The sequence below is a fragment of the Uloborus diversus genome, chromosome 5 (genome assembly GCF_026930045.1).
Source record: "Uloborus diversus isolate 005 chromosome 5, Udiv.v.3.1, whole genome shotgun sequence".
NCBI lineage: Eukaryota > Metazoa > Arthropoda > Arachnida > Araneae > Uloboridae > Uloborus > Uloborus diversus.
In genome coordinates, this window is record NC_072735.1 from 149,145,507 (window position 1) to 149,433,864 (window position 288,358).

General features: G+C 31.7%; 1 protein-coding gene across 1 annotated transcript; it reads right to left on the reverse strand.

Moving 5' to 3' along the window:
• Positions 1-32,955: 32,955 nt before the first annotated feature.
• Positions 32,956-166,959, reverse strand: LOC129223393 (putative polypeptide N-acetylgalactosaminyltransferase 9). The gene is made up of 10 exons (XM_054857984.1): positions 166,544-166,959; positions 111,494-111,660; positions 69,197-69,361; positions 66,400-66,613; positions 50,464-50,581; positions 49,060-49,245; positions 47,267-47,395; positions 37,787-37,897; positions 36,355-36,483; positions 32,956-34,413 (listed from the first exon to the last, which is right to left on the reverse strand). The coding sequence occupies exons 1-10, from the start codon at positions 166,957-166,959 to the stop codon at positions 34,255-34,257; spliced, it is 1,794 nt and encodes a 597-aa protein (XP_054713959.1). The 3' UTR covers positions 32,956-34,254.
• Between the last annotated feature and the right edge of the window lie 121,399 nt (positions 166,960-288,358).

A 288,358-nucleotide genomic window follows, 5' to 3' on the forward strand; every position in this document is an offset into this window, starting at 1 on the left:
ACTAAAATTTCGTTTTATTGTGACAACTCCTTTACGATGCGCCGATTTTTTGTCATGGATTAGATGCATTCATATCAAAAGTCAATTTTTGGAAAGAACGTTGTTTCAAGACATTTTGGATAAAAAATACTTATGCTGAACTATAACTACTCTTCCGACAAAAGTCTTTTTACTGATAATAAGATAATGACTGTCTACTCATATTACGATTAGAGATAAGATAGAAGTCATTTTTTTAATACTAGTGCAAAATTCACTCAAAAAAGAATAACGTAACTTAAATATTTTTTTTTTTTCTTTTTTGGGAACTTCATTGTAAGCTTACTTTAGATTGACCGGTTTTGAGTTGTGATGACTTTTATGAAATATTGTGTCATTTTGAAGCGAAAAAAGAAACTCGTTTGTACTCAACATAGCAGTCATGCTACATTTCAGCAATTACAAATTCAAGACTAACTACTGTCGTTCTTTTTTGGAGAAGGGGGTGGTGGAAACTATTATTTATATACACATACTAAAGTTTGCATGCACGGAACGATTGACGTTTATTTCACCTCACACTTTCACATTCCCTATCATTAGCAAGTACAGAATATTTGTTTATTTGCGAACACTAGGGCTGAAAGTTTTATTTTTTACGGTTTCGCAGATTCAGGTTTTTATATTTTTTTTGCTTGATTTTCCCCCTTTTTCTTTCTTTAAAATTTTCCTTTTTCTCTTTTTTTTATCTTTTCTTCTGTTTTTTTTTCGCATTAGCGTCGCCCCCTAGTTTCCGACTAGGCTGACATGGCCTCTCGTCGGGCCTGAAGATTAATATGAATAATTAAAAACTTTCATCTCTGCTTTTAAAAACCAATTAAATTTAGGAGCGAAGACCGTTTATTTTTGGGTGGAAGTAAAAGGGAAGAAATAAACAAAGAAAAGTTAAAATTTCAACTATAAAATATTTTCTTGTGTTTCGAGTTTTCAAAAATAGTACTGCACCGATGAATTATGTCTTTTGTTTATCATCCCAAAGATTAAGCATTATTGCATTGCAAAAAGTGCCTCCTGTGTTCACATGAAGCATCTTTAATCAAAACAAGCGAATATATTACAACTATTATTTTTTCTGAATTTTAATTTCATTTCTCCAAATTTATTAAGAACTGCTTCAATAATCTAATAATGCATACATTAATAAACTGTTATACATGCAGTCAAAATTATGTTCATATTTCACATATTTGTTCCTGTTTTTTTACTCGTCTCCTTAACTCTAACCGATTTAGCATGAAGCTGTCTCTGAGCGCAAAACAAGTGATCAGTTAATTTCCATGCAAAAGTGTCTTATTTTGCTTTTAGAAAACAAAATTCCGTGCATTTCTGAACACTGCAGTGATAAGTCTGTTTTAGCTGGTTGGGTAATTTCCCCTTTACGTTAAAACGTCAGCGTTCACCAATTAAGACAATGGAAACAATGTTGAACTTTGCCATTACTGGCAACTCTCCCGAATTTTGATGCCTTTGCCCACTCTACTGGTTTTTCCTGGAGATTCCTCGATATCGATCATTTCTCTTGATTGTGCTTAAGGAACATTTGTTTTTACATTATTGGGAAGGATAATAAAAAATTCCTTTCTTCCATTAAAAACAGTGAAAAATTCGTCGCAAACATCTATTGGATTTTTCCCAGAAGATAATGACGTAAACTCCCTAATGACGTCAGTATATTACGAATTTTCATTAACTCAACGAAATTCAGCAAAAGAAGGGATTTTTCAGTGATTAGAATCCTGGGAAAAAATCGCACGGTGAAACGAAAAAACTAAATGTCTTCTGCCTAAATGTAAAAATTGTAATTATCCCAAAAGAAGCACGTGTATTTCGTTTTCCTTCTTATTAAAACTTTGATTTTTCAAAAATAAAAATCATTTTAAATGGTTCTGTTTTTTCTCTGAACTTTCTAAACTGTTACTTGTTAATAGTGATTGGGGATTGTTAAATATCGTCGCAAAGTTCTACAAGTGAATTAATACCTTTAGGGATGCTGGACCAAATACTAGTAATGTTCTGGTGTGGATTTAAAATAAAAAATAAATAACAATATTAATAACCAGAAATAATGGTTGGTGCAGGGAACCATGGAAAGTGATGTGATGTTTAAATTAATTTTTATCATCCCTTATACGAGAAAACAAACTTGTGCCTTTCAAAAACCGTGTTTTTTGTACTCCAAGAAGTAGAAACAGCAACTTTAAATGAATTGTGGGACCTATGCGGTTTAGTTTAAGAAATGCGTACTGGCAATTTAAAAATCCCGTGTATACTCAAGTTGTTTTTCGTTGAATTAATTCATGCAAAGTCTCCCGAAAGTTTACTCTAAATTCTTCGTAATTTTCATCCTCCAATGTTGTTTCAGTCACTATGACGTTTACATAAAATACACCGCCAGCTCAGTCATTCCATCCGAGGACGGCAGTTTCATGCTTTTTAGCACTCATTAGCCGGGAATAGGAAGTAGCTGAGCTGGAGGCGAAAAACATCTGAAGGGATCCAAGAGAGCCAAACAAACTGGTAGCTAATGTAAAATTAGCACATCAGCTTTAACTTACTGCAAAATAACTATGACTTTCGTTCTGTCTGTTATTGACTTCTGTACAACGTGACGTTTTCAAACTATTTAAACTTCCAAAGCCTGCAAATTCGGTTGCCAGCTTAAATATAGAAGAAAATCGGAAATTTTCGACTTTTCATCGTTGCCAGTAAAATATAACCAAATAAAAATTCTATATGTTACAATGCAACGCTTAAATCTGTCAAGTAGGCCGTCCCATTCACGAAAGATTTATGCACTTATGAGGGTGCAAGCGGGAGTTACTGAATATTCTCGTTGGAAGTGACATTTATATATAATGGATGAAGTATTTTACGGAGAGAAGATTAATTGCCTTTATTCTCTCTCGGAAATTCTCATAGCAACTGCTGAATCCAACGTCTCATCGTTCTCATTGCCGCTGAATCTTCCGCTTCTTCTTGTGATAAATGCAGTCGTTGAAATAAATACATTCGAATAAAACTAGAAGATACATCTGAGAGATTTTCCAAATTGCTTTCGGAGTCTCTTTTAGGTTTTTTTACGCTTTATTTAACGACGATACCTTATGAAAACGCATTATGTTTGTTATTTACTGATATAATGATGATGATATTGGTGAATTATGTTGAGGAATGCGAACGTCAGCACCTTCTTTTCATATAAATATTATTTCCTTTCAGTTTGAGGTAGTGAGTACATTATGAGTGAGGCAGTGAAGGGGGGGGCTTCTATTTAATACTGCATGCCGTATTATAATTGTTTACTGCAGTTGAGTATTTAGCGTTTTGCATTTCACACGGAAGTTGTATTATAGTAACATATAATAATATAGTAATGCAGTATTATAGTAATATTTAGTAATATAGTGTATTAGTAGTGTATTAGCAACATATAGTAGTATAGCATAATAGTATGATTGTAACATATAGTAATATGGTAAAGTAGTATTATAGTAAGTATAGTAGTATTATAGTAACTTCAGAAGCAATATTGTTTAACATAAAAAAATGTGCTTTAGATGAAAATGTGTGATTCTTGTCAGGGGCGTACATAGAAAATTTTGGGGTCCGACATAAATGACTTTTCCGGGACCACTCCATTCTGTTTACCCCTATATTTCACCCCTAGTTTTAAAAATATTGGGCCCCCTTAGGGTCGAGCCCGCACCAGCAGGTGTCAGTTATCCCCTCCCCCAACTCCTGACTTTTGTTTATTTGGGGATCTGCATTTCAGTATGTAGGTTGTTGATTGATCGCAGTTGGCAAGATACACTATATAAACAAAAGTATTGGGACACTTTCTAAAATTCACATTATTAAGGGTTTTTCGAGAAATAAGACACCAACTGCTTTGTAACTTTTGTCACATAAAAGGTATGCTCGTATTCACAGGTGTTCAACATTTGCTTGCAATCGTCCAGTTTGATTCATGATATAGCTCGATTATCTGCTCACGGTCCCTCACGATTCGTGACCTATCAAAGGTAACAGGGGAGGTGAAAAGTTAGGACATAGCAGGGGACGTGAGGTCTCAGAGATCGCTCCATTTTAATATTTTTTTAATCGTGTAATTAAGATAAATTCCTGTAAATTCCCTTAAATATTCTTTGTACTTTTTTCGGCATGGCAAAAAAATATTTTTCAATTCTGAACAGAAATATACCTTTTCCGAGTAAATTTAACAAATGCCAAAATATTTTTCAAGAGAAATTATATGTTATGTAAATAATTTACTATTCGTAATGAAAATGAACCTATCATCAATAAATGATTTTATTTTAGTTGTTTAATATATACAGGACATTTTCAAGCCAGAAAATTGATTATAGCACATTACGGGAAAATATTGACAACCCTTTAACTATTAGTAGTTCACGTCGTATTTTCAAGAAAAATTCAGCCTTTATTGACCTTAGAAAATCATTGCGTAACTTTTGTAAACATTTCAATGAAATTCTCAACCTTATCTTGAATATTTTGCATTACTTCAGCATAACGCGGATAAGACAAATGAACTTATATCCGCGGTTCTAACGTTAAGAGCCATGTCTACTACAGCCGAAAATTCTAACACTGAAGGGGAGGTGCAGTCTCACAGACCGCTTCTAAAGAATGCAATGAAATTTAAACCAGATGCACTTGCCAAAAGATACTGAAAAGCAAGGGAGGTGTTCAAGGTCACAAAACAAAAAGCTATTGTTAAAATTCAATCGGACTGAAAATAAAATAGGGGTGGTGAGATGAACTTTTGAGCGGTTTGTGAGACTGCACCTCCCCTGTTGAGGGGTTAAAAGAACAATATTTCAATCTTTTGTATGCACCAAGTTTTCTCCTGTAAAGTAGCCTTACGTTAGTCTCTGTCTTTACGTACTCTCTTACGTGTCTGAGTCCTTACGTACTCTGATGAACAGAAATGAACCTAGAAAAGTAGATTGTAACCTAAGGCTAAATTGTGCATTAATAGGAACCCGGTGTCCTTATTAAGACACAGAAGGATTGGGTGAAATTGTGATCCTGTGCAGCATATATGATAAGCATGTGTGCAGGAGCTGTGCGCAGAAGTGAACAAAAAATAGAAAACAGCGATTTATTAGAGACCCGAACGTGACGATTAGTCTTTTTTTTTTGCATTGAAGGAAATATGAAAAGTTTGATATCGTTTTTACTTCCTTTTACAACAAGAAGTTCCGTCTAGAAATAAACGAGCCTACTTTCCCGTATACCCATACTAATTTTAGTACCTGATCACTATTCTCAAAAATAGCTAAAATCACAGATTGTTTCTAACATATTTTTTTAATATTTTAAGCTAATTTCTAGGAATAAAATATTCCTCACTCATCGGAAAAAAAAAAAAAAAAGAAAACGGACAAATAAAATAACAGCACCTTTTAAAAAAAAGGAACCAATACACTTTTTTTCATTAAAAAATTCTTTAACAGCTTTCAAAACGAAAAAACAATAATTAAAAGTAATAAGCTCATTAAAATAAATTCATCATATTAAAAAATGTGTGATTCAATAGTTTACTCTCTAAAGATCACCAATAGTAACCAAATTGAAACCAGATTTAAAAAAAAAATTGCCAAATTAGTCGCCGAGTTCTCAACAAAACTTGGCGACTAAAATTTGGTATCGCTAAGTGTCTGCCAAATTATGACATCACTTGAGTTTGCATCGAAATTAACAATTAATTCCCCCAAAAAGGGGCAAAAGACCCCTTTAGAAACACTGAATGCAACCAAAAGGGGACGTGCACAACCAGACCCCACTAGGAGTCTACGTACCAAATTTCAACTTTCTAGGACATACCGTTCTTGAATTATGCGACACGTCACGAGAGAACTCTTTGTAATTAACTCGGGAATCGTGAAAATGGATATTTCGCGTGTTTATACGTTCTTAGGCACTTATCCACGTGTGGTCGAGTCGAAAAAAAACTCAACAGTCATTCGCGGGTGAGTAATGTGGATATTAAGGTCGATTTTTGGGTGAAAGTTTTTTCGCGAATACAATACTACAAAAGGAAGTAATAATAATTAGTGTTTTACATCATTTACATTAAATAATGTAAAAAATATAAATAAACAAAATTTTTGAAAAATCCTATTATTTAAAATTTTATATTCTTGAGTATACTAACATGTTTCTAACCAAGTAGATAATGAATTTCTTAATTTTTCTGAGAAAAACATAGCTGAAAAACATTTAAAAAATTTTGTATAAAACTATACGTATTCACATTCATTGTGCTTGTATTGCAAAGATAAGATGATAGCAGAAAATGCGACAAACATACGTAAACACCATATAAGTCAGATAAATTTCTGTGTTAGCTTAGCAAACTAAAATCATGAAATATTTCTGAAGATTTTGTTTATTTTTACATCACCGCATAATATTTACAAAGCGAGAAAAATATATCTTTTCAATAACATGTTGACATTTTTCAGACGCTTTTTTGCAAGATATTAACTCAAATTTTAGCGCTAACAAAAGTGTGATGCATTTTATTGGTTGCATGTAAAATGCTGTGTGCTATTATTCGCATATTATAGTATGTTGCATAACCTACGTCCAGTAAAACTAATATTATGTAGTTATCTTTGTGTATACTGGATAATAATGTTTGTCGATACTGAAAACATTGTATTTTCATTACGTAAAGAATTTAAATTTCTTTTCTGTTATTTCCCATAAACAAAATTTGTTATTTTTAAAAGAGTTTTTCGTTTTTAAGGAATTTTTTTTTCTAAGATGCATTGGCATTTTACTAGGTCGATTCTAAAAGTGACCTACTAGAAAATATGATTTTAAAGTTTAGTCGAAATCAATGAATGAATGAGTTTTCTTCATTATGTGTCCCCCCCCCCTCCCCGTGTAAACATAAGCAGAACTGTAAAACGTTTTAATTATTTTTAACGACTACATATATCGATTAATATATGCTTAATGTGTTGCGCCAAATGCTACTGTTTCCAATGATACATCTTTAATGATCACTTTTGGTCACACTATCTATAGGTTTTAAATTTTAATGGAGTAGTTAAAACAACACGTAAAGGGTAGAGCAGGGGAACGCCACCACCTTAAGAAACTTTATTTTTTACCACCATCAAAAATCATATTTATGAGCAAGATCAATATTTTGGATTATTGTATGCCACCTTAAGAATGTATGCAACATTTTTATTGATAAATCTATAAAAGAAATAGTCATAAAACATCAGTCTGTTAACCTCTGCACTGTGGCTGTATTAACCACGGAGCTCGGGTAATCTCGCCACTAGCCAATTTGATTAGAATACAAAGAAGGAAAATTTATTGAAAATCTTCTGTACAATTAGCATTACAATATAGGAATTGAAAAACAAAAGATACGACGTTTTTAGTTTATACGAGTGAAAAAAACAATGTTTTGAATTCAGCTGATTTTATTATAATTTACAAAAATCACAAATGTAGTTTTTAGCTGTTTCAGCATCGCTACAGCATTGCATATAGCACAAAGTTGAACGTTTGGATCAAAAAGGTCATCATTTTCGTCGTCGTCACAAAACTTCTTCACGTCGATGTCCTCCTCATCTGATGAGTTATCAAAACTAAAAAGTCGCTTGCTCCTTTTCTTAACAGATTTATTTATTTTCTTTTGCTGTGTCACTGCTTTCTCTTTCTTTGCCTTGAATTCAGTTTTGATGGACATTTCCGAAACCTTTGCTGCAGATTTTCTTTCGGCTTGTTTCTTTTTCAATGTCTTTTCTTTTAGCTCTACTGTTTCTTCTAAAACTACCTTCATTGGGTCTCCCGTTAGAATTGACGAGTATCCTTTTCTTTTAGAACTTTACTTGACCCTTTCTACTGCTAATTTTGGAACTGGTGAAAACTTTTCCAACAAATGAAGAAACTTTTTTGGGCCTTCCCAAACGGTCTTTGATGACAAAGGTGCTACATCCAGTATCTCGCCTTCAGACGTCTTGCTCGTATTTACAAGATTAACTTCTTCGTGACTTACCCTGTTTTGTCTAAGCACAATTTACAAGAGCGCATTTGTTCCTTTTTGACCTATACAGTGGAAAAACGCTTCCGGCGGGTAATGCCGCCACAGTGGCTTCATAACCCCGATCCGACGAGATGGAAGAAATGTAGATTTAAAGGCATCTCAAAACAAACGGAAGTGATCAATATTGTTTATTAAAATGTAGGCTAAAATGTTTAGTTTAAGGCTGTTAATAGCAAATGCAGGCAGCTTGTAGCATCGAAAGGTAGGGGAATGTGGGGCAAAGTGAAATGGTTAAGATAATCGATTTTTTTTCAAAATAAACAAATCGAAAATTTGTTTTAAAACTTACAGTGCATAAAGATAGAACATTCTATTTTATAATAAAACTTGCTTTGAAACAGTATTTTTTATTTTTGGCAGTAAATTTGAGCCTTCAAAAAAAAAAAAAAAAAGTGGAAAAATTTCACTTTTTCTTTTCATTGGGCAAAGTGAAAAATGAAATATTTTTCTAATGAAATATCTTCTATTTTATTATAAAACATATTTTTCATCAAAAGAATCAGTAAATAAATGTTTGAATCAATAAATGAAAAGATAATGAAACAATAAATGAACAGTTAAATGAATAAATCAATTAATATAGAAGAAAAATAAATGAGCAAGTAAATGAATGAATGAATAAGAAAATAAGTGAATGAATGAATAAGTGAATTACTAAATGAAGGAATGTAAATGAATTAATTAATAAATGAAAACGTAAGTGGTTTATATTAAATGATTGAGTGAGTAAATGAAGCAGATTATTTCACTTTGCCTCTTATGTGCTTGACAAATTGTACAAGTTATTCTAAATACAAATAAACTTAATAATTAACTAAACTAATACTGCATTGAATAGTAGACGTTCTCAATTAATATTTAAAATGTTAATAACAAGAGCTCTTATAAAAAAAAAAAAAAAAAAAAAAAAAAATTTGACTTACAACAAACTATTACGGTATGAGTATTATTTTTTTAAAATTGCCTTTATTACCGAATTCTTTAATCTTCGGCGGTATTTTTTTCCTGACTGGAATAGACTACGTATGGTACTATATAGTTTAAATAATACCAGATTGGTGGAGCTAAAAGCAGAGTAAAGATTTCACCATTTCACTTTGCCCCTCTATTTCTCTTTGCCCCACGTTCCCTACATACCTCAGCTTATTCAAAATAGAAAAATAAGATCAAACTTCTTCAAAACTAGGTTCGTCACAGTAAGAGCAAAACGCGCGCAATGGCTGCTATCGACTTGAGGCATTGGTTGTAACATCCTTCGCTACAGGTCAGGAGTTGTCAAGCCGGCTAACCGGTTTCCTTAACTCAAATATCAGGGGTGGCTGCAATCCCCCGGTCTACCCCACAGGGTGTGCCCGTTTTATCGACAATGCTTCTATTTTCGCAACCGTTAGTCCTAGATGAATGCTTCCAACTGCAAAAATGTTCAAAATCAGAGGCAGAGTTATGTTATTAAAGGTATGAAAAAAAAGGGAAAACATGTAAAGTGTAACTTTTTATACGGACCCCAGGTCCCCTAACCGAAATTTACTGAAATAATCTCCACCGATAAATATTACTAACACAAAAAATTTGACAACTGTTCGACCAAGACTCAAAAAGATATTAGAGTTCAAAGTTCTAAGGGACCATCCAAAAAATGGAATTTTAACTTATCGCCCTTTTTGACGAATGACAGGTTGTCAATGCAAGAAAACAAAGTATTTATATTTTCCATTGCTGTCAAAAAAAATATTGCATGATGCGCAAAAACAGACTGCAAAAGCTCGCACAATTTGAGAACACACACTCAAAGCACACAGAGTTTTAAACCTTTGTTAGTCGCTATATTTGTTCTCAAAAGGTGTTATTGACGGCAAGTGTGAAGTGGTGTAATGTTCGAGCTAATGTCAAACGTCCTGTAAATGAATAATTATTCACCGGAGATTATTTCCCTAAATATAGGTTAGGAGACCTAGGGTCGGTATAAAAAGTAAAATTTTGTGTTTCTGACTCTTTTTTTTTCGCTTGAAACTTTCAACATTATAACTCTGCATCGGATTTTGATTATTTTTGGATATTGGAAGTATGCATCAAGAACTAACTGTTACGTAAATAAAAGTCTTGCAAGTTAAAGCGGAAACACTCTCGATAGAGTGTATCTGATAAGTTAAGCCATGACCTGGATAATATCTGAGCCGTTCAGTGCGAAAGAAACGTGTCATTGGCGTGTATTTCAGTTTGAATAATTAAGCAAAGTGACTAAGAAAGTGATCCAACTCAACGTCAATTGACCTTTCTTATTATCGCAAAACGAGCCAATTATTTTCGAGGGCATAGCTTAACTTATTTGAACCATGCAGTAAAACAATGAAGCATCCTCATATATATAATAGCCAATGATCGAGTAACGCGCGTGTTTCAACAATGGAACGCGAGCTACTTCATGATAATTTGATAATGTGTTTTGGTAATGTTTGACATGCAGGGAAAGACTCTATTATGACAAGGCTGAACTCGATCCGGCAACTAAACAGCTTTACTGGTAAGACTGCTATTTCAGGGGAATGAAGAAACGAAAAAATGGCACCAATGAACGTCACCTACTGGAGTTGAGGGTTAAAATTTCAACTGTCAAATATCACTAAGCAGACAATTGCTTCGTTAAAATGTGAAGGAAAAGCAATTTTTAACTTCCTAGTATTTTAAATAATCTAGCATCTTGTATTCATTTGAATTTTGAAGTTAGGGTTAAAATTTCAACTATCAAATATCACTAAACAGACAATTGCTTCGTTAAAATGTGAAAGAAAAGCAATTTTTATCTTTCTAGTATTTTAAATAATCTAGCATCTTGCATTCATTTGAATTTTGAAGTTAGGGTTAAAATTTCAACTATCAAATATCACTAAACAGACAATTGCTTCGTTAAAATGTAAAAGAAAAGCAATTTTTATCTTTCTAGTATTTTAAATAATCTAGCATCTTGTATTCATTTGAATTTTGAAGTTAGGGTTAAAATTTCAACTATCAAATATCACTAAACAGACAATTGCTTCGTTAAAATGTGAAAGAAAAGCAATTTTTATCTTTCTAGTATTTTAAATAATCTAGCATCTTGTATTCATTTGAATTTTGAAGTTAGGGTTAAAATTTCAACTATCAAGTATCACTAAACAGACAATTGCTTCGTTAAAATGTGAAAGAAAAGCAATTTTTATCTTTCTAGTATTTTAAATAATCTAGCATCTTGTATTCATTTGAATTTTGAAGTTAGGGTTAAAATTTCAACTATCAAATATCACTAAACAGACAATTGCTTCGTTAAAATGTGAAAGAAAAGCAATTTTTATCTTTCTAGTATTTTAAATAATCTAGCATCTTGTATTCATTTGAATTTTGAAGTTCGGGTTAAAATTTCAAACATCACTAAACAGACAATTGCTTCGTTAAAATGTGAAAGAAAAGCAATTTTTATCTTTCTAGTATTTTAAATAATCTAGCATCATGCATTCATTTGAATTTTGACGTCTTGAATTAGGACCCTACTCGTTAGGTTTCTTGTTTCTACAAATGGGATGGAGTGGAAATAACTACGAAATGTGCATCCGTAATATTATGGCTGTTGATTTTCTAGAATAGGAAATAGGAGGTCGTAAAAAAATAAATTGTGATTAGGATACGGTAGTAAAGACAAATATTGTCTGACCGATATCCACCAGTACACTTATCAAAGACTATTTACACCGCATAATGTGATGTATTTTTTATTTCTTAATAATCTTTAATGGTGAGAATTAGTAATTTGGATATTTTGTACTTACAACGTTTTGCTAATAAGGTTCATCGGTATAGGTGTTTTTTCCTAAAACTTTGTTATTTCCCGCAGAAAACTATTTTTTTAATGTAAATTCTGGTTGAGTTTAAGCCCTGAAAAAATATGAATAAAATCAAATCGCAGATGATTTGTAACTAAGATGATGAAAATTTCTCTCCCTAAATAATTATTTAAAAAAAACGTTGTTATGGTAATTTGAAAAATCAGAGCAACAAAACTTTGCTCATGTAAGGATGATGAGCAACTCGTGATTGCTCAAAAAAACCTGTAAATTTAACATTTTTAGAAAAACGTATCTGGGCATGGTCTCAGTCATAACCACTAACAAACTATTCATTTATTCATCAAATGCAACATTTGTTGAAGGATTCTCTTTAAATATTCCTATCTTTACTAATAATAAAGCTGAAAGTCTGGATCTCTGTGACGCGCATAGCGCCTAGATTGTTCGGCCGATTTTCATGAAATTCGGCACAAAATTTGTTTGTAGCATGAGATTGTGCACCTCAAAGAGATTTTTCGAAAATTTGATTTTATTCTTCTTCTATTCCAATATTAAGAACATTTTATACAGCAATTTAACATCACATGAACGAGCAAACTGCCATAACATGGGCGAGAGAATTAACATAGCAAATTGGCGAGAAATTCATCATCCATTCGTAAGTATACAGGCGAACCAAATGACCTTTAAATTTTCTTCTATCGTCAAAGGCGTTCTGGTACCGTAGCACAGAATAAAGTAACTATTGTGAAGTAAGACTCCGATCAAAAAATAAAAGAGTATAAGGTGTTGACAGTCGCTTCTGTAAAATAAAAGATTGGCTTTACAGTGTAAATTGACAGCTTCGTTTGAAATGCATGTGTTTTGGAACGGTATTTGTCAGGTTTTGAACTTCATTTGACTATTGCGAATTTCCTCGGAGAAAACGTCAGTTTAACCATTTAAATTTTTCTTCGTTTAAATGTTTTCCGAATCGAGAAAAAAGTCGACATTATGTATTAGGTACATTTTCTCGGTTCTGTCTCGTAGTTTTTTTTTTTTTTTCTTTTCCTTTTTCTTTTTCTTTTTTATTCTTTTGATACGGATAGCATTTATACAACTCTGCACGGTTTTAGCGAAAATTTCCACAAGGCATATTAATGCTATGGTGCTATACAGTATTGTAAGCATTCGACGGAAGAGTCAAAGCAATTGAATTCGTAAGAAGAAAAATGGGGGGGGGGGGCGTAAAAGCGATAAGAAACTTCCGTTATACATATGTTATCTGGTTGTGGGGCTCCAGGGTTCAATTGAAGTTTTTATCTTTTATTGTAAAGCAGAAAACCGCTCGTCAAGGTATGACGGGTAAAAATGTCTTCTACTCTTCTACCTTTGAACGAAGCCATTGCCTGTTTGGTGAATTTTGATTGTTGAAATTGTAACCCTAAAACTCCAGTGGATGAACCCTAAACTCCAGTAGGTAGTGCTCATTGTTGACCATTTTTTCGTTTCTTCATTCCCCTGAAATGACACAGTCTTACCAGTAAAACAGTTAAATTACCGGATCGAGTTCAGCCTTGTCACAATAAAGCCTTTCCCTGCATGTCAAACATTACCAAAACATATTATCAAATTATTATGCCGTGACGCGCGTTTCATTGTTGAACCTCGCGGGTTATTTGATCATTGGTTATTATTTATATGAGGACTGCACCTCAGTATTTGCGATAAGAAGGAAACTAGTCATGTAATCATTTTCGTCCTTGAAAACACTTTTTTTTTGCCATTAGAGGGGGTATTTATTCCTAACAGATTACATCCTATGATGGCTGCTTGAGAAGACTCGTAAAAATTATCATTTCTGGCTACTAAGTAAAAGAGTTGAGTTGAGGATTGTAATGCCATCGATTTGTTTTTGCATGTGACAATAGTTATTTATAGCAGTTAAAGCAAGGAAAATTTGCCTGATTTTGCTCACTGAATTACGTCAATGTTCTTGACTGGGAACACACACATTTGAAAGCTTATGTAAAATACATTTTTATATATTTTTTTTCGATCATGTTTGCTTATCAACATGATCCCTCTTAAATCTTATAAGCATTATGCTTTAAAAAATATTTATATGTGTATACATTTTTTTTTATATCTCTTCCTGAAAACCGACAAAAACGGGTTTTCTTGCGAATTTTTGTGGGCAGCAGGTATTGTAAAGGAGAAGTATTTTTTTCTTTCAAAAAATCAAGTCTTTTTTTAATAAATTAATCGAAAAATTTTAAATGCTCGTAAGCGTACCTTTTTTAAAACTTTTTTTTTTAATTTAATGATCCATTTAGGGAATATTAAGCGTTTAAAACGTTAATTATTATTTTATAATTCATCTGACACTGTAAAATGATGGATGCTTCAACTACCAATAATTCAAATTTTCTTTGAAAAACTGAAGCAAACTATGTGCAACTCTATAAGCAACGCATGTATGATGACGCTCTTAATGTATAAAAAAAAGTTACATTGGTTTTCTTAAAAATTCAGTTGCCCAAACTGTTTTAATCAATATGCAGCATAATTTTGTTATCATATATGTGCTTTGATTTCTATTAATTCATAACTACTTGCACCGTCTCTCCTTTTACTTAGTTCTTTTATAAGTTGGAATGTAACATAGTTTTCATTTGAACACAAGCCTCTTAATTACGGCTTGTATGCATACCTTTTAAAAGGAATTTATACTAGAAATTGTCACTCGCAAGATTTTTGCTAAAGGGCCTTATATAGTACATCCATTTTTCTCTCTGATTTTTACATTTTAATATTTTTATATTACCAAAACATTAATTTTTAGTTTTAGAATTTAGAGCATTAGACGAAGGAAACTTAATTCTATTCCACGGTTAATATTAATTTATAATACAGGATTACGTAAGTATAATTTTTTTGGTATGCTGTAAATATTGCGAACAAGGGTCAAGACATTTTGACAAAAGATGATTCAAGTTTATTCAGTAAGCTACCACCCTACAGCCGGGCTAAGGCAAAAATACATGAAATACACCGCCAGCTATGTCGAGAAATTATACCATCTATCATACCATATACTCATTATGCCTGCCTTTCCTTCAACCTTCGAATTGAACTTAACCATTGCTTCGGTCACTCGTCTGGTCAGTGCTAATTCTATATTAGCTACCAGTTTGTTTGGCTTCCTTAAGAGGTTTTCCACTTCCAGCTCATTCACTTCCTATGCCGGGCTGATGAGTGCTAATAAGCACGAAGCTGCAGTCCTTGACTGGAATTGATTGAGCTGGCGGTGTAGTTCATGTATGATTCAGTTGTTCATTTCGAACTTCAACTTAACGTTTTTACGGCAAACGTTTCTTTCATGTTGATTTCAAAATGTGGTTTCGAAACATCAGTCCGAGTTTTTTCGGAGACTTTTTCGCATTTACACTACCGTAGCTATTTTCGTGTAAGGGGATCTCTGTCAATCTCCCTTGAACTGACCATTATTGCCCAAATTTTTGTTTATAAGAAACTTATGAAAGATTTTACCTAATATAAAGTTAGAGGCATAACCCACGGGATTCACATTTGCACCTTTTGCATGTTGGCATTTTTGTTCTTATATCGACTAAATCTTTTTTCCAGTACAAAAAAAAAAAAAAAAAAAAAAAAAAAAAAAAAAAAAACAGGGTAACGACACTAATAACAGAGGGGTTGGGGGGGAAGCGGGTCCAGTAACAGACAGTCATTAGCTTAGATTTAAATAATAAGAATTTTAGGCGGGTAAAACTGATGTTGCTGTGGCCTATGAATACGGTACAGCCACCCGGTGTTATCACACTCAATTTTATGATCCAGTTGGTGTTAGCTACCAGGCAGTGGTGGAAGGCTATGAACAGACACCACGAGGTCTGCCGGTGTTTCATGTTCATTTAAAATAAATATGGTTTTAGTTCTAAAATTAAAAAACTTTTGCAGAGAAAAAGGGAATTTGAACTATTACTCATCCCTTCCTCATTCTATCTGTTACTGGGCATCATCAGATTTTTCTGTGTCTGTTACTATGGTCGAACTTTTTTTCGAAATTGAGCAAGTAAAAATAGAATTAACTAATGCAGAGGATCCAGAAGCAGCCTAATGTTAGATGAGATGCAGTTGAATGAGAGAAAAGTAGTTTAAAAGTTCTAAATACATTAAAAAACTCAGAAAATTGAGTTAACCTGACAGCAATGTCTTAAGCATGTCTGTTACTGGTGCCGTCACCCTAAATGCTTCTTAAATATGCAATACTAGAGAGTAAAAGTGCTTCAAGTAATGAAAATTGCACATTTACAAACTTACCCCCCATTGTAAGAATGGAAGTATTACAAATTAGTTTACTGTGCATGTGTTTTTCTCGTTTTATTTCTTCAAAACAAAATTCAAAATCAAGAGCATTTTACTTGCTTTAAAATAGCGACATTTTTTACTCTAAACAACCAAACTCTAAAAATACATTTTAATCCTCGAACCAAAAGATCCACCACAACCCATTAAACTTTAAAAACTTCTCTCTCGAATTTTCTTCGTAGGCTCTTTATGTACGAAAGTAAACATCGTGGAACCAAACATTTGAAGAAACTAACGTTTCGGTTCCTGTAAATGCTTTTATATAGGGTTTTAATGTTCATGGCGAATTTAAAAGGATAAAAATATAATTCCTTCTCTAATAGGAAAACTGAATTTTTCAGTTCAACTTTGCTTTAAGACCGGTTAAGCTATATCTTAAAGGTATATATGCCATTATTTTAAAATGTTTCGGCAGAATAAAAAAAAACTTGTTTCGAATACACTTTATTCGGCTTAAAATGTGACGGTACAGTAAAATGGGATACAGTATTTGCTTATCTTGAGTGTTTTGTGGATGTGATACTTTCTAGAGTTCGAGTTTATTGATAAAGAGTAAGAAATGTTTAGACTTAATAAGGTCCAGGCATTTTGATGGTGTTTTTTTCTGTTGACTTGAAACAGTAGAAAGAAAAACATGTACTAATAACTACGAACAACATTAGGCAGCGTTTCTTAACCCTTTAAAGCTTTATTTCAAGTTTTTAAACATGATTTTCATCGCCCCCCGCCCTTCTCGTCCTTGTAATAGTATAATTTCATGTATAACAATGCATGAGTTACATTTTGCGAAGGTAAGTAAAAACCTTGCCTCAAACTTCTTTCATTAAATGATATTCTGGTTATTTTTTTAAAACTCAGTTCTTTGACTAAATTACTGATTATGCATTCATTCATAAAACTAATTGCTACAAATGTTTGTCATAAAACATATCTAATGTGTTTTTATTATAGTTTTTCGTAGCATAAAATCGGGTACCTATTTTAGCTCAACTTTTATTGTAGTTTAACTACTTTCGTGTAAGCAACTTGAGTCCCCTTTCGGACGCCTCGTCATTTCTAAGGATTTATTTATGTGAATATAAATTGGTATTTGTAAAGTAATTGTTCATTAAAAAACCCACATACACAAAAGTATATTGTATAAAAATAATATGTGATTCACATTTTTTTTTTGCTTTTTGTTTTTCTTGCAGTAAATTATTTCTTCTGACTAGTTTCTCCTTATCCTCACGCCCTATGACCCACTGCTCGTGTGCTCGATAAAAAAAGGGGGGGGGCAGGGAAACATACCCTGCATGTTGAGCGTCTCTGTTTTAAGTGATTAAAAAGTACCATTGTAACAGTTTTGGGAAAAACCATCATGTTCGCCACAAATTGCAAACTGTAGATCACACACGTTACACACGCGTTGGGGATACACGGATCCACAGCTGAACTATTATCTTCATTGTAAATGTGCTTACCGTTCTAATTTCAATATTCTTTTTTTGTTGTTCAGAAAGGAGTTTTTTGAAACTCTGAAGCATGCGCCCAGTTATGAAGAGAGAACTGACAAAATTGAGATGATCAGTTTATAAATAGCTGATGAACACATTTCGTCTACAGGACGATTCTCAAAAAAATGTCCCGTGCGTAACGCTATTTTCTACCCCAATTAACAAAACGTTGTTGGGGAAAATATATGATTTACTATACTATCAAAACATAACAGTTAATCCCATATTTAATTAATAGTTACTTGAATAAAAAAAACAAAAAAAAAAAAAAACCTTGCTTTAGGCACGGGACATTCTTTCGAGAATCTCCCTACAGTAGAAGTTTATCAACTTTTTTTTTGTTTTGGTGAACCCTTGCAGATTTTTCTGCTTTCCGTAGACTCCTGCGTACCAAAAATAATTACGCAATTTAACATTTATATTTCGTCATCATCATCATCAATGTCAAGACAGCGAAAAGCATTGTAAGTACGAAACAATGATTGTTTTTGGTGTTCTAAAACACTCATAGAATGCCCAAATTTTACTGATAACATCTTAGGAAGAGCTTCCAATGTGAGTACGGCGGCATGCTAGGGTGCCGAAGAGAAAGGCGAGGGGTGCCTTGAAACATCTACGGTATCAATATGTAAAATATAGTAGACTAGGGTACCGTAAGAAAAATTTAAGATTTTCAAAGGATACCGCGATTCAGAAAATTTGAGAACCCCTGGCTTACATGGGTTCCCAGTCCTCGCATGGTTATTTGCATCAGTAGCACCCTGGAATGTTTTTATTTCCTTGAAATAGACCCCATGAAAATATACGCGGACCCCTGGGGGTTCTTGTGAATCATTATAGGAACCACTGGTCTGCACCGACGACATTAGAAACTTATACCAGTCATTGTCGGAGGCATTTAACTGAAGAAGATCTCTTGAAAAGTGTAATGTGCTTTGTAATTTGGGACGAACAACTTTGGGTTAGTTATGAACTTGATTCATTACACTTGCGTATGATTTCAAAACATGATTGCTTATGACCCAGATCTAAAATTATCTCAAAACTCGTAAATTGTAAAAAAAAAAAAAAAAAAAGAAAAAACAGAAAAACAAACTATAATTGAAAATATACTAAGCAGTTAGCATCACAATCACAATCAATACAGAATTCTGAACTCTTTCCAAGATCTAAAAATAAACGAAAGGCTAAAGTGAAAAATAAATCTTGAAAAGAAAAATAAAATAAACATATCTTGCCGATAAATGCATTTTTGAAAAGCAACTGGCATCAAAAAAGAAAAAGCGATATCACTTAGTTGAATCACTTCTGGAATTACTTAGAAGATTAGATTCTGTCAAAGTTTAACTTGATGTCCACGGAAAAGTGACATTAAAAGTATTTTAAAGGTTAAGTGTTTATTTGAAAACTTGTTGATTTTTTTGGACAACACAGCACAATAAAATGCCATTAACTGATTAGAACCTGAATTTGATTTAGAAATGTCATTTATTCGGCTTAAATCTTTTGATATTTTCTTAATAAATATACAACTACAAAAACCGTGATCGATATTTATATAGTTGCAAAAATAATGTCAATTTATTATTCTAAAACTAAAAGGCTTACAAGTTTATGGAATAAATAATGGTCTAGGAAACTGCTACTGAAGGACACGTGGAGGAGCAATACAATTGAATTCGCTTATAATGTTTCTGACGTAATCCCGGATTTAACGAGGAAATTTAAAATATTGGAAATGTACAGTAGGGTGGTTTTCAAGAAAAAAAAAAAAAATCAGCTAGAGTCCAGAACACCCCCTATTTTTTCAGACTTACTAATAGTATTTTTCTGTAAAAATTTTAGTTTTTTACTCAAATTTTAAGAGGGTACTCAATGACCCCTTAATTTAACATTAGCAAATTTAGAAACATTTAACTTCCCCAGCCGTTTGTTTATATATAATTATTGTATTGCAATGTATGTGCATATTGCTAGTGTATATTATAATATGTAGCGTTGATTTTTCAGTTCAATGTATTTTTTAACCCTCCTCCCCATAACTTTAAAGTTTGGGGGGGGGAGTTTAGCAACCTCTTTCAGTTGAAATAGGAAGCTAAAAGTATTGAACCTCGGAAGTTTTAGACATTGCGGTTTTATAAAGCAGTTAAAGAAGTCAAAATTTGTATATTCAGTTGTTGCTCAGCTTGTAATTTTAACCGTAAAAAAAATGTATTTGAAGTCCAAATCGGTTGCGTAAACTTGCCCCAAACACGGGGCCAGTTTATGGATGTAGTTGGGCACGTTTATGCATATTAAAAGTGATACCAAGGAGTAAGCGAAATAGATATTTAACCAAATTTAAATATTTTATTTTCATCTTAAAACACTTTAAAAATAAGAAAATCTCAAATAATTAAAGAATATTTTATAGTCCTAAAATCATAGGACTTATTGCTAGTTAAAAACAGGAACTATTTAGTCATCTTCTTCACCACTGCTACATTTTACTAACAAAAATAAAGTATTTCTTTTCGCATACTTGTCATGGGACTGCGTTTTGACCTCTAAGACCTGGAACCCCGTCTTGTCCTTTTTTCGATTGGTTGTGTACTTTCAAACAATAGATGCAAACACAATTTTTTTCGTAAACGGAGTTGTTCATTAAATTCCTTTTTACAGAGTGTACTAACTTTTTTCCTGTCGCAGGTTTTGGTTTCATACTTTTTTCTTTGATGTCTTCTGTTTCTGCTTCAATAGAAACTTGTAAGTTTTAAAACAATTTCTCCTTTTTGTTCTATTCTGCCCATTTTGTTTTTTCTCTTCGTAGCTTCTAACTGCTCTTGTCTGAGGGCTTCTTTAATCGGAGTATCAGTTAGGCTTCCGAGCATCCTTATTTTTTTTTTCCTTTCCTGGTTCTTAAGCATTGGTCCTACTTTTTCAGATGGTCTCAGTTGAGGTAGTACACATGGACAATGTGGAAGGCCTACTAGGAGAAATAATTGGATTATCGATAAGTCTTTTCATTGTTTTACATCTAACGTGGTTCTGTTAAGTGTTTTGAACTTAATGTCTTTCTAACTTTTAAATAAAGAAAATGTATTATAGGCTGAATAATACTGAAAGTTATAGCTGAACAATCATGACGACAACACTATATGATTGTAAGCTATAAGATACGAATAGTTTACTTGATTTAAAATGAATGGTGATTTTCAAAACTAAATAACCTGAAAATACTAAAGATCTTAAACAGTACAGAGCGAAAAAAAGCGTCCGAGGCCCGTTTAGAAGTGAGACAGAGTAGTAAGACACAGTAAGAACGTGCGTAAATGTGTCCCAATGAAAATGCATAAACGGTGCCTCGTCGGCAAGTTTGGATTTATTTTTAACGTGCAGGAAAATTTGATAACATTTCAGGTCATAAAAATACCATTCTCAAAAAAAGGATAAAATTCTGCTACTTTTTTAATATTTATTGGCTCTTAACTGTGTATTATTTACTCACAATTAGCTTCAAAACGCTCAACGTAAAACTTACTCAACTTTCTAGAAAACAGATTTTTCTATCCGCATGCTAAACCGAAGCTCGACTGATGCTCAAAAACGTGTGAGAATATTGGCTAGGGAACAGCATCAATCTTATATGACCGTTGGCTCGTTTTGGAAAAAGGGTACTGCGTAAACGTGCCTAATTCGTAAATATGCCCCGGTCTACCCTACAGTGTGAAATCTGCTGCAGCACGACCCGCTTTTACCTAATAACCTTGCTTAAAGTAAGTAATATTTTGTAAATCATAAATTTTCTTTTGATTTGGTTGTAATATTAAAAAAATCCTTTAACATTACAACGTAAACCAAAAGCTAGTGAAGAGTCTTAAATCTTGAGAAGGGATGACGCCCCTTTTTTTGAGCAATCACACATAGCTTATTGTTTTCACTCGATCATTGAATGACGGCCCGTCCTTTGATTTTATTTTTCTAGGCTTATAATGCAGCCGTCCTTGGGACTCGGAATCGAAATATTTAGAAACTAGCGGTACCCGCACGGCTTTGCCCGTAGTCGAAAAATTAAAAGGTCATTTGGTTCACCTGTATATTAACAAATAATGGATGATGAATTTCTCGACAATTCGCTATGTTAATTTGCTCGCCCATGGTCGCATATGGTAGTTTGCTCGTTCACGTTATGGTAAATGGCTAGTCCACGTAATGGTAATTTGCTCGTCCACACTATGATAATTTGCTCTTTAAAATATTCTTAAAATTGGAAAAGAAAAATAACCAAATAGAATTTTCGAAAAATCGCTTCGAGGTGCTCACCCTCTGCTACGAACCAATTCTGTGCCAAATTTAATGAAAATCGGTCGAACGATCTAGGCGCTATGCGCGTAACAGACATTCAGAGACACAGACTGCCGGAGACACAGGTATCCCGACATCCAGACTTTCATCTTTATTATCAGTAAAGAACATGACCATCTCGACTTTACACATTTTTTATCCGCGAAAACAGTTTCCAGCACACAACATCGAGCACCCAGCACATAAGATCCAGCATTCAGTCTCTGGCCTTTTTTGAATTTTGACGTCTTGAATTCAAACTATGGTTGTGATCAAAGCCATTAGTAAGAACAAGAAATTCAACAAGTGGGTCTTATCACAAATCGTAATTGCGAAAAGCAAAATTTGAGAAAGAATTTAAGATCTCAAAAATCAAACTTCTTTTTTTAATTTGTGGTAGATAGAGGATCTTTTTAAGTTATTTAAATATTTGTTGACGGGCCGATGTTATCACTTCAGAGTTGGGGAATGTGGGGCAAAGTGAAATAGTTAAGGTAACTTACTTTTTTTAAAGTGAACAAATTGAAAATTTGTTCTGAATATTACGGTACATAAAGAAAGAACAATGTAATTTATAATAAAACTTGCATTGAATCATTGTATTTTATTTTCGGCAGTGAATTTGTACCTCCAAAAAAAGGTGGACAATTTTCACTTTTTTTTATTTTAATGGGGAGAAGGAAATAATTGTTTTTTCTACTGAAATATTTTCTATTTGATTGCCAAATATATTTTTGATCCAATAAATGAGCAAATAAAATAATGAATGAATAAATTAAAAAGAAATGAAGCAATAAACGAATAAATAACGAAACGAATAAGTTAATATATGAAAAAAATGTAACGAATGAATAAAATAGTGAAATGGCAAGAAGATTAGGGAATGAGAGAACAAATAAGATCAATCAAGAAATGAAGATGAAATCATTAATAAATGAATACGTAAGTGATTTGAAAAAAGATTGAATAAGTAAATGAACTAAACGATTTCATTTTGCCCCTCATAAACTGGACTAACTGTACAAATCATTTAAAATACAAAACAAACTTAATATTAAACAAATAAATGCTGCACCAAACATGAGTATGTCTTAAGTAACACCTTAAATATTAATGAAAGGACCTTTAACATTTAATAATGACAAAAACAATTTCTGACTCACAACAAATTATTACAGTATGAGTGCTTGTATTATCATATTCTTTAATTTTCAGGGGTTATTTCTTCTTCAATGGAATAGAGCACATGTGTTACTACATAGTCAAAATATTGCTAAGCAAGTGGCGCTAAAGCTGAGTAAATATTTCAACATTTGACTTTGCCCCGCTGTTTCAATTTGCCCCACATTCCCCTACTTACTCCCGAGGATATTTTAGCTGAAATTCAAACTACTGCAGACGCAAAAAAAAAAAAAAAAAAAAAAAAAAAAAGATGGAAACTGACTACTTATGTTATACGCCGACTTCACGAAAGGAAAACTAGTTTTAACTATTGAAATCAGCATATTTTAGTTCGGCATGCTGTGATTTTCTCAAAAGTAAGTAATTTTGTCTTTATTGATCAGGGATGGAATTTCTCCCCCAAAATGTAGTTAAAATAGATTATTTGTTTGGTATTTTAAAAACCCATATTCATTAGTATGTTGCTTTTTTAATGCTTTATTTCAAAGACACTTACGTTAATTGCAGCCTAATTTTCTTTGAAAGTATAAAGAAAATATATTTGTTTTTGGTTTTGAGTAAAGACTTTATAATAATGTCTTAACTGTCTTAAGTGTCAAGAATCCACAGTTTCAGACATTTTGAGGAAATATTATTATTGTTTAAAATTGATGCAGTTTAGTATCAAAAATTAATGTTTTCTTAAATGTTGTCAGAAGTTTAAATGTTCTTTAAAAAAATTTTCATTTTTAGTAAAATTGCATATTGTTATTCGAAAACTATTGAAATACATAATATAACATCAAACAATGCAAAAAATATATTTTTTTTATTACTAGTAATCCGTCATTGCCCAATAAAATGTACTTCTTTTCTTCTGTAATTCTTATACATGTACTGCCATCTACTGATTTAAAAATGAAGTAATAAAAATTATAGAAAAAAATGCTTGAAATGAGACATATTATCATTTTGTAACAATTTTAAACGTAGAACAATTTAGTTCTAACATTGATTATGATAATATCGTAACACCAATATATTCTTCTTACTTCAGCTAAATTGACAACAGCACATTTTAGTTATTTATTTCTTATTCTTCTTACCTGCTCGGTATACATATTTAGCCCAAACGTGTATGATTTTTTACTTATGCTCAAAACCATCAAACACTACCATCACTATAGATTTATATAATATAGTTTACTTCGTTTGTATCTATATTTGTTAAAAAATGAATTTTGGAAGCATGGTTAATTTCCTACATTTAATCGATTCGATGGTATAATAACGGTTTAAAAAATGATATAATGCAGAGACTATATTTTAATTAAAAAAGAAAAAGTTTTCTTTTTGAAGGTTATAAAAAAAGTATTTATTATGTTGGTTAAAAAAAAAATAGGCAGTTATGGGAGTGTCGACAGAAGTAAAGACTTAATAATACAAAAGAAATTTGGTATGTTTGTACGCTCGTGCGCGTATGTGGTGTGTATTTAATTTTCCTTTAAAACTAATTGTAGTTTTATAATTTGTAGATTCAAAATATCAGCTACAGTATAGTTTTAACATTTATCAGCAATGCGAGCATCAATTATGTACATTTTGGGTTGGTCTACTTCTGTTCGTTTATAAAGTACATTTTGATGGAAATATTAGAAAATAAATTCTTAGTTTGTGTTATTCAGTTTTCCATGCATAAAAATAACAAACAATACACATATTGAACTTTCCACGCAATCAATTTACAGCATTAACCCTCTTTAGCTGACTTGGCGGAAAAGCTGATATGCCGTGAGATTGACCAGCATGCCGGGAAATTCGAATTTTGAGGCATGCCAGATAATTCGTAGTTTATTTCAAATGATAATAATAATAATAATAATAATCAGATTTAAATTTAAAAAAATATGATTTGAACAAAAAAAAAACATTCTTTTATTTTTTCAAATTTATGTATATCACTCATATTCAATATCATATTTTTTTTACGTCATGATAATCATCATCGTCGTTATTATATTCCAAAACTGATACTATAGGTTTAAGAGGTAACCAAAATAGGAAATAAAATATTTTGATTCGTATTTGTTTAAATATCGTTTAAAGACTGCATCATCTGCACTTTTATGTCTCGTTGTGCAAAGATTGAAATCATCAAACATCGTTAAATTAAATTCTCCATTTAAAAATTCAATTAATGGTATATTTTTAACATCTGCAAAGTTTGTGTTGAAACCCCCACTCAAAATCATTGAAAAATCAACAAAGCTCTTCCCAATTTTATCTTGAAGTAATGCAAAAGTGTCTTTAGAATAAATAAATAAATATTCATTCCGAAATTCTCGTATTGCGCTTGAAGACTTATCCGGTGAAATATAAACCGCAGCCATAACAATTAGCTGTCCATTTTTAGAGTGGCAACGGCAAACACAATCTCTCACCGATATCAGAAATATTGCTTTTTTTCATTTCAAAAAGTACCCAGTGCTAAAAGAAGTTTTCGTTTCAGAAGTATTATATGAGGGTGAGGACCGAACTCACGATTAGCAACTTGTTCGATTTTTGAGACTGATGCGCTGCCGATAAGAGAAGCCGCGCATGCGCTGTATTCCGGTGCTGGTAAGGTGACGGCTTTTCGGGTGTCGTAAATGAATGGCTTTTTCGTACTTCAAAAGTGCTCAACGCGCCTAAAGTTTTCGCTTCAAAAAAAAAAAAAAAAAAAAAACCCACGAGTTGTAGGAGTTTTATTACTAATAAAAACAGATTTGATTTCTTAGAGGCACTAAAACTTAGTTCGCATTTGACGAAACCAATGTCATAATTGAAAAAATCACCACCCTTTGTACAGGGTGGCTAATAAATTCTGTAACACTCCAAAAATGAGAGTTAATTTAAATTGTTTGGAAAAGCAATTTCTGTATCTATTTCTGTGATTGAAAACCTTTTTATAAAATTAGACAATTCTTATTAAGGCAAAACATTTAGAATATTTTTAAAGATAGAAGTCAAAAGGTTAATGGTTAAACAGCTTTTTGATTGCGGATTATCTGACGGTAGCCGATTATCCGCTCAGGATGTTACCCGTCTAGGGGGTGACACGCCAAGTGGAATTGCAACTTTTTGAAAAATATGAAACTAAAATGCGTTTTAAAGACTACAAGTGTGAAATTTTCCAGGGAGAACACCAGGACCCCCACTTTTATTTGTCTTTAGTACAATAGCCTACTAAAATTTTCGTTGTAACACAAATGTAGTTGTTTCTGAAAATTGCATGAATTTCATGTGTTCATATTTTTTTTTCATTTGCGTAGGGAGGGGGGGGGGGAAGGGTGAAACCCCAAATTACCACCTTGGGGGTCACCCATGCTAAGTACGCCACTTTATACATTACTGTATTTGATTCAATTTCTACCTTATAGTATAATATACAGTCGACGCCGGTTAATTAATTCAGTGGTTGATTGAATGAACCGCTTTAATGAATCAAAACGTCAAAACCAGAATAAAATCCAGCTTTATTGAATTTTCCGCTTTATTAAATAAAACGCTTTATGGAATCAAAATTGTTTAGAACAAACGTGATTTATATGGGCGGCGGTCACTATATTTATTTTATTTAAACTAGTATGGAGTCTTAAAACTTTTTTTTCTCTATCCACCGTTGGTATGGAAATGTAAAAATATTTTAACGATTTTCGTTTTTGTATTAAACATACTTTGACATGCTCCCACTGCTTTTCATTGCGCTTTTTTTGTGCGTGTTCTCAATGGGATGATTTTCCATTATAGTATATATATTTTTTAGTTATTCTCCAAGCCTTTTAATAGACACAAAAAGTTGGATCTTTTTTAATGAAAGATTTTTTTTTGTTCCAAACAAATATATGTAAAGCAAAATATTTAACAACTCTAGCGTGAGAGATGTCAAACCTTTTTTTAACAAATGAAGTCGCACAATCAACCCACGGTATGGGTTTTCGTTATGCGTCAAAATTGATATTGAATTTGAAAGGAAAAAAAAATAACGCCCCTTGAAATGTTTTGCCATGGTTTTTATTTGTGTCTCAACGAAACCGTATAAAATTTCTTTGAAATCTAAAACGCTCAAAACTGTTAATGTTTTCCTGGGCAAACATTTGTATGGAAAAGTTCAAAATGTAGTTTTACAAAAACTTGTTTTTTCTTTGATACGCTAGAAAATATGGTAAAACATTTTTTAAAAAATCCATTCCATAGAAAGCGTTAGAAGCGTGAAACATAGCGTAAACAATCCAAAGAAACTTCAATACATGGAATAAAATAAATATTTTACATGCTTCGTTTTTAGGTTTGGTGAGAAGCGGGGTTTTTGAAGGCACGAAAAACCTTATGAACAATAATTTAATTAACTAATTAACAACGCAAATTCTGTAGTAATTAGGATTCTTTTCTTTTGAATTGGAATTTGAGGGACTAACCTAAACCTTTACTTCAGTTTTCTCGCTTGTATTGATATAATAATGTCCATTTCAATTTAAAAATTGTAAAATTAAAAAAACATAGTTAAAAGCTATTTTAAAATCGTGAATATTAGTGTTCATTTTTTTTCTTCTTGAATTTTTAAATTTTATTTTGCAAAAACTCCTTTTGCATTTGGGAAAAAGGAATTACACGTCTGGATCAAGCATTAGAAATGTATGTCAATCAGCTGAAGAAACAGAACTATCGAAAGATAGTCCTATTTTACACAATGTTAAACTTTTGTTAAAAACTAAAAACTACACTAAACTTATGGTTTTGAGCCAATGTAATATTTTCATAATTAAAATAATTTTCTAGGATTCAAATGCACTTTTAGGTTCTTATATTTTGTGTTCTTGTTTTATTTTTAGATACCACGCGTTTGAATGCTTTCAACTAATGCCAAGGGATAAACAGCTGATTATTAAAAATCATATGTGGCTATTATAACAGAAGTTTATGCAAGTAAGATATTATGCATAATCCATCTCGTTCAATTTTTAAAAACATATTTTTAAAATGTTTAAGTTTAAAGAGCGAAGAAATTTGAATGCTTACTTTTTCGTTCTTTTTTACCAGGGGGGCTCAGACCCCTAAATATCGCAAAACAAGCAAGAGCCCCCCAAAAGGGAAACATACCGCTCTAACCCCCCCCCCCGCAAAACTTCCAATCGCGCAGCCTGCTCCATGCCCCCCCCCTCTCCCACCCTTGGTAGGCATCTCTGGTTTTCCCGCAAAGTAATAAAGATTTTTGCTGGCAATACAAATATATATCATACCTTTTGGTAAACAATGGTAACATATACAATTGGCATTTTTTTTTTTTAAATAAGCGTTTTTTCGAGATTGCTCTTATAAATCAAAATTGATAAGTTCTTAAAGTTAATTACCGTTTTTGTTACGTCTCGGTATTTTTACAACTGGGTGTCTAATACAGCATTGTCTTAGATTTTCAATTAAGCTTGTTATGAAGGGTATCGACTTGAACAAAAAAATGGTTTAAAAATAGTTTAAGTGCGGCTGACCGCCTTTTTCGAAATTATTAGGGTTTTACAGTTTCCTTTATTTATTGTGAACTAATTAGTGAAGTATTCTTGTTACAAACAAGTAATCATATAAAATCATTGAACGAACTTGTTTAGAAGTATAGTGCAGTGAGAACGTGTGATTGGTCGAATGTGGACTGGGGCCAGTGCATTTGATTTACTGACATTTAAGAAAACCTGCTGTGCTGTGTTTATTAAGCTTCATTACTAATGAATTATTTTTTTGAATAAGTATCTCACATTGTAAATTGTAAGATAGGTAAAATGATATTATTTCTTATGTAATTTGCTACTAAAGTTAAAAAAAAGCTAAAAAATTCGCAAATCATTATCAAAATATGGAGTAAATATTTAAGAAAAATGTATTTTTTATTGCTTTCGTTTAAAGATTTTTAAAAGCTTTGAATTACAAAAAGAAGTTACAAAGTTTTACAATTGTTCTTTCAAATTTTCCCGAAGAAATATCTCAAGCGCTCATTTGATGCGCACAACGGCTTTTCTAATTACCAGTTAAATTAATGCTTGTCTTTCTCAAAATTGGACTCGAGAACTCCTCAGCCATATTATCGAATTACCATATCGACACGTGCTTGCTCAGCACTTGATGCTTGTAAATGCGTCATTCAAATTTATTGGGATGGCATATGGCTAACGACTAAATTAAAGTCTGACATATAAATTAAAAAATATTATTGTTATATTAGAATTGAAAACATTCATGTATAGCAAGCATACAACATGGGTCAATTTTGGCTATTTTTTAAAAACTAAAGATACAGGTATATTGATCCACAGCTAGAGAGAGATCCCGATTCCTATTAGTGACATTGCCTCCAGCACAAAACGTGTTACTGTGTGTGCGTGTTACTCATGGCTTAATTTGCATGTGAACAAACAGCAACACGGCTCCTTTATTTTACTGAGCAATTACGAATTGCTTATTGTTTTCATTTGATTGTTGAATGACGTCCGTCGTTTTTATCCCCCCCCCCCCCCGAATTCTTCTGCAGCACCATTGTCGACCGGCCTCTCCCGATACTGCTCTTCTAGCGTGCACCGTCTCCTTATCGTCCATATCCTACACACATGAACGCATCCACACACACACGCACACGCCATCGAGCATCGTAGTCTTAGAGCTATACAGTAGTGTATCTTACTGTTCTTGGATTAAATGTCTTACTGTTGCTCTGAGGTGACGACATACACACACGCCTACATACATACACACACACACACACACACGCGCGCGCTCGTGCATACATATACACACACACACATAAACGTGCGTTTGCTCACACACATACCCACCCCTACATGAGGGTGGTTCAAAAACACTCTTTTTCAGCTAGAGTCCAGGCCACCCTCTATTTTTTTCGACTTACTAGTAGTATTGTGCTAAAAAAGTTTTAGCTTCTTACTCAAACTTTAAGAGGGACCCCTATATTTAACTAACTTTAAGAGGGACCCAAACTATGACCCCTCAATTCAACATTAGCGATAACATAGAAATTGTCAGAAACTTTTAGAAACATTGAACATCCCCAGCTGTTTTTTTTTTGTAAATAATTATTTTATTCTAATGTATATGCATATTACTCGTCTATAGTATAATATGCAGGATTGTTTTTTCAGTTCAGTATATTTTTTAACCCTCCCTTCCTCCATACGTATGAAGTTTCGGGGGGGGGGGTGAGCACTCTCTTTTAGTTGAAATAAGAAGCTAAAATTCTTCCAGTATATTACTATCCGTAAGTGTAAAAATTTTGAGGGGTGTCCTGTTATCTAGGATAAACTGTTTTTTACCTGTATTTTTGAACTACCCTAGCGTACATACACACCCGCTCAAGATTGCGAAAAACATAACTTGAATTCAAGATTTCAAATATTCAAATTTTCTTTTTCTTCAATTTTGTTTGAATTTTTATCAAGCTATTCAAGCTACTAACGTATGGCATAAACTTATTCAGACTATAAAAGCAAATAACGAACACCATGTTTCCAGCATCCATCCAGTTTCACAATTGTTTTGAACTTATCAGTCTGAAATATTCATAAAAAATCTGAAGACAACAATGATGAACGAAACTGCAGTTTATGGGTGTTGTAAATGAGCAGTTTAGTTATTTATTTACAATTGTGTGCCCCCTATGGCTATAGCAGGTTTCGTGTACCTTTAAAAGGACTGTAGCACCAATTCTGTAGAATTACGTATTTAATAGAAATTGTTATAAATAAATTAACGAAAACCTTGTTTCAGCATCCATTAAAGTTTCACAATTTTTTTGAACATATCAGTCTGAAATAGTCATTACAAATCTGAAGGCAACACTGATGAACGGAATTGCAGTTTATGGGTGTTGTAAACGAGCAGTTTAGTATTTAGATACAATTATGCCCGTTATGGTTATTGTTGTTTCTTTAAAAGGACTATAGCACTAACTCTATAGAATTACTTACTTAATAGAACTTCATAGAAATCGTTATGAATAAATTAATCAAACAAATAATCGCTTTATCAGTTTATTTTCAATACAATTATAGTCGCGTTTGTGGTAAGGCACAACAATACTTCCAAATAGGAATTTTTTTACATTGATTTGTGGCAGTTTATAGGATAGTGCACCTGATGGTTTAACACAATGCGTTATGTACAATAAATAAAACTGTATTAAATAAGAAACATATTTTTTGAATCAAACTAAGTACATACAAATATATATAAAAGCTACATATGTCTAAGTACGCTCTTTAAATAAATTACAAAAATTATTCATTTCAAGATATTTTTAAAGGCAATGAGTTTATAAGTAATAAAAGCAAGTAAGAATTTTTCACACAGAATTGTGAATAGTAAAGATTTTGCTTTATTTAGATCCTACAGTTTTATACGGCGAAATTGTAACTAAATAGTGTTTTCAAAATCGAAATTTTCTGTATATATACAATTGTGTGAAACAGCAGTATAAATATTTCATATCGTATTTGAAACGTGTAGCATTGGTAAGTCTGTTACATTTCCACTCCCTCCTATACTTTTACTTGAACACATCTTCGCAGTTTACTCGGTTCATCAAGTGAAGTTTCATTTCTAAAATAACAAATGTAAAAATTTGTTTTGTAAGTTTTAATATTAAAGGAAATATTTTGAATCTTTAAAATACATCCTGACAAAAATTCCATAGTGAAATTCAACAGCCTAAACGTTTCACAAAACACTATCAATTTTTAAGAAATAAATGTGGGTTTTAACAAAAGCAGTTTAAATAAGAACGGCTTGTTTATTTGCGTGTTTTCTTGACTGTTGTTAACATTTTTGTTTCGACAAAATAGTTTTTTTTTTTTTTTTTTTTTTTTTTTTTTTGCGCCAAAACAGATTTTTCCAAACGTTATTTACTTATTTCTTTACTGGTACTTTAATCCAGATTGTGACATTTTGCTTCTCATATTGTAATATAAAGTTTACTAAGTTTTTATAAATAGGTATATTGCACACACCAACACACAAGAGCCCTAAAACAACTTATCTTCTTTCAATGTGTCAGCGTTGAAGTTTAAAAGGTTTGATTCCTGGGTATAAATAATAAGCTTAAGCAGTAAAAAAAAAGATATGAGTGGGAGGGGGGGGGGTGGATCAGGAAAAAATATTAGTAAATGATGAAATGTAATATGATAAATTACAATAAAATAAAGATGGAAAATTTAAGACTGCCTATAAGCCCCAAAGAGCATTTAATGACAAAAACATGGACTAACGTGTAAACAAAACAGCAGAGGGCGTAAGGCAACTGGTTCTTTTGCTTGATGACGCACCAAATCCTTGCTTTACATTAATTATTTATTTTAACTAAGTTCTTTTATAGGTTTTTTTCATATTTCTTCATCTAGTAATTTTTGCCGTCACATTTGAAATGTTTTTGTCGTTTTTCCATTTTTTATTGTTTTATTTTTTTGTTTTTTGCGATAACTTTTCGAAACACTTCCCGCTCAATTTTTTAGTGCGATGTAAAAACTTTTTAAACTGTGTATATATATATATATATATATATATATATATATATATATATATATATATACAATTATATGTGTGTGTGTATAGGAACACGGGATAAAAGTGCCTTTAAAAATATCGTTGTTCAAATGATACATAAGATTAAAATTTTGAAATCACTAGAACAAGAAAAAAAAATAAATAATGGTAAATACATAATTTACCTCAAGATTTGCAAAAGGAAACCTATAAATAGCTGATCACCAAGTATGGTATCCGAGTACACGAAAAAAAAAAAAAACGTGGAGTTTTTTCCTGCATTATTTACAATAAGAGCTTATAGATATATTTTTAATTTAGATCGCATCTAAAATAATTTTAAAAAATTTATCGTAAATAGGAAAATTTAAAAGCTCACAATCCGTCAACTAGAAACCCATCGCAAGATATTTTTTGCTATTACTGGTTCAATTAGAAATCAAAAGTAAGCTTTAGGTGCGTCAATCCCTATTTCTTTGGAATATTATGCGCAATATTAATTTACAGTATAAGTTCCTAAAGAAGAATTTTACATGGCTCTTTTCACTGACCAAACATTTGATTTCATACATTTCTTTACGGAAGAATCTATGAAGGAATTAAATCTTCTCAATGCAGTTTTTGAGAAATATTTTAGTGTTTAATCTACTCGGATACCATAAAAACAAATTTGCTTGATATATTTTTTTTTATCACAAATATAATTTTTACGCGAATGTTCTACAACACGTTTTTCTGAATAGTTAATTTCTAAATCCTTTCTAACTTTTACCGGTCTTTTTAAATTAGAAATATTATTGATTGTATCAAAATATTTCAACCACATCACAGCAGGTTGATATACAAAAATATAAACACATTACACCCATCATTTTAAATCAGAATATCTTTTTGCTTGTCATTTTCTCGCTTAAAGTTTCTTCTTTAGTTGCTCTAGTGTCACTTATTGGAATGTTTTCAGAAGACAGCAAGTTCGATAGAAATAAAAAATGGCAACGTATGTCTCCCTCTTTTGTTTCACAGTACTATAGTTACATTATTTTATAACTGTAGCAACAATTATTTGAATTTTAACCGTTAAGTACAAGAGGAATGATTCTAAGGCACTTCCTTGCCATACTGTTTATCAAATAATTTCTCGTTTGTTTTGTGTACATAAATTGATAATGTCAATCTTTTTTGATGAGCTCTTTCAACGAATTCTTGGCTGGTTTCTTTCAAACATGACATGTTCCTGATTTTTTAGTTTTCAATCAATTAGCAGAGAGCTCTCTTCAAAAAAGTTATCCACAATTGCGTTCAAGAGCAATGGTGAAGATATTTTTCTTAGGAAAATGAATAGGATGTGTCCTGATTAATTTTTAGAAGTCCACTATAAAAATTCTGTATGCTGTATCAGTTTGGATGGATTATAGTTTTGAAATGTCCATTTCTGCCTTTCGGTGCCATTGCATTCAGACATCATCAACCGCTGCTTGTCAATTGAAATTTCTAAGCATTTCTTGCTACTGCCATGCTGAATGCTATGTGTCTGTAAAAGAAAATTGGAACTAAATTAGCATAACTGGTCAAGCAAAGCAATAGAATATATAAAATAAAAAATAGCTCAAATCATTATCAATTTAAACAATATGTATTATGTAAAGGAAAAAAATAAATAAACTGGGGAAAAATAGCATCATATTGCACTGAAAACAACCTATTTTCTCTGTGCATTAACAATCTGCACCATATTAGTGCGCCATTATACTGCAGTTACTAAGGTGAACTCTCATCGAGCTCAGTTAATTTTCTTGAAAACTAAACAACAAAGGATCTTGGAAACACAGGTGCCAAACCGATACTTGGCGAAAATATGACAAAGAAAACGTGAGTACGCCATTTTTTGATTACTAATTCAGTTTTCTCCGCCATAAATACTAAGAGAGTTTCCAGATGTAGTTGAGAGTACCTTGGGACACTGCTAATTTTTAAGAATCTATTTTTAGTAGCCACGTGTTTGTAATCTCTAATAATAGCCGTCACCACTAAATGGTGCCATGGTAAAAATCCGCATCAAATGAGTAAAATTGAAGATTTTTGAGAGAAAGAAATTTCATGACTCAAAAGTAAATATTTTCTTCATTTTTACTTCATTTTCCGTCTTTGTATTTGTGAATTTAATCAACTGAATTTTATTTTGTTACAAAAGAGAAGCATTTTAAATATTTTGCTTATGAGAAAATAATGATAGTGCATCCTGATTAACCATCATTTTGGTTTTTCTTAAACAACGTGGTGATTCTACCTTGAGACAGCCAAACATTTTGTACCTTAGGAGACGTTCCAAGGTACAACATATGCATGGTTCTTAATAATTGAGATATTTTTAGGAACATTGAACAATGTTCTAATCTTATGTAATCTTTTAAACACATTTAATGTTAGGTCATAATTTTTTATTCATAATTAATTATTCATGATTAAAATTATTACCTTGATATATATATATATATATATATATATATATATATATATATATATATATATATATATATATATATATATATATATATATATATATATATATTTATTTATTTATTCTGGTGCAAATTGGTTCAAGTTATATGGATTTTTCGTGAATCATAAGGACTTTCCCATAGTACAACAGGATGTGTCCTAAGGTACAATAGGCTGTTGTACCTTGGGGCCACTTAAAACTTTTATTTTCCATGGCTGGCGACATTTTATTTTCATACTGCTTGAATTTTAAATAATATATTGCATAAAAGTATTTTGGGGTTTTTTAATGTGACTTTTAGATTTTAAATTGGAATCAAATTATTGACGTTAAAAATTAAAATATGAAAAGTGTCCCAAGTTACAACAATCTCCCCTACGTAATTAAAAATATCGTAAAATTCGAGATACTTTTCTTCTCAAATACGCAATCTTTTCTCACAAAAACACATGTAAAAACAGGCACTAAAGTTATTGTTTCATGTAATTTATCAGTGATACAAGCTGATCTTTTATGCCATTTTTTCATGTTATCGAATTTTAGATTAGTGTGAGTAGTATTATAATTAGTAATGTACAAACATTAAAAACATTTGAGTGACGTAAGTTACTAAAATAATATTTTGAATCATATTTCCTCCAGAAAAGCCCTTGCATAGTAACAGGCATTTCGGACCTGATTGAGGTTTCAAAATTTTTACAAAATAAAGAAAGATGAGAAAAAAGGTTTTAGGGTAGAAATAAAGTTAGCATTTAATATCACTGAGGTGCACAGCTTGAATCGTCAAAATGTTAGTTTCATACAATGGTAGATCAAGTAAAACCAGCTAGAGACATACATTTCCGTCAACCATCGGATATTAGATTTTTTTTTAAAATGTATACTATCAGCAAAATCTATTGCTAAAAAGATTGTCACAAAAGAAAATGTTGATAAACTGAAATCTACAGGCGGAAACCTTAAAAAACTTACATTTGGATCATAAAACCATAGTTGATTTCCTTTCGATCCATGGCAAGGATATAAAATGACATCTTTCCCTGCGTAGTCCAAACAGGATTCATCTCTTCTTATCTCCCCTTCTTTGCTCAGCATCCAGTACTGTAAAATAAAATTTGGTTTTTTGATATAGTATGCATTTTACAATGCAAGAGCCTGAACTCTCTTTGCCATAAATCGATTTTCAATAAAAAAAAAAAAAAAAAAGAAGGAAGAGACAGATTTAGCCATGTGTATGCCTGTGGTTCTAAAAAAGTAAAGCTAGTGTTCGCTGATGCTCCTCTACTGATGTGAGGAAACAATTCAAAAATTATTGCACATGAGCGTGTATTACAATCAAATCTTTTTCAACGGTGAAAAGCTTTGAACTTTTCCAGCAGCATTGGTTTTAAATATAGTGGTTATTATGTAATGTTAATACAAAAACAATTACGAAAACCCTACAAATCCATAGTCATTAGAAAATGACGTGAATGGTTGTTTATGGGACTAGAGTAACGACACCAGTAACAGATATTTTTAAGTTTGAATTCAAATAAAAGTAATTTTATGTGGGTAAAACTGATGTTGCGGTGGCCTATGAATGCGGTGCAACCATCTAGTGTTATCATAGTGAATTGTATGACCCAGTTGGTATTTGTAGAGCAGTTGAAAAATTCTATGAACGTCCACCACGAGGTCAACTGGTGTTTCATGTACATTTAAATTAAATAGGGCTTTAAAACCGAAAAACAAAGAACTTTTTGCATATTTTGAAGATAAAAATGGAATTTTGTCCATTACACATCCTTTCCTCATCCCATAATCATATGAAGTATCGTCAGATTATTCGGTGTCTGTAACTAGGAGCCGGAGCTTTTTTTTTTTTTTTTTTTTTTTGAAATTGAGCAAACAAAAATAGTATTAACAAATTCATAGGATCCAGAATCAGTCAAACGTTCGATGATAAAGTATCTTAAAAACGAAGTTCTGGGGCGGGTTCATAGCAGTCTTCACAATAAGTATATTTATATTCTAGGATTGGAAACATGATTTAAAATTAAAGGTTCTGGGTTGGGTTCACAACAGTTCTTACATTAATACATATCATAACTAGGAATGGCATGTGGTCTAAACCAATGACTTTGGGACCAGTTCATTAAGTTCCTTACATTTGTGTAGATTGATAAACTAGGGTTGATAAAAGGAATTACAACACATAGTTATGATAATGTTTATTCCTTTAACTGGTTTCAACCCAGTCGAAACTTCAGTGTGTAATAAGTTTATTCTGTAGCTCTACATCGACACATTCTTATAATTTTTATCGAATGTTCTAGTTTTAACAACTACCATGAAACACATCTCCTTTAGAGAAAGATTGTTTTTAACATTTGAATTGATAAATTAATGGTTTTTTACTTACCTGATTTCCTCCTTGACCGTGGCATGGCCACAGTCCTACAGGTTTGTGTAAGTCATCCCTGCGTGCCGGACTATCTAGGCAAGTATCAGCACCATCACCCAGATTTCGCACCTAGAAGATAAACAGATGATTTAGAATGCAAAAAAAAAAAACACCACTTTCATCATACGTCTCAAAGAAAACACGATCAAAGAATTTAGAATCATCACTACATAGTATAAAATGAAGTCTCCAAAAAGGCGTCTGTGTGTTTAAACGCACCAAACTCGAGAACTACGTGGCCGATTTCGCTGAAATTTTCACGGTTTGTTCCTGAAAAGATTGGCAGACCGGTTCGAACAAAATTCGATGAATAGTTCTTTTTGTTTCCAATTCCGGCCCAATTTTCACACAAATTCCCAAATATGGGGGTGAAAAATCACTTACTTATATTAATATTTTGTACTTTTGGAAGGGGTAGAATTTTCCACGTTCTACGCAATTTGTTTCAATGTTTTAACTTGGTTAAGGCGGGAGTTATTTGTGTTTTTAGCACGAATTTTTTTGAGCCCAGCTGAAATTTAGGCACTACTTTCTTCATTAAACATATCAATAGAAACTGAAGGAATTATTCCACAGTTTTCGTTTTGACACCATTGGATAGAGCGACATTTTTACTCCAGATCTGACTTGACCTTTGGTCTAAAAATGAAGCTTTTATCTCATCTAGAAAAAAAGTTACAAACATTGAATAATAGAAGTTCTAGATTCTCATTTCCATTCCAATTATTGATGTTTTATTTGGCCATAGTTACGTCATTTTACTTCGTTTGTTTCTTTCCATGATTCTAATTTTAATTTCTTAGACCTATTTTATTTTGTGTTTCCATGGTTACGCTTTTTACAACCATCTTTATCCTTTCAATTTTCTCAAAAGTATTATTTGGAGGGGAAATTTTGCATAATAATTTTCTTTTCTTTTATTTAAACCTAATTGTTGAATATACTTTACTTGACCTAATTTTTATTTTCAAGGTAGACCGGTCAAAGGCGGGCACCTCAGTTAAGTTCACTATACAGCAGGAAAGTTTTTAATCGATTAATTGATAACCAAGTATAGTAAATAACATACTGGGTATGGTTGCAGGACAAACGATACTTATATAATGTCAATGTAGAAAACGTTTATGCTGAATGAAAATCGGCAAAGCAGGCACTGTGCTTTACTACTGAAATATATTTTTTATGATGTTTTACATTTTAGATCATATTTATACGTACTAGTAACATTATACTTTAATCATTCACATTTTTTGTCGTTCAGCAACTACTTCAATATTTACGTAGTACACACTTTCCACATCATCAATAGGAAAATAACGCATCATGCATACCATTAGCTCAGGGCCTAAGTTTAAATAATCTTATTACAATTGAACATGACTTGGCTTTGTTAAATGTACTTTTGCTTCAATAATTAATCTCACACTATTCTATAAAGCTAGAATATAATTTGCTGTTGTCCGTGTTGGATTTAATACAATATCTTCTTTTTAAACTCGTACTTAATCAACAAATAAACAAATAATTCTTCTCCGGTTTACAGTATTTTTTAATTATGAAATACGCTGCCGCGAATCATTTAAATAAATGCGCGGCGTTTAAATTATGTTGAACCAATGCTTTGTTGTTGTGGCATTTGGTATTATAAAGGGATTAGACAAATATGATGCTTTATATTACTTACTGCAAACTGTTTTTTTTTAATTGATGTTTTGGCAAAAAAATCAGGAAAATTGCTGAACGTGAAATGTACATTATTGTTTAAGTCAAATTACACTAACTTATTATCCTGTTACACGTGATCCACGTTTCCCAGCTGGTAATTGGTCGCTCGCGGAATATCCTTTCCTCCTTAGTCGCTACCCATATGGCTAAACCTTCAACAAACTAGACACGAGGGTGATTAATGGAGTTTAAGTAAATAAAATTAAACAACCAAAAATAAACAGTACTTGATGTTTTAAAAATGAAGTAAATTTAAGCTACGTTTACTCCAGTAAACTGACTCTAAAACAACTTTAAGCGCTTGAAACTTAAATAAAAACCAACACAAATTGAATAAAGATGTTTAAGAAAGACGATCTCAAACAAGAAATGTACACGCCTCGAAGAAACCTGAGTCTTAAAGGAAAAACCTAAAAGCCACGTTTAACTTTCACTCGAGTGCATAATTCATGAAAAATGTAACTAAAAACCTTCAGATATTACAAAAAAAAAAAAAAAACCCTAAAAGAAGGGAAAGAGAAACCTGGAGATGAAAGTGCTTCAACACTGTGGTTAGGGGAGAATCTGTTGAATACTTAAATACCTTTTATATATACAAAACCAGACACGTTTCTTTTTTGTGAAAAGATTGCTTGGAACGTATGATTTTTGAACCATCAAAAAGCTTTTTCAAAGCAGTCGGATATCGAGTACCTCTGGAGAAAGAACGGAATTGAAAGAGCAAGAGATGTTTCGTGGATTCTCTGGAGATTTGTGGGAAGGAAAAACATTCAGGGGGTTGAGTAAGAATGAATAAGTTTAATATGTTTTTTCCCCCATCATTAGCACCTCTGTAAAATTATATTTGCGCATTTATTGAGATTAAAGTAGTTTCAAAATCGTGATATATATTTTTTATGAGTTAAATTATTTCACATGATTTCTTCCATCAATTTTTTTCCTTATTAGCACTTGTGCTAAAAACGCTTGTTGTGTATTTAAAAGAAATTTCATGCGATTTTTTGCAATAATTTTTCATCACAACTGTATTCTGCACAACGTAAATTTAAAATGCTTTCTCATGCATCTTATTTACAAAACAAACACTTTTCTCCATTTTGAAAGAATATTTGAACTGCATTTTTTCAAAACTTTTGAATTGACTTGTTTCCCCTTTTATATAAAAGCAAATTAAAAGTTTAATATGTATTTTCATCGTAATGAGAAATTGAACTTTATCCTGAATTTGATATCTTTCATACTTTTTTTTTTTAGTTTAAACAAAGTAAGGTTATAACTTTGTCTGTACAAAGTATTGTATTAATATTGTACTATTAAAGCATGTTACCAAAATACTTAGTGTTCATTATTATAGTGCCCATAATTTTATGAGATTAATAAGAACTCTTTTAGTATGAACTCAAATTTGGTTTGAACTGTCAAATACTTAGAACTTTAGTAGTGATGTTTTGATTTTAAATTATAATTGTATTGTGATTATTAAATTTCAGTTATTTATGGGTCATTCTGACAGAATGTCTTTTTAATGTCCTCATTATAAATTACTAAATTAAAAAAATCACACATTTTGAAATTCTTAGATGATTTTCCGAGTACAACAAGATATTTAAGATAAAACTTCTGTATTTTATTTTTTAATGTAAATCTAAAGAACCAACATGTTATTATCTCATTTGTTCCGACTGTTAGTAAAAACGAAAAAAAATAAAAAATAAAGCAAACAAACAATTAGTTCCCATTTTTGTGTTTTTATATCAAAGTATTAAAAATATAATGAAAACAACTCATTTTAAACTTTATTTCCGAAAATGAAGATTTCTAAAATCATTTATAAATGTGTTCCTCTGAGCGGCATCATTACCCCGCAATAGTTCATTAACTTGTCCAAGTAGCAATGAAACTATAAACATTAATCTTATATAATTTAAAAACTGAGCGTATGTATTCATGTATGTCTCTATGTCCGAGTTACTTTTCTCGAACGCCAATGAACTGACCATTGAACCAGGTCTCGATAGATTCGTCATTTTTCTTCCTTTATGTTTGGCCATTTAACATAACCCTCCGGTAATAATTGGCGGAGATATCAATTAAAAACTATTAATATGGATACTTAAATTTCGACATAAAATCCCTATTCTTCGAAGGCTTTCCTCCATTCAAATTATTGTTCAGTGATTCATCTAAATTTTCCGTAACAATCTTTTGTAATTAAAAACTGAGCGTATGTACCTATGTATGTATCTATGTATTCATCTATGTCCAAGTTACTTCTTCTGAACGCCAGTGAACTGACCATCATACCAGGTATCGATAGATTCGTTATTTTCCCGTCTTTATGTTTGGCCATTTCACATAATCCTCTGATAATAATTAGCGGATATATCAATTAAAAACTATTAATATTTTGATAATTAGATTTCGACCTAAAATCCCTATTTTTCGAAGGCTTTCCTCCATTCAAATTGTTCTTCAGTGCTTCATCTCAACTTTCCGTAACAATGCTTTTATTAAAATTTGTACTGTTTGATCATGGATTGTATGGAATTGGCAAACAACCAGTTAAGGTGACTCCATTTGAATAAGGGGAAAAATAAAAATTTTATGCGCGTATTCCGCTCATTTGAATGAGACTCTGCTTAATTTAGAGGCTGACATATATCTGCAAAATCTGACATCCATGAAAACTAATAGATGCTTCCATTTCTGCGTGTAAACCGGATGTTTACCTTTCCATACAATCCGTGGTTAGACAGTAGCGGTGAAGAAAATCACTGAGAAGAAAGATCTGGTGTCATTTTTTTTCTCGAATATGAACAAATAAAATTCTTGCCTTTGTTTTAAAGGCTTTTCCTGTAATCGGAGTATTCAAAATGTTTACTTTTCGGTTATTTTTACACAATCTGCTGCGAAATTTTACTTATTTATTTATTTATTATTATTTTTATTTTGGTTCAAGCCAGACTGTTGAACAAGCGTCACTTCACATAACGTTTATTTTCGAGGTAGACCGCGAGGCGACGCAGCTAGTAAAATAATTAATCGTTGACAGATTCCTATGAAAATGGATACAGGAGCATATTTTTGTCTTCAAGTAGCTGAAAGTGTGCCTTTGGAATAAATTTTAAAACGTCAAATCTCACTAACTTTTAAGAGATTTAGAAAATAAAATAATGCATTAGAGCTGAATAGTCATGAACTATTTCCTACATTTATAAGTTTATAATCTCGGAAACTAATAATGCCTGACTATTAAATTTAAACAAATTTTTCATCCTCTAACAATGTGTGGACGTGGCCAGATTAAGCTTCTGGTTGGAAGGAGGCTATTATGGTAAATATGGATCAAAGTTCAATATTCGGGCACAAATAAAGATCCAGGCGCAATTTTTCATAAAATAAAACCATCCTGGGACCAAAAATAACACCAGCGTTCTTATAATACAGGGTGAGTCAAAATGACTATAGCGATTACAAACGGCTAGAACTATTTAATGAAAAAAAATATCAATAAGATTTACACAGAAAGTAGACGGAACTGAAAAATTTTCTATGCATATCTGAGAGATTTTCTATGTGTCCTCCCTTGGTCACACGGACATTATCTAAGCAGTAGTCCATTTCACGCCATACATTCTGAAGCAATTGTGCAGTAACCGACGCAAGCACATTACAAATGCGAACTTTCAGTTCTTCAATTGTTTTGGACAAGGGAAGCACAAACACCCTTTCTTTCACATAACCCCATAGAAAGAAATCACAGGGTATCAAGTCCGAAGATCTCGGTGGCCAAGAGCAAAAGACATCGTCGGCAGCTCCACTTCGCCGCACCTGCGCTTTACGTAAGTTCCTTTACGTTTTTGAAGTTCCGTCTACATTCTGTGTAAATCTTATCGATATTTTTTTTTCATTAAATAGTTATAGCCGTTTGTAATCGCTATATTCATTTCGACTCATCCTAACACCGGAGTATTTGAAAGGAGGATATGATCCTGTGCCGCAAACACTGCACATATGTGCACGAATTGTGCGCAGGTGTGGGAAACCCTTCTGAAAATAATCACTTCTTACTTGTTTATATAATAGAGACGGACTAGGGTGCCGCGAGAAAATTCTAAACCTTGAAAGGCTGCAGCGAATTGAAAAAGTTTGAGAACCATTGCTATATAAAATGTCTCTACGGTTTTCCATTCTCTTATTTTTTCTAAATTTCACAAGCTCAAAATGGCTGTTTTTGTAAGAATGATCTTTAATCATTTGTCATTTAGTAGACTTTGAAATTTATCTATTTGCATGAAACTTTTGAAAACGTATCTTGAAGGATATGACGAACTATATCTTTCCTCTCAAAGGTTAAACTCAAAGCATAAATGTGTATGCAACAACTGAAAATTTGAGTTTTAAACCATAAATTTTGGTCAAAATATATAATTTAAAACTTAGCAAAACGCGTATCAAAAAATTATTTTCATGTGAGACAAATAATTTTAATAAAGACCTATTATTTAGACAATACTAATCATTGAACGAAAAACTAGAATTTACTCTCTTTAATGGAAATAACGGCTAATGTTTTACTTAAAAGCTTAAAAATACTTTTGAAGGGAACATTTATCCACATTATCGCTCAACGTGGACGGTATAATTAGTAGCCGCACATCCTTGAAATTTCCCAACTGTGATATAAACTTTTCTAACTATAATTCCGCACTATTTATTTAGGCTGTTAGGTTTTTATAAATTAACCGTTAATAGTCACACATCGTGTATTTTTTAGTGCATTGTTGTATTTAAGTACACATCAATTAAAATTGGCATCATTTAACACCTCGATTTGCTCAAGCATTTTTTTTTACCATTAAAAAAATAAAATAAAGGTATAAAAACCGACGCACATCTTAAAAAATATACTGTTTTTAGGTATAAAATGGAAACATTCCCCCTTAATCACAATAGATACTCTAAAATAAGACTACTTTTGGTAGAAAAGTTACGGTGCAACCTAAAGTAAATAAATAAATAAAGGTATCTAATGTATGTGCATGTTGAAGGGTAGAAAGAAATTGCTGCTGAATATGAAACGGTCATTTGGAGGGATACATAATCCGAATATTTTTCAAGTCAATCTAAGTTCCGGAAAGAGACGATATTGGTTTTTCTTCTGACGACTGCATGTTTTTAGAAAGTAAATTAAAGCTTCTCCCAGAAAATGCTCCTATAGATTCAGCTGAGGCATTTACACACATTTAAACTAATGTTCAAAATTATTTCTTAGTCGTGATTTTTTACAAGCAGAATATTTATATTAATGTTTAAAATTAGCAAATTACTTCAAAGCAATTTTAATTTAAAATTTTAGATTAAGAGATAAATATTTCGAGGTCGGTCAGTGAGATTTTCTGTCAGTTGCTGAACATTACTCAATATGTGAATAAAATATATCGAAACATTTGCAACCAATATTTTATCAAACTACTTTAGAAAAACTTATGCAAACTGTAAAAGTTAAGAAGTGCGTCATTTTTTTTTTTTTTTTTTTTTTTTTGGGTGTGATTTTTTTTTTTAATTTTCTAGTGAGGTGATTTATAAAAGTGCTCTTTTTTTAAATAAAGATAGTAATTATTAGCTGTATTGCATTGTTTTACTAATGCTGTGTAAATCTACGGGAAATAAGCTATTCGCTAAATTGTATTGATGTTGGGTGAACAGGGCAATTCTGGCAGTAATGGCCACCATGTTTTCTTGTTCTAATATCGCCCACTAAAGTATTCGCATTATCACGCAGCAGGCGATACATACAAAAGAGTGACAAGGCAAGAATATGGAAGGCAAAAATCCTCAGCATCATCTAACAGATTTGCTCCTTTTAATATCAATCAATATCCCTTATCCTCTACATCAAATTCTAAGGATGGATCAGCAGCTATGTTCAACAGTTCTATAAACATACCATCGAAAAAAAAAATAGAAGTATGAGATCAGTGGCACAGCATATGGGGGGGGGGAGGTTGGGGGTGTGAAAACACCCCCCAGTGGCGTTATTTTAACATAAATGCGTATTCTAATGCAGTAGTTTAAACATATGAAAGTCAAAATTAAACATAAAAAAACCTCCTCCAGGAGGTATTTTTGATCAAAAAACCCCATCCAGGAGATATCTTTGGTCAAAAAACCCCATCCAGGAGGTACCTTTGGTCAAAAAACCTCCTCCAGAAGGTATTTTCTTTTTACCAAAAAACCTTCTCCAGAAGGTATCTTTGGTCAAAAAAACCTCCTCCAGAATGTATTTATTTTAACCAAAAAACCTCCTAAAGAAGATTTTTTGTTTTGCAAAAAAAAAAACAGAAGGTTTTTTTGGCTGCGCTAGTGCATAAGATGGATTCCTTTTGACAAGCCAATCCTTGATCAAACTTTTAAGAAAAGAAATACAAGAAAGAGAAAGCCATTGCATAGTTCATTTCGTTCGGATAATAAGATTAGCCTCAACAAAAGGTCTGTACAAAAGGTATAATATATGAGAAACCAAGGTTTTTTTTTAATGTCCAAATTTGTAGATATTAAGTACTTTACATTTATAAACATAATATGTTTCATACAATAGATGAATCAACTCAGCTAATTTTTAAAATTAAGTTCTCTAACTATTCAATATTTTTTAAAGATTTATAAATACTTTATAATGCTTAGATAAGATGTGATTTTGTTTTATGTTTTGCTTTAAGATAAGGTTTCCATCATCGTGTATCTTTTTAGCGCAAAATAATATGTTGAACAATTACTTTTCTTGACTATGTTAGTCATGGTGTACAAGAAAAACTGCTAATTTTTATTTTGTTCTTAACTGAAATTTTAGAGTAAAAGCAAAATTGCAAGAGTTAAAATCTGTTGTTACACACGCAGAAAGATTGATCTATGTAGCTTTGCCTGTTGAAGTTAAGATAGTGTAACGCAATATAGTTAACTTTAGAGCAATGCATTCTTAACATGCAAAATTAATTTATAAAAATAAAATAAACTGAATTAATGGTTTTGTTAAAAAAAATCACTTGATTCAAATCAATTGATTTAAATCGATGATTTTTTTTTTAATCATTTTATTTAAATGAAGCTGATTTAAATCAACGAACCCTATGTAAACGTAAATTAATACTTATTTTGTAGAAAGTTAAAGAAAGTTGGTTTTGCCATCAATCTTTGAGTTGAACCGCACCATTGCTGCGGTCGCTCATCTGGTTTGCTAATTCTGCATTACCTACCAGTTTGTTTGGCTCTCTTGGCTGCCTTAAGAGATTTTTCGCCTCCAGCTAAAGTGATTCCTATTCCGGGCTGATGAGTGCTAAAAAGCACGAAACTGCAGTCATCGGATGGAATAACTGAGCTGGCGGTGTATTTTAAGTAAATTAATACTTGTTTTTCTTTTTATTTTCTTACACTTTCTATGTAGGCGATATTAAGGACATCTTTTCAGAAACTGCAAAATTTTATTGTTTAGCTTCTTTTTACCAACGAGTGCAACATACTGATGATATCAACATTTTACTGCATGACTGCATTTTACTGCATTTATGCATCATCCATATAATATCACAGCAAATTGTGGTCCAATTTCATACTTGTTTTCGAAATATTTATACCGTCGGGTAGCAACTTAATTCAAGTGGGCGATGATTGGGAACCTTACCTTAATTTATTATTGTATTTTTAACAGCTTACCTCTCCAGACGCCAACGCTTCTCCAGGGATGAAAAGCTCTGGATAAATATTCTTTAGATACCATTCAAAGGATTTACACTGTAAACTATTTCTTAGTTCTACCCTAGAAGATATGTCTCCAAAATCTCCCTAAAAGACATCAAAGTAAATTACACATAACTTCCAACGGAAAAAAATCACAATTCATTTAAAGCACAAAAAAAAAAAAAAAAAAAAAACTGAATCTGAGGAATATCAAGTTCGTATACGAGTTTAGTTATTGTACAAAAGTAACAATATTTAGGAAACCTATTATTTGTTTTTCCATTTCTCGAATTAAATGTTATAAATATCTTCTTCTGAATTATCTATGTATACTTAAAAGTGAGAAAAAGTTTTAGCAGCAATACTCAGTTAAAAACCGTACTGTCCAACCACGGATTGTATGGAATTTTCAAACGTCCAGATAAGACGAATCTATCTGAATGAGGGGGAAAAGTAAAAATTTGATGCGGGTATTCCGCTCATTTGAATGAGACTCTGCTTCTGCAAAAGCTGGCATCGCTAAAAAAATGATAGATTCGTCCATTTTCGGCTGTAAAACGGATGTTTGTCTTTCCATACAATCATACAATCCATAGTCAGACAGTAGCGGTTATCTGCAGTCTAGATTTGGTTCCGATTTATACAAAATATAATTTTCTAAAAATCTTTTTATTACTACCCAGCACGATTATTTAGGAAAAGTCAAGGAAAGATTAAACATTTTATGAAAATGCAGAAGATCAGTTAGGGGAAAAAAGTGTGCTTAGGGTCAAAATGACACCTAGTGTAACTCTAGGTTTAATTTACTGAACTGGAATACGAATGAAATCAGAGCTGTTTTGGCTAGAACAATAACATGTATTTTAATGGAAAGTTGAAATCTTTCTCTTTTTTAATAAGAATTTTCACTTGATGACTTTTTGAAAAGGAAAAATTGTGCGTCATGCATCAATTTAACAAAGGGAGAAACAAAGTCTAACTCGTGTAGAACAATATATGTAGCAGACAATACTTTTGTAATAACCGATTGGATTTTTTATCTTAATGTACAAAAAAATGCTTTACTTACAGGGTGTCCTGAGAAAGACTGACTGTTTTTAAAAATGTATAACAGGAAAACGATAAATGATTAAAAAAAAAAAAAATCTTGCAGAAAACTCATGTGGTGGGTCATAAATGTTGTCCCCCTGTATTCCAAATTTTAGTTGAAAATTATACCAATAGATGGCGCTGCAGATAATAAAACCGTAAATCAAGAAAAAAGAAACAATAGTTTCAAACAATCGTCGGCTGTAATCCCATATCGCAATCGGGGGAAAAATCGGAGAATTTCAATTATTTTTTGTGTTACCGGCTTACTATGCGCAGCGGCATATATTGAAACAATTTTGAACTAAAATTTTGAACTCTGAGGGAAAAAATTTAGGGTCCACCACATGAATTTTCTGCAAGAACTTGTTTTTCATCATTAACCGTTCTCCGGTTTTGAATTTTTGAAAACAGTCTGTCTTTTTCAGGACACCCTGTACATCAGCACTCTTAATACCCTTCTTTGAAAAGTTTAGTATTGTTCTTAAAGATAAAATTTCATTGGATGGCTATATGCAACAAATAATACCTTTAAAATTTTTTAATAATTGATTCGATGTATTTTCTAAATGAAAATAACATTGTTTGACTTACAGCTGCGCGATCAACCCACTTTTAAGTGGTTTAGCATTCCTTACAAAAAAAAAACTTCATTGATATATATTCAAACTTAAACTCACCAAGTCATTACCTATCCTTTGGTAATAATATTTCTTGTAGTCGTCCAACCAAACTTCCGCCAATCGAACAGAATTTCTCCTCAGGACATTAACCCCCGATCTCCACTTGTAAGGGCTTCTTTTCCGGAAAATGTGCCCCACGTGAGAGCAAGGAACGATTTCCAGAGTCCCTCCACACATCCATGTCTAGAAACATCAATAATGCATTTAGGTGAAGAATGGAATACTTCCGCAATTTTATGCCCGTCTGTTAAACTTAATTTGCTACATATATTTTTATCCTCTAGAGAAAACAAACTTTAAAACAGAATGGAAGAATAACACTTATCGATCTTGCATTTAAGTGTAAATTCGCATAAACTGTAAAAGATAAATTTCTTTTCTGAAAGGTTCCAAGACTAAATTCAAAGATTAGTTTGAAAGTCAGCGTAAAATTTTAAGGAACGTAGAGTTGTTGGCGCTATGTAACTTTGTGTTTAGCAACGTACGGTCTGTGAAATTAATCTAACTAAGGAAGGTACTATATTGGAAACTGGGGTTTAAGTTTTGATTTCTAAATACTTCAAAGCACAGTACATAAATTTGTCTTGTACAATTTTGTGTCATCTTCAAACTTAATGTTAAAAACATTTAAAAAGTTGTATTGATGTGGTTTAGAGAACATTTATTTTCTCTTTTTGGTGTGATTTACAAGTATATAAATTTTGTTTGATTTCCCCTCCCTCGTTTCAGTTTTAAGGTCGGTATACGTTTTCACTTCTCAGGTGACTTTATTAATTTGCTTCATAAAGTGCAAAATTCAAATGAAAATGACAGATGACACGGCATGACACATTCAGTACTGATAGTATAGTGCTTGAAAAATTATTCGCCGACTCAGACTATTCTCAGATGGAAAAAAAGACAAAAACAATCAAACGCACAGGAGGAATTGATCACTTCTTTAGAGCGAAATATACTTATATGCAACAGGCAGACAAACAAGCATTGTATTTTATTGTTAGTAATCCTAACAACGTTGAATGTCCTATTTCTTTATTTTGGCATGAAAAGTGGAGTTAAAAAAACAGTAAATAATAAATAAAAGGAAATAAAGCGTCTGTGAAAGAAGAACGATGTTTATCCACCAAATTCAGCACAAAGATTCCTTGTTTGTAAAAAGCCCATTCTTCTCAAGAAACAAGTACTAACAACCTATGATTTGTTAGCACGTATGCAGTCGGAATAGATCAATGTACACTACTGAGCAGCAAACTTCTAGCCGTACCTAACAACTAAGAAACAGCAAACAAGGAAGCAAAAAGAAAATAAGTACCGGCTATCAATCAATATATCTAAGACCTTCAGCGAAATAAATATCATCGGAAGTGGGAGAAAATACAAGAAACATGGATTTTTACTTACCTTGAAAGAGAGTTCCAAGTTCTCCCCGCCCCATATATCGAATCCACTATCGTAGGTGCCCAGCCTTTCGAAAAACTTCTTGTCTATAGAAAAGAGTCCGCCGGCCATTGTGGGAGACCTGAAGAAATCAATGAAATGAAATAATTCTTAATCACAACTTTTTTCCCTTTCCTAGAGAACGTAGAAAAATCGAGTTCTTTGACTTCATAAAAAAGCACGTTGCTTATGAGGATTAATTTTATGAATGAAAAATCAATTCTGAGAAAAAAATTTGTTCATTAAGATTACCTTTTTATGTTTTCTCGCAGTGAATATTTACGGCTTTAAGGTTAAAAAAAAGATTTAAATATTACGAAAAAAGTACTCTTTATGAAAACGTGTTTCTATATCTAGATTTAATCTGGTTGGCGCGGAGTCTCCTCACCCTTCTTTTCTTTTTAAATTGTATATAGTTTGTTAAGGTGAAAAATAGAACACGATTTTGCTCATTTATCATTAGTTAATTTAAATTTATAAAAGAGGTTTACAATTAAGTATGATTGAGTATTTTAAAACTTTAACTATACATATATATATATATATATATATATATATATATATATATATATATATATATATATATATATATATATATATATATATATATATATATATATATATATATATATTAAAGTTTGGCTCTGAAATTTGTTATCATACTTATTTAGTGACTGCATTACGTAAAATAGCAATATAATTTTAAAAATTTAAAGGTGAACATTTTTTTTAACATTATAGCAGTAGAAAATTGAGTATCTTTTTCTTATTCAAAATTTTCGACATGTTTTTATATGAGAATCAAGAAAAAATATTATTCTATTTGGACATATTCTTGCGTACAGTTTAAAAAACCTTTAACGGGATCTGATAAATTTGTTCCGGTGTGTGTAATTTCCAGATAATACGAACTCCAAGGAAGTAGTACAGTGGTATGAGATCTAAGTACTCTTATCCTTTCAAAATATTTTTCTCTTTTGCGAAAAAATAAATAACATTGTATTTTGTTCACTATATCTTAACTGTTTTGAATTATTAATTTATTTATTTATACCATTATTGTTTCTTTTTTTTTTTCATTCTATGAAGCACAAAATTTTAAATATTTATGTTTCAAATCTCATTTACATTCGCTGACTCTTATAACCAATATGGGAAAGGATAGTTTTTAAGCTTTTTTTAAGTTATGAATGGAAATCAAATTGATCATTCTTAACGAAAACGTGTGAACATAGACAGTAATTAAAAGCTGGTCAAAACTCTAATTGCTATTATTCCTTAAGTTAAAGGAAAACATAGTTATAAACTATTGTTCTATTCATAATTATTTGTTTTCTACTCCTTATATACTTATATAAAAATGTAAAGTAAAATGTTCAGATTCAGTAATTTAAATTGCAAGGGGAAATTTGAGGAATAATTAGAAATTGAATGCAATATAACATTTTTCCATTTGTTTAGAATGTTAATGGAATTAGAGGAATATAGTTCGTTTTAAATAGGACGATTCTATGATAAGTAATGAACATTTGTTTTGCTAAAATACAAATCGATTCTGAGGTAGAAAAATCATTAACTAAATCCTAAATTCCAAGCTCAAGAAGAACCGCTATTAAAAAAGGGGAAAAACTATAGCTTTAAGATTTCTTTTTTCGAATTGCACTAAGGTTTCCTTAATAATTTAGAAAATTCTCTTTAATTCCGTTCTCTAATTTAGAAACTTTAGATAGCCTTAATAAGCACCATTTCATTAAACTTTATAAATATTTGTACTGACACTTTTGGAGGTAGAGAAATTTTAACAGCATCTTAATTGGTTTAAACAGCTTTTGATGTTTTTCTTTAAAATATAATTAAAAATCTTACTTTTTTTGTTTTAATTTCTTTTTAATTCAAATATAATCATGAAAAACATTTTTGAAAGACTATTACTCCATTATTTCAACGCATACACAAAATACTGTTAGATTGTACTCAGAAGACATTCTGCAGTAAGACTTATATCAATATCTTTGAGTTAAAATAAGTGGAAAAAAAATAACACAAAAATTAAGAGTTATTATGCATAAGTGTTTCATTGTTACAAGAAGCTCTTTTTTAATGAATAAGTGATTTGTGTGTGTGTGTGTGTGTGTCTATGTGTGTGTTTTCCATGAACTTAAGTTTTACATTATACCAGTACTGGTGGCTCTTCCCTTTGTAATTCAATACCTTTTGAGACTATCATGACTTGTTCGTTTTATACTAGTACTATTTTTTTTACATTACTTTAAGCTGAATGTTATTTGAATTGGATGATAATGTTTTTAATATATATATATATATATATATATATATATATATATATATATATATATATATATATATATATATATATATATATATATACTGCAGAAAAAAAGTTCGTTTAACATTCAAATGTAATTTTAAAGCCCGTTTTCATGAAGTAACGAACTCTGATTTTATATTCTGGGCGGGAGAAAATTTACATTCTATATAAGCATAATTTTGAATTCCACCTCCAGGAGAAACTTTGAGTCCATATTTTATTCAGATGGTTTTAAACATAAATAATTCTGACATTTTTTCTGACCTTTCTTAAAGAAAATCTCAATCTTCCTTTTTAAATAACGCAGCAAGAATCGAACTTCACTCGTTTTTAAAGAATATACTTTCCGTTCGGGAAATAAAATTCCCTCAGATGAAAAGGGAAAAATCATTAAGGCAAGTCCTCATATTCTCTCACAAGAGGAAATTGTATTCCAAAAGCAAGTAAAAACTTGTTTCAAGAAGTTACATCCTAAGGGAAGCACGAAACTCCCAACTGGAAAGTCTTGCGTCTGAGTTTACAAGAATATACTTGAATATGAAAGTTAATTCAAATCTGGGGAATGTACTGAGAACGTCTTGTTTCTGAAAAATCTTTGCATGAAATCTCCATTTTCCGTCCACCAGACATGGGACTACATTTTCCTATCATTTTCCTGGCGACATGCCTCACATACCTATGAAATAAAGGGGACATATACATATGGGTACAAGGAAAGGGACTTACTACTTATCACACTTCATTGTCGAAATAAGTAGTTGGACTTCTGGTCATTGTTTCGGTTGCTCTCCTTCTGTAAAATTAACTAATGTCTATAAATTTAAATTACGATTAGCTTATTTTATTTGAAAAACCTATCATTGTCTAGTCAATGATTTTTCCAGTACTCGATTTTATTCTAGTATTTTGATTCTGTTTTAAAAATTGATTGAAACTTGTTTTCAGAATTTTCTGTGCTTCGATTTCTGTTTGCTTTTTGTTGTTTCAATTCTTTATAATGTGCTTCTTTCATTCATTTCTAATCGGGCTCATTTGGTATAAATATCGCTGCCATTTGCTTAATGTGTAACTCATAACGTTTTTTACAGTGTGTTTAAAACACTATTTCACAGTTACCTGCAGCTTTTTCTAACAATTTGCTGTTACAATTGCAATTTTTGTTTCATTTAATTCATATTTCAGCAAAAATCATTTCTGATCATTTTTCATTTAACTCTTTGAATCTATTATTAATCTAAATTTTATTAGCTTAACACCCCCCCCCCCCCCAAAAAAAAAAGAAACTAGAATTTAATTTATTAAAAGCATTTTGCAAGAGACCATATTAGTTTTTACACAGCTCTCTCTCTCTCTCACACTTTGAATCTCTTCGAGTTATTTATTTATTTATTTATTTATTGGCTTGTTAATGAGGTACTTACAAAACCATCAATTTCCTATTTGGTACTGAAAATTGCATTTATTTCCGTATGTAATTCATAATTTTAATATTTATTTAATGAACGCTGTTAGAAAAAAAATATTTAATGCCAATAAAATGGTAATTTAAACAGCTAAGAAGTCAGAGGGAAAATGACCGACTGTGGGAATTCTAGATAATTCGACTGTCACTTTACCCCAAAATCTGCACGACTTTGACTCCACAAGCTCTGGCAAAGTTGCGAACATTGATGGAAAATGACAGAGTAAGACTCGTGGAACTTAAAACTTTAAACTCCCCGCTCCGAGTACAATTCATTTGTCCCAAAATCAGTGCGACTCCGACTCTGAAGCCCAGGTAGTTTGAATATATTATGTGGAGGTTTTGAAGAAAATTGTTGAAACTAATCAGTAAAATTTTCAAAATGGAGAAGCAGCAGTTGTACCGAATTCCACAAAACAAAATGATCAGCTGGTTAGATTTTGATGTGGTTGATAATTTAATTGTTGTTGTCTTTAAAGTGAATGCTCAAAAAAAAAAAAAAAAGAAAAAAAAAAAAATTCTCAAAGTAATAAAGAAGCAGTTTTCTTTCTGAAAACAGACACATGTAAAGCTTCTTCAGGGTGAAATATTTCGAATAAAAATAAACGTATCACTTGTGTTTCCTTATGTTATCAGTACTGTATCAGAATATGCAGTCGCCGTATTGTATAAAATCCATCAACACATATATGTGCCACGTAAATACCGTGCCACGCTAACAATAAACTTATAGTGACACCAAAAAAAAAAAAAAAAAAAATTGCGAAAATTAAAACTGCTGAAAAGCAATTTAAAGGGCATACACACTTAAAGAAATACTTCATTTTATAAAGACTTGTCCACTGTGAGATGTTTGTTATTTTGTTTCGTGCGTGTTGTGGTTGGTGCTCTCAAAGTCAAATGTTTGCTTTGTTGCCTGACTAAATCCTTATTGTCTGATCTTCATTATTTCAGTGTTACAAAGGGATTAATGTAATCTTTTACATTTCCATAAATAGTAATTAATTTTTTAAAATACTATAATGGTTCACTTAGTGGACTTCATTTAGTGCTGACACTACTAAGATACGGTTAGTACAGGGTTAGCATAGAAGAATATCCCTTCTGAAAATTTATATTTCATAAGCTATTATACTTAGAATTTCACATGATACATAAAAATAAAGATCAGTAGTGAAAGTTTTTTTTTTTCTCACTTGCAAATGTTCAATGTTTGTGCCTTTTGTAACGCGACACACATCTATAATATAGATTTTGGAGTGTTTCACAGTCATCTTTTCGTAATGCTACACATATGAGATCTTTCAGTTCTTGCACTGTTGGCAATCGTGGTGTATAAACAGACTCTGACGAAAAATCGCAAAACAAGAGAAATAAGAAATCACGTAGGGCTTGGTTTGGGGATCTGGCTGGCTAACGCATAAAGGGTAAATCATCATCACCTACACGGCCAATCCAGCGCTGCGAAACATCAGTGGCGCAGCGCAGTGGGTTAGTTAGCTTCTGAGTGGTGTTTCTCCGCCCCCCCTCCGAAGTTTTGGTTAAACATTGTTCCCAATTCTACTTCAGTAGTTAATACACTTGCAAGGACTGTTGTGACCAAAAAACATCTTCCGGAAGGAATATCTGACTGCGCTAGTGCGGAACGTACAGGTTTAAGTAATTACTTACGTTCGAAAATTTTTTAACAGTTTATCTTCATTTTTATGTACCTTTAGAGGGGTAAGTGTAATAGTTTATGAAATATAAATTTTTAAAACTAGGTTATTCTTTTATGCTAACCCTGAACTTTAAGTAGTGAATGTCTATTATTAGTCGTTTATTCATCATTGCAAGATTTGAAAAAAAAAAAAAAAAAAAAAACGCTGTCATGTTTTATAAATCATGCGACAAAAAATTGGATGAGTCGGATATTAACTCTAAAACACATAACAACAAATATCTCATCAGCATAGGGATTACGAAGAATAATGTCAAAACTGGTGAATATGGATCAACATGAGAAACGAGTGTCTAAGAATAATGCCATTGGTACAGTTCATTAAAGATTCTAATCAAAAAAGGAAATAGGCTCTAAATTTATGCAAAAACCAAAATGCGATATTATTTGTTGTTATATGATGCGCAAAGAAAGAAAATGATCTAAAATATTTTGGTAGATTTTTTGTATAAAAAATCATGAGTTTCATTTTGGTAGAAAAATGCTTTACAAATCGCCAGTTATTTTTCGTTTCAACATTTTTTTTGTTAATTACTAGTTAAAATACATTTTATTTTGACTGAAATTATAATGTATATTTTTGATTAATAAAAAATAAAAATTTGGAGGGAACAACGTACTTATTTTCCTATGGAAATAATGTTTCACTTTGCAGTCCCTAATGCGCTATTTTGGAGTTACTAATTAATAATACTAAGGTACTATTGCATGTTAATAACGCTCTGATTATATTTCTTAATAAATATAACTGAACAAGTTTGCGTCGAGAGTTACAGCTATTTTTAGATTTTTAGTTTGAAAAAATCTTCTATTACGGAGGTGCGTTGAAACGTGAGAGTTTCAAAATACTACTTAATTTAGGAGGTATAACATATATTAAAATATCAAGGAAACGTAATTGTACATGGATCATGAAATGCATGTAGCTAAGCTGAAAACAACAAATTTATTTCCTGAAAGCAGCTTCAGAAGCTGCTCCCGGTTACTTGCTATGCAGCTAGACGATAAACTTTTACTCCGCTGGAAAATATTATTTTTTTAAAGCTATGCGCTCCATAAAAAATCTCAACCACAGTTTCTTTCAGCTATTTTATGCTTCGAGAGTATCGGATCATTAATATGTGGATCTCCAAAAGTAAACATCTGAAACAAAATACTTTCGTATAGTTTTATATTTTCAGTTCGTGCAATCAGTCCAATGTTTTATAAACCGCATAAAACGCTGATCTGCTCCTCCAGCGAAGCTATGAAAATAGCAATACTTTGCCAAGAGGTATGCATCTACACTGAAGCATAGAAATATTTGGTTTTTACGGGGCTCCTTTTCGAAAATAAATGCGGTTCTGGTTTGTCATGAATGACAAATTTATAGCAAGACTATTTCTATTAGGATGCAGGGCTTCAAAGTATGGGATAAAAGCGAATGCAGGTTAGGTAAAAGAAATGCTGCATTTGCTTTGCTCTTTTTTATCCATTTTAACTGAAGTTGAATTTATGCATTTTATAAATATGCGAAGCACATATTCTGCAATGGGTACATATCCAAATAGTTATAAAATCAAAAGGATGTAGTAAATAATAGATCGAAATTTTTGATAAGAATTGCCTAACTTTTTATAATACTGTTATAATCTTCATAAATTTGTTTTACACCCATTTTTGAAGACTCTTTCTTCAAATAACAAAAACAAGTTATACAACTGGAAATTAAGAGCATATGTAATAACAACACTTGCAAGGCATCTACAGTGAAACATAGAAATATTTGGTTTTTACGGTGGTCCTTTTCGAAAGTAAATTCGGTTCTTCTTTGTCATGAATGACAAATTTATAGCAAGACTATTTCTATCAGGAAATGAGATTTCTAATTCAAAGCTTCAAAGAAGTAAGAGGGCTTCAAAGTATGGAATAAAAGCGAATTCAAGTTGGGTAAAAGAAATGCTACATTTGCTTCGCCCTTTTTATCCATTTTAACTGAAGTTGAATTTATGTATTTCAAAATATGCAAAGCAAATAATGTCCTTCAATGGATACATATTCAGGCATAGTTATGATATAAAATGCATATAGTACATAATAATAGCGTATAGCGAATAGTATAGTATAGTTTTTGATAATAATCACATAATTTTATAATACTGTCATAATTTTCATAAAAGTCTTTAAAAACAGTTTTCAAAGAATTTTTCTTTAAAGAACAATTGATACAACTAAAATTAAGCGCCACTTCTTCTAGTAGAATTAATGAACAGCCAACTATGGGACCACTTGACTCGCTTATATGAGCCCCAAAAAAGCATTATCACCCCTCCGCTATTTTTTCATTCAGTTAAAATGAGAGTTTTATTTATATATTGCAAATTTTAGGATGGGAAATGAGTTACAATTGAGATAGAACTGTATTCTTGAAATATCTTTATTCAAGCGAGCAAAAATAATGTTTTTTTGAATTTAATTTTGATATGTTAGTCTACAAAGTTTTTCAGTTTAAAACAAAGCAACAAAAAAGTAAATTAAAAAATATGTATAATTAAATGCTTCTTAAGTTTTAGTTATCTTTTTATGGCAAGGGGGAGAGGGTCCGAAGAATTTTCCCCCTTGACGTATATACAGTTGTCTCTCATTTTAACGACTTTCAAGGGATCACAAAAAATCGTCTTTGAGTATAATAGAATGCATCCTTAAATAGAATGCTTTTAAAACTACAATGGAGCATCCGAGACCGTGAAAAGTCGTCTTTAAGTAGAGAAAGTCGTTAAATAGAGCTTCGTTAAACAGAGAGCCAACTGTATTCTTTTAAGTAATATCCTTTAAGAACATCTGCATTATTACCTTTAAAAAACGTCTAAACTAACAAATTCCATTCGGCAAACCATTTTTTAATTGAATACAATTTTAAAATTTTCACCGTATGTATAAATTTAAAATTTTCATTTAATATTGTTCCTATATCGTAAAATTCTTAATTTCGCAAGGAAAGCTCGAAAACGTATTGCATTGATGAACTAACATTAAAATTGCCCCGTAGTAAAAGTCTTCTTTTTCTTAGTTTTAAATTATCATTCATGTTAAATAAGTGTTATTGCTTCACAAAATCCAAGTTATATCTACTCTTCTTCTAAATCAGATCCCTAAGCTTAAGATAGACTCAAAGTACGGACAGCGCTCTTTAATTAACTCCACACAGCCCGGGAAAATCAGCACAGCAATACATTTCTATTTAAGAGCAAAAGTAGAGCGCAAAAATAAATAAAGAATCTGAAGGGAAAAACAGATCAAAGCGAGGCAAAACAAGAGAGGCAATCTGTGAGGCACGTAAATCCGGGACTGCACGTTCTGGTGGAAGAAATCTCCTGAAAAAGGTCTCCATTCATCAACGTCGAAAGGAATTGCTATTTCAGGAGAACACAGTAAGAGAAAAGGAAAATGTACAAGATGCATTTTTTGATAAGACATCGGTACATCAAGGAGATGGAAGAAATTTTAACCAGTTCTTAAAGGTTTATGTACTGCATATAAATTTAGTTCCAGCGCAGTGCAGAGTTTGTTGTGAAAGCTTAATTTCGGATACACATTTCGAGAACAAATAATGTGAGGATTTTCTTATTTGCGCAGACACACAAGAAGAATGCGTAATTCGCGATATGATCTATGGTCAGCTCTGGAATATTTCTTTGATCTTTGGGGATTAAAAGCAGGGCTTGTACATTTATAAGCACTTTTTTTCTTTCAGAGTTCAGATATTGCAAAATCGTTATAGATCATAAAGCTTTCAAAATTTATTAAGGTACTAGAGATTTATTTGAAAAATAAAAATAAATAAACAATGTTGATTTTGAAGCAAATAAAGGCTCAAAAAACCACATGGTTGGCTTTGTGTGTCAGTTCAGTTGTGAATTCTTTACAAACAACACCGGAAATCGTATAATACGTTGTTACTTCCTTTTTGTTGAGTATATCTTTTACATTTACGCTGTACTTTTCTAAGCCAAAACTGTATTTCAACACATCTGAATAGCAAAGGAAAGTGGAAAAAACAGGATTAAATGTCTGATATTTGCTTTCGATATTCTTCTCATAAACTCGTACTGTAAATGATATAAAGTTTAATGTAGGATTTAATAATGCAGAACTAACTCATTATAAGGCATGCTTCACAATTTTCTCCCAAGTTTGGAAACATTTTAGTGTCTGTAACTAATTACTTGCTCATCTGTTAATTGTTATTAAATTTTTAATGATGGAGAACTGTGGTGCATCAATATGTAAATTGACTAATTTGCCTACTTCTTTTTAGGCACGTATGAGGGTTTTCATATTAACAATTTTTTATATTTCGGATGAACATTACCCTGCTTTAGAATAGCACATGTCAAAATGTCTTCATGTAATGTAACATCGACGTATTTTTAAAGATAATACGACTAGCTAAAGAATAGATCATTTTACTCTTGAACCATAAAATTTAGACAAAATGCAAAAGGATATTAAGGCAAAAGCATCAAAAGAAAATATGATTCATGAAACACTCTAAAAACGTAAATCCCAGGTCACACTTGTATAAAGAAAATTCAGAAACGGAAAGACCTCTATTCATCAATGTCTCCTTGAATTGTTCTTTCACTGATACATAGTTTAAAATGGGAAAATGTATGAAATATTTTCCCCATCATAGAAATGTGTGTCTGATCATATATCATAAATATTTATTGTCTGTTTTCGTTCGTTTGATTTTCTTTTAGCACATAAATCTTACAAAATATTCCAGTTAAAAATTCCTGAGAGAAAATTAAAGTTTAAAATTTTAATGCTAGACATTTTGATATTTGAAAACTCTCCTAAATAATTATCTTAAATCATACTTATATTAAAATAGTTGTTTTTTAAAAGAAACTGTAAACTGTATGTACTAAAATTTAGCATAATACGTTTTACTCTCTTGTGTAATTTCAAGTATATTTTTTTTTATAAGACCAATACAACGATAGGCTTAAATTACAACTTAATCTCTAAATTTTAAAGCAATGTGTTTTAATGCATCATTACGTAATATTGAATTTTGAAAAACAATTAGTTAACTTCAATATAGTTATCTATCAATCAATCTTTATGCATAAAAAATGCACATGAAAAAATTGATTGAATGCTTTTAACACATGAATAATGTTTTAAGAAATATTTCCACTCTTAGGAATTATTTTTATGGTAAATCATAATGTGAATTCAGGAAATATCGAAACCCGATTTGTTTACATGCAGGTTTAATCCTTATATATTATTTCTGTAGCCTGTTTTTAGTTTTTACGCGAGATTTTCCTCAATTCTTGATCGATTTCTTTGATTTACACCTTATTTTAAAGCTTATCGTGCTGGCTACTGACGAAAAATAGACCCACGGTCTAAAAATTGTTTTTTCTGCCAAAAAAACTGTTTTAAAGAACCAGAATGAGGTTTTCGGTTAAATTTATAACTTTAACTTGCACGAAGACCGACAGAGCTGAATAGCTTGATCGGCAGAGCGTTCGACTGGTAACCGGGAGAATGCGTGTTCGGGCCCACGTCGAGACAATCTGCATCAAAAAAATTAGAGAAATATCGTGCATTACATGAACACTGAATAGAGTTAATAACAAAAATGAGGGGATTGAATAAATGAAAAGGAAACGCTCCTTGCTGTTATGAAAACCTGATGTAATATTGTGCTAAATTACTTCTAAATTGTAAGGTTTTTTTTTTTTTTTGTTTTAAAGTTTTGGCTCCAGTAAGAAAATTAAAGCATTATGTAAGCGAAAATATAAGCATCAGGTTTAAGATTTCAGACTGCAATGGAATTGTTTTTTGTTCAGAAAAAAATAATAAATCGTATACTGAAATATAGATTCTTCTAATGAGTTTTTGACTCTTTGTACAAATAAAAAAAAAATTACTACCTTAATTTGAAGGGTAAACTACATTTTTTTCTTCTTTTTGTAAAAAACAAATAGCCTATCACATTTTTACTGCATTCGAAAAGCTACGCTTAAAAAAGAGCTTAGTTCAAATTATTTTGTATTTTAACCGTGCTGTTGAATGATGAACAAGTGCTGCCATCTAAGTCATAACGATTCAAGCAGCCTGCGGTAACAAATTGTAAAAATTTTCAAAAATAAAAACATTTCTCTTCAATATCTTATCTTATGTATTATTCCACTCTCATTTGAAAACTTACCAGGCTGGCTAATGAAGAAAAATACACTTACGGTCAAAAAATCAAGTTTTCGGAAACGCCCCTTGCTGTTTCGAAACCTTGATGCAGCCTGAAGTTCTTATGCAGATTTTTTTTTTTTTAAAGCAAAGTTCTAATACAATTTTCCAATTTTTTACGTCACTTTCGGCAAGAAAAAAAAAAACTGTGTACGTGTGTGTGTGTTCTTTCTTTCTTTTTTTTTTCTTTCTTTTTTTTTTTGTTTAATAAAGCTTAAAAGCACTGGACTTAGTTGTTCGGTTAAATTGATAAGTTTTTTTTCGGTAGAGCGTTCAGCTATAAACTAACTGAACTTCGGGCAAGCTCGAGCTGTCCGACATAATAGCAAATTTTGATTAATATTACACATTACATGTACTCATAGCATACCGCAGATAACACACGTGATAAAATAAATGCTATGGGAATGCTACTTGGTGTTTCCACTCCTTTATGCAAGCTACAGTTATCATTCGGATAAGTTGACTGTTAATCGAAGGGTGTTCTTCCTTTTTTTAAGCTTTGACTCCATTCAGACCACTCAGCATAATGTAAGCATAAAAAAGTATTAGATTTACCTCAATTAAATCCTTTTTGTGCAGAAAAACATTTTCATTGTATTCTGAAATGTAGATGTTTCTAATAGCAGTGTTCGACCTTTTGTACAAATGAAAAAATACTACGCCAAATTAAAACTACGAGTTTCACCCAGTAAACATTTAATTTTTTATTCGCGCGAATAAAATATAAAACATTAAAATTATTATCAACTTCATTAATAAGAAATAATTTTCTACTCCTCTGCTTTCTGCTGATTTTTTTTTTTTTTTTTTTGTCTACGTTCGAAAAATTACACTTAAAAAACGGACTCAGTTCAACTGGTTTTGGTTTTGAATTTTAAGTGTTCGATTAAAAGAGAAATATGTGCGGACATTTAAGCCGTAACGGTTAAAGCAACCTTCTATATGAAATAGTTCAATATTCAATCAATTAATGTTCAATCTAATTTATTACTTCTCTAGAATGTTTGTTTCAACCGCTACATGAGATCTTCGTCATTCTTTATTCAAATTCCATGCTTTACGAATAATTTTAAATCGTTGCATGCTGGTTAATGACAAAACATAGAAGCATGATCTTTTTTTTTTCGGCAAAAAACTTTTTTGCTGTTTTTTACTACGCATTCCTTCAATGAATAGCTTTCGAAAAGGAAGGCGCAATTGCTAGGTTTGTTTGGGTGTCGGGGTGTTAATCTGAATGGCGCCAATTCGAATCCGTGCCAATAAATATCTCTTTAATGTTTCTTTTTTTTCCCGTCAGATGTTCACATGGGCAGGACTGTATTTGCCACAACCTGTTTTTTCACCTGCACAATTATTGCTTTTTCACGAGTCACTATTCAGTCACACTTTTAATGATATTAATGTTTGCATTGAAAATACGTACAACCAAAAGGTAAGCGATGATCAAATTATCACAACGTAGTGTATTTAACGAGGTTTTGTTACTGATGTCTTTAAATTACAAGCGTTCTCTTCTGCGCTTACTTTTTTCGGTTCTTCTTCATAATATTCTTCCTTTGAAATTTTTAAAGAGCGAAATGCCTTATGAAAAGATTCGAAGCACAGTGCGGAGTTCCGCACGGGTCGACTAGTTAACCATAATGGGAAAAGCTAAATACAGTCTTAAAAACCTCAACCTAATCCACACACGCACTTAGTGAAACTACTAGTATTTTATTGCAAAATTGTAGATTTCTTCGAAAAATCGCAGAAATCAAGCATATATATTTAAATTTTTGAAACACCTTTGCATATGTGTGATATTTCCCGAAATATGATACAAAAAAAAAATAACAAACAAATATTTACTCATCTTAGAAAACAAAACTGTTTATCAATTTTTCTTCATTTCTCTGAATACTGACATTCATTGTTGCTGCAGATCCATTAATTTTAAAAGAAACATTACGAGAGCATTGCAGTGGAAAATCTCATGACATTGAAGTATGCAGAGTTCATAACAATGTGTCAGGAGCATCCAAAAAATATTTTTAAAAGTTAAAATAGCGTCATTTTTCATTTTCATGCTTTACTTTGTCGCGTGGGAATAAATTTCTCTGCCAATAAAAGCTGGGATTTTTTCACTCACGAATTAATTTCCCTTTGAAAAAGTACTCACCAAGCGTGTCAGAGGTAACTTTTCCTTCCTCGGAGATTAGTTTCCACGTGTATTCCAGGAGATGAGGTTGTCAATAGTTACTATAAAATTTTGAAATAGGAACCTCGTCGCAATTTCAACAACTTAAATTTTTATAGCTTCAGTAACTAAGATAAAGTTTCACGACAAGAAGTTTTTACATTAAAGCTTAGTTGTAGAATATTTTGTTATTATTATTTCTAATGACACGATATCTTGTTAGTAAAATTTCTATTTCTTAGAAAAATGCATCCATTTGATGTTGAAGTCAAGTATTGTCTTTTAAAATTATGTAAAGCAACCCAGCCGCGCTTTTAAAGTACTCGCTTTTTTTTTTCAATACGTTTAACATATGGAAGCTTTTCAGTTTAGAGCTGAATTCGCTGCAGACTTGTACTTGATGTCTGAAGATCTTAATTTTTGCAAGATTCGTTGTAACCAACTTAACAATTGATAGCTTATTTCTTTTTCAACAAATGACTTGCAAGAATTTGTTGCAGTGTACTAACTCGAGTTGAAGCGCAGTGGGAGACAAATAGAAACAATGGGAATATTTTTGTTTTGAATGCAGATGAGATTGCTACATCAAAGTTTTAATAAAACACGTTTTCAATAATCCAGAATCATCTAAGAAATAAATAAATACCTTTGTGCAGATAATTAAATGGAAATCAACGAAGTATTACTCCAACATTCTGTATACAGTAATCTGCTAATTTTGTGCGTTAAAACCTTGTTAAATTCCATTTACAGAATTATCTAGTTTAAAGCTACATTTCGTTTTTCATGCAAAAAAAAAAATGTATATATGATCTAAACTTTCATGGAAGACATTTAAAGTAACATTTTCAAAATTGTGTTAATAAGTTTAAATGCAATAAATTATGCATTTTATTGCATTATACACATTATATACGGTTTTAATCCATGAAATCAAACTTTAACTATGCTTCTTTGGAAAATAATGTTTCCGGTTAATAATGCATCGTTTATAGCGATATTTTATTAAAACAAATTCATTCCTATAGAAAGAAAGAAATTTATGTTGCGATATTTCCTCTTTAATATAAGAAACTGATATTGCTATGACATACCATTAACTGGTTTAAATTTTTAATTCCTTCACTCCATGTAAAATACAATAAAAATTTCTAACGAGAAAAGTAAGGAGAAGAAAATTAAAATATTTTGTAAAATCTTAATTACTATTTTACTAGTTTGAAGTAAATTTCATTCCACGGACACTTTTTGAAATAAAAAATATTTATTTTGATAAGAAAAAGTATGGTATGAGTGAAACAAGCAATCAAAACAGTATTAACCTCTTACAGTAAAAAAATATTTATGAAAAATATCAATTTTGGATAGGAGAAAATTTTGAAGCGTTTTCTCACACCTTTCTATTTACTGCTTATATTTATTCCCAGTTTAAATAATTAAAATATTTGAATATTGAATACATAATCCTTAGATTAAAATAAAGTATTTTAAGGAAAAATCGAGAACACTTTCTTTGTTTAAAATCGTGTTACACAAAATATAAATTGGTGCAAAGTCAATTATTGATATAAGTAAAAATATCTTACACTCTTCTAAAAGCAAATTTGTCTCATAAGCTCAAGAAATGCAAGTATACATCTTAACTTTTAACAAAAGTTTTTCCAAAATGATTGACATGGTTTCCTATACCTCGTACTGTTTTAACCGTATCAAACATATTTATTCGTTTCAAACTCTGGTTCACTTAAAATATTTTTTTTTAAATACGTGTACTGTTTACTATAATTTTACTTTAAAAAACTTTAGCTGGGTAGTTATCTATGGAATTCTGTTTTTTGTTTGATATAATGATGAATTAGGGGTGGGGGAGGGGATGTAATCATTCTTCATAAAGGATTTTAGATATGCACTGCTGAAATGCAAACGGCTTTACATGCTTCTTAATTTAAAACATTTTCCGTACTTACCAAACAGGATCCCACGAATGGGTTCTTCGTTTCTTTTCTCTCTCTGGTATTGCGTGCCAATTGAACTGTAGGTTCCAATCAAAACCACCAACGTTGATACCGTCCGAATCCCTGTAGTGAAACTCGAAGGTATCGTCATTGATTACGTCTATGACTGGACACACCACTGTAGTCCAATTATTAGCAATGCGCTGCAGCAAAGGCTCTAACCAACCTGGTAATATAATTAAGAATACTGTAAGATTCAGAACCATAGTTCATAATGCTACTCTTTTGTAATAAGCAAACATGTTCCATTTCCTATCCTAATATATTATGTATCATAAAATAGCTTTTAAGTGTTTTCAATCGAGTTTTGCATTTATTGTAATCATTATTTATCATCCAGGCAATAAGAAACAAAGGTATCTAAGAAGTAAGTTTAAAGTTTTGAAAACAAGTGTGTTAAAAATCCCTTGTATAAAGTAAAGCAGAGGACGCATTGGCAGTGTGCGTGAAGAGAGAAGTGCACACTTGCCTCAGTGATATAAAAACTGTTCTTCATTATTTTTTAACCAGTTGATTGGTTGGGTAAAGTTTCAGGTTGTCTGTTTATGTAGTTGAATTGATTTTTTTTATAATGATTTTCGACTTGTTAAATAAACACATTTGTTTTTACGTTGTAGAATATACAGTTCGCATAAGATATAAAAGAACATCGAACAACGTTCAAAGTTCAAACTGTAAGTAGGATTTCAGTACAAAGCTTTTTAAAACCAAACTATATAGCAATATCATCCTGGGATGCTATTTCCATTTCTTGTCTTTAAACAAATGAGTTTCTCCTACTATTTTTTCTAGCTATCAACAAAGTTTTAAAGTTGCGGTTTGCATTTAGTTTAAAATGTTTTACAAATGGCGTTTCAGACAAAATTTCTTGATGTCGACCTTTGTACTTCTGCTGTGTTAACATTTAGTAACTTAACGGTAAAATTTTTTTATGTCACTGGAATCTCAGCCCGTTAGCTAAATCTCTCCCATCTCATATTCTTCATTTTCAATGTGAGTTCTTAAATCTAAAAGTTATCAGAACTTGCCAACAACTTTTGCCTACAACTTTTGTGTAGGCAACACAGAACATTTTGTCCTACAACTACAAATTTTTGTATGTCAACCTACAACTTTTGTGTGTCAAGAGGTGACACACGTTCAGCACTTTCTGAGAAGTTTATCGCTTTTAAGCCTCCAGTATACGCTCCACAAACTAGCATTTCTTATAAGTAGCGTAAGAGAGGCGGGGAAGTATTTGCAGCTATCGTAGTCCATTATAGTACTAAGAACAATTAGAGGACTTTAGCAACTACAAGCTCCTATGGGATAAGAGAGGTTCGTTGAAACTCTTCTAAAAAATACAAGAAGAGTCATAATAAATGCTGAGAACAGTGACGTATTTTTTTCCCGTTTCATTTAAGAAATCAGCCTAAGTAGTGCTTGGGTCATTCTACGGAAAACGGTAATTTTGTCCCGCTTGTGACGCTTCCTATTATTCATAAAAAATAATAATTTGAAAGGATGATGAACAAAATATCGTTGCTTAAGAAATCACAAAAGCATGTATGTGACTTTTTAAGCCAAAACTTTCTTCAAAAATTATTTCTTTTTTATGAAATATAGGAACCGTCACGTGCGGGACAAAATGAAATGAACATATACATATTTTTTTCAATGGTTTAAATAATTATTTCTAAATTAATGAGATATGTTTCCTTTATGTTGAAACCATAGCTTTCAAAATTTACAATTTATGTCGTCATTGCTGTATTAATAGAGCAAAAATATAAGCCTATTTATAAGCAAATTACCAGAGGTTCACTTTGGATGTCCCTCACGTGACGTTTGTAAATATTGTTTTTTTTTTTTTTTTTTGAGTAACAAAATTGTTTAGTAAAAATATAATTTTGTCAGGAGTATCTTTATATCAAATGTAAAGATTAAAAAAATTGCTTACCCCTGTTTTATTAAAATATTAAGAGATATGACGAAATGGTAATGAAATTTGAGAGTATTTTTTTTGTCCTGCACGTGACGGTGGAATGGCCCGCTTGCAGTCGTGAAAGAGCGAAATAAGACTGCATATTAGATAGAGGTGAAGCCACCTACAAGTATTGCAAGTTCAGTGGTTCTCATGGCATATTTTTTCTTTTATTTTTTGATCAAGTTTACCCCAATGCTATAGTTTATCTGTGTTATGTGAATTGCATTGTAAGTTTTTACTACATGATTAGTGGTGTTAGCAGATTAAACCAACACGTGACTCAGCATTCGAATTACTTATAAGCAGTTAGAACAAAAAAAACTCTTTTTGACCAAAAATACGTGACCAAAGAAGAAGGATCTTCTTTTCAGCTTTTTTAAAGGTACTTTAGCAATGGTTAAGTTTTTCAAAAATTAGTTGAGCTGATATGTGATTTACCTTTTACTCATGACCTAAAAGGTGCCAAAAGGAGAACTCTCTTCATTTCTTGACCCCTGTTTCATGCTTTATTATGACAACCAGTAGCTACCTTGAGGAAAATGGCAATCGTGATATTTGCAATAAAACAAAAAACAATTGATAAGATCATACTTAATCTGAGATCACTAAAATGGCTCCCATTATTCTAACAATCAAATTGTTTCTTCGACTGTATGTCGTTTAAGATATTCGTTCGATTGCTGATGATTTGATTATCGGACGGACTTGATATCAGATCATTCACTAATATTATTTTCTCAATTATGCACTTGACTTACATGAAAATATTTCCAGATTGCTTACCTGGTGCACACTCGCAATGAGAATCCAAATATGTAAGGACTGGTGCCTGCGCCACTGATGCCCCAAGGAGACGTGCTCGAATTAAACCTTCCCGTTTTCGTGCCCGAACGACTTTTACTTTAGGAAGATGCGTGATGTAATCGTCCAGTTGACGTCCAAGGTGAGCTGAAAAACAGAGAATAACATTTTGGGTTTCTTCTTGGAAACATAAACAACTAAGCATTAATAGTCCAACTTTAGAGAAACAAGATTTGAAAACCGAAGATAAAGAGTGTTTTGGATTTAAATAATTTAATACCTTTCAGCTAATTAGGTTTTGTAAAAGTCCTTAAAAAAAGAAAATAAAAGTAGACAATGAAAAAATAGTTTTAAATTTTAGTTGAAAATAGGTGATAAACGTTGTGTTTATAATTTTCCTACTAAGCGAAAATAGTTTTTTCAGTATTGCGATATTTATTAGCACTTAGGGACAGTCAACTAGCAGATATTGGTAGCTTCATTAACAATATGACGACGATTTCAACTCGTATTGAACATACTCTACAAAACTATTTTGACTATCATTTAGAAATAGTAAAATTGTGAAGATCCAGCTAGAAAAGAATTTAAATAAATGTAAATTACAAAAAACGTATATTAATTGCATCTATAGAAATATAAATTAAACATTTGGTGATTACTATTGGGTTCATTAAACTTTTGATTCGCAATATTTTTTTTAGCACTAAACGAGTTTTAACTAATGTCGGTTGGTTTTAGAAGACTGATTGTAATTGGGTCAAATCTATGTTTTATCTGTTTTTTTATGGAATGCACGCTGAATTATATCATTTGTACCAAGTTATTATTATGTATTCATTTATTGTGAATAATTGTATGTAATGAGCTGAATTTGTTTTTTGTGAAAATGGTGCTGAATTTTATTAAAAGTCAAGCGGCACAAAACTGCACGAATGCAACAGAATTATGAAAACTATACGGTAAAGAAATAAAATATATCAATTGTATCCAGAAAAAAAAACTAAGAACTTCAATAATGTATTACGTGTAAAATCCATCAGAATTTAGTTTCAAATTTACTTTTTCACTTTTATAAGATTTCATTTTCTTTCGCATAAAAAAAAATAAAAAAGCCCGCTTTGGTGAGAAGAAGAATGCAATTATAACAAAAGAGTCTTATTAGTAGACTTTTTCTGCGCAAGATATGTTATCTTTCAAAAAAAAAAAAACCATAAATGTATGCCATTTTTGAAAATGAGTCCAACAGAACAGCAAACAAATCATGCACAATTATTAAAATTATTTTTTCCAACATTTAAGATTATTCATTATTACAGTACCCTGAAAATTAAGTAAATTTAAAAAAATGAGAAATATGCTTTTACTTTGCGCAAAGAACATCATTATTGTGGAGTTCAAGTTAAAAACAGCTCAAGAATTATTGCCACGTTTTTTCGCTAACTTTTTCATTACAGAACATGCTATTAATAAAATAAACATCCATGCGTTTCTCCTAACTATTTATCCAGCTAACTGTTGGTACAGTGGCTACATTTAACAAAAAGTTATGTTATTAAATTGTGCATGTTTTAAAGGACTTGAATTTATAATGATTTTGATTCTTATTTAAATAATGCAATGTGAAATATTTTTACAGTAAAATCCCAATACCAATGCAACGAAATATCCGTTTAAGCGAAATGAATTTTCATCCGAGATTGAATTGGCATTGAAGTATTCGTTACAGCGAATACAATTTGTGGTCCCTTGAAGCACGTTTTAACGGGATTTACCTGTATTATTTTTCATTTTCTTTCCTTCTTTTGCAATTCATATTAAGCTCTTTTAGTTCTGAGAATGAATTCCTATTTGCTTCACAATAGCTTTCGATTTACAAATTTCGCATTAAATCCACATTTTTTAATGGAATATATACATTCTCTAAAACAATGTACTTTAAAACGAGCTTTTGAAGCACACAAACGCTCTTTTACCTACACCATAAAGCATACAACGGTCGAAAACGAGTATATTCGCTTGAGAGCTAATGCCGCACGTCGTTCTGCAAAGTCTGACGATACTTAACTCTTAATGGTCGTGATTATCCACCAATGAAGACTGGAGCTATTACCCGATATTTGTTATGTCCTCGAGAGATATCAACGTCATTAACGAAAAACCATTTTCCCAGGTGGGATTATGTTTCATATCTAAGGGCTGCTGATAGGTCTTTCAGCTACAAAGGGTGTTTCGGAAGCTATGCCGATAATTGAGTATTAAAGAAAATGAACTGCCGGATCGTTTATGGGCGGGGCATAGCTCTCAATTAAAGGAGTGGAGAGCATAAAGGGATATTATTAGATTATCGTATTTGTTACACAATAAAAACTTTTTATTTTGCTAATGAGAGTGTGTGTTGGAATTTATGAAGGCGTCATCTCTCTGGATGAGTGCTTTTTAATGGGTGAAATTGCAGTTTGTTTTCATAAATTTGTTCATAAATTATTTCGTATTGTTGCACGGAAGTTATTTATAGGAGATTCATATTTTCAAAAAGGCATATTTTTAGATTTAGCTCAAGTTGTAGATTTTATTTAGCAAAATGCAAAAATTATGGTAGTAGTTATCACAATTAATTTTATGGTTTAGTAATATTTCATTTTCCCGGAGGCTTGTTGCTGGTAAGAATATTTAGTAGTGAAGATTTATTAGTAAATAATGAATGTTTTGTTTAAATATTTATTTTTGTCGTGAAAAGACGCTAATAATAGCAGCAATTTTCCAAAAATTAAACGATATTAAAACATGGAGTTGTTATTTTTCTAAAGCTTTTCAAGTATAATTTACTGAGACATAAGTATTAGATATATATTGTTCTTTTTTAAAACATTTTAGTACTTGATAAAAATAATTGATTAAATCGAGAAGTTGAGTGTTAGGTAAAGAAGCTTAACGTTTGATGGCGGTAATGATCTAAATATTAAACGATGTTTAATAAAAAAAAAAGCTGTTATGTTTGTAAGATATACAAAATTTAGTTTCCTAAAACATAAATGTTATGTAAAAGTGTGAAAAAGGGACTATTTATTATTTGATGAGTACTTTCGGTTAAATTAAGAGGCTGATAGGAAAAGATTTTGCAAAATTAAATGCGCACTCAAGTTTTACCTTTTGATAGGAATGATTGCACTATCACTAAAAATGACAAAGTTGAATATTTAAAGTTACTTTAGTTATGATCAGTAAAAAATGGAATTTATCTGGATTGGTAAAAAAAAGTTTTGATATTTTAGGCATTAATGATTACAAAAAAGAAACATATCGATTTGATACCTAAAAGTTGAGTTTGCAAGAAGCATAAAGAGGGCTAAAATAAACGTAATTTATTGGTACAGAAATTATTATTATTTCTTTTGAACGAGTGCCGGGAATACATGCAAAATAGCAATGCATTATTATGGCAATTTTGATTATTTTTATTTATTTTTTTTTAGCTTAGGGTAATTTTGAAATATGTGAGGAGTATGATTGAAATAAACCTGTTAAATTAGAGTACTGGGACTCTTGATCAGAAAACTAAACTTTCTGAATGATTAAAAACTCGATTTAATCCTCTTACCATCGTAAGATTCGTAAAGTTTGTAACAATGCATAGTATATTTCAATACAGGCTGAGAGGTTATAATAACTTCAAATCAGCATTCTTTAGTTGCGTCCAAATAGCAACTTCATAGTTATTAAATTATATAAATAAATGCTTAAATCTTTCACATCTCATTTTACAAAATAAAAAAATGAAATAAATAGAAGTTACGGTTTTTTAACCGGAGTGTTGCACTCGGCCTGCAGGAGTTTTTTTTTTTTTTTTTTCAATGTTAAAGGTACAAGAAACAAAATGCATTGAACACATATTAATAATATTCAGGTCCAGATCCTTCCAGGTACATTTTTTTTTCATATTTATGAATTAGTTGTCACATCTCATATAAGAAGGGGAAACCCGGGCAACGTGAATACCTTAAGCTTTTCTTGATTATTGTCGTTTAGTTATTACTTTGGAAATTGAAACAATTGTTTATAATCATTCTTCATTTAATGAACTTACGTAATGCAATAACAGTTGTCCTTAATATTAATTACACTATTAGATATAAGGCCAGTTTTCAACAATGGCGTAAATATCCGCTTTGCCCAACACCCCGGGTAAAGTGGATTCGGTACCAGGGCAAAGCGAACACCAACATTATTTGCCATAAAACTAAAAATTAAAAATAAAATAACAATCGAAAACTAAAGGAACATATCCGAGAAACATTTTTTTGCTACAAAGTTTAATTATTGTAGTTATTACAAACAAAGAAATTGAATTTAAAAATACAATAAACGTCGAAAATTAAAAGAGCAAACTAAAAAACATTTTTTTTCAACAAACTAATTATTGTAGTTATTACAAACAACAAAATAGAACTTAAAAATAAAAAAAGCATCGAAAATTAAAGGCTCATATTAAAAAAAAAATTTTTTACAATACTAATTATTATAACAAACAGAGAAGTTAAACTAAAAAAAGTCAATATCCAAAATTTAGGAGTATATTTTAAAAAAAACATTTTTCTGCTACAATACTAATCATTGCAGTCATCAGAAAGAAAATCATTACTATTTTTGAATGTTGAACACTTTATATGACACCACTAAGTACAAATTCACATTGTATCCGTTGGCCGATCATCCTCTTCAATGAACATTTCATCACAGAAAATGCACCTTACATCATCAAATTTCTTTACTCCCTCATTCTTCTCATTCTCTTATGCAACTCTATGTTTTGTACCAGAGATCTTTTTAGTAGTGGTCTTTTTAAAAGTCTTTTCAGAAGCTTTAGTCGAAACATCAACTAGTTACTTCATTACAGTCTTTTTTGATTTTTCAAATTTTTTTTTTCTGATTGTCCCTTACTGGAGTACTTGTCAGGAGTGTAGAACTATGTAGCTTTAGCTTACGTATTGTTATTGGTTTTGCAGGCTGAGAAAAAGGGCATAAAACTGAAGGACTGTAGTAGTTCTTAGCACATCCAGGTTTGGGTGAAGCGGCGGGAACATCATTACCTTGGACTTATTCTATTGTTTCAGGTCCCATGAGAGTATGAGTACGGTCTTCAATGGAGGCCTTGTCTTGAGATCTTAAAATTGAAGGACTGCTAGGTTCGGATGAAGTTACTTTTCACGACCGGGCATAGTGAATATGGTATCCACTTTGCCCTTCAGGTACATTTTTGAGGTTATTAAAAACTACTAAAAAATATGAGCATCTAAACTCGTCGTCTACGGGTAGTTGAAAGCTACATAATCGTACATCAAATCCTAGTCATAACTAAGAATATATCACAAATAGTATTAAAGTTATAGATGAAACACTAACCTCTGTAAATTAATATTGTTTTCCCCAAAACATACTTTGTTCGGTCACTATCGTCGCGTGACGCGAACTCGTCCCGACGTGTATGCCGCACACGGAGCGGCAACAGGCGACCGTTGCTATGACAACACGACTGCCGGCCAACACATTATTTGGGAGTTATAGGCAAAATTCGCTTTGCCCAGGGTATCCACTTTAGCCGGGTTTCCCCTACTTATGTACATGAAACAATGAGGCTTCGCTCCCTTCTCGCTGATGCTCACCAACCTACGAAAATTACTTCGCAATCTTATTTGAATTATAAAGGCACGCGGGTCACATCCGGCCCGCGAATCTCATTCGTGTGACCCGTTGTTTTGTTTCATGTCACAAATGGAAAAGCAGGATTAATAACAATGTTACAAATTTGGAGTCTCAGAAGTTGGTTTCTGAAAAACAGATGCATTTAAATAAATGATATCTGGCAATGATAACAGTAATTTGTTTTTGATTTTCGTTCCTTTTCAACGTTTTGCAATATAATTTTAAAAAATGTAAATATTTTGAAATTTTGCATGCGTTTTGTCCCGCGAGATCAATTTAATATAAGGTGCGACTAATGGGTAGAAAAAGATTGAGCAACACTGGTCTATTAGAAATAATCACATTAAAGACAGCATTATGAGTTCCGTTTCGATCAAAATGAAAATCCTCCCTCCCGTACAAAATACAATTTAAGTAGATAACTCATAATTAGAGCACAATCCCACTCCCACCCGAAGACAAAAATAACTTGATAGAGCTATGTATAACCGAGAAATTGAAAAAAAAAAGTGCTTTGAAGAGCACCCCTTTTCCGAGTTCCAAACTAGCTTGTGCCAATCTGCTCATATGTTGTAAGTGCGAATTGGCTCCTAAGCATTGCAAAACGGCAGTTTTGTACGCTTGAAAAGACGCTTTTCAAGTTGTAGTCTCCGGTAATGTATTTTCTCTTTAGCTCCAGGCTTGAATAGATTGAGCCCAGGACTTAGAATAAGAATCATTATATGTGGGAAATGTTTTATCCCTTAAATTCGCAACCCCAAAGCTCGAATACGCTACCTTGCGGTGATTAACAATACTAAAGAAAAAGGTAAAACATTCCATTCCACGTGTTTTCTTAGGGGTAAATTACAGGCTTCAGACAGTTAATGATGTAATGTAATTTCAGAGGAATAGAAAAGAAAGCTTCCCACAAACACGATGAAAAATTACTTTCATTCACTAAGTGTCAAAGCAAGTTATAAGTTACGGCATTTGTTTGTTTTACATTTTTCATTTGCCATTTGGCAGTGGTTGCAGCGCCCCCCATAGTTTATTGGAGTTGCGAATAGGCACTTGACGTGAAATTGTATTTTAAAACATAAGTTAAAAAAAACTAAGTTGAGATTTAAAATTTTAAAAAAAAAAATCAGGTGCATATCACCGGAACTTGAAGCAATTTTGTATACAACTTCAAGGCTATAGGAGCTATAGAGTCTCATGGACGCAGGTCCGCCACAGACATCCTTTCACAATTTCTTTGGCTGATATTTTTTGAATAAATATAGAGAAATTTATAATTCATTTCTGATTATGTGGATGTATTGGCGGTATTAAAGATGAAATGAGGCCCTCCTTCATTTTTTTAAAACTACAACAAATAAATAAATAATAAAAAAATAAAATAAGTAAAAGTAAAAAGAAAAAATCAGTACCTCTAGTTTTAGTTATTTAAAATAATATGATCAGCGCTAAATTTTCAACGGCATATATTTGTTTGAACATTAATAACTCAAGGTAGTGCTTTTTAAAATGTACGAAAGCAAATAGTAAAAAAAAAAAGAGAAAAAACATTTCTGCTGAATCATTCTTATGTAATGAAAAAAATGTAATTTCATCCAGGAACGCTTTTCTTCTTTACAATAGTTCAAATTCAATTTTAATTTCTCGCTTCAAAACTTCCACCTCAATAACCACACTCCATTTACGAAACAATATTCTTTAGACGGCACTCATTTGCTAATGGGAAGTGGAGATTATATGCTTTTATTATTTTCCCTTCATTTGCTTCTTTTTGTCGGAGACGTAAAGAATGGCCTCAGGTCAATAACTGCACTTCTATTCGCATTAATCACTTGTTTTTTTTATAAGTCTAGTCCTTTTTTGTTTCATATGTTTTTTTTTTTTTTTTTTTTTCATTTTGTCTCGGAGCCATTAGCTAACTCGTTCGCAATTCTTATGTCTTTTCTTCTCGTGCAGGTTTGAATTACTGTTTGTGAAAGTGTTTTTTACCAAAATATTGGCAAGCTGGTATTGAAAGTTTCTTAAAATATTTACTGAAGAAGACGATAACTTCCGTCTTTCTTAGAAAGAGAAGATTACTTCGAAAGTTTCTTTGTCTAAGTACGTCAGTTTTAGTCTCCTCCAATTATTTACCTGTTTGTGAAAATATTGAAATTTCATCCGATACCAGATGGGAAGAAAATAAACTATAAATTTTTTGCAATGTGGGAGGTTTTAATGACTGCGTATGCTGCTTTGATTTATATATTTTATTTATTTATTTATTGTTATTTTTTGAAGTGGTAAAAGTTTCTCAATAGCAGTAATTCCTTAACAAAAATAAGGTCAACTATTCTGCACCGTTTTCTCAAAAATTTAAGATGCAAGAGATACTGTCTGACCACGGATTGTATGGAAAGACAAACATCCGTTTTACAGCCAGAAATGGACGAATCTATTATTTTTAACGATGCCAGCTTTTGCAGAAGCAGAGTCTCATTCAAATGAGCGGAATACCGGCATCAAATTTTTACTTTTTCCCTTCATTTAGATAGATACTTCTTATTTGGACGTTTGAAAATTCCATACAATCCGTGATTGGACAGTACTTATGATTTTTACAGTATTTGCAAGAGATATCTAATGGTCTACTGCAGTGCAATTTTAAAGCAATTTAGTTTATTTCATAATTTATTACATTTTAACTAGTAGTCATTTCTTAAATTAAAAAAAGACCATTTGAACCCTAAAAACAGCTGTTTAGGAAAAAGTGAGTCCTAAAGCAAAATTTTCACTTCAGTGTAATTTTGAACATATAAATAAAATGTGGTGAAAATTTCAAAGTAATGTGTGGAGGTAGTTTTCTAGAAAAATGAACAAGATTTTTTTAAAAACAAACGTTTTGAGAAAATCGCATTGGAAAGTAAAATTGCACGCATATTTTATTACATTCCTCATTAATATTTAGGTTGAGTTGTTTTTAATCTTCATAGAAACATGAATTCAGTATCGCTTAAAAAATCTTTATTTAAATATTTTAAATATATAAAAACTGAAAAATATTTTTTAAAGGTTTAACAGGACCAATTTTCCTTAAGTTAATGCTTCTTATACTTCTAACGAAATGTTCTAGAACGGCCTTGCTTTATATGAAAGGCTAATATACTTTTAGACAAATTTAAAAATTTTCTTAGCTTTCAGTTGCATGTGAACAGTTGTTTTATTGAAAAGTTTCTCTAATCATCGTATAATGTAATGATAAGTTATTGGGTGTACAATTGGGTGTATTACATTTGTGACAAATATGCAGAAGCATACAACTGCAGAAACATAACTTTAAAGAAATATTTAAAAAAAAACTTTGTGATTCTTATTTGTTTTCTTTAAGAATTATTTTGCATTATTAGAATCATAAGGTAGAGTTTTCTGACACACGATGCATGTGAAAAGATTTTTCTGATTGAAGTACAGAACTGAGAGTTTAATTCAGATTGTGGTATTTGAGTGTCTTCGAAAGTGGGTAAAAATAAAACAAGCTATTGAAACAAATTTTTACGCATCTTCGGCACTTATACGTATTTTAGCACCTTTTAATGAATATATATGCATGTAGGGAGGTAGTCAAAAATTACCATTAACCATAAAAAGGATATCTTAAAAATCTTAAAGTCAGTCACCAAAGAACAGAAAGAAAGATTTAGTCAAGATATCAATGAGATAAAGTGTAGATATTAAGGTAAGTGGATCATCAAATGACGGCGAAACGCTGTTGGATATTACAGGGAGAAGTAAATCGTACTGCGACTATACTAAATAATAGTAACTGATTGAATTAATATAATTTCTAGTTAATGTAAAATTGCTATTTAGATGGAAAATCATTTCCAATTGTTTGATACATCAAGTTGTTTGTCTATATAATACTTACAAATGTTTTATTACCACCATCGTTCTCCCTGAATCTTTAAAATTTTATGAAAAATCCTTATGTGGTTGAGAGAAATCGGTGCTTGAAATCAGAGCATCAAATCACATAAAGTTAGTCTTTGCTGAAAAAATAGTTGCTTAGGACCCAATTTTTGCAAGCCTGTGTAAACTTACATAATATCAAATAAGATAAATAAATACGTTTGTGCTGAAAAGTAAAGTACGAAACAACAACGTCAGAAGCACAAATTGCAGATTGCTGCAGATACGCGTATCGACGTTACAGGAACGCCTTTTTCAATGCAAAATAAATGAGCTTATGGATGAAAAGACATCCGACAAAAGCGATGTCGGATGTCTTTTAATGTTTAAAAAAAAGATATTTAAACTTTGAAATATCAGAAACAACTAGACATTTAAATAAAATTAAAAAACATTAAAATTGTTTACATTCTTCTCTTCAGATCTGTTTTTTTTTAAACCGTAAGTTTAGAATATTTTCAATAACATTTACAATTGTCTACATGAATCTTACAAAAATATAAACGCATGATTTATAAACAGAACTAGACTTTACGTTTCTTTTTTCATGAAGACTTAAAATGCTAAGCTTTTATGGATAAATTTTTCGTAGCTAAATCCAAGCTAACGAGCTAAATTCTCATCAGCCGTATTTAACACTGTCTTAAAATTAAACTAGATGAAAGCAGTGCTACGGGAATATCTACGAGAAAGTTAATCTAAATGAGACTTGTTATTAATTTAAAATACTACACTTAAATTTAACTCCGGCCAAGCGAAAGCTTTTAAATCAGCGTTGATGTTCATTGTTTAATTGAATATTCATGTGTTCTGCTTAATTTGACTTCTACTTTCCAATACATGTGCCAATACACAAGAATTTTCATTATTTCCGAAAGTATCTATGCTGAAAGTAAATTAGTACTATGGAAATGCAATCAATTTTGAGAGTTTTAAACAAGTTTCACGCCCGTTTTGTTTCGATCTAAATGATAATAAAATCAAATTAGCGAAAAGCATTCTCGAACATTGGATCTGTGAAATTTCTGATAATTATTTTCAACTCTTATTCAAAACTCATTTATGTATCATACGTTTAATTAATGTTTATTGGAAAATATTTTACTTTCGCTTCGGAAATCAGGAACAATTTTTCGAAAGTGATTGTGGCGCTTTCGAAGTTCTAAATCAGATTATATTCCTTGCATTACAAATTGAAAATTGAAATGTTAAAAATTACGAGAGAAAATATAAATATATAAATTAATTTCAAAAATGTACCTTTTTGTTCTAATGCGGCTGCATATCGGTTCCTCATAATTTTTAAAATTAAAAGTTGGCATTTAACCGAAGGCTTCCAATTAAGAGGTGGAGAAAAGTGGTTGGCATCTTTCGGCCATCCATTAGCCTCAGGGTCGGCATTCATTCTTTGATGGGGCATTTCTACGTTAGATACCCATTGCATTCGAGAATTTTGGTGCTGAGTCTCACAAACAGAGGGAGGCACAGTGACTCTCACGATGAGAAACTGCACTACAAATTTATTATACGGAGAATATATGTTCAGTAGTCGATATCGACTCCAGAGAATTTCCTCATCTCAAAAATCCAACCAATGAAACTGGGTTTCAACCCATGCATTTGGACTTCAAAGGCCAAATGCGCCCCTAAACACTACTTTATTCTGCCAGCATGTTAAAATGGGTATAAGCACGGTAAGAAAATTTGGTTTGATCATAAGTTGGGGGAAATTTTTATTTTTAGTGGAGATTGAGACGTAATGAGATGTAGTTATCCTATCCGTGTGCAGCATTTTGGAACAATAAACATCTTTCTTTTAAAATAGGGCATTTTTCTGAGTTTCACATAATGTTGTATATGGTGTAGGCGTACAGAATATCAGTTTTGATAATTAATCAACAAAGCAATAATATACTTTGATGTTAAATACTTCAAAGCGGAATTATGTTTTCCGGTTTTCATGTGTATGTCAAAACTATATCATTTAGTTCAAAGAACACATCATAGGAAGGATTTAAGTGTAATTAACTGGTTAAAGCGCGTTATAAAAAAAAAATGAAGGCATTGTTATTCTTGTTACATCTTTTCCAAGTGTAAGGCGGTGTGACAAATCATAGCACCCTTATTCGAATAAACATGAGATACTTTAATGAGATGAAACGCGTATGTACAGGATTAATCATGGCGCTACTCTGGAATCGAATCACAATGTAGAAGGAAAACATAGAAGTTATTACTTTTTAAGATCTCATTGATAGTGCGACACTAGCGTCGGCGTATACAGGAGATACCCAAAAATTATGTCTTCAACTTTTGGGTTTCAATGAAAACAGTGCGGTAACCCAATAAATGAACACGTCTAAATAGTGAATCGATACAAAATATTCTAGTTATATTTTTGAAATTCTTAAGAAGGAATTTACTGGTTCTCTTTGATATAGGCAAAAATTCGCTAAATATTACATCAGTACAAATCTTTATTTTCTTTAAAAATTAAATCAGCGCAACCGTATCAACAGACGTAATACAAATAAAAGTAATATATTCAGATACCTAATTTCTCGTAAAAGTTTGGAAAAACTAAAAACGCCCTAATATCCCTCAGAAATATGCTAAAAATGAGTAACATGAAAAAATGCAATTATTCTAAGAGATTTAAGAAATGCATTCATCTTTGTGAAAATTGCAACACCATGAAGGAAGCATCATGGATGGATGAAATTTAATACACAATTGAGTGGTAATGATGAAATAAATGATTACATTTTCAAACCAAACTAACAATAAAAATAGATAGAAATTAGTATATTGTGTAGCCACCACGCGCCACAATAAGAGCTGCTACACGACTCGGCATGGAGGGAAACAAAGTTTGAATATCTGCCTGCGGAAGAGTATTCCATATTGTTTGTATGCGCAACCAAAGTTCCTTTTTTGGAGCAACAGGACGAAAATCACGAGCGAGACGCCGTCCAACGTAATCCCACACATGTTCAATCGGTGACATATCCGGGGAATATTCAGGCCAAGGAAGAAGCTGTACCTGCTGCGTATCAAGGTAGGATATGACAGTCCTGGCGACCAGTGGACGGGCATTATCCTGCTGGAATACAGCCCCTGGCAATCCTTGCAGGAAAATAATAGCTTGGGGCTGTAAAACTTCGTTTATGTACCGGGTACTGTTAAAATTGCCCGCAATTCGTAGCAATTGTGATCGGCCATGATATGCTATGGCACCCCAGACCATAACTTCGGGTGTTCGTCCACTGTGGCGTTCAATAATGCACTCCGGAATGTGCCGTTCACCGGCATAGCGCCTGACACGAATTCGGCCATCATGGTGCCACAAATTGCAGCGGGATTCTTCAGAAAAGACGACCTGCTGCCAATCAGCACGCCAGCTCCTATGCACATTGGCCCATTGTAGCCTCAAGCGGCGATGGCTTTGCGTGAGAGGAATCCTGTAAAAAGGAATCCTTGCGCGCAGTCCACGCTGCAGCACACGTCTCCGAATTTACGAAGCACACAATGAAACACCTGTAGCTGATGACCACTGTGCTGTCAATGGTCTAGAAAAAGCTGTGCGATCCGTCAGCGCCATATAATGCGCATAAGTTGTCTTTCATCGCGATCTGACGTCACATTTCGGGGTCCACTCCCGGATTTCCGAGCTGTCCAACCCTCGTCCGTCCACTGCTTTCAAACACGCATGACAGTGCTGCTGTTACGCTGCACACGAACGGCTATTGCACGATAAGACAATCCAGCTTCACGAAGGCCGACGGTTCAGCCCCGTTCAAACTCCGAAATTTGCTCGAATTTCGCTTTCTTTCGTCGAAGAGGCATAGTAAAGATTCAGTTAACGTTTACTCTAGCATATAAGCACCGATAAACATACACGTCTCGCTACAGCCGTCTAATTATATTTGGTTCGATCCGCCGTTCAGAGGGCACTGCTCAGCATACGCATGCGCTACCGGTCTGCAATACTAATTATTTGCATATCATGCCCAACTTTACATTTCATGCAATTTTTAGCTCACTGGCGTAAGTCCTTCGTGGTGTTGCAATTTTCACAAACAGGAGTATATTATAATATATATCTAACATGCTTATATCTCGTGGAAGAATCTCACGCAGGAATGTATTTTTTCAACGATTTCACAAGTATTGCATTAATTAGCGTAAACAACAGTTCTTCTTCCGAATTAGCGCACTCTTTTAGCATTTTTCTGCAAACAAAGGTATACTTCGAAATATTCCTTTTAGAATGGTAATGCCCAGAAAACTAGATTTAAGACCATGCTAGTCCATTCAGTATGACAGTAACTTGTACACTAAATTAGGCACACATTATCTTCAACTACTTATTTGAGATTTCAAAAAAAAAAGGCAGCTACATAAAACTAGATGTGTAAATGCATGTTATTTATACTTAATGGAACCAATCAACAAATTATAAATAGATCATCTAGCCATAAAAATATCTCACTTCAATAAATTCCAAGATCACTTACAAATTATATTTGTTTATTGCAGAATTTTTTTTCATCCTGCTTGTTGCCTTGTTCTACTTACTTGCAGGCAACAATGCCACGAACAGTTGCATAACCATTGCACTATTCTAGAACTTCCTAACTTCCGTGAAAATTTTCTCATTTTTTCCTTGTGAGTTACTATTTTCATTCATGAAAACTTGGCATTACGCTTTTTCAATTTTGTCAGAAAATTCGTTCAAGACGATTTTGAAAAGATTGTTTGCAATTTCAATTCTTCTGGAATTCTGTGAACACGACTTATTCTACACCTTTATGAAACTGCTCAATAACAAGGAGATACGAAAAGCGATTCACAAGATATTTGTTGGTGAAAGAAGTATTCTATTTTTTTTCCTCAAATAAAAGCGAAAAAATGCTTAGCAGTGAAGAAAAAAAAAATAGCCCAAAAGAAAACATTTTAAATTATTATGTTTGTTATTGGCATATTTTTTGTTTATTTTAGCTTAAAAGTGCTATTTTAGTTCAGAAAATCTAAAGCAATAAAAATATATATATTAATTTGAGTTTTTGGCATCTTGAATTCAAATTATGTTTTTCGCAATCACGAGCGTGTGTATGCGCGTGTGTGTTTGTGTAGGCGCATGTGTGTGGATGCGTGTGTGTGTAAGTGTATGTATGCATGTGTGTGAGTGAGTGTTGTGTACGCGCGTGTGCGTGTATGCGTTCGTGTGTGTGTGTGTATGTAGGCATGTGTGTTTGCGTCTGTGTGCAGGTATGAGTGTGTGTGTAGGAGTGTGTGAAGTCGTGTGTTTGTATGTGTGTGAGCGTGCGTGTGTGTAGGACATGGACGCCTCCGACCAGGAGAAGCGGATAGCTCAGGACCGGGGGACAGCCGCGCCTGGAGGACGGCGGGCGGTGCTACTGCAAAGGCCCCTGGTCCAAGCTGAAAAAGGAACCGTAACATGAAGGACGGTCAAGTGAGAACAATAAGCAATCGTGATTGCTCAAAAAAAAAGGTCATATATTTCATATCAAATGAATATTTTACTAAAGGGAAAAGTTAAAACATAACTAATTAAGATTACAAGATTTTTGATTTTAATATTTAACAATATTAAACTAAACGTTTTTTCTTTCTCTATCGGTATATAAATTTATTAATGGATATAAAATGTGTGTTACATTTCTCAAATCTTTTAAATTGAATGAAATTTATTCACTATGTAACGAAAATTATTGGAACACTTTGAACACGAAAAAGTTAACATTAGTACGACCAATATTCACGGATTTAAGGGAAAAAAAAGCGTTTTGTTACATACAAAAATTTGCAAATTTAGTTGCTAACAATGGTTTAAAATTATATGTCTGCACAGAGTGTTTTTTTCAAAAACTGAACGAGCTTTTGTAGTGCGTTTTTATTTAATATGCATAACATTTGCACTGATTTTTCAATAGCAATAGAATTTATATATACTCAACTTTACTTTGACAAGTCGTTCTTTTGAAAAGACTATAGGTTACAATCTCAACTTATTCATAATCCTTACTAATTTTGAGTTCGAATGGCTCCTAAAATTGCGGCGACAAATGTATCAAATCATTCCTGCTTTTATTATTTTTTCAATTTAGAGTAATTCCTTTAATTTAATTATGACTAACCTCATAGCCGTATAAAAAGTTATATATAAATATATATATATATATATATATATATATATACATTTTTTTTTTTTTTTTTGCTTCATGCTATCAATATCTTAATTCGCATCTTATTTTGACCATTTTACCAATTGGAATGATTGATCTAGGACTAACGGTTGCAAAAAAAGAGGTATTGCAGGTTAAACGGTGACGCGCTGCATATGCGTATACAATACATATGCCTGTGTAAGAGTGTGTATAGGCGTTTTTTGGCCCAAAATACATTTCCATTAAATATCTCTAAACAATTATTATACAAGACTTACTATCGCTTCTTAATTCCTTTTACAAAAATGGAAGTAAACAAAAGTTACAAAATAGTTACAAATGGTACAAAAAGTTCCAAGTTACAAAATGGAAGGATTATTCGCAAAAAAATTTTCACTCAAAAATCGGCCTTAATTTCCATTTTGACCACCCCCGAATGAATGTTATATTTTTTTTTCGACCCGACCACACGTGCATATATACTCAAGAACGTATAGACGCCCAAATATCCATTTTGACGTTTCCCAAGTTAATTACAACGTTTCTCATGACGTCTGTATATACTCATGTATGTATGTGGATATGTGCGTATGTACACCGCATAACTCAAGAGTGGTATGTTCTAGAAAGTTGAAATTTGGTACATAGACTCCTAGTGGGGTCTAGTTATGCACCTCCACTTTTGGTTGCATTCGGGTGTTTCTAAAGGATCTTTTGCACCTTTTTGGGGGGAAATCATTGTTAATTTCGATGCAAATTTAAGTGGTGTTATAATTTGGCGGACATTTGGCAATATATCGCCAGTAATTTCGTCGCCAAGTTTTGTCGCCAACTTGGCGACAAATTTTGAATTTTTTTTAAATTTATTTATCTTTTAATCTGGTTTCAATTTGGCCACTGTTGGTGATATTTAGAGTGTTAACTATTAAATCTTATTAAAATTGCAATAATGAGGAAATAAACATTAAATTGGTGTCAAAAGAAGTCATGTGATGCACACATCAGCTCGTTTTTTTTTCTTGAAATTATTTACAATACCTCTCTATTTCTGTTTATTGCACTTACACGTCTCCATTTGAAAAACCAAAAACAATTCCAGCACCATCTCTTGCTAAGAATAAATAACGCGACGAAAAACAGGATTCTTGTAACAAACAGAAAAAAAAGAACCCAGCGTCGCTCCAAGAAGATGGAATTAAACAAAAGATATTGAAAATTTCTTCTTTACTTACGAAGAATACTGTGTTCATGCTTTTCCAATAATCTGAACCAAGAAATAAAAACTGCATTTTTATTTGACATGTTTTTATCCCACGGAGTATAAAATTGTTTTAAAGATTTATCAACAGTTCCACGGCCAGAGGTAATAAAAATAATGTGAATTGCTCACGGAAATTTATGTTTGTCTATATTTCATTTATAAAGAATGGTTGTGAAATACGATACACAGCTTGGAATTCTTAAGCTGTTTTATTATTATTGATCACGTGTGTGGAATTGTAGTTTCTATGATTTATTGGGGAATCCTTTTTAAATGGCCAGGGCAATAAAATTATGCATTTCTTCCTGTTTAAAAGGACATTGTTTAAAATTCATTGTATTCATATTTGTCTTGTATAAAATTTTAAGTTATTTATGCATGCATATGAAAGCATTATTTCAGATGTGACTGTTTACTGTTTTATATTATTGATATTTAGGAAAATAAAATGTAATTTGTGAACATGACTTTTATTTGAATTTACAAAGTTGTTTTTTTGAATTTCAGACCTCAAGTAATATTTCTAGAAACGTTTTGCAGAAATATATTCGCAAACCCTGATGAAACATTTTTTTTCTATGGTTGGCATTTAAATATATATTTCTTCTGACACAGATTTATTTTCAGGATGAATAAATTTATATTACTTATGATTTAGTATGTAAATAATAAAACCCCTATTTCCGATGTACGTACTGCTTTATAAAGATGCTATAACTCATATTGTGTATGAATAGGCATAAAATATTATAGGGATAAAAGATAAACTGCATTCTGTATTTTTCCTAATCGTCTAGAAAAGAAACATATGCTATGTAATTCAAACTCTTTTTTTTTTTTTTTTTTAATTACGTGAAAATTTTCGTGTTATGAAGTACTGTCAAATGATATACTGTTCTTTGAACAAAATTAGTTGCACATTTTCTTTTTCTCTTGACTAAAATTATTTACAAATTTCCCAACGCTCTTGAACGAAACTATTTAAATGTTTCTCATATCTATTATATGAAATGACTTATTTCAAATACTTCTTGAACGAAACTACTTACACAATTTCCGTGTCTCTTGAACGAAGTTATTTACGTATTTTCCATACCTCATTTCGAAATTAATTTTCAAAAGTAATCTTTAAGTTTCTTAGAAATATATTTAATGCTCTTTTTTCTCCTATGCTTGTAAAATAAAATACAACTTTTTGTAATGTCACTATTTTTATTTAAAAAGGAAAACTAACGTGATTTTTTTCTAAAATGTGTTTGAGCAAGATATAAATAATTATTTAAAATTCTGAATTGCAAATTATTTAAACACTTAACTTATTTTTAACTCAATTAAAAAAGCAGTGAAAGAAAAAACCAAAATATTGAACATAGAAGTTTGTTAAACACATGACGTATAGTTTGTAGTGAAATATATTAACAGCATAAAATGGTAAAATTCAATTTTAGTAATTGCTTCTTTTTCTTCTTAAAGATACGCCTATGCTATTTGAATAAAATCGGTGTTATTTACGAAAGTAACATTATATCTAAAATAATATACGTAACATAGAATGAACCAGCGTCAAATGTAATAGCCATTAAACTTACAAAAGTATTCGTTGCAACTTCCTGATTCTGTTCCTTCGAGTAAGAGTGAGAAGTTGTTCAAAGGGCATTCCAATTAAATTAATGAGATCTTGCCCCGCAGCTGTGTGTGAAAAGATGTTAACAATGTTTGCCTGCTTTAGACATTTGATCGTTAACGTTCCAGTGAAAATTATTTATGCTGTAAAACTTTAAAACACAATTTTTGAATACTTGCAGCTTTTATGTACAGAGAGGATGTTGAAAGGATTTTTTTTAGAAAAAATATATTTTAATGCAGTATTTTACATACGTTTTAGTTGATTTGTGTTCTTAGTTTGATTTAATGGATTCTTTAGTATGTTTTTAAATAGTTTATTGAAGTTTTGTCACATTTATTGTGCTTCCGTATTTTTTAATATTATATATTGAAATTAATAGTCTTTGGAGCAATGTACTCTTTTTACTTCCTTTTACAAAAAAGGAAGTATTGTATTCGCGAAAACATTTTCACTAAAAAATCGACCTTAATTTCCATTTTGCTCACCCCCGAATGAATGTTGAGTTTTTTTTCTACTAGACCACACGTGGATAAGTGCCTAAGAACGTATAGACACGCGAAATATCCATTTTGACGATTCTCGAGTTAATGACAACGAGTTTTCTCGTGGCGTCTGTATGTACGTATGTATGTGCGTATGTACGTCGCATTACGCAAGAACGGTATGTCCTAGAAAGTTGAAATTTTGTACGTAGACTCCCTAGTAGGGTATAGTTGTGCACCTCCCCTTTTGGATGCATTCGGGTGTTTCTAAGCGGGTCACTGTAAACTCAAGTGGTGTTAACATTTGGCGGACCCTTGGCGATATATCGCCAGTCTTTTGGTCGCCACGTTTTGTCGCCAACTTGGCGAAAAACTTTAAAAAAAAAATTTCTTGTTTCAATTTGGCCACTGTTGGTGATATTTATAGAATAAACTATTGAATCACATTAAAATCGCCAATAATGGAAAAATAAAATTAAATTGGAGTAAAAGGAAGTCATGTGAGGCACACATCAGCTCGTTTTATTTTAAAACAGTTTATTTAATTGGTAATTACTTCCAATAAAACGTTTTAAGATGAATAAGCTGTAATTTTTACAAAGTATTTGACTTGTTATGCGGAGTTATTTTATGCATGCTCGTAATTTTTTTGACGCAATCGCATGGATTAGTTTCAATTGTAAAGAGTTAACTGAATCATGGTCTTTACATGACTTAAGGTTTCCAAAACAGCTTATAAAGACTTCTATAGAATATCAAAAAAATATAAATAAAATAATATAAATCAAAAACAATACGTCTAATAATAATGATAGCAATAATCATAATATGGAAAGTGTTAAGTAATATTTTGCTTACTCCTTTCAAGAACGTCATGTCTCAAAAAAAAAAACGTGATTTTCAAGGAGAGCGATTCTAAAGTTCAAAAGTACGATATCATCAAATAAAGCTATATTTCAAGGCGCACTGATGAAACTTTTTCTTAATCATAAGGTATTTTTGCGAGATAATCAGGTTTTTCTTCTCTGCCTCAATAAGAAGGAGCATAAAAAGCGTAAGTTTAAAATTTTTGCGCTTTATTTCTGACGTTCTTGACTAAATTTGATTAAGTTCTGACTTGAGTTCTGACTAAATTTTAAAGAAACTATTTGGAACATCTCAATATATGGTATTATTGTTAATAATTTATTGCTCTCCTTGCAATACCGACGTAAATGAAAATAGAGCGTTAATGATTAAAAAATAAGAATGAAAAAATGCTCTTTTTTGTGTGAAATACTGTTTTTGGAATAAATATTTTCATTTTTCACTAAATGGCACAGATATTTCCTGCCTAATGGATCGAGCACAACCCAAGATGTGACATTATTGAAAAGAACGTGCCAAAAATACTTGGAAATGCTAATACGACACTTTTGCTCTCTAGCGTCGAAATATTAAGTTATAGAAATGCAGGTCTTGCAGAGATATGCTACTCATTCATGGCAGTTCAAAAAATGGCATAGCTCAAAATCGCTAATTTTTGAGGTATGACGTTTTTGAAAGGAGTACCGATTTGGCAAAATAACGTATTCGATACATATTTATTTGTTTCAAGTTTACTCACTATAGTTTTCATTGCATACATCTAAAGCTTCTTTAATTTAAGGAGTCATTTGCAGAAGTCATGCTTTGGGTGAGATTTCGTGAAATTATGACGATTTTTGACATCGGGAAAAGATGGTAATAAATCGTGTGACATCACATATTTTAAATCAAATAAATTTTTTATACCACTAAGTTTATATAACACCAGTGATACTTGCACGGCTTCGATCGTAGTAGAAAATTAAAAGGTCATTTGGTTCACCTGCATATTTACAAATAATGGATGATGAATTTCTTGCAAATTTACTATGTTAATTTGCTCGCCCATGTTATGGTAGTTTGCTCGTCTACGGTAATTTTTTGTTCTACGTTACGGTAATTTAGTCGGCCATGTAATGATAATTTGCTTGATAAAATGTTCTTAAAATTGGAATAGAAAAAGAACAAAATCGAATTTTCGAAAAATCGCTTCGAGGTGCTCACCCCTATGCTACGAACTAGAGGTGCAACATCGATGGCAAAACATCGATGTTTCAAAACATCGATGTTAGAAATTAAGACATCGATGGTATTGATACATCTACCAAAAAACATCGATGTTTCCAAGCATCGATGTTTTAAAACATCGATCTTTTTATCAATGTATGACATACAATTTTGAATATACTACACTATTCTAAGCAATACAAAAGAATACGTACCGGACGAATATATTGAAAATACTAAACCTCAAATCATGAAAATAATTTAACAAGAATCATTTCGTAACATCTTGGTATTATAGTAGGACAAAAATTGATAAGACAAGCACTGATTAATACAAACTAGTTATAGTAGTAAGGAAATATTTTCAAACTGAATGAAACTAAAAGTAAATTTACATCAAAAAAGAATCTAAGAAAAAAATGTATCATAGAACTTACCGTCAGTTGAATGATGCGAAAAAGTTGTGCTAATTATTTTAAAAATGCAAAATTCTAACAATTATTTTTATGTGTTGTACTCTTAGTTAATAATGAAACGCAAATTGTAAGTAATAAAGGGGCGACTTGTTGGGGGAAATCGATAAGTAACCCCGAACATTGGTGTTGACAGTTTGGAGAAAAAGAAGTTTGTTTAGAAATCCCCCAGAAGCGCATTTCTCTTTTTGCAGACTGCCCCACCAGTCAGAGAAACATCTCTTTCCCATGGAACAGAAGTTGCCATCACTATTAAATACTTTAAAGCAACTTTTATCAGCTCTAAATTTTTAAAGTTATAATTTTCACCGTATTAACGTGTAGGATTTCCCTTTAGTTTAAGAACTGGAGCCTTGAAATAGACTGCAAGTTCTGGCACCAGACTACCAGTGCCAGGTTCTTCCAATAGTTCTGACCTCTTCCTCTCTCTAGTTAATCTTCTACTATTTTGTAGTGATTTTTGCAAAAAGTATCCTCTACACAGAAAAATTGATCTTATAAAATAAGTGCAAAAAAATGATTTTTTTTGGCAACTCCATAAGTAAACTTAATTACATAGCGAGAAAATTGGAGCAAATTTTATGATAATTTTTAATTAAAATGCAAAAACATCAACATCGAAAAAACATCGAAACCAAAATATCGATGGTCCAAAAACATCGAAAGGAAAATATCGATGTTAAAAACATCGATGTGTCAACAAAAACATCGATGTTTCCAAAACATCGACATCGATGTCGCACCCCTATTACGAACTAATTTTGTGCCGAATTTCATGAAAATCGGCCAAATGGTCTATGCGCTATGCGCGTAACAGACATCCAGGGATCCAGATATCCAGAGATCTGGACATACAGACTTTCAACTTTATTATTAGTAAACAATAATAGCGTGACCTGAGACAAGAGATTGGGATTACAGAAAAATGTAACACTTTGTGTCAAAATAATGAAGGATAAGATATGTTAACGAAGTGTGACATCATTCATGAACAGACCCTTAAAGGTTTGTAATTTGAAAAATCGACGTTATAATTGAGATACTGAGAAGCAAAAGGACGTAAGTGGACATTTTCAAGTTTTGAATAAAACGTGCTCAAAAATAAGTTCCTAAGTAGACTTCTATTGAAATGGTTTTTTTAATCATGCTGTATAACAGAATTTACCAGGGTTAATACTACTATATCTGGCTCCAAGACAGAGGGGAGGTTCACCTACCATTTGTACTGGTTACTGTCTGACCATCGATTATATGGAAAAGGCTAAAATCCGGTTTATAGGCGGAAATGGACGTATCTGTTCGTTCATAGGGGTGTTAATTGGTTTGTTACTCTTGTGCGCTTTTGCCTCTCTACTATTTAGCCCCAGTTTTGTAAAAATAAAAATTTGCTCACGGCAATATATTTTTTTTTAATCCAAAGTATATTTGATCTATATTCTGACTATAAAAATGTATTGATTCATTTTTTCACAACATAGTTTTGAGCTTACCATTTTACCTTTACATTCCTAAACGAAATAAAAACATTTTCTTTTCTTTTTGTCGTTTCCATAATCATTTTTTGTTTCCCCTCATTTTATTTTAGAGAATGCAATAAATTATCACGGCAATAGTGACATTATAAAACGCGTGAATCAATATCGCATTGCTGCTTTTCCTTCTCCCCTGCTAGATTCATTCAGATGCAATCGTCTTTATTTGGCCGATTGCCAAAGTACATACAATCCGTGGTCATACAGTATCTCCAAGTTTTTAATTTTGCTACTTACACCTATTTGTTCCTCATTGCCTCAATTAATCTATCATTGTATTTCTTGACTCTTATCAGCCACGGTAGCTTCAATTTTTTAACGTTTGTTGATTTTGCTGAATGGTACCCATTTTTTTTTAATCTATAATTATTGATTCACTTTTACGAAACATTAAAAATTCCAAACCAATTCAGAAATAAAAAAAATATTGTGTTATCTTACGCACATACTCTATATTGAATATTTCTAACATCAACACAAATCAGCAAAGTCATAACAATACAATAACTAGCGCAGTATAAGCAACAAAACAATCTTGTTCCGAACAACTCTCTCAGCTTATTTCTTAGTCGTAAAAAGAAAATAATAACGCCAGCTTATCAGAGGTATTGTTTGATAGCACCAAGCTGCGAAGATCGATTCTATTCTACCCTTTCGAATTGATAGAACGTATAACATTCTTCTTCGACGCCCCTAAGTCGTTATCTTCTTTTATGTATCTTTGGTTCCTTTCGTCATAACGTCACCAATGTGTTTACTTTAATATTATGCTTTGCGATTTAGAAAATCTAGATGTCCATTAAGCAAACTCGGCATTTTTTTTAAAACTTAAAATTAAGTTTAACAATGCTTTTTACTGTGCCACATTATGTTGTGAAGCTACTTATTAAATCTGCGATAAAATAAAGTTTTTGTTTCTTTTTTTTTTTTGCTTGATCCATTTAAACGTTTTTATAAAACAACTTATGAAATTTCTTGTTCCCCTCATAACATTTATTTACTCCTTGGTTGCACAAAAGTATTTATTTACTAGTGTTTATTTATTTATTAATTTTTTTTTTTGTAAATAATAAACACATAATCGATTATTCGATCACCGATAAATCGAATAATTGGCTTACAGAAGTTATTCCAGGCGGGAAATTTATATTTGCACGTCATGTAAATATTAATTGGTCCGAACGAAAACTTCTTTTTTTAAAACTAAGTCTTCTTTGATTACCATATCATAATTCATTATGCATGTTTACCCTGTTGCATACGCATTTTTAAGGCGTGCAAACGCTTGGGTTTAAGTTCTGGTTTCTTTAAAATTATTTGTCTTTTTATTAAGTTTGTCCACATTTTCCTCAAGACAAGTTGTTGTGTTTTTTTTCACCAGCACTCAGGTTTTCACAAAAGTTATTCGAACGCCAATTGTTTGGAATAAATTTCTTCTCTGTGTACCTAATATACCACAGCTTTAGTCCCTCTTTTGTTTCTACTTTATCAACATTAATAAATTAAGTAAATTGAGAAGTAACGAAGTATTGCAGCCCAAACTTGAAAATGTATGCCTGAGAAGTAAAAAATAATTAGCGTATTCAAAAAAGAAGAAAAAAAATAGTAATTAATTTGAATTTTGACATTTGGAATGCAAATTATGTTTTTCGCAATCCCGAGTGTGTGTGTGTATGTCTGTGTGCAGGCATGAGTGTGTGGGTATGTGTGCGTGGGTATGTGTGTGTGTGTGTAGTTGTGTACGTATGCGTTTTTGTGTAGGATATGGACGCAACCTGGAGACGGTTTTCGCTAGAGGAGCAGAATTGTGAGACCGGTCGAAAGTGGTGCTGCAGAGGGAGGCGAGGGGGGGGGATAAAATCATAGGAAATCAAAACAGTCAAATGAGAACAATAAGCAGTGTGATTGTTCAAAAAAAAAAAAAAAAATGCACTTCCGCTTGTGCGCTACAAATTGGCTTTGGCTACAAATTTCTTATGCGCTAAAGTGTTGCAAGCTCCCCACCCCCGCGAAAAAAAAATATACATAGTGGCACAACGAATACCGTTTCAAAAGGCTACAATATCGGTCTTGTAGCACTACAAAACATTCACTTTGATTTTTCCACTTGATTTTGAATACTGAATGTATAGTCTATCTAAAAACTTTAAAACAACTCCCAAATAGGCTGATGCAAAAACAGGTAAATAAATCAGGCAGTGAGAAGCAAAGGGATGTAAGTGGCAAAATTAAAACTTTGGAGATAACCAGCAAAAATGGTAGGTGAACCCACCCTCTGTCTTGGGGCAAGAAATGGTACTAGTAGCCCTTGGCAGTTGCTGCTATACTGCTTGATTCAGGAAAAATCAATGAAAGCGTACCTAGAACGTTATTCTTATATTCGTTTTACTCGAAACTTGAAAGTGTCCACTTCCATCCCTTTGCTTCTCACGGCCTCAAATGTGAATGAGCTAATTTTTCAAAATGAAGGAGGCAATTTCCCCCTCTTAATCTATAAATAACGGGCCTACAGCTCTTAATTGCAATTAAATCAAACCTATAGATTTTCATTGAAGATGTCCTAGTTGTAATTCAATTATAAATGACATAGGAAAGTTAAAATGGGAAGTTTAAGATATATCTTGTTTAAACACTAACTGTGACCGTGTTTTTAATTTATATTTCCCAACTCAAATGCAAGAAAATTATGCATTGAATTCCACAAAAATCTTATTAAGTTGAAGCGTGAAATATGTTCGTAAAATTCCTTTGAATTTCACGTTTCTCTAAAATGGAGGGGGAAAAAATCAGTAAATGAAAACTGAAAACAGTAATGCAAAAAGAAAATGATCGTAAATGATTCATTTACAAATAAAACTAAGTCGAGAACCTTTTAAAAGCATTTTTAAAAACTTTATTTCATATATTAATGTTTTTTTTCTCAATTATTAACTGAAATACTAAAAGGTATCTAAAAATCCAAGTATTAGCTGCTGTCATAAAACATAAATTTTGGAAATTTAATTTTCCCTTTAATCCTTCCCCCTCCCCCTCGAAAAAAAAAACATATTGCTACAATATTTTCAGCACACTTTTCGTTGACAAGCATACAGGTTATTTCATCTTATTCCATTTCTAGTAATTTCTATATCGGCTTAAAATTTTTTTAGAAAAGCATTTCCTTTGAATTTCATTACATTTTCCTCTAGGTGGTTTTCGATAAACTTGAAAAACTTCCCTTCCGAGAATATCACTTAAGCCTAAATTGCTTTTCTTTGAAATAGAATGCAAACATTTTATTTGGCGAAAGTAGTAATGTTCGTTCTTATTCAATAATTTAATAACATGTAGTATTTTCCCATTATAAAGAATCAAAATACAAGAGAGGATAACTTAAATATTTATGTTCTTGGCACTTTAAATTGCGTAAGAATGTTGAAAGTAAGCCTTAAAATAAGTAAATGCATCAATTATATTTCAAAGTCAGACTTGAATACGGTTAAAAATATATGTTTTAAAAGAGAGAAAATAAAAAATTCGTAAAAACAATAGGTGGTGAAGTTGTTATTTAGAATATAGTTATGAAATTTTCAGTTCACTAGTGTTTATAATATTCGTAAAATAAAATATTGTATCTTTTTTTTCTTCCAAAAATCATAAATATTCGGAATAATGACTGTTTGAGCTATGCAATTACTTTTCTTAATGCCTGTAAAACAATGAGGGTTGAAAATATAATCTACGAATACATAAAAAAATGTAGATACGAACCGATTAGACCTTTTTAAACGGATGTAATACGAATTACGAAATGCGCATCGAAGTCCACAGATTCTTAAAAAAACTCATAGCTTTTTGTAAACAGTCATAAAAATAAGTGGGGTAAGAAAATATGTTTTTTGGCGTTAAAATGTTTGACAGGAATGAGAAGAAGCACGTCGATTATAAAACAAAAATCATTGAATAATAAAAGAACACGTGTAAATCTTTCTAAAACACAGAACGTTCTTATAAAAAAAAATCAAGACCAAAAAGGACGGCCATTAAATATTCTGCGACGGAATCCCGACGTTTCTTTAATGAACAAGTAGGTACTGTTGCGCAGAGCATTCCAATCCTCACCAAGTTGCATGCTGGTAACATTTTGCTTATTTTTCATGTAAAACTAAATTGCAGAGCAGCTCTCGTTATCATGGGCTCATATCCATTGCAACACAAGCAAAACCTTGATTAAAAAATTGATGAAAAAAAACATGAGTCATCCGCTTCATCAGACTAAATTAAAGTTGTTTTTCACTGATAAAGAGGCTCATATTGAAATGGCATTTTTGCGTAATTTGTTTCTTTTTTCGTTATTTTTATTTATAGTTGTGAAATTTTGCTTCTTGAACCGACAAAACGTCCATCGACGTTTTGCGTTGTAATTTTATCATAATTATCACTTACATACCAATAACACAGATCCGCGATAAAAAGTATACGAAATGAGTAATAGCTGAAGTTGATGAATTTTTGGGTGCTGATTTGGGAAAAAGCAATGAAAGATTTTTATCAGGTCACAGATTTTTGAAAAATTCAATTTTATGTTGATTTTTATCTAAATTAACCACGATTTTCATTTGCCTCGATTTGTTTTCCTTCCTGACCATTTTCTACCGTAGTGAAGTCCGAAATCTACAGTATACCCCTCTGAGATACTCCTGAATCCCTTCTCCCCTCTCTCCACAAATTAGACACACAGAACGCTATGAAAACTTTGCTCTCGTTCTCAACAAAATCAAGTATACTGATCGCAGTTGGACCATTTGCAGTATTTTGAAAATTATCTCCAGGCTTCTTAGTCAGAAAGACGGATATAGAAAGTACCCGTGGTTCATTTGTGAATGGTACAGCCGCAATAAGGCTCTGCATTAGGTCAAAAAATGGCTGAAAAGACAGAAACAGGAGCCAGGCAACAAGAATTTGATCTGAAAAATCGTAGTTGAGGCAAAAAAAGGTTTGCTTCCACCACTGCATGGAATAATGACAAGGCATAATGAAGCAGTTTGTCAAAAGCTGGTGATTATTCAAATACCTGTGCAAGAAATTACCTAGTTTAACTGAAGCCAACTTAAAAGAGGGAATCTTTGTTGCTCCAGATATGTGTAAGCTTATGAAGGACAAAGTATTTGAAAATTACCATGACAGCAAAGAAGAAACACGTTTGAGTTGACTTCAAAGGTTTTTTTAGCAAAATTCTTCATAATTCCTCGTAAATTTCTTGGTAAGAGCCTGACTTTAAAGGAATTGTAATGTACATGCTAGACAAATTACAATCGTTAGGTACATTTATTTCCTTAACTCACATATATACTTTCTCCCAGCAAGTTTAGGATCTGTGAGTGAAGGACAGGGTAGAAGATTACACCAAGACATTAAAGATGTAGAGCCTTAATTTCAAAGAAGCTATGGCAAAACATGCTCGCCGTCTATTAACAAGAGATGAAAATGGGATTTAACTTAAAAAAGAACGTCAAAGAGGAATTTCAAAGAAAAAAATGTACGTACTTAAATAGAAACATTTTTATTTTTTGTTATACAGTAGATGCCGGTTTATTGAATCTGTGGTTAATTGAATTAACCACTTTAATGAATCAAATCATCAAAAACAGAACAAAATTCAGCTTTATCAAACTAAAGACTTTAATTAATCAGCCACTTTATGGAATCAAAGCACTTTAAAACAAACGTGATTCATATAAGCGGCGGTCACTGTATTTTTTTTTTTTTTTGCTGTTTAATATTTGATCCTAGCTTTGATGCACATAACTTGATCTTCTTGGTTAGTCTACCATTTTGTTCATGTTACATCCAAACATAAACAGATTCAAGTAGTATGTTGATAATTTTCTTCTAGAAGCTGAACAATAATTCGATGCATAAAGTTTATACTCAAGGGAAAGTTTATTTTTTCTCCCAAACAAAGGCGGCACGTGCAATTTAAAAGCAGGATTTTCAGCCATTCAAACTAATGAAAAATGATTAATTGCTGAATAATCAATGGGAATCCATAAGAATATATTATTTTACATGTATTTAAATAAAAGAAAATACTGTTTTCCAGATATTATATGCAAAATTGGTCGAAATAATTGCATTTGAAGCACAATTTTAGCAAAATCCTGACGTGATGGAAAAAAAAGGAGGTCATTTCTGAAATCAGGAGACCAAATAATATAAACATCAGCCAAAACTTTTTTTTTCCAAAACTTTCATTTTGCAGGGTTGAGTAATTATTATTAAAGTATATATATATATATATATATATATATATATATATATATATATATTTCATTCAGCTACGTAATGTCAGCATATGTTTATCTTGTATTCAGCACAAATAAAGCAAATTGATTCATTTACTTTGCTGCTATGTCGCAAACATTAATTTTAATTATCTATATAACCCCCCCCCCCCCAACCCCTGAAACTGAAAACATTTTTATTTTAACAAAGCTAATATATAAAAAATATAAACTAAAACGTTCAATACGGACACCAAAAATGAACAGAGAGCATTAAGGTTTAAAACCGTATGTGTAAATACGTTTTTTAAAATCTCATCAGCTTTTAGTATTCCAAACATAGCGTTAATTATTATATATGCTTGAAACTGTCAACTTAATATTCAAACTTTAAAATGTATAATTAACAATTGTTATAACATTCAAATACGAGTATTTGTAACCCGATTGGGTTCATGACTCCTTATTACTGGAAAAAGGAAACTATAAGTGTATGCATGCTGTTTGAAGCCAATTAGAACTCAATAACATAAAATTGGAATAATTCAAATGTGAAATATCTAAAGATACATTTTCTGTCTTTAAGTTGTTCATCTAAAGCTACAAGTAAAAGCTCAATAGCTTTACTTTTTAGATGTAGTTAATAATGTATTGAGGGGTAGAGAGAAATAACAACCACATAAATCTAAAATGTTTCAATGAAAATCAGATTGCTTGTTTTTTTCATTAAACTTCGTTTGGATTTCTGTCAAGTAAATGCAATATAACTCTCTTCATATTTTATTTAAAAATACTTTTAATTTTATTTTAACGTAAAATATAAACTAACACTCTCTGCCAACAATATGGGAGAAAAACAACATTTACTGTTCATCTAGTTTCTTTTATCAGTGCCAAAAAAAAATGAAAATGCACAGAAGATCAATCAATTAAATAACGCAAATACATATAAAACACGGCAGACGATAATAAAACGGTAAACTTAAACCACAGCAGACAGTAATTTCAGTCAAAATTAATAGTAGCTACAATTGACTAATATATACTGCATGAACAAAAAAATTATATAAAAAACAAACAAAAAAAATCAACACGGAGAAATTTTATAAGTTGTTTTCAGATTATAGCACTACGTAAACTAAGAAAGAATGCTCAACATTTAAGTTGCATGCGCTATCAATTTGGAATTAACTTCTTCTTCCTTCCGAGATCACAGAACTAAAAATAACAAACTTTCATTATCTTGACACTGCTTGACACAATGAAGAACATACATAAAAGTAATCTTGTCTGTGTCATTTAATCTCCGCTGCTGCTGATTATGGGATGGGAAGTAAAATAAGAGAAAGCTTCGCCGTCACGAGCTTATCCAACCTTTTGTTTGATACCACGACATGCTTAAGATGGATGATACTTCTCAATACCTAATGTTTGCATTCACTTAATGTATATTTCTTTGTTATTCTTCTATTGACTTGTACTTCAATCATTAAATACTCAGATTATGTTCCTAATTAATATTTGGGACGATTTGTATAAGAGCTGGAAAACTCATAAGGTTTGTGACTAAAACAGTGTTGTTTCTATTAAAATGTTTTATTGAGCATGTTTGGTTTTAGGTGCGGTTGATTGTGGGATAAGCTTTTTAATTGATGCTAATGGGCTAATAGGCCATTTCTCATTGTTTGTTCGAATGTAGAATCTGTAAGAAGACACTTTTTTACCATAACTAATTTGTTTATTGTTAGATTATTACGTTTTTTATTTTGAGCTTCTCAAAGCAGCACAGAAAATAGTGGGTAAATCAAAAGCAAATTAAATAGTTATGATTAAAAAACATGTCATGTTACGAACCCTACATTTCAGAAAAATACTGTAATATAGACCTAATATGAAAAAAAGGAATTAGATCAGTTATAAAGAGAATTGCGAGCGGAGTTAACAGATTAGTTTGAAGGCAGAACTTAAGCAAGTGTAGGTTTGCAAATTGCAGACTTATGAAACTTTACAAACCAGAGTTTCCAATGCTTATTTTCGATTTAAGAAGTCAATTTAAAAGTATTTCTTAATGCTTTTGTTTTATTTAATGTAGTAAATAATATTAAAATTAATATTTTAATTACAATCATTAAATTACACTAAACACATAAAATTAGTATCTCATTAAATATCATTACTATTTTTAAACTGGTTACTTAAATCACATAAGTATCATTATAGTGGTAAAGTAATTAATCGTTTAAAGGGAATTTTAATTACCGTTAAAATGTTGACCTGTCAATCATCTGTGACGTAATAGAAGCGAGTCCATTACCTTAATTGACAGAGTAAGAAGAAAGTATACGTTTGCCATATTTACAAATGAAGCGACGTTTCGGTGATGAACGCATTTTTTTGACTATTTGAGGCCCAAAATGGGGCAACATTGTATTGAAACAATCAAAATTTACCCTCTGCAAAGTTTATTATATGCGTTATTATTTTAGTTGCGATTGCAGTTAAGATCTTAAGTAAAAAAATGATTTTTGATTAGCTGATTGAAGTTTGTTTGTCATTATTATTATTATTAAAAGAGTGCAATAAAAAGATTAAGCACTTTTGAAAAGAGTTGAATTAAAAAAAAAATATGCAATGTTTTCGTCGTTTAATATATTTTACAAAAGCTGAGCTTCGACAATAACTAGGTTTGCGTGATAAAAAATAAAAATATATAAGATTTTAGTTATTTTTCGAAACTATTTTTTCCTATTCATTCCTCATGTTTCCTCACCTTCATAAATATGGCCTTTTCAAAAATGAGATGTGGTCAAGTGCCAACTCCTGGCAGCCAGACTTAATCTACCCCACTCCGATGCAGTGTGGAACAAACGTCGGAGAACATATTTGCATAATCAATTACCGAGAATAACACAAACATCTGATATACGATCACAGGAACGGCGTATAACCTTCTAAACAGACTAAGTTACTGAGACTGAATTACGTGATATTTTGTAAAAAAATTCTTGATACAAAAAAGCACCCCCTTCCCCCAAATGCATTTTTAAATAACATGTATTTAACGCAAAACACAGGTAAACAATGTTTTGGATTGTCCAATTGAAACCACAAAACATGGTACACAAAACGTCCCTCTACAAGCCGTACGAACGAGTGTATTTAATCTTAAACGATTTTTAAAAAAAGCTGAGATGTATACGTATATTTATACATGCATGCATACAAATAGATGTCACGAAAATATTAAAAAAAAAAAAACTCGGGGCTGGAAAAAAGATGTTTTTGGTGGACCATGCATTTTTTCGTGTCACGGACAAAATATTTAGCCAAAAGTGGTCTATGCTTGATTGAAATGTAATCTTAGATGGAAAGTTTTGGGAACAAAATTTTTCGTGAATACAGTCCTTTCTTTATTCGTTTGTAGTAGGGGAATGTGGGGCAAAATAAAATGGTTAAGATAAATGAGTTTTTTCAAAATTAACAAACTGGAAATTTATTTTGAAAATTACAGTACACAAAGAAAGAGCATTGTATTTTATGATATGTATTTTATGATGACATTTTTTTAAAATTTTTGGCAGCCAATTTGAGCATTCAAAAAAGAAAAAAAAAATGAAAATTTTCACTTTTCTTTCCATGGGGCAAAGTGAAACTAAGAAATTTTTAAATGAAACATTTTCTATTCGATTATAAAACATATTTTTAATCAAAAGAATCAGTAAATAAAAGGTTAAATGAATAATTAAAAAGATAATGAAACAATAAACGAATATTTAAATGAATAAATCAATGAATATATGAAAAAAAATAAATGAGCGAGTAAAAGAATGAATGCATAAATGAATTACTAAAAAAAGAAAGTAAATTAATTATTTAATAAATGAAAACGTAAGCAATTTATATTAAATGATTGAGTGAGTAAATGAAACAAACTATATTTTACTTTGCATTATTCACTTTGGCCCGCATGTACTTGACTCATTGTGCAATTTTTTAAAGTATAAATAAGCTTAATATTAACTAAATCAACATTCCATTGAATATTAGGAGGTCTCAATTAATATTTAAAATCTTAATTACAAGAACTTTATCATTTTATAGTAACAAAAATAATTTTTGATTTACAACAAAATATTACAATATGAGTACCAATTTTTTAAAATTGCTTATATTACCAAATTCTTTAATCTTCGGCGGTATTTTTTTTTCTGACTGGAATAGAAATATGGTACTACTTAGTTAAAATAATTCCTGACAGAGTTGAAAGCAGACTAGATATTTCAACATTTCACTTTGCCCCGCTTTTTTACTTTGCCCCATGTTACCCTATGTAAAGAGAAAAAAAGCAAGTGTGGTAAAACAAGAAGTTCCGTCTAGAACTATACCAGCCTACTTTCCCGTATACCCATACTACTTTCTAGTACCTGATCAATATTCTCAAAAATAGATAAAAGCGCAAATTGTTTCAAACATATTTTTGCTAATTTCAAGGAATAAAGTATTCCTCACACATCTAAAAAAAATTTAAAAAAAAGCAGTACCTTTTAAACAAAGCAGCTAATACACTTTTTTCCCTTAAAAAAAATTCTTTAACAGCTTTCAAAACGAAAAAATAATAATTAAAATTAATAAGCTTATTAAAATAAATACATCATATCAAAAAAAAATAATTTCTTTTTCCCCTGTTGCCAAAAATAATTTTTTAAATGAATTAATGCACTTACCAAAATAAATAAAAACAATAAAATGTCAACTTAAAGAAATACTTTTCATTGTCAAAAAAAAAAAAAAATCGTCTGCGCATATTGTTATGTAGAAACATAAATAACTTTGAGTTTATTCGCCGAAAACTGAATACCTAAATTAAAACTTTAGCGTGAAAATAAAAACAAATCATATCAACAATAATTATTTCACAGTGAAAACCATAGCTGCGGAGTCGGAGTCAATCTCATTTTGGAATAAAGGAGTCTGAGACGAATATCCAAGAATCGGAGTCGGTCATTTGTCCTCCGTGTATACATTTTTGCCAAAGCTACGAAGTCAGAGTCGAAGTCGGGGTCCGATTAATTGTCGGGCTCAGGAGTCGGACTCGGAGTCAGGTGCCTCTAAATTATCAGAGTCGGAGTATGGAGTTTGGCGTCAAGAGCTATTTCCAACAAAATTTGTTTGAAATAAATCCGCTTTCAAGTACAGAATCTACATTGACTTTCAGTTTCCCCGTAGGCGCTAATGTTAAGTTTTTTTGATCTGTTCAAAATTGAACCAAAAATAGTTCAAAACAAAAAGTGAAATATGGGACTAAAGTGTCCTCGCCGAGATCTTTCGAACAAAAAAAAGTTTGTTCGAATCGGACTATTCATTCAAAAGTTATTAGGGGGGGGGGGGGCAGACAGACAAACCGACAGACATTTTCCCCCATCTCAATACCCTACTTTCCAATTTTTAATTTTTCGATATTTATTTAATTATTTTATTTATTTTTAATTTTTTTTTTGTTTTTCGCGGCATTTTTAAGATGCATTAAGCCTTCTTTCATGCTTTTTTTCTTCTTTTTCTGACTTTTACTGGGAAAGTAGGCTAAAAAGGGGGGAAAAGAACAAAAATCATGGATCTGCATACTTTTAGTTTAGGACATAACACTTAGAAAAATGGACTTTGCGTCTAAAAATTATGAATTCGTTCAGCTGAACAGTATTTATATGCAAGAAAGTTCTCAGCTGGTTAAGGCTCTGCTATCACAAAGACTTTTTAAACACATAACTATTTTTACTTCACACAAGAAAGAGAAAAAATATTAAATATGTAAATAGCTTAATTTTATCTATGGAATCTACTTATTGAAAAAAACTAAAAATTAATATCTGAAAAATAAACTAATTTCGCGTAAAATTATTAATATTCAAGAAACCTAAAGATTTTTTTATTACGAAAACTTTTGCTATCAGAAATAGGACTACTTTTATGCTGTCCTAAGTACTCCTACATTCAAATAAAATCGTTAAACATTGGCCAATAGCCAAGAAGCAAGTCAAGTGCAAAGCCGAAGTGTCTTGTAATGTTCGACCTTTCATTTATGCGACAGCACATCGTTGTCTTTCGAGTCTAATCCTAACCCTTTGACGACTTTTCTGATGGTTGCTATCCTAATTATCTCGGATAGCCTGTCACGGATTTATGGTCTTTATGATGTTTCAGAGAAAAAGGAAATTAATGGTAATGATTCTTTCGAACTGATTAAGTAAAAATTACTTTTCTGAGTGAAGAATGTATTCAAAGGAAAATAGCCATTTGATGCTTAAAAAAGATTTATAGCATGCTTCTATGATTTTTATTCCTGTGTTGAATTTAGATAATACTAAAAGTACATTTAAGTAGTTAAATTCCGTATGCATGCTTTGAAAAATTTAAGTCACATTAAAAACTTACATATTTCTTTTTTCCTTCTTTTTATTTTCTCTTTCTTGAAACAAAAACAGTATTTAGTTTGAATGATTGTTGAAAAATGCTCGTCAAACACTTTTTCGTTCAGAGAAACTTAATGATATGATCACTACTAATATTTGTGAAACAGCTTTGTTGTAAAAGCTTACTACCAAATGGCACGACCTTGAGGGTCACGGATTTGGATGAAAATCTGGATTTAGGTTAATTCTCACTAGATATGAACCCAGGTGAAACGGTAGAATAAATTCCACCGCCCCTACGTTGCACTAACAAGAGACGCGACTGATGTTAGGAAAGCAAAAATCGTGCCGCAATTTCAAATTCTCCAAAGAAAACTCTATTGCAGTTCGGGGACCAAACCAGCAAAGTTAGACCCTCCTTGCAGACAAACTGAAGCATATGTACTCAAACTTTTTTACATGGGCTCATATCTAGTACGAGTTGACCTAAATCCAGAAGTTTATCCAAATTCATGACCCTCACATTTTTGCTGTCTGAACTACACTAATTTGCAGGACTCCAGAATTGCAATGGTGTCTTTATTAGAATTCGAAACTTTGGGACAATATCTACCCTCCAAAGACATCTGACGTCTCTTGTCAGTACAACAACAGCCCTCCCTCCATATTGTGAATGCATTTAATTGACACATATGGCAATGCAAATCAAGAAAAGGGAAAGAAAGTTTAATTTCAAAGGAAAAACCATTGCTTTTCTGGACTCAAACAGCAACTTTGGACCGCCGTTGCAGCTGAACAAGGGCCTATGCAGTCAAACCGCTTTACCTGGGTTCATATCTAGTGCATACTAACCTAAATCCAGAATTTAGCCAAATCTGTGACCCTCAAGGTCGTGCCGTTTGGTAGTTAGTTAAGAAAATTTAGGCAAACATTTTTACCGAATCATTTGCATATTTTAAGAAAAGAGTTTATTGAGGCATTTTTCTCTTTTATCAATCACCTTAATAAAATATTAAGTTAGATTACTTGAATTTTAAATATAGATTGGTATACAGTGCGGAATTACTAGTTTACATTTTAGAAAGGCAAAACGAAATCAGCGCAAACGATAGCATTCCATGACAAATTATGTTCAGTTTCTCTCGTTCATGCTCATGGTCCAACTAAGATAAGCTATCTAAAGCGCCACCTTTTTCTTCTTCCCTTTCCCTGGTTACAAAAAGACAAGTACAGGATCAACAGCAAATTTTTGTAATAACAGCTTGCCCACTAATTATTTATAAGAAATTTGACGAACGTAAACTAAATTGTGTATCATCCGAAAATCACTAACTTTTTGAATAAACTAAAATTATGTTTTCTCATGTAATTGTCTTTTTTTTTCTTTCTTAAAATATTTACGTTATTTTCTATTTAATGAGCTTATAATGAAAACAAAAATTATGTGCAATCAATATCACTGTTTTCACAGGTGCTGAAAAATATTCCTTCAAAGATTTGGATACCAGTGTTCAATACCATCAGTTACAGTGTACATATTGCTGAATCCTCAGACGTTCACCATAAAGAGGTTCAACTAGTTGTGATAGATAATCTTAAAAAAAGTAACACATTGCTGAAAAAAGATGAATTTCACTCCAAATTGTGAGTGTATGCTCTGCAGAAAAAATCTCTTAAAGTGTCCGTTCTTTCTATGAAGCAAAATTTTTCTTCGCATATTTTTATTCTCATAATATAGGTATTCAAAAATCCGTTACCCCTTTGAGTGAGAACGACTGTATCAATTTTCGAACTACAGAAGTAATAAAGTAGTGAAACTGAATAAGAAATGGAACAAATAAAATATTAAACCTTGCATAAAGGATTATATAACGCGTAAGCAAATAAGGTTATCTCAAATGAAAGACAAACCAACGATAATTTGCAAAACACAAATTTTCCATGTCTCTTTACTCGGAATTTGTGCTGAAAAGCTAATTGATATTTCACTTCATATTTTAATACGTATAGAAACTATCTTCAAATTACTTATGTCGAGTCATCATGCTTCAAATTAAATGTATCGCAAAATATTGTTGTCATATAAAGCTAATTGAATTACTTAAAATACGTATTTCATTTTTTTTCGACGCAATTTATCAAATTACACAGCGGTAAAAATAAACGGTTAAAGAGTTTCTCCGTCTCTGACAGGACATTTTCGAGAAGAAAACGATTAATCGATTTACCGTTTAAGTACTCAGGAGGGAAAAAAACCTCAACATCTCATTTAAGTTTTCAGAACGAAACATTTAAACTCCCATTACAGGTAACTGAATACCGTAATTTAGGAAAACATTTATTTTTCATCAATGTAGAGTTGAAAAAAAATATTTCATTTAATGTCTTTTATTCGATACTTGAGTGATGCACGTTTCCGAAATTGTAATGCATTTATATTTTATGATCAGCGAGGTTTAGAAGTGACGTTAAAGCAAATACATATTAGAACATTTTTTAAAATTTTGTGTGCCATGATTTCCCTTATTTTCTTTAGTTTTTGAAAGAATAAAGAAATGCAAAAACTTATTCTTTGTATTTTAATTTATTCCTTTTTTAACAGTTGTAAACATTATGTAACTTACTACATGCGCTAGTTTGAATAAATAAAACATATGACTGTTTTTAAAATCGTTTTTTTCAATGAAAACTCGAGAAATATTTTTCTGAATTTCAAATTTTCTATTAAGATATTAAAAGTAAAGCATATTTTTAATTCAAAATTTATTTGGTTTTATTTGTTTATTTTATTTATTTATTTTAAATTATTATTATTTTTAACTTTTTTGGTTTAGTTTTTGTTTTTTTACTAACTAAACTACACTAACTACTAAACTTTTACTTTCTATTAACTAAAAAAATAATTCAAGATTTTTTTGCCGCCTCGAAAATGCGCTTCTTCTTATTTTTTTTTTCTTTACTCGTAGTATTTTTATCATTATATATTTTTTCAAATGTGCGTAACGAGTTTTTTATATTTAGCTTAGAAGGGGTTTAAGATTTTTTGGATGCAATTAAACGAAAAAGAAAGAATGCAATAGGTAGTACGTCTTAAAAAATATTTTTCGTACAAGTTCTTGTAACACATTGCATGCAGGTCTCTTTTGCCCCGAACTAATGTTCGCGGCACGTTTTTAGTACTAAAAACGTACTTTTATGTGACCCGCGCTCCAGTAACAGTCTGCGAAAAACGTAAACGGCGCACAGATGGGTATTTTACACAAAAAGCTGGCCATTGTACAGAAAAATAATAAAGCGATAAAAAAAGAGCAGACTATTAATTTCATAAATTTTCATTTTTTGGGTTATTTTTGGGTTCACAAGTTTTTTCAGGTGCATAAATTGAAAACTACAGGATATTATAAATTAGAGTATACGACTCCATTTTGACGCTCGGACTTTTAAAGTCAGACTCAGAAATAAAATGGGGTGATATTTTTCAATTTCGATATTTTCTTATAAGAGCAGTCTTAAAAAGTAAAAATTGATAAATACTAGACTACAAACCTTCCCCAAGCCAAACCACAATATTTTTTTCTTCTAACTTAATTTTAACGCGAAAAATAAGACGGTGAAGGTTTATTGAAAATCTCGAATGTCATAAACAAAAACGAACGAACCATCAAAGTGTTAAGTTCCGACTGCTGGCAAATTTTTATGGATAGTTTCAATGAAAAAAGATTATTTCCACATAGTGGCATGTTTATCCACCTGTTTTGAAACTTAAGGCCGACACCAATCGGTTAAGTTGACATTTCGACTTTTGACCAGCTTTTTAGCTCTAACACCCCTATGTGCGGCGTAAAACATACGGCGGGAAAAGTGAATTCCCGCATGCAATGTGACAATATGTTACTCTAGTTAACATCTTACTTATTTGCATGCGTCATTTCAAGTCACTTGATGAATTTTCTTTACCCTCGGTAAGAGAGATAACTTAACTTATACTAATTCTTAAATTAGTACTTCAAGGAAATAAAATGAGCAGTATTCTATACGTTTCTTATCAATGAATCTTTAAAAAAATATATCGGTTCAACAACGCTACTAAAAGCACAAACGTTGAAGTTATTACTAACACAAGTTTTGAGGTTACGATAAACCTTTCTTCTGCTGCGAATGCATGTGTGTTCATGTACTTCAACGGTTAAAAAATTGGTCAACTACATTTAGTTTTGATATTATTCTTTATAACGTGTTTATTTCGTAAAATTGACTTGTGTTATTTACACCTACTAAATCAAAGTCATCCCCCCTTTCCCCCTCCTCGAAAAAAAATACAACGATGTAAATGTTAATTAACTATTAAAGTTTTATGATATCAATAACTCAATAACAGTATTAATTAAGAACCTTTGACAAGCTTTCTTATTTGCATACTACAATTCTGTAATGTGTATGAGGCAAATGAACTGGTATATAATAGTCTTAATTTAATTAATTTATTTTAGTGCTATTTTTTTAGACCAGATTTTTTAATTTAATTGTAATTCAAAAAAAATCTTGATCGAAAGACTTATCAGTATAAAAACGTTTGTTTTCCTGCATTAATTGCACATCGTTCGGCAAAAAAACTTAACAATCTTGTTTCGACAATTACCATTTAAGTATTAAATTGAAAAAAAAAATTACAAAAAAATAACACAGATTTTCTCTTCACCGTAAACATTAAAAAAAAAAAAAAACCTTTAATTGTTCGAATGTGCTCTATTTCAAATTAATGGGCTTGTTTTCCGTATTTTTGCTCTCATTCGAGATCAAAAAATAAAAGCAATTATCCAATTAAAACACAGTGGGTGTAGTTTTGTGTTACTAAGGATCCAGGTCGATAAGAAGTTGGTTATTTTGAAGCTCTATTAAGTTGGTTATGTCTCGCAAAAATAAAAGTTTCTGATTATAGTCAAAATAGTTTAGATAAAAACTATCGTATTTTTTTTCCAAGTAGTGTTTCAAAAATAATCAGCATTTCTCAATTTTTACTGCTCTTTTTTTGTTAAAACTACTTTTCAAATGTTTCTGTTTCATTTATGTTTTAATAATTATTATTATTTTGGCAATTTCTACTGTGTTGGATATACTTTGCACTGGCAATTATTTTATTTTTTAACTTTAAACGCTCAGCTCCGGTAACTATGAATGATTAATCTGCAAATAATTTTTTAATAAAAAGTTTTTCTTATACCATTCATGGTTTAATGAACTCTTTGAGAATATGATTCTCACTCTTATTTTGTCTACGCAAGACAAGGCTGTTTTTATAAATTAATATATCAAAATTTTTGAGTAGTTTATATTATTTGATAACACACTAACACATTTTATACTGCATAAATAATTTATGGGTTAATAATTGCATGATTTTAAAGTTATTTTACCATAATACATGTCGCTATCTTGAACTTTTTTAATATTCATATCTTTAAATAATGTATTTTATTTAATATTACACTAGCGCACAATGTAGTCTTACGTAGATAATTTGTGGTTTAATGATTCTTCCATGTAATATCGTATAACTTTTAAAAATTATTTTACCATAACAAACATGCCGCAATCTTTAACTTTTTAACTATTAATGTTTTGTATTTTTGCGTCTATTCAGGTGTTTTTATTATGAGTGCTATTTACACTCCAGTTAATGTATGTATGTTCAAGTGCTACTACTGTAAATAAATAAATAAATAAAAGCAATTATTATTATTTTTTTAAAATTATGCTTTTCTCAATCACGAGTGTGTATGGGCAGGCATGTGTGTGGGCGGAAGTGTGTGCGTGCAGGTGCGCGCACACACTTCTTCCCATATCCTACACACACATGTGTAGGGATGTGTGTAGGATATGGACGCCACCGTTCAACAGCTCGCTGGAGGAGCAGCATCGAGGAGTCGGTCGACTGCGATGCTGCAGAGGAAGCACCAATAAAATATTATGATTTACTGTATGTGTGTTTCTGTACAATATCTTCTATATTATATTAAATGAATAAAAAATCTTTGGAGGGAAAAAAAAAAGTAAAAACTTTTAAAGCTTGGAGTTACCTGGCAAACAACCTTTACTGTGGAAGTTTTAATTAGTCAGATTATTAAAAAAAATCTATGTACTGATGTTTTTCACTAAGCATACATTGTCCCTCCAACAGAAGCCTGAATTTAGCACCCCTCACTGCAATTCCTCTACTTCGAAACTTTAAACTAACGCCCACTATCATTATCATTCACTCGAAACGGCACTCCGTATTCTAAGCGAATGCGAGGCGAAGGGAGAGAAGGAATGTACTTACGCATGTCTGAGAAGTCATCGACAAGGATGATCTCCTGGATGAGGTTGGGGGGTGATCGATCCAGGACGCTGTGAACGGTGCGAAGTAGAACACTCCAGGCCTCATTGTGGAAGCAGATGATGACGCTCGTGGGTGGCAGATCGGGGCGGTACTTTTCGTCTTGACACCTGCGGAGAACAAGATCGAAACTCTTGTTAGCGTCGCGTGAATTTTCATTCAAATGGCGGAGATGAAAGCGATTCGGTCTTTGTGGATGGAAATGTTTGTTTGGCAGAACTTTTGTCCACGTGATCTTCAAGTATTTGGCTCGCTCCATGCATTTTATACATTATTTCTCATTTTTTATACGATTTAAGTTTTTGCTTGTGTGTTATGTTAACATCTTTAGGCCTGGTAACTTGGTAACTAGAGGTGCGGGTATTGACATGGTAGACTTTCACATTAGGGTGTTTCGAAAACATAGATTTCATTATTTCGGAATCGCGTTACCTCTCAAAAGTTGTAGTTTGATACCCTCAATTGAGGAAAAAGTATAAGAAAAAATCTAAGTTGCCATCTTCAGTTCGCGCTGGCGCTGAAAGTTTGAAATAATATGCTAAAAAATGAATTTTTCAAAATATAATAAAATTAGTTTTTTTGTATTTTTTCATAATGCAACAGATATAATTTGTCATATATAACGTAGTTTGCACCTAAAAAAATATTTTACAGCTTTTACATAAGATCTTTCGTTTGCGCTTGCGCCTGAAATGGGGCTAAAAAACCTGCCTAATCTGAGGTGTATGCGCAAACTATATATCTTTTGTAAAAGCTATAAAATATTTTTTTAGGTTCAAACTACGCAAATACTGACAATTTATGGCTGTTGCTTTAGGAAAAAATACAAAAGAAAAAAAAAACTAATTTTATTATTTTGGAAAATTTTAATTTTTAACACATTTTTTCAAACGTTCAGCCTTATGCGCGAACTGATGGTGTGAACTTAGATTTTTTGAATTATTTTTCCTCAAATGAGGACACCAAACTACAGCTTTTAAGAGGTAACGCAATTCCGAAACAAAAAAAAAAAAAGATTTTTTTTGAACCTCTCTAATTTATATTTCGGAGCATATAGTGTTGCAGACACGCAGACAGATGCGAAAAGGTTTTAATAGTACAGATTCGTTAAAACATCAACTTTATAAAGAAAAGTCAGTTTAAAAAAGTCATAACTAGCAAAAACATCGGAGAAGTAGTTATAGGAAAGTGTCGCTTTTGGGGATTAACGTTAAGATAATACCGCAAAAAACGTTTAACACGAAACTGAGAGGACCGAAATATTTTTCCATGTTAAAATAATTTTGAGTAAAAAACATATACAGTCAACCCTCGATAACTCGAAGTCCCAAAGTACCGGTAAAAAACCAATCGATTTATTGGTAGTTCGAGTTATGCAAAATTTTCACAACAGTGTATAGAATTTGGGACACGCTGAAAACTTCGAGATAAAGGAATATTCGAGTTATAAGCTTCGAGTTATTGAGATTCGACTTATGTTGTGTTAAACATTTTCCATACTGAGAGCTTGCGTGTTAGAGGTATTTAACAGTAAATTATATATAATTACATTTCATTTTTTTATTAATTTGAGAAATAAACATTGATTTCTAGCGGAATTCCACTGACGCGTGGAAATGATAGAGTTGGTGCAAATTCGGCAATTCATCGCATGGAACTATACACATTTAAACATTTATTTTAAAGGACAACAAAACGGTAACTCTTCAAAAGATAAGAGGTAAAAGCTTGATTTAAAACTGATTAAAATCTTTCTCACATCCATAGCAACACGTGAGCTTCTGACTTGCGTGCATTATTCACCTCTAGCGAAAACTTACTCAAATTCACTACTTGACTTCACTATTCTTTAGTTCGCGCATGCCGCTAAATTTTCCATAAAAGTTATGTTCTGGACGTATCGGAAGAAAATAAATAACAAAGACATAAAAATTGAAGGATTACTTTCTAACAAATGGTACATCTCAACTACTTTCGAAACCTAAAGATAGACTAACCTGAAAAAGTTAAAGCTCTTTTCTTTACTAATAATAAAGTTGAAAGTCTACCTGGATCTTTGTAAGTCTGTCTGGATCTCTGTGACGCGCATAGCACTTAGACCCTTCGGCCGATTTTCATGAAATTTGGCAAAGTTAGTTTGTAGCAAGGGGGTGTGCACCTCAAAGCGATTTTTCGAAAATTCGATTTTGTTCTTTTTCCATTCGAATTTTAAGAACATTTTACCGAGCAAATTATCACAACGTGGAATAGTAAATTACGGAATTATCATAACATGGAAGTGTGATATGAGTGAGCCATTTAACATAGAAAATTGGCGAGAAATTCATCATATATTAATTGTACATATACAGGCGAACCAAATGACCTTTTAATTTTTCTACTACGGGCAAAGCCGTGTGGCTACCACTAGTGTTACATAAAGGTACAAAATCAATTATACAAAAGATTTCGTAGATTTTAAGCCGGAATTTGCATTATATATATTTTACGCCCCCCCCCCTTCCCCACGAAAATATGTCTACGCTAAGCACCGAGAGGAGTAAGTGAAAGACACTACGATAAAAATTCGCATTTCTTTCAGAAAGCTCAGGACAATGTTGAAACACTGAAGTCTTTTCTTTATCCTTAAGATATTAGACAGAAGTAAGAATGAATCCTTTTACAAAGTATTGGAAAAGAAAGAACACAAATAAAAATAATTTCCTGGCCTCTTGACAAAAGACTTACTAGACATCTGTCAAGAAAAGAAAGGACTTTTCCCGCTTTTTGCACACATTTCTTGTTCCATTTGCCAAGTACGAGACATTGACATTTGAGTTTCATCTTTTAGAATGAAAAATCAACAACCAGTTAAACATTTCTTGCTTCTTTATGTTCACATTTCTTTCTTATTCAATTCACTGGTGATAAAAAAATATCAAAACAATTTAAAGATATTTTTGAGTGTTTAAAATATTATTAGTACGCTAAAAAGAAAAATTTATTAAAATACTACAGACTAATAATGTAGCAAACAGATTCCGGAATGCTGACTTGGGTCAATTTTTGCTATATTAGGGTGGTTCGAAAAAACTTTTTTTCAGCTATAGTCCAGGACACTCCCTATTTTTTTTTTTACTTACTAATAGTATTATGCTCTAAAAGTTTTAACTTCTTACTGAAATTTTAAGACGGTGCTCAATGACCCCTTAATTTATCATTAGCCGTATCATAGAAAACGCCACAAATTGAGAAATGTTCTATTTCCCCAGCTGTTTTATAATAATTAATTATTATTATTTTTTTTTTTGCAATGTATATGCGTATTTCTAGTGTATATTACAATATGTAGCATTGTTTTTTCAGTTCGATGTATTTTTTGTAACCCCCCTCCCCATGCTATGTTTGGGGAAGCTGTTCTTTCAGTTAAAATAGGAAGCTAAAATTCCTCCAGTATATTGCTATCCACAAATATTGAGAGGTGTACCGTTATCTAGGAATTTTTTTTTATTTATTTTTTATTTTTTTACGTGTATTTTTGAACCACTCTAGGCTATATGTTGTTTACGTAGTTAATCTGCACTTATCTTAACTAAGTCAAGGAGAGAAAAAAGTGATGAAGCAAATTCATTTAATATATAAGAAACCTTAAGCATATTTCTGTACTTTAAACCGAAAAACTCCTTAAATTGACAGAACTGAAAGTATAAAAAGAAGGAGTGACAATGATTCCGGTTCATAAATCTGGAATATTACTATCTAAATCCCCCCTTATATGTCTGATTTTTAAGAAATATTTTTTTTAATGTTTGTTTGGATTTATTCCTCGTTTGCGTTATGGGGAAAATGTATTTAAAATGGAATTTTAATATAAGCAATGTTTATGTGCAAATAAATATAAATAAATAAATAAAAAAAATAAAATAAATAAAAATAAAATGTAAAACTTGGAAATAAATCGCAAGCAACTAAGGAATCAAAATGCTTCTCTGTCAAATATTTATAGTTTAAACAATTTTTCAAATAATAATTACAAATAGGTACTTTCAAGCATTTATGTAGTTTGTCAACTCTGTTTCTGCTACTTACAAGTTACAAATTAATTTATAACTTCTTTGCGTTGTCCTTATGTGGATATTGGCAACAACATAGTTTCCATTTCACTCTCATCTATACAATTAAAACGTGCGTGCGTCTGCCTGTCTGTCTGAAGCATCTTCTTGAAAATTACTTGGAGTTTGGAGTTTACTAAGGTATCGAAAACTTTTAAATGTCGCGAGGATCTCATTTTACTGGGTCTTCTATCAACACTACATTAATTATCATATGTAATTTAATCTTCAATTTGCGTTCTTTCGATTTTAAAATTCTTCCCGCCAATTTGGCAGTCAAAGTAAACAGCTGAAAGGAGGCTGGTGAGCGAGTCGCCACATATGGGAATGCAACCACCGCATAAAACGAGCTGGTTTTGGCTAGCGAACCGAGCTGGTTTCGAAAACCCCTGGTAGCATTGTAAAGACTTAAATTATTTCATTGTCAGACCGGAAATGTGACATTGAGAAGTAAAAATATTTCTGTTACTGTTAAAATATTTTTTCTGTAAGAATTTCATCAGAAAATTTGAAATTTTAATATGATTAAAAATAATACTGGAGAAAGTATAGATAAATATTTGTACTCTGGTAAAATCAAGATCGTTTGACTCATTTTAATAAAATTTTTCACAAGTTTAGAAAAAGTGTTTGCTCTTCAAAAACTTAATAGTGTAAAGCTTTGGTTTACTAGAAGCGAATCGTCGATCTTCGACGTCGCTCTTCGTCGTGACGCTGAAATCAAAGTCAAGTGGATTCCGGCGTGGCCATTCACAACGTCAGTTTAGCTTGGGCGCGCATGCGCAGAAGAATCAAGTTTTCTCCTCGGCGTCGCCGACGATCGGCGAGTTGGCTCCTAAGAAACCAAGGCTTAACAAGGGACTCCCTGCTTACTGTCACTTACCAACACCCTAGATCTCGAGCGGAACTCGCTTTACGTGCATAATGTTAGGACTACGGTAACATGGGGATGATAAACGTGTAGTAAAAATAGAGTTTTAGCAAATCATTTTGCATTTTTATGTTATTGTTAATGTAATTTAATTAGTTCATTTATTTTCTTGCTGGACGATTTCAAGTTTTATGGGAATTTTATTAGTCTTTCGCGGCCTACCTTATTTATTTGAAGAATTTTCACATTTAAATGGAGCACGTGAAACAGTAGGCTGTGATGCTTAGATTTCTAAAACTCACCATGACCACATTCCATTGAAAGAGGTCGTGAAATCTTTTTGCATGCTTTAATGCCTTTGGAACAAGATTTTTTTAAAGACTTTTATCGATAGCTGTTTGCTGCGATTTACATTATAGGAAAAAATTTATTTTAATCATTCTAAAAATTTTATTTCAATTTATTTTATCTAGGGTTTTTTTTTTTTTTTTTTTGTTAACTTATTTCTTTTGCTGTGGAAAATAATTAACCTTATCAGAAATTCTTCGACTGTGAGTTACACATAGACAACAAAGCTGAAATTAGCAAGACATAAAATAAAGCCGAATTAGCAAAAAAGTACAATACACAATATTAGATTATTTTACTTTTTGTTACAAGGGTTTTACGTACAATGAATGTATAATATCTATACAATGTTTGAGAACTCTTCTGAAGTATCTATATCACGAATATGTGCAGTGCGAAGATAAATAATAATTCAACCACACCGAAATACAACTTCTGCCGCATTTAATCTAAATCTCTCCCAAGATATTGCACACACAACTATCCCCGAATCTGCATCCATATTTCTTTCTATCAAACAACAATTTAAGCGGGGATCCGAACAATCACAATGCCGTCGGAGAAAACTAATAAACAATAGGGAAAAGATTGTTTACACTCGTACGCTGATAAACAAAACTCCTTCTGGTCCTTCAGATATTAGAAACGAGCAAGAATGAATCTTTTTACAAGGCACTAAGATAAGAAGAGGGAAAATAAAAAGAACTTTCTGGAATCATGACAAAAGACTCACCAGCCTTGCGTCCAGAAAGGGAAGGAAATTTTTTTTTTTTTTTTTTGTGCCTTTTTTTATTTCACTCAACTAACTTATTTATTTTTCTGTTAAAAATAGTTCACCTTATCAGAAATAATTTGACTGTGAATTACCCATAGACAACAAATCTGAAATTAGCAATACTTAAAACAGAGCAAATTAGTAAAAAAGTACACGACAAAAAATTAGTTTATTGTACTTTTTGGAAGAAGGTTTCAAAAGCCTCCAAAAAAAACAATTTTTAGCTCTTATTGTCCCCTTTTAGACTGCAACTTAAAACAGAGCAAATTACCAAAAAGTGCAAGACAAAAAATTATTTATTTTACTTTTTGAAACAAAGGTTTTCATATACAATAAATTTATAATGTGTATACAATGTTTGAGGCCACTTCTGAGAGGTATCCATATCACGAATATTTGCAGTGCGAAGGTAAATAATAATTCAACCATACCGAAATACAACTTCTGCCGCATTTAATCTAAATCTCTCCCAAGATATTGCACACACAACTATCCCCGAATCCGCATCCGTATTTCTTTCCATCAAACAACAATTTAAGCGGGGATCCGAACAATCACAATGCCGTCGAAGAAAACTAATAAACAATAGGGAAAAGATTGTTTCCACTCGTACGCTGATAAACAAAACTCCTTCTGGTCCTTCAGATATTAGAAACGAGCAAGAATGAATCTTTTTACAAGGCACTAGGATAAGAAGAGGGAAAATAAAAAGAACTTTCTGGAATCATGACAAAAGACTTACCAGCCTTGCGTCAAGAAAGGAAGAGGAAAAAAAGAGAGAGTTTTTTTTTTTTTTTTTTTGCCCACATTTCTTGTTCAGGTTGCCGAGAAAGGGACAATGACATTACCGTTCCATCATTTATAGAAAGAGAAATCAAGCGAAAAAGTTTGAAAACGTCTTTTCATTCCTTTCCTTTTTTTTTTCTTTTTCATTATTAAAATGAGTTTTAAAGCAGTTACCTAAACTGTTGTTTAAAGTTAGGCGCTGCAATCATGATTTCTGTTACAAGAGAAATATACTTAGGTCACTTTTTATTAACTCCTTTCCTTGACTTACTTGGTTAGCTATACATAAAAGTGAAATACATTGCTTAAAGGAGAACAAGTCATAAAGTTTGAGTTTCTTATAGGGTTAATACAGTCGATGCCGCTTAATGGAATACCCAATTTTCCATGAAAAATTATTCTAATTTGCGAAAAATTCCATTAAACAGGATTAAAATAATAGACACCAACTGTTTGGTACATTGAAAATGTATTACATTAAGGGGGATAATCTTTTAACCGATATTCTAATAAGCAGGCTTCACTGTATTTTTATCACTATTTGAAACTTCTGTTAAAAAATTTTTCTAGTAGTAGGATTTTTTCGGAAAACAAATGCTGGTAGTACTTTTATAATATAATGCTTCCGGTATTCTTTGCAAATATGTATGAACCGTTTAAAACTTTACTGATATAAACGACGTAAAGAAAGTATAAACGTGCAAATTATGACATACACGTGTTTTGAGGCTACAAGCAACCTTTTTTCCAATGCAGTGGAGTGTGCTTGTGAATTTAAACACAGCCATCGAAAAGCCAATCTTTAGCTCGTATTGTTCCTTTTTTGTCTGTATTTTGTATAATGCTAGGGGGCTCCGCTCCCTGCTCGTTGAAGCTCACCAGCCCCCGAATATTGCTGCTTAATAGCAATTACTAGGTTCGCGTAGTTTTATGTCAGCTTCTCGGAAGCGTCAGATTGAATATGTGTTAGAATTATAACAAAAGAAAACATCATTCCCCCGCTCGTAAAAGTTAGAATTTAAGTAACTAACTCATCAGTATTAGAACAATATTAGAATCTTGCCACCACAGGAGAAAAAACAGAACTTTAAGGAAATATGCTTAAAACATTAAAAATAAGCTTTTTTCAAAAATACTGTTCAAAAGCCGAAATTCTTATTGTACTGTATCGCATAAATCTCTTCGAATTTACGATTATGCAAACTATATTGTATTAAGGTGAAAGGATAATTTTCAGCGGAAGACAATTTGTACTTTGTAGGCGGTGTAAAAGTTGGTGATCAGGGTAACCCATAGGCTCAACATAAAGTGTGTTCCCGTTGTGTAGAGTATTTTAAAAAGTGGTAAAAAGGCATGGAATAATCTTCCGTTTCAGACAGTGAAAATTATGCCTTCCAGGCTGTACTAAAAATGGTAACTGTTCTAATTGACTATAAAATTAATATAGATATTTAGCATGCCATTTTCATTTGTTTGATGTGTAAACTACTTTGAAATATAAACTTACAGATATTTTAAAAATAACGTTTTTTTTCCAGAATATAACAAATAGACTTTTTTTTCTATATATTTAAGCCAATAGTGTGAAAAGCCCTTATGAGATAGAAAAAAATGCATGCACCATGGTCACTCATTACCGAATCATCATTACCGTCAAATGGTCACTCATTACCTTGCCATCATTACCGTCAAATGGTCACTCATTACCTTACCATCATTACCGTACCATCATTATCGTCAAATGGTCACTCATTACCGTATCATCATTACCGTCAAATAGTCATTCATTACTGAACAATACTTTTTTTGAAGGCTCGAATTTTGCAGGCCTGGTGTGGTTAATTGTTAGACTAATGTACAGAATGTTGTTCAAATTTAAGCAATTGCAAATGACTATTCATTGATGTGACGTACTGATGATTTATTACGAGAAAACGTGGAGGTTTTGCGATCCATGGATCTTTTTTTCTTTTAACTTTTCCCAAACTGTATTTTCCATTTAACCGATGTCTTTGTCAACTACATGCCAGATAAAATTTTAGTGAAAATAATTACTTCAATTCATTATCTTAAAGTTAATGATAAATAGAAATGTTCAAATACATCTAAAACCCCAAAGTTACTTATTGAGACAATGAGAAACATTTCTGAGTTTCAGACTTTTGATGGTTTCTTGAAATTACTACATTTTTATTCAGGCATAAAAAATTCTATCATACCAAGCAGTAACAAAATAATTGGTAACTGCATTAGTAGTGTTCCCAGAAATAACTAAAACAATGAAAGTAATCATCGCTTTTCTTGATTATCTTCGCCTAATCTCTCGAAGACACGTTTTCTGCACATCACTATCGCTGAAAAACTTTTCTCCAGATGTTCGAAGAAGAAAAAATGAAGCATTTGTTATGCGATAAGAACATAACTTTATTCCTAGCTTAAAGATTACGATGATAACTAGAATATAGATCGATTTTCGTTAAACACGTTTTGAATTTTTTCCCCAACGCGTATAGCTTTTTATAAAATTGCCACAGGTTCAGAATTTATGATTTATGAAACACTGCAGTTAAAGTGCAGCATTAATTCCTCGTAACTTAGTGTGTTCGTAGTAAGATGTGGCGTTTGAAGTTTTTTTGAAGGCTACACAGCTTTTGAAAGAAAAATACCTCCAATTTTATGTAATGAACTTGCAAACTACAATTGCTCCAAACCACAAAAGCCAAAGTTGAACTCGTTTGGAAAATGGGATAAAATTCCTTACGCTAACCGCTCCCTACGCGAGACAGAAAAATCTTACATATATTCCATATTAACCCTTAATTGGTGAGATGTTTTTTTTTTTTGTAACGTACCGTAAACGCTGGTTACTTTGGCCTTAGGGTCCTTCTTTAGCCCAAATGGATAAAAAGATACAACGTCCTCTGTCAATCAGGGGGGACCTTCAGGGGTGCAGTTTTTTAAACATATTTTGACAATATGTGTCTTTATAACCTCTCAAACTTCTCCATGTAGAAGCAGTTCTACATCAGCTAAGAGTTTTCTAAGTACCTATTTACGAGCCCTATTTAATACTCTATGCCGTGGTATAGTTGTACTTCTCATTCCTGTTTAGTTTTTTTTTTTTTTTTTTTTTTTGAATTGACAATGACAACATATCTCCTTATCTAAAAATTACGACCTACTTTCGGCCCGGCATAAAAACTTGAAAAAATCCGCCAGAGAGATTTGGAAAAGTAAAGAATAGCTAAAATTAAGACTCTAAACAGGAAAAACAAAAGGAAAATCCCGGAATTCTCAGCAACTGATAAAAAGAGAGATTGCAGACTCAATTCATCAGGGCTCAGTTACATGGCTTTCATTACGGAAGAGGAAAATGAATTAAAAGTTGCAGGAGGTTTAGAAAAAGGTTTACCCAGTTGCATCTACACATTACAAGTGTAGTTAAATGTGTTGGAAAGTGTATGGAATTTTATTTTTGTAGACTGGATTGAGCTCAGGTTTCCAGAGATAGCTGCTAATGCGAGAGAAGAAGGAGTGAGTGTTGAGAGCATGGACTGCACAAAATTTTTTGAAAGTGACCGAAAATTTAGGATCCTTAGTTTTACAAATGGGTGTTGTTTTAATAAAATTATTCAACCTCCAAAACTGATGAAAAGTTGACTGTTCTCCTTCGGTAATTTCTGATATAATAACTAGTTATGCACACACATATTTCAATAATAATAATAATTTTCCTTAAAACAAATATGTGTGACTCAAACTTATTTTAAATGTATCTTTTATTAAACTAAATATTTTTTCGTATGAGCACACGTATTTCTTTGACTCTAGTTAGTTCTACAGCGATTTCAAATTGAGAAAACCACTTTGGGCCAAAGTAACCCAAAAGCAAGGGTAACATTGACCCAAATAAAAAAACACTAATAAAGGGTAAAAATACTTTGAAATACTCTGATCACTATTCAAAAATTAAATTAAAAGACCTCTAGATGCGTAAAACAAGTTTCCACAGTTTTCAAATATTAATAGTTACAAAATTATTGAGAATAGAAAGAGAAAAGTTAAAAATCTAGGCCAAAGTAGCCCGCGTTTACGGTTAGTAGATGTTCGTTACCCCAACATTATATTTCTTGTGCACTCCTCAAAATTTAGTACGTCAGAGTAGACAAATTTCCAATGACAGGAAATATCCATCGTTGTTTAGCACAAATAAACAGATTTCGGAATATACGTGTTTCGGGGTTTCAAGGAACCCCTTTCTCAATTCAAAGGCAAGCATGCATCTAGGACTGACGTTTGCAAAAATTAGAGGTCTTGCAGGTTAAGTGAGAACTCGCTGCATATTAAGACTATCTTTCATACAGTAAAACGCACTTTTTTTCTGTGCAGTCTTACGCGCTTTATTTTCGTTCATCCAATGATTAAAATGTGCTACGAAACCTTGAAATTTGACTGTGAGCAGGGTTATATATTTCTGAAATGAGTTTCTTGTTTTTACGTTACTGTTCAATTTGAATGGACAGAGTATTGGTTATTAACCAAATCAAAATAATTGCTATTTAATTTGAACCATGATGATTATCCTGTTTTCTTTAATCTTGTTCATATGAGGCTGTGAGAAACAAAGGGTTGTAGGTGTCAAATTTAAAAAAATCGTGAGAACCAGGTCCAATATGGTAGGTGAACCACTCATTTGTTTTGGGGCAAGAAATACTACTTGTAGCCCAGGTAGGTGCTGCGATATAGCATGATTTAGAAAAAAAAATCAATACAAGCTTACCTAGGATATAAAAGCGTTTTACTCAAAACTTGAAACGGTCCACTTACATCCCTTTATTTCTCACTGCCTTATATGTGCTTCTGGCTTGTTAACGTTAACCCGCTATAAGTGTACATTTGATTAATTAAATGTTTTTTGAATGCCATAAAGTAAGAAAGTAAGTTATATTCCATAGGGCAAAGAAAACACTATTTAAGGATATTTTTACTTTTTGAAATAGATAATATTTGCCTTGATAAATAAATAAATGAAATATCATTTATGACATGTGATTTGCCTCTCTATATTTTCTTTTTAAACCAAAGATTACTTTCAAAGACTTAAGAAACATGGTTTGATTTAAATCGTGATTAATGCTTTTTTTTGTTTTTGCTATTTACCAAAGTCATAAAATAAATAGATAGAAACATCTTTATATTTTAAAACTTTAAAGACTTATTTTTTACATCATGACTTATAATAAATTGAAACAAGTTAAAGAAAAACCAGTATTTCAAAATGTCCATGTAAAATTTAAATCCTCGATTAATGTGAGGAAAATCGTAAATGGCACTGAACGCGACGAATGAAAGAATTAAAAAAAAAACTGTCTGTACAAACAACGAGTCTTCAAAAGCAAATATTGTAGGAATGCAAAACGTGACATAGAATATTGACACACCATGCCAAACGAAAAAATCGATACTTGAATAGCCACATCATGTACATTAAAGCGATTTTCACATTCCATTCTTTGGTAGAAGAGTCTTTTTGCTGAAACTTGCTGTCATATCAAAACTAATTCTTTAAATGTTTACGATATTAATAAAACTGATATAGAGCGATAGATTTTTGCGAACAAACGTTTCGGATACTTAAGAATTCGGTTGTTTCAGAAATTTTAAACGTATTTCATTCTGAAAAGACTAAAGTACTTTTAAAATATAGGCTTAAAAACTATAGGCTTGAAACATTTTTTTTAAATAATTTGACAAAGTTAATATTAAAAAAATATATTTTAATTGGTGCGCAGATTCAATATTATTTTTTACGCTTCTACGTATGACATCACAAGTGAAGAAATGTCATTCACTGATGCCATTAGTGCAGACCTCAATATTGTCATTAGACAAGAATAATCATTAGCATTAGATAAAAATAAAAAATATTATAGCGTAATGGTAGTAATGAATTCCATGTTTGCTTTAGAAAAACCTTAATTCAAAATGATCATTATGATTGCTATTAATACTTTGTTTAATGGCAACCTCTCTTTTAACAATACGTAAACATTCAATTCACCAATGGAGTAGCGCGCCAAAATACCTCACGTATGACGTCATAGAGACCACGCCTTATTTCCAAAATCGAATATTGAAAAATAATAATTAAAAAAAAAACTGTTGAGAATTTTTTCTTTTTCTGCTTCTCAATTTATTATTATTATTTTGCTTATTCTAGCTTCAGTTACTAAAAGTGGAACTTTTGGCTGAAGGAAACACCCCCATCGCACATTTTTTGCACTTTAAATTTTCTTGATTCGTTGACTGTCGACGCTGTTTCTAGTTTTTGTGGGGTGTATCAACTCGTTTAATTCAGTCAAATTGTGTTCTTTAAAAGTGATTCTTGAGGCACGGTGTGTGAGACCTCATTTCCCCTTATGTGCTACAATTTTCGGCAGTACAGTAGTATACATTAGGGTGTCCCAAAAAAGTGAAAGTCGTTTTTTTTTAAACGCATACCCTCTTTTTTTTCCTTTTACATCAAAACTGTTGTAAAAAAAGTTTCATGCAATTTGAAGCACGGTAACCCGTGCCGACTTGAGCCTAAAGGCCTAAACGTGTAAATAGTACGTGTATTCATAAGCAAGCGAACGCTGGCGACGCGATACTTTGCGAAGCTCAAAACAGCTGTAAATAATGACAGAAAACAAATGAAAACAGAAAAAAATATATATGTGTGTGGGGGGGGGGGCTTATCCGTGGCAATTCGCAAACCGTCAAACGTGTCAGTACGAATACATTCCGGTCAGCGAGCGCAGTATAGTCGTTCCATAGGGAACGAAACATGGCACTGGAATTGCAAAGTTCGAAAAAAGAGATATTTTTAATAGGAGTCGTAAAACACCAAATTACGAGTTTGAAACTTCCCTCTAACGGACAAGTTCTGTCTGTTTTGTTTTATAACATTCGAGAAGTAAATTTAACCATCAGTGAAAGTGCCAATCTTACTATTCGGGAATACATCATCTTTTGGGAAAAGGCACTCATACCCACCAAATCGTAACCAAATTCTGTGAATAAACTTAGAAACCTATATCAAATTTGGAGAGACTTACAAAAAAAAAAAAAAAAAAAAAGCAAAAAAACTGCAAGAAGTATTCATGCAGCACCAACAAGAATTTGAGAGTAATTTAAACAATTTATTCAATATTGCACATGCTGATGCACTTCGGTTAGTCAAAATAGAGGAAGATGGGATTTTCTTGCGATTCCAAAGAGAGTCCTGCCGATGTGGTCACTTTAGGTGGAATGGATAAAAAACTGGCCAACAAAGAGGAAAAGGCTCGACTTTGAGCTGTCAAAGAAGAAAACAGGCGCATGAAATACGATTCCGCTTCAACATCCTCGGAATTGCATGAACCTGTACAAGAAAATTCCTCTTCGAGCTCTAGAGAAAATATTAATTCAGAAGATTTCCCTGAAACATATAAAGCAATACCTGGAACAAGTTTATCAGAACCTGGAACAAGTATATTAGAACCTGGAACAAGTATATTAGAACCTGGAACAAGTATATTAGAACCTGGAACAAGTATATTAGAACCTGGAACAAGTATATTAGAACCTGGAACAAGTATTCCAGAACCTGGAACAAGTATTCCAGAACCTGGAACAAGAATTATCAGAACCTGGAACAAGTAAATATGTAATGGGGAGCGATTTTATTACTCCAAAGTCAGTTGCTGCATTGGACTGGTGTCCAAGTATACGAGATTATGTGTTTATTTTTGAAGCTACTATTGACGCACTTGGGTGTAACAGTGATGAATTTCCCATAGATATCTTCAATTCAAAGAATTTGAACCGAAAAGCGGAAGGAGCACGAGGAAAGAATAAAAATTGATTTTCAGTGCAAGGTACCACATGTAGTGAATAAACTGTTGCCTGCTTTGAGTGCTCAAAAATCAAAAGAATATCACTTATTTATAGTTATTTCATAAGGATGTGACAATCAACTCATTGCTGAGTCTAAACTGGATAATTCTACAGGAAAAGAACAAACACAGGCTGTTTGAAAGGCAGTTTTAGATTCAGGGTTCATACTCTATTTGGATGAAAAAATTCCATGACTTTTCCAGGACTTTTTCATGACTTCAATAAAAATTTTCATGACCTTGTTTACGAAGAGAATAGCACTATTTAATCTCAAACTTGCTAATTTTTAGAAATGAGCACAAAACGTCTACATGAATGCCACAGCCTTATTGAAGCACTTACTCGTAATGTAAAAAATATAAGTGTGCACTTAAAAAACTAAACTATTCTTATTTGTCTTCATCATTTAAATTTAAGTAAAGTAAAAATGCAGTGAAACAAAAATTATGATGCGTAAATGTCTAATTTTTTTTATAAATAAGCAGAATGATAATGAATGGGACAAAGGGTGAATGAGTCATCACTAAGTTTCAATAAAGTTGCTTCAAAAGTTGCCTTCAGTGTCAACAGTGCATTTAATCATCCATCTAACTTGACAGTATTTTGGTTCTTTAAACAGGGTGGCGACAGGAACTGTGAAAAAAAGTTCTTTTCCCTGAATTCCCTGATTAAGTTTACCAAATTTCCCTGATTTACGTTACTAATAACAATGGTCTCCTTTCTTTGCTCTACTTGAAATCCAGTGTATGTTTGTACAAAATGCAGTATTTTAAACATTTTAAGTTGCATAAAGTTGTTAAACTAAAGATATATTTTTAAAAAATGCTACTTTTTTAATAAAATGGTTAAAAAAAACATATCAAGTCAATTTTTTTGGAAAAAGAACGCCTACAAAACCGTATATAAAATTTTTCTACATGGAAAGATTATAGAAAATTAAAAAAAAAAAACTTTACTTCCAGAAACCACTTAGCATAAGAATTTTAAGAAACTATTAAAATCATTCTTAAAAACATATGTGTTTTATGATAGAACTAAAAAGTAATTGAAATCATTTTGAACTAAATTTTCAAACAGTGTAATAATTGAATTACACTGCCAGCTCAGTCAATTCCAGCCGAGGCCTGAGCTGGCGGTGTATTTCATGTATTTCTGCCTTAGCCCTGCTATAAGGCGGTAACTTACTAAGTATAATAATTATTGTAAGAATAATGAAAGAATAGAAGTGATGTAGTTATTCTTATATAACTAATTGACATATTTATGTAAAACAGATGAAACCATTTGACATTCATTCATAGGGAGTGTTTCTCTAAGAACATAAGTTTTAATGTAGGAATACAGCATCTTGACAATAAAAAAAATAAAAATATTTACTTAAGTGACAATGGAATAAAGGCAAAGGAGCTAAGGCATTAATGAAGGCTTCCTCTTTGCCTGTATAGTTGTTTATTTTAAGTAGCATTGAAAGCGTGAAAGGAAATTTCAAGCTAGGTAAAATAAACAACCTAACAGACACAGAAGAAATCTTAGAAAGTTCATCCTGTGATTAATAAGTAAGACTCAATACTTTGACATTAAGGAAAAAAGACGTACAAATAAGCAGCAGTGTATAATCGCACCTCAGTAATTTTACTTTTTTTTTTTTGAACAGATAATTGGCAGAAAATGCATAGGGAATTAGAGTACTTAATTTCGTAAAGCAAAAAAAGATTTTTTTTTTCTTCATAAAATCAATTTTTCCTGATTTTTTGCTATTTTTTCGAAATTCCCTGATATTTCCCTGACTTTTCCCTGATTAATAAAGTTCCCTGGCTTTTCCCTGATCTCCCTGATCTGTCGCCACCCTGTTAAAGTAAAGCCACATAGTTTAGTTATTTATGTTTCTAAACCAGATATTTTTTTGAAAAAACCATTCAGTAATGAATCAATCTTCTGATGCAAAAGTACTTGTTTTGTTTACTTATTTGCACATTTTCAAATGTATATAAATTAATAGATTTAGAAATTCCAGAACATGAATGATTTCTGACATTGAACGCAGCAGTGGGTCGCATGGATTAGTTTTGCGGGCCGTATGTTGTACACTACTGTTTTAGAGTATTAGAAGTCCCCTTTTCTGTATTCTATCGCCTGATCTAAAACCTTCAGCAAATTAAAATAAACTCTGATAAATTTAATAACAAAGTTCTTACGAGTGATGGAATCGAATTCGGATGCAATTGAATTGCTTTTTATGAGGGGTGTGGCAAAACCAAGAACGTGCAAGTTTGCTACTACAGAATGTAAAACATAAGAAGTGTTGAAAATAACAGTAATTCAAAATAAGAGATGTCCAAATAGTAAAAATCACATCGCAAAAAAGGCAAACGGCTGTGACAGAAGTGGATACAATGATTTTTCAAAATTCAGATTTGATTTTGAGATCTTTCAATTTGCCACTTTTAATAGCTTTTATGTGCTATTCTGTTAAATCACTAAAGATTTCTAATGCTCTTTTAGTTACTGTTACTTTATCTCTGTCCAGGACATTTTTCCATGACTTGAAATAAATTTCCATGACTTTCAAAGGAAATTTCAATTTTCCATGACTTTTCCAGGTCTGAAACTCGCTTATTTTTTTTCCATGACTTTCCAGGATTTCCATGACCTGTATGAACCCTGTAGATTGGAATCTCGAAGACAAAGTACAAAACTCTTTGTTGTGATACTACAGCTTCCAAAACAGGTCCTTTAAGTGGTTCTTGCGCTATTCTTGAGCAAATATTTGATAGAGAAATGCTTTCCTTTGCTTGCCACCATCTTATATATGAACTGATCTATCCCACTAAAATACAATACTATGCAGGAGCTGCGGAGTTGTTACGAACTGTAGCCTAACTTGGAATATTTACTTGACTTTTACCGTGCTGAACTCACTAATATTATGGTCAGGGATGACTATCAAGAATTGCTAGAACTGCCTATCATATTTGTAGGTGGAGATACAGAAAATGAATTTAAAATAAGACCATCGGGAGCCATGCACCAAGCTCGATGGACGGCTCGAGCGATTTACTCCCTAAAACTATTACTATTTAGTTCACAACTAAAATTAGATACGAAGGAAAATGAAACATTGTTTGATGTCTGCTTGCTTGTAGTAACAATATACTTGAAACCATGGCTTCAATGCATTTTAGCAGTCAAAGCACCCAATAAAGGTTTGTGCTTTTTGAAAAAGTGTACGAAAATGTGGACCCAATCATCTCAAAAGCTGCTCTACAAAAATTCATCCAGCTTTTATGGTATGATCAATAATATTTCATTCTTTGATGTGAAAAAGACTGTTTCAATGCTTAGAGCAGTAAACGATGCAGCTGAAAGAGCGGTAAAAATGATGCAAGATTTTCATGGTTTGCTTACAGCTGATGAGGAACAAAAACAATTTGTGTTTCGTTGCGTTTAAGAGCACCGGAAGCTCTATCCTGACTGCAAAGAGCAAACATAGAAATTAAAATATGTACAGTAATGTTTCTTGTAGTCTGATATTGTTGTAAATATCTGCTTTAAATAAACTGATGTCACGTGTAGTAAGGAATTATACAGTTAGCAATCTTCCCACTGTAGTCGCTGTACAGGATTTCAGGTCCAACTTTGACCTCAAGTCGGCACGTGTTCTCGTTATTTTATTGCAATAAAAATTTTTTCTCGTGTTTCTGAGGTGAAAAGGAAAAAATTTGGAGGGTATGCGTATTCGATTTCACAACTTTTTTTTTCGCCATTATATCTTGGGACACCCTAGTATACATGGCTCTTAGGTAAGGACCGCGGAGATGGATTCATTTATTTGAACCGCGTTACGTGAAATATATGTAAAATATTCCAGATTAGGTTGAGAGTTGTTTGAAGTGTTCGCGAAAGTTATGAATATCCTAGGGGGAATAAGAGCTGAATTATTCCTCGAAATACGACGCAATATTCTAATAGTTAAGGAACCGCCAATTTTTTCTTGTAATCTGATGTAATAAATTTTCTTACAATAAAAACTTCTGTACATATAAAACATCTAAAATAAAATCATTTATAGGGGTCTCCGTGGCTCTGTTAGAAGCTTCGCTTCACATGCCGGAGGTTGCGGGTTCGATTCCCGCCGGTGCCTTGGGTGTTATTTCCTCTCTGTGTGCTGCAAATCTTTCTTGAGTTGTCTTTATCTGTTAATAAAGAAGTCCAACCTTTGGAAGCAATGGTACGAATCTTTCCGTTGTACTTTATTACGGACATGCTAACAACAACAAAATCATTTATAAATACAAAGTTTGTTTTTATTACGATTCGTCAATTATTTACTGCAGCAGATGAATTTTCTCGAAAAATCTTAAGGTTCCATTAAAGTGCCTTAGAAAAAGGAATATTTCAATTCAAAATTCAAAAATATTGTTTTCCGTACAAATAAAAGTTCAAAAATCATTCAATACAAATACAAATACAAATACAAACGTGACGACCAGCAACAGGCTCTGGGCCCAGCTAGGCTGGTCCTAGTCAATTAATTAGTCCCCAATGAAGATCAATGGCCCTCTTAAAGCTATCCACTCCCTTGCTCATTACCGCCTCTTCCGGTAAGCTATTCCAAGTGCCCACGACCCTGCTAAAGTAGTAGTTTTTCCTGATTTCCAAGTTAGCCTGAGATTTAAATAGCTTAAAACAATGACCCCTTGTCCTGCTTTCCCCGCAAAAATTTAATCCATTTACATCTTTCATTTTGATAAATTTAAATAACTGAATCATGTCCCCTCTGACTCTCCTTTGCTCCAGGCTATACATGTTAAGCCTATTAAGTCTGGTATCATAATCTAAATCTGAGAGTCCCCTTACTAATTTAGTTACCCTTCATTGAACCCTTTCCAATACAAAAATATCTTTCTTCAGATAAGGCGACCAAAACTGAACAGCATACTCCAAATGAGGTCTTACTAAACTCCTATATAAAGGCAGAAGAACTTTCTTAGATTTGTTAGAAATAGATCTATTGATGAACCCAAGCATTTTGTTGGCTTTGTTACTAGCAATACTGCACTGTTGACTAAACTTGAAGTCCTGATTTATAAAGACACCCAGATCCATAACATTTTCTGCCTGATTTATGACTGAACACTGTAAACGATATCTCATACGCTTATTTCCATGACCTAAGTGTAACACTTGACATTTCCCTACATTAACTGCCATACCCCATTTGTCTGCCCACTTAGTAATATGATCTAAATCCTCTTGCAGCTGTTTTACTTGTTCTTCATTTTCGACAATCCCCATAACTTTTACATCGTCAGCAAAACAATTCATGCTTCCAGAAATATTTTCATTGATGTCATTCATAAATATAATAAACAAAAGAGGCCCTAAAACTGATCCCTGAGGAACCCCACTTAAAACATCACTCCAATTAGAATGATTTCCTCTCACAACTACTCTTTGCTTCCTACCAGTAAGCCAATTTCTAACCCAAAGTAAAGTTTTTCCTCCTATTCCAATGTCAACTAACTTGCTGAGAAGAGCAACATGCGGTACCTTGTCAAAAGCTTTTTGAAAATCAATATAAACAACATCCACACATTTTTTGTTATCTAAAGCTGAGGTAACCTTGTCGTAGAAATGCAATAAATTAGTAGTACAGGATTTACCTTTCCTGAAACCATACTGCAAACTAGTCAACAGACTATTAGTCTCTAAGAACATCATGATCTTAATTTTGATCAAAGTTTCAAAAATCTTACAAATCACCGAAGTCAAACTTACAGGTCTATAATTCCCAGCAATACCTTTAGACCCCTTCTTAAAGAGTGGCGTTATGTTAGCCAGCTTCCAGTCCTCTGGCACCGTCCCCGAGTTATAAGAAGCATTGAAAATATTCAAAATAACATCCACTAATTCCTCTGCACATTCAACTAAAATTTTTGGATAGATATTATCTGGTCCCGGAGCTTTAGTTGCTTTAATCTTTTTCAAATGAAATAAAACCTCCTCCCTGGAAAATACAAAATCCTCAAGCTGTATAATAGCTTGTGTCTTGTTAGTGTCAACTGTTGAGATACAGTTATCGTTAAACACACTGGAAAAAAAGTTATTTAGAACATTTGCAATATCCCTATCGTTTTGGATTAAATTTCCATACTCATCAACCAAAGGCCCAATTTGACTGTTTCGAGCTTTCCCAGAATTAGCGTAAGCAAAAAACCTCTTAGGGTGCCCATCAATGTCATCTGCCAGCCTTTGCTCCAATTCCCTTTTCTGAATCCGTACCAAATACTTAAAATTTCGCCTTGCCTTACCATAACAGGAATGGGGGGAAATAACAGGAATGTATCTAAATTACAAGATTAAAAACATAGAAAAAAGTGCGATCTCCGAGATCTCACATCCCCTGTTATGTCCTACCCCCCCCCCCCTTTCCTTTCACGGGTTTAATATTCGCTTAAACACCATTGAAATTAATTGGAGCACTTCTGTTCTGTTACAAATAGTCTAAATTAAGAAATATAATTACAAATATCATCAGCTGTATGCGACTAAACACATAATAAATGTTATCTAATCTGTGAGCGTACAGTGCTTTTCATGAGAGCACATTATTAAGTTTGTCTATTGGGAAATGCATGAAACTTCATTGGCGGAATCTTCTGAGCGGCACAACTTAGTATTTGTTAGATTTCTTTTATGAACTTTCTGCATTTTTGTTTATTTTTAGAGTCTGTATTTTTCCCGCCTTTGCGTTTCATCCCCACACGTTTTACGACTTTTTCCACATACCTATCTATCAAAATATGCAATTTCATGCATCATATAAGGTCTTATTGATGGGTCAAGATTTAGTACCCGAATTTTCTGAAACAGGATGTAATTTCATTTTAAGGATTTTTTCTTTACGTTGCTCTTACATTCATGAATATTTTATGATATACAAAGGATATAAAGGGTCAAACAAAGTCTGGTTTTCCAAAATGGTGTTTTAAGCATCATCTTTATCAGATGTGTATGCTCTTAGTCAATGGTGTAAAACATTTCCCTTTTTCTTCTTATAAATAATAATTCAGCAATTTAAATCACCAGAGAAGAAAGACGTTGAACTTATCTCCAAGCTATGTTTTGTTTTGTGACTTGGTGCCCTTTACCTCCCAGGTACGGAATTACACGCTCTGCCGTTGCTGTGCAAAATTTTACGCAACTTACCAGAATTAATTTGACCAAAAGTAATCCAGTCATAGCGACAAAAAAATCAATCTATTTGCATTAACTCGTCACTTTTCAAGCGTAAAACACTAAGATTTTGATAAACAACTTTTTAGTTGATAAGCCGATAAGTTATAATCCAGAAAAAACGAATAATCACAAAGAAAAACTTTAAACAAAATCTTTGCTTTTCTGACAGGATACTCTTTAACTCCCATATACAACCCAAATTCAAAATTATAGAATACTTCCCACTTTTTGGAAAAAAGCTTATGCTAACCAAATATAAGTGCAAATTAGGAAGTTAATTGAACATACCCCTTTTCTTAAACTTTAAAGTTTGCATTTCATTTCAAATATACTCAATTAAAAATAATCTTAGACAGAATAATAATCTTCATCGCTATAAAAATTTATAATGATGAAGATTTACATCGAGTCAAAAAAATAGAATATTTATATTAAAGGGGGGAAAACACTTTCAAAAGGAACAATATCAATACTAGAATGCGTCATTTTTTGCTGTATTTAATGCTTTAATCCTTTCTCTCACGTATTCTACCATCTGTTTACATTAATCGTTTCTGTCACTGTTTCCGTACCCTCTTCAATGCGCCAACGAGCTCAATTATATTGGCGGGCACCAGGTCTTGAACCTTTTTCTTTAGATTTGATGGTACCACAAATTCTTGATCGTATTGAGATTGGTAGAGTTGCTGGACTAGTTTAATACCGAAATTCATCTTTCTGTTTCAAATGAATGAGTCGATTTAGAGATGCGACACGGAGTAGAATCTTGCTGAAAGATAAAATGTGTCGCTAAATGTGTAACGGCTGTGCCTCAGATGAAGTATCATGCAGAATTATTGATAAACTAGGGAAGTTACGCAATGTTTCATTTTAAAAAATATATATATATATAACTTTTCAATTCCAGCAGCCCTCATGCACCCGCAAACCAAGAAGGATGTGTCAAAGTGGAGAGAACGTCTTACACTAGATTTCTTACAAGCTTTTCTTTTTAAACGACAAACACGAACCCCTTCTTTTGTTCACAGTTTCCAAAAAAAAAGATTCATCACTGAATATAATGCTTTTAAACACTAGCTGCCCCTGTTTGAGCTTCTCTTTGCTCCAGGAGAGTCGCGCACGTTTCTGCTACATGTTTATCTTTGGTCTTACTTCGTAGATCCGCAATATTAAAACTGCAGTTTATGCAATCATCCAAGTGTAGTTGGCGTGTATAAGATAACTATACATGCTCTCCAACACTTATGGACGTAAACAGCATTTTTCAACGATTATTTTGGACAATTTACTTTAATTTGGGTTCATCTCTGCAAGGTGTTACAATTTTTCTACCTCGTTTACTTCGGTTACTTTTTAGTTAGTCAGTCCTTCTATATTCCTTAGATACCATAGATTGTAAAACGTTCATTTGAATTGAGTTGGATAGTGTTTTGTTTTCCTTTTTTTAAGAAATGATACAATATATCACTTCGTTTTTTTTCTTATTTATCACATTGACGACCCGTTTTGAGCAATAAAAGGCTTTTAAAAGAGCGTAAAATTGTCCGGGCGCCAAGCTCCTTACTTGTGACAAACTAATGGATAACTGGTATGCAAATAGTTTCGTTACTTTTTAAAGTTCACATTGAATGAATAGATTATTCTAATTTTTGACCCATATAAAAATCCTATCAATTTTTCCAATGTGTTAATAATCCATAAGTTGTTAAAAAATATCTGAAAAGTTCTTTAAATTGATTTACCCATAACGAGTTCTAGTCTTTTTAATTTGCATGCGTTTATTTTTCTCATTTCAGGGACAAGTTTTGTTCAAACAGTTCTGATATTCTATTATTTTGAATTTGAGTTGTATATAATTACACTCTCGAGCTTGGCTGTGCAACATTTTACGCCACTACAGCATTATTTTTCCCAAACGAAATCCAGCCATGGAAGCACAAAAAATTCAACAATAAGCTTAGCTGATCAATTTGCAACAAACATCAAATAATTTTTCAATGTAAATTTTTCCAGAAAGTGCCACGAAAATTATTAATTTAAAGCAACAATACGCAAGACCGAAACGAGACTTCAATAATTCTTGACAGAAATATTCTGCATCATGAAGTCCCAATAATTGTTCGTAGTGTACAGCGAGATCGCGAATTCATGATAAATGTTACGCAGAGGCCCCAATTAGCAAAATTTCGTTTTATTTTGGAAACGACAAATGAGCGAAGCTGCTAATGACTCAGCATCCTTAACTTCAGTAAATGTAATATTCAAAATAATTGGATTCATCTCCATGGCTACATAATTGTACAAGATAGCGTCCAAAGGTTCATGAATTTCATAACTAACTACGAGGGGGACGGCGTTTAGTGAGGAAAGCGTTTAGTTTAACTTTTCAGTAGATTTGGGCAAGCTTGTCCCGCGGGTTTATTAAAAGGTTATAAAGGAAGGAGTTTTGATTCGACAATATTTTGTATGCTCGCTCCTTCGGGGATGTGTTAGGATAAAATTAGACGATAAAATTATCGTTGTGAATGGAGAAGTTACAGAAGGCACGTAAATCAAGAATGTTTGTTGGACCTTAAATAGAGCATACTGTGCCCAAATTTTCCTCTATAATAAATGAATAAATACAATAAAGTAACCATGAGTAACAATGTATGCCATACACATATTCTAAAACGTTTAGGACACATGTTTCTGGGCGTGAAGAAAGCTCTTTTTCATTGCAGAATAGTAAGCTTTTGGATATAAAGTCATTTGTTAAAAGACTTTGAACAGATGACTTCACATTCAAAGCTAAAAACTGATCTGCATTGAAAAAGGGCTTTCTTCACCCCGAAACACGTGTATTTAAGTTCTTGAAATCTTTGAGTTTAAATTATATTGTTTCTTATTGTTACTTTTCTCTATGTTGAACGTCCTCTTTTAAATTGCTGCTATAAAAAATACCTAAAAAAAAACTTAATTTCTTAAGTGTTTTCTTACTCCATGCTATTTAAAAAGAAAGTCATACACTATAGGACAAACCACGAGCATAAACGTTTTTGCTTATCAGTTTAAGAAAGCCCATAAAATGGGAATGTCGCCTAAGCTAAAACTTCAGCTCGTAAGATAAGCAAAACTAGGGATTTAGTTGTACACTATGCGATGTAATTAAAAGAAATATAGTGTCTAAAGCATGGTCACCTTCTATTTCAGTGCTCAAATTAACGATTATTTAACTTAGAAAATCGCCCGTCAAAGTATGACGGGTGGAAATTGCTTCTACATTTGAACGAAGCAATTGCCTGTTTGGTGATATTTTGATAGTTGAAATTGTAACCATAACTCCAGTGGATTAACCCTAAACTCCAGTAGGTGGCGTTCATTACTAACCCTTTTTCCGTTTCTTCATTCTCCTAAAATGAGTCTTACCAGTAAAACAGTTAAGTCACCGGATCCAGTTCAGCCTAGTCAAAGTAAAGCATTTGCCTGCATGTCAAACATAAACAAAAATGTTTTGAAAATATCATGGCGTGGCGCGAGTTTCAATGTTGGTAACGTTAGAAGCGTTACTCCATTATTCGCTATTATATATATGAGGATTATATTTACATCATTTTAAGCTTGAAGAAAAAAATCGATATTTCCTATCGCACTATTTTGATGATTCATGTCTAGAGGTCTGATCCAAACTTACTGAACACTGATTTGTCAAAATATCTATATGCTTGACATTAATATGCACACTACTGAAATTGAACAATAATAAAATATAAGGAAAAATAAGGTATTCGAAAAAAATGTAAAGGGCAAGAATTAAAATAAGTAATAAAAGTATTATTAATAATAAATAGAAATGAATTAAAATAATGACAACCCCAGCTGCATAATCATAACCTTAAAATTTATATATTTACATAATGTATGCTAGTTTATGATATTACACTCTTAAATCTCAGTTTCTTTATCAAAAACGTTAGATGTTTCTTCAGACAAATATTTCAACATATATATGCATTATGTTTTATGAACTGCCATACTGTTTTAAATGAATTATTCAGAACATTAAAATCTTCTAGACATAAATTTAGAATAAATATTTAAATAAACATACAATTATCTTAATAAAAATTTTACACTTAGGTGCAGCGAAAGAAGTAATGTAAATCTTAGCATAAGGATCTGTGCTTGTCAGAAGAAATATTTTTGCAGTATTTGGAATTTCACAAATAAATACGTTAGTTTGCTCTTTAAAATTACTTTAATTTGCGAAAATTGTATTTTTCTTTCTTTTTCTTCCTTTTTTCCGACTATAGTATAATATTTGTGCAGATATTTTTAATACTTCAAATTGTATTTACATTCATTATTTCGAGTTACAGCTAGGAAACAAGGAAAAAGATCTTTCAGTACATAAAATGGTTAAATAATTTAATTTAATCTAAGAATGAATATCTAATGCCTTTTAAAACTTATTCACAAAATAAATGTATCTTAAGTAATATTAATATAATAAATAAATAAATAAATACAAATTATAATATTTAGAAACATTTTCTTTTTCTCCGCCCCCTCTTTGCTAACTCTCACCTTTATAGCTTCTGTTCTAATTAGTTGAAAATAATATTTTTACAAACTTTGTTTTGCTCAGAAAAAAAGCTCTTTCGAATGATATAGAATGATAAAAGATTTACGAAATCTTTCATCTCCATAAAAGGCAACTTATGAAGAAGATTGACTTGGAAAAACCTTTTATCATATAGAAAAGCACCATGTATGCAAATATATATATATATATATATATATATATATATATATATATATATATATATATATATATATATATATATATATATATATATATATATATATATATATATGTGTGTGTGTGTGTGTGTGTGTTTCGGAAGGTTTAAAAATGTTTGTAACCATTGAATTAAGATTTGAGAAGAAATTTCCTCTAACTATCAATGCCGAATATTTATTCATAGAATATTTCAATAAAGTACAAATGTGTAAAAACTTGTTTTTTCTTAAGCTTAAAATATCTTCATATCTTCTCAATGCTGCAGCAATTTCAGAAAATAAAGAAGAACAGAAACATCAAACTCTTCGTATGTCACTGACGGAAAAAAGATGAGACTTAATTTCCTAGTATTCATGGAAGAGACCGACGAGTTTTCTTTTTAGATGGAAAGAGAAGAAACTTTTTCGCTTGCCCAAGTTCTTATGATGAGGTCGCCAAGCTAGAAACATTTGTATTCGCCATGTTATCATTCAGAAAAGGAAGTCAGCCACAGAAAATGGTATGCGATGCATATGGAATGCTTTATGTATTCTATCCTTTTTTGTAGAAGAGATATATATCCCATGTTTATACTTATTTTCACTTTTATGGATGAGATAGGAAGGAAAAGGGAAAGTATTTTCTGACGACTCGCATCAGAAACATGGCTGATGAACTGAAGGAAAGTATCAGAACAGTTGAATGCAATTAAGGAATGTGTCAATTCGGTCAATAATCTTTAGGTCTTTGTTTACTCGGAGGAAATAAATTAGTCACAGAAATTTTAACATTAAGTCACATGTATAATTGCAGTAACACTCTTAAAAGGGTAACTGCATTTGTTTATCTTGAGGAGTCACATTAATAGTTTCTCAGATTAATGATTTATTTTATTTCAAGAAGTTTCAAGATCACTATCTTTTTTACGTAGTTTATCAATGTTAAAGAACATACTGTTCAGCGAGACGTTGAGTCATTATGTGTTTTTAAGTATGTGTATGGGCGCAGTTACAATGATCCTGCAGCATCAATAGTTAATTATTTAGGGGCTTTTTACCTCCAAATAACAAACTACTTCTGAATGGTATGTTATAAATTCAAGTGTGCGTTTTAGTCTGTTACTCTCCCCCCCCCCCCCCCCCCACAAAAAAAAAGCTCAAATAACAAAGTGCATGGAACCGCGGTTTAACTGCTCTACATCAAATGCCGACGATATGTTTTATTCTAAACTGGACGCAGAACCTTTTTTTCTCTGCAGGAGCAGAGGTAAGCATTTTGTGGCAGAAACACAACTGAAATTTTATGACATAGTGTTGAAAATCAAAAGGTTTTCTCAAAAAAGAAAAAAAACACTTCAAACTTAAAAATAAAGAAGACGGTAAGTCAGTACAAATCTGTTTTACCGTTCCAGACGTATGATGAAAATTCTTATATTACATTAAGAATTTCGGATTAAAAAATGTTTTTGAAGTGGATTTTTTTTTTAATTTGTCGGTTGAAAATTAAATGTTTTGTTAAAATAGAACCGTTAGTGAAATATTTTTTTTTTTGCTGAGAGTATTTTACATTCTTCTGTTTTTGGTTTTATACGTGAGTGAAAAATCAATAAACAGTGCCAGTAAATGACAAAAAAATATGTAACAGTAAACTAACGCCTTTTTATTCTTTTAGCATGCTTTTCGATGAAAAATGATGACATCAAAAAAAAAAAAAACTTACTACTTCTACTGCAACTCACAAATAAAAAATACCCTCTAGGTATTTTCGCTTTGCTAGTAATCAAGAAGAACGGAGCCAATCAGAGATTCATTTACGGCAGTTGTGGGGAAAAAAACGAGACTTAATTCCCTAAGACTCATGACAAAAGACCCGCAAGTCTCATTGCAAGATAAAAAGAGACATTTTTTTTCCGCTGTAACAAGTTCTGTGATGAGGTCGTCAAAAAAGTGACAGTTGTTTCTGTGTTTTTATCATTCAGTAGGGAATAAATCAGTCATAAAAAATGGTGAGAACATTTCTTAGAAATGTTTTTAGAATTTTCCTCTTCGTTTCAACTTTTTTTTTTCATTTAATTTCAAGGTTTACCTATCATTATTATTTTTCCTATTAAAAAGAAGAAAAAACTATTTTTCTTCTCAAAAATCCGCTGAGTGATCATATTTTTTTCATAAAAGTTCATACTTTCTAAAATTATTTCCTATTAATTCAAGTTCTGTTGGGCGATTCTCGAAGAAATGTCCCGTGCATGACGCTAAGTTTTTAATTTTATTGAAGTAACTATTAATTAAATATGGGATTAACTGTTATGCTTTGATTGTATATTATAGCATGTATTAAAAATAAAAAGCTTAGCGTTATGCATGGGAAATGTTTTCAAAAATCGCCCTATTGGTATTTTGATCTCATTCCAGTTTCTAATTTTTAATGTTGTTTGAATTAAAATCCTAATTTGTACTGATTTTATAAATTTATGGAACCTTTTTATTTTGTATTATTCCGTATTAAGTTTTGAAAAAAATATTTATTAGTTTTATTTTTAATAATTTGGGAGTAATTTGAAAGTACTTCCATGAAGCACTTTTTTTACTTGTAAAGCATTCCTTCTCTGAAAAAAGACCATCTTGAGCTGAAAAAACATGTCAAAAAACTTTTAATTTTAAAATGTAGACCTAAAAGCATTGTATTTGGCCCGCGTGCACATGACTAACTGTACAATGCTTGTACCTCACAGTTAAAGCATAATATTAAGCAAACAAATACGGCACTGAATATAGTAGGACTCAATTAATATTTCAAATGTTAATAACAAGAAATTTATCATTTAATAATGGCAAAAACATTTTTTGATTTTCAACAAAATATTACCGTACGTGTATCAATTTTTAAAAATCGCTTGCAGTACCATAGTTTTTGATTTTCAGAGGCTATTTTATCTTGACTGGAATAGACTACATGTGTTATTACATAGTTAAAGTATTACTAGATATGTGGCGCTAAAAGCAGAATAAATTTTTTGTCCATTTCACTTTGCCCCGAATTTCCCTACTTCGTCTACTAAAATTCGTCAGTGATAGTTTTAAAAAGAAAGAAATAGTGTGTTATTCCACTGAGAATCAGACAATTGGTCCTGCACGTAAAAACTCTAGTGGCTATCATGAAACCATATTTAAAAAAAAATATTAATATATATGTGTGTATCTATATATCTAATTTGAATTCTGACACTTTGAATTCGAATTATGTTTTTCACAATCACCAGTTGTTACAGGACCCTACTCATTGGAGGCTATTGTTTCGAAACGGCTCATGTCCTCCCAAGCCTGCCCCTCCTCCTGGGCGGTTACGTGTGTGTATGTGTGCAAAGACTTGTTTGTGTGTAGACGTGTGTGTGAAAGAATGTGGTTATGCAGGACATGGACGCCACCGCCTAGGAGGAGGGGATTCCGATGGACAGTGCTTGGACCAGAGAAGCAGCTCCGTCCTCCGGTGGACGGCGTTGCTGCAGAGGCCACTGGTTCATTCTAAAAAGGAACCGGACATCAAGGACGGTCAAATGAAAGCAATAAGCAATCGTGATTACTCAAAAAAAAAAAAAAAAACGCCGAATGTGTCGTCAAGTTGGCGAAAAAACTTGGCAACCAAAAGCTTGGCGTTATATCGCCAAGAGTTTGCCAAATTATTACACCACTAAAGTTTGCATTGAAATTAACAATGATTTCCCCCAAAAAGGTGTAAAAAGACCCTCTTTGGAATATCTGAATGCAACCAAAAGGAAAGATGCACAACTAGACCCCACCAGGAGTCTACGTACCGAATTTCGATTTCCTGGACAAACCGTTTTTGAGTTAAGAGCGATACACATACGCACATACACACATGCGCACATACATGTGTACATACAGACGTCACGAGAAAACTTGTTGTAATTAATTCGGGGATCGCCAAAATGGATATTTCAGGTGTTTATACGTTCTTTGGCATATATCCACGTGTGGTCAGGTAGAAAAAAAAATCAATATTAATTCGGGGGCGAGTAAAATGAAAATTAAGACCTATTTTTTTTGGGTAATTTTTTTTTCGCGAATAGAATACTTCCTTTACTTCGTAAAAGGAAGTAAAACAGAAAAACATTCCACAAAAAATGTGTATTTACACTTTGAATGCCCCAAATATGATGCTATTAACTAGCAGTCACAAAATATCACGTTGTTTAATTTAACGAAAACAACGGATCCTTTTATTCTGCAGTCAATTACTTCTTAATATGAAGCGACGAATTAGAAAGAGAAACATTAAAAGGAGTTGGGAACAATTTTCTTGAGTGAAGCTTCTCTGACTTAGCGGAACTTTTGCATCAGCTCAGCTAGTTCTAAATTTTAACTAAGCTTCCATTTAGTTAAAATGTAGTGTAAAACTTATCTGAACTTTAGGAATAGTTAACTAGGTTTCAGTTGTGGTAACTAGAGCATAAAAGTTTAGTGTAATATAACAATTTTCCGTCAATAGGAGATAATTAAACAATGTCGATAGTTTACATTGTTTTTGCAATAACATGTTTTAGAACATTAAATTGGGTTAAACATTGATGACATTTCAAGATGCAAAGCCTTAATTTCAGCAATTGATATTTCATGTCACAGCTCCTACTGAATAAAAGGTAAAATTACATAGTCTTGTAAATTTGCTGATTGTAAATATTTGCATAATACAAGGTGACAATAGCTTGGGCACACATGATACGTTGTAATTTTAATTCTAATGGAAATTTTACGACCAAACATAAAAATGAATAGAAATACATTAATTCGTCTGATGTATTTAAAATTTTTCAAAGTATCTATCTTTAGCCTTAATAACCTTTAAAAAGGACACAAAATTTTCTACTATGTGCCGAAATCACTTGCTGATACTTTATCGCAATACTTTAATAAGGATTTCTTCAGGGAAGAAAAGTTTTATGAGGTTTACATACTTGTCTCCAAGACTTTCTTGCGTTGTTGAACGGTGTCAAACAACCCCAGTCTGTAATGGTTTGGGATGTCATACGTGCTAGTGGGACGAAATCACTTGTTTTTGTTGATAAAAGGATAGAGATTAATCAAGAAACATATCGCAAACTCGTTTTGAACGTTATTGTTTTACTTTGGTCACAAAAGCTCTTTAGAGGGATGAGTGGAAACAAAAGATGACCATTTCGCACCTACACATAGAAGCTAAAGGCACTAAAGATTGGTGCTAGACACATTTTCCATACTTCATTGGAAGTCAAGAATGGCTGCCGTATTCCCCAGATTTGAACCCAATGCATCATTTGGTTTGGTCCAACTTGAAGACAAGGGTGTATGCCAAACCTCATAAATCTTTGGCATTTTGTTTACATAGCATCATTAATTGTGGATAATTAGCATAAGCTTGATTTAAAAAAAATACAAAATAACGTTAAATAAGTTTTGTGTAATAAAACGTAAATCATGCAATAGGGCACAGTAAATTCTGGTACAATATTGATAAATACGTGATTAAAACTACATTATTAAGGAAAAAAAACGTGTGTAGCTTACTTTAAATAATAACTTTTTTTCTGGTTTTGAAGTACAAAGCTGCTTTTCATCAAACCATTTTGAAAAATTTACTTACTCAATTTTAAGGCGTACTTTGAAATAATTTAACAATTTCAGATACTTTCTAAGTTAATAAAACTAAACATTTTCCTACAAAAATTATCCATTTGAGAGAAATCATTAATTAGATTCCATTTTATTTAAGAAGATGCTCTCTTTTCAACATCATCGATACAATATTTTATTAAGATTAGGTGATGGAAAATACACGTGAATTATACTATCTCATCAAACAGGCAATGTAATAATGTAATGCGTCTTTAAAGTATTTTCCTGTTGTTTTACAAGAAGAACCCCAAATACAAAATCAAGGAAAAACAAACGTTTACCAATTTCCATTACATGTAATTACAAAAAAAGGTAATACTAAAGGAGAAAACATTTCGCAGATTTTTCAACATAGGACACAGAATCTCTTCAAAACACTTCATCCTCCGAACAAAATCCTTATTAAACCACCTTTCTATTCCGGAGGATTCTTTCGCCATGTCATCACAGGTGCAGGGGCATTTCTTATTCTGTCGCCATAGAAAAAGGACAAAAACTCGTTAGGCGATTGATCCTGTCTGGAGTTGGGTTGTTGGAACGAATCTCTTGAATTAGGAGAGCGTAAGAACTCAACATCAGCAATTACAGTAAACAGAGTTAAAGTATTAAGGGAAGAGAAAAGAAGAAAGATTGTTTCTGAGTGAAATTGAAAAAGTAATTATCAAAAATGATTTTTTTAAAACTACCTCATCCTTCAATAAATATTTTAATAAGTAAGAGGAGATAGGCTCTTGTGAAAAATAAATTTTTAATAAAATTTTAATGTAGCACTTTCGGTGAAATGCTTTTGTTGCATGGTTATCACTAAAAATATTTGTAGTAAAATTGAATAAATACACACTTGATAGTTAGATTTTGCTTTAATTCTTACTTTAAATAGTCAATGTTATGTAATTAACGTTTCTAGGAAATTGTACATTAAGAGCATTAGTAATTTGTTTTGTCATCTAGGAATATTGACACTCATATTGAGAAAAATACTAATATATTGCTTTTTAATACAAACTTAAAAAAATAATACTATTTTTTTTCACATACCATACAACATCTAGACACCGTTATGATACACACACACAAACACCAAAATGTGACCACTATTATGTTTTCATGTGTTCCCTCTTCATTAGTAATGACAATAGAGTGAAAGGACAAGTCAGGGTTTAACAGTGATTTGTTGAACAGTGGATTTGTTTAAAATACTCACACGACACTATTTTTTTGTTAGAAATAAAAAAAAATATTTCTAGGTTTATAAAAGCAAATTAAAAAAAAAAAAACGCGTTATAGCACAAAACATGCAGGTTACTGCATGAACAAAAATATCTTTTTTAAACGAAGGGGGAGCTTATGGATAAAAAGACAGCTAAGAAAAGAAATATGCAAAAAATCGGTGTTGTATTTAATTTTACCATCTTGTTTGTTTAATTGTATAATACCCAATGCAATTCGTAACAAAATTCACTCTTTCAAGTTCTCACTATGATGAGGGATCATGATGAATCATACAGGAATTAAAATTGTCAATAAAACAATGGAATATAATGACGTAAAGTTTTCTCGGTGAATATGATAACTTTACGATATTTTTATAGTTGTTAATACTACACCGCTAGTCAAAAGTATTTCAAATTCGAGAAGTATACTAAAATTTTCCTCAAGACAACAAACCCTTTTTTAAACTTTAAATTTCATGAAGTCTAAGTGAACCAAAAGGCATTTTTTAATATGTTGTTGGGTCGCTTATGGCTCTTATTACGGCATCAGCTCTTTCAGAAACAGTCCTTAAAGCTCTGAAAAACGTCTTTCGATATTTAATGATGCAAAAATTTAATTTATTTTTTGAAAATCTCCTTTTGTAAGTTTGTCTCGTTTAATAAAAACACACAAACTTTTCTATTTGTTTATTTATTTATTTTGAAAAGTTTAAGTTTTTCATCTTTCAATATTTTTGATCAGTAATGAATGCAAATTACTGTAATTTTACCTGATGGAGGTCTAAATTATCTGAAATATATATAATACGGTGCTTCAATCTTTTACGAAAATACACTGAAATGTTGTCTGTTCTTTTGATTTTTCCTTTTTTTTCTCGCGAAACAATAAAATGAACAAAAATTTAAATAATAATAATAATAATAATAATAAAAGGTAGTAGTACCTAATTCTTCACAACAGTAACTTTGATAAATTGGAAGGCTCTACTTCATTAAATGTTCTTATACAGAATTTCAGTAAACTAATGGACAATATAAAACATTATTTGTATTAGTCTAACGTTGTAGTACCTGAGAAGAAAAAGTAGCTAAAAATGAAGATTAAAATAAATAAATAATATTGCTACCTAATTTTTCTGCTTCACAAAACCCAGTAATTGTCAATATTTAAAGAGCTTAGGTTAAATGTAGCTTTGATATGCCAATTTGCAAAATTCTACTTGTAAAGTACAAATGAGCGAAACTGCTAATGACTACGACTCCTGGGCACCAGAAGATATATCATTTTGAAATAATTGGATGAGTTGCCTTAACTACATAAGTGCAGCAAATAGCGTCAAGAATTCATGAATTCTATAACGAACGAGGAGAAGTACAATTTAATAAGGAAAATGTTTCGTTTAAGTTTCAAAAGGCTTTGGATTAACTATTCCCGTTTGGGCGAACGTCGTTGTCGTTCGGGGCTTTTGACTCTGTGGAATTTCGCAAATCCGCCTTATTAGAATTAAATATCATGGGAATATCTTTGGAATTAGTAACTCGAAATTTTGAGAAATGCAAGAAAGATATATTCCTTCTAACAAATACGATAAACTGCGTAGAAAACAATTATTGCAATTGGAAAATATTCGAATGCATTACAATGCATAAATTACATCATAAATTTAATGTCAAACAACGCTTACTACATTACTACATATTTACAAAAATCAGAAAATTATTTTTGTTTGTCTTAGTTTGCTGATATTCCTAAAACTATGGAAGAATGGTTACGTGATTTAACAATTTGTTGTCCAGCTATCTACCATACAAAGTCAACTTGGTTTTCAGGTACAAAGAGACAATTATCTTAAAATCAGTAGTTTAATAGTTGGTGTTGCTAAAGCCTGAATTTGAAAAATGTTGTAATTGATACAAAAAACGATAGTCTACACAAGAATTTATTTGCAATTAATATTTTATTTTTATTGTCCTTTATAAGACATGAAAAGTACTAAAATTCTGAAACATTCAGCAGCAGCCGTCAAACAATGTAAACAAATCAAGATATCCTGTTTCTAGATCAAGAATCTGGCATTTATTATTATTATAATCCATAATATTGAATTAAACTCAACTATTTTTAAATTTAAAATTTCAGATGTTTTTTCTGAGAGCATCAATTTGATTACTGTATATTTATTGAAATTTATAAGGTTTAACCCTGATAGTTTGTAAAATGTATTTCTATCAGTTCAAATTCTTTCTAAATTTTACATATCTCTAATTGCTTTCAAATGTATATTATCTCGCAAATACGATTGAACAATTAAGTTTGGAAAATAATAAAATGTAAAAAATTTAGCAATATTCAAGTTAACTTAATGGAATTGAATATTTTAATTGACAATTGAACTGAATCTATATTTTGTTGTATTTTGGGAACTCCTGCTAATTGGGTACAATATTACGCTATTACAGATACGTTATTAAAATTTCTCCCTCTGTTGCCAATCCATTTGTTAGCGATAATGATACTGTTAAAAAGAATTGTTTCCCTACAAAATAAATTTGTAAAACTTCTTCAGGATTTCAGAATTTCGTATCGAATTTTTTGCTTGTCACAATCGCATTTTCTATCGATTTCCCAATAGGCAACAGAAAAGAAGAAACTCTCTATAAACAGAACATTCATGCCTCTACGAATTCATTGGTATTTAAAATATCAGTATGACAATCTCAATGGCACCTTCAGTCAGTCAGTGATGTTGTCATTGAAGTTATGTTTATCAAGGAAAATAATTTAATCCTGTTCCAAACCCTACGACCTATGAAGCCACTAAACTTTTATTTGATAGTTTTTTTTTTGACATATAGTACTGTTTTGTGACAAACAAGCCACCACAAAACCACTAATGAAATTATGAGTGTGTCGGCAGGAAATAATGAACCATTACACTCATATGCAGACAAACCATTCTCAAAATTAGCCTCTTTTGACTGGTATCATCTGCAATGGTAAAAAAAGCAGTAGATATTTGCATTTACTTTTATTCATTTACTCGTAGTTAATTAATGCGTGAAAGATATTAAAGGGCACGCTACGAGATGAAGGTAGAGCATCTGAATGTTTAAAAGCCAGAAAGAAACTCGCTTTGATAATTATTACAATGATGTAATGGTACATGCATATGTTTTCCGTATTACATTACAAAAAAATGGAAATAACCAATTTGTTGTATTTGTGACTCTTATGTAACCGATTTCTAGCAAATAGACTGAAAAGAAATGGGCGACTATTTTTGCTTGGGCTTACAAATAAAATCCTTTCAATGCTGCACAGTTCTGGAAATCAAGAGAAAAGGAGACTATTAGCGCTTTTCATGCCGCAGTGGCACAAAAAAAGGCGAGACTTAATTTCCTAGGACTCATGACAAAAGACCGACGAGTCTTGCTGTCAGATGAAAAGAGAGAAAAGTGGTTTGCTTCCTAGTTCTGTGATGAGGTCTGTAGAAATGTAACATTTGTACTTTCCGTTTTATCTTCGGGGAATGAAAATCATGCGAGAAAAACGATATGCCATACTCAAAGTATTTCAATACTTTTGATGGAACTTTTTATTTCTCTTTTCGTATTTAATAAAAAAGTAAAACCAAACAACTCATGTTTTGAAGGCGCTAGTGCGGTAAATACAAATATTAACTAAATAAATGTTAAACAATTATTGATATAGTTATTTCATATTTATAATGACTGAACAATTTTTCTACTTAACACGAACAAGCACGACTTTAGTTGTTACATGCTTTAATTTATTTAAATGTGGTGTGTCCCCTATTTTTTAAACATTAATGACAATATTTACATTTTAGTCGTGGAGTTTTTATTTGCGCATATAGTGGATTGAAAACTATGATGATACTCGAAGAAGTAACAAAAATATTTTACTCTGCTTTTAGTTTAGCTTATCTTCTTTATTACTAATAATAAAGCTGAAAGTCTCTCTGTCCGGAGGATGTCTGGATGTCTGTAGGATGTCTGTAGGATATCTGTAGGATGTCTGTGACGCGCATATCGCCTAAACCGCTCGGCCGATTTTCATGAAATTTGGCACAAAGTTAGTATGTAGCATGGGGGTGTGCACCTCGAAGCGATTTTTCGAAAATTCGATATGGTTCTTTTTCTATTCCAATTTTAAGACAAAAAAATATCATAAGATGGACGAGTAAATTACGAAATTATCATAACGTGGAACCGTAACATGGGCACAAGCCAATTGGCGAGATACGAAATTATCACAACGTGGAACCGTAAGATGGGTACAAGCCAACTGGCGAGAAAATTCACCATACATTATTTGTAAATATACAGGCGAACCAAAAGACCTTTTGATTTTACTATTACGGGCAAAGCCGTGCGGGTATCACTAGTTACTAATAATCAAGCTGAAAGTCTCTCTGTCTAGATCTCTCTCAGTCTGGATCTATGTCTGTCATGATATCTGTGACGCGAATAGCGCCTAGACCGTTCGGCAGATTGTCATGAAATTTGGCACAGAATTAGTTTGTAGCATGAAGGTGTGCAGCTCAAAGCGATTTTTCGAAAACTCGATTTAGTTATTTTTCTATTCCAATTTTAAGAACATTTTCCCGAGCAAAATTATCATAAGATGGACGAGTAAATTACCAAGTTATCGTAACGTGGAACCGTAACATGGGCAAGTCAATTGGCGAGAAATTTATCATACATTATTTGTAAACAAACAGGTGAACCAAAAGACTTTTTGATTTTCTACTACGGGCAAAGCCGTGCGGGTGCCACTAGTGTAAAATGTAAGTAATTGCTTTAAATAATGTGTCAGAAATGTATTTCTTTTCAATGGTCATTGCATCATAAAAAATGCTACCATAGCTGCCGTTTTATTAAATGGAAAGACGATTTGCTCTCACATAAAAGTTTAACGATTTTTCTGTTTCAAACACTTTTTTTCCTAAATAATAATAATTATTTTTTTTGGGGGGGGATACTTTTAGAAATACTGCGGGAGTGGGGTGCTGTTAATTAGAAATGGTTTTCAAGTAAAACTTTGGTAAAAATAAATAAATTGAAAAATAATTATTTCTTGGATATTACTGTTGAGCTAACTACACACAGGAAATGGTTTTACTAAGATATCGTTCACACAAAACCACTGCTAAGTCGCAAAATACTGCATAGATCTGCGAAATAAGACATAGCAGCTGCCTGGAGACATTCTTAAGAACTTGATCCATGGAGCAAAGTCCCTATTACACCACCTTTCTATTACACGATACTCTTTATTCAATGTCATTACACATTTTGGGACAACTCTTATTCCGCCAACAGAGAAGAAAAAGGCAGAAACTCGTTAGGCAATTGATCCTGTTTGAGTGCGGTTCTTTTGAGGATTCTCTTGAATTAGGTAAGTCTGAGCTCTCCGCTTTAGCAAATTATAGTAAACTCGGTTATAGTATCATGAGGAAAACTAGAAAGAAAAGTTTATTTTTCAAAGAATTGAAAAATACTGTTTTTTATAGAAATGGTAATTTGAAACACGTGCTAGGGAAACTTGCTCCTATTTTATTGTTAATGTATGATAAGCCCAGTTCACAGCTATTTTTACTTCCTTTTACAAAAAGAAAGTATTGTATTCGCGAAAAAATTTTCACTCAAAAATCGACTTTAATTTCCATTTTACTCACCCCCGAATGAATATTGAGTTTTTATTTCGACTTGACCACACGTAGATAAGTGCCTAAGAACGTATAGACACGTGAAATATCCATTAGATTCCCAATTTAATTACAACGAATTTTCTCGTGACGTCTGTATGTACGTCTGCATGTTCATATGTATGTGCGTATGTACGTATGTATGTCGCATAACTCAAGAACGATAAGTCCTAGAAAGTTGAAATTAGGTACGTAGACACCTAGTGGAGTCTAGTTGTGCACCTCTCCTTTTGGTTGCATTCGGGTGTTCCTAAGGGGGTCTTTTGTCCTTTTTTGGGTTGGAAATCATTCTTAATTTCGATTTAAACTCAAGTGGTGTCATAATTTGGCGAACATTAGGCTTACTAGTGCTTACTAGGCTAGGAACTTAGGTATGTGATATATCGCCAGTTTTTTGCTCGCCAACTTTTGTCACCAACTTTGCGACAAACTTGGCGATTTTTTAAAAAATGTGTTTCAATTTGGCCACTGTTGGTGATATTTAGAGAGTAAACTACTGAATCACATTAATATTGCCAGTAATGGGGAAATGACATTAAATTGGAGTAAAAGCAAGTCATGTGATGCAGACATCAGCTCGTTTCTATTTAAAAAAAAAACTGCTATTTTGTGTAACACACGAACATTAAACTGCTGATTAGCGTCAAAACAAAGAAAAAAAAAATTGCCTCATAAAACATATTTAACTGGAAGTTAAAGCTGGCCAAGAAGAAACTGATGAGGCAAGGGAATATCAGTATATTAATATGTCTATTCTTTGGTGCGTGATATTTCATAATAAGGTAATTGAAATAGTTAATAATATTGGCAGCAGAACCACGCGTACACTCAATGAAAGACTTTGTAGATGAGGTCAAGTATATTCTCGCTTGCTGTCATGGGAAGACGAACTTAGTATACAAAATAGTATGAAATTTAAGGCACTATAAAACATTATTCTTTCTGACAAAGTCGCGGGTGGTCTTTTTTCAAAAAAAGCGTTTAAAATATGTAAAGGTACTTGGTAAAAATAAAATGCACCCTAAAGTTTTGACGAGCTTACATTTTGAATTAATATATATATTTTTTCCGTAATAAATACCAGAGTAGATTTTTGTGTGTACTGTCACTACAAAACATTGAAGTTTAAAACTGCAAAGTAATAGGTAGTACGGAAACTTTACAAATAAGATGTAGGGATACAATTTAGCTGCCAATCCCATGTGACTTGGCACTGTTGACATTTTGTCTTAAAGATTACCTGAAGCATTAAATACAATTTTAAACTATCGAAAAGTTAAAACCGAAACGAAAAAAGTGGGTACATCATTCCTAAATCTGACAGAAAATCTGTCAGCATGTAATGAAAAGATTCCTCATAGTCATAGTCCCACATAACAGTGTTGGCCACTCATTTGACACATGTTTAGTTTCATATATAACATTCGTGTCACTACTCGGTAGTAAATTAAAAGCTTTAGCTACTATGAAATAGAAAAGGAGCATTGTTAGCTAACCATGTTATTAACTTTTTTCTGTAATGCTTTTGGTATTCATCTGAAAATAGTTTCATTAAACAAGCGCTATTGTCAAAAAAACGTTGCACCTCAAACTTACAATCAAATATCTAAAACAAGAGGATACATTAAAAACTCAAGTAACTAAGTTAAGAACGAAAGTCAATGTTGTGAGCATGTAAAAACTTGTTTATCAGATGGATCTTTTAACTCCACTCCCATGCTTCTGAAAGTAAGAAAAAAAACTTACTATTTATTTTAATATTGATGAGCTTATGAGTGTTTGAAAAAAAAAACCTTTATAGTTCAAGAGTCCTGTTGTATTCAGTTAATTGTTTTCTCTTTATTAATGATACGTACTGTAATCATACACTTGCAATCTGAACTTTAATTTAAAAAAAAAATATTTACAAGTGCAAATAAAACGGGTAAATTATTTAACGCCACTGCTGTCCTTCTGCTATATTACTTAAATGGAATAAATATCTAATATGCGGAAGATATTCAACCAATAATAAAACCAAGATATTTAAAACGGAATACCGTACAATAGTTTTTACTTCCTTTTACAAAACAGGAAGTATTGTATTCGCGAAAAAATTTTGACACAAAAATCGACCTTAATATCCATTTTACTCACCCCCGAATGAATATTGAGTTTTTTTTTTTTTCTACTCGACCACACGTGGATAAGTGCCTAAGAATGTATAGACACGCGAAATATTCGTAATGACAATTCCCAACTTAATTACAACGAATTTTCTCGTGACGTCTGTATGTACGTATGTATGTGCGTATGTATGTCGCATAACTCAAGAACGATAAATCCTAGAAAGTTGAAATTTGGTACGTAGACTCCTAGTGGGGTCTAGGTGTGCACCTTCCCTTTTGGTTGCATTCGGATGTTCCAAAGGGGGTCTGTTTTACCTTTTTCGGGGGAAATCATTGTTAATATCAATGCAAACTCGAGTGGTGTTATAATTTGGCCAACACTTGGCGATATATCACCATTTTGGTCGCCAAGTTTTGTCGCCAACTTGGTGACAAATTTGGTGATTTTCTTTTCTTTTTTTTAATCTGTTTCAATTTGGCCACTGTTGGTGATATTTAGAGAGTAAACTATTGAATCACATAAAAATTGCCAGTAGAAGGGAAATGACGTTAAATTGGAGTAAAAGGAAGTCATGTGATGCACACATCAGCTCGTTTGATGCTAATTGAGAAATATAGTATTAAATAAAAAAGGAGCAATTACGATTTATCTCACAGGGCTTTTTACCCAATTTACCGAAATTAATGCTGCCTTTCCAGGGCAACAGATTTCTTTACCCTTAAAATAAATTGTTTCACATCGAAAGCATGTGAAAATATCAATTACGGTTGCATTATGAACACAATGTAGCAGCTCAACGTGTCTAGTTGTCCAACCTCGCAATTAATATTGTATGCGTCAAACAGTTGGTTTATTAAATAAATAATTTTAACTATACTTTCACAGTCTTCTCGTGTCAAATATACTCTGGTAGGTGTAACAGCAAAAATGTATGCTAAAGAAATTGCACACATACATTTTTTTTCTCGTAATTGAAATGCGCAACCTCTTTTTGAGATAAGGAAATAACAAATTTTATCACAATTCCACCCAAACCAAAACGTCCAATAATGCAAATCGTTTATGTAACCATACCCTACTTCACCGTCAAAGTACCTTATTGTCCTTGCTACAATTAATCACAACGCTAAGACCGAAAAACAAAACTCATTAACGAGTAAATCCTCTCGCGCAGAATAGGAAATAGCTTGTGTTAGGAAATTCCCAAACCACTCCACCAGCAATTACGGAAGCAGTTCTCTGATACTATTACAGAAGAAGAGTTGGCAACGACGTTTCTTCAGTCGTTTTCCTATGTGCCGGAAATTATTGCAAGAGAACAATGCTTCGTTGGCACCAAATTTTATTTCCTCTTAACGTTGTAACATCCGGTGGATCTTCGCACATTTCATTAAACGTGAAAGAAGTTTTGGCGCACCATTGGTTGTGGCACAAAAGAGGTGATTTCTTAACGCGTTTGTTTGAATTAGTTTTCCTCAGATAAGGTATATTCGTTATGTACAATATGTTTTTAATGATAAATTTTTTTTTCTGATCATAGGGTTTCTGCATGTTTAAAATTTATTGTTTTTATTGTTGATATTGTGGGCCATCTTTTAACTACAAAACTATTTAAATGTAAAGCCCTGATTTATGCGGTGTCAGAAAAATTAGGAACTTTTTTTTATTACATTGATGGACAGCAATCAAAAAGTATTACAACAATATACTGTCAAAAAGTATCATTTCATCATGCAGCAGAAGGTTAAAGATTATGTAAAGTGGGTGTAATGCTTTAACATTACTAATTTAATAGTAGACGTTCTTTGTTTAATTAGATAGAAAATTTAAATTTGACATGAAATAGACTTTATTTTTTGCATTTGTATGTTGTACAGAAAAAAAACTGAAAAGAATTAAATTGAGCTATTCACTGATATAAAGTTTAGATACACCACCTTGCGGTGACTTACAAAATTAATCAAACAGGTAAAAATGTTCAATTTTCGCAAACATGGCAGTTTGGTTTCATTGAGCGAGTCATATCTTACGTAAATTCGTCCCTTACAGCTGCCATTAGAGAATGCAATTTGAAATAACCTGTAAATCACTGTTAATAAAAAGAAAGAAATGAACAAAGCTAATTATGAAAACAAAATCTATCAATGTTAAAAAGTATAACTCACTACTATACCTTCCAAACTTAACCAATCGATGACCCTTTTCTCAGTATTTTCGCTATGTACTTAGTTAATAGAAAATAATGTCTTGGAAACTTTCAGACTAAGAGGGACCTTCAACTCTACTATGGTTCATTTTTATTATTATTATTATTATTACTTGAATGAAATGCTGTAGAACTTTTAAATCATGTTTGGTTTGTAGTCGCATGAAAGAAATGAAACCACTATTTTTTTTATCTAAAAGTTCATTTCTATGCTTTCATTCGCAGGGGCACAACCAGAGGGGAGGCACAGGGTCCGTGCCCCCCCCCCAGAACGCTAATTTGAACAATTTTCAAAAATACTCTTTTTCTTTTATTCGAACGAAGATCAACGCGCTTTGAGGAAACGAAGTGGTTCCAAAGTAAGCAGGGACGACGAGAGGTCATTAAAACTTCCCCCTCTCTCCTTTTCGGGATTTTTTTTTCTGTAGTTAGGAACTCATTTGAAACGTCAATGATTACAAGATCGTATCTTCTTCCGTGTGACAGTTGATGGATAAGCAGTAAATCTGAGGAGAAAAACTTCGGAAAACAAATTCACCACCACTTTCGTTTGTTTTTTTTGGAAACACTCCCGATTAACGACGGTGAAAATGTTATGCTGCAGGAGTAAAAAGATGCCGCACACGTGTTCATTGTAACTAATAATAATACGACGACATTTTCTGCTGTACTGGAAAATGTCGGCGGTCGACGCCGCCGCCGCATGCGTTTGTATTGGCCAATCTTTTTTCATTCCCCCCCCCCCCCCCGATTATAAAAACGACAGAACGATTTTCATCGAGTTTGAGAAACTTGATGCTCAAGCTGTATCACTTCAAACCTACCCTTTGTTAATCTTCATCTATAATATAAAATGCATTTTTTTGTTTTTATTGTGACAAATTCAGATAGTTTTTAAAAATTGTTTTTGTCTTTATTTCTCATTATATCAGTACTATCTATGAAACGCCAACTTACGCTCTTTGACCTCGGTTCCTCCAGGTCAACTATATCTACTTCCAACAGCACAGATGTAGATTTGTCAGCACCATCGGAGGAAAAAAAAAAAAAAAAACGACCTGATGAGAAAGCAACGACTTCCTCGAATTATATCGATACCACCCCTATGGGTGATAAAAATTCGTGTGCAATTTGATTTATTTCATTAATATAGTAAACGAAGTAAGACCAAGCATTGATTTCCATTTATTAATTTGAACATCTTACCACCATACTGTTTATAATAATTTATATTAATATATATTGATGTAAAGAGAGAGAGAGAACGCTGATAGAGTGTTGTGAAAAAAAAATTGTGCCCCCCCCTAAAAATATTTTCTGGTTGCGCCCCTGTTCATTCTGGTTTATTCTTTTCAGGAAATGCAATGTATAAGATAGTTATAGATATATATTCATTACTTAATATTGTGGGCTTATGAGTTGATGATACTTTTTGACATAAATGTGATTATAACAAATTTAAACTACAATAATAAGTATTCTGTCAATCAATTTTATATAACATGAAGGAGAAAATCAAACTACGTTTACAAAGTTGCAAATTACAGATTATTTTTACCTTTCCCATTTACAGAACAGTAGCAATGTTACTTTCAGGTATCATTTTTGAAAACGGCAAAAAGTTTTCAGAAATTCTGTGAAACGAGAAATTATTTTAATAAAACTTGAAACGAACAGAAAATATACAGAAATTTCTCTTTTTATTTAAATCATATTCGCAAAGACATCCTATTTTTAATGATAATCATGCTTTAACCTTTTGCGCTGATTTCAAAAATTAGGTTAAAAACAGTATTGATGTTGCTGTTGTATAAATAGTTCGTTCGATTTTACTTTTTATTACAATTTATCATAACATCAGTTGTTTTTCTGTTACCTTGACCCTAGAGAAGTCGCGTTTAATTTTGTTACGCTAGTGCTGGCGTTTCGGTCTTTTCCCCGCCGTAGCGATCCCTGAGACGAAAGCAGAAGAAAGGAAGTGCTGGGGAGAAAATGACACCTGACTAGGATGGCGCACTATTGGTCTAAATGACCAACATACATTTCCAAAAGCTATGCAACATTGAAATAGCGAAGAAAATTCTCAGAACTGAGTGTGTGGACTGGGAAGAGTATGACCTTCAGCTACACAGATGGTCCCCATTATTAGAATAAGAGGTGGTGGGATAGAGCAAAATATCTGACAACGAGCGGGGAATCGACCGAAGCGCGGCTTCTCAAGGGTTAAAGCTGTTTTAAAATTTATTTTCCTTTCGATTTTTTAAACAACGAAATGTATTAAAAAAAAACCTTGGTCTATAACGACATGCAGGATTCACAAAGAACGCCAAAAAGGCCTACAAAAGATAAATATAAAATGTACACTATTCGAGTAAAAAATTATGCCATCTTTAACTATCTTACCGTGGCTATAATCTTCTAAGAATTCTTCAAAAGCACCAGGGAACTGCATCTTAAAGAAAACTCCCCTTGTGGGATATTCTTATGCCGTTTTGTATTCCTACCTGACAACATTTGAACTTAACGTCAATCAATTTACATCACTTATCATTTATCAGGCCCGAAGCTCCTTAAGGGAAAACTGCTTACTCCGAGATTGTTGCAATCTATCACTCCACCAAAGCCTTGCAACATTCTCATTAATCACGTGATTCTCTTTTCACTAAGACTTGCGAAAATCTTTAATTAGTTTCACCTAAAGATATCCGTAGGCAATCATACAAAGTATTTTGTGTGAGTATCGGGTAATCACAAAAGGATAAACCATTGGTAGCAAAAGTTTATTGAGTATAATATTAATTACAGCGTTTCATTTATATTAATTTATGATGCATTTTCGAGACTGCTTTATGTAGTAATTAGGGTATAATTAATTAAAAAGTATCTTTGGCAGCAAATGAAATAACATGCGTCTGCAACTAAATAATAACATAATTGGTAAAATAATGAATAAAAGTTTAATTAATGGTTTAAAGAATAAACGAAAATTGCAAATATTTTTGTAAATGTGTACGTATAGCGAATTAGTCAAATTAACTGCTTGAAAACCTTACCATTTTTTTTAAAGAGATGGGGAAAAAATCTCAGAAACAACTTTTATCATTCATTTAAATCTTATTTTTGCAACAATAAAGAAGAGCAAAGTGGTTATGTTGTCATTTGTATAAAAGAATTATCAGTGGAAAACTGACAAATGTAACGTTTCGTTGTTGAAGAAACTGATTGCGCTCGAAAACTTTTATATAAACAACAATTATCACAAAGTTGAACCATACAAAGTATTTTTTGCAGTGGAAAAAAACAAGTAATGGAAGCATACAATGTATGGATGTACTGCTACAGGCAGGCAACTGTTTGTTTTAATTTTTGGTGAAACTTTGATCACTTTTTGAACAAATGCAATGCAACTTCTTCCCTTGAAAATTAAAATAAAACTTAAAATGTTTCAAATTTTCCGTGATTAGGAATTACTTCTTGATTGAGTTATATCTTGATAGCTTTTAGGGTTATTAATGGTCACTTTTTTTTTGAGATAATACATCTTAAACTGTTTATGATACAGACACTGTTTGAAATAAGTGAAAACAGATGTTTTATTTAGGAAGCAGACAATATTTTTTTTAAAGGAAAAGTAAACCTCGACACAATCGCAGACTTTCTTTAAATCCTGAGAAGCAGAGGGATGTAGTGCCAACATTGAAAATGTAGAGACAATCAGTACAAGTGGTGGGAGAACCTCTCCTCTGTTCTGATGCAATAGCTAGTACGAGTAGCCCTGGTAGGCGTTGCTGTACAACATGATTTAAAAAAAAACTTTTTACCGGAAGCCTACTTAGGACCGAAACTTTAAACGCGTTTCACTCAAAATTTGAAAATATTCACTTACATTCATTTGCTTCTCACTGCCACCCTTGTCTATTAGAAAAACGTCAGGTGATTTCAGTTATTCAACCAATGTGATAAAATGTGTTCCTGTTTCTGATTTTCTCTTTGCTAAACAAGCGGCAGCCGACTTACGCGTGTGACTAGAGGTTTTGTTCATATGAAGTTTAATTTTATCAATGTCCTTTTCAGATTCAGCTGGAATTTGTTCTTGAAAAATTGTTTCTAAAATGTTCTGGTGATATTACAAAGAATAAATTTTGCCTTTATTCAAGACTTCTTTTTTTTAATTTTAAATTTGCCGTTGTAACAAATTCCGACAATTATCATGAATTCCTTTGGAACCATTTCTGTACATTGACGAATGCCTTTTGCACGGTCATTCTTATAAATTGAACAATTAAAACTTGGTTTTTTTATCAGTCTCCTAAACATACATTTACACATTCTTTTTCTATTTTTCAGCAGCTAGGTTTTTTTTTTTATAATTTGTTTTTCTTTCAGCAGTTTTTTTTTTTTTAGTAAAAGCAGATGAATTTTTTGTTTAAAGATATTTTTTAACTTAAAATCTTTTAAAATGGTTTTGCTTACAGAGCTGAAAGATATTCCAGTTTCGATGCAATAAATCTTCGAGTCGGAGAATTTTCCCGCGAGGATCAGAAACTTTACTTTCTTGATTGTTGCCTGCGTTCGTATAGTCTTAGAATGAGGTTTTGTGGTTCTGTTTTTATTTTTACTTTCAAGTAGATTTTTTTTCCTTTCGAAATAGCTTTTTTTTTTAAAAATACAATAACCAATATTTTTACACCGCTTTATAATGTGCTTATACGAATATTTCTAGTCAAAAATCACAGTAACAAAATCCCCAACGCATCTATCAATTTCAGAAACCATTTTCAAAATCTTTTATTTTACATTTCAGTTAAAGAACACATTAGCGGAGGATTTATTCTGAATTTGAAATCCTTCCCTATTAAGTGCAAACCACCCTTTATATTATAAGGAAAACAAATGAGATTGCGACCCATTAAACGGCATGTAAACGTCAACAATACGATCTGCTAATTTAAAAAAAAATGAATTCGTACCTGCAAAAAAACTTACAATTCAATATCGTTAATTTACTTTTTTTAAAAAGATAAGCTTTTACTCAATTAATTAAAAATCCAGACTATATAGTATTATTTCAAATAATTTTAACTGTCCTTTTATTTCACATGCTTCCAATGTTATATATATTCAGATTTATTATTCCTAATTTTTAGACCGATTATAAGTCTTTCTCCCTGTTGCTTTGAAATGTTGTTGTTAATAACCTTACTACTCTTTTTTTATCGTTACTTACTCAAGTAAGAAACAAAACATAGTCAAGGTAATAATAACAGAAACAGTGCATTATTCAAACTAAAATAGTATTTAAACAACTGAAGACATCTAAAGCATAATCGGAATATAAATTGCATAAAAACAGAGGCAAATAAGAAAAAAAGGGATTATTTTGGTAAATCAAATATTAGAACATCCTTTTTCATAGACGCACATTAATAACTTCCTCAGGGAGCTTAACAAACCCACACGAGAAAATTCGCTCCGTTTATTCATGCAAATAGATGACAAAAAGTATAAACAAATGCAAATTTTAACGACTGAATGTTTTCGTACTAGACTAATTGGATAACAATACATATTTTATTCCTGGGGAAAAAAAGCAAAACTAATAAGACAAAATTTATTGTAGGCACTTAAGCTTATTATTCGTCCTTGTGTTTTTATTTCTGAGGTTTTTTCAGCTTAATTTACTTTGTTTCTGACATTTGTTTTCTAACCCTAATCGTTAATCATTATTTTATCACTTTTTATCACTTAATGATGAGGGTTTTACAAAAAAAAAAAAAAAGAAAAAGGAGTTTTTCCAAGCTAATGCATAAAATAATGGAAAGCAATTTTTTAGCAGTATCTGAAGGAAATCATACTTCTTTCGCTGCATATGGTTAGGAAACTGCGAAAGAAGCCATAAACAAGGAAATTAAAGCAAATGGAAATTGGCTATAAGTTGCTGCAGGAGAAAGATAAAAAATAGTAATTAAATGCATTTATTTAAATGGCTTTTTATTGTTTTAATGAAAAGAAAGCAAAGCTAGTTATGGCACTGTAAGAAACGCTTATTAAAATGAGTTTTTATATTAGATCTCATTTTTGATGTTATTTAAATGAGATGTTTGGTGTCTTACAATGAATTAACGGTACATTTTTAATACCGTTTTACTTACGACGTGCGTTGTAATGTATTTCAAGGAACTATTGTCTCTATTTACGAGTTTCCGATCAAGACACAACATTCAAGGGGCTAAATATTTTCTTGTTTAAATTTACGTGCATAAATTACACATATCTCAGATTACTACAGCCGTTAAGAACTTTGATTACATTTTTCAAATACTGAAATCTACACTACTAACATATGTTTCTCTTTTTGAAAGATAGGACTGTCGCGAAATTTAGTTAGGTCGTATTTTACTTCTTTATGCAGTGTTTTTGCTTTGGTTAAGTTGACAGGTGCATGATGAAAAAAACTAAGGGTATACCATCCGGACATAAAACAAATTAACTTGTATCTTGTACTTAAGGTATAAAAGCATATTTTAAAACAGCAATTATTATTCTTACAAATATTTATCTAACTCCAAATAAAATACTACTTTATTGCCAATAACTTATTGCATTAACGTTAGAGCAAACGACACTGCATTTTAACTTGATTTCTAAAATTCAAGCAATGCACAAAAGTTTTTGAAAGTTTGAATGTTATTTTTGTTTTAAAAAAAACACTTTTTTTATGCTTCCATATTAGTCAGACACTTTGTCTTTTTTTTTTTTTCAAAAATCAGTGAATATTTCTTTGTTTTGATATCTTTACTTAAAAAGCGTAAATCTTATAGATTAAAATGATTGCAGCCTTCTAAAATATATCAGCATTTTATAAGCATCAAATTTACGTTTTTCCTGAAAGATTGAAAGTTACATCCCGTGAGAAAATTTTGCTTGTAAAAATGCAGCTGTAAAACTTCATCAAGTACTAATATCTTGTCATTTTTTAATTTCAGTTTATTAAATAGAGAATTACCTCTAAATTCCCAATAACAATAATGTGTTACGCATATTATGAACACTCAAAAAAATAAAACTGTGTACAATATGAAAGAAATTCAAATTTTCTTAAGAGTCATTATAGTCTTACTACTCGTACCACTTTTCTCGGGATAATAGGTTGTGAGGAAATTAGTTTGTGACAAAGATAAATGGACTCAACGTGAGAAAGAAAGAAAAATGTCATTTCTTTGCGAAAAGTAATGAATTAGAGTTCATCGATTCTCTCTATAGAAGTTAAAAAAAAATACTTTCATATTTTGAAGATTACGACGCCCAGATAATGGTTTTTAAAGTATGTTTTTTTTAATCATTTTCAGAATAAAAAAGTTAAACATATTTAAAATATTAATTTTGAAGTAGTTGCTGTTAACACAGTCGGCTTTTGTTATAACTTTCTGTAATCGAAGTCTTTTTAAATTGTTTTATTCAAGCCTTGATCAAGAAACAACGATACTGTTGATTAATATAAATGGCATTATACATTTTTTTTAAAAAAATGAATAAATTAATTTGAATTCTGAAATTTTGAATTCAAATTATGTTTTTTGGCAAACACGAGCTACGACAGGACCCTATTCATTGGAGTTACTGTTTCTAGAAACAGCTCCTGTCCCCCCAAGCCTGTCCCTCCTCTTGGGCGATTATGTGTGTACCAAAAAAAAGCGCTTTATTTGAAATACGTTGGCAGAAGAGAAATTCAAATCAGTGAAACTCCAAAATGAGAATTATGTAAAAATATTTATTATTTTCAAGGATGGTTTAATGGCTTTAAGTTTTAATGTAAAAGTGCAAAATAATTAAATAAATAAATAATATATGTTTTTTAATTTCACATTTTTTACTTAGTAAACACACAATCACTACCATCCTACTGCATGTTGCAGATATTAAAGCTGAAATAAAGCATGAATAATTGAATGTTGTTCAACAAGACACCGCCATATGCATTAAAGATTTAAAAAAAAAAAAAAAAAAATACTCAGCACACACAGCTAATGTTTAAAATTGAACATAGAATTCCAATAACATTTCAAATGAAACAGGCTTGAAAAAAATTGAAACAATACAGCAACAATTAGATATTTCTTCAGTATGCAATGCATGATTAAGATTACATAATTAAACACAGGAAGATTAATATCGACTACAATATTCAAAGCAATGGCTGACCGACTTTGCAATACGATATATAAACAGTCTCCCTTTTCAGCGTACCTAATTACGCAGGAGATTGCTTTATAATCATCAACAAATTAATCAAACCTTCCCGATACATTCGCAAGGTAGCGAAAATTCTGTTTATTTCATGGGAAAATGATTTTTCCCCATACCATACTCGTTAATTATCAAACATTAAGCATTTATTTTTAAGCTGTGGTCATATCAGAAAAATGATTTGTTCGGGTGAAAGTGTTTCGCGTTAGGAACAACAAGGTGGTTTGAATGAGTTTATACTAGAGGTGTGAGATGAATACTGTAAATGGTAAAGGTTAGGTGGTCTTTGAAAATACATTTGAGAAGAAAAAAATAAATCTATCTGAGTTACTCTCTCATTTTGTTGAATATTATTAGCGCGTTAAGCATACGTTTGCATCGTAAATGATTTATTTTTATTCATAAGACATAACGATATTTGTTTGCTTTGTCTTAATGATTTAAGAACCACAACAGAGAAGTACTTTTTTACATGAAATTGTTATTGTAATTGCTTAGGTAAAAAGTGTATCGAAGTAAAGATGCCTCTCTTGATCACTTCTGCTGGGGGCTGTGCCATATTTTTTGCCCCGAGAATTTTCATCAGAATAATCTTTCGCATTTAAAACTGATATAATCATAATCATATAAAGCAAATTACATAAATTAATACACTTTTGAATAAGTAGAAGTTTCAATTAATAGTTAATGTTGTTTATATTTTTAAAAAACATTTACACACACTCGGGTATATATTCATTTAAGGTGCATTGATTAAATTTTTTTTATCAATTTCAGTCATTTGCAACAGCTTTGCAGTTTTTTTATATAAAAAACATGGAACACAAGACCAAATTACTAACTAAAGAAGTTTATAATAAAAAGCAATTTAGGTTTTATTGCTTTTTAAGTTAAATAAGAGGTAAAAGACAACATGATATATTAAGAGAAAACTTTTAAAAATAGTTTTTAAAGAAAGTCAATATTAAATAAGAAAAAGGGTTGTGTAAAGTTTTCCATTCCTTTTCTTCACATATTATTTTACTTGTTATGCTGCACAGGTATTTGAATGGAAATGTTCCGTGGGAAGGTAAACGGCAGTATCTGCCGAAAAGAATTTTCGAGATATTTGAAGAAATGTGTAATAGGTTCAATACTAACCATAGGGAAATGTTGGAATTAGACGTTATTTTCGCGCCTTTTTTTCAGCGGGAACCAAATAAACAAGCTTCTTTACTAGTAATAAAGCTGAAAGTCTCTCTGTCTAGATGTCCGGATGATGTCTGCATGTCTGGATCTCTGTGACGCGCATAGCGTCTAGACCATTCGGCCGATTTTGATGAAATTTGCACAAAGTTAGTTTGTAGCATAGGGGTGTGCACCTCGAAGCGATTTTTCGAAAATTCGATGTTGTTCTTTTTCTTTTCCAATTTTAAGAACAAAATTATCATACGATGGACGAGTAAATTACGAAATTATCATAACGTGGAACTTCAACATGGGTACAAGCCAATTGCGGTAAAAATTCAATCTACATTATTTGTTAATATACAGGCGAACCAAAAGAACTTTTAATTTTTCTATTACGGGCAGAGCCGTGCAGGTACCACTAGTAAACAAGAAAGCTAACGTACAACAGATGACAAAAATGCAAAAAGCTGAAGGAAGAAGAGTTTGAAGGTTACTGCCATTTATCTCCCCATGGCAGAAGTATTGTAAATACGTTCATTATGTTATTAAAAAAAACGGTTTTCATTTCAAAAGAAAGCTGAATTGCATAATATATTTCCTATTTAAATTCAATTCCGAAATACAACATGAAATAATGCGAATTTCATCCCAAAGAGAAATTGTTTAGTAATGACTTTTCTAATAAGAATTTATTATATCTTCTGTTTCCTCAAAACCATCAAGGGAACAATTACTGGAACTCGTGTATATTAATTTTTCGACTTCGTCTTGACTAATTCGATTCTGATAAGTTAGTTATCCCTTTTCCGAACATTTAGTTTTTTCCCCCTCCAAAATCTAGAGGAAATTGATCTCCATGAAGCAACGAATGGTTTTAAAACTTATTTGCATATTCATTTGTATACTTCAGGAAACAAAAATCCATTGGGCTTATGTTATGCTAGAAACTAGACTTTCTGACTGTAGTTTTAGTCTTCGCTTCTGGTATTAATTTTGCTTCGTCTGAGACATTCTCAGTCAAAATCAAAAATGTTTTCTTTGGAACTTCAAACTCTTTAATAGCTTTTTGATAGCTGCCATTATCTTTTAAGGTTCAATTCAGGAAGAATAGTAAAATAGAGAGTAGAAACTATATTTGTGTTAATTACAGTGTTGTATTTGGGAGGAGGGGGTCACGGTGTAACACAGTTTCTGAAAGTATTTAGTTTGTTGTTATAAATCTAAGGCATATCCGACTGCGTTAAAATCGGTGTTTTTCATGATTTTTTTTTTTATATTTTCTTCTAACTTCGTTTTTTACTCTGCTTTATTAGCTTTCCAAAACTGTCTTAGTGTTTACTTTACATTAATTACAACTGAGTTTTAGCTGTATTGTTACAGAGTCGTAAACCAAACTCCAGACAGGAAATTGCATTTAAATGCCTTGTTTCTAGTCTAACAATGATATTTCAATTCAAGTATTGATGTGGAATTATCTGAGATAGTTTTCTATATATGCTTGCTGTATCCCTCTAATTCAACGTTGTTATACGTTGTTACGTATACATTGAAAACAAATATATGCTGTTTTTCTTTTAAAAATATTTTTTAAAAAATTTCAACACTTTCCCATATAGGACAATATACTTGCAACTAAATTAAATTTAGTAATTTTTTATGTTGAAATTAATTTACAAAGTGGTTAAAAAAAATTTAAGTAATCAGTGTTATTAAGAGAGACTAATTAACTTGGTCTTTTTTTTTCAAAAAATTCTCTTAAAACTGTCTCTAACACATTTGAGAAGTTTTTGCGTGCATGAGACAAAAATTTAAGTGATAAATAAGTTAGGTATTTTTAAGAGAAAAAAAGGTACTTACCCAGCTCCTCTGACATCAGGCAAACTTCTGTGAAGTGAAATAATGTCACTGACATACTGATTGAAAGCATTTTTATCCCATCCCTCTTTAATAAGTTTCTGTTGCTCTTCAGTTAAATTATTCAATTTAACAGGACGCCCAAGTTCACCTGGGCCTTCGGGTTCTCTTGGAGGCAGTAGAACGCCCTGTTGTATATCACTGTCTTGTGACCTATTATCTTCCAAGGATTGCCTTGGCTTCCTGCCTTCGTAATTTCCACCGTTATTGTTCGCTTCCACGGGGTTGACATTTTCGTTGTCCTCCTCTTTCTCTAGTCTCACTTTCTCTGAATAGGTGAGTAGCATAGTCACTAGTAGCCAAGTAATCGGAACTAGTATCATAACCTTGACGACCAATGACTTCCGCCTGTGGATCATTGTGTGTGAAAATGAGTTGGGGCTTGTTTTTTTGGAAGACTAAGGAAGAAAAGGACTGTCGTCTTCAGGCACTATGTCTGCAAAGAAACGAAAGAAAATTCAAGTGTGTAAAGTCAAAATGAATCGTAACACATTTGAGATGACGTTATTGAAATAGTTTCACGTAATTTTATGTTTTTTTCTCATTACCCTTATGAATAAAGCACATTACTGCGACTTATTAATATATAACATCGTTTTTCAGAAGAGGTCATGCAACCTAATACGCGTGATAACGGGATTGGACCTTTAACAATGGTTTCATTACAGTTGTAGCTTATTAATGGTTTTAGTTATGTATATGACGTCACTGCTGCCCAGATCAGACGGTTTCAAAAATAAAACACCAACGCAGTTTTCAATAATCATTCGCACACTCATGAAAGTTTTGACCCAAATGCAGTCGCATCGTAAATAAGAGTTACGCTCATTTTTTTTTTAAATATATATATATATGAAGCATAATTTAAAACAGATTAAAATAGATAATACCTGTCGAAAAAGACCTAACTATTATGAGTATTTTCATACTTTTCAATGAAATTAAAGTGTTTCGCTGAGTTCCAGTATCTTCGAAAGGATTATTTTGATAAACAGTTCAATAAAAACATTGTAACTGTCATAAAACCGATTTGAACTATCAAATATAAATTACTCATATTATGTAAACTCTTCTACTAAATCATTTAAGCTGAACGGCAAAAAAAAATATGTGATTAATTTTTTCTTCGAAACGTATATTTTTGGCAAACTTAACAATTTAACTAAGCAAATGATTTTTTTTTGGGGGGGGGGATCAAAACTTGTTTTTATGTAATACGGTCAGAAGTAATAAAAAATATTGTTAATTTATTTCCCAAAAAAGGAAAATGAAGTTCCTATACAAATAAAATGTATTCATTTCTGTTTAGTTAGGTGTTTTACATCTCATTTAGACTGTTTTGAAGCTTTTCAAACATTGAAAAAATCATATTCCATCTCATTTATATGAAATTCCTGAAGTTGTTGTAAGTTTGTGTTCATTTTAGAATTTGTCTTTGAATTGTAAGTCTCATTATGTTAATACTACTTTTCTTTTCCTTTCTTCCCTAAAAGCAACTCTTTAAGTTCTATAATTGTGGTTGGTGTGGTTCTTAATATACTAAGTTGGAGTAAATTGAAAAAAAGATTAATCACAATTACGTTTTAAGTTAAATTAATTCCGACAAAAGCTTATATAGTTATTCTAAAACACAATTTAAGCTTTATACCAATATTAATTTTGAAAACAATATAAAATGCACGTACAGTTGAAACGATTCGCACTTAGTTTCAGATACCTGTAAAAGTCTTACATCTTTGATGAAAATAACTAAAAAAACCTATGAGCAACTGAATAATGAATCTTACATTAAAAACCTCAATGCAGTGACAGAAAGATGGTTAAAGAGGAATAAAAAGCAAAAAAAGAAAAGAAAAAATATATAAATCTCGGAGCAACGTAAGCCATCAAGTACAAATCTTCCTAAAACTTTAAAACCCCACAGTATACAGTACACCAGAGATATAACAACGAAGTTGGTCTATATTGAGATATAGAAGGAGTTGATTTATATGTTAACAACGAAGTTGTTACATCTGTAGGACCTATTTAATGATAAAGAAGCTTCTTTAACGGTGTACAGGGCTATGTTAGTAAGGAAATTTAATGAGCTAGCTTAATACACAGGAATGAGGAGGAGTATGGAATTCCGTTAAAACCTGTTTGCACAACAACCTGTTGTTCACTCATACACTTTTGTACTAATCCTCTTTTTACAACTGGTAAGGAGTAGATTGAAAATTCTACCTGAAATGATCCGTTTTTTTCATTGAGTAAGGAAATTAACGCGTTGCCATTTGGTATGACCTCTAAAGAAAGTGACTGGTCAGTTAACGGACTCAAATGGCAGATTCACAAAAAACAAAGGAAATACAATGAACTGGCTTTAAGAAGGGAGTAGAGAATTCTGATAAAACCTTTTGCATTACTACAATTAGGTGGCAATTCAATAATGCCACCTAAGAGACAGTATTGAATTAGCTCACTTTCCGCCTGGTCAGAAATAGGTAAACAGCACTTCAATGTTTTTTCCCCCCTATCATGAGGAATTTTCTTGCTGTGCATTGAAGATATCTGCAATGATCCTGATTTTCTGAGAACGTTAATAGGTTCATGCTTACGGTACGTACCTTCAGTAACTTCTTGAGCATTTTATGCTTTAATAAGGTTGATTTTTGAACGTTGTTAAGGATGTATTACGTGTTTTTCGTTCTAGCATAAAGTTCTTAGTGTTCCTAATTTCACTTGAAAAAAAAAACCCTTCAAAAGCTAATATTTTTGGTCAACAAAGTGAAACCAACTGTATTTATTTTTTCATTTCAGTTCATCATTTACCTCAATTACTACCAAGAGATTTACTGTGCCATTTCTGACAATAATTGATTTTGCTCTACTCGGGTAATTAAGAAAGAAAACACGATAAACCGTGGTAAAAAAATAAAGTTCTTGATCGTTTGACTAGATGCTGATAAATATTCATAAATTTATGCTCTGGAATTAGATAAATTTCAATTGTTTTCACCCCAAATTCATAAAAGTATAATCAATTAAGTAAAAATAATACACGCATACAACGTCACAGTAGCTTTGGGTTTTAAAATTTTTTGTAGAGAAATTAGTTTATGAGATTGCAGTTACGTATCTTCTTGAGGAAAAAAAAAGTCCTCCAATTCTGATCTTTTCTTTTTAAATCTGTTACAAAACCAGGTCAAAATAACAGCATAAATTCAAAAACCAATGAGACGGAAATTGTTTTTTTGTCTTAGAACCCTTCCAGTTTCTTGTCAACATTCCAACACAACATCAATCACCAGTGGTCGAATACTTTAAGAGATAAAACTTTCCCAAATAAGATAAGGAGCAGGAAAAGGGCCAAAGACTACAAAACTTAAATCTCAGCACATTTTTTACGGCCCCACATCATTTTCATCTCTGCAATCTCTTTGGAAACTGGGAAAGAACCACCTTCTCTCATAAGTCAAGGGCTTCCGCTTTGCTAAAAGTGGAAGGGCCCTGAATTTCATCCATCATGTCCGTGCAAGCTTGAGGCAATTTATCTGTCGGAAGACGGGGAGAGGAATGTAAGACCTTACGAAGTTCGATAATAATTTCATTTGCAGTGATTTTTCTCTCATGGGTAGCGAGAAAAGTGAAAAGACGTAGTGTATTTGACTGTAGTATTTCGAAGCAATATATATATATATATGTATATATGTATATGTATATGTACTACCGTGGGCAGGTAAACGGCAGTGTCTGCAGAAAAGACTTTTCGAGGTATTTGAAAAAACTCGTTTTATATTCAATACAAACAATAGAATAGGTTGAAATTTAGGTTGGTCGTTTTATTTTTTGCTCATTTTTTTCAGTGGAAACCAAATAAGCAAGCTTATATGATAACATTGATACAATATATGACAAAAATGCGAAAAAAAAAAAGATGAGAAATTAGCTGTTCTTACATCATACCTGTCTTCAAAAGGGTTACACAGTGGAGTCTCTCTATATGAACATTCCCTAATGTGAACACACCAGTATTCTAAACACATTTTGAGTTTCCCAGTGAATACATATGCATTTTCCAGTCCCCCTCTAGAATGAACATCGCACAATATGAACCCTTTTGTTAGGTCTCATGAGTGTTCAAAATAGAGATAATCAACAGTATAAAGAAATGGATTTTTAGTTACTGTGTGGTAAAATCTTTGTTTAGTATGCCGAAGGTCGCGGGTTTTATTCCCACTGTTGCCCAAGGCGTTATTACCTCCCATTTTACCAGGGGTTTTCAGACCTTTTCGCTTAGCGGCACCATTTGAAGTTGGAACTTTCTCGGAACCCTTGTCTATCTACATTACATATTAAGATATTGAAACATGGACACTTCGCGATACCACTCGTCTCTTCTCCCCAAGTGCCTAAGCATCCGCTTTGAGAATCCTCGCTTAATACTGTAAATCTTTCTTGCGCTGGATGTAAATAGATAAAGAAGTCCATCGCATCCAAGCAATGGTTTGTTTAATCAGAGCAACCGATTGTTTAAACAGATGTCATTAACTAAGAACACGCGAACACCAACATATTCCAGACTATTAGCACACGGTTGGAAAAAAGGACTACATCACTTTGAAAAAATATCTGGAAAATAAAACACCCATGCTCCGTCTGGAATTTAAGCACAGAATCATTGCATGTTAGCCTCGTGCAACTATGCAGGGTTGTTCTGAATTCATCAACAATAGGCAGGGAATCGGAAAAGAGCCCTAGTCCATTAAAGGAACGAACACATATAAGAGGGACCACACACTAATCAAGAAGTGGTAAGGAAAAAAGCAACTCATTATTTTACAGGTAACATTTCTTTGCATCGTTTGAACAGACTTACAAAAGGTGCTCGAACTGCCAACCATGAGCTAGAGTGCATGCCTCGAATGGAATGGGGCTGGAATAGGGCTCACATTTCTATTCCATTTGCGGCAGCAACCAATATGCCTGTTACACGATTCTAAGAACTCTAAGAACTACCAACAGAGGTCCCGCACACCATATTTTTCAAATCACCGCATTCAAAGAAATCAAATAGAGATAAATCTGGTAAACGTGGTAGTCAACCTACCAGTAAACCGTGATTAATTCATTGACAACCAAATATTGATGATGAATTGAGAAAGTGAGAAGCAAAGGGCTATTAGTGGACATTTTCAAGCTTTGAGTGAAACACGTTTAAAGTTCCGGTCCCAGGTAGCCTTTCATTGACAAGTTTTTCTAAATCAAACTGTATAGCAGTACCTACCATAGCTACTAGTACTATCTCTTTCCTCCAGACGGAGGAGAGGTTCACCTGCCATTTGTACTGGTTATCTCCAAATTATTAATTTTGCCACTTGTATTCCTTCGTTTTTCACTGCCTCAATTCTGAATCCCCCTGAAGTGAGCATTAATTGATGACGTAATAATCATCCTTTGCTACTCACTTATGTAAACATTTCTTTGCTCATATCTCTTATGTATTTACATATATTGGTTTTAAACGTTGCCACTAAAATTGCTACTGCATTTTCTAAAATAATGAGGCTCTATCCAGAAAAACATCATTACTAAAATTAAGATCAATCGAAACAACTCGGTGGTTCAATCAATTGCGGAAATGCTACTTGAAATTAAATTTCGGAAGCTAATAAATAACTTTCATTTCTAATTTTACTCCGGAATAAAACTTAATGCAATATATAATACAATGATTAAATTTGGTTAGTTTGAAAAATAATTTATGCACTCCATCATTTATCTCATGGATTCAACCAAAGGAAATTGGAAATTTTGTTCAACTTTGCTTGAAGAAATTAGATGGAAAGTTGTTTTCATTAAGAATAATAAGAATTTTCCCCCGTGTTTTCATTCCGAGTGCTTTAATTGGAAAAGCAATTCATCCACAATAAAAATATAAATTATTCGAGAAAACCCTATATTTTTTCTGGCATTTTTATGCGATTGTTAATTCGTTTCTATCTTCAGGAGCGATTTTTTAAAGCTATGAAGTAAAATTTTCTTTTTAGGTTCATTTACTCAAACTAAAGATCTATTTGATTTTGCTTTTTCTGCTTCCTTCTGTACCCAAAGTATGCAGAAAAAATCATTGGCATAGTAGAACAATTTTTAAGAGAAAAGTAATAATATTTTAAATACATTTACTCTTTGAAAGTCTCGAAAAAAAAATATGTTTGAAACAACGCCAATATTTCCCAAAGCTCTTTGCGTCATGAAAATGTGGGATTTGATTCCTAATTTTTTTAAACCTTACATAAAAAAACATGATTAATATCACTCGTATTAATATGCCCTATTTAGCGACTGGACGTCATTTCAGAATTTCACTTAAAGATAATCGTTTCTACATGTGAGTTCGGTTGAAGCTGCTCTGTTGAAGCTTGTATGACACGTTCATACACTCACGAAATTGCTTTTCTTTTATTGTTTCAAAGGAAGAACGATTGGGAAATTTTATTGAATTTACATTTTTGAACATGAAACCTTTTCACCGTTAATGCATTAGATTATTTACATTTATATCAGTTTCTTTCAAATAAATCATTAGCGTTCAAAATATCACAAACAATTTCAAATTGAAATTCTTAAAACTAATGTGTAATTGCGGGATGACGATTGATGATTTTAATGCCCGTGGATGCCCGGTCCTCTTATCACCGGTCCCTTAAAGTTCAGAAGGATGAGACATTATGGAATAGCTTTGCCTGGATTTCCTGTATGCAACAGTACCAGTATTGACCTGGAGACCTTCATATCCGGAGGATATAGGATTACAGACCCACAGACTGACGGACGTACACAAGTTTTAATAGTATAGATTGGCGGCCTCCGCTAACTTTCTTTAAAACATCCACTTCAATCCCATTGCTTCTCGCTGTTTCAATGGGGTTGTTTCCTACAGTCAAAAGTAACACTTTAAGTCATTGAAATTGACAGAATAAGCCAAAAAAAAATAAAATAAAATAAAATAAAAACATGTACCCAAAAAATAATTTTATTTTCCCAACGGTTATTTTTTAATTAATTTTTTAACATGCCCGATTTTTCAAACAAGGCTTGGTCTTGATGACGTCACAAATGATGCTCTTTGGCGCAACTTTCTACCGCATTTCCACGTTATGATAATCAAGAGCGAACTAAAATTGCACTCTACGCTTGCTATCAACCATATCTTTGCCAATACACGTGAGTAATCATGCGAATTAAATATTTTGCTCTGTGAATGGCAACTCTGAATAGTATTTCATCATTTGTGATGTCATCGGCAGAAACATAAACAATGACAGCGCACCAAGTTTTTTTTTTTTTTGAAAATATTTACTTAAACAAATTATTTAAAAAATGGACAGATCCTCTGTTTCTAAGCGTGCTCTTTCAGAAAAAAAATACTTTTACAATTTTGGAAACGACCCCATTGTTGACAGTGTTTTGCCATTCACCTGGTGTGGCCACTATACTAACCTGAAAGGTCGCGCGATGTCAGATAAACTATTAGATACCTGTAACTTTTTAGAATATCTCGCAGTTTAACCTTGTGAGTTTAGCGAACTTGTCGTTTGGATAATGATTTCAAACATATTTTCTTGCTTTTTTGATTTTAGTAGTGTATTTCAGAGATACTCATGAGCAGTTAATTCAGTTTGTGTGACATTCGATTTTCATGCGAGACGTTCGTACCACAATGTGGCGTAAGGGTAAAAAACGAAATGATGAACCTTAGTGTCTTTAGATACAAGGGGTAACTGGAAGGTTAAACTAAAAATGAATAAAATGTCTGAAAAGCGAAAACCACTTTTATGCAAAATAATAACCTTAAAAAACACAGAGTAATCACTTTACTGCAGTTTTTATTGCTAACACTTTAATTTATCAGGAACGAATTAAGTTTTTACTCATTTACTATTTATCGATGTTCAAAAAAAAATAAATATATTACAGATTTAATTCATACCTCAAACTAGTTTACCAAAAAAAAAAAAAAGTTTCTTTGTAGGCACTTGCTGGCATATATAAAACATATTTTTCCAATTATTTTTCTCAAACAATCCCATTCACTTTGAAATTAGAATTTCGAAGACTCAAGCTCTATCCGCAAGCAATAAAACTAAGCTCACGATTCCATTTGATCAATACGCGAGATAAAACGCTTCGTTGCAGTCAACGAACTGCTGACCGTATAGGCGCATGCAATAAATTTGAGATTATAACTCGGTTGGGATTCGGTACTGTAGAAAATATTCTTCTAATGATTAATATTTGAATAATTTATGTACGGAATTGATTTATCTTCTGCATATGAACATGAAAAGTTCATGAAGAAGCACCCCTTTCGGTATATATTAGAATAAATTTAATTCAATGAATCAAAATTTCGCAAAAGTTTGTTTAAAACAACATTTCTCGCGTTAGAAATTAAGATGTTGGTTGTATTTTGAGGAAATGGAAACTTGGAACGTTAATGAAATGTGTCTTAAGTTTAGTCATTATTACAACTCGTCTTTTTGGAATATTTATTCACATTTGGGAAGTAAGGTGAGTGACTCAATAGCTCCTCAATTACTCGTAAGATTTTTTTTTCAGTTTCAAAGTTATACTTAAATTAACTTTTCTATTTCAAAACTCTGCTTCATTAAAGATTTTCTCATGTTTCAAAATCTGCTGAAATTAAGACTTTTTAAACTTCATAATACTGCTCAATTTAAGATTTTTCAATTTCAAAATTCTGCTTTAACTACGAAATTTGTTTAGTTTCAAAATACAATATTTGCTATTCTGTAAAGGACCGTATTGAAATCGGAAAAAATACTCCCTCAAATTTCCGCTTCGATTTTACTCATCACCGAATGACTGTTGAGGAGTTAATTCCACCTGTTAGCACCTGCATATGTGAAACAACCAAAATGCCCGTTTTGAACATACAGTTAAAGTTTACGAATTTCCTCATGACGACTGTGTATGTGTTTGCGTGCGTATATGAGATACATACGCCTATGTATAGCTCGCAAAACTCAATATCGGTTTGCATTTGAAGTTTAAAATTATATTTAGTATGCCTGCAGTCTAGTTTTGCACCTCATCTTTTTGCTGCGTTTTAATTTTCCATATAGGGTCTTGACACATTTCATGTCAAAATTACCTACAATATGCGTAACATTACTATAGAACTGTATTTTCAATAAAAGTAATCGAACTAAGGAACTTAAGAATTTTAAATGATCGTTTGCTGACTTTAAGTCCTTATTGTAATGTTACTATGCAGCTCTTACAACTTCCACTTAGTTTCTGTTGTTCCAATTTCAGACCACAGTCGCCATCGCAAGCCTCAATTTTCTTTACATTTGAAATTGGCACTTTCTATACTACCATACTTTTTATGTGTGTAACTACCAATTCAGGTACACAAGTATACGAATCGATTCTTTTAAATTATAAAAAACATCAATTATTTTGATGCGAGAGAAAAGAAACGGTGTATATCCCTTTTAGTAAATTTTTTTTCACTTTTTTTTTTACTTTAATTTTTACTAGTGACGGAAGAATTGTATTCACAAAAGGATTTTCATTCAGATATTGACTTAAATTTTACTTCAATCACTTTTGAGAAAATTGTTGTTGCTTCTTTTTTATGGCGTACATAGAAACTTTTGTAAGCACGTACACATGAGAAGTCATAAATTCAAAAATCATACTTGCTTTAACCAAAGACCTATTTGGAAAGTTTTCCCATAACTTGCGTATATGTGTACGTGTATAATACAGCTGTTGACTCTTTCTGGTTGCTATCAGAAATATAAATTCCAAAAAGGATTTTTATTCGCTTTTTTAAAACTAAACAGACGTTAATTGCAAGTCATTTCTTGTATCACGATATTTTTGTTCATCATTCAATCCATGTATAATTCTCAAATGACAAGAGAAACCTGGTCTACAATGATACACTGTGGTAAAATGACATACCTAACATTTATCGATATTACCGAAAATGGAAGCACTTTACTATATGGAATTATGCTCTTGCGTTGGCAGCAGTGATACACAGTTAATGACATAGTCTCTGTATTTCATATAATTGCGTTATATGAAGGATCTATTAGCATCTTGGGCTAGAAATTAGCATTGGTTCTTTTATGCTGATTTACATAAATTTGATTTGATTCAAAGTATTCATTAAAATCAAGCTAAGTAAGTATTTGATTCCGTATTATTTTAAGTATAATTTGAATCTTCTAATTCCATTCGATTTGACCAGTTTTTTTTTTTTTTGCATACAGACTGTTGAGACTGTTGCTAAAATGACGCACTGCCTGCTTAGGTAAAATAACATGTTATGGCATTTTACTTAGAATTAAATTTTACGCCTCCATTTACTTGAACTAGCATTATTTAATTTAAATTACAATTAATGGTAATTGAAGTATAATAAGGGCATACTTGTTATTAAATCTGAAGTTAAATTTTTTAAGCAGTTATGGTTGGAAATTACAGTCAATTCTCGATAACTTGAAGTTCCAAGGGACCGGCTAACACGTTTGAGTTATTGGTAGTTCCAATTATGGGAAGTTTCTACAACATTCTCAAAAGCTTGAGACTCGATGAAAACTTCGAGATAAAGAAATATTCGAGTTATGAGTTTCGAGTTATCGAGATTCGATAATATACGAGATCAAGCAATCGGCAATCATGGGATTCAGAATTTATACGGAAAGCTATTAAGGCTATTTAAAACAAAGAAACAAGTGTTTCATGAAGGTTGCATATAGATTTGTTTGCGATATGTGCGAGTAAAAAAAAACTAATTAATATAGCTACGTCATTTTACCTGAGCACCTGATGAAAAATACATTTATAATAAAATCATCACTACTCAGATGTCAAGCATAAAATATTCTGTTAACTGTTCCACTATAAGACAAATAATGTTTTCGGCAAACTCGTAAAAAAATAAGGTAATCAATAAGAATGTGCTTAAAATAATGTAGTTTTTCCTCTATGGTATGTCATTATGGTATTACTTAATTATTGGAAATCGATAAAGTTTGTAATCAAAAAATATTGCCATTGCAGCTATTACTTATTACATTTGATACTGTACTTCCTAGAGAGGACTAAATATCATTTATTACATCTCTGCTTAGTGTAATGAAAATTAAAGTTTAAAAAAAAATGTTTTTTATTAAAATATATTCCTTTCCTCTTTTTAGCATTAAGAGAAAAAATAAGTTTTTGACCATTTCTTACAGAGACGGATAAGATTCATAATTTTACAAAAAAAAAAAAAAAATCCACCAAACATCAAAGTCAACTTTGAAATGTGTAAATATCATCCACACTTTGCTTTAGAACTCAATAAATTTCTTTCTCTTTCCAAAGCAGAACATAGACGATGTTTGCTTGGAGAAAAATCAAAAGATGATTTATGCAGCAGGTCGGATTGAGAGAAACGAAATGAAGAATTTTCCAACTGTTTCATAAGCCATCAATTTCTTGCAGTTCTTTCCTTACACCTTCCGAACATCAATCAGAAGAGCAAATCCCTTAAACGAAAGAACATTGGAAGTAATAGCAGAGAAAAGGTCCAAATACCAACCGTGGTGTAATAGGATTCATTTTTCATAGCTATTCTTCAATTTCTGGCGCAGTCGTTCATAAAAAAAAAGTGCTGAGGAAGTCAGAAATCCATCCTGTTTCATAAAAATGGAAAAATGCGGAAATCCATATTTCATGTTTCTGTATACTTAGATATGTGTATCAATTTGTAATGTAGAAATCCAGTTTTTTCTATGTTTGCAACCTTTTTTTATTTATTACGTTGTCTTCAATCAGTTTTATACGGAAATGGTTATATACTTTGTCACAAAAGAAAATTGCAGAGACTAATTCGGCAGTGGAAAGGTAAAGCGCATTATCTGCTGAAATGTGGCTGTAAGATAATTGGAAAAAAAAATCGTTTTGGATTCTTTCCTTACAAACAATACGAAAAAATTGAAATTTGATTTTTTTTTTTTTTTTTTGGCTTTTGGCTTTATTTTATGTGGAAACCAAAATAGCAAGCTTGCACAATAAAAATAGAATACTATAGATGACAAAAATGCAAAACAAAGGAAAAATGGAAAATTGGCAGATACTACGCTTCATTTTCCCGAGGCAGAATATTACACGTATGCGCAATTGTAGATAATCACATATCTATGATTAAATTCATCTTTTTCTTTAATAAATATTATATAATTAATATAAAAAGAGTAGTTACACACATTTTACGTTATGTGCAGTCTGAACTACTACACATGACGCATTTTAATCTGTCATGAGTGTAGTCAGTGCGTTATTTAGAGGGGGAACACGGTGGCATGGCGTTCCCCGGTTCTATATTGTAAAAGCATTACAAATTTAAAGTAAAATTGTTTTATCAACCTTTTCAAATAAACATTTTTTTTTTGCCCTGATAAAAGTTCGTTCACATTGATATCTACGCTAAAATTAAAACTATACATTTTGGTTATTTTTTCCAAATCTTTCAATTTCATTCAAGTGATAGCAATATCTTTTCTTTCAGTTAGGATTTAAATATTCCGCCTATGTTTAATATATATATATATATATATATATATATATATATATATATATATATATATATATATATATATATATATATATATATATATATATATATATATATATATATATATATATATATAAACATGGAAGTAACTTAGCTCATTCATTTTTAATTATCTTTGACGATTTCAAACATTTTATTTTCATCTGAAAAGGAGTTGCCTAAATTTGTTCATTATCTTATTGTATTCACGCAATTTTTATGTTTTAAAAAGTTCATGCTTTGCGCATTTGTTTTCTATTTTAATTTATCACATTTTTATTTATTTTATTACGTTTTTATCTACTTATTTAGTCATTTATTTTTAAAGCAAAATGTTATAGATGTTATATTTATACCTTTGAATTCCCACAATTTCTCCCCCCCCCCCTTTTTTTTTGAAATTTCTGTGCTAATTTGGGTGCTTTTATGCTTTATTCACTTTTCCTGCAAATAATATATGAAGATAAAGAGAAGAGCTAATTGATCACCGAACACCATTATAATAACGATACATTTCATAATTTAAATGTTTTGCACATTACACAGAATATAACATTTAAAGTGCGTTTTTATTCCAGAACAAATATGTGTTTTTGCTCTGATGTAGTAGTGAAAGAAAATCTTTAACTATTTAAAGCTACAACTGAGACTTTTTACAGTCTTTGAGGGATGACTATATTTACAACTAAACAGTTGTAGTCAAACAGCCTTAAAAGCTTTTAATATAATTCAATTTTTCAAAAAAAAAAAAAAAAAAAACAGCTTTAGGGCCACGTTTTCTAACTTCATTTGATCCCCCACTTTTTTGGTGCACCAGCCGCCTATGTATGATGCGAAACTATAACATTCCTCTTTTTCTTAACACTTTGATCGATCAAATAATTTCCTCCAATTCTTTATTTCGTGTTTTCTTACTTTTATTGAGAAATCTTTTTTGGAATATACATAGAATAAAAACATATTCAAATATTTGAAATAACTGTTAACTTCAACGACAAAAAATAATTTTTGCATCAATAACGTTGGTTATTGGCCTTGTACAATGTACAACACCGTGATTTTATTTATTACCCCAAAATGGTATCTTCCAAAATCAAACAATTTAATTAACGCTTTTACAATCCAATAAAAATGTCTGAATAGCAAAAGTATCAAAAGCCATCCAAAAATAAATCTTTCCGTAAAGATCTTTTAAATGCTGTCCCGTCATAAAAGTGGATATTTGCAAGCCAAAGAATCAGTCAACTCTGTGCCGCCATAAGAGTTACTGCCTAGCGAAACCTCACGGTCGATATGTTAGATAAAACTCTAGCCCTAAGCGAGGGAGTAACTGCCCTCGCAGGAAGCAATAAATTAAGGATTATGCTGCTCAACGTTCTGTGTGCATTACGTGTCTGCATCACTTCCCAGCGAAATATATTTTAATGAGTAAGGATTGGATACTTTGTTGCGAGTCAACGTGATATGGAACGGAAATATGAATTGAAAGATTTTAACCTCGAACATCGGACGAGTGTTATTGATTACCTGGGTTAGGTGTATTTAGGGTTATACAGGGTGTTCCGTTTTAACCTGCAAGACCTTTATTTTCGCAACCGTTAGTCCTAGATGTTTACTTCCAATTGCAAAAATTTTCAAAATCACATGCATAATTAAGCTATTGAAAGTCTGAAGCGAAAATAAAACTGAGTCGAAAACTATAAAATTTAACTTTTTATACGGGCCCTAGGCCAACTAACTAATACTTAGAGAAATAATTTCCATTAAAAACTTTTGTTGACACAAAAAACTTGAAATTTGTGTGGCCGAAACTCAAAGAAATATTCCAGCTCAAAATTTTAAGGGACCATACGGATTAGAACTCATCGCCCCTTCAGAAGAATGACAGGTCGTCAAAGTAAGAAAAACAAGGCATTTATACTTTTTATTACTATTCAAAAATAGATGTAAATGTTATGCCATGATACGCAAAAATACACTGCGATTTGAAAAACCACACTTACACATATAATTTTAAACATTTGTTAACCGCTATATTTTCCCCCAAAAGGTGTTATTGACGGCTAGTGAAAAGTCACAAAACGCTGCGTTTCATATCTCGGTGAATATTGGTCGTACTGATTTCAAACTCGTTATGTTAGAATTATTTTTCATTGGAGATTATTTCCCTAAATAAAAGCTAGGGGAACTAGGGCCCGTATAAAAAGTTAAATTTTGTGTTTTTGACTTATTTTTATTTTCACTTCAAACTGGTAATATCTTAACTCTGCTTCTGATTTTGAACATTTTGGCAATTGGAAGTGTACATCTAGGACTAACAGTTGCGAAAATAAAGGTCTAGCAGGTTAAAACGGAACAACCTGTATGTGCTGCGGTGCAAAATGCTGTGAAAGGAAAAATAACAATGTTACCATTGTTATTTTCCGATGTAATTTTTGTGTAGAAACCACTAAATGTATTGTAAAGTGAAAATATTATCATACGAAGCAGTTTAACTCTAATAAAATTTGTATTATTTTAAGAGTCACAACTTGTAATTAGATAGACTCTAGCCTTAAACGAGAGAGTAACTGTCCGAGGGAGTAATTGTCCTCCCTTAAGGTCGAGTAACTGCACATTCGTAATCTATTTTAGTGAGTAAGAATTGGATACTTTGTTGCCAGTCAACGTGATATGGAACGGAAATATGGATTGAAAGATTTTAAACTGGAACATCGAACGAGTGTTATTGATTACCTGTGTTGTATTTAGGGTTATATATCCTGCGGCACAAAATGCTCTAAACTGAAGAGAATATAGAACAATGTTCTATAGTTCTATATTCTATATTATATTTCTCCGTTATTTATGCGTAGAAATCAATAAATTTATTGTAGAATAAAAATATTATGCTAGAAAACAATTTAACAGTAATGAAATTTATAATAAATTTTGATTTCAAGCTTGTAATTACATAAATTCTACCGTCAAGCGAGAGAGTAAATATCCTTGTTTAAGGCCCAGTAACTTCATTAGCGTAATCTATTTTAGTGGGGTTGGTAAGAATTAGATACTTTATTGCGAGTTAACGTGATATGGAACGGAAACATAAATTGAAAGATTTTAACCTCGAACATCGAACGAGTGTTATTGATTACCTGTGTTAGGTGTACTTAGGGTTATATATTCTGCGGCACAAAATGCTGTAAAATGAAAACAATACAGAAAAATATTTTGTAAACTGAAAAATATTAGAATTGTATTCAAATTTCTTTTTTTTTTTCAATGCATTTTCAATATAATATTATATTTCAATGCATATTGCGAAATAAAAGTGTTATATTTCAAAGTGATTTAATATTATTTAATTAAATTTATCTATGAGGTTAAACTAAACTTGTAATTTGATAAACCGAGTCTTTAAGGAAGGCAGTAACTGTCTTTGCAGGAAGCAAAAAGTTAAGTATTATGTGTCTGTGTGCATTAATTGTCTGTATCCCGCACCTCCCAGCGAAATCTATTGCAATGAAGAAGAGTTGGATACTTTGGTGCGAGTCAACGTGGTATGAGTTCTAACATTTTAAACTAGAGTAGCGAAAGGCGTTATTGATCACCTATGCTAGGTATATTTTAGGGTTAATTTGCAGGGTTAAACGTACACAATGCAGTGCAATGCTAGAAGGATGCTAATTTTTAGTCGATGTGTTTATCGTATACCATTAAACAATATTAAAGCTAAAAAAGTGTTTGAAGATTTTCTTTTTAACTTTCTCTTATTATCTAACTAACCGACAGAATACTTTTGAGTTATTTATCTACATTCGGTAATCGGCCGAAGAAATATAAATGCGATTTTTCTAGTATCGGTAACCGACAGGTCCCACACAGTGTTGCCAGATGGTCAAATCCAGATTTCCCCAATTCCTTTCCAATTTTTCCCCAAAAAACGATGTTTTCTATCAAAATTCCCCAAATTCAAAAATTATTTTCCCACTAATATTTTCTTAAAATGAATCGACTTCCTTTAATATTTTTGTCTCATGAAAAATTTGTTTTTTCCCCAAATAGCCAAATTTTCTTATAAAATTCCCCAACTATTTTTTCTCCCATTTTCGCTTTTTTTTTTTTTTTGTCTTCTTTATCTTTATCTTTCTTTATCTTTACTAATAATAAAGCTGAAAGTCTCACTGTCTGGATATCTCTCTGTCTGTCAGGATCTCAGTGACGCGCATAGAATTCCCCAAAGAATTCCCCTCAGAACTCATTTCCCCAAAATTTCCCCAGAGAACACCAGATTTCCCCAAAATGGGGAAATTTCCCCCACTCTGGCAACACTGGTGCTTTCACATTGTGTTGTTTTGATACAGTCCGAAACAATCCCGACTCTTTATAATATGTTCAGTAAGTTGCCGCCCAATAGCCAGGGCTAAGGCAGAAATACATGAAATACACCGCCAACTCAGTCAATTCCAGCCGAGGACTGCAGTTTCGTGTTTAATAGCACTCATCAGCCCGGCAGAGGAATGACTGAGCTGGAGGTGGAAAACCTCTTAAAGAAGTCTAGAATGCCAAACAAACTGGTAGCTAATACAGAATTAGCATTGACCAGACGAGTGACCGAAATAGGCTTCCTTAAGAGGTTTGAAATGCGAAAGAAAATGGTTAACAATTTGAAAGGAAAAGAGATTTGTTGAACTTAATTTAAAAGGGCTTGTATCTTTTTCTTTTTTCGAGATAGGAGCTTATTTTTTCGACCAGAGGTTGAGACAGATCTGCAGGAAAAAACATCGATTTTTCCAATGGTGTCAAAACGGATACTATAAGACAATTGCTTCACTTTTTATTACTATATTTAATGAAGAAAATAGTGCCTAAATTTCAGCTAAACCTAAAACATTTGAGCTAAAAACGCAAATAACTCCCGCCTTAATTAAGTTAGAGCATTGAAACCAATTCCGTGGAACGCGGGAAATGTTACCCTTTCAAACGATACGTAATATTAATACGTGCAAGTCATTTTTCACCCCCATATTTGGCAATTTATGTGAAACTTGAGCCAGAATTGGAATAAAAAAAGAACTACTCATCGGGTTTCTTTTTTCGAACCAGCAAGCAAACCTTTCCGATGCTAAAAAAAACATACCGTGAAAATCTTAGCGAAATTGGCTGGGTAGTTCTCGAATTTTGCAAGTTCCCACAAGCAGACGCTTTTTGGACACTTCATTTAATACAAAGTAGAAATTAACTGAGATAAATATTTACATTTTGGGCAACTCTGAAAAAACTCCATGCATGGATTTAACGTGCTGTTGTGCCCTTCACTACCTTAGCTTGATCAAACTATAAAGTAAAAGTAACAGTAAACACAACTTTGATGAAACAAAAACTAACAATTGGTTACTAAAGCGTGTTTCTGGGTTTCCATTCACCCCTTTTTCAATGCAACAAAGTGTGAACTTGGAGTATAAAATTGAAATACTGAAGCACATGATCGCAGTCGTTTGTTAATTCGTGCTTTATCAACGTTGTGTTTGTTACCGTTACATTTTAAAAGATATTGACAGCATTTATATAATTTTCAATTCATGAAATTATATAAATGCGAGTGAAGCAAATATTCTCGAGTGAAGCATATATATATATATATATATATATATATATATATATATATATATATATATATATATATATATATATATATATATATATATTATTTTTAGCATTACTCATTTGATATATACTAAGAACATAATCATTTTTAATGTAATCATATTAGCGTTTCTAACTAAATCAAATATCAAATTATTAGAGCGGATGCTCCTCCTCCCCCTTTTCTCGTAAAAAATAGCAGAATAAAAAACATGTAAATTCAAAACTCCAAACGAATAAATTAACACTATTAATAGAACTCTTTTGTTAGTTAAATATGGAACTATTTCAGGAAAACCGTAATTACTTATTTCTTCTTTTACTATTTCATTCTGTTACCGACGGTCATTAATATTTGCATTGCAAAAAATGATTAAATTTTCAAAAATATTTTTCTCAATATTGGCAAAAAGGAGTTTTGCTGCATCAAAAGACTTCTTTGCGTTTCAGCGAAAGAATAAAAAAAAATATTTCCGAAAAAAGCTCTGCAGAGAAATTGCTTATTTTCAGAAATAGGATGGCAGAAAAATATCCGCTTTTCTCTCTTTGAAAACAAACCTCTTTGTTTCCGATTCATCGATATAGCTGCTGCTTTGTAGTCTACTTTCAAAATCAATCAATAAGGTAAATATCTTTAAGGTATAAAAAAAGTTTTAAAAAAATGAAATAACATTTTGCGTAGTACAAACGAAGTAAAATTTAGATTCTGTATTTTGCAAAAAAACTTCCAAATTCGAGACAGAAGAAAATTGGTAGCATGTTTTTGTTGAAAAAAAAAAACTTCAGATTTTTCTCCTTCAAAATGATTTTCTGCTCTTATCCATTTTGACTACAGGCATTTTGTCGATTGCGAAGTATTGACGTGCAGAGTAATATTCACGTTCTCATGAATTGTAATTGTTTCATACTGATTTGAAACAAATAGTTTGGACAGAATATACACTGTATTGTTTGAAATAAAGCTTTTTAGTGTTCAGAAATCTAACAAAGGGGAGGAGGTGTTAAAAAAAATATGCCAGTATCTTTCAATTTGATGTTTTTTCTTTTTTTTTCCGATTTGTTCGTATCCTGGTTCATAAATAAACAAAGCAAAATCAGTTTCAAATTTGCTATGTATTTAAAATTCTTACTGTGGGTTAAGAATTGACCGATTTTCTTCAGACATTTAGCAAAACCCATGCACTAAGAAGTTTTACAATATACAGGGAAGTCCTTCGTATAACACGGTTAATTCGTTCCGTGTAGAGTCAACACCGTGTTATCTTTTTTTTTAAATAATTTTTTACCTAATTTTTACACTAATTAATCAAGTTCATAGTAAAAGGCCTGTCGATATGTATCGTGTTGTATCAAAACTCCGTTTCGTGTTATATCGAAACCGTGCTATACGAGATTTAAAATAATGTAAATCAATGGATGTGTACCGTGTGGTAACGAAACCAAGTTTAAGAAAACAGTCTAGAATTCGAGTTACTATCAAAAAATAACAAATGTATTAAACAAGAGTGAAATTCCATCTTTTTTAAAGATAACATTCATGTTGTATCAAAACCATGAAGCATTAAATTCAAGTTTCGTACCGTGTTATATCAAAACCGTGTTATAATAATCGCAAATTTGGTACCGTTAAATATCGAAATCGTGTTGTACAAGTACTGTAACATACGAGGGACGCCTGTATTATATATTTTAACAGTAATTGATATTTATATTTTAAAACATTTACAAAAGACGCATTTATGTGCACGATAAAGGGTATATGCATGAATATAAACAACTGAAGAGAAAGATGATTCTTCCCTAGGTCGTCCCTAGATTTAAATTTGCCCGAGTAAAGTATTTTACCCGGGCAAATCGAGAACAACTTTACTTCGTTAAAAAATTTTAAAAAGCAAACTAATAAATTAAAGAAAACTGAAGCTAAAAAAACTTATTAATGTCATTTTTACAGAAATTATGTCGTACTTATACAGTATATATATCATTAAATTCAGTTAATCAACATTGAAAAGAACTACTTTTGTATAATTGCTTTATCAGCTTCCATAAGAATTGGATGGTCTATTATATTTCTGCGAAAATATTTTTAAAATAAAATACTTACTTTTATTACAAAATAAAACAAATTATAACATTAAAAAATGGTTCGACTGAATGAAATAATCAACTAAAACACCACTACGTAGCTATAATTGAAGGACTTCTCTGACTTTTGTCAAACTATATAACGAGTTTAGCTAAAAACTGACATACATTTATATTAAGCGCTGTATCAATACCTTTTCAATATAAAAAAACAAAAGTGAGATTTCATAGAATGAATTCTTGCAATCAGAAAAAAAATATTCTCCACCGTCCCATGCAAAAAAGTTTTGAGAAACGTATAGTGTCTTTGAATCGAAAATAAAACTAAAAACGCCGTTTATCGTCGAGCTTCGTTCGAGAAATTCACGTTCAAAACGTATACTTTTAATGCAAGAAATTCAAAAACAAGTTATTATTTCTTTTCCCCAAAAAAAAAAAAAAAAAAAAAAAAAAAAAAAAAACAAGTATTGATTCGCGAAAAAAAATTTCACTCAAAAATCGACCTTAATTTCCATTTTGCTCACCCCCGAATGAATGTTGAGTTTTTTTTTCTACTAGACCACATGTGGATAAGTGCCTAAGAACGTATAGACACGCGAAATATCCATGATGACGATTCCCGAGTTAATTACAACGAGTTTTCTCGTGACGTCTGTATGTACGTACGTGAGGATGTGTTTATGTGCGTCGCATAACTCAAGAACGCTAAGTCCTAGAAAGTTGAAATTTGGTACGTTTCTGGGGGGAAATCATTGTTAATTTCGATGTAAACTCAAGTGGTGTTATAATTTGGCAAACACTTGGCGATATATCGCCAGTCTTTTGGTCGCCAACTTTTGTCGCCATCTTGCCGACAAATTTGACGATTTTTTTTATCTGTTTAAATTTGGTCACTGTTGGTCATATTTAGAGAGTATAAACTATTGAATCACATCAAAATTGCCAGTAATGGGGAAATGACACTAAATTGGAGTAAAAGGAAGTCATGTGATGCACACATCAGCTCGTTTTTCAGACATTTAGCAAAACACATGCCCTAAGAAGTTTTATATTATATATTTTAACAGTAATTGATATGTATATTTTAAAAAAGCTACGAAAGACGCATTTATGTGCACGATAAAGGGTATATGCATGAATATAAACAACAGAAGAGACAGAGGATTATTCCATAAGTCATCCCCAAATTTAAATTTGCCCGGGTAGAGCATTTTACTCGGGCAAATTGAAAACAAGTTTACTTCGTTAAAAAAATTTAAAGAAACAAATTAATAAATTAAAGCAAACTGAAGCTAAACATTTATTATTGTTATTTTTACGTAAATTATGTATTTATACAATATATACAGTCGAGTCCCGACTTACGCGAGGGATGCGTTTCAAGACTCCTCGCGTAAGTCGACATTTTGCGTTGTGGAAAAGGGTATGCGTAAAAACTTTTATAAACATAACCAATCATTTAAGACACTTTTAAACACCACCTTAAACAGTTAAAAACCATTTCTTTTTACTATACATTACTGTTTCTTACATAAAGAACTGAATGTTTACTTATATTTTTCAAAAAAACTGTTTTATTCAGCATAAATTACTGCTACGATGCACAAAATTGATGATCAAGGGGAAAGAAAGACATAAATCAAACTAGAACACGGTACGTACAATATATAGTAAGAAAAATAAATGCATTATAGTTGTGTTGTACAGTATTAGATCCTGCAATGATATTTGTAACTTAAAAAAGGAAGATGATAATGATTTATGCTGCGTAACCAAACCGTTATTCTAATATATTTTTAAATACAAATGCTTTACTAGTTCTTTTATAACGTTTCCATCTATGGCAGCATCCCTCTTCCTGGTTTCCTTAATTCGCAATACAAGAACAGCTTCCATTTTCAAACATTTTTGCATTTTACGAAGATGTTACTCAGTGAACTTTTCCGGATTTCCTTTCCTTGACTGTTAATCGTATGTATGGAAGATTCACTCATACCTAATAGTCGTGCTACCTTCGATGCATTTTTTAGTTCAGATTCAGCTTTTTAAGAAGGTTTAGCATCGAGAAACTTTAGATTTTCTTCAATTGAACTTCACTTTTTCTATCTTAGATGAAACAGCCCTTTTAGGGGTCATTATATTTCATAAACTCTCTCACTTAAAATGAAAAAAATAATAAATGGAAAATAAGAAGTAATTATTTGTATAAGCGATGTTCAGACTAGTACGGTGTGAGAACTTCTGCTCTTAGTGATGCGAAAGGGATGATGATTCACGAAAAAAATATATAGTAGACAATAACAAAGCCAATACTTACACACCACGATTCCCCTCCGAAAATTTTCGCGTTGCGGATGATAAATTAACGTTAGACCTAAAATTCTTCTCGGGTGAAAAATTCGCGTTATAGCCATTTCGCGTAAGTCGTATCACGTTGTAGCGGGAGTCGACTGTATAACATTTAATTCAGTTAATCAACATTAAAAAGAACTACTTTTGTATACTTGTTTCATCAGCTTCCATATGAACTGGATGGTCTATCATATTTCTGCGAAAATATTTTTCAAATAAAATACTTACTTTTATAACAAAATAAAATACATTATAACATCAAAAAAATGGTTCAACCGACTGAAACATTCAACTAAAATGCCAATACGTAGCGAGAATTAAAGGACTTTCTTGACTTATATAACGAGTTAAGTTAAAAACTGACATACATTTATATTAAGAGCTGTATCAATACCTTTGCAATATAAAGAAATAAACGTGTGAGATTTCATAGCATGAGTTTTTGCAATCGGAAAAAAAATGCTCTCCATCATCCCGTTCAAAAAAGTTTTGAGAAACGTATAGTGTCTTTGAATCGAAAATAAAACTAAAAACGCCATTTATCGTCGAGCTTTGTTTCGAGAAATTCACGTTCGAAACATACATACTTTTAATGCAATAAATTCAAAAATAAACAAATTATTACTTCCTTTTACAAAAAAAGGAAGTATTGTATTCGCAAAAAAATTCACTCAAAAATCGACCTTAATTTCCATTTTACTCATCCCCGAATGAATGTTGACTTTTTTTCTGACTCGACCACACATGCATAAGTGCCTAAGAACTTATAGACACGCGAAATATCCATTTTGACGTTTCCCGAGTTAATTACAACACGTTTTCTCGTGACGTCTGTATGTACGTATGTATGTCGCATAAATCAAGAACGGTATGTCCTAGAAAGTTGAAATTTGGTACGTAGACTCCTAGTGGGGTCTAGTTGTGTACCTTCCCTTTTGGTTGCTTTCGGGTGTTTCTAAAGGGGTGCTTCTTTTTGGGGGGCAATCATTGTTAATTTCGATGTAAACTCAAGTGGTGTTATAATTTGGCGAACAATTGGCGATATATCGCCAAACTTTCGGTCGCCAAGTTTTGTCGCCATCTTGCCGACAAATTTGGCGATTTTTTTTATCTGTTTAAATTTGTCCACTGTTGGTGATATTTAGAGATTAAACTATTGAACCACATTAAAAATGCCAATAATGGGGAAATTACATTAAATTGGAGTAAAAGAAGTAATGTGATGCACACATCAGCTCGTTTTTTTTTTTAATTGAATAAGGAGAAAGAGACGTTGTTTTAAAATTTAAATGATTCCCATCAGAATATTTGAGCTAATTTGTATTTACGTGTTTTCTTCTGTTTTTTGTTCTGTTTAAAATCAATACACGCCTTCAATCATTCGATTAAAGTTCTTTATCTACATTTCCACGATTTAAGCGAAAGCCATTTTGCATACGCCTCCACCATTTTTTTTCAGTTTAATGCAAGTAAGCTATCAATTCTGACTCGCTATCTTCGCACTATAGGCGTCCTGTGTTCGGTGAGAAATTAAGTTAATGCTTCGGATACGGAAAGAAAGCATATTGGAAATCGATAGCACTCATCGACGAGAAATGAAGTGAAGAGATAGTAATTCTGTACAAGAAAAAGCGCTTTATTTCTAGATAAGAAATGAATAACGATCTGTGATAAGTTTCTTATTTTGAATATTCGTGATATTCTGTATTTTATCTAGATCTTTTTTTCTATCGCTGATTTTATGTTTTGCTCGTAAAAATGTTTCAAGGGAAAAATGAATGTGCTATTTCAATTTGATTAAAATCTGATACATTATTTTTAAGCGTGAGAAAAAAATTATAAATTTGTATTTTATTGCGTGAAAGTGAGTATTCAGTAATGAGCAATACAGGAAAAAACTCACTTAAATAATTGTTTTTTGACACGTTATGTACGTTTAATAAATACCATGGCTACTTAAAACTAATAGGAAGCAGGGGAACATGGAGCAAAGTGAAATGGTGAAATATTTACTCATCTTTTAGCTCCACCTATCAGGTATTATTTTAAATATATAGTACCATATGTAGTCTATTCCGGTCAGGAAAAAAAAGCGCCGAAGAATAAAGCGCTTGGTAATGCAGGTAATTTTAAAAAAATGATTCTGATATTGTAATATTTTGATATAAGCAAAAAATTATTTTCGTTACTATAAAATGATAGGATAGTTATTCTTATCAAAATTTTATGCGTCAATTGAGACCTCCTAATATTCAATGCAGTATTAATTTAGTTAATATTAAGCTTATTTGTATTGTAAATAAATTGTACAATTAGTGAAGTACATATAGGCAAAGTGAAAAAGTTTGTTTCATTTACTCATTCAATCATTTAATATAAATTACATACGTTTTTATTTATTAATTAATTCATTTACATTCCTCCATTTAGTAATTCAATTATTATTCATCCACTTACTTGTTTTCTTATTTATTCTTTTACTCGCTCATTTATTTTTCTTCGCATAGCAATTAATTCATTCATTTAATCATTCGTTCATTGTTTCATTATATTTTTATTTATTCATTCAATCTTTTATTTATTAATTCTTTTGATCAAAAATATGTTTTATAATTGAATAAAAAATATTTTATTAGAAAAATATGTTATTTTTCCCTTTGTGAAAAATGTCTTTTTTTTCTTGAAGACTCAAATGTACAGGGTTCGTACGGGTCATGGAAATCCTGGAAAGTCATGGAAAAAATTTTAGCAAATTTCAGACCTGGAAAAGTCATGGAAAATTGAAATTTTCGTTCTAAGTCATGGAAAATTATTTAAAGTCATGAAAAAATGTCCGGGAAAAAGAAAAAGTAACAGTTGCTGTAAGAGCATCAGAAATAGAGTGATTTAACAGTCTTACATATTAAAACTGGAAAATTGAATGATCCCAAAAACAATTCTGAATTTTGAAATCTCATTACATCCGCTTCCGTAGCAGCCGCTCGTCTTTTTTTGCAATGTGATTTTACTGCTTCGACATCACTCATTTTGCATTTACCATTATTTTTAAGACTCTTTATATTCTGTTGTAGCGAACTTGCACATTCTTCATTTTGCCAGGCCACTTAAAAAATGCAATTCAATTGCATCCGAGTTTGTTTCCATCACTCGTAAAAACTTGATTACTAAATTTATCAGAGTTTATCTGAATTTGTTGAAAGTTTTAGAAAATGAAGATCTTTAAGTCAGGTGATAAAACACAGAAATAGGGGAACCTAATACTCTAAAATAGTATTGCCCATCATACGGCCCGCAGAATTAATCCATGCGACCCACTGCTACGTTCAATGTCGGGAATCAAACCCCATGTTCAGGAATTTCTAAACCTACTAATTTATATACATTTGAAAATGTGCAAATAATTAAATAAGTACATTTGAATCAGAAGATTTATTTGCTACTGAATGTTTTTTCTTTCTTTTTTTAAAATATAAATATCTGGTTTAGAAGCATGAATTTACTAAAGAATGGCTTTTCTTCAATGAACCCAAGTACTAACAAGCTATGTGTATTTTTAAATGCACTGCTGATGCTAAAAGGCAACCTTTGAAGCAAATTTATTGAAACTTAATAATGACTCATTCAACTTTTGTCCCATTCATTATCATTTTACCTGTTTATAAAGATTATTAGACATTTAAGCACCGTTATATTTCATTCGCTGTAGTTTTACTTAAAGCCCTTAGTTAGTTTTACTAACTTTACTAAAAGTTATATGACGAAGTCAAATAAGAATAATTTAGTTTTTAGATGCACACTGATAATTTTTCAATCACAAGTAAGTGCTTCGATGAGGTAGAAGCATTCACGTAGAAGTTTCGCTAATGCTCATTTCCAAAAACTTTCCAGTTTGAAATTAAATAGTACTATTCTCTTCATGTAACAAGGTCATGAAATTTTTTTTATGAAGTCATGAAAAAGTCTTGGAAAAGTCATGGAATTTTTTCATCCGAATAGAGAATGAACCCTGAATGTACTGCTGAAAATAAAAACTGTTTTAACGCAAGTTTTATTTTAAAATAGAATGCTCTTTCTTTAATTACTGTAATTTTCAAAACAAATTTCCGATTTGTTCATTTTGGAAAAACTCAGTCACCTTAACCATTTCATTTTGCCCCACAATCCCCTACTATGGTAAGCTGCAAACTCTGAATGAGTTTTGGACTTTTCATCAAAAAATCTCGTTTTGTTTAATTTTGGAAGCCTACTTATACCTAATATTCATGAAAATGTGTCTTAACTTCAGTCTTCGGGACAAAGTTGAAATTCGTAGGTCGAAAAGTCTGCTCAAAGCTAAAAAGCATTTCTTAGCAAAACTGCTGAATATGCCAGATTAACTCCACTATAGCGACAAAAGAGTTACTGCTCTCGTCGGAAACCATAAATTTCAAATTAAGTTCAGTAGCACACATGTTTAAAACTCTTCCCATAGAAATTTGTCTTAATAACTGCACTGGGATATTCCTCTCGGCCTTAAAGCGAGATCTATATTGCGAGCCGTTCTCCGGAGTTTTGAATTAAAGTAGTAGTAAATATACAGTCTACAATATAAAAACAGCAAAGAGTTACTTTTCAAGTTAAATATAGGTGCCGCTTTTCATTGTACGGTTAAAAATTTCAAAACACACGCTGATCAACATTTTTTTAAATTGGCATATTTGAGGGGAAAACAATTATTTTTCAAAGAACTGGATATAAAAACTAACCACACATTTTAAAGGGTGCATATATTTTTTTAAACGTAAAATAATACCCTTTTCACTTAAAAATTTTGCAACAAAATATGTTGTATTGTTCCAGAAAATAGGAACTTCAAATATTTTGTTGAAAATTGCATGCAAGACCTGATGCCCGGGATGCCATCTTTGGCGGCCTTTATCTACGCCCAGGATGTTTTTGCACCAAATCAAAATGTACCCATGTCTTACTTTTCAAGAATTTTAACTCATGCTACATTCAAAAAATTCTCAGACTATGCAGGATTTTTTTTTTTTTTAACGAGTTGACATGGAGTAAGCCCTCTGTATTTCCAGTTGTTATCCTTTTATTTTCTCTTTAATTAGTCTCGTCCATTTTTATGTAGTACTGCTGGTACATCAATCAGTACTACTGTATAGTCATCTCCGTAAATATAAAAGCTAATTCACTGATCGAATAACGCTCCTGACGTCACCAACTAGGAAACTCGCTCCACGCCATGATAATTTGATAATATGTTTCGGTAATGTTTGACATGCAGGTAAATGCTTTACTTTGACAAAGCTGAATTGCATCCGGTATTTTGACTGTTTATTGGTAAAACTGTCATTTTAGGAAAATGAAGAAACGAAAAAGGGGTCAACAATGAACGCTACCTATAAGATTTTAGAGTTAATCCACTGGAGTTAGGGTTAAAATTTAAAGTATCAAAAATTTTCTAGTGTGATGAAATCTAATGACCTTGAATGACTTTTAATGAAAATTGTGCTTTGGAGCTTGATGAGAGCATTTATTTAGACTAAAACAGTTCATTAAAAGTTTAGATTACGACTACTACTAACCTATTATATACACGTTTGTGATAAATATGAAAGAATCAAATGCTATATGACCTGTTAAAGCACAGCACACTTTTTTGGTCGTACTTTTATTACCACACGAAGTACTTTCCAAAAGAAGTTCAGAAAGTTTATCAAATAAAAGGATACAAGGGCGATAAAAAGTACTTTTTTTCCTAACTTCGTTTCGTTTTCTTCTTAGTAGTGGTTCTTGAAATTGATGGCAAAAACAGAGCTTCTACTTTTTCGTCAATGATAGAACTCAAATTGGGTGTAGTCCTGGGACCAATTCATCTCACCCAGCTAAGATTGTTACAGAACTTTCTTCACTTACAAGTAACTATGGTAGAAGCCTTTAAATCAATTTCTTACAGAGAAAGTTTTTTTCCGCCTCAGATTGGAGGTGCTGAGATCCACAAAAATATACATTCCGCAACGACAGCTGTTTCGGGTTCATGATAAACATGTTTTGATTTTCTACACGAAAAACTGCTGCACGGAAAAAAAGACGCAAGATGTTTTAACATCACGCACAAAGTACATAAACGTTAATTTAAATGTAATGCTATAGAAGCGATAAATCTGAAAAAAAATTATAAGAATAGCACATTCAACCCTTTTTTGGTAAAACTTGTGACATCAGCTTTAAATCAACTAAATAACACTTATGTTAGATAGGGGTAAGCTTTATGCACCTTCCGTTCTCTACACACATAATTTGAAGTAGCCCTTGTAATGAGAAAAAAAATTGAAGTAAGATAAAAGTTTTGCTTCCTCCTAGGAATATGGAATCCTACCTGTCTGGATATTGCAGTTTATTAAATATTGATTTTAAGAGGAGTGTATTGTGTTAAATATTGTTTAAAATGAAAATATTGACAGTTAACGGAAACATAGACATTTTTCAAAATAGTTAACATGAATACATTTTTTCAATGCTTGAAATTAAGTTAGACAGAAGTGTATTATTTAATGGTATGATAGTTTATTTCGCAGTAGTTTTAAAAAAGTTAACGATAGTTTTCTTTACAACACGAGAAACGAGTTAAAAAAAATGTTAAAATTTATCTTTACGTTGAATGATAATAAAGTTCCATAAAAAATTTGATTTGTGTGGTATAATTACTTCCTTTGCAACAAAAGCGTAGAAGTTTTGATAATTTTATGCTTTTTTTTAAGGTTTCATATGAAATAGTGAGAAGCAAAAGGATATAAGTGGAAGAATTAAAAACTTGGAGAAAACCAGTACACATGGTAGGTGAACCTCTCCTCTGTCTTGGGGCAGGAGATGGTACTAGTAGCCCTGGTAGTTGCTGCAATACAGCATGATTTGGAAAACAAATTCAATGAAAGCCTACCTAGGATCTGATCTTGAAACGCGTTTTACTCGAAACTTAAAAATATATTTTTACGTTCCTTTGCTTCTCACTGCCTTATATGCATTTTGCCAAAACGTTAAAATACTGTTGAAAAACGTTGAATTTCGAAGCATTTATTTTGACGTCAATATCACCAACAGTACCCAAATTGAAACTAAATTTAAAAAAAAAAAAGTCGCCAAATTTGTCGCTAAGTTGGCGACAAAACTTGGAGAGCAAAAGACTGGCGATAGACCGCCAATTGTCCGACAAATTATAACACCAATTCAGTTTACATTGAAATTAACAATAAACTCAAAAGGGGGCAAAAGACCCCCTTAGGAACATCCGAATGCAACCAAAAGGGAAGATGCACAACTAGGCCCCCAATAGGAATCTACGTACGAAATTTCAACTTTCTAGGACATACCGTTTTTTAGTTATGCGAGACATACACACATACATACGGACGTCACGAGAAAATTCATTGTAATTAATTCGGGGGTCGTTAAAATGGATATTTCGGGTGCTATAGGATCTTAGGCATATATCCACGTATGGTCGGGTCGAAAAAAAAAACTCAACATTCATTCGTGGATGAGAAAAAAGGAAATTAAGGCCGATTTTTGAGTGAAAATTTTTTCTCGAATACAATACTTCCTTTTTTGTAAAATGAAGTAAAAATGGTTTAAGATATTAAATGTTTGAAAAGAAATAAATATTGAAAAAATACGAAACATCATTGTTTATATGGTCTCTTGGTCCTCTACATTACATTTAAAGAAATTACAAGCACGAAAAAAACAATTCGAACACAAAAAATGACAATAGTACGATTAATATTCACCCAGATATGATACGCAGCATTTTGGCACCACTCGTGTTTATTTAGACCTTTTTTTTGTGTGTGTGGGGGGGGGGAGGATAACAACAAACAAAAGTAAAATTGTGCGTGTGTATAGTTTTTTTTTGAAATAACACGAGGTTTTTTAGCGTTTTCCAAGTATCATAGCATAATATTTGCTTCATTTTTTTTCAGTAGCAATAAAAAAAAATTTTTTTTTCACTTCGACAGCTTGTCATTCTTTTAAAAAGGTGATATGTTCCAATCTCATCTTCTACATATTCCCTACTCCGAGTGTTAGAACTTGCAACTCGAATATATCCTTAAATTTTGTTATAAATAACTCTTTTTTTTTTGTCTAAACGTAACACAGGGGAACAAAAGAAGTTTTTCTTTTGGGATCTGAATCGAAATATGAAATTAGTTTTTCTCTATATCTCTACTTTTCCAAATAAGTGCTGCTGATTTACCTAAAATATACAATTCATTTTGCATGCTTCTAAGGCAAGTATAGGTTTCAGAGACAAGAACTGCTTCCAGCATATTTGCCTTATTGTCAGTCTGCAGTCCAGTTAGGTTGAGGAAAATTCACTACATTTAGTAAGTATCTGGCAAGTTTAGTAACAACGCATCAACGAGTCAGTCTTGTTAGTTCTTGCTTTGCATGTATGCGCTACGCGTGATCTGTGGCGTGTTGAATCTTTGTATATAATATTTCCTGTGCCCGATTAATGTAGTGGGCGATCCAAAACGAATACTACCCGGGGGCCCTCTGCAGTCAAATTTTATAAATATAAGTATTAGTGGATAATCAGGAGTGGTTGGGGTTGTTGAGGTGTTGAGTTACTCGTTGAAAACACTTGTTGTTGGGAGGCAGGACATCCCAACAGCAAGTGTTCACCCACATCATCCCACATTTATACACCTAAAAAAAGGTAAATAAATAAAGGAGAGTGCCTTAATTTTCCTTCATTATGTGAAACAATAGACCATTACAGTCTTAGACTTTTCGAGACCCTTAAAAACCAGGACCCATAGCCAACCGCCTTATTAGTCTGTTTGGAAATTGAGTTCTGATTTATTTGTATAATAAAATAGAAATAAAAATTCCATGTTCCGTTTTTTATTTGATCTATGTATATACCTCAAAACCATGCCATATATGTTTCAATCTTAGAAACTTGAGCTCCTGTACAAAAACTGATGTCACAAATTTGAACAAAGGGTACCAAATTTATACGAAATCAGCACTAAATACACGTGCACTAAAATGATTGTTCCCTTGTGTAATTTTAAATACTTAGAAACCATATTAAAAGTTAGATTTCGTATTTTTTCGTAGTTTCAATCCCTTCAAACTTTTAGCAACTCCGCATTTCATTTAGCAATTTTTGCAAATTTAGTAGCACAAGTAACCATCTAGGACTAACGATTGCGAAAATTCTTTCAGGTGAAACGGGGATTGAAAATCCGAAAAGGTTCTGCGCTGCTCCTATATCTCTACCTACAGCCATTTTTTACTATAACCTTCAAATATAGTCGATTTGTAAAACTGGTTTCCATTTTTCGTTTTGCTGTGGTTGGCATATTTGGGTCACTTTTTGTGTGGTGCATTTACAACACGCATTAGATATTTGTTAAATATTGCATAAAATGTTAAAAATCATATTAATACATAAACCCCGCCTCCATTTTTAAACTTAGTTTTATTTTTAAAGCCATCGAACTACTGTACTGGTGCTGAGAACGGTCAATTAGAGAATTTTCATGAAGGTACCATTATTCATGCATGGGATCGTTATGCAGATTTAAAAAATACTTCGAGCAAGTGAGCCTTCTTTAGAGACGTCAGAACCATTATCAAAGTTTTCCTCTTCCTGTAAATTATTTTGTTTTAAGTACTTAAAAAATATAATTTATTGTACACTTGCTTGATTCGTCCGAAACTTCATTAATTTAACCAGATGGCAATTACCAATTTAATTTTTAAAAATAATTTAAACTTTATGTCATACATGTGAAAATCATAAAGATAAAGTTTTATTTCGCTTCTTGTACTTTAAAGTCAATTTTTGATGTAAAGAAAAAAAATTAAAAAATGTTCACTACAGCTTATCAGTCTTTGGCACCATCATAGAAAAGAAATAAAGAAGTTGGATTCAATATCACGAATCCATCCATCAAATCTGACCACTGATGGCGTAAAGTGAAACTTTTTCCCCTCTCTTATCGTGAGAAAAAAAGGACAGAGTTCGTTTGGTGGTAGAAAATATCGATTTTACGACGTTTCCACGAATGTTTTTAACCTTCCTACCTATGCTATTAATCTATAATCTAGAAAAAATGAACTAGTTTAGCATGTGGTTTGTTAGTTATTGAAAAATAAATCCAAGTTAAAAATTTTGATATTTTTCGTAATTTTTACTTAATTATTAAGTGTTTTGTTTCCTCGACTTAACACGCTATATTTTTTTAATATTTTTTACAGAAAACAAATTTGGAGAAAAGATCGGATTTGTGGCTATGGCAAAATAAGGAAGTATAGAATTGAAAATGTGATGGTATTACGACTCAATGAATGGACCTGTTTCCGACGCTTTTGCATCTAACAGACTATAAGTGTTATTATGATTTAACGGTTTGTTGCACTCTTCCAGTAAACTAAATGATGTAACGGTGTGTTAAAAATACGTTGATTTATAGAATAATTTCACGCATTTTAACTGTAAATGATTATATCTGATGTTTTACTAGCAACGTGTATTATTTTTATCTTACATCTTTTTAAAATGAGTTTTATAAATATGCAATTTGATGCAGTATTTTTAGTTGATTTTGCATAAAACTGAATGTAAATGCAATGCATTGTAGTAGTTAGTTATTAAATACCTTATAAGATTAGTACAGAAGTACCTGATGGAGTCCGTAGTAACCCTATGTGGTTAAGGAAGCTTCGTTTAGTTAATACGTGGTATGTTTCTGAACTGATGTCACGCGTTTTTGAACATTATCTTACTTTTTTTTTTAAATTCAATTCTCTACCTTAATGAGGTAAGTTATGAACTTTCACATCAAGAATTAAAAACCAAGCAAGATACCAATTTTGTTAAAAAGACATTTAATTAAAAAAACAAATAAATGATGTATATAGGTCAAATTTCTTTTTTTTTTTTTTTTTTTTTTTGTTTTGTCGTAGCTCAGAATTTTATGGGGTTTTTTTTCATACATTTCTTTTGTCTTAATAAAATAGTTTTAAAGCCGTTGCTAGATATTTTATTGCATGTACTACAAAGACTTTAGAGCCACAATAAACTTCAAAATAAAGCAACCAACAAATACGGTAAAAAAATATAAACTCTCTTTTTTAAAGTAGCAACTACTGGAAAAAAGTATTTCTTCACCTTCTTCGTACAAGAAATCCTATTTGCGAAAGAGAGTTTTGTTGTTCCTTTTTCCTATCCTATTTTCCACTTCAGCAATTTTCTTCCTTAAATACCTTCCAGAGCTAGAAAATCCGGCTTACTCTCTAGGCAGAAGTCCTTCTTTGAAGAAAGAAGAAATGCAAAGTTTCTAACTGCATTGCCTACACTGAATGAAAATATTTACTTAAGTATTTATGCCGAAAATATCAGAGTTTTTTATATTATTTCGTTATGATAAGCTTACATATTTCGTTAGAAATCACGTAATTCTCATACAATACAATTATACTTATAACGTTTTGCTATCACTTTTAAAAAGTAGGCAGGGTATTTTTTGCAGAATGAGCTTTAAGTGTTTACGCGTACTAGTTTATAGGAGAACCTTTTTTCAAAAATCTTCACCGGATAAACTTTAAAAAAAGGAAATATTTTTTTCGAAAAAAAAAAACTCAAAAACATTTATTATATTAGAAATATTTAAAGGATGATTTTTAGATTTGATTATGTGCTCTAGATTAGATTGTGTAGTTCAGGCTCAAGGTGCTCAAGATGACATTATCTTTCATCAGAGTTTAAATCTTTTAATGTATAGAAGAATAATAGAAATAAAAAAACTACAAGCAAATACTGTTCTTTACGAATCGGGAAACAAATATTGAATAATAATAAGTTGGAAATAATATTTCATATACGTTTCAGAACTGCACGAAAATACTCCCAGCATGTTATAAAGTATAAATTGCAAATTAATTATTTTGTATTGCGGTGTTAATTTTCTCATAATATTCTAAAACAGCTTTGAGTACTTATTTCTCGCAAAAATGTTTTGTACGATGTAATGAGTGTATCATATATCGTTTTCCACCCACGTTACATCGACAACACAGGAAAAATAATTTAATTGGCCAGTCTCTTTTAATAGGGTCTGGTGGGGTAAAGTGGTCATAAAATCGTAGGTTTTCAACTTAGGTGAATAATAAATACAATAAATTCTTTAAACACTTAAACTTTTTTTGTTTTTATTTTACATTGCATTATTAAAGAACACGGTACATTGAGTTTTAGGAAAATAAATATTGATTTAAGTAGCATTATAACCCTTTCTTTTCCCTTTGTATTTATGACCACTTTACCCCATGGGGTGGGGGAAAGTGGTCATAGCATGGGGTAAAGTGGTCATAGTTAAAAATAGATGCAAAACCATTAAAAACAACCCTAATATTTGTATATTTCGCTTATTTTTATAGTTACAAGTATATGCACAAGCATATGTGAGTATACACGAGTATATACGTGTCCTGTAAACATTAGTAAACACGTTCATATATGAGTAGATGCATGTATGCATCAGATACATGCATGCACGTGCCTACTCAAGCATATACGTGTATATAAGCATGTATACGTGATAAGCTACAGGAGTGCATGCGTGTATACACGAGTATATACGTGTCACGTGTATGTACGGGTATATATGTGTGTAAACGAACATCATATGAGTGTATGCACTTGTATCTTGAGTATATACGTGCATACATGAGTGTATACGTTTACAGTAGACGTATACACGCATATATAAGTGTACATACACAAATATACGGGTATACACGAGTTAATTCGTGGATACATCCAGTGTATGTTTGGGGGTACGTGTCTACTAACATTGTGAAGCACGTGTATACGTATGTATACGTGCAAACATGGTTATATACCTGTATAGACGTATATACGTACATTTACGTGTATACACAAGTACATGGATGTATACACGAGTATACAAGCTTATATACATGTGTGCCTACAGAGTGAAAACAAGATCTTGGGCAAAAATCTAAGGGGTGTGAGAGGGGAGGATAAGAAGCAAAGAATTATAAAGAACTTACTTTCGCTGACGCGCTACATGCACACAATGCCAGAAACTGATGGATGCAAAACAAATCACCAATTTGTTACACAAAGATGATTTTGCCCAAGATTTTAGTTTTTAAGAAATATTTAGAGCAGTTGTTTAAAGTTACGGCCTGTAGCTCTAATACAAGCATCGCAACAAAGGCGCATCGGCTGATGAAAGTTTTTCAAAAGTCTCGTTATTGTAACAGAGCGTGCTTTGTGATTGTGACGCACATATATCACAGCTGCAGGCCGCAAATTTCATCAATCGCTTTAAAATTTTCTTGAAACCTAAAATGTTGTGTAAAACTGTCTTTGGGTAATAAATTTTTGACCAGTTTTGCATCCATCAGTTTCTGACTTTGCGTGCATGTAGCGCGTCAGTATTGTGTTTGTTTCCTTATGTGATTCTTCCTTCTTATCCTCCCCTCTAACACCTTTTAATAATTTGCTTAAAAGTTTAAACTCATCCTGTATACTTGTATATCATATGCTTGTATGTAAGTGTCTACTCGAGTACATACGCGTATATGAGTGTCTACCTGAGTATATAAGTGTTTATATATATAAACGAGTATATACGTTATAGTCGAATGCATATCTGTATAGATTAAAAATACTTGTAGATACCCATATATGTATTTATTGGTGCATTTATGTGAATACGTCTATATATACGTGCCTACACGAGCATATGCGTATACTTACGCATATACTCGTATATTTAACACCATTTACTGAAAAAACAATACATATTAAGTGACATTAATATTTAATTTATATCTGCCTTATACTTAATGATTAAGTGACATTAGAAGAACAATACTTGTTAAGCCTAATATTATGACCACTTTACCCCATCTTACTAAAATTGTTCTAAAAAATTATCTAAAATAGATTCAACTAACTGCTAATGAGTAAGATTTCTTGAGACATGTAGGAAGCTTCCTATGCAGTCAATCTGTTCATAATTCTAACAAACAAAATTTCTCAAGGAAGTTAAAAGAGGTCTTTAGATTTAAAAACTTTTCATATTGACACAAAATATTTTTTTTTACCGAATAACATTTAGCCAGTTGTAAAATTTTGTACTCAAAATGTAGTTTCTTACTACACTACTCTATAATAAAATTTTCACATTCATTCGAACATTTATTCCCAAGCTATAGCCATTTATTTGACGACTGACCACTTTACCCCATTGACCACTTTCCCCCACCAGACCCTATGCTTTGAAATTCTGTCAAAACGGCATCGTTACTTTATAATGTTTTACCACCTCTACAAACAAAAGCCTAGCCAAATTTAAAAGAATTAACAATTTATTCAACCTTTAACATAGATTCTGCTTCAAAACCAAACTAACTATTTGTCTGGCATAATTATTTCAACTAAAACACCTAGAAAACGAGTAAATACACAAACTATATTAACTAAACATTACTGTAAAAAATAATACAATTGCAAGCAGCACAGTTAATAGCTTGTATGTTTAATAATTATTAAATATTTAGAACAAGTGCTAGAGGGAAAGAACGATGCATTTTTATTTATTTTTTGTTTTCAAACACGTAAAACAATAAGATAAATAAATACCTTTGTGCTGAACAGTAAAGTAAGACAAAACAACGTTAGAAGTAGCACAAATTTGCAAATTACAGCAGACACGTGTTTCAGCGTTACAGGGAACGCCTTTTTCAATGCAAAAAATAATGAGCTTATGGATGAAAAGACATCCGACAAAAGCCAAGAGCAGATAAGCATGCAGCTTAAAAGATAAAAACAGCGGATTAGCCAAACACCAATGACAAAGTTATAAACCGATCAGAAACCAATAGGAATGCAAGCAAAGGCCAAGAGCTTTCTCTTAGGTACGAACCCAGAAAGAAAGAATTCAATTGGACAAAGATTAAGCCGAAGCTTAAACAAAAAGAAAACTGTAATTTGCAAATTTGTGCTACTTCTAACGTTGTTTTGTCTTACTTTACGTAAAACAATGTTTATTATTTTGTTTCAACAAAATTTTTTGGACGTACAATATTTATCCCATAATTTATGTTGCATTTTTGCACTACTGTAGTAGGTACATTTTGATTTAAATCTGTACTTGTCAAAAAACTAAATAATAATATAAACTCTTTTAGCTTAATCGATCGCACATATTTAGATGCTCTTTATTGCTGAGAGAGAGAATGTTGCATTTGTTTTTAGTTTTGAAACAAGTAAAAGATTGTTCGTTATTTTATTTCAGGACAATATACATCTCAAAATTTATCCTGAATTTTTATAGTACTTCAGAGGGAAACATTTTTATTTAAATTTATATTTGCCAAACGTACTAAATTATAATATAAATGCAAGCAGCACCATAACTTTCTTGTAACTTAAGCGATCACAAGTATATTTAGAGCAAATGCTAGAGAGAAAAAAATGATGCATTTTTGTTTTTATTTTTGAAACAAGCGAAATATTGTTCATCATTTCGTTTCAGGACACATTTATTTGGACGCAAAGCATCTATCTCATAATTTATCCTTTTCTATACTTCCGAAGAAAATATTTCGATTTAAATTTGTATTTGTCAAATTGCCAGTCGAGGTGCATTACGATACATTTATGCGAAGCAATTCATCTTCATTCCACTGGGAGTTTGTTTCGAATAAGGTAATTCAATTTCGTGCATCATACCAGCAGATTGTTTCCGATCTCTCATCTAAAAGTACGTCATAATTTAGTTGTTCTCTCGTGAAAGAATTTTGTTTGTTAAAGATAATACATTGAGTTATTTGAGTACATTATGTAGTTGAGATTACTTTGAACAAACCTTTTAAATTTTTGTTAGAGAGATAAAAGTAAACAAAAAAGTAAAGACACTTAAAAACAAGATTCAAAATAAATAAATAAATAAATAAATAAATAAAACGTTTGAATGTGAGCTAGTAGCAGTGTAAACGTAAGGCATTGAAATTGTGTAAGTACTTCAGACTGAAATACATAGTTGTTGATTTAGAACTTAACTCAAGAAAATTTAAGATAATTAAACCAGTTTTAGAGACATCATAAGACATTTCAAAAATGATAAACGTTTGTTATGACAACTCGATTCAAGGATTGCATGCGCATGATGAAACAAATAATTTTTATATTAATTGGATTAAAAAACCTAAATGTAGCCCACAATTTGAGAAATAAATCTGTGCCATATACATATAAGTAGAAGCTGTGATGATGTGTAGATTAAGCGGTTAATGGCTTTTGATATTTAGAACACAGGATTAGTTCAAAACTGAAAAATTAGAATACCTGTTCAATATTTCTTGCCTAATAAATATTGTTTGGTACTAATTTCAGAGCAAACTTCTATTTATACCATTTAATATGTTTTTACATGAAAAGCTGTAATTAATTTACATGCGTTCTCCAAAATGTAGAAAATTTTTTAATTTCTAAAAAAAATTGAACTACAATTGAATCAGTGAGAGAGGTGTATACCGTTTATACGTTTGTGTGATTTATACGTTTTTTGTTTTAAATTGGACTTGGTAGAGTTCAATATATAGTAATAAAAACCAGCTATACATTTTTTTCATTTATACGTTTTTTTTTCATAATCCCATCAATGTTTTCAGGAATCAAAAATTATAAAAGCAATCGTTAAAAGCGTACCTTTCTCTTTTCCGATGTATGTATATATTGACCAGAGGTACTTCGTTCTGTTAATGCAAAAACTTTAATTTATATATATATATATATATATATATATATATATATATATATATATATATATATATATACCAGCTGACCCGGCATACCTTGTCCTTCCACATAAATTATTTCTAGGATTCAAGAACTCTGTTGGATATCTAATAGTCTCGTCAGAATCGCCGCAAACTGTATCGCAGTGTTGGGCATTAATCAATTATTTTTTCAATTGCCTTGTTAATTGATCGAAAAAGTAATTAAGTAATTGCAATTAAACTATTAATTGTACTTTGCAATTAATTTAATTGGATTAATGTACGTTAATCGCTTCTCACAATTAAAATAATTGCAATTAATTTTTAATTGTTTTTTAAACAATTAAAACTAACAATTGACTTAATTATCAATAGGTACAGCGCAGGGTACAGAGTTCAAAGTATTATTCGATTTCGTATTTTCGTTCAGTGCCAAATGCTCACTCGCCGCGTGAACTATTCTCGTCTTGGCAAGTTTTTTCCACACGTAAATGTTTGAGTTTTAATTAAGTGTTTTATAAAATTAATCAAATCATTCTTTTATAGTTTAACCTGTAACAGGGGAGGTGAGAAAGAAGGACATAACAGGGAGAGTAAAATCTCAGAGACCGCTCTGTTTTATTTAATTTTTTTTTAAATTTTTAATCGTGTAATTAAGATGCATTTTTGTAATTTCTCTCAGATGTTCCTTGGACTTTGACTAGGACGGAAAAATGAAATTTTGAATTTTTAATTGAAATATAACTTTTTTGTGGAAATTTTGCTGGAGTCAAGATTTTTTGAGAAAAGCCATATGATGCAGTAAATAATTTATTGCTCGCAATAAAGTTACTGATATTTTATTGATATTTTATTAGTAGCTAACATGTGTATTAAAATAGTTAGATAGTAATATAGTACCCGTCCAGCGTCCACGTTCCAGGTAGACTAGTCGCCTGTAGAATATGTTATACAAAACCAGTAATTTTTTATGAGTTAGTTTTAATTAAAATTCACAGGACAATTGTTAATTGTAGTAAATTACAATTAACAATTGACCGCTAACTGTGGTAAACTACAATTAATTAATTGTTATCTGTAATTTTCCACAATTACAATTGATCAATTGTTAGTTGTTGTGGTTACGTTTACCAATTAATTAATTGTTAATCTTTAATTGTCAATGCAATTAAAATTTGCCCAACTCTGCTGTATCGATCAATTTGTATGATACCAAGTCGCCAGGTCATATCTCGAAGTTTATAAATCGTCAACCTCCATATTTTTTGTTGCCAAATATGACTCTTTCTGCCAGCCGCGTATGATACATGTACTGTGTGCGTACATCGCGGTCAATGAGAACATTTTTTCGAATCAACAATGGTGCTAAAATTAGTCAGCAATTTTATGCATTCAAAATTTTCATAGACAGCAAATTTTCATTCGTCAATATCTGACAATGGGTCCAAAAATTTGTCAGCTAATGGATCTTGTAGCATTTGGACGTACATGTTACAGCTGGACCTTTTCTACATTACGATACAGTGGTGAGGATTTCAAGTAAATTTTAATCTCATCAGCGACTTTTAAATGTAGCATAACGGAAATGTTTGTCTGAAATTATTGAAGAGAGTAACAGAGTGCCTCGTTACCTTTTGATGTCCACTGCGTCTGGGTTATTTTGAATATTCAGTGGCAGCCTAGATGCTGAATGAGCTGTTCTGCATCCATCCGGTAAAGTTACTGCAATGCCAAATGATGCAACGGATAATGAGATGCCATCATTAGGTCATATTTCGGCAAGAATTGGCAAAATGAGAAGTTTTTTGCTAGTTTCACATGGTGCATCTCCCCCTCCCCCGAAAACAATGCACCTTGACCCGTCGAAACTGCCAGAAGTATAAGCAGAATGTCTCACTATCCAGTTTTTTTTTTTTTTTTTGACACTTTGTTTAAAAAAAAATCGAAAATCAAAAAATACCTATAACCCCTAAGTTTCACCCTTCCATTCTTTATAGCAAATTTCCCAAACATCAAAATGCCCCTGCAAAAGAACCAAAGAGCGAAATCTAAAATCATTGAAAAAGTCTTGCTTAAATTATTTAAACGTTTTATTTGTTAACAAATAGCAGATTGCAACAAATAAAAATTTTATATCTTAGAGAGATTTTCGATGTTTTGCCAAAGCGTCGCGTCATTTTAACACTTAGTAGCCAAAAACGTTCTAGATAGAGACACACTAATTACCTATCGGTATGATATATACATTACGACCTATTATCATACCTGCCAAATACACATAAAAAATTTCTTAAAAAACGGTAGAGCCGTTTCGGAGGGGTTTAAACACAAACACCGTGACATGACAGTTTATATTTTAGATTTTTTGACTTTTTTTCTTTTGTATTCTTTTTATTTGGTGTCTAAAATGCCTATATTCCCGAAATTTACCCCTCCTACCCCCCTCCTTTCCATTATTTAATCGAAAATCTCCCGATTATCAAAATATTTCCGCAAAAGAATCAATTAGCGAAACTGAAAACCATTGCAAAAGCCTTGCTTAAATTAGTTTCAAACGTTTTATTTGTTACAAATAGGAAATGGAAATAAATAAAACTAGTCGACCCGTGCGGAACTCCGCACTGTGCTTCGAAGCTTTTCATAAGGCATTTCGCTCTTTAAAAATTTCAAAGGAAGAACATTATGAAGAAGAACCGAAAAAAAGTAATCTCAGAAGAGAAAGCTTGTAATTTAAAGACATCAGTAACAAAACCTCGTTAAATACACTACGTTGTGATAATTTGATCATCGCTCACCTTTTGGTTGTACGTATTTTCAAAGAAACATTAATATCATTAAAAGTGTGGCTGAGTAGTGACTCGTGAAAAAGCAATAATTGTGCAGGTGAAAAAACAGGTTGTGGCAAATACAGTCCTGCTCATGTGAGTATCTGACGGGAAAAAAATCAACATTAAAGAGATATTTATTGGCACGGATTCGAATTGGCGCCATTCAGATTAACACCCCGACACCCAAACAAACTTAGCAATTGCGCCTTCCTTTTCGAAAGCTATTCATTGAAGGAATGCGTAGTAAAAAACAGCAAAAAAGCTTTTTGCCGAAAAAAAAATAAGATCATGCTTCTATGTTTTGTCATTAACCAGCATGATACGATTTAAAACTATTCGTAAAGCATGGAATTTGATTAAAGAATGACGAAGATTTCACGTAGCGGTTGAAACACACATTCTAGAGAAGTAATAAATTATATTGAAAATAAGTGTTTTTATCTTTGAATATTGAACTATTTCATATAGAAGGTTGCTTTAACCGTTACGGTTTAAATGTCCGCACATATTTCTCTTTTAATCGAACACTTAAAATTCAAAACCAAAACCAGTTGAACTGAGTCCGTTTTTCAAGTGTAATTTTTCGAACGTAGACAAAAGGTTTTTTTTATTCAGCAGAAAGCAGAGGAGTAGAAAATGATTTCTGACTAATGAAGTTGATAGTAATTTTAATGTTTTATATTTTATTCGCGCGAATAAAAAATTAAATGTTTACTGGGTGAAACTCGTAGTTTTAATTTGGCGTAGTATTTTTCCATTTGTACAAAAGGTCGAACACTGCTATTAGAAACATCTACAGTTCAGCATACAATGAAAATGTTTTTCTGCACAAAAAAGATTTCCTTGAGGTAAATCTAATACTTTTTTCTGCTTACATTATGCTGAGTGGTCTGGATGTAGTCAAAGCTTAAAAAAAAGGAAGAACGCCCTTCGATTAACAGTCAACTTATCCGAATGATAACTGTAGCCTGCATAAAGGAGTCGAAGCACCAAGTAGCATTCCCACTGCATTTATTTTATTACGTTTGTATGTTATGAGTACATGTAATGCGTAATACTAATATAAATTTGATATTATATCGGACAGCCAAACTTGCCCGAAGTTCAGATAGTTTATAGCCGAACGCTCTACCGAAAAAAACTTATCAATTTAACCGAACAACTAAGTCCAGTGCTTTTAAGCTTTATTAAAATATGAACACACACACACACAGGCTATTTTATTATTATTATTTTTTTTTTGCCGAAAGCGACGTAAAAAAATGGAAAACTGCATTAGAACTTTGCTTTTAAAAAATGCATAAGAACTACAGGCATTATCAAGGTTTTGAAACAGCAAGGGACGTTTTCGAAAACTTGATTTTTCGACCGTAAGTCTATTTTTCTTCATTAGCCAGCCTGATAAGTTTTAATATGAGAAGGGAATAATATATAAGATAAGATATTGAAGAAACATTTTTTTTATTCTTGAAAATTTTTACAATTTGTTACCGCAGGCTGCTTGAACCGTTATCACTTAGATGGCAGCACGTGTTCATCAGTTAACAGCACGGTTAAAATACAAAATAAATTGAACTATGCTCATTTTTAAGCGTAGCTTTTCGAATGTAATAAAAATGTGATAAGCTTTTTGTTTTTTTTACAAAAAGAAGAAAAAATATATATTTTACCCTTCAAATTGAGGTAGTAATTTTTTTTTTATTTGTACAAAGAGTCAAAAACTCATTAAAAGAATATATATTTCAATATACGATTTATTATTTTTTTCTGAACAAAAAACAATTCTATTGTAGTGTGAAATCTTAAACCTGTTACTTATATTTTCGCTTACATTATGCTTTAATTTTCTTACCTGAGCCAAAGCTTAAAAAGAAAAAAAAAAAAACCGTACAATTCAGAAGTAATTTAGCACAAAGTCACTTCAAGTTTTCATATCAGCAACGAGCGTTTCCTTCTCATTTAATCTAATCCTTCATAGTTGTTGTTCACTTAATTAAGTGTTCATGTACTGCGCGATATTTTTCTAATTTTTTGTTGCAGATTGTCCGGACGTGGGCCCGAACACGCATTCTCCTGGTTACAAAGAGAACGCTCTGCCGATCAAGCTATTCAGCTCTGCCGGTCATAGCGCAAATTAAAGTTATAAGTTTAACCGAAAACCTCATTCTGTTTTTTTTAAAACAGGTTTTTCGGCTGAAAAAAACAATTTTTAGGCCGTGGGTCTATTTTTCGTCAGTAGCCAGCACCATAAGCTTTAAAATAAGGCGTAAATAAAAGAAATCGATCAAGAATTGAGGAAAATCTGGCGTAGAAACCAAAAACAGGCTACAGAAATAATATATAAGGATTTTAAGTCATCGAGAGTTTCCGAAGCGCCATCTAGTGGGGCCATGTTCCGATATTTTGCCGGAACGTCGCAAAACGAATTCTAAAAAGGGACCTTCTAATTACTTAGCGCTATGAAATATACTTTATGTCCTATTCTCATACCTACCAAATACACATAAAAAATAAAAAATTGAAAATCATGAAAATCGCTCGAGCCGTTTCGGAAGAGTTCAATAATTAACACCGTGACAGGAGATTTTTATATATTAGATATTTTAATTTGCTTTTGCAAAAAAAAGTTTATCTTGTGTGTGAGTGTGATCAATAAGATTATAGTTAGATAGTAAACAAATAAAAAGAAACTAAATAAAAAAAAACCTGCACGTTCTGAACACTCTTACTCTGAGTAAAAATCTGTAGTTTTTCTTTTTTGTTATCTCTCTTTGGACAAAAAAGGAATAGATTATGCTTATTAATAACGTTAGAAAAAGAAACTCAGAAAAAATATTCTGAAAAATAAGGTTATGTACTTCATCTTTGAAACAATAAGCTTAAGATCATTATCTTCTTTTCGCACCTATTCTCTGGTTTTTGTTCCTTCCATCTTTTTGCTTAAAGTAAAAAAATAGAATAAATTAAAGACACTAAAGGTTAATCATAAAATGTATGCTTCATTTTAACCCTTATTTTTACATATTTGGTTAAAATAGTTATTAGAAATAAAATCTAGAAATATATTAATATTCATGTATAAAAAAAATGCCGTCATAGAAAACCGGAATAATATATTACTTTTGAGGGCAAAATGTACTTGGAAAAATAAGATAAATGTTACAAAAACTCAATTTAGTAACTGTACTTGGTTTTTCACTACGCGATTATTAGCGATATGTTGCAATCTTATCTTTTGTAAGGTCCCTTAAAACTTTGAACTCGAATATCTGCTTGAGTTTTGGTCCCACAAATGTCAAGATATTTGTGTTCGCTATATTTTTCAAAGGAGATTATTTCCTTAACTGTAAGTTAAGGGATCTAGGTCACAAAAAATTTTTTTGTGTTTTTTGACTCATTTATATTTTTATTTCAAAATTTCAATACTTGATCTCGGCATCTGATATTGAACATTTTTGCTATTGGACGGTTGCGAAAATAGAGGTCTTGCAGGTTAAACCGGAGCACCATGTATCATTCTTATAGAGAAATAAATAAAGTATTTCGACCAAATCACATCATTACGAGGGGGGGGGGGAGCACGTTCGTGTAAAAGAAAAAAAGATTTTACTAGCTCAGAAAATCAAATTTCTCATTCCTAGTTATGCTCAAAGAGAGTAAAAGGTACAGTGCTCAAAATGTTCGATTTTAATTCATCAAAAAGAAAGAGAAGTACCCAACTTCAAAAAGTTGAAATTTTAGTTTACCCTTACTCCAACTGAATCTATTAAAAAAGCCTTATACGCGTGCTAATTAGAACACTTTCCTAATTAGTGTACATGAGTTTCAAAAGACTATTTAGCAGTGTAGATATTTACACACACTTCAGCTTGAAAAATAAACTTATGGGTAACGAATTCACTTTATGATTTAAAAAATAGTCAAAAGACAGGCAGGACCATATTTAATAAGCTAGGGTGTTAATACACCGTTAGTTAAAACCACTGTTCGAGTCTATTCCTCTTTATAACCGATTCACAGTTTTAAAGAGTCTGTAGTTTAAAAAAAAAAGAACTTTTTCTCTCGTATTTATGTCTTTTGACGAAAATGTAAATATTTCGGACACAAAAAACTCATCTGTCAGTAAATATAACAAATAGCTATGAAAAGCGAACTAGTATTTTTTCTAGCACTGCTTTGTGTAAAGGAAGCATAATTCATTAGTTTGACAATTTCTTTGCGGACTAGTTTATTGTTAAAACAGTTAAATACTCTATATTATATTTTTAAATTGCCGTACGATCTTCAGAAGTACATCATTTTCTGCTCCTTTCTTACTTTCTTTTTTTTTTCTTTTGTTTTATTTTTACATTTTTTTCGATTTAATTTTACTAATTTTTAATACTATCATTTTATTTCTGTTCCAGAGTTTCGTCAATGTAATTCCCGTCTCTATCTTTCTCTCATATATATATATATATATATATATATATATATATATATATATATATATATATATATATATATATATATATATATATATATATATATATATATATATATATATATATATCAAATATCATGATAGAAAGCAATAAAAAACTTAACCGGTCAATATTATATCTCTTTTGATTAAAGTATAAGCAAAATAATTTTATTTTTGAGAGAAAGTGTAGTTATTAACGAAAAGCGATAAAGGTTGCATTTCACTGCTTTATAATAACTTATTCCTACGTCTGGAGAAGGAAATAAACTTAAAATACGTTTATTTCACAGAAAAATAAAGTGTTTCCAAAAGTATCAATTCATTAAAATGGCGAATAAAATATAATGCAATAGATGAATGATAAATCATCAGTTAATTAGAAAAAAAAGAAAACAATCTTGATATTGGTAATCGTAGAAGCCAAAATTATACGAGTTGACTCAATCGTAAAACTAAAATGAAACCAAACCAAATTATTCAAGATCTCACGAAATCACTATTGAGATTATCATTTTAACTTAAGCAATGTAATATTTATATTATTTTAATCAGCTGGGAGATATATTTCAAAACTTGAAATTTGAATAAACTTCATCACATGTAAAACTGAAACGATTAATTCTTCAAAAAAATTAAACAAAAAGAAAAATATTTAAAGAGATATAGAAAATGCTTTTTCATTAACTGAATACATTATATGTAACAAAGAAAACCCTTGATTTATGATGAATTTCACTCAGACACTGCATAGTAAAATTTATATTTATATTTAAAATAAAATAATTTACTTTTTTAAAAGAAATTTAATCATCTCAAAATTACAAGCGAAGAACATTGGTCACAATAAATGACATTTTTATCTTCTTTGTACACCCTTGTGCAAATTAATTGAAACAAAATATTTTTCCCATCAATTTTAAAACTCTTTCCAAGTATTCTTCACCAATCAAACTAAAAATTGTAAAAATATGGTTGGAATGAACAAATTCTTTACCTATCATCAATTTACACCAATCAGAGGGGTACTGAGAGCTTGTGTAGGAATTTCCGTAGATGAAAGTTACAGCTAAGATCATGTTAGTTGAGATTTCACTGTCGTCAGCGATGCATGTGACACCGCGAAAGCGTACAAAGACTGTTACTCTTTCCTAACGTACGCCAAAGGCTTACAGAGAGATTTCAAAGGCAGTTGGCGTTAGTATTGCAACTGTGAGCCGTATTATAAAATAAAATAGAGAAACGGGATCTATACTTCCAAAGTGGAGAGGGAAATGTGGCAGAAAATTGAAAGCAACACCAAGATATGACTGTTTTCTACTTATGCAAAGCAAAAAAGTATTGACGAAATTTCGTTAAAAGACTACATCGAAAGACTTGTGCAGCATTTAATAAAGATAAAGAGGGAATGGAATAAATATCAGCTCATCTACTGTTCGGAGGCACCTTATTGCCAGCCTATCGGCTTATGACAAAACTGTTTCTGACTCACCGAATGAAGAAAAAACGCTACTTTTGAGATTTGAAATATAAGAATTGGACTGATGACTATTGGATGAAAGTATTATTTTAAGTGACTAAAGTAATTCCATTGTGCTAGGCCAAAGAACTCAACACGTGCTGAAATCTCCAAACGAAAGAACATGAACCAATTTGTAAAACACCCTCAAAATAATATGTTTTGAGGTTGTTTCGGTTACTATGGGGTCGGTTCTTTGCAGTCCTGTTGACAGAATGGTGCATTTTGAGCAATATATTACTATTCTGGAAAAAAGCTTTACCAGAGTTTTAAATCGATATCCAGATGGAACGGTGATTTTTCAGCAGGATTTTGACCGTTTCCATGCGTCCAAAATGGTTAAAAAAAATCAAGCCTGAGACACAATCATGCTGTGTGTCTCAGGCTGCTGTGTGTGAGTGCTGTGTGTGAGACACAATCATGCTGAGGCAATTCCAATGTGCTGTCACACATGCACATTGGAATTGCCTCAGAACTTTCCTGAAATCAACCCAATCGAGAATCTTTGGGCTATATGCAAGAATCGTCTATTGCATAGGGACTGTTCAAATATGGAGAAGCTATTAATTGCTCTAATTCATGTCTGGTACAAGGTCTCAAACATTATAAATTATTTTAAAACATTGATGGATTTCATTCCAAATTGTGTCCAAATGTTAATATAAAGTTCTGGGCATCATATTATGCACTGAAGAGCTACATCCCTCTTCAGATCAGACTCAAAACACAACATCCTTTCTTATTTGAGTTTCTCCGACTTGCTACAGACCTCGATGTCTCCAGCATCAGACAGCCCAATTTTAGACCGTCTATTTTCCCGGGTACTTTAAATTACGCTACTGCTAATTTAGACTTTGTGCAGCCTCTTCGTAAACATTCTTCCTCACAGGCTGAGTTAAGGGCTTCTGCCCTGGCTACTATTCATGAAAGATATCCATTTCAAGATTGGCTTCACTTACATACCGATGGATTTGCCACAGCCTTCACAGGTAGGGCTGGTGCTGGCGCTTTTTCCAAATTTTTCAGCCTGAAGAAATCTCTTAGCGCATGGTCAGATAATTTTGACGGTGAAGTTTTTGCAATTTATATGTCCCTTAGAGTTGTCACCGAGATCTCTTGTCAAAAATTTGTTATTTTTGTTGACTCCCAAGCTGCAATACAGTCAACCACAGACTACAACCTTTTCCCAACAGAGACTGAGTTTGAATGTAAACTCATTATTAGTTCACTTCTTGAGACCAGTAAAGACGTTGTGCTCCAATGGATACCGAGCCACTGCAACATCCATGGAAACGAGCAAGCTGACTTGTTGGCTAAAGAGGCTTCAACATTAAACCCACCTTGCCTCCCGATCCCTCTTCGAAACGCCAAGCGACATCTTAGGAGCAATATCAGGCTCAAAAGAATTGCATCTCTCCGTGGCATTGCCAGCGGAAAATCTTGGGCGTGTCTACTTGAAGACCAAACAAGACTGCAACTTTCTCTTCTCCCTAGAGTTGAAGGGGTTACATATTTTCGTCTCATTACTGGTCACGACTACTTCCAAGCCCATCTTTTTAAAATCGAACTGGCCAGTTCCCCGCTGTGCCCCCTATGTGAAGCGACTAAGTAAATGACAGGGGAGCATCTTTTTGATTGCCCCGTTTTTCTCGACGTGCTGAAGGATGTCGTTTTCAGGGAGCTTCCGCGCTCTGCTGCTGCATCTTTATTGTATTGGACTGCAAGGGGCCTTATGTCCGAGAGGACGTTGGTGGGCGTAAATTAAAAAAAATATATAATGTACTAAAGATTTTCGATTTTATATAAATTTAAATAAAATACCATTTTTTTAGGTTTATCAATTTTTCGAGTTTGTTTCAATTAATTTGAAAAAGAGTAATACTACTAATTTGACTTCGAATCTCTTATAGTATCATAAATTACACTTTAAAATCTTTACACATTTCTATATAACCATCCACAAACGCTTGTATGTACGGTGACTTCAGTTTCACAGAATTTTATCTATGTCTTTTGCATTTCCCACAAAATGTACTGTACATATTTAATAATTTGTGTCCATTATTTTAACACATAAATTAGTTTTCAATTGTAAAGAAGAAGAAAAATACATAAACTTTCTCTAAACTATTTTTTACAGAACATATTTAGACAAGCAACAAAAAATCGAGCGTAATTATTGACTGAGCTTTCAGCGTGAGCACAGGATTAAAATATCGTTTACAAAACTTCAGCAAACCATTTTTTCACCTTTCAAGAAAAATACTTTTGCAAAGCATAAAAAGTACGCATAAAGTTTTAATTCAAAGGAAGACTAAGTTACTAACGAGCTGCAGCAAATCATTAGCTTGACAGAAAGTTTACGAACAGTTAAAAAAAACCTAACTTCTCTTTTTCCGACATAAGTTTAAAACTTTGGATGCAGAAAAAAAACACTAAAAAGTAAATTTGTCTAGCGAAAGCATTTGAACTATGTTTTTTTGCGAACCTTTTATTCTTTTTCTTTTCTGTTTCTGAAAGAAAATATGCAACAGCTGCAAAAATTACTAAAATTCTAGCTTTAAGGCAGTAAGTTGTAAAAGTGTTGTAACATAAGTTAAAAGTATTGCAAAAATGGCTGCATGAGTCATGTAAAATTAATGAATTTATGTGGTGGAGTAATAATCCACAACAGATCAAAAATAAAGAATAACAGCACATATCGCATCTCTAGCACACAATATGGATAGAGATGGCCTGTTGTGAACTTACAATTTTTATTTCTTTTTTATTTAAATCTAAAGCTCGTTAATGGTAAGTTTAATACTTAATAATAGTGTAACCTTAAAATAAAACATTAAAGTGTTGATTTATACAGCATTTTAAATTTTTACCTAATTTCTACAAAAAATTATGGCGTCTCTCCCACTTATACCCTAACAGCATTGTTATCTTACAAGCAATTCGATTCTTCAAAAATAGAATGCAAGTTGTTATTTGCATTAAGGCCCAATTTTGTACCGTGTAAAATTATAATCTTAAAAAATAGAATTACAATAGTTTTACGAGAAACATTCGTAAAAATTAAGACTTTATGAATGGATGTATGTTCAGTTATTCAGCTTAAGTAATGAGTAAAAAGTGTTGAACTAAAAAGACATTTAATTAATGCAGCTCATATCTATTACAGTGGTGGTAAAGAAAATTGCATCACCCGCGCTGCAAAGGAGAGGAATGTCATCCCGTCTGCTTTCAACACACAGTCAAACATCCCGTATCCCAGATGATTTGGGGATGTATTTCAGATCAAGGAGTTGGTGGGCTTCACTTTGGGCAAAGAACAGTAAACGCTCAGGTGTATATTGGAATTTTGATGGAGAAATTGCTTCCTATTATTTTAATTCACACACAGGTTCAAAAATTGAAAAAAGAGCATGGGGTCAGCAGTTTGTCTTGGCTCGGAAACAACTCCGATCTACGTAAATAAATATCAGCTAAATGTTTGTTTCATATGTTTTGCAGAATTTCACATACATTCATCGTTAATCGGTCAACCAAAACTTATCACATAATCCCATTGTTGTGAAAATGCGAAGGTGATGCAATTTTTTTTTTACCATCACTGTATTTAAAATATAAAACAAACTTCAATACTTTTATGCTTGACTTTTATTGAATACCGAAGTGCAGCTTTAACATCAAATACTCAATACATCATTATTTTGATCTTGCTTTTTGCCGAGGGCAAAAAAAAGCTGCGATGACATTAATGACCGTGAATACTAAAAGCTTGAGAGTCATGATTTTAAGTAATATGTTAATTTGATTTTTCTACCGCCAGATCAAGTTTTTGTGTTCTATTAACTTCATGTAAGCGAAACGCTAGTCCAGAACTAAGCAAGTCAACCTTTTAGGATACAGCTTGCACAGTAACTATGCAGCTTTTTCTAAAATAACGTTGTCGAAGCTTTTTTAGAAGAAGCACTATCGTCACGAAATTCCTTTATAGGGGTCAAATTTTTCGGAGAAATTTTTAATCTTACTAATTCGTTCTCCTCTTACTTTTCTTTTTGTTACGCTATAAAAGGAAAGTGGAATTGGATGTAAAAGTAGCGTCATAACGAAAGTAGTACGATAGCAAAATTAGTATAGTAGCAGAAGTAAAACTACGCAATGCCATTTTTTTTTTACTATCCAACTATTCAATAAAGTCCGTAACAACACACATATTACGTGCTGGTATCTTTTACCTTTTGAATTTATAAAATAAGTTAAAAGTTCTGCCACTTTACCTCGTCACGTAATTCAAAAATACGAGATTTTTTTATTGACAGTTGTTTTGGGATACTGTTTAATTATTCAACGCGATTAAAAATAAAATATTACCTTCCGTCGTTGTATAAAACACTAGCAGCTTATACCGACCTTGTTCGGGTGAAAAAAACTATCTATCTTAAATAAATAGTTCGCAGGTACTTTTTAATTTGAAATTTAATAGTAAGTAACAGTTTTGTTTCGTTTCTATGAGGTTTAAAACATAATGATTAACGTCATTTCCTGATCAAGAGATACCAACATAGTACAGTTCTCACTGATCAATACAATCTTCCCGTATGCAATGTTATACTACGTATCGTATAGTTGAACGTTTGAGCGAGTTTGATAATGGCGATGGCGTAAGAAGTTTTCATTGGATATTGTAATCACTTAAATTGGAAAAGAAAATATGCATGGATAATATGAATATAAGAAAAAAGAGTCAACTAATATGCTACTGGTGCTGTAAGAACAATACTCTAAATCATATTCCTCCGCATTGAATTTAAATGATGTCCAACTCCATTGAACAGATTAGATAAATTAAGGATCCGCGATAAAATTACTGGGGCATCGCTTTTAATTTTAAAAACATAAACATAAGTCCTGAGGAGTGAAAGGAATTAAGGAATTCATATGGATAATGCACAGCGTTGTTGGCAAAAACTTTAGCCCACTCGAGCATTCACGTAAATTTTTTGACAAAGAGTCTTGATTTCAGAATAAACACTGAGGATCGAATCATTTAGAGAAAGTTTCCTGACTCATCTATGTTGATATGATATCCTTTTTCGGGTATTTTTCCGTTACTTACTTGTAATAAAAGATTCTATATATTTATTCTTAAACGGGCTGTTATAGTTCTTCTTAAGATTTAGAGATTGTAAAGGGGTCCTAAAAGGAGACGACTTTAATAAGGCTTGAAATATATCTGCGCGCGTTTCTCTAGGGCACCACAGAAAGAGTTTGATGAAAGTTACCATCAAATACGAAGGGGACACCTCTCATAATTTTGTCTGAACATTTTTGACCTTTTATAGCCGAACGAAAACTCACATCGGATATATATATATATATATATATATATATATATATATATATATATATATATATATATATATATATATATATATATATATATATATATATATATATATATATATATATAGTGGAACATACGGAGTCTTTTTGGAAGAGATATTTAAAGAACCATCGCGCAAGAGCCTATGGATCAATTTTAGGCTACTGTTGCAATTATCAAGTTTTTCCAGTCCAAAGGGTATGCCGATAAACAATAATTTGCGTTTCTGGTTTTCATATACCAATTATGTTTTAATAGAATTGTTTTCGTTTATTCTCTTTGGCGGGTGGCAAACAAAAGTCCCCTATTGAGTGTCCGCTTCATTAAAAAATTACCTTTAGCTTAAATTAGATTTTGATTTAGATCGCTTAACATTGAATAACAATTGTAGTATTTCTGTTGACGCTCTGCTTGCAACATGTCGTCACACAAATCTCTTTTAAATGTTTGCCCTCAAGCAATATGATCTAAAAATTGGCTTAAAAAATAAATACATATAAACAATTATCTGAGTTTAGGAGCGGAGTCAGAAAGTTGCATGCATCAAATAAAGTTCCAAGGTTTGTCGTCCTCTATAAGTCCGAGTGAGTCTTTCTCAATACCGAGATGTCTTTCAACCTCTTGTACTCGTTTTTATTAAAATATTTGGGTTTTTCACACGCGTCTACTTTCTTTGGGAGAAATTTCTTTCCAATAGGATATTTGTGAACAATATTATTTAATTATATCGTTTTTAAATGCTTAAATGCGGTCATCACGAAGAGTATTTCTCCAAATAAGTTTTATACATTTATTTCCTCTTCTTTGTCAAATTCTTTCCTATCGAATGTTCTTTGTCCGTTGTTGCTTCATCTCTTTTCTTTGAATGTACAGTAATTATGTGTAATTACTATACTCTCTTTGGGTTGAGAATTTTCTATACTAAACGTACTTAAGTGTACATTAGCAGATGTTTCTCTTTTCGATTTTAGTATCAATAAAAAACCCAAAAGAATAACTCCATGTCCATGCAAAATTACAACCTTTAGGAACACGGATCATTATCGTCAAACTGCACTACTTGAATTCAAAACTAATTTCTCCGAAGCGAATTTCAGTTATAATCCCTTTAAATAAATTTTGAAGCATAAACATTCCGTGACTCGGAATGGTTTGCAAAGTCCAAAGCTAATAGTAGAATGCTATATACCTTATCCTATACAGATTCAAATACATGTTAAGCTATTGGCCGTTCTTATGCTGAAATCAGGGTTCATTTTTCTCTTTCACGTGTTTCCACCCATCAGTATTCATTTCGAAGAGAATCTTCAACTATTCTGTCATTACAAATGCGGGACAATCGGTTTTTTGTGTTTACGTATTTAAGAGGAAAAAAACAGTACGAAACATAAACTAGTACATAGCAAAGAAAATTTATCGGTTTTAAAAATTGGTGTAAATGCATTCACGCATAATTTATAACCTATATTACTGAGTAAGAATGTACCTTTCATGTAGTGAAAGAATTTTTCAAATAGTTTCAATAATTCCTGAGATTATAACCATTAAAATATGGAAACATATAAACATTCAAATATCCGTTCTCTCTTTTTATAATATTAGTATAGATATATAGCATTAAAGAATGTCTTGACTGATGATTGACCTTCGACGATTTCGGAAGAAACAATGTCCACTGAAAATAAACTTTTTATATGCTGAAAATGAATGCTCCTGTATCATATTCTTAATTTTTTTATCAACTATGCGGTCTATAAGTTTATTAGAAATTTATATTAATCATATTATTTTGATTCTTTTTGGCGTTTCTTTGTGTCATATATCACTAATGGTTAATTCCTTGGCAGTATAAAAAAATAAGGAAAAATTTTCGGAAAAGAGAATATAATGTAAAAGAAAAGAAAGTGTTGAAGCAGGGAGATATATAGGGTCAACGCGAAGTCAAAAAATCCTTTCTCGAAATGAAATCATTTGATTGTAAGTGAAAAAAGTGCCCCGAGTATCACTTACCTGATTGCGTTCAATGATAGATTTGATTTATGCCCACCCAGAAATTGCATCGCTTTTTGAAACTTCCGCGAGTTGTGGTCCATTTCGGAAGTCAAGTCAGAGAAAGGATGATTTTATTTTTCCTTTCTAGTGCTCCAATTGTAAAATGAAAGGGAAAAAATGAACAAAATAATAAACCTACACGAGTACTCTAGGTTGAATAAAAGATCCATTTAGTGCAAAAACGATTGTTGAAAGAATTATTATAAACTAACGTTACCCGCACGGATTTGCCCGTAGTAGAAAATTAAGAGGTAATTTGGTTCACCTGTACATTTACAAAAGAATGGATGATGAGTTTCACGTCAATTTGTTATGTTAATTTGCTTGCCTATGTTATGGTTTCACGTTATGATAATTTGGTAATATAATAGTCCACGTCATGATAATTTGCTCGGTAAAATGTTCTTAAAATTTGAATAGAAAAAGAAAAAAAAACGAATTTTCGAAAAATTGCTTTGAGGTGCTCCCCCTCCCCTCTATGCTAAGAACTAATTTTGTGCCAAATTTCATGAAAATCGGCCGAATGGTCTAGACACTATGCGTGTAACAAACGTCCAGATATACAGAGATCCATATATCCAGACATAGACTTTCAGATTTATTATTAGTAAGGAAAAAGATCATATACTTTTTCTTTACTAAACGTGTACTACACTTCAAAATATAGCAAAAAAGGTTAATTACAGAGAGTAGTCGATCTAATTACGACGGACGATGTTTCGCAAATTTAGAGAAAAACAAAATGAGCTACTTTTTCATGCGTTAATATATTCAAACAGCATTTTAAAAATACCTTACAACCAATTTTACTTCAGACCTTAAATATTAATGTTGTCAAAACTTAAATAAGATAGATACATTATTAATATATATATATATATATATATATATATATATATTTATACCGAACTGTAAGCTGCATAAAATGCCTCACTTTTTAAAAATTCATTGAATTACCTGCAAATCAATTTTTTTCAGTGCACATTTCTCTTAATTCTACGCATTTGTCGCTTCAAAAACAAAAATAAATAGCAGAATTTTTTCTAAAGAGTTAGTAAATAATTTTTCTAACTTCCCAAAATCATTTATTAATGAGTCAAACTCCTACACGTTTATATATATATATATATATATATATATATATATATATATATATATATATATATATATATATATATATATATATATATATATATATATATATATATATATATATATATATATATATAAACTTTTTTAACACTCAAAAAAGTCCAACTTGTTAAACATTCAATCTGATCCAATTTCGTGCTCAAGTATCGAAAACTTAATGAACTTAAGCATATTGATTTCAAAGGAACTACTTAAAAACAGTCTCATGATTTTTGTCAATAGTTACTAAAAGTACTTTAAGTGAATTGAAACCGATGAAAAAAGATTATTTAATTAGAATATTACTGCCCGCATTTCAAATGAAAATTTAGGAGAAATGGTTTCTATCCAAAATAGAGTGAGCTATTTTTTCTCCTTCAAAAATGCTGCATACTGAAATGGTACTAATCAAAAGTTTAAAAAATTTTAATTTGAAAAGTATTTCATATATAGGATTTTTTTATTGATTAGAATTTGTAAGAGTAAAAGCAGTTATTATTTGACTAACTTTTAGGAACTAGTGTTTAAACAATGTATGTTAGTGGGAAATATTACATGGAGTCATCTGAGACTCCTTAAAATTCGCTTGAAAAGGGAAGCTCTTTACGATGTGAACGGCGCGAGTTATATATATTTGCCATGCAAGCATAAAAAAATACATCGTTTAGGGCTTCTATATATCCTAATATATATATATATATATATATATATATATATATATATATATATATATATATATATATATATATATATATATATATATATATATATATATATATATATATATATATATATATATATATATATATATATATATATATAATAGCAAATTCACTGATCGAGTAATGCTGACATCACCAACAGTGAAACTCGCGCCACAAGCATGATAATTTGATACTATTTTCTGGCAATGCTTGACGTGCAGGAAAATGCTTTATTGTGACAAGGCTAATCTGGATCCGGTAACTGTTTTAATGGTAAGACTAATTTTAGCAGAATGAATAAAAAAACGTAAACACGATCAACAATGAACGCTAATCCACTGGAATTAATGTTAAAATTTCAACTATCGTATTAAAATAAAAAAGAACGCATTTTAAGTTTAAAAAGTAAGAATTGAGGTTGACATTAAAACTGTATTTGCATGACCACTCGCGTGCCTTTTTAGCTTTCTCAAAATTCCCAAAATGAATTTTTGAAATGTTAATAAAAGCTAAAGTTTAGCTCTTTCAGAACTGCAAGGTAACTCAGAAATAATATTTTTTTTTTTTAAATCGATTGATACAGGATGGTAACTTCTCTAGTAAATTTCGCCCTGTACATTAGAGCATTTCTTTTGATATTTATTATGTTAATCAATTTTGAAGGTATAGTTTATTTTCTTGTAGTGAATATAAAAAACGAGGTATTTACATTAGAATTTTAAGAGTATGTAAAAATTCTACGGATAAGCAAGGGTTTGAATAAACTGTGTGTCAACGTTTTAAACCATTAATATATAACCTAGAAATTTAATAATGTTACTATTTTCTTCTGTATGTACCAAAATTAAATGTTCCCGGTGTGAATTGTTGTAAATGTTCACATACGTCATCCCATAATTTGAAATTTACAATGTTGAACATGTACAAGGGAATTTCGTATTAAATTAAATAAATAAAGTATGTTTCGCGTTGTTGTAAATATGAACTTTATGACACCAGCACACTCTTATAAAAAATTTTCACGTGATTCTTAGCTAGTTTTCAAATACACGTGTCTTAAACACATAAATTTCTAATTTTTGCAAAGCAGAAAATTACTGCTCTAATGCTGAAAACGAGAATCATCCGTAAAATCTGCCATTAAATGAAAATCTACGCAGCCAAATATTTTTCAATAAAATTATTCTTCATATTCATATTCTAAAATTGATGAAATTGATTTCTATTGAATGACGTTACCTATGAACAAAAAAAATACACCCTTTCATATCATTAAACGAAAAAAAAAACGATCTTGATTTATTCAGAGACTTAATACATATATGCAGATATATTAAGCTCGAAAAAAACCTTCTCAAATAAAAAAAAACGCCCAACGCACAAAATCCTAGATAAAATAATAAATGTTAAAATTCATTTTCATCAAAGCTTCTAAAAATAAAATTTCAATGACGTATTTCTAGCTTAGATGAGAAACGAAATTATAATTTAAATGACTGGATTGATTTCTAGCTCAGGGAAAGGAGTCCCCCTCCCATGATAAATGCAAGAAGATAATAGAAGACAGAACATAAAAGGGAATACATCCCATGAAAAACGATTTCTTCTTTTGTTGCCGCCAAGAACGGAAAAAATATCGAAAATCCTTAATGAACCCTATGTCTTGGTTACTAAGCACGACTTGAATGTATAATGAAGAAGAAAGAATGTTTAAGATTTTGACTTCGACAGAGGATTTATTCGTAGAATTTGAAGAGATTTTAAATTTAAATGTCTTTTACTAAGCAACTGATACTAGAAATATATTTCCAGTTTTACAATGGCTTACTTCTGAAACACGATTTTTCTAATGAGTTATTACTTTGTTTTTGCGTTATGAAATTATAACAATGACGATAGATAAATTTGTAAATTGAATGAAATTTTTAATGTAGTTTGGCATTTAAATTTTTTAGTTTGGTCGCATGTTTTTTAGTAGGGTAACTACTATTCTTTTAGTACACACTCGATTACATCAAATAATATTTAACAGGCGAGGAAAAAGTTTCCCTCTTATCTTAATGAACCCAATGTCTTGGTTACTAGCACGACTTAAATGTGTAATGAAGGTAAAAGAATGTTTAAGTTTAGACTTCGACATAAGATTTATTCGCATTGTTTGTAAAAATAAAATTTTAATGTCTTTTACCAAGCAACTGATACTAGAAATATATTTCTAGTTTTACTTCTGAAACACGATTTTTCTATAGCTTTTTTTCCTTTATTTTTGCGTTATAAGATTATAACAATGAGTTATAAATTCGTAAATTGAATGATATTTTAAACGTAGTTCTGTCTTTCATTTTTTAGTTTCATCACTGTTTTTTGTAATAGAATAACTACTATTCTTCTAAATACCACACTCACTTACATCAAATAATGTTTAACAAGCAAGGGAAAAAACTCTGTTTCCGTTTTTATCTTAATGAACCCTATGTCTGGGTTTCTAGAACGACTTGAATGCATAATGAAAAGGAAAGAATGCTTAAGGTGTGGCTTCGACAGATAATTTATTCGTACTATTTGTAAATTTAAAATTTAAATGTCTTTCACCAAGCAACTGATACTAGAAATATATTTCTAGTTTTACAATGGCTTACTTCTGAAACATGACTTTTCTTATGACTCTTGCCTCTGTAAATGCGTTATAAAATTTTAACAGTGGTGACGAATAAATTTATAAATTGAATGATATTTTAATTCAGTATTGCATTTAATTTTTTTAGTTTGATCGCATGTTCTTTTTAGTTGGATAACTTATATCATTTAAGTACGACCCTCGCTTACAAATACAGTGAAACCTGTGTAAGTTGACCACTTGCGGTGCAGTAATTTGGTGGTCAACTTAGACAGGTGGTCAACTTATAAAGGGGGTAATGATTTTTTTTTTGTCATTTTTTTGCACCATGTATTCATTTTTTGACTAATTGACACTTACTATTTCTGTTCAATTCACTTTCATTGTTTAGTATTACTTTGAAACAATAATTTAAAATGTTATTCAAATATTTTTAGAGATTATTTTCCCAGAATGACGTATAATGTGTCACGCAAATTTAAAATTTCAGTAAATTGATCAAAAAAAAAAAATCTTATTATTTATGAAAAGTTACTCATTTGATATTAATAGTTCCTAAAAATTCATAGCTAATCAAAAATTAACAAATTTTTCGCTTTATTTTTTTCTCATATACATTTATAACCCCATGATGATATAATTTTCAACAAAATAACTCCTTATTGAAGTTTGGCGCACTTATTAGACCAGTTTTGGAAATTCCATATGTCTCCCAGCTAATTTTCTCTGGATTTCTCTCTTTTCAATTAATTTTAATATTTCATACTTTTTATCAATCTCAAGTTCAACTAACTTTCTTTTTGAAGCCATTTTATGTAAAACTATAACACAAAGAGCAACAAGTTGGACTCTCATAAATCAAAAAGGCAGTTGAAAATGAAAATGTCCTATCTCTAAATCCCTTGCACCAAAAATACTGCAATGCAAGTAACTTTACTCTTTAGCACAATTCCATTGTTGCCAAAATATTGCAACTAGAAAAAAATACTTTGTGTTTTTCTATTGACACATGTTTTCATTGAACATAGAGTACAAAAGTCAGTCTCAAATAAAGCAACAAAAGAAAAACAAGTTTGGAGAAAAAAAGGGTTCTTAGTAGTTTTTACATGTGGTTAAACTCAAAAGGAGGTTTAGTTATGCTGCTGTTTCATTTAGTTGGTTAAATGCTGGTCTGGCATCAAAAATATTCTTGGAAAGCTATAAAAAAATAATAATAAAATAATAATTTGCTAAATAAAATTTTAAAAAATAAATCAAGTGGTCAACTTACAAAGGGTATTTTACAATGCTCTAAACCAAATTTGGTGTTCATTAGTGGTCAAGATAGACAGGTGGTCAAGATAGAGAGGTGGTCAAGTTACAGAGGTTTTCCTTCATTATATAAGATAGGACTAATTCCGTTCCTAACAAAAGCGGTCAACATAGACAGGTGGTCAACTTACAAAGGTGGTCAACTTTACAGGTTTTACTGTATTTATATTGAGCGTGCGAGGGAAAAGGAATGTCTTTCCATTTTATCTAAATGAACATTCTGTCTTGGTTACTACCAATACTTGAGTGAATAATGAAGAGGAAAGAATGGTAAAGTTCTGACTTCCGCGAAGGATTTATTCGAGCTATTTATAAATTTAAAAATTAAATATATTTTACTAAGCCACTGATACTAGAACTATATTTCTAACTACAAATGAATCAGTTCTAAAATAAAATTTTTCTAAAGATTGTGCCCTTTACTTAAGCGTTAAAAACGTTATGGTAGAAATGACGTAGGTATAACTTTGTATATTGACTTAGATTTTAAATTTTGTATTGTACTTCAATTTTCTAGTTTGATCACGTAAAGATAATTGTCATTTTAAACGACTTTCATTACAGAAAATAATAATTCCCATGCCAATAAAAATAAATGTTACCCTTTTATCGATTTTACAGTATTAGAGTATAACCTATTACTACCCTAACAGAAAAATTATTTTAAATATCTGCACAAGAATCACCATTTCATAGGAAAAAAATAGTAGCTTCCAAAAAAAAAAAAAAAAAAAAAGCATTATACGATTTCCGCTGTTAAACAAAATGGTATTTATCCATGCACACAACCAGTTTAATTCTAATCATTTTTTTGAATAATGCAGTTGAACTTTGACGCTGAAAAAGGAGTCTTGCTTTTTGCATTGGTTTCTTTTATGCATGTAAACTAAGTTTTTGTCTGTGTACTTTCAACTACGACGTGTGATTTTTTTTGCGTAGTTAATGTATCCTTTCTAACTGCTTGGAGAGTTGTTAAAATTTCAGGCAGGAAATAAATACAAAAACAATTTACTTTTTATGACATGAAAAATGTCTCTAATTTACTTTGAAGTTACAGTAAAGGTATAGTAATTTCATCTTTATAGTTAAAAATAAATGGCGAATGGTCTATACTCTTTACACTACCACGCTTAGTACAAAATGTTACTGCATATGATTAAGAAACTAAAACATAGAAGCAAATTACTATCTAATAATATTTTATTAATTATTACTGAACTTCATTATCTGTACAGTTTAATTATTGCATTTAAATTTCCTCCTTGTCAATTTTAAATGTAGACAAAAAATGTGCGACACTTTTTTTTTTTTTTTTGATCATATTTACAAATGTAACAGTTTTTTATCTGTCATATTTACAAATGCTATTTATTGCGCTAAAAATCTATGATGTAACCAAAGTAATCAGTTAACAAGCAAATCGACTAACCAGAACATAAAAAACGCTTCTGTTTTTCTAAACAAAAAGTCACAATACACACTTTTTTACAAACATTCAGTTTTTGCAGTTCGTTATTTTAAATATTTGCCGTTATAGTCGTTAAAAATCTGGTTTCAAATATACATCAACATGCAATTACAGTGAAAAACAGAATGGATATTAATTTTTTTCTAACGAAACGTACATCTACATGTTCTACGGTACTTCAAATGTAGTCATTGCTTGCAAAAGTTGTCTTTCAAGATAAAGAAGATAAACTTTATCATAAATTTTATAAAAGAAATTCATTAAAAACTAAGTTATTTCTATTTAATGAAAAGATCTGATTTTTTTCAGAATAATGTTTTCTTTTCTTGTTATTTGTATTTTAAAAGAATTTTATTATTATTTTTTAATAACACTCATCTTCATCGCGAACATTTTTATATTATTTCTTATATTTTAAATCTCTTCTGACAAAGTTTCCTTTTGTGATGCATTAAAAAACTGTTGAAAGCGATATTTTATTTAAAGAGTTTTGTACTGAAATATTTCTGTAAGCAACAAAACATCGTTCTTCTTAAGTACAATCGATAAATTCTTAAAAATAATTATTCAAAACACACACAAGCAGTAGAAAAACCTAGCACAAAGCACTGTGCTTTATTTATTCATGAATCTTCCTTCTGAAATTTTAATGAGAATTCTCTATTTTAACGTTTATTTTTTTTTAGAAAAAGTTTAAATTTTTGTAGTTAATATTTGGTATTAATATAACACGTAGATTCTGGGTATAAAATGTTATAAATGTGTCCATAATATAATAGCAGGTAGTACTGTGTATATTTCTCTATAGTAAAGACTGAATATATGTTCGCCTTTACTTAAATATAAAACAAATATAAAAAGGTTTTTCATGCAGAGACAGAGATTGATTTAAATGTTTGGGCCAAACTAGATGATTTTTGGGTTTGCCAATCATGCCAATACTAACGATAAAGGGCGAGTATACAAAAAAAAAACCCTCTTTTTCATCACTTCTACATTATTTATTATTATTATTATTATTATTATTACTGATGTTGTTACTACTAAGGCGCATTAAGTTTTAAAAAAATCATTAAAAGTTTAGACTATTGAAAGTGTTTACTGATGTAATATTAGTTTTACAGGTTAGATTTAAGAAACTAATTCATCATTGCCTTGCTATGTTGAAATTCTGGTAGATAAGTTGTAGATAAAATAAAATGTTCATTTGACATTTGAACAATAATTGCACCGGTTATAAAATGGCCTATCATGGATATTCACACCCATAATTTAAGGCTGGTCAAAACTCCAAACTATTGTTTTGATAGGATTGAGGAAGTTTTTGCAGCTAACTGGTTAATTACACGACATTAAAAACCGTGCTACACAAAAGTTTTGACGCTGTAAAAGGTAACATTGTAAAAGACATTGTAATTTTGATCTGCGCTACTGTTCACATTCATAAATTGTTTTGATCTGATGGTGACAAGTTGTATTGTAGACACTTTCGGTTCAATATTAAAGACTATTCTTTGCTACTAAACTAAGTTGACATTATTTTTCCGATGGAATTGAATAACATTTTCGTGTGTTTCCAGACTAATCATTTTGTAGTGAAGGATAATTTACATTTAATTAAGTGAGCATGCAACAAAGACATGTTGAGTGTTCACTTGTAGTTATTAATCATTTACTTATCATTTAATAGACACACAACATATTTGATATACGTCTACTTGTAGTAATTATTTCATATTATTTAATGGATATGCAAGGAAATGATCTGGTGTTAGATAAATGTTCAACATATCGTTTGCAAGGAACACCTGCCGTGTGTCTTTTTGTGGTTATATAATTATTTAGGGGAAAGGAGGCGGGGCACAATTTGTTTTTTCACTTATTCTCCGAAAACGAAAATCAACTTTTTAGCGCAAAATTCTCTTTGTTCTAGAAGTTTTTGATTTATATATATACTTTTTGGAATTTTTAAATAGTCTAAAATTGATTACATGTGGAGGCACTTATGAAAAAGCCGAGGGCGCATATGAATAAATGACTAAGATAAATAAATCCAGAACAATCATCATATTTTAAAAGAAAACAACTTTTTCTAAAAGATACACGCCAAACAATTACATTGAAGGGTTTTTAGCCTATGCTGTGTCAGTTTAAATTGTACAATAATTGTGTCGATAAAATGAGCTTTTCCCCCAAATATATAACTCTGCTCACTGTCAAATTTTAAAGTCTCGTAGCAAATTCTGATCACTAACTGTAGAGACATGAAAAAAAACTGCAGTTAGTGATTTTAAACTTAATAGACTACATATTCCAAAGAATATATAATTTTGTTTGCTTCATACAGAGTTTAAAAATGTACTTTGTCTGAAATTATTTTAAAATGTTTAATTAAAGGAAAATATTTTGTGTCTTTTTACTTGATTACAACAATTTATTGTTATTATATAACACTAAATTGTGACCAACTATTTAGTAACAAAAAAAAATTAAAATACGAATAATAAAAACGAATGAATAAATATTTCATAATAGTAATATAATAATTATATTCAACAATAATTTCAAAAGTTATTATAGTAAAATTATAATATTTTTTTACAATTAATAATGTGCGCTACATTTAATGGACAAATAAGGAAAGGACAAACAAGTGCCCACTTGTGGTAATCGATAATTTTAAAATTAATTGCGGGGAATGAAAAATCGTCGTGGGGTATTCACAGCAGATTTCATTCTGATAAAGGATGATGAATCTTTTTTTTTTTTCATAGCTTTAATTTCGTTTAATTTTGTGACATTTTGTAGTAAAACTTTAATTTCTTTTAATTTTGTAAATTTTCGTTTCAAACGTAGCTGAATGAGTACGATAATCGTAGAAATACAATACAAAAGAAATAGAATAAGCCAGATACGTGTTTTGCGGTTCAGCGGAATCATTTTACAAACATAAATATTTTGGACACACCTAAACGAATATTTCGCACAATTCTGCTTCATAGTATTACACACTTAATGATTTAATTTGTTGTTGTCATAGTAGTAACCACTGTGAAGTTATAGGGTACCATTGACTCGATAGATTGGACTTCTTTATTAACCTGTAAGATAACAACAGAAACATTTTCAGCTGAAAGAGAGGGAAAAAAACACCCAGGGCTCTGATGGGAACTGAACCCACGACCTCCGATATTCAAACCAAAGCTCAGAGCTCTGACAATTTCATTTTTCAGTAGAAAAGTAACGTTATCTGCACAGCGCCTTCTTTTTAATAAAAATTTAAACTTTTTTTAGACATTTCCTTTGTTTACATAAAAATAAATTCCACACCCAGAAATAAAATGACGTAATTTCGTAAAATCTTAGAATAGTTCCACTAAAGAACCACTTCGACTGCTCATGTTACACACAACGGCTGCCATAACAGGCAGCAAAATCAATTCCCCCGTTAGTGGCTTCAAAACATCGCAAAAAGAAACCAGACGACAAAAGTTTTATTCCTTTTCGTTCAACCACCCATCTGCTTCTTATATGGCAAGTAATAAAACGCAAACTGGGAAACGTAAACTTTTCGTCGTTATTTCGGCATACATGAGACTTTTTCGGAGTTGTTTCGCAATTTCTTCTCGCTAGTGTGTGGAAGTTAAGGGCCAGCAGAAAATCAAAGGAGTTTTGAAGCAGCAACTACAAGCACTTCAAATAAAACGTATTGCCATTGAATTGTGAGGAAGCTGATATAGAGAAAATAGAGCTTCTTAGAGCTTAAAAATAAATAAGATATACTTAGACTGTGTTCCAGGTTTTAGAAAAGGATGCGTTTGAAGTAAAATGTACAAGCATAACTACAGGTGCGCTTTATGTTTGCTTTATTCACGTAGGTAAGGAATCATAATTTCTGGTACATATAAATACTTTTTTTTTTTCTTTACTTGAATATTTGAATAGAAATGTGTACATTAAATAAAATCAAGCAAGAAGAAAAAAGAACTGTGCAATAATGGAAACATTTTAGAAAGTATCATTTGAAAGTTTTTAATGCTTATAATCATTTGAAAGCTCTTTAATGCAGTAACCATTTGTCCTCATCCTGCCGTGATCGAAATAAAATGGGCTCAAGTCGGACAACATTTCAGGAATGCCGCCAAATTTTGTAAGAAATGAAAGATCCTGGAGACGGTGATTCGAATGTCAGTATCTTTTAATGTAAAACAAAACTCAGTGACTGATTTAGTGTCAATTTCTTGCTAAATTTGGCAAGTTTCATAACTTTAAGACCTTATACATTAATATTAGTAAGGGAGAGGTGCACCTGACAAACAAGCTTTCCGTTACGACATCAAAAAGCTATTTTAAATTATCCGTTACGACAAAACTTGGTGTAACGGGCTTAGAGATGACCAAACTGAAATTTTGAACTACCCCCACTATTGTGCGCCCACAATTACAAACATATAACACAAACGAAAAAAAAAAAGTAAAAGTGTATTAACGGGTAATTGAAATAGAAATGTATGTTGAAAACTGAGTTAAAAACTTTCATAAATACAATACATCGTTTTTTCCGTACAAGGAAGTAGAAAAAATGATTCGGAAACCCAAAATCAGCCTACTTATTCGAGCAAAACATACCTAAACGAATAACAGATATCAGTCAAATAACAGCTTTTAAGAGATGAGCGTAAATCTGTCAAAAACTCACTACTGGAAAAGTGTCCACCCCAATGGGGCAGAGAAGAAAAAAATATTCACGAGACCCACTTAGCTGATTAGATCCAAAACAAGCATTGAGCTTTCGTCCTCGCAAAAATGCAATTACTAGTACAAAGATATTTTTATGAAGGTGTATATAAGTAAGCTCGTTAAAAAATGATTAAAAAAATTTATCCTTCTTTTAAAATTATACCATTTTGTTAAACGTCTGATGATTATTATTGTTATTCACAATAATATTATAATAAAGGCATTTTTAAATTCAATAAATATAGAAACATTAAAATAATGATTCATTAAACTGTTCTATAGAGAGAAATAAGACCATTTTCTTTTCATTTGCAGTGAGGAAATCAGCAAGATTATTGCTTTTAAAAATAAAGAAAATATTTCCCTTAATATATAATTTCATCTAATTATAGTTATAACTACTACTTTTTCAACATAACAGGAAGTTTCGTCGAGAGCTAATCTGGCCTATTTTCTCTCAAAGCATTTTCGGGTTTCTAAGATCGGATCAACATTCTCTCAATTCGCTAAGGTAGTAAAGGAAGATGATGTAATTCGTATGCCAAACACAACTCTTGACATTTAACATGGTTTTTGAAAGCAAAATATGTCTCTCTTATGTGGGGAGCGAAATTATTTGATGATACAGAATTTATCTGAAATGCAGGTTGTCCAGTTTTAGGCTTTTAATGAATTTTGTGTTAGAAAAAAAATCTGCTACTTTGCCTGATATCCCAGCATAAAGTTATATGAAAAGGAAATTGAGCAGAATTGAAAAATAAATATTCCTCCAGTCATGCGATTTTGAATATGAATAGGTAAAATCAAAATGAACAATAAAGTAACGGCACTTGTCATACAGTACGAAGTCGATTGAAAATAAATGGAAAATAAAATCAAAACTAAAACTACATCCAAATAAAAGAGTTTTGCCAGAAACAAAATCGCTTGCAGCTCTTTTTGTCGAGATAAAACAAAGCGCCATTTTTCCGTTGCAAATTTTAAGGCACACCAATTTTTCTTTTATATTCTGTTGCCAAAAATTAAAAATGTCATTAGCATTTATAATGTTATTTATAAAACACATCAGCTATAATTTTCGCAGTAAAATAATTTGCAATTGAAATTCACTTCATTTTGATTTATTCAATCAGTCTTCTGTATTTTTTTAAGTGTACGAGAAATAGTATTTTGATTTTTATTTACAACTGTTTTCCTACATCTTAAAAACAAAAATTAAGAAATATTATTAATATACACTCTGTTTTTATTTGAGTGGTACTTAATTAGTTTTTTTTTTTTTTTTTTTTAGCTAAAAGGGTTTGAAATCATTTACTTGGGTTTGGCATTAATGTTAAAAAAACATTGAATTGCTCAAAAAGAAATCTTAAAATAGCCAAATAATTAATGAACAAAAACCCTTTTTACACTTGTTCGTTGTAAAAAGCTTCTTTTGTTTGAAACAAATCCTACAGAAATTTAAGAATCTATATTTGCCTTACATTTTCCCATATGTCTTAGTTTTGCTTTTTTGAGTTAATCAAAAATCAAATAAAATTGTTTTCTTTCGATCAAAACAATAGTCAGTTAAATTTCGGAGAATTGAAGCAAAAATTATTAAGGAGGGGACTAGCAGAAATTAAGTCCAGTAGCAGTCAGTTTTTTTTTTTTTTAATTATGCTACACACTAGAACACAGCATGTATGAGTGCCAGCTAAATCCTCATCGCAAAATAAACAGCAATTTCAAGAATAAATTTTCTCCTCCCCCCCCCCCTTAAAAAACGACAATAATACAACACGGGAAAACCTTCAAAACATAAATAGTGAAGCTGAGATCTCGTAAATCACTTTTGGATAGCCAATCCCGCAAAAGGCAACAAATCATGTAGCATTTACTTGATTGAACTCGGATGAAAAATTTGACTTTTGCCTTTCATGGGATATTTCATACGCGATTGAAAAACGGTTTTATTGGGCGTCTTTTGCTTTATCGAACACAGTGTTGAACCAAATACAGAATTTGCATGTAATTTGTAGGTACCAAACGAGTTGCAAATTTAAATAAAAGAGCTGTATTTAGCTGATTTGAAACAGTCGTTCTAGTGTGACTATAATGCTAGATGCTTTCTGATAACAGTAAAAGCTTAAATTAAAATCTTAAACAATAGTTTCGCAGTGGATTACATTGTAGTTGACAGGGTATTTAGAAAACTATTTTAATATCTCTTTAAAAGGTTTTTAATATATGTATTTTTTATTTGATAAGACTTATGCGCACTTATGGACAAAATTACAAATGACAGCATTAGAAAATAGTTAAAAGTTTTAGCCTGAGTAAAGAAACTTAATGAAGATCCTATTGATTGTAAAAACTATATTCATTGAATAAAACGAGAATGACTTTCCAGACTAGGTCTAAACACAAACGAGACCGTGGCAATTCCAGAAAAAAGAGAATGCACCAAGAAGCCAGAACAGGCTTTCAGCCTTATCCTTGATGATAACGATGATGATGATTTTTTATGTGGAAAAAAAATGTGTCCGATTTGACCAATTGTATATTTGCCGACATATGTGAGGACGTTTTTAAGGTGCAACCATTCACATGCTTGCTGGATGTCGTATCAAGCGTATGTAATGTAGGGAATATGGGGCAAAGTGAAATAGTGAAATATTTACCCCGCTTTTAGCGCCACCTATTAAGTTATGTTTTACTGTGAAGTAACGCATGCAGTCTATTCCAGTCAAGAAAAAATGCCCCTGAAAATGCTAGAGAACATGCTAAGAACATGCTAGTATAAGCAAGTTTCAAAAATTGATACTCATTGACTTACATTGTTGTAAGTCAAGAATTATTATTGTTGTTTTTAAATGATAACGTCCTTATTATTGACATTTTAAACATCAATTGAATCATTTTAATATTCCGTGCAGCAATTATTTGTTTAATATTTGTACAGTAACTCAAGTGCATACGGGCCAAGGGATAGTTTATGTTTTATTTAATTTTATCATGCCCAATTTTATTATTAAGGCGTGATCTTTATGACGTCAGAAGTTATGTACTTTGGCCCGATACTCCATTGGTGAGCTGAATGTTTACGCTTTGTTAAAAAAAGGTTGCCATTAAATCTAATCGGAAACATAATAATTTCTGAAGCAAACATGAAATTCATTTTTTTTTTAATTTGCTCTATAATATTTTTATCCTTATCTAATGCCAAAATATTGCGCTCTGCTGATAGCATCAGTAAATGACATTTCATCACTTGACATGGCAATGAGCAGAAGCGCGAAAAATGAAATTGAATCTGCGAACCTATTATTTATTTATTTTTTTTTTAAATACTAAACTTTGTCAAATTATTTAAAAGATGGTTAAAACCTATGTTTTGAAGGATGCAGAACAAAATAAAGTTTCGGAAACAACCCACACTGTAAAAAAGTTCCGAAACATTACTGAGCATTTCCGTGTTACGTTTCGGGACTTCAATGGTTTTCATCTACTTCCCCGTAAAATCAAGTATCGTTGTCAAAAAGTTTTCTGAATTGTTACAAGTTACACGAATGCAGACTTTTTTTAGATCCCAGTTTAAAGATTAACTGAGCGTATTAATAAAGTGTATCGGCTTCAGTTCGATTACGACCCGTCCATGACGATTAACCTCCCAAAGGGAGCGAGCAAATAAGTATGGACTACGTTGTTTAGCAAGAATTGCAGGCTAGTAAAATTCGCGATAGACCTGCTTGCAATTTTGGCTTAACGTTGACCATGTTGGCAATGCTACTTTACTTAATAAATCATCATATCCACCTAAGTTTACTCTGAAGTTCCAGGAACACGACTGGCTTCAAACGAGAAGATTACTGAATTTTTCAGGAGACTACCGGGACAATTTCAGAAAGGTTATTGAATTTTGGCGGAAAATGTTCCTGGTTTTTGTAAAGTATCTTATTGGCAGAAAATGTGCACATCAGCTGCCCATTATTTTCCAGGAACGTTTCTGAATCGTTTTTACAGAGAGAGTGCAATTGAAACTATTGCGCTATATCTCTAAATGCGCTATGTAGGGCATCGCCATACACGGTTGCGATTGTATATGTCTATAACAAAGATAGATTAGCGTGCGATGAGATAATTCTAATTCCTGAAAAGTGACTGCGAATTGGAAGAGTTTAGAAACCAATGATTTCGACAATCATTAAAATCGTCGACAGTCCCTGTTTTATCCCGGAATAGAAATAATAGTTCATAGAAAGTTTTTAGCATCAAACATTCCTTAGACAACAAGAGAAAAAGACAAAGTAAGCCGAAACTAGGTGTAGTCAACGATGCATGGACTGCGGGTTGAAAACAAATGTTACACTATTTGGCAAGGAAAAGGTTATACAGGGAAGCAAACAATCAGACAATATTTAAGTTCAGATGGTTAGGTTAGCGCCCCCCCCCCCCCGCCCGCGTACATTTTTTTTTTTTTTTTGAAGCATCGCTCAGTAGCTCCGAGCGTAGCTAGGATTCAAATCAGGCAGGGTCACGCCCAGCCGCAAACACACACATCACGGTCGTTTTTAGCATCCTCCCTACCTAAATGAGATACCTTCGTTTTTTCAAGGCGAAGCAAAGCCGCCTTTACCCAACTAGCTTTCATCCAACATTGAAATTAAATTTATAAAAATAAAAAACAATGATAAAGATTCGAAATATTTTTTTGGGTAAGGTGACATTTGACGGAAAAAAAGGGCATTTGTATGTCTTAAAATAAAATTCAAAAAATAAGTAATTTACTGGTATTTTCTATTGTCTTTTCCCATGCAACTGTAAAAATAATGTCGTCTTTATTTTTAAATTGCAGTAAAAATAATGGAGCGCTGTGATTTTTTATTTACAAAAAAATTCTCACTCTTTCAATGAAACATTTTTAACATACAAAACGTTTTCAAAAATATTTTCAGCATATTCACGAGGACCAAAAAAAAAAGGCACATTTTTCTTTTCACCGAAATCAACTGTTTGAAATAAATGGAAAATGTATGCTACATTGATATATCAAATGGAATGAAATTTTAATTTATAAAAAATAACAAAAAATGCTGAACATTTAATTAAATCTGAGCATTACTCAAAGAAAATGAGCCGTAAAATTTTACGTACTAATTCAGGTCCAAAAAAAAAAGATTTCAATACGCCTTTGATCCTAGCCGCTTTCATACCATTATGAGTACTTCGCAAAAGAAAAATGTCAGAAATAGATTTTTTATTTTTCCAAACGGCGTAATATGATGATCAAATTATTTTTTAAAGCAAAATAAAATTTCCTTTAAATAACTTTATTGACACAGACTAATGAATGAAGTTGAAAAAACGATTAATAAGAGAAGAGAATAATAAATACTCCCATATTTACTTACTTTTAAATATTTATCTTTATTGAAGATATTAAAATTAATTAAGTCAGAAATATTTTAGATGTAAACAGTAAATAAAAATTATACATTGCTCACGAATACTTATTTTTTTAGTGCAACTAGAATAAGATAATAATTAAAATCTTCTCTAAAAAATGAGTTGTAATTCTTGTTACAAGCTAAGTTTTTCCTTAATCAATATATAATACAAAAAGTTTCTTTCAACAAAGTTAGATAAAAATCAAATGTATTTGAAAGCTTTTATTTACTAGAAAATATTAATAAATTAAAATTACATTAAAATGTTTATGTTTTACAAGTTGATGTTTCAGTTGAAAAGGTAAAATAAAGTAAAACTCCGGAGCGAACTTTAACCGGATCGATTGCAACCGAACGTAAAACAGTTTAGAAAAATTTTGGATTTATCGAGGAAGGTCTAACGCATTTCATTTTAAAAAAAATGACCCCCCCCCCCCCAAAAAAAAAAAAAACGCTGATTATGAATGTTGTAATAGGGCACTTCCATGACAGTCAAAATTAGATGTACAAGGCTGATCATGTGTATGAGTAAAAGTAATCAATACACACATGATTTCTGCTGGAGATGAAAAAAAAAACTGTTCATTTTAAGATTTTTATTACACATTAAGATATGACAAAGTCTTTGAAAAAAGTATCTTTATCCGAATTAATTTGCACGGTAGTATAGATTCGATAGATTTGACCCTGTATGTTAGGCAGGTATTTGTAGACAATTTAGACGAATTACAGTTTTAAGGGCATTTTTTAGCTCATATTACATTGCTAAGTAAAACTATTCCATGCAAAGACGCATACAATTTATCGAACCCATCTTCTAACCAGAACCTAATCCCCCCCCCCCCATCCCTCCACCCCGCAAGTTTTTTGAAAAGAAAACAGATTCGGCGAAACTCTGAAGCTTCACATTTTTGAAAATGTGTGGCTTAACAAATCAAGGAATCTTGAACTATCGGATGTCATTTTCAAAGCATGGAATATTTGGTTCAGTAGAAGGCTATAACAGCTGTTCTTTTTAATTCCCTTTTTGATAACTTAGATAATTTTTAGGAAAGGACTCATTAGAACTTGAAAAATTCAGATAAATGTATGATACGTGAAAAATTAATAGATTAGGGCATTGGTACACAATCTTGTTATGTGTGGAATTGTGGTTACTTTTTCGCGAAGTTTTTTACTTTCGAAATTGCATGGACCGTTTTAGATGAAATCTTAGAAAGTAAACATACAAGTATAAGACAAAATAATAGGAGCACCTATGAAAAGATGGAAATCCTGTATGAATAAGGGTGTGAAAAACGCCATAATAGTTGAACTGAACTGATTGGTTAATCTTCTATAAATCAGCCGGAATCGCACACTTCGTGGCAGTTAAGAGCAGTTTGCAGTCTTTAGAATTTAACCAGAGTTTACTGTTTTAAGCAGATTATCGCAGTTAGACATTTCTCGGAGTTCGTTTAACGAAATCTTATACATGTTGTGTTTCTTATGTAACAAGTTTGTTTTTGCAATCTAACATTGTAGTTAATGTGTTAATAAGTTCTTAGTTAAAAGTTCCTGTGTTTGTCAAAGTGAGCTCGTGTAACAATTTCAACAAAGAAGACTATCCGATGATCAGTTCAAATGGTTTCATTGCCCGGCGACTTTTGGAAAGCGTGAAAGAAGTTAAATGTGTGGTAAGAATTTTTGAGGCTTTGAAAAAGGTGCTTTCGTCGGATGTCTTTTCATTAATGAGCTCATTACTTTTTGCATTGAAAAAGGCGTTCCTTATAACGCCGAAACACGTGCCTGCAGTAATCTGCAATTTGTGCTTTTTGACGTTGTTATTTCTTACTTTACTTTTCAGCACAAAGGTATTTATCTTAAAAACGAAATTGTCAGATTTTGGCACACATTAAAATTAACTACATAACTCCTAAACCGTTTCAGATCTAGTTACGTCACAAAGTTTATCCTTTCATTTTTTTCCTTTCGATTCCCGCAGAAGCTTATTGCAAGTCTTCTTGGAGTACAGATTTACAATAAGAAGAATTTGAAAAATTAAAGCAAAAGCTTTACTTAGTTTAGCATTAAAACATACAAATCTTGTTTGTTGAAGAAAAGTAACAAAATGTCAAGATCAGAATTTTATCCCACGGTTGACATTTCATTCGGATTTCTATAAACCTTAAAAAATTGGTAGCAAAGAAATTTAATTTTCTCTTGACACAGTGGAAAAGGGAGGTTAAAAATCAGAATAAGCATGGTATCTTAATCTTGACAGAGAATTAAAAATATATTTTTTCAAGTCACGCATAAAAACAAAGACTTAATTAAACTACACGGAGCAGGGGCTCACAAAAGGTTTAGAATAAAGAATATATGAACTATTTCCCGAAAGATACAAAAAATATATCTTTAATTACTAAACGTAAAGATCGTCAAAGTTACACCCAGGAGAATTGTTAATGCCCACAAAGACTTCTTTTTTAATCTTAGTAAAAAACTACGAGTCTAAGGAAAATATCCCTTTTGGTAAGACTGTATTCTTCATTAGCAGCTCAGGATGCTCTTCTATTTCGAAACACTAATACTTTTACAGTCAATTTCTAAAGCAAAGATTTTAGTACTGTTAGAGGTTTTTTCCTTAAAGTAATTCGTTTAAGAATTTTAGATAGATAACATTTAAGCTATATCCTCTAATTGAAATTATAAATGTGGCATTTTTTTCTTTCCTTTCTGCCCATTAATTCTTACACATTAATATAATTGGTAGCATCTGTAATAAAATGTACAGATACATCATGTAATGTACAATTGAATGGAAGTATTTTTCTGCTGAATTAAAAATGGAAAAATTTGTTTTAACAAAACATAAATTGAAACAAATGTTACTGCATCCGTTTAGTTTTTAAAAAACTGCTGATAAATATTGGTCAATGTTATAAATTTATGGTAAGTATTCTCTTATATTAAATAAGTATGAGTGATCTTTTAAAGGATGATGAGTTATAACTTGAATAACTGAGATGCATAAATGATGCATTAGATTCTATTCTAAAATTTCAAATGAGTGGGTGAAAGTTTTTTTTTAATAAGATCCGAACTACATTGAAAAGGTTTATCTTCATCAGTTACTGTTACCAACCAACTATTTCTACCACAGTTCTCTTCAATGGTAACTATGCATTCAGGAGTTCATCGGATTCAAAATTAGAAGCGGGAATTACGCCTCGACCCACTTTTGAAAAGAAAAAATAGGAAAATGGTTTTACCTCAAATTTATTCCTGCAGAATTTTATCAGTTTTGGGTTTTATACAATAAACCTAAGCATCAGAAAGTTTAGCTAATGCTTAGGGATCCAGATCCATCATTTTTAGGAGTAAATTTATATCGTTAAAGGTATTTTATGTGCATCTAATGAGCTTGAACACCAAAAAGACGTTGCACTTTGCTGCCGTCGTCAGCTAAAAGGCAGTAACTGCAATTATTTTTTAATTTGGTCATTGGCTACTTTTTTCATCTACTGTAAACGTTTCCTTATTTTGTTTCTTCTGAAAAGAAAGCGCGAGCAAAATTCTTTATTCCAACATTTCCCTATCGTAATCCAAAACGCGTTTCTTCAAATATCTGGAAAACTTCGATACTTCAGTACTGAAGAGTTGCAGCGTTTGCTGCTATTATGTGCGTTGTCGATCCCGGACCGGTTAAGAAGAGACTTCTTTTTGTTCTCTTTAAATTGGGCTGCATTAAGCGACTTAAGACTTTTGCAGGTTCAGTTCGATATGGCTCCCATCTTTTGCAAGTCGCATAATCATACGACATGAACGCTGACAATTTTCTGCATTCTCGAAAACCTACCGACTAGGCACTAGAGCCCCGACTCAGAACTCCGGACCACGGTGCGAAAGGCGCCAATGCCATACACCATACCACCAGGCCACCCAGCTGACGATTATATTCAAAAAAAAATCTATATTATTAAACACAAATAGTTTTATGTTAATCGCTGCCTAGAGTTAAGCAAATAGTAGGAAACCACTTAGTCTTTAACTAGCTGCGTTGCCCGGCTTTGCACGGTCTATTTTGAAAACAAAAATTGTGCCAAGTGACGTATATTCAACAATCAGGAATAAATAGAAGAAAAAAAATCATCATGCAAAATTTCCCCTCCAAACAATGACGACAGATACTGAAATACTTTTAAGAAATTAAAATAAAATGAGAAAGACGGATTTAAAAAGCGTAACCAAGGAAACACAAAATAAAATAAGTTTCAGAACTGAAAATGAGAAAGATGGAAATAAAGGATTCAAAAAGCGTTACCGTGGAAACGCAAAATAAAATGGTTAAAAACTTAAATAGAGAACAGATTTCTGAATTTCATTTAATTCGCTTGTAACTTTTTTTCTAATGGAGATAGAGGGTTAAACTTTCGACCTTAGGTCGAGTTAGATCTGGAGTAAAAAAAGCAGCTCTATCCAATGCTGTCAAAAAGAAAACTGTGGGACAATTCCTTCACTTTTTAGTGATGTATTTAATAAAGAAAGTAGTGCCTGAATTTCAGCTAAGCCTAAAAAAATTCGAGTTAAAAATGTAAAAAACTGCCGCCGCAATTAAGTTAGAGCATTGGAACAAATTGCGTAGGACGCGGAAAATTCTCCCCTTTCTAACGATACATAATATTATTATTTGCGAGTAATTTCTCACCCCCATATTCGGGAATTTATGTGAAAATTGGGCCTAAATTGGAATAAAAAAAGAACTATGCATCGAATTGTTTTCGAACTGGTCTGCAAACCTTCTCAGGACTTAAAGGAACAAACAGAAAATTTCAGCAAAATCGGCCGGGTAGTTCTCGAGTTTTGCGAGTTCAAACACACAAACGCTTTTTGGAGACTTCATTTTATACTGTGTAGAGATTAACACATGACACTCTTGCTTCTAGTGAATACATTTAAAAACTTCACTGCTGAAAGTGGTACCTATTGACGTCAGGAAAATTGTTGCATTTCAAAATAAGTGTATCATATTCTGTATGCAAACTTTACATATTTGATACATGTATGCATCTATCTATACATTCGTGCTTGTTTGCATAAGTTTTCCTCCATTGAAATAGTTAATTCATCTAAAGTTTAAACCTTTCACGATTTTAAATAATTGTTTAGATTTTTTATGATGGTGATAAGTCATGATTTTTTGATTAGAGAAACAAATAGCCTAGTTAATATTTCGATATATTTCTGAATAAATTTCATTAAGAAAAAATCAAAGCGATGAAACTCATAAACATGGAAAATTGATGAAATCCCTAAAAGCAATTCCTACCGAAACAAGAAAAAGGACATTTTTAATTAGAGAATAAGAAAGATAAGTCAGTTTTTAATCTTGAACATTAATCAAAGATGGAATAAAGTTGTAAAATTTATCTTTATGGTTCAGAATTTAATTTCCTTAAATGTAAAATGGTAAAATATAAATTGTTTTTCGTTCCCTTCTTTTAATGAGGAAATTAAAATGCTGTATGAAAAAAAATCTTTGAAAAAAAAAAAAAAAAACAAATAAATTAATTTAAAAAAAAAAAACTGAAAATATATGGGGTTTTCCACAACATTAATTTTTAGAGATTTTGATAGAAATATGCTTGATATATTTAATTCTTATTCCACTTTTTTACGTCGTATTTAACAATGTTTTGATTAGTAGTAATTAGACCTAATTTTAGATACGTTGTTTCAAACTATTTAAAATAGTGTATTATAAATCCTGCCTAGTATAATTACATTAATATCAGTTACACTACTGAAAATTACCAAATTTTGCAGTAACTGCAATTTTTTTTTTGCATTTTTGTCATCTATTGTACGTTAGCTTTATTGCACATGCTTACTTATTTGGTTTCCTCTGAAAAAAAGGCGCGAAAAAATCGTCAAATTCCAACATTTCCCTATTGTTAGTATTGAATTCAACACACATTTCTTTAAATATCTAGAAAACTCATTTCTGCAGATACTGCCGTTTACCTCCCCACGGCAGAATAATAGCTATCTCAATCGGAAGCTTATGGGAAGTATGGTACTAATACTAAAATAACTTAAGACTTCCATTAAGGCAGTGCAATAAATGATTCAACCTCTGAACTTGATCTCGTGACAAAATTAACATAAAACCGAAACCTTTCTCCTCACCCCAACTTCTAGAATATAGAGGGCAAATACTGCAAGAAACAACACGTGGTAAAATAAAATACTAAAAGTAAAGTAAAATATTTTTAAAAAATACGTGATCGATATCTATTGAGCACTATGTATTGTCATAATTCCTATAGTTCGCAAACTGTTCCTGCTTTATATAGGGCACTTACTGAACTTTCAAAATAGCTTGAAGCTTCAGAAAACAACGTTTGGGAAATTTTATGCAGATTTTTACTTTTAATAACGAGAAAAAAAGAAGAAAAGCTTAAAAGCACCAAAAGAGACTGATTTTTGTGTGGCTGTGATGAGTTAATTAAATCTTATCAATGTTTATCTCTTTTCGTGATAACAGAGAAGGATAATTGGCGTTTAGTTGAGTTACGTTACTTTAATAATTGTTTTTCAAAAGCATTCTAATTAAATTCCGCTCCAATAGCGCGTCCCCTTTTCACTGAACTTTCTAAAACGAAGAAAACATTCTCGGTGTCATAGTTCAACCTATCCGATAAAATGCATTGAACAATAATTTGTCAAAATGCAGGTATTTAGAAAATTTGATACGAAAAGTTCACTCTATGAAAACAAACTAATCATTGAAGGTAGGATTTTCGCTCATTAGCTTACCAGATGAAAAGCGCGAGACTTCGGCGCATTGATCAACTCCCGGTTTTAATGCAAACGGGCATTGAATTGGATTATTGCATGTCGTTAACAAAATCCTCAAATGAGAAAAAAAAATAGCCGTCTTGGAAGCATTGCAGATCCTCATCGGTAAAACCTCAGAGCTATTGAAGAATTAACATTGTCTCATATTTCATGATAAAAATAATTTAAAAAAAAAAAGACTAATTTCAAAGAACTATTTGTCCTACTCTTAAAGCTATGTCATCTTATTACTAGTTTTTTTCTGAAAAGATTTCATACATTTAGTATTTTTAACATTCTTAAAGTCCAAGCGAATACGACTATCCTTTAAAAATTTTAAGAATAAAAATACTTAATACTCTTAAAAACGAGTTAAAAAAAAATCATACATTATTTAAAATATATGGATTTGCGTAGAAACCGCGAACACAGGATTTGATACATTTTTGTTTCTGAATTATTTATATAATGTACCGCAAAACATTTCAAATCAATTCTTTACTTAAATAATTAAGAGTAATTTTAATTTAGTAGACTTACCTTGGAAAAGGTCAATTGCGGATTGAACCTTCAGACAAATAACTGAAAATAATTAGAAGAGTTTAATTTTCTTTAAACAAATTCATTTTACACTAATGAACTTAACACAAATATAAATAAATGCAAGACATAATGCGTTTAAAATAAATGTTATCTCTGGATAAAAGTAAAACATCACATTTTAACGTATTTGAGTGAGAATTTCTTTAATGATGTTGTAATTCAAGAAAATTTCTAACGTGTGAAAAATAGAGAAACCGGGTAAAGTAAAAAATTTTCCCCCGAGTTTACCTTTTCGTCATATCACCCCAAACGGCATCAACGTCTAAGCTTTTCAAATTAGAAGGTACAGTCAAGCCCGCTTATTAGAATATCGGTTAAAAGAATATCCCGCTTAATGTAATACATTTTCAATGTACCAAACCAATGTAATATGTTATTTCGATCCCGGTTAATGGAATATCCCGCTTATTAGAATATTTTTTTCGTGGCAAAATAGCTGTTCTATTAAACGGGTTCGACTGTATTTAGAATATTCGAATACAATGGCAAAATATTCGCAGTAAGTTACCGCCCTAAGCCAGGCCTAAGGCAGAAATACAAAAAATACACGACCAGCTCAGTCAATTGCAGCCGAGGGCTGCAGTTACGTGCTTTTTAGCACTCATCAGCCCGGAATAGGAAATTACTGATTTGGAAACGGAAAACCTCTTAATGTAGCATAGAGAACCAAACAAACTGGTTGCATATGTAGAATTAGAACACCAGACGAGTGACCGCAACACTGGTGCGGTTCAACTCGAAGATTGCAGGCAAAGCTGGGGGTGTATTTTTTATAATGCTAAAATGTGTTATGGGGGAAAAACTGAACCTTCATCTGGAACAGCGTTTCTTAAACTGTGTTCTGCGTAACCCCAAGGTTCTATGAATTTCACTCAAGAGTTTCATGAAACTTGCATTTTTTTTCTACAAAATAGTCAAATTAGTCACTTAAAAATTAGGTTTGAGTTAAGTGTCTAATGAGTATTTTCCACTGAGAAAATATCAGTCGTGGATTAAAAAGCCATTTTATTGTCAATGTATGACCTTCAATTATGTTAGCTCAATAAAACGACTGTGTTATTCAAATGGCAAATGATCCTTTCTTGCACAAGAAATTTAAAATATCTCCATCCAGAGGAATTCTGGTGCAATTTTAAAGATGAATGTCTTCAATTGTCTCAAAATTTCTTGTTGGCATTTTTACTACTTACAACTAAGTTTAGGTTTTCAACTTATCTGTCAATAAAAACTAAATATCATTCGCAGACATAGTGCTGAACCTGATCTGAGAGCGCAACTTTTTTCCAGAAAGTCTGTTATGTAGGATGTATCTGTCATAGTTAAAATAGGAACTACTCATATCATTTAAATAAAAACTTTAAGATTTTCTTTAAAACGAGTTGTAGGTAGTATTTAGAGAAATTCGAGTTAAATATTAAGTCGAAAAATATTTCTTTTAACAAAAAAAAAAAAAATCTTTTTTTTTTGAAAATAGAACATTCCTAGAACGTTGCATGCAAACTATACTACTAAGGATAACGAAGGGGTTCCACGAAGAAAGTGGACATTCAAACGGGTTCCACTTATCAGACAAATTTAGAAACGCTTATCTGGGAAATCATATAACATTGCATTTTAGAGATGATTATGCATTAAATAAAACTGATATTCCTTATTGAAAAACAAAACAAAAAATGCCAACAAATGATACAGTAAAACCTGTAAAGTTGACCACCCTTGTAAGTTGACCACCTGTCTATGTTGACCGCTTTTGTCAGGAACGGAATTCGTCCTATCTTATATATTGAAAGAAAACCTCTGTAACTTGACCACCTCTCTATGTTGACCACCTGTCTATCTTGACCACTAATGTACACAAAATTTGGTTTGGAGTATTGTAAAAAAACCCTTTGTAAGTTGACCACTTGGTTTATTTTTTAAAACTTTCTTCAGCAAATATTTTATATTTTATTATTTATTTATTTATCTTTTTTTTTTTTTTTTTTTGATAACTTTCCAAGAAAATTTTTAATGCTTTTACTAACAGACTAGCATTTTACTAACTAAATAAAACCGCAAAATAAAGCTTATGCTGCTCTTTATTCTCCAAACTTGTTTTTCATTCGTTGTTCTCTATTCAAGATAGCCTACACTCCATTCAAAGAAAATAGGTGTCAGTACAATAGTACAAATTTTTTTCAGTTGCAATATGTTGTGGCAACACTGGAATTTTGCTAAAGAGCAGGTCCAGATCTATAAATTTTGGGCCCCTGCAACAAAATATGTAGGGCCTCTCCCTAGTAGCCAGCAGTGTCTATTTGTAAAATTAACAAGTCTTAGTGCTAGTTTTTTTTTTTTTTTTCAATTTCTAGGGTCGTTAACCCCTTTAAGGAGGTGGACCCCCGCACTGCAGGTACGCAGATCTGGGCCTGCTAAAGAGTAAAATTACATATTTCTGGTGCAAGGGGTTAAGGGATAGGACATTTTAATTTTGCCTTTATTAACTGGGAGAGTCGAGCTTGTCGCTCTTTTTGCTATAAGTTTTATATAAAAAGACTTCAAAAAGAAAGTTAACTGAACTTGAGATTAATAAAAAGTATGAAATATGAAAATTAATTGAGAAGGGAGAAAGCTAGAGAAAATTATCTGGGCACATATGGAATTTCCAGAATTAGTGTCTAATATGCTTGAAAACAAGGAAAAAATGACAAAAATATTTGAATAGTATTTTCAATTAGTGTTTCATAATGTTAAACAATGAAAGTGAGTTGAATAGAAAGAGTAAGGGTGAATTCGTCAAAAAATGAATACATGGTGCAAGAAATGACAAAAAAAAAATCATTACTGCCCTTTATAAGTTGACCACCTGTCTAAGTTGACCGCCAAAGTACTGCACCGTGAGTGGTCAACTTACACAGGTTTCACTGTACTTGTAAAAAAGGGGGGGGGGGCGAGAGGGGCATTTACTGATATAAACCTTGCTCACATAAGCACTATGAAAATGGAAGACTGAATCATATGATCCCCATAGGACCAAAATTTTGTGTAAACTTCTCAGCTTGTCAATAGAATAGGAAAACATCCAAGTAAAAGGGAGATGTATCTTATAGACTGAATCCTGTTTTGAATGTAAACAACTGATTCGGTAGCCCATCATGGTTGAATTTTAACAAACAAACAAACAAAAAAATGCTAGACCTAAATTCCCATCAATAGCTCTAACAACAGTCTAACAAGACACACCTTTAGCTGGTACTTCTACAGAATTAGCGGCAAAACATTATAAAAATTAATCATAAGGATATGCCAACTATCACTCATTTCTTTCTCATTTATTTTATCAAAATGTAACACGTGCCGTGTTGGATTTTTTTTTAAAATTATTATTTCATATTGGTTGACACGTTAGTCAAGAATGTCGAGTAGAAAAAATAGAATTGAAAGGCTCGGGGGCAAGACCATGATAAGTCACACTTTTGAAATCAAACATTTTTTGTTCTAAATGCTGCTTTGATAATTGAATTAAACATGACAATGGATTATGTCATCGTCAGAAAAGCGTATCTGGTTTTAGTATTGCAGAATATAGAGTGTATGGTATCTATAAAAAAATATTTGTAGAATTTTTCAAAAGTTGGCCTACTGTAAAAAAAAAAAAAAAAAAAAAAAAAAAAAAAAAAAAAAAAAAAACACTCATGTGGCATATCACATTCTTGCCCCGAGCCCTTCAATTATAAAATATATTTTAAATCAGACAAATAATTTCTTTTCGTAGTAAGTTATTTACTCTATTTATGTAGACATATTGCACCCCAGCAAAAGAAAAAAAAAAAAAGGTGAATTTTAAAGTTTTACGCAATAATAGTTTAAAGTGATTTAGTCACAAATATTAGAATACCGCAAAACAATTATTACATGATGTTAACTGGTTAGTTATAAAACGAGCATTGTCTTTTTTCTGCCATATTTAATTCTTTTCAGAAGAAATATCTAAACACAATTTTTTTTTCCCGGATTAATAGAAATTTCAAAAAGACAGGATCATATTAAAGGGCTTTACTGCTAACTTTTATAAGGCTGTTGTAGTTCATCCAATTAAAGTGTTTATAATTAATAGTTTTTCTACCTCCTAATAAACTAATATTTTTTTTAAGGCTGTAAAAAAGACTCTTAAACAAATACGTACTGTTTTAAGCAAAAAGCAACCCTCCTCCTCTACCCCTTCTCAGATAAATATTAGCTTAAAAATTCCACACTTTTTATGTGAAAATAAATAACATTTTTCATTTATATTTTAATTTATACTATTTAAGTGAAAAATAATAATGACAACACCAATGAATAATACAAGCGCAAAACATTAAACAGAAGAAATACTTTTCAAAGTCTAAAGAAATATTTTTGATTGTTTTTTAAGCTATTTCCCGCAGATACAATTCAAAAGATTTTCCACGCAGACTCAACAACTTACTTCTTCACTTATTAACTTACTTTTATAGGTCTTTATTGAATTAGGAAGACAAAAAAGCGTTCTTATAAGTCAAAAACTGATAAAGAACATTTCATTCTAAGTCACGTACTTCTGTGTTTAAACCAATGTAATATTTGTGACATAATAGATACAGGCAGAGATTTAGTCTCAATGTTATACATCGTAGTATGTTTTGATTTCTAACCACATCACGATCTCTTAACCTAAGTCTCAGTGTCCTCCGGATTGCACTAGATTTCGAAAAAAGTAATGTTATTTCATTTTATAGAAAGCTAGATTACTGAAACTACATTATGTCATAGATAAAATTTGATTTTGAATCAAGCAATCATTTTTTTTACTTTTCAATAAAGTAAATCTTTCTGAGTCAGAACATCAGTGCCGCACCCCGGGGTAAGATAAAGAATATAGAATTTATTCTTTTAGACAGTTGATTATATCTCTAATAATGCAGTCTTCGTTACTCATTCAGCGCTTCCCAGGGAGTAAATGTAGCTTAATGTATGCTACGGACGCTAGCAATATTTAACTTAGTGGACGTAATTTTACTGTGCTATGCATTTTAAAAGTATTTTTTGTAATATTTTACCATTCTTGAGGTTTGTGATCATTGTTTCTTTAATTCAATTTGTAGCTCCAATAGCATGAATCTGCGACGCATGAAGGCCCATGATGTAAAATCAAGTGCTTTTCAATAAAAAAAAACAACCAATATATTTTAGCCCTATTATATTTAGCCCATTAGATATTAGCCCTCCCCCCGCAGGTTTATCCATTGGCGATCAAGTGTTTATTGCTTGAAGATTTAGTTCATGGTATATAATAGGGCTCAACCGATGGCATTTTTTGGCCGATGGGCCGATGCCGATTGTTGGCCGATTATTCAAAGATGGCCGATGGCCGATTGTTTTCCTCCAAATGGCCGATTGCCGATGGCCGATAGCCGATGCCGTTGGCCGATGGCAAAAAAAAAATCAAACAGAAATAAATTGATAAGATTGTCAGTGATTTAAAGGATCATTGATTCATTTCACTTTACTTCCTTTCTACGAATAAAGAATTGTAATCACAAAAAAAAATCAGATTTCGACCTAAATTTCTATTTTACTATCACCAAATTTATATTTCACAAGTTTTTTCGGCACATCTGTATACATACATATATACCTAAGAACATATAGATAACCAAATATCCATTTTGAACGCCTCCTCAGTTAATTATCGCAAATTCTCTTGTGATGTCTTCATGCGCGTAAACTTGCGTCACTCAAAAAGTTATGAAATAGTAAATTGAAAACTCATACGTACGTAGTATGATCTAAAAGTTTGAGGTCAAGTTGTATAAAACCTTACCCTGAATAATTCACATTACCGAAGCATATATATATCTACAAAATAGTCACCTTGAACGATTATGCACTTCTGCCAACGTTTGCATAGCTTTTAGAAGCACTCCTGGAACACATTTTTCGCAAATTCCTGTAAGGCCTCTTGCGCTGCTGCTTTAACGTCATCGTGGGGAAGAAGGCGACTTTCATGTTGAGGATGCACGGTTCGATTGATCAATACTCTGATATGACTAACAAATAACATAACATTTCGTCGGACTTAGCTCCGTGTGACTTTTACCTGTTCCCAGCAAAAAAACATTTGCATAAACGCCGGTTTTTTCCGTCAGGAGAAGATGAAGCTGCATCATAGAAGGTAGCAAAAAATGGCTTCCAGGAGTGTTTTCAAAAGTTATATGAACACTGGAAGAAGTACAAAGTCCCTCAAGGCGACCTTTTGAAGGTGGATGTGCTTCGGTTATGTGAACTGTTCTGGGTAAGATTTTATACAGCTTGTCCCCGAACTTTTGCATCGTACTGCGTACAATCTGTATAGGGTGTAGTTATGCTTCTTCTTTTTTGACTGCTGTATGATGAAAGAGAAAGAACAATAACCAAAAAAAGAAGGAAGAAAAACAAAGCGCCTGTTTAATAACCAATTGATTTGTTTTTTTTTAATTGAGCATATAACTAAGATTTCAGTAATGTTGTAATAATGTATGGATTCAGGTATACTAAACATAGTTAAAAAAATTAAATTACGTTGTTTAATCATTCAAAAAAAATAATAATAAGAATAGAACTATGAAACCGTCAACAAATTAAGCAATTAAAGTGGAAAGATTGCACGTAGACATTTTTTAGTCATCAAATTAAACAAAAAAGGTAACAGATAAATTACAATATTAAATCAAAATAGGAATATTTTTATACTTATTTAAAATTTATGAATAGAAAAGTTTGCATTTTTCATAAAAGCTATAACAGTGACATACATTTTGCTGAAAAAAAATAGCCATGAAAAGAGCAAGGTTCTTAAAACGCAGGTACAATAAAGAAACTCAATATTTACACCAAGTTAATAACTGAATACATATACTACTTGATCTGATGTTTGCACACATAGTATTGAACAAGTTGATTGTTTAATCTTTTATAAAGCTTTACAAACAAATTCAAATTAAATTTTTCAATTTTACAATAATTTTCTGAAATTTGAAAAATTGCATAATAGAAAATCCTTGAAACTTTTCTATAAAAAACGAAAATAACTTATTCATTGATTTTATATAAATACATAAAAATAGTTACTTACAACAGAAAAAAAATCAATCGCTATTAATGATGCAAAAAAGGTGGCAATTTACGAAATATAGGTGAAACAAGTTTAACAATACGCAAAATGACATTTCTTGATCAAAATAAATAATCGCTAAATATTTAAGAAATGCTTGAAACGACGAGGTAGGGTTAGGGGGGTCACCCTCTGATTTTGGAGTATATCACACTTCGTCCCCAACCTCTGCCTCATTTTTTTAGTACAGAACAGCTACCACCAACGCCTCGGAAGAGTTTCTGAATCTACTTCAGCACTTCCGAAAAAAAAAAATCAAATGTCCCTTTGATTTCTGAATTATGTCACCATTCAAAACGTCTTTAATCAATTCCTTACATTAATGCCCTAAATTCTTTCTAAACAATAGATAAAGTTTGAAAAAAAACTCCAATTTTATGAATGGTATTAGTTTTAAACAACTCAGAAGTACAACTAGAGTTTAATTTTAGAAATTGAGGGAGTGGGAGGAAGGGAACGCAAGTGTTCTCGGAAAATCAAAAAATAGTCGTAAAAATAGAGTTCAAAATAATCATAAACATTGAGCAGAAAACCCTTTCAAAACTTGAACCCGAGTTTGTTTTGACGTGCAAGAGCGAATTTAAAATGTAGCAAATGTTGCAATTGCGCGAGAGGCCCCATAACCAAAGGGCCACCGAAGGAGCTATACAAATGCGAATGATAAATGTTTTACAACTTCTCTGAACCACAAAATGTATTTCGACTGGTCTCAAACTTGTAACTGAGCCTAAGCGATACAGAAAAGACTGCATTACTGTGATTCATATTACAAAAATCGAAAAATTAAAAATTACCGTCGGTTCAACGGGAATCTAATAAAATGACACAAAAATCGGTTTCGCCACCTCATATTTGTTTATGTAGTCCCCAATTCGGCAATATATCACCAAATGATCGTCAGTCTGCGACGCTATATTAGTTTTGCATTGAAATAAGTAATTAATAGCTACAAAAAATGAGTAAACAGGTTTTTCAGAACACCCGATCGAAAACAAAAAGAGAAGTGCACAACTGGAACATCCGCAGACCCCACATACGTAACTTTAACCTTCTACAGATTATCATTTTTGAGTTATGACTTATGATAGATACATACGTACATCCTGCTGCAAGAAACAACGAAATAATTAACTTGTTTGGTACCTGAATATAGTATTAAAAACTCTTCTAGGGATGACTAAAAATAGAAATTTATACTGAAATTTAAGTAAATAATTTTATATGAAAACAACAACTCCATTTACTTTGTATTAAAAAGTAAAACAGCAAAGGTCCTTTTTTTTTCAAAAACATCGGCCAATTCCATCGACTTTTCAATGTTTTTTAAGGCCGATGGGCCGATGTTTCCCGCAAGTTAGCATCGGCCGCCGATGCCGATGGCTAAATTGTTGAACCATCGGCGTCGTTGCATCGGTCGGGTCCTAGTATATAATTCTCATTAATAAGTCACATTTATTTTTTTAATTGCTTTAAAAAAATTAAACCAGCTTAGTTATGCAATGTACCAAATAACTAACTGAATTTTATTTTATAGTCCAGTAAAATGACATTGAGCAAATCTGTGCCACGTGGAGCAAGATACTGAAGAAAGGTTTGCAGCGCACAACACTCATCGATTAAAACCATTGGCGAATGCTTTTTTCGGACCAGTGAAGCGTTTTTTCTAAAGCCTCGATAACTCTTTTGTGTCAGTTGGGGTGGATACAGACTAGCATTTTAGAGGGATTCATGCTAAAGAATTACTTATCCCCTCCTATGAACGAACCTACGGTTTTGGGTACGAAACATTTCTGAATGTGATTGATTATCAATAAAAAGCACCAAATTGACCAGGAATAATGCACCCAATAGGGCATAAACGTAAGAAATTAATTTCATAAGAATGAAAAAAAGTAGTATTGTGAATATTAACTTTTAAAAATAATCACTAAATTAAATCGTTTACATTTTATTCATACAGTGTTTGAACGGGTACTATTGTCAATTGCTTACGGTGGGTAGGGGGAGGGGTGTCATGATTTCATGATCCTCCTTTTAAATACACTCCTGGAGTGAGCTGCATCTAAAGTTTAATTACAAAGCTGCTACTAGATAAACCGAAATCTGTCTTCGTCTAGCGCAAAAACACCCCAAATATGTTCGAAAAGAAAAAGAAAACAATTAAATTATCAAGAAACAAAAAATTTCAAAAATACAAAGTATGAAAAGAATAAATGGTGGAAAAACAAATACAAAATAAGATCAAATACGTTACGTGAAGTAGAGACTGATATTAAATGTAATAGTCGTGAGAATCGCACACAAAGCAAATGTAACTTGCTAGAAAATTTTAAGTACAAAATACATACATATCATACAAGTAGTGTATTTCAAATACCTTTTTTTCAAAAATTGAAAGAAATGTAAAAAACGATCAAATATTTATTGAAGTATCAGCGCTTCGTTTCTAGACACAAGAACAACACAAACTTAATAAGGAAAAACATGAATTATTAAGAAACAAAAAAAAATGTTCAACACACAAAATTTTAAAAGAACAAAATAAGAAAAAAAATCAAAATAAGACCAAAAATAGTACGTGAAGCAGAGTGCGATCCTAATATGCATCTCTGCATATATCAATGGTTATTATGTTATGAATATAATGGGCACTTACATTTTTAAATTGAAGTAAACTCGCTCTATCTCCAAACTAAAGGAAAGAAGCATACGAACTACACCTTACTCAAAAAAACAGTCAGTTTATATAGTTTTATGTAAAAATAAAGAAAATGCAGGTGACACGTTTTTCTGAGGTCAATATCAGCAATGTTTAAAATAAAATACCCTACCCGTTTAATGAATTGTCAAAATATGTTAAATCTGAAGGCAGCTCTCAGTGACAAATGCGTTTTAATTTGTCTGTAAAATAAACACGTTAAAGGTATCCGTTTCAAAGTTCACTCTGTTGTACTACGGAATTTTTAATTATGCAGACGATAAAACAGATAAGTTGAATTTCTGTCTTGTATAATTTCCATGGTAAGTAAAAAATCTCAAATTGATTGTCAATGAGGCGTAGCATCTGTTTTGCAGTTATTTCCTTCTTGTTCCCAAATTTCATTAAAATGTTTATTTCTAACGTCCAATTTTCCATTGTTCAAGAAATGTAAAGATTGTGCTGTTCTCCAAGGCCAATGCCGGAAGTCCATGACATTCGTAAGTTCAATCACCTCTATTTTTTTAAATCAAATCTTTTATCTTTAAGCGGGGAATTTTTGTGGGTGGATGTGTATGAATATATTTCATATCTTGGAAACGGCGCTAAAAAATTTGATCAAATTTTGTATTTAGATGTCTACATCGCTGTTTTTCCAGTTTAAAAAAAAAACGCGTTTTTTCACAAAAAAAAACTTTTTTTAGTGTAAAATCGGCTCCAATGATTTGTAAAAAGACGATGATCATTTGCCTCAAAACAAATTTTCTAACTTGCTCAGAGTTGCCAGGTTTAGCGGATTTCGGCCCTTTTGGGTAATTTCAATCATACTTGCCAAGAAAAAAAATTCAAAAGCATCAGCCAACAGGACCAATGATTTTTTCTTTAAATCAAAACTATAGTTTCACTGTTTTACTTAACATAATTTATTTATTTATTTTTTACACTTCAAATAGTTTAACTGACAATACCGGGCTTTTCTTATTGAAATAAGTAACCCTTTCCGGTCCCAGGAATGGGCATACCAAATGTTATGACATTCTTAATTATTCATGCGTAAGGTATTTAAGAGGTTTTGTTTCATAGTAAGATGATTGCCGCACTGTCATTGCGTGTTGCAAAATTACACAAAAGGCAGCACATAGTTTGTAAAGATAAATTTTAAATTCAAAAACTCAGGCTGTTAAATTTCACGCATTTGGTATTATAGTTTACGCCACCACATCTTATTTAATGCAACATCGTAAAGAAATATTTTTCCTTTGATAAAAAAACATTGAAACTATGTTTCCCAGTCCTTTTTTTTCATTTAACTCTTTGTAAAATGGTATTTTAACACCACAAACTGCGATTACTATCTGCAATTAATTTAACTATAAATAGTAACGAATTGTTCTGGGACTTAGAATTTTGTAATCTCGGTGTCAGTTTTCATGTACTCTTAAAACAGTACGATTTTGATTTTATTGAAAAGTTCTCATAAAATGATGGGACAGAACTAAAATAATATATCAAAATTTCGCTGACAGAGTATTTGCAGATATGTTTCTAAATATAGATTTAAGAAAACTATGTACCTAAAATGTCAAATTCGATTCATATTTAAAAAAAACATAGCATTTCACTAATTCGCTTGGAAAAAAAAACTACATTTTATTTCCCTATTAGAAGGAAAACAACAAATACAGAATAAGACCAAATACGGTGCGTGAAGCAGGGGCTGAAATAAAAACAAATATACGTGAAAATAGCACACAGCGCTAAGCAGCTAGAAAAAAATGCAAAATATAGGCACATAATAAAAGTAATATATTTCAAGTAATTGCTTTAAAAAAATTAAAGAAGTTAACGTCAAAAAAAAATGTACTGTAGTGTCAGCGTTCAGCTGTTAGAAACAAAAACAGTGCAGACATGTTTGGGGAAAACCATGAACTATTAAATTATCAAAAAACAAAAAATGCCATAAATACAAAATTTGAAAATAATAAAAGGTGGGGGAAAAAACAAAGACAAAATACGATATGTGAAGCAGGAACTGATGTAAAAAGTAATACGTGTGAGAATTACACACAAAGCATCGCCACTCTGCTAGAAAATTTTAACTGCAAAGTTTTTTCATATCGTACAAGTAATGCATTTCAAACAATTTTTTCAAAAATTGAAATAAATTAACAACGCAAAAAACGACCGAAAATTAAATGAAGTATCAGCGATTAACTTCTAGAAATAAAAACATTACTAACACATTTAGAAAAACATTAATTATTATGAAGCAAAAAATGTCAAACATACAAAATACAAAATATGAAAAGAACAAAATGTGGAATATACAAGTACAAAATATGACCAAAAATAGGACGCGAAGCAGGGTGCGACCCTAATATGCATTCCTGGTAAGAAGTTATGAAAATATGAAAATAATGGACACTTACAGTCTTCAATTGAAGGAACTTCACTGTGTCTCCTAACTAGAGGAAAGATGCATGCAAACTACATCTTACTTACAAGAACAGCAAGTTTATATAGTTTTGGGTAAAAATAAATAAAAAACAGGTGACTGGTTTTCCTAAGGTCAATATCAGCAATGTTTTAAACAAAATGTCCGTTTGGATAGATGAATTGTCAAAATATGTAAACTCTGAGACCAGATCGCAATGACAAACGCGAATCCATTTTCCTGTAAAATAAACATGTAAAAGGTATTTGTTTTAAGGTTCACACTGTTGTAGTAAGGAATTTTCAATTACGCAGACGATAAAACAGATCAGTTAAATTTTAGTCTTGCATTATTTCCATTGTAAATAAGAAATCTCATATTGATGATCGATGAGGCGTAGCATCTGTTTTGCAGTTATTTCCTTGTTGTTCCCAAATTTCATTAACATGTTTATTTCAAATGTCCTTTTTCCCATTATTGAAGAAATCTAAAGAATGTATTGCTGTTCTCCAAGGCCAATGCTGGAAGTCCATGACATTCATGAGTTCAATAACCTCTTATTTTTTAATAAAATCACATATCTTTAAACGAGGAATTCTTGTGGGTAGGTGTGTATGAATATATTTCGTATCGCGGAAACTGAGCTAACAATTTGGATCAAATTTTGTATTTAGCTGTAGTTTTGTTTTTTAAGTTCATGTACATCGATATTTTTCCAGTAAAAAACGCGTTTTTTTTAATACAAAAATCGGTTTATTTTAGTGCAAAATCGGCTTGAATTAAGCTCTGAAATAAAATATGCATTAACAGCACCACGTAGACGATTTGTAACCATGACGAGAATCATTTGCCTCCCATTGATTTTTCGAACTTGCTCAAGGTTGTTAGATTTAGCGGATTTTGGCCACTTTCACTAATTTCATCACACTTGCCTAGAAAAACATCATGCCTAGTAAAACAGTACATTTTCACTTTTATTGAAAAATTCTTTAAAATTCTAGAACATAACTAAAATAATAGCCCAAACTTTCTCTGACAGAGTATTTGCAGACATGTTATGTTTCTAAATATAGATTTAAGAAAACTATGTACCTAGAAAATCAAATTTGATTGATATTAAAAAAATAACATTTAACTAACTCGCTTGGAAAAAAATGCAAAATGTTATTTCTCTTATAGTTTTTCATTTGTATAGCATCTCCAAAGTTGCGATACATAACACAATACGGTTTGAGAAATTCACTTAGAAGAAAATTCTTCTCTTCCTTCAAATTGAAACATAAACTTAACAAACAAGTCAAACTTTATACTCCCACATTTTTTTGCCTTATTTTCAAGAAAAAAGTGGTCAACCGAAAAAACCATTTTATCGGAAGCCTCACTTAGACATAAATTATTAGTTTCTTTTCTGAAGAAAAATAAAAAGGAAGATTTTAAACAAATAAAAATTTTTCTCCAACAATCAGGAATCTCTTGCAGTAAGTAACTTTTATCGGAATAAAGAGAATTGTTAGGTTCAAACTTTTTTTTTACGAAGAATTCAAGTTTTTTAAACCAACGAGGAAAAATAAGGTTATAAAAATGAAGGAAGCATAAAACATAAGAATCGAACAAACAAAGCTTTGATATTCCAATCACGTATGATTTTTTTTTTTTTATTCTTCTTACAGCAAAACACCTGTTTCTTCTTCAGTAAAAAATTTTAGAATCGATAAAGGAATGTTTTCGGAAGTATACGTTGGAAAATATTTTATCATACTTTTATCTTTCATTGCACTTAACAGTAACTGTATTGTTTTTAAGTAAGCGTCTGTTTTTTTATACCAGAAACAAAATGGCACTGTTTGTAAACATGTCTATTACATTTCCTTCACACTTTGTAATTAAACAAATGCTCTTACTTTACTTCACTTTTTAATAGAAAATACTTCAATTTGTGTTTTTATGCGAATTTAAATATTTTTTGCCAGACTATCTTCGAAACAACTATTTTCGAAAAAACTTGAATTGCTATGTATAAAATCTAATTAATAATTAAATGATACATCCTTTCATATTGCTGAAAAGTAAAACCTAAAAACCAGTTTTTTAACAAACTTTCAAAATCAGGAAGCAATGGTATGAAAGAGTGCATAACCGTTGCCTTAACGAGATCAAATAATTAGATATTCTATTATAAAAAAAGGATTTTTTAAAACCAAATGGAAGCGTTTTTTACAAAAAAAAATTATAATAATCAGCAATCTCAAATGATCATTAAATGATATTTTTAGTAAAAGTAATCTTTAGTTTGAAATATTTTCGCTTTTTTTTTTTTTTTTTTTTTTTGGTGTCCAACTATAACGCAAGCGAATGAATCCAAAACATCATTTAATTTGAAAAAAAACGTAAAAAGCTTAACTTTATTATGCTTTGGTTAAGTGTATATATAAAAGTTACGAACAGTGAAAGAAATGTTTCAGATAGTTTAAGCATAGATAATTTACACTGATTTGAAATTTATTTGATCTCTACTCAACTCCTAAACTGAAATCTTCATTTTAACGCTACATTATCACTTGTGCAACGTCATTATTAATTGTTTTAAAAATATAAGCTTTGTGAAACGCATATAGGACACAGCTAATTACGTAATTAAGTAGTTACGTAATTAGCGTGTTGTAGACTTGCGAGTAAAATAATCGCTAATAATCTAAATATCATTAACTTCAAATATTGTTTGGTGTGCCGGCCAATGTTGGCAACATTTCTAATACTAAATGAAACATCAAAAGAAAATTCTCTTTTATCATAATTTTCAAAATTCAAAGCTAGAATTTTGCATTATTGAAAACGGAAATCTGCTCAACGTGTGATGTTACTTAGAATTCCAAAGAGCAATGAATGTGGTTTAGCTCAAATTACCTTCGCACATTCGTTTGATATAACTTAAAGAAACCTCTATTGCGCTCCAGGAATTGAAAATCATTCCAACGACTGAGAAGTTAAGTCCAAGTAAAGCATTCGTTTCTTTAAAAGATTGCTTTTAATCATTTTCGTTTGCGGCAGTTACAATTTGGCAACAGTTAAAATAAGGAATATCTTGGAATATATTAAATTCAATATACATAGCTTTAAAGATTATTCACTACTCTAAACCACATCCGTTGCTAAAAGAAACGCTGAGTTTTTAATTTATCAAGCGACACATTTTCTTATAAACTCTTTTTCCTTAAATATATATATTTATATATCAAAGCCTCGATAACTGGACATTTAAAGAAAACATTAAAACATGTCAACATAAGCGGATGTCAACTTACTAAAGTTCCATAATTTGAATTCCTAAAAAAGTTCTGTACCAATTATTTACTAATGTTTAGCATTAACATTATGAAAATTAATTCCAGCAAATGAGTTTTCTATTATTTTTTTGAAAAGTACATAATAAAATCCTTAATATTATTTTATTACGTCGTGACAAATAAATCCAGAGTTTCTGAAAAGAGATAAAAGCTTCTTGTCAGTTAGGTCTATTAAAGATAAAAAGTCCTGCCTCTCACTTGTTTGAAAAACATGTCATTATGCTTTCTTCCTCAAGAGGACTCCCCTGAGTACATTTGTCCTATCCTTTTAGAATTTCACTAACAGCACAGTGTGGTGGCTGACATCCCTGGATAAAAAAAATGGAATTCTCTAAAAGAGATTTCCAGAAAAGGATTGACTGATCGAGAAACCGCAGCGTGAAATTCTGAGAAATGGTCAATATGAAAAAATGCTAGTTGCGAAAATTGGACTAGAATAGCAAATGGGTGTCGACTTCTAGGGGTTCCTGCAAATGTGTGTCAAGTCAAAAAGGTTTTCGCCTATGGAAAATAGGAATGGGCCAACCATAAGGAAAATGTCGAGTTAGCGAGGTAATCGAGTTATACGCTTGTCGATTTACTGATGTTCCACTGTACACATTAATATGTTTAATAAGCAAGCATATTTTAGCAAGATCTTCGAAAATTATGTGTAATATGCTCAATTAACTTATCACCAGTGAGTACATCATACAATGCATACATTTTCCTTAATGCTGTATGGTCAATGCAATCACTTCGCACCAACAAAAATACAATATGTCAAGGACAAAGGATATTTCGAGAACTGCACAATTTTCAACTGCTAAATTTCCATACTGGGACTGCATGCGACATGCTCAAACATATAAGCTCAAATACGTTTTCCTTCATGCTGTAGTGTCAATACAATCACTTCACACCAACAAAAATACAATATGTGAAAGACATCGGATATTTTCAGGACTGAACAATTTTCAACTGCTAAATTTCCATACTGGACCTGCATACGACATGCTCAAATATATAAGCTGCGGCAAGAAGCAGTTTCTATAATCAGTGCCAATCAATGTTGCAATTTAATTAAACGCTCATGTATCAATCAAATTTAGAACTAAATCTTGAATCAGACACATTTTTCATGACGTTGTTGAGGGACAGTTATCATTTTTCTTTGTACGTAGGGTACTTGAATTATTTAGTATGCTTTCTTTGCGTTTGCCCGATTTAACTTTTTTATTTAGCTTTTTGTGCATGTGTGTTGGTAAAAGGAGCAAAAATATCTTAATGAGCAAAAGTATGTCGAATGCAATTACCCATCCTCTGGGACGCTTTAATACTTGAACGGATTATTACCAAATGACACTTTAAATCTAGTAGTTAATTTGCTTTTTTGTGTACACGTCAGAAGACATTTGCAGTTTTTTTTTCCTCTCTAAAAACCTCGAAGGGTAGATAGTAATTATTTACATTTTCGGGAGAAACTAATTTAAACAGATCTAAGTAGACACAAGCCTGCCTACATTAGTAATGTAAAAACAATCCTATTTGCTAATGAATCTTTCGTTCTCAAAGAAGCTTTTTTTTTCTATTTTAAGTCGAAAAAAACCCTACGAAAAAAAGGAAGCATTTATGAGGCTACACATTGATGAAAAAATCAGATGTTTTCTTAAGTCTTTCCCTTTTTATGCAGATTGTGTAGGATTTTTTTCCAAATTTAAATTGAGTTAAACCAAGCAAAGAAGTACATATTTGAATCAGCTCGTACTGCACAAAACCTAAAATGGTACCTTTAAAGTATAGGATTGCGTTTTCTGAGATAATTTATGGAACGATTTTTTACATCATGTTTTTAAGCAAAAGGCTAGAAAATCAGTTTTTCTGATGGTTTTATTTTGACACTCAAAAAGTTTCAATGTCATTCTTAAGCAACCAAAGAAGTTTCTAGGAAAACTTCTCTTTTTACAAGGCAGGAGCTGACTTTCGGTAACGAGTTTGCCACAATAATTATACATTTTTAATCCGTTTTATATAATATTTTTAATGAATCGCAATGACTAAATAATACAGACCGGGAGGAGTCCGATAAGGTTTATGAAATTTTTAACTTAATAAGTTGTTGGACAATGAGCTTGTAGCTTTTCGTCTAATCTTTCAAAAAAAGTTCCATTACATTCAACCACAGGAGGAGTTTCCGGCTTATTGTACTCGCATCAATAAGTTGGGGACGCGTTAATACATAATTACACATCCAAAGCTGCTGGGATAAACTTCAAATCAGGCGAAGTTTTAAACTCATACTTTTGATGGATTTGCAAATTCTTTGAATTACAAATGACAAGAAATCCATGCAAAAGATATGATGATGACTATTTAAAGAATGAATACCTTGTAGTATGTAGTGACACCTTACCTGTGTTCTAAAGCTACTGGGTCACCATAAAAAATCGCATTAAGTTATTTGTATTCTCTAATGTGTCTATTAATACAAAACAAGCGATTTTATATTGTTCTCACATCACATGTCAGACACGAGAAGTCAAAACGAGGGGTTCCGAACCCCATCCCCTTAAGAGCAAGAGTGTACCCCCCTACGCAAAATATCGCAAAAAATCCTCAAAGTATTAGTCCCCCCGAAAAATTCAATAGCTCAGTATGCACCATACCCCCCCCCTCCCCTCCTAGGTGAGCACCCCTGGTCAAAACATTAGAGCATTTATCAGCGAGAGATTTTGTCGCATTTGAACAATGTCAATCTGAGGGTAAAAGTCAGCAATAATATCAATTTGTGCATATAAAAAAAGGCAGTACCGTTATTATTTATATAAATTAATATAAAATCAACATATTCATAAAAACATTTTTAAGCAAGCATAATTTCTCAAATATAAACATAATCCAACTACAGCTAAAACCAATTAACATGTTCATTATTTAAACGTTGGAAAGAATGAAAACTCCTCACTTTAATCGCTCGGGTGGATTTTTTTTTCTCTGATATTATTTAATACCTGCTGTTCCTAGCTACTAAATACTACAGGATGCCCAGGCTTGTTTTGTGAACGATCTTTTAATTTCCTTTTTAGAGTTGATATACTTAAGTCAAAATGGGCTGATGCCACTCTCTAAGACATTTCTCCGGAATTAGTTGAATCTGGACAAAACTGTAATTTTCCTTCCTAATAATTCGCATTATTTCCTACTTCAAGAAGATTTCTTTTACTTTCGGACCCTTTCTATCCCCAGATCTGCAAAACAAGGTATAAATAGTAACAGACCTCTTTATTTTAAAATATTATAAACCTTACTTAACATAATTTAGTGATGAAATGTGGTTTGGGGCTGTTTGAAAGCGGGGTTCAAGTAGCCCCATTTTAAGGCAACCAGTGCACTTTTACTAACTTAAATTAGTTACTGTGTTAATTATATAGCTATAACCTTAAAATCCTGTTACTTTATTAAGAAATAGAATGCAAACATAAAACTATCTTGATCTTGATGATATCAGATGTTTACATGAACTTACATATGAAAGTTTGCAGACACTAACTGTTAAGACAACTTGCAATCATAACCTCAATCAGAAAAAGGTGGGAGTAGCAGAAACTTTGTTTCATGCTCCAGCCTCTACCTAGTACTACTACTTGTCATGGAGAAAGTTTTTTAAGTGTATACATTGAGCTATATAGGACCAGGACGGATTTTAAACACTTTTTTTCTCATGGGTTTAAGTTGCCCTTGGAGGCTCAAGTAGCCCCACTTTGCGGTAACTGTAAATGCATTCTAACTGGATTTGAGACATTTCAGTTTCAGCAATTATCAAAAAAAATACTTCTATCGAAAGAAAGTATATCCCCGTTGTTAACCCCCCCCCCCCCCCACACACACCAAAACTGAAAATGGTAACGCCTTAATGATTTATAGTTAATATTTGTGTAGTCTTCAAAATGCTGCCTGGATAGGATTGTCCAAAATATTGATAGCAGAACATTACAAGCGTCGACAGCTAAAATTTAAGCCTTAAACGGGAAATCAGAGCAAATACATTTGTATGTCACTTTTAAGACAGTAAGATTGCACCGTATACATATTTCATTACGATTTTTTTTTCTTTTTTTGAAATTTTAAGTTGATGTTGTTATTAATTATGCCACTTGGGAACTCGAGCCCAAGTAGCAAGGCTACTCTATTTAAGGCAGGGAGGTACGACTTCCGTTTACTCAAGCACCTATTTAGATAGAAGTGGATCAGATGACAGACGGCTGCGCCATCTATGGACCTTTTCGATAACTTAGAACCAAACCAGAAACCGAAAACAATTGGCACAGCCATCCCCAGAGGTATCGTTTCATTTGCAGGACAATGTAACCACGAGCGTTTTTAACGTCCTCCAGTCACCCTGAATGAAGACGGTGGATCTTCGATCCGGCTTGGATCGAACCAGAGACCCTCCAGTTACGAGCTTGATGCACTACCGATCAGGCCACCACCGCCCAGAAATTTTAAGTACTGTTACCAAGAAAATAAAATGCTCACAAAGTTATTCAAAACAAACGCTTTTTATTGTACTCAGAGTACATGAAATATATGACAAGTCAACACATTAGAACACTGAGCAGTGAGTAATGTTGTAAAAAAAAAATCAGTTTGAGCATTAATACCAAATAGTGCATATGATTAAAAGACAGTAACTGTAAATGTATCCTATTCGAATTCGTGACATTTTAGTTTTGACAATTATCTATCAAAAGAAAGTATGTCTTCAAAGCTGGAGTAAACCTAACCTGGCAGCGTCATTTTATGATTAGGATCTGCATAGTCTTAACATGCTACCAGGTTTGGTTTGCCGCTACTATAGGTGTCCACAACCAAAATTTACGCCATCAACGGGAAAGGAAATCAAATGCGTTTTTTTGGTCATTTTGAAGACAGTGAGATTACGTGGAATACATGTACATATTTTGTTGGGTGATTGTTTCAAAATACAGTCGATTCCGGATAATAGGACCACATTCGGACGAGGCCATTTTAGTCCTAATAGCCGGATGGTCCGATTAACGAGCAGGACCTATATGTGGGTCGCTTGACCGAACATGCTATAAAGAAAACATGTAAATGCCCTTATGATTATTGGTGACCCCTAAATGAATGGTAAGTATACAAAGAAGGAAAATTGCTGTTTATGAATTTTTTCCATTAAAAAATAAATTACAGTTAAGCGAATAATCGTATTACACTCGTTTCTGGCCGATACGGTTTTAGTTATTCATTCCAGTTAGTATCGATTCAATTTAACAAACATAAGTAACTAAAAATGTGACAGTGAAAATATGAGTGCTAAAAAGTACTATTCGGTCATAAAAAATTTCCAATGAAATGTAAACTACGTACGTGTACTTCACAATTAAATTGAAAAACATTGAAATTTCACTGAAATTTTGATTTCTTCTGGAACAGTGCAGCAATGAAATGGGAGTTTCGTTAACCATTTTTGTCCTGTAAATATTTCTGGATTTAATTAAAAATTACAAAGAACCATTATTAATTTTTATTCCACGAACAATTAAGTTCACTGACACACTTGAAACTCATTTCAAGTGGGCGATTTTTTTTTTTTTTTTTCAATTTGTTTCCATGTTCTTTAGTCCAATTAAACGGATTCTTGGTCCCACTAAACGAATAATATTAGGCTTGTGCAATGGTATTTGTCTTGTTTCTTTAAGATTTGGTCCGATTAACCGGTGGTTCACTTAAGCAGATTCCACTGCATTAAATACTGTTACCAAAATGCAAAATGCTTACAAAGTGTGTAATTCCCCCCCCCCCTTTTGCTGCATAAGCAGTATTTCTACATATTAGTTGACGAGTCTTTACATTTTGTGGAGGAGGTGGTACGGCGGGCAGGAGGGTTTTCATATATTTAACTAGAAAAATAATTTTCAATAATAAAATTTCGTTATAATTGAAAAAACTGGAATGTGCAACTGATTTCAGGACTCGAAATAGTGTGAGAGTTATGTGGTACTCTGCATATAAAGAGCTTCATTTTTCCTATTTCAGATTATTTTTAACTACTAGCAAATCACACCGCTCGCTTTTCTCGTGCAAAAGCTGACTGTGTTAATAGAATAAAGTAACGACATTGACTTCAAATTGCAAAATATACCTGACTTCTCCAGCCTTGGCGCAAGTAATACCTGAGTATTTAATACCATTTAACTAGGTACATCTCATTTTGAACAGGAGAAAAATTGACTAAACGATTTTTTAAAAAAAATGAAACTATGTACTCTTCTACTGAACAACTTACTTGGAATTTCATCCAACTCGCTCATACAGCTGAAAATCTTCAGTTTTACATATTTTCCATGCATTTTTTTCGTTATAATTGAAAATGTGACGCATGTATAGGAAAAAACAGGCTTATTGCAACTCAAATGTTATTTTCTCGAGAAATGCTCCCAATTAAAATGTATAGTAATTAAATTTAGGCTAAAAGACACTTAATTTACTGTAATTAGAAATAAACCAATTAGTTTATATAAAGTTAAAATAGAACTAATATCTACATGAGTAAGAAAAAAAGAAAGCTTTTTTGTGTAAAAATTTGTTAAGCTTCACAAACATTTAAATTTATAATGAATATCAAATCAAAAATATAGTATAAGGGGAAAAAAACGTATTTTAACAAGCACATCCAATGTCTGTTACTTAGATTATTTTTTTCACTTATGCCGTAAAAAATTTGTTAATTAGTTCCTTGCGTAAAAATTCTACGTAACGTTTCATTGCGCAGTCTAACCACAAATGTTATTAGCAGGAATATCGAATCAAAATAACTAATTCATAATGAGAATACATTGAGAAACTACATTTTTATACATTTTTCTCTGCACCTACCTAAGAGGTAGTGAAAAGGTATAAAAAGTATTTGACGCGCAGCCACACATTTTTATTGTGTCCTACTTTAAGAAGAACGTTTGACTTTGTTTGTATTTTAGTTCTAAAAACAAATACAACTTTTAAAGCAAATAAGTTAATGCGTATAATACTTGGAACATAAAAGGCGTTCGGTGTTTTCATATTTAGAAAATTGACCAATCCCCACTCTACATTATAAACTGTCAAAGTCACAGTATAATCAGTCTAGTAAAATATAAAAAAATAAGTTTTTTTCTTTTTTTTTAATCATTCTAACTGTAAGTATTTATATCAAATTGATTTTTGTGTAGAATGCCAAAAAAAAGTTTTCGTCTGCTACTTTGGAATGCCTACCAAAGCTTGCTTGAAGCAGTCCAGATCGGCTTATAGCATTTTTATTCTAATAGTATTACAAATGTTTTCTGTACTTTTGCTTTTCGGCTTGCAGCTATTGCAATTAACTAGCAATAAACAGCATTTATAAGTTTTTAAAATACATAATTGTTTATACTATTAGAAAGTTTTCTTTCGTGTTTAGTGAAATCATTGTAACAGCGTTAATGCTCTTGAATACTCTCGACATAATTAAATTCCTTGTGCAGTTTTACAATGAAGAGAGTCCTAGTGCCTCCTTCTGGTCAGGAACCTGGGTGTCAAAATTATCGTAGCAATGACTATCCATCGATAGAGATTCCACATGAAAAAATGGATGTGGTCTTTTGGGGAAGGCACTATGTCTACAAGCGGTGAGAAAACAATTTGGAACCTGTTATAAACATACGAAAAAAATATTGAAAATAACAAATTAGCAATATGAATTTCAGTCAGTATTTTAGGATTGCAATGGAGTTTTTTATTCAGTGTAAAAAGTGTACTTTCAGCATTGTATTTCGTCTTAAAAGAGGAAATATAATGCTGCCGTGCTAAGCACAAAAGTCGTATCTGCAGTTCAGTTCAAAAGGAGACTTGTGCATTTAAAAATGTGTGCCTCTAAATGCAACTAAAAAAAAATAATAATAATAGTATTTCCCATTAACAAATGACCATAAATGAGCCAATGAAACATTGGATTTAGGTGGTATGCAGGACAAAGAATCACCTGGTGACCGTAACTCAATTTTGATAAAAAGTGCAGAGGGGTGCTTAGGACGGCAAAATGACACACAGGTTTTAAATTTTCTTGTTTTTTTTTTCCTCCATGTTTTCATATTTTCTGAATATCTTTTGTGAATCTCGCCCCCCCCCCCTCACGTCTTTTTTTTTTTCTTTTTTGCATTAAAAAAGATTATTAGTAACTCTAAAACACGTTTCTGAAATTCTTACTGCTATTTTGGCAAAGTTAATGCACAGGAATTCACATGGGGGGAGGAGGAATATGATTTTTTTTTAATCCAAAAAATTTTTACATTTTGAGTTATAAAACGTTTCCTGTATACACGAACAAATTTCCGTGAGTTACAAGTTTTCATTACTTTCTTATGTTTAAATAAAAAAAAACAAGTTTGTCTTCGTTCTTTAAAATTAAAAAAAAAAAAAAAATACAAACTGTGAGTGTTACAAGCATAATTAATGTAAAAATAAATAATGAATTGAAAACATGCACAAAGACAGCCATATAATTTGTTTCTGATATACACTGAATAGTTTTTTTTTTTTAAATTATTTGCTTATAAAACAGCACTATTTTATTCAAAAGACCATACATTAGGTTAACCATTTAACTCTAATTACCATTACGTTCAAGAAAAATAATTATCGTATCTCGTAAATTGAAAATTTTGTTGCCTTTTACCAGGTTCACATTTAGAGCAAAAGGGCAAAAACGTCGCTTATTTTCTGGTAATTATCGTAATTACCATCAGAGTAAAAAGTATCCTTAATCATTTTTTAAACCGTTATCTAAAAAAAGAACTGGTTTTTTTTTCCCTTTTTAAAAGAGCTTTCAATTACTAACTTAGCCATGAGTAGACATTGTAGTGACTAGAAAAGAACTTCGCTTCTTTTGTTTTCTCTTAGTGTTTGGCTTTTCCTATTATTGTGTTCTGACAATTGCCTCAGTTTAGTTTTTTTTTTTTTTTTCAAAAGATGTATTAAAAACTTTAATTGTTCTAGTAACATGCTCAGAGTGATTGCGAAAAAATGAAAAAGGATAACTGGATTTGTTAGTTCGTACATAATTGTGTTTAAAATGGGAAGATGCTGATTTTACTGAAGTCCATTTTTTGTGTTGCGCATTAGCCATATCAAATTGACATGCTATCATTCTTAATAAAAGCTTCTTCTTAGACTCTTAGTCTTCAGTGTACCAAAGTTTTCAATTTAAATATTTTGCCCACACTTCATTTATGTTTAAAAATACACCCCAAAGCAGATTACTACAAAATGATGTTGGACGGATGTTGAAGATAAGATACCTGAACGACAGAACAATTCCAGTTTAATACCGAAATTCCTCTTTCTGGTTCAAAATCTACTTGTCGATTTAGAGATGTAACACGGAGTAGAATCTTGCCAAAAGATAACATGTGTCACTGAATGTGTCACTGCTGTGCCTCAGAGGAACTATCATGCAGTATTATTTATAAACAGCGAATTGTTTTTGTATAAGATATACACTGGTGTGCAAAAATTAAGGACGAGACGGTTTTTTCAATATAACTTTGTACAAAATCTTTCCAAATCAACACATTTAATACCGTAAGATCCCCAATACGTAAGGACATGTGTAATGTAAGCAACACTTACTAAAAGAGAAATCAGAGGGATAAAAAGAAGCTTTATTGAAAAAGTAGCATGGAGCGCATTGCGACTGAAGGCCGAAACATCCCTGTGATGGGTGTCCAGCAAGAAACATCCGGTCTTTAGTAGGGGATATGATCTCCCCCGACTGCTAGGCAGGTTTCACAGCGTCTGCCCATGTTGAGAATGAGGGTGTCAATGAGTTGTTGAGGCATTGCTGCCCGTTCGTCTTGCAGCGCCAATCGAAGCTCCCGAATCGTTACTAGTGGTAAGGTACGAGCTGCCAAGCGTCTGCCTAGAAAATCCCATACATGCTCGATGGGATTGAGATCCGGAGATCGTGCCGGCCAATCCATACGTTCAATATCCTCACTCTCTAAGAGCTGTTCGGCAGCTACTGTGCGATGACATGGTGCAATGTTGTCCATGAAAAGAAACGGCGGACCCATAGCGCCTCTAAAAAGACGCACATAGGGAAGAAGAATCTCGTTACAATAACTGGTCCCGTTAACTGAACCTGCGTCGAAGATGTGAAGGTCTGTACGACTACCAAGCATGATGCATCCCCAAACGAGAGCACCGGCACCTCCATACCTGTCCCTTTCAATGATGTTCGAGGGATGATTGCGGCTTCCCCGCTCTCTCCAGATGAGTATGCGATGAGAATCGCTACTCAGACTGAATCTGCTCTCGTCTGTAAAGAGTACTCGTCCCCATTCATTGTCTCTCCAATTCCGGTGTTCCCGGCACCACAGAGAACGCCTTCTCCGATGGGCAGGCGTTAGAGGTACACACCGTATAGAGCGTCGTGCAAACAGACCACCACCGTGCAGTCTTCTGGCCACGGTAAAACGCAATATCGGTCGTCCAGTCGCCTGCGTCGTAAGTCTAGCGATTTCTCCAGCTGTCTGTCGCCTGTTTCTTCTGGCCTGTAAGACAATATACCGGTCATCTGCGGGTGTAGTTCCTCGTGGACGACCACTACTGAACCCCCGGATAGCTGTTCCTGTAGTTTGAAATTGTCTCCAAAGTCGTGAAACTATGCTGTGAGCAATTCCGAACTCTGCAGCCACACTTGTCACGTTGCGGCCTTCCTCCAACTTCCCAATGATTCGACCTCGGGTAAAAGCATCCAGATGTCGTCTAACAGATTGATTATTCGCCATTTCTCGCTGAGGCAGCAACTCGGTGTGATTTTAACTGCTATACGGCGTGCAATCTCTTTGCCAGAAATACTGATCTTACACCGACAACGTGCTTTATACTACTCAGACACTCCCCCATTACGTCTGACTGCATATCTGCGCATGTGCTACCGTACATCACCTTACTTAATCTCCTGATTGGTCTTTCTGTCCGCTCTGCCTCTTCGTTCAGCTGATATGCTAATTTTTCGACTTCGTCCTTAATTTTTGCACACCAGTGTAGATATATATATATGTATATATATCTTGAATTTCAGGCAAATGATTTTTAAAATAGCTTGTTCTGAAGGCAAATAGCGAAAAGTGTCAGAAATACAAGACAAAAAAACAAATGCACTGGAAATGTACGAAAACATTTCAGAGTATTTGTTGATGGAATTCCAATTAAAATCTAATTTTTTTAGTAAGTTCAAAAAACTGAATTAAATAAAAATTGTCAAATTTTATGATGCCCAGCAAAAATTCATTAAAGGGTATAACAAATAAACTACACTTAAACGTAATAGTTAATGGGGAAAGATATATTGTATAAGTCATATTTTTCATTTTAATGTTCTTTTCTACTACGTACATCTAAAAAAATCTAATCCATCTTCAAGACTTGGATATGTTCTGTTCATTTGAAAACAGCTTAAAAATAAGTGAATTGAAGTAAAAAATCATTGCGCCCAATTAAATTTAAAATAAATCTATGTCGAAAATATAATCGTCTGTGATTTATACAAAATCTGAGCAACGTTGTTGGTGTAATGACGTGTAACAGCTAACAGTTCTTTCCGAACAATCACTCGAAAAAATGACTTCACCTTCCAAAAAAATATAAAAAACCCTGCGCTTTTGCTTTTTTGTTAGAGATAGATTATGATAGATGGCTTCAAAAGCTGAAGAAGCCAATATGAGAGGAAAAATTTCCCGACATTTGACATGCACGACATTTTTAAGGACAAATGCACTTTTGATGTGTTCCTCTTTTATTTATGAAATGGATTATTTTTCCCTAAATTTTGAAAAATGGAATTCTGAAACATCGTTCCTTTTTTACAACTAATGAAAGAAAACTTTCTATATTTAACTCTCTTTTTTGATCATAAAAACGTGCTCAGCTTGCGTCATGTTTCTGAATTATTAAGCATCTACGCGAGTCTGTATGTGTAAATATAAATTTTATATCTGAAACCATACAAAATGAATTAAACACTAATAAAATTAAGGTAGTAAGTAAAACATCATTTCTTCGTTTTTAGAAGTTTTCATTAAACATTTTCCTTTTTTTCTTAAGAAAATATAAGATACTGAGATACAAATAGCTATTATAAACGGAGTTATGAGTTTGGATTCGAAGTATAATCTTAGTTTATATTTTTTACCCTATATTTTTCATTTATACATATTTGTATCACATGCATTTGCTTTTGAGGCTTCACTGTACCTCTTTTGAGAAAACAGAGAGATATATAAAGAGTAATCAAAGAATTTTATCAGACTGTAATTGTTGTATAGCAATTCGTCTATTTTTAGTGATAAAAAAACTTTAGTTTTTAAGTTATTATGAATTAACTACACTTTTTGATATTTTAAAGTTAAATCCAATGAAATATCTCCAAGAAAAAAAATGCGTTATTTGTACTTTTAGAAATTTCTTCTAAAATATAATTTTTTACATGAATTGCTGGCAGTACTTCTCCATAAGAAATCAATGTTTTATAATTTGAAAAATACTAGTTTAATTACAAGAATACGTTTAGTTAAATAGAACGCATACCCAGTTCACTTAAACGCTTTAAATATAAATGATTTTAATGTCTAGCGAACAGTGTCATCTTTAAAACCCAGCATACGCTCCTTATTTCTATAAAAAAAAAAAAAACATCAAAACTCTCCCTTCGATGTTAAACTAAAAACATTCAAGACAAGATATCAGTAAAGAGAGCCGGAAGGTTCTATTTGCAAAAACATTTCCCTTTAAAAACATTTACAAACAGAATTTCAGAATTCATATCTTACATAAACCAGAAGCTTTACTAAAAGCCCTCATTACCAAAAAGAAAATAAATATGTGTGCCGGAGATCTGTTTCTAGGAGGAATTCATAGATTTCTAAAAGTCCCTCGAGGAAATCCGATCCTCCCCTCTTAAATAACTCTTCCGAAATATTTGTCCGCCCAAATGGCTCACGTTTTCCGGGCCTGATCAGAATGTAATGAATATTTTAAAACGGAAAGAGTCTTATTTACTCGGGATCAGGACAACGAGAATGTTTTAGGAAGATTTCATGAAATGGTATCGAGGCGATCTCTTTCAAAAATTTAGTTTCCTTTTGATTCAATGGATTTTTAAGCTCCCTACATAATTTATTTCTGCGTAGATTGTGTATTTTTGGTGCCACTATGAAAGATTATATCTAGAGGAATGTGATAAATGAGAAAGGGTAGCTAACACAGAGTAAAAATACATGAATATTTTTACTTTGTCATTGTTGGGGAAAATGTACAAAATAATACTTTACAGAGGAAACTTTTTCAAACCTCATTAATTAAAAAAACTTGTTTCTGCTGCGTTTTATATATGTTACCGTTAGAGCATGAAACCCGTTATTTTATAGAATACCTAGTTATTTCATGGAATAACTGATCGTGTCCGTTAAAGAGTAAAACTCTCTTGTATTTCATGGTTTAACTAGCTATTTCATAGAATAATGATCTGCAGCCCGTTAAACTGTAAAATAATCTATATCATATGTCCTTGAACGACAAATGCATTTACCTTCCACTCCTGTGTTACCCTCAAAATGTTCGTGTAAAACCCAGTGTGTCAACAAAAAATGTTTTTGTTTTAGAAATAATGTTCTTTATAATTAAAAGTGTCATTTTAGTAATCTTTGTTGTAACGAATGATTTTTTTGTACGTTTCCATAAATACCATTTATACGCTGCATAAATTAGATAAATTGCTTCTTTTACATTTTAATTGTCTATCATTAGTTAATTTATAGAATACCTAGTTATTTCATTTTAGATAAATTGTTTATTTTACACTTTAACTATATCTCATTAGTTAATTTATAGAATACCTAGTTATTTCATAGAGTAACTAGTTAAAATGTCAAATTAATAATATATTACAGACTTTAACGGACACGATCAGTTATTTCATGGAATAACTAGGTATTCTATAAAATAACTGCATTATATATTTTAACGGTAACATATACATCTTCAACAGCATTCAAAAAGAAACATCAACATTGAAATATGTATGATTACGAGAGAAATACATCAGCACATCTGATTAATGGCAAAATAATAAGAAACATAGAAAAGGGAATTTAAGTAACGTTAAAATTAAAAAATGTACAACCGACAAATTTCATTTAAAAGGTTCGTCTGAACAGCAACAAAAATAAATACGTAGAACTAAGTATGCGGCTGCATTTTTAAATTATCGTATGCCAAAGTTAGCTTATGGTTTATCATCATTGGTTTATAGCTACCGATTCTAATTTACAATGTTATTAATTCCTTTAAATCGTGAAAACATTTTAACTTGAACTAACTCCAGGTAGAAAAATCTCTCGTTTTAATTAGAGTTTAGACAATTTAAGGTTTGGATTGAATGGATTTATATCAAATATTACATTTCCATATTAAAGAACTGTTTTGAGGAATTTAAGAAAAAAAAACAGAACTTTTTAGATATCACAAATCTTGAAGTTAAAGAAACTGACAATGGTAGTAAAATTACGTAAGTAAAGGGACAGGAATGACGTCGTAAGCGTGGCTAGCATTTTAACCACAACAAAGTGACATTTCGTCAAATTTAAACCGAAAATGATTTTCCAAACTAAGTGACAATCGTACATAAACACATTGCAGCTCAAGAATGTTGGCACTCGGCCTTGGACGAGTTCAAAGCAAAACCAGTTGAAAACAAGAAAATCATTGGTAACTGTTTTCAAACATTAAACAAAACTAGTCCTTTTTCTCGAAGCCGCGTTCTATATTAACAGTACGGAATAAATTACAACTTTAAACTGGTGTCCAAACTTCCGGGCTAGGTGCAAATTTAGAAGTTTCGACTTTCTTATCGCGTTCACACATCCCTCCGCATTTCCTACGAATTTGATGTTTTTGACTCCTCTACCCAACGCCAACAGTATTATACACTTTACTTGCAAACATGATTTTTTTTCAGACTTTTTCTCGCAAATTGTACCGTTGTGGTTAATAATCCGGTAGTCCTCGCGAAGGAAATTTTCAATCTACCGAAAATGTGTGAATATCTTGAAGCACAAAATACTATACGCAAAAAAGAGAAATTACCTATAAATGTATAGGCAAAATAAATGCTCTTTTAATGTTCTACCATGAACAAGCGGTTCGAAAGCAATTTCGTATCATCAAAAATGGCAAAACAGTGAGTTTCTCTGTCATTAAATTTGTTTAAAAAAGTGCATCCACAACGTCAAAATATCACTAAAATCACAAGCAAGGGAAGCGTCCTCTCTTCCTCCTCTACCGATTTTATGGTGATGGGCTTCTGTTTACGTCACGGAGGATTGGCCGTTGCCAAGTTGACGTGGTCTTTAAGTAGTGAAATGCGTTAAATGTCGAGTTTACATTTTTCAAACATAGATAACTTGCATAGTTGAAATCCTAACAATAACTCTTAACATATCCGAGAGAGTGCAATCATCTTTCAATTCCACTCTAACTGTTCATTTATTACTCCTATGAAAACTGATTTGAGGTAACCCCGTCTTTCGTCCTTTTTTTCTGTTTACCAAGTGAAAGACATCATATTATTCCTCTTATCATTTCTCCACAGTCTTATCATAACCTAAAACAATATTTTTCTCTTCTAACTGTACTCCATTCTTCTTTCGTCATATTTTTAACCCCCGACACACAAAGGAAGGGGGTTATAAGTTTGACGTGTCAGTGTATCTGTGTGTCTGTCTGTGGCACTTTAGCGCCTAAACGGATGAACCGATTTTGGAGGAAAAAAAAAAGTTTGTTCGTAAGGAGAGTTGATTGAGAGTGGTCATAGCTAGCTTGTACCTTTGGATGACATTAATTTACAAAGGAATGACATTAATTTACAAAACAAAATAACTACTTTTTGGTATTTTCCAAACAAAAGTTACTACTCTATATGCATTTACAAATAATCACCCTTCAAGCTACTCTTTCCGTTCTTCATGCATTTATAATAAGCACATAAAAATAAGTAGTTTAAATTAACCATTGACTTAAAAAAAATAACTTGATGTAATAGATCAGCACGCACTGCTTCATTCATTAGAATAACTGCTACGTCTCACACAAAAGAAATACAGAAATGTCTTGCCTATCTGCCCGTAATTTTACTTTTTTTAAAGTTAAAAAAAATATAGTTTTCCATGTATTTACTCTTCAAAAATTAAATTAAAAAAAATACCGAATATGTCTGTTGACTATATTTCTGGTTGCTAAACTTCAAATGCTAACATACGAGACTTTTTCTTTCTATTTATAAAAAACTATCTATTCTATGAAAAAACTATCTATTTTCTTTCTATTTATAAATATATAGTATATTAAAAACGGTAAAAAATTAATGAACCATTAATTTAAAGAAATTATTTGACAAAACAGTTCCTCACGCACTACTTCATTTGTTAGAAATACCAGACAGTTCAAAGTACTTTTATAATATTTGCTGAAATAATTGTTGGAAAACAAAAACTAGAAACCATATTTCTTCGAAAGAGTTCGGATTGAAGAGGTAGAAAATTTACCTCATTTACTTTCTTAATCTTTTGTTTCTCGACTCTAAAAAAGGTTATGATACGTGACCTGACTCAGTAAAAGGAAGAAAATGAGAAAGAATTTTTGTTTTAACTTAGTGAGGTAAAATTCTGGTGGATTAAGTGAATTGCTCACGAATCATTCATCTTTGTCAAAAGAAATGTTTTTGAAGATATTTTTGCTGAGTTCATATTTCTAATTTTGAGTAGTGATTTGTTCTAGAGTTTTAAAATGCTTTAGGTAAACATTATAAATATTTTTTTTTTACTATTATGAGATTTACTAGTTTGAAGTAGATTCTGAAACTTTTTTTAGAAAATTGTTTTACGTTTTTCATATACGAGTATATGCCCACATGTTTGTTGATTTAATTGCTACATTTAGGTCAAAGAGTTCGGCAATTTTTTTCTTTGTTTAGATTTGAAAAACGAGCTGATGTGTGCATCACATGACTTCCTTTTACACCAATTTAATGTTATTTCCCCATTATTTGCAATTTTAATGTGATTCAATACTAACTCCCTAAACATCACTAACAGTGGCCAAATTAAAACAAGATTTAAAAAAAAAAAATCACCAAATTTGTCGCCAAGTTGGCGACAAAACGTGACGACCAAAAGACTGGCGATATACCGCCAAGTTTCCGCCAAAATATAATACCACTTGAGTTTGCATCGAAATTAACAATGATTTCTCCCAAAAAAGGTGCAAAAGAGCCCTTTAGCCCGAATGCAACCAAAAGGGGAGGTGCACAACTAGACGATATTTCGGGCGTCTATACGTTGTTAGGTATATACAGTCAAACCTCCATATATCGAACTTCCACATATCGAAATTTTCTATATATCGAAATCCCAGCAAAGTTCTATGTTTATTACATAGAAAAATTGTTTCTATACATCGAAAAAATCTCTATATATCGATTTTTTTTCGTGATATTTGTAGATTTTTTTTTCAACTTTTGACTGTTTGTGAAAAATGAAGGTGGGGGGATAAAATTATGTTTATTAAAGGTTGCTACGAAACTAATAAGGAATCTGGGGTTGTGGGGTGTGTAGATAGGTCGTTGATTCGTTCTGGAGTTCTTAAATTCCCTGAAGTTTTTTTTAAATCTTAGTTGTAACCAGTAGCATTGTAAAATCAGTTTCAAGTTCTCCCTTTTGTCTGAAGATTATCATTCCTAGTCTTTTCAGCTGCAGTAAAAATCATTCAAGTTAAGTAGATTGATTATATACTTTTCTTTCGATTACATCGTCAAAATGAAAATCCCCTAATGTTGCGGATCTAGTTGAATTGAAGAAGAATGAAGATGTATAAAGGCACAAAAATATGTAATTTCTATTATTTTTTTTTAATTATACCCTTGTATTTAATCCGATGCTCGTATCAATTAGAAATTGGGTTTCATACACGTAAATTAGCGTTAATTTTAATGTTTTAAGATACTTTTAGGATAAAATAAGATCGTTTCTATATATCGAAATTTCTATCTATCGAATTTTTTTCCGACAATTTGCTACTTCGATATATGGAGGTCCGACTGTATGCACGTATGGTCAGGTCGAAAAAAAAACTCATTCGGGGGTAAGTAAAGTGGAAATGAAGGCCAATTTTTTAATGAAATTTTTTTCGCGAATACAATACTTCCTTATTTGTAAAAGGAAGTAAAAAAGATGAAAAATAAATATTTATTTGTATGAAGGATAATTAAATATATTGCGTTGCATCAAAGGACACACATATAAGATGAAACGCATTTGGATGAAACCACCTAGTATTGAAGAGTAACAAACCGCACTTAAATAGGAGAACTTCATAACACTAAATAAAGAGAAAAAGGTCCGCTGTCAGGAGTAGACCCCTAAACATAATTGGAGCCCTTAGCAAATACTCATAGAGGTAAGTTATTATTATTTTTATTATTTATTCTGTAAAGTGAATAACTTCGACAAGAAACAAAAACAGGTTTTTAATGTAATGCAAAGAAACTAAAAAAAGTATTTGATTTTTATTATTTATATTTCAACTACGTTCCCTTCTGCTTTTCTGGAAAACTTTCAATGGCATTATTCATCTTTCATTATTACATTTTTTCAGCAGTAATGTAATTGAAGCTTTTAATATTGGAGCTCAATTTTCTAATCTTCAGTCATTAAATACCGAGTTTTGTACTTTGGAATTACATGTACTTTGGACTACGCTGGGCACTTTTTAAAGAAAGTTTTTTTTTTTTTTTTTTCAGATTAACATACTACTTGTAACCCAAAAATAAATAATGAAAATATTGCCTGAACAAAGGTTAAGGGTAAGACAAAATAATAGTAGGAAAAATTCAGGAAATAAGAAATATTTTGTATTTTTTTTTTTTTTTTTGATAAACATATATTTTCATCATCATAATATTCCGCACTTTCTAGTTAGACTGAATAACACTCATAAAATATTTCTCATTTTCTATTTGGTAATTTATGTCTAGTTCTGACCTGTGTGAATAATTGCTTCGCGTTTTCATCTTACTTATACAATAATTAGTTTAAGTTATGTATAAAAAAACCTACTATAGGCGCTTCCTACGGTATTATTGTACATTATTTACATTTACTCTATTCTTACGAAAAACTCACTACTATCAATGAGTTGTGAAAAGATAGACCTATCTAAGGCTAGTTTTAAAAAATTTAATCTTGAAATGATTCAATGCTTATTTTATGTGAGTAAAGTTAACAGTGTGTAGTAATAGTAAATAAAAGATAAAGGTAGAAAATAAATTGGATTTATATGCAATATACCGATAGTTAGATTATAACTTCCAGAGGCTGCAGATGTGTCCTTGTTATGAACTCATCAGCCAGAAATTGCCAATAACCGAGCTCGAGCCAGATGTCATCTCAAGAGCTGAGAATACCAACAAACTAGTAGCTATAGTAAATTTAGCTTTTTATTGGTATATTTTAAGCATTTCGCCTCAGCACTGGCTTAAGGGTGGTAAGTTACTGCTTAAAGTGTATTTATAGTACATTTTGAACAAATGTACAAAAATAACAAATAATCTGTACACAATGAATACAGAGCGTAAAACATCCACATGATTCAAATGCTAAAAATAAGGAAAGGTTTTAAACAATTACATGGAACAGTTTTACAGTGCTATTTCCACAACACTTCTTTAACCAAGGAGACAAAACTTAAAGTTGAGATTTCTTACTAATTTCTGACATTGTTTTGAAAGATTGAATATCATTTCCTAAAGTGAAAAAATAAAACACTAACTTTTGCTCAAACATGAGACTCCAAAAGAATTTAAAAAGAAATTAGTCAGAAAAACCTAACCTCTTAGGAAGACCATTTTTCTCCTTACCTTTAAGTGGGTAAGAGTAAAGAATGTCTGATATTCCAGAAGTTTAAGCAAAGTTCTAAAAACGGTGGTTTAAAGAGGATACGGTTTTTTGTAAGAACAAAGAGTCTTGCGAACCATAAATTATTTCTGGCTTTAAGGAATTTCATCACGTCTAAATCTCCCACACCGAAAATATTTTAGGCTTCTGAAACAAGTTTTTTTTTTTTTTTTTTTTTTTTTTTTTTTTTTTAAGGAGGTTTGCTGTCATTGCAATTTATTGATCAGAAGTTGATTTTTTTTACTTCTTATTTTTGTACATCAATAAATTCCACGCCTACTGGAGGAAGCAACAAAGTACAGATTTTATGGTTTGTTTTAGTAAGTTATTTTGGTTTTTGATTCCAGCTTTTTGCTCCAATAGTCGTTTGTTCTTTGGAAAGTTAAAAAAGAGCAAAAAGCTGAAAAATATAAAAATTACAACAAAAATGTGTCTAATGTAAGAGTGCAAAGCTAAATACAAAAGTAAAAACTAACTAGAGGTCCCTTATTTCTTTTTTGATATTTTTAGGGGTTTTTTGCTTAAGACTCTTTTTTTTTTCTTTACAAAAATTATTTTAAAAATATGTAAAATGCAAACTTGCTTTTAAATGAAAAAATACCTAGAACATACAATGTCAATGGAGCAGAGGTTCTGATAATCCAGACCAACGTAACTCCCTCCCCCTCCAAGATGAATTAACTTTGCACTCCCCCCCCCCCCCCCCCCCCCGCCCAAAAAAAAGAGCACTCTGTGCTAAATTTAATTTATGTTTTCCATTACGTATTTACGTATTGATTTTTTTTACTCATGTTTCTTTAGATTTCTAGAGTTCATCTCTACTTTTAATCAAATTATGCTATTTTGGGCTGGGGTACTTAGAGTTAAACCATAAAAAAAAATCTAGGAATAAATGTCATAAAATTATTTCTATTACAAGTTTACTAGTTCTGACGAATTTATAGGAGTTGGAGCACAGAACAATGATAGTCTTCCTAATGTGAGTTCATTCTTCTTATGAGTAGGCTTGCCAGATTTCTGGAATGTTCAACAAGGACACCGGAATACTCCCCCCCCCCTCCCCCACGTCACAAGTATTTAAAAAGAAACCAGGAATGATAGTGGACTCAAGTAACTTTTTCAAAACAATGAAGTTTTCATAAACTATGAGAAACTCAACCCCCCCCTCACCCTCGTGAACAAACTGGACATATGCAAGCAAACAAAAATTATTGAAAAGAAACATTTAAGAAAAAAATTCCAGACAATGTCTCAGCTTTAGAATGTGTTTTCAGCCCAAAATTTTTCGAAATTTTGGATCACAAACACCCCTAGGGAACACACCCCCGGCTTGTTTGTAGCGTGTTTTAGAGGGTAATTCATTCTCAATGTTACGAATAAATACTAATTATGAGCCTAAACCAGGGATAATACACACAGATAAATTTAAACATTTTATTTCTTTCATGTTAATAAATCACTTTTAACGAGGAATAAAAACTTGAACAATATTTACATGTATTTTTCATTAGCTAGGACTTTTTCACAAGTCTTTTTTGATTTTAATGTTGTTGTAAAAACCCTAACAAGTTGATTGAAAATTAATTTTACAAGTCTATATTTCAAATGAAAAAGTAATTATCTAAAATACCCCTTCATAGTTAATTATTTTTAGACTTTTTCGGTCATCTAATCAAATTTGTCTTTTGCCGGGACACCGGGACTTTGCCTGAAAATCGGGACTGTCCGGTCAAACCGGGACGTCTGCCGGCAAGCCTACTTATGAGTTGCAAAGAGTTTTAAAAATTTTTACTAAAAAGTATAAGTTGTAAAGTGGATTTTAAATCGCAATTCAAAAATGTTACAATGGTATTTAAAAATGTTACAAAATCTGTAAATAGTAATTATTTTTCTGATTAATTTGTCTTAATCTAGCTAAATTTGGCGTTTATTAAATTATCTTTCATCTAGAATTATTGTAGTAACTTAACCTGTAAATAGTTTCTTGTAATGAATATACAGTCCCGTACATTCGATTGAAGTATACGTGCCCCCTATTTTTCATTGATGAGGTTTGTGAATGAATAACAAGAAAATAGAAGGAAACTTCGGGAATCTTGTGGAATATTTTGAGAGGTCTCTTTCGAGATGTATAAATAGCCACGGCCGACGGCGGGCGTCAGTCACGAGTGAGTTTTTGCTTGTGAATCGTGTTAGCGGTACGCTGCAGAGCATGTGTATTAGTTCTGTTTTGTGAATCCTTTTGAGCTGTATTTTTGCTTATTTGAATGTAAATACGTGTGTAACCGTTGAGTTTACGGTGTTAATGGATATATGCTTAATTGCTGATGATTGATTTAGCAGTTGTAACTACGCTTCCTGTACATACTGTAAATAAATCTCCTGTGTTTTCTCAAGAACTGTGTCGTCATTTCAAGAAAGTTTGAAGTTGTATCACGAACGTTTAACAATAACATACTGTAAGTCCTTATATAACAGTCTTTACGTGTACATAAAATACCATATTAGAGAAGGCAATATGCGTTAAAGCAAAAGATATTATGGGTTTGCTATGCCTCTGGGTGAACGTTAACATGTATTAATTCATTTTTCAAATGTACTTACAAATTACGTTATAAAATATGCACATAAATGCTTTCGTTTTGAACAAAAATATGGCTACTCACATGCGATTGCTAATTCTTCTCTTTTTTTTGGAGGGGGGGGGGCTTTTTATTAGGCTAACATATACTTTTTATCAGGCATCCCTGGTACGAACTCACGGACCCCAGGGGTACACGTATCTTACTTACACAAACTCTGCATTGGGGTACAGTCGAGTCCCGACTTACGCGAGGGATGCGTTCCAAGACTCCTCGCGTAAGTCGAAATTTCGCGGTGTGGAAAAATTTATGCATAAACATTTTTTAGAAACATACCAAATTTTTTAGACGTTTGTAAGCACCCCTCAAACTGCTTTAAAGCATTCCTCAACTATACCTTACAGTTTCTTGCATAAAAAACTCAACTTTTACAGTATTTAAAAAAATAAAAAAGCTGTTTTATTCAACATAAAATAGTTAAAATGCACAAAAAGAATGATTGATAAAATAAAACAACACGGTACGTACAATAATATGTAGTAATAATAAAATGCTGCACTATAATAGTACTGTACAATAGATACAGTAATAATATTTAAGAGTTAAAAAATGAAGATGATAAAGATTTATGCTGCATAATCAGATCGTTATTTTTTATTAAATACATTTTAAAATACGGTTGCTTCACCTTTTCTTTTATAACGTTTCCATTTATGGCAACAATCCCCTCTTCCCAATCCCTTTAATCCACAATGCAAGAGAGCAGCTTCCATTTTCATATACTTTACTCAGACTCTGCAAGCTTTAACATTGAAACTAAGTTCTAATCTTATAAGGATGTCATTTTGATTTGACTTTTAACTGTACGTATGGAAGATTCACTCATACTTATTGCATTGCTACCGTCAACGTTTTCTAGTTTGGTCCAAGCTATCGAGAATCTTAATCTTCTTTTCATTGTCAGAAACTCCCCCCCCCCCCCATCTTAATAAACTTTAGAAACAGCTCACTAAGGTGCCATTATATTTCATCAACTTTAATATTTAGAATGTGAAAAAATAAAGCTGTTGAGCGTTTTTTTATGCACTAACAACGTAATACCTAGACTAGTTCAATGGTCGGTGTGATGCTAATGGAGTATAATAACATTCACAAAATATATATTTAGTTGTCAATAACGAAGCCGCTACTTCCTTCTAAAGAAATTCATGTTGTGGACGAGGAATTTCGCTCGCATCAGCTCTAAAATTCGTTACTCATGGAAAATTCGCGTTATAGTCATTTCGCGTACGTTGAATCGCGTTGTAGCGGGAGTCGACTGCATTTCGAAAGCGGAGAACGTGAGCTCTGATTTATTGCACAAAAGACTTATGAATGTTAATTTAAATAGTTGTTGGATAGATAATTTTGAGGCTTGGTTCATTTTGAAAAATATTGCTACACTGAAGTGTACTATTTAGAAAATTCATTATAAATACAGTCATAATTTAATTTATTCGAGTGTATCTGTACATAATCTGCATGTAAAGCAACTTCAAATATTTTAACAAGTCAAGAAAAAAAAGGAATCACGCTCTGTGATTCAATGATAACTGATATTAGCCATCAGTCAATCTAGTCAGTCGTTAGTCAAACTAATGTCAGAAATAAACGATTTCTGAAATTCTATCGGTAATTTACGTGCACTTTGCAAATAAAAAGTTAAATTTCTAGTATCTTTTATATGTTGTATTGTACACTAACTATCTTCTACAAAGTACAGCTTTGCATAGCAAATATAAACTGGACTGAGCTATATTAAGATTACCCCGCATTAGCCGGCCTGCCGCAAAATTCAGGGGTTACCAGATTTTTAATAACACTTGCCTGGTCCTTTTCGGCATGCCGGAAAAAAATCGAGAAACAAATAAGGTTCTATACATATCTTATTAGTACTAATGAACAGTTTAATTTTGTAAAAATATAAAAAAACAATGCCATTTGTTATTTTAGCAAGAAAAATAGTATTGAATAACAACAGTTTTACAAAAAATAAATTCTAACTAAGCAAACATTTAAGCAGGAAGTTACCGCCCCTAAGTCAGTGCTAAAGAATTTACCTTCGCTATTCAATAAATAAAAATTAAACTTAACTATCTAAAAGGAACCAAAAATAATTTATTTTTAAAAAATTATGAACGAATCACAGTAACAATGGTTTGCTTTCAGATTGACACTGAATGGGGAAGTGTACTTTAGTTTTGTTGAAAGATAAACCTCGAGTCATCTGGCGTGCCGAAAAATTCGAATATCCCGGCATGCTGGTCAACTTCGCTTTTTCCCGACAAACCGGTTAATGCGGGGTAATGCATATTTATCTTGCCTCGGCAATTAGAAATTCTCCATTTCTTTCAACTTTCTCTCGTTTGACTTCGGATATCCTATGCGGAATTTCTCCCAGGAAGGATTTGTTGTGCTGGAAGTCAACATAAGTTTATGAATCGTAGATAATTGCTCACTTTAAACTGGATTTGTTCCTTAAAAGCGAGTTATACTTCCATACTCTTAACATTATACTAAAATTAAGTCTTTCTAATTTCCTCGTTAAATACCGGTTCTTGTCAAATTGGGGCTCGTTATAAAAGAGTTTGAATGTAGTTTAATGCGGAACATTCAAAATGAGTGAATTATAATGTAGGCATAATATGAACAAGTTTGAAATATAGCTCATTCAAACTATAAATATATATATTTATAAACCTTATCCCTCCCCTTGTTATCCATTGTTCCCAATGAAGGATAAGCTCGACTGGAAGTCAAAAGAAGTTTTATGAATCACAAAAAGTTGCTAGCTTTGAGCTGAGTTTGTTCGTTAAAAGCGAGCTTATACCCATAGACTTAACATAGTACTAACTAGTGATTGCAATACCGGTATACCGAATACCGGAATTTCCAGCAATTTTACAA

Coding starts and splice junctions, on each gene's coding strand:
- LOC129223393 (XM_054857984.1), bottom strand. CDS start 166,959: ATGATCCACAGGCGGAAGTCATTGGTCGTCAAGGTTATGATACTAGTT. Junction 49,246..50,463: donor ACTTGGAACTCTCTTTCAAG/GTAAGTAAAAAT, acceptor TGATGTTTCTAG/ACATGGATGTGTGGAGGGAC. Junction 47,396..49,059: donor AAAGGATAGGTAATGACTTG/GTGAGTTTAAGT, acceptor GATGTCTTTTAG/GGAGATTTTGGAGACATATC.